Consider the following 237039-nt stretch of genomic DNA (forward strand, 5'->3'; position numbering starts at 1 on the left):
TAATTAGAAGGAAATAATTAGCAATCAAAGCTGCAAGCAGTGATGAACGGGCCCTCGCACCCTTATGCACATTCGGGCGTGCTGCAGTGGAAGCGCTTGTATGACTGGCATGTAGATTCTTCAGGCCTGGACATTTAGCGGATGACACCAGCCATGACTCTCTATATCAAACCATTCAAAAGTTATGGCAGAAAGTCGGAACTATCAGATATCGACCAATCAAATGAAGGGGCAGGGCTCATTTGCAGCAATTATGATCAAGGACTCGAAACTGAGTCAGATGACACCACCCACGAGTCTTTATGTCAAACCATTCAAAAGTTATTGCAGAAAATAGGAACTATCACATATCAACCAATCAGAAGAAGGGGCGGGGCTTATTTGCACCAATTAAAGTGAAGGAGTCAGTCAAAACCAAATATGGACCAACCAGATGAAGTGGGGGCGCGCTTTTTGGCATCTATCGTCGCCACGGTAACGCTTTTGACTGAGAAAAGTAATGCGCGTCGTCGCAGGATGGAGACGCACATTTTGATGTTTAACACACCTGGGTGCACATAACGGTTCGGGCCGTATTAACGGCAGAAGAAATGGCATAAATTGCGGCAAAATCACACGATTAATTCAAAATGGCCGACTTCCTGTTCGGTTTCGGCCATGGCGCCAAGAGACTTTTCTTTAAGTTGCGACATGATACAGGTGTGAACCTATTTTCGTGCATGTACGTCAAACCGTATTGTGGGGCTTGAGGCACAAAGTTTTCTAAGGGGGCGCTGTTGAGCCATTTTGCCACACCCATTAATGCAAACCATTAAATATCTAATTTTTCGCCAGGCCTGGCTTGCGTGCAAAATTTGGTGACTTTTGGGGCACGTTTAGGGGGGCAAAAAGGCCCTCATTTCGTCGGAAAAATTTAAAATAAAGCTGCAAGCAGCGATGAACGGGCCCTCGCACTCACGGCCACCGCCCCCCATAAGCATATCAGAAATGACACCACCCACGACTTCCTTTGTCAAACCATTCAAAAGTTATAGCAGAAAAAAGGGACAACCAATCAGAAGAAGGGGCGGGGCTAATTCAGGCCAACGAAGGTCAACGACTCCATAAATAATCTAATGACACCACCCACGACTCTCTATGTCAAACCATTCCAAAGTTATAGCAGAAAATCGGGACAACCAATCAGAAGAAGGGGCGGGGCTAATTAAGGCCAACGAAGCTTAAGAACTCATTACAGAGTCCCATGACACCACCCACGACTTCCTATGTCAAACCATTAAAAAGTTATAGCAGAAAAAAGGGACAACCAATCAGAAGAAGAGGCGGGGCTAATTCTGGCCAACCAAGGTCAAGGACTCCATAAAGAATCTGATGAAACCACCCACGACTCTCTATGTCAAACCATTCGAATGTTATAGCAGGAAATCGGGACAACCAATCAGAAGAAGGGGTGGGGCTAATTAAGGCCAACGAAGCTTAAGGACTCATTACAGAGTCCCATGACACCACCCACGACTTCCTATGTCAAACCATTCAAAAGTTATGGCAGATAAAAGTATTCTAGGGGGCGCTGTTGAGTTGTTAGGCCACGCCCATTAATGCAAACCATGAAATATCAAATTTATCGCCAAGTCTGGCTTGCATGCAAAATTTGGTGACTTTTGGAGAACTATCAAATATGGACCAATCACATGAAGGGGGGTCACGCCTTTTGGCGTCTAGCGTCGCCACAGTAACACTTTTGAAAGAGAAAAGTAATGCGTGGTGTCGCAGGATGTAGACGCACAGTTTGATGTATAACACACCTGGGTGCACGTTACGGTTCGGGCTGAATTAACTGCCGAAGGAATGGCATAAATTTCGCCAAAATGACACAATTTATTCAAAATGGCCGACTTCCTGTTCGGTTTCGGCCATGGCGCCAAGAGACTTTTCTTTTAGTTGTGACATGATACAGGTGTGTAGTGATTTTCGTGCATGTACGTCAAACCGTATTGTAGGGCTTGAGGCACAAAGTTTTCCGGGGGGCGCTGTTGAGCCATTTTGCCACGCCCATTAATGCAAACCATGAAAGATCAAATTTAACGCCAGGCCTGGCTTGCATGCCAAATTTGGTGCCTTTTGGGGAACTATCAAATATGGAACAATCAGATGAAGGGGGGGTCCGCTTGTTGGCGTCTAGCGTCGCCACGGTAACACTTTTGAAAGAGAAAAGTAATGCGTGTAGTCGCAGGATGGAGACGCACATTTTGATGTATAACACATCTGGGTTCACGATACGGTTCGGGCTGAATTAACTCTCGAAGGAATGCCATATATTGCTCCAAAATTACGCAATTAATTCAGAATGTTCAAAATGGCCGACTTCCTGTTCGGTTTCGGCCATGGCGCCAAGAGACTTTTCTTTTAGTTGCGACATGATACAGGTGTGTACCAATTTTCGTTCATGTACGTCAAACCGTATTATGGGGCTTGAGGCGCAAAGTTTTTTCTGTCTGAACCAACCAGATGAAGGGTGGCCGCGCTTTTTGGCGTCTAGCGTCGCCACGGTAACGCTTTTGAAAGAGAAAAGTAATGCGTGTAGTCGCAGGATGGAGACGCACATTTTGATGTATAACACACTTGGGTGCACGTTACGGTTCGGGCTGAATTAACTTTCGAAGGAATGGCATAAATTTCGCCAAAATGACACAACTAATTCAAAATGGCCGACTTCCTGTTCGGTTTCGGGCATGACGCCAAGAGACTTTTCCTTCAGTTGCGCCATGATACAGGTGTGTACCGATTTTCGTGCGTGTACGACATACCGCATTCTGGGGCTTGAGGCACAAAGTTTTCAAGGGGGCGCTGTTGAGCCATTTTGCCACGCCCATTAATGCAAACCATTAAATATCAAATTTCTCGCCAGGCCTGACTAGGGTGCAAAATTTGGTGACTTTTTGGGCACGTTTAGGGGGGCAAAAAGGCCCTCCTTTCGTCAGAAGAAAAAAGAAAGAAAGAAAAATTCCTACAGATACAATAGGGCCTTCGCACTGAAGGTGCTCGGGCCCTAATAAAGAAAGAAGAAAGGAATTCCTACAGATACAATAGGGCCTTTGCACTTTAAGTGCTCAGGCCCTAAATATAGTAAATACTAAATACAATATTCACAACAGACTATAGATCAAATGTTTAAAGTGAGGACATGTACCATCTTAATGCAATCTTTAATTTAGAGGGGACCTATTATGAAAAACACGTTTTATCTTGCTTTAACATATATAAAGTGGTCTCCCCTCAGCCTGCCAACTCAGAGAAGGAGGAAAGCAACCAAATTCTGCAGTGTCTGTACAGCCGCCACGATTTACATAGGTTGGCCTCCGATGCGTGAAACCACGCCCACAACTAACTCCACCTGCCGGAGCTTCCGCCATTTTTTTCATAGCGGTGTATCGCGTCATTCAGGCAGCCAATCAGCACAGTGCCTCATTATCATAGCCCCGCCCACTCAGAATCCCACATAGATAATGAGGTTAGAGAATGGGAAGATAAAGACATGGCTCAGAGGCTGAATTTCTAATTTATTTAGCAAAAAAAATCAAAAGCTTGTTTTTAAGACATTCAAGGCTTGTTTAAAATAGGTATTAGATGCCATAATAGGTCCCCTTTAAAGGAAGTGCATGGCTGAAAATGTTGTGACAGGCCAATGTATTCACTGTGTAATAGCCTTTCTTCTTTTAACAACAATCCATATAACGCTGGGAACTGAGGAGAGCAGTTGCTGGAGTTTTGGGACAGGAATGTCTTCCCATTATTATGTAAAGGATGTGAGCTGCTCAAGTTCTGTGTCTTCTTTGTCATGTTTTTTGTTTCATGATGTGCCAACTGTTTTAAATTTTAGAAAGATTTGAATTGCCTGCAATCCAGTCCAGCACCCACACTCTTTCTCAAACAAAGTCATGCTCATATAATGGGTGCAGTATGTGGTTTAGCATTTTCTTTTCTGAAAGATCCAAAGCATCACCTGAAAAAAAATGTCTGCAGATCTGCAGCTCTAAAGTGTTTATATTCCTGTCAGTGCTGGTGTTTATTTAAAATACAACAAAACAAAAACAATTAAAGCTGCAAGCAGCGATGAACGGGCCCTCGCACTCACGGCCGCCGCCCCCCATAAGCATATCAGAAATGACACCACCCACGACTTCCTATGTCATACCATTCAAAAGTTATAGCAGAAAAAAGGGACAACCAATCACAAGAAGGGGCGGGGCTAATTCAGGCCAATGAAGGTCAAGGACTCCATACAGAGTCTGATGACACCACCCACGACTCTCCATGTCAAACCATTCAAAAGTTATAGCAGGAAATAGGGACAACCAATCAAAAGAAGGGGCGGGGCTAATTTTCACCAATTATGGTCAAGGACTCAATACCGAGTCCCATGACACCACCCATGACTCTTTATGTCAAACCATTCAAAAGTTATGGCAGAGAAAAGTTTTCCGGGGGGTGCTGTTGAGCCATTTTGCCACGCCCATTAATGCAAACCATGAAATATCAAATTTATCACCAGGCCTGGCTTGCATGCAAAATTTGGTGACTTTTGGAGAACTATCAAATATGGACCAATCAGATTAAGGGGGCACGCTTTTTGGCGTCTAGCATCACCACGGTAACACTTTTGAAAGAGAAAAGTAATGCGCGTAGTCGCAAGATGGAGACGCACATTTTGAGGTATAAGTCACCTGGATGCACGTTACGGTTCGGGCCGTATTAATTGCCGAAGGAATGGCATTAATTGCGCCAAAATTACACAATTAATTCAAAATGGCCGACTTCCTGTTCAATTTCGGCCATGGTGCCAAGAGACTTTTCTTTAAGTTGCGACATGATACAGGTGTGTACCGATTTTCGTTCATGTACGTCAAACCGTATTATGGGGCTTGAGGCTCAAAGTTTTTTCCCTCTGAACCAATCAGATGAAGGGTGGGCGCACTTTTTGGTGTCTAGCGTTGCCGCGGTAACGCTTTTAAATGAGAAAAGTAATGTGCGTCGTTGCAGGACAGGGACGCACATATTGATGTAGAAAAAAAAAAATTGCTGACAAAAAAGTCTGGATACTGCTGGAATCGAACTCTGATCTCTGACTCCAAAGACGGGAACGCTCTGGCTGAGCTAAGACTCAGCTTCTCATTTCTATTTGACCTACTGACTTAGTAGAGACCAACATATCGATATTTAGTAATGTAAGTCTGGAGCAGTTTTTTCTAATTTTTTTAAATATTTGTAAGTTATAAATATTAGTAAAACCCTACTATTTTAATTATTACTTTTTCTGTAACCATTCTGCCAAGGTTGTAACCGGGCTGAGCTGGGAATATTTCTGACGTCACCACATTACAGGGAGCTGATTGGTCGGGGGGCGGGGCCGTCATCACCCTACTCGCCACTGATTGGTCGGGGGGCGGGGCCGTCATCACCCTACTCGCCACCGATTGGTCGGGGGGCGGGGCCGTCATCACCCTCCGCGCCACTGATTGGTCGGGAGGCGGGGCCGTCATCACCCTACTCGCCACCGATTGGTCGGGGGGCGGGGCCGGCAGACGTTTGAATCAGGAAGCGGGAGTCAGCGCGAGAGCGACTGGCGGCTCGTGGCGATTTTATTATAAAAAAGGGACAACCAATCAGAAGAAGGGGCGGGGCTAATTCAGGCCAAAGAAGCTCAAGGACTCATTGCAGAGTCCCTTGACACCACCTACGACTTCCTATGTCAAACCATTCAAAGTTTATAGCAGAAAAAAGGGACAACCAATCAGAAGAAGGGGCGGGGCTAATTCAGGCCAATGAAGGTCAAGGACTCCATACAGAATCTGATGACACCACCCACGACTCTCTATGTCAAACCATTCAAAAGTTATGGCAGAGAAAAGTATTCAAGGTGGCGCTGTTGAGCCGTTAGGCCACGCCCATTAATGCAAACCATGAAATATAAAATTTATCACCAGGCCTGGCTTGCATGCAAAATTTGGTGACTTTTGGAGAACTATCAAATATGGACCAATCACATGAAGGGGGGGCGCGCCTTTTGGCGTCTAGCGTCGCCACGGTAACACTTTTGAAAGAGAAAAGTAATGCGTGGTGTCGCAGGATGTAGACGCACATTTTGATGTATAACACACCTGGGTGCACGATACGGTTCGGGCTGAATTAACTCTCGAAGGAATGGCATAAATTTCGCCAAAATGACACAATTTATTCAAAATGGCCGACATCCTGTTCGGTTTTGGCCATGGCTCCAAGAGACTTTTCTTTAAGTTGTGCCATGATACAGGTGTGTAGCGATTTTCGTGCATGTACGTCAAACCGTATTGTGGGGCTTGAGGCACAAAGTTTTCCGGGGGGCGCTGTTGAGCCATTTTGCCACGCCCATTAATGCAAACCATGAAATATCAAATTTATCACCAGGCCTGGCTTGCATGCCAAATTTGGTGCCTTTTGGGGAACTATCAAATATGGACCAATCAGATGAAGGGGGGGTGCGCTTGTTGGCGTCTAGCGTCGCCACGGTAACACTTTCGAAAGAGAAAAGTAATGCGTGTAGTCGCAGGATGGAGACGCACATTTTGATGTATAACACATCTGGGTTCACGATACGGTTCGGGCTGAATTAACTCTCGAAGAATGGCATATATTGCTCCAAAATTACGCAATTAATTCAGAATGTTCAAAATGGCCGACTTCCTGTTCGGTTTCGGCCATGGCGCCAAGAGACTTTTCTTTTAGTTGCGACATGATACAGGTGTGTACCAATTTTCGTTCATGTACGTCAAACCGTATTATGGGGCTTGAGGCGCAAAGTTTTTTCTGTCTGAACCAACCAGATGAAGGGTGGGCGCGCTTTTTGGCGTCTAGCGTCGCCACGGTAACGCTTTTGAAAGAGAAAAGTAATGCGTGTTGTCGCAGGATGGAGACGCACATTTTGATGTATAACACACTTGGGGGCACGTTACGGTTCGGGCTGAATTAACTTTCGAAGGAATGGCATAAATTTCGCCAAAATGACACGACTAATTCAAAATGGCCGACATCCTGTTCGCTTTCGGGCATGACCCCAAGAGACTTTTGTTTAAGTTGTCCCATGATACAGGTGTGTACCGATTTTCGTGCATGTACGTCAAACCGTATCGTGGGGCTTGAGGCACAAAGTTTTCAAGGGGGCGCTGTTGAGCCATTTTGCCACGCCCATTAATGCAAACCTTTAAATATCAAATTTTTCGCAAGGCCTGACTAGGGTGCAAAATTTGGTGACTTTTTGGGCATGTTAAGGGGGGCAAAAAGGCCTTCACTTTGTCAGGAAAATAATAATAATAATAATTAAAGCTGCAAGCAGCGATGAACGGGCCCTCGCACTCACGGCCACCGCCCCCCATAAGCATATGAGAAACGATACCACCCACGACTTCCTATGTCAAACCATTCAAAAGTTATAGCAGAAAAAAGGAACAACCAATTAGAAGAAGGGGCGGGGCTAATTCAGGCCAATGAAGGTCAAGGACTCCATACAGAATCTGATGACACCACCCACGACTCTCTATGTCAAACCATTCCAAAGTTATAGCAGAAAATCGGAACAACCAATCAGAAGAAGGGGCGGGGCTAATTAAGGCCAACAAAGCTTAAGAACTCATTACAGATTCCCATGACCCCACCCACGACTCCCTATGTCAAACCATTCCAAAGTTATAGCAGAAAATCGGGACAACCAATCAGAAGAAGGGGCGGGGCTAATTAAGGCCAACGAAGCTTAAGAACTCATTACAGATTCCCATGACACCACCCACGACTCCCTATGTCAAACCATTCCAAAGTTATAGCAGAAAAAAGGGACAACCAATCAGAAGAAGGGGCGGGGCTAATTCTGGCCAATGAAGGTCAATGACTCATTACAGAGTCCCATGACACCACCCAGGACTCTCTATGTCAAACCATTCCAATGTTATAGCAGAAAATCGGGACAACCAATCAGAAGAAGGGGCGGGGCTAATTAAGGCCAACGATGCTTAAGGACTCATTACAGAGTCCCATGACACCACCCACAACTTCCTATGTCAAACCATTCAAAAGTTATGGCAGATAAAAGTATTCTAGGGGGCGCTGTTGAGCCGTTAGGCCACGCCCATTAATGCAAACCATGAAATATCAAATTTATCGCCAAGTCTGGCTTGCATGCAAAATTTTGTGACTTTTGGAGAACTATCAAATATGGACCAATCACATGAAGGGGGGGGCGCACCTTTTGGCGTCTAGCGTCGCCACGGTAACACTTTTGAAAGAGAAAAGTAATGCGTGTAGTCGCAGGATGTAGACGCACATTTTGATGTATAACACACCTGGGTGCACGTTACGGTTCGGGCTGAATTAACTGCCGAAGGAATGGCATAAATTTTGCCAAAATGACACAATTTATTCAAAATGGCCGACATCCTGTTCGGTTTCGGCCATGGCTCCAAGAGACTTTTCTTTAAGTTGTGCCATGATACAGGTGTGTAGCGATTTTCGTGCATGTACGTCAAACCGTATTGTGGGGCTTGAGGCACAAAGTTTTCCGGGGGGCGCTGTTGAGCCATTTTGCCACGCCCATTAATGCAAACCATGAAATATCAAATTTATCGCCAGGCCTGGCTTGCATGCCAAATTTGGTGCCTTTTGGGGACCTATCAAATATGGACCAATCAGATGAAGGGGGGGTGCGCTTTTTGGCTTCTAGCGTCGCCACGGTAACACTTTTGAAAGAGAAAAGTAATGCGTGTAGTCGCAGGATGGAGACGCACATTTTGATGTATAACACACCTGGGTTCACGATACGGTTCGGGCTGAATTAACTCTCGAAGGAATGGCATAAATTGCGCCAAAGTGACACGATTAATTCAAAATGGCCGACTTCCTGTTCGGTTTCGGGCATGACTCCAAGAGACTTTTCTTTAAGTTGTGCAATGATACAGGTGTGTACTGATTTTCGTGCATGTAGGTCAAACCGTATCGTGGGGCTTGAGGCACAAAGTTTTCCGGGGGGCGCTGTTGAGCCATTTTGCCCCGCCCATTAATGCAAACCATAAAATATCAAATTTTTCGCCAGGCCTGGTTTGCGTGCAAAATTTGGTGACTTTTTGGGCACATTTAGGGGGGCAAAAAGGCCCTCCTTTCGTCAGAAAAATAATAATAATAATAATTAAAGCTGCAAGCAGCGATGAACGGGCCCTCGCACTCACGGCCACCGCCCCCCATAAGCATATCAGAAACGACACCACCCACGACTCCCTATGTCAAACTATTCAAAAGTTATAGCAGAAAAAAGGGACAACCAATCAGAAGAAGGGGTGGGGCTAATTCAGGCCAATGAAGGTCAAGGACTCCATACAGAATCTGATGACACCACCCACGACTTTCTATGTCAAACCATTCCAAAGTTATAGCAGAAAATCGGGACAACCAATCAGAAGAAGGGGCGGGGCTAATTAAGGCTAACGAAGCTTAAGGACTCATTACAGAGTCCCATGACACCACCCACGACTTCCTATGTCAAACCATTAAAAAGTTATAGCAGAAAAAAGGGACAACCAATCAGAAGAAGGGGCGGGGCTAATTCAGGCCAATGAAGGTCAAGGACTCCTTAAAGAATCTTATGACACCACCCATGACTCTCTATGTAAACCATTCCAAAGTTATAGCAGAAAATCGGGACAACCAATCAGAAGAAGGGGCGGGGCTAATTTGCACCAATTATGGTCAAGGACTCAATACCGAGTCCGATGACACCACCCACGACTCTCTATGTCAAACCATTCAAAAGTTATAGCAGAAAAAAGTATTCTAGGGGGCGCTGTTGAGCCATTAGGCCACGCCCATTCATGCAAACCATGAAATATCAAATTTATCCCCAGGCCTGGCTTGGTGCAAAATTTGGTGACTTTTGGAGAACTATCAAATATGGACCAATCAGATGAAGGGGGCGCACTTTTTGGCGTCGAGTGTTGCCACGTTAACGCTTTTGAATGAGAAAAGTAATGCGCGTCGTCGCAGGAAGGAGACGCACATGTTGATATAAAAAAAACCACACAAATTGCTGACAATAATCTTTACATTGAGCTGGGATCGATCCCACGATCTCCCTCACGAAAGACGGTGACATTACCGCTGAGCCACGAATCAGCTTGGACATTTTCTGACTGACTGATTTAGGACATGCCAACATAGCGATGTAATCTGAGTCCCGAATTGTTTTTTCGTAATTTTTAAAATATTTGTAAGATATAAATATTAGTAAAACCCCACTATTTGTTCTTTTGTGAATAGCATGTTCCAGTCTTTACTTCCTAGACACACACACTGCATGGAAGGGAGCGTTTGATTTATTGTTCACGTAACATTACTTTTATTTTTTCACAACCAAACCACGCACTTTATTTATGTCATTTGCACCGGGCAAGGACAGAAAATAAATGATTCCACCAAAATTCCAGAGATTTTTGTGGTTGGCTGACACATTACCAGCATATTTCAAATATGTCAAACCATTCAAAAGTTATAGTCAGAAAATATGGACAACCAATCAGAAGAAGGGGCGGGGCTAATTCAGGCCAACGAAGCTTAAGAACTCATTACAGAGTCCCATGACACAACCCACGACTCCTTATGTCAACCCATTCAAAAGTTATAGCAGAAAAAAGGGACAACCAATCAGAAGAAGGGGCGGGGCTAATTCAGGCCAATGAAGGTCAAGGACTCCATAAAGAATCTGATGACACCACCCACGACTCTCTGTGTCAAACCATTCCAAAGTTATAGCAGAAAATCGGGACAACCAATCAGAAGAAGGGGCGGGGCTAATTAAGGCCAACGAAGCTTAAGGACTCATTACAGAGTCCCATGACACCACCCACAACTTCCTATGTCAAACCATTCAAAAGTTATGGCAGAGAAAAGTTTTCTAGGGGGCGCTGTTGAGCCGTTAGGCCACGCCCATTAATGCAAACCATGAAATATCAAATGTATCGCCAGGCCTGGCTTGCATGCAAAATTTGGTGACTTTTGGAGAACTATCAAATATGGACCAATCAGATTTCAAAATGGCCGACTTCCTGTTCGGTTTCGGCCATGGCGCCAAGAGACTTTTCTTTAAGTTGCGCCATGATACAGGTGTGTACCGATTTTGGTGCATGTACGTCAAACCGTATCGTGGGGCTTGAGGCACAAAGTTTTCAAGGGGGCGCTGTTGAGCCATTTTGCCACGCCCATTAATACAAACCATGAAATATAAATTTATCGCCAGGCCTGCCTTGCATGCAAAATTTGGTGACTTTTGGGGAACTATCAAATATGGACCAATCAAATGAAGGGTGGCGCGCTTTTTGGCGTCTAGCGTCGCCACGGTAACACTTTTGAAAGAGAAAAGTAATGCGCGTAGTCGCAGGATAGAGACGCACATTTTGATGTATAACACATCTGGGTTCATGATACGGTTCGGGCCGTATTAATTCTCGAAGGAATGGCATATATTGCTCCAAAATTACGTGATTCATTCAGAATGTTCAAAATGGCCGACTTCCTGTTCGGTTTCGACCATGGTGCCAATAGACTTTTCTGTAAGTTGCAACATGAGACAAGTGTGTAGCGACTTTCGTTCATGTACGTCGAACCGTATTATGGGGCTTGAGGCGCAAAGTTTTTTCTGTCTGAACCAATCAGATGAAGGGTGGGCGCGCTTTTTGGCGTCTAGCGTCGCCACGGTAATGCTTTTGAGAGAGAAAAGTAATGCGTGATGTCGGAGGATGGAGACGCACATTTTGATGTATAACACACCTGGGTGCTCGTTACGGTTCGGGCCGTATTAACTGCCGAAGGAATGGCATAAATTTCGCCAAAATGACACGACTAATTCAAAATGGCCGACATCCTGTTCGGTTTCGGGCATGACGCCAAGAGACTTTTCTTTAAGTTACGTCATGATACAGGCGTGTACCGATTTTCGTGCATGTACGTCAAACCGTATCGTGGGGCTTGAGGCACAAAGTTTTCCGGGGGGCGCTGTTGAGCCATTTTGCCACGCCCATTAATGCAAACCATTAAATATCACATTTTTCGCCAGGCCTGATTTGCATGCAAAATTTGGTGACTTTTTGGGCACGTTTAGGGGGGCAAAAAGGCCCTCCTTTCGTCAGAAAAATAATAAGAATAATTAAAGCTGCAAGCAGCGATGAACGGGCCCTCGCACTCACGGCCACCGCCCCCCATAAGCATATCAGAAATGACACCACCCACAACTTCCTATGTCAAACCATTCAAAAGTTATAGCAGAAAAAAGGGACAACCAATCAGAAGAAGGGGCGGGGCTAATTCAGGCCAAGGAAGGTCAAGGACTCCATACAGAAACAGATGACACCACCCACGACTCTCTATGTCAAACCATTCCAAAGTTATAGCAGGAAATAGGGACAACCAATCAAAAGAAGGGGCGGGGCTAATTTTCACCAATTATGGTCAAGGACTCAATACCGAGTTCCATGACACCACCCACGACTCTTTATGTCAAACCATTCAAAAGTTATGGCAGAGAAAAGTTTTCCGGGGGGCGCTGTTGAGCCATTTTGCCACGCCCATTAATGCAAACCATGAAATATCAAATTTATCGCCAGGCCTGGCTTGCATGCAAAATTTGGTGACTTTTGGAGAACTATCAAATATGGACCAATCAGATGAAGGGGGCACGGTTTTTGGCATCTAGCGTCGCCACGGTAACACCTTTGAAAGAGAAAAGTAATGCACGTAGTCGCAAGATGGAGACGCACCTTTTGAGGTATAACTCACCTGGGTGCACATTACGGTTCGGGCCGTATTAATTGCCGAAGGAATGGCATTAATTGCGCCAAAATTACACAATTAATTCAAAATGGCCGACTTCCTGTTCAATTTCGGCCATGGCGCCAAGAGACTTTTCTTTAAGTTGCGACATGATACAGGTGTGTACCGATTTTCGTTCATGTACGTCAAACCGTATTATGGGCCTTGAGGCACAAAGTTTTTTCCGTCTGAACCAACCAGATGAAGGGTGGGCGCACTTTTTTGGTGTCTAGCGTTGCCACGGTAACGCTTTTAAATGAGAAAAGTAATGTGCGTCGTTGCAGGACAGGGACGCACATTTTAATGTAGAAAAAAAAAAATAGCTGACAAAAATATCTGGATACTGCTGGAATCGAACTCTGGATATCTGACTCCAAAGACGGGAACGCTCTGGCTGAGCTAAGACTCAGCTAATTATCATCTATATGACCTACTGCCTTACGAGAGACCAACATATCGATATTTAGTGATGTAAGTCTCGAACTGTTTTTTTCTAATTTTTTTAAATATTTGTAAGTTATAAATATTAGTAAAACCCTACTGTTTTAATTATTACTTTTTCTGTAACCATTCTGCCAAGGTTGTAACCGGGTTGAGCCGGGAATATTTCTGACGTCACCACATTACAGGGAGCTGATTGGTCGGGGGGCGGGGCCGTCACCACCCTCCGCGCCACCAGAGACGTTCTATAAACCGACACAGCCCACTAAGGTTCGAGTTTCTGTATCTGTGTCACGTTACTGCCACGCCCCTTTAGGAGACCGGAAGTAGGTCCTGAGTCTATTGAGTCCTATGGGAAAAGTGAACGTGAGCACAGATTATTACCAATTCCTTCGCCCCATAGTAACCTAAGTAAATATGGGACGCATTTTCCAAAAGCCACAAAACTTCTGAACATTCTGACACCAAAATGGCAATTTTCAGACCGACAGATTAGGAGAAAATTAACTTTGTTTGAGACCTGTCTCTGTCTGAGCAACACACTCTCGCGAGATTTGGCTCTCATCGTTTTCACATCGGATAAAATGAAGTTTAAAACTAAAATAAAACTTGCTTCTTTGCTTAATAATACTGTTATTTTTATTATTTAAGTCTTTTTGGAAGAAAGTTGTACTCTAGTGTTTTATGTTCCAAAACGATGTGGGGAGAGGGGAGGCCACGCCCACTTAGGAGACCGGAAGTGTATACCATTTCAAACCATTGCCAGTAACGGCAATGCGCTATCTTGTGTATAGAAGATCTTTGGCGCCACTGATTGGTCGGGGGGCGGGGCCGTCATCACCCTACTCGCCACTGATTGGTCGGGGGGCGGGGCCGTCACCACCCTCCGCGCCACTGATTGGTCGGCGGGCGGGGCCGTCATCACCCTACTCGCAACTGATTGGTCGGGGGGCGGGGCCGTCATCACCCTCCGCGCCACTGATTGGTCGGGGGGCGGGGCCGGCAGACGTTTGAATCAGGAAGCGGGAGTCAGCGCGAGAGCGACTGGCGGCTCGTGGCGATTTAATTATAAAAAAGGGACAACCAATCAGAAGAAGGGGCGGGGCTAATTCCGGCCAATGAAGGTAAAGGACTCCATAAAGAATTTGATGACCCCACCCACGACTCCCTATGTCAAACCATTCCAAAGTTATAGCAGAAAATCGGGACAACCAATCAGAAGAAGGGGCGGGGCTAATTAAGACCAACGAAGTTTAAGAACTCAGTAGAAAGTCCCATGACACCACCCACGACTCTCTATGTCAAACCATTAAAAAGTTATAGCAGAAAAAAGGGACAACCAATCAGAAGAAGAGGCGGGGCTAATTCTGGCCAATGAAGGTCAAGGACTCCATAAAGAATCTGATGACCCCACCCACGACTCCCTATGTCAAACCATTCCAAAGTTATAGCAGAAAATCGGGACAACCAATCAGAAGAAGGGGCGGGGCTAATTAAGACCAACGAAGTTTAAGAACTCAGTAGAAAGTCCCATGACACCACCCAGGACTCTCTATGTCAAACCATTCCAATGTTATAGCAGAAAATCGGGACAACCAATCAGAAGAAGGGGCGGGGCTAATTAAGGCCAACGAAGCTTAAGGACTCATTACAGAGTCCCATGACACCACCCACAACTTCCTATGTCAAACCATTCAAAAGTTATGGCAGATAAATGTATTCTAGGGGGCGCTGTTGACTATCAAATATGGACCAATCAGATGAAGGGGGGCGCGCCTTTTGGCGTTTAGCGTCGCCACGGTAACACTTTTGAAAGAGAAAAGTAATGCGTGGTGTCGCAGGATGTAGACACACATTTTGATGTATAACACACCTGGGTGCACGTTACGGTTCGGGCTGAATTAACTGCCGAAGGAATGGCATAAATTTCGCCAAAATGACACAATTTATTCAAAATGGCCGACATCCTGTTCGGTTTCGGCCATGGCGCCAAGACACCTTTCTTTAAGTTGTGCCATGATACAGGTGTGTAGCGATTTTCGTGCATGTATGTCAAACCGTATTGTGGGGCTTGAGGCACAAAGTTTTCCGGGGGGCGCTGTTGAGCCATTTTGCCATGCCCATTAATGCAAACCATGAAATATCAAATTTATCGCCAGGCCTGGCTTGCGTGCCAAATTTGGTGCCTTTTGGGGAACTATCAAATATGGACCAATCAGATGAAGGGGGGGTGCGCTTGTTGGCGTCTAGCGTCGCCACGGTAACACTTTTCAAAGAGAAAAGTAATGCGTGTAGTCGCAGGATGGAGACGCACATTTTGATGTATAACACATCTGGGTTCACGATACGGTTCGGGCTGAATTAACTCTCGAAGGAATGGCATATATTGCTCCAAAATTACGCAATTAATTCAGAATGTTCAAAATGGCCGACTTCCTGTTGGGTTTCGGCCATGGCGCCAAGAGACTTTTCTTTTAGTTGCGACATGATACAGGTGTGTACCGATTTTCGTTCATGTACGTCAAACCGTATTATGGGGCTTGAGGCACAAAGTTTTTTCTGTCGAACCAATCAGATGAAGGGTGGGCGCGCTTTTTGGCGTCTAGCGTCGCCACGGTAACGCTTTTGAAAGAGAAAAGTAATGCGTGTTGTCGCAGGATGGAGACGCACATTTTGATGTATAACACACTTGGGGGCACGTTACGGTTCGGGCTGAATTAACTTTCGAAGGAATGGCATAAATTTCGCCAAAATGACACGACTAATTCAAAATGGCCGACATCCTGTTCGGTTTCGGGCATGACCCCAAGAGACTTTTGTTTAAGTTGTCCCATGATACAGGTGTGTACCGATTTTCGTGCATGTACGTCAAACCGTATCGTGGGGCTTGAGGCACAAAGTTTTCAAGGGGGCGCTGTTGAGCCATTTTGCCACGCCCATTAATGCAAACCTTTAAATATCAAATTTTTCGCCAGGCCTGACTAGGGTGCAAAATTTGGTGACTTTTTGGGCATGTTAAGGGGGGCAAAAAGGCCTTCACTTTGTCAGGAAAATAATAATAATAATAATAATAATAATTAAAGCTGCAAGCAGCGATGAACGGGCCCTCGCACTCACGGCCGCCGCCCCCCATAAGCATATCAGAAATGACACCACCCACGTCTTCCTATGTCAAACCATTCAAAAGTTATAGCAGAAAAAAGGGACAACCAATCACAAGAAGGGGCGGGGCTAATTCAGGCCAATGAAGGTCAAGGACTCCATACAGAGTCTGATGACACCACCCACGACTCTCCATGTCAAACCATTCAAAAGTTATAGCAGGAAATAGGGACAACCAATCAAAAGAAGGGGCGGGGCTAATTTTCACCAATTATGGTCAAGGACTCAATACCGAGTCCCATGACACCACCCATGACTCTTTATGTCAAACCATTCAAAAGTTATGGCAGAGAAAAGTTTTCCGGGGGGTGCTGTTGAGCCATTTTGCCACGCCCATTAATGCAAACCATGAAATATCAAATTTATCACCAGGCCTGGCTTGCATGCAAAATTTGGTGACTTTTGGAGAACTATCAAATATGGACCAATCAGATTAAGGGGGCACGCTTTTTGGCGTCTAGCATCGCCACGGTAACACTTTTGAAAGAGAAAAGTAATGCGCGTAGTCGCAAGATGGAGACGCACATTTTGAGGTATAAGTCACCTGGGTGCACGTTACGGTTCGGGCCGTATTAATTGCCGAAGGAATGGCATTAATTGCGCCAAAATTACACAATTAATTCAAAATGGCCGACTTCCTGTTCAATTTCGGCCATGGCGCCAAGAGACTTTTCTTTAAGTTGCGACATGATACAGGTGTGTACCGATTTTCGTTCAGGTACGTCAAACCGTATTATGGGGCTTGAGGCTCAAAGTTTTTTCCCTCTGAACCAATCAGATGAAGGGTGGGCGCACTTTTTGGTGTCTAGCGTTGCCGCGGTAACGCTTTTAAATGAGAAAAGTAATGTGCGTCGTTGCAGGACAGGGACGCACATATTGATGTAGAAAAAAAAAAATTGCTGACAAAAAAGTCTGGATACTGCGGGAACCGAACTCTGATCTCTGACTCCAAAGACGGGAACGCTCTGGCTGAGCTAAGACTCAGCTTCTCATTTCTATTTGACCTACTGACTTAGGAGAGACCAACATATCGATATTTAGTAATCTAAGTCTGGAGCTGTTTTTTCTAATTTTTTTTAAAAATTTGTAAGTTATAAATATTAGTAAAACCCTACTATTTTAATTATTACTTTTTCTGTAACCATTCTGCCAAGGTTGTAACCGGGCTGAGCTGGGAATATTTCTGACGTCACCACATTACAGGGAGCTGATTGGTCGGGGGGCGGGGCCGTCATCACCCTGCTCGCCACTGATTGGTCGGGGGCGGGGCCGTCATCACCCTACTCGCCACCGATTGGTCGGGGGGCGGGGCCGTCATCACCCTCCGCGCCACTGATTGGTCGGGAGGCGGGGCCGTCATCACCCTACTCGCCACCGATTGGTCGGGGGGCGGGGCCGGCAGACGTTTGAATCAGGAAGCGGGAGTCAGCGCGAGAGCGACTGGCGGCTCGTGGCGATTTTATTATAAAAAAGGGACAACCAATCAGAAGAAGGGGCGGGGCTAATTCAGGCCAAAGAAGCTCAAGGACTCATTGCAGAGTCCCTTGACACCACCTACGACTTCCTATGTCAAACCATTCAAAGTTTATAGCAGAAAAAAGGGACAACCAATCAGAAGAAGGGGCGGGGCTAATTCAGGCCAATGAAGGTCAAGGACTATATACAGAATCTGATGACACCACCCACGACTCTCTATGTCAAACCATTCAAAAGTTATGGCAGAGAAAAGTATTCTAGGGGGCGCTGTTGAGCCGTTAGGCCACGCCCATTAATGCAAACCATGAAATATAAAATTTATCAACAGGCCTGGCTTGCATGCAAAATTTGGTGACTTTTGGAGAACTATCAAATATGGACCAATCACATGAAGGGGGGGCGCGCCTTTTGGCGTCTAGCGTCGCCACGGTAACACTTTTGAAAGAGAAAAGTAATGCGTGGTGTCGCAGGATGTAGACGCACATTTTGATGTATAACACACCTGGGTGCACGATACGGTTCGGGCTGAATTAACTCTCGAAGGAATGGCATAAATTTCGCCAAAATGACACAATTTATTCAAAATGGCCGACATCCTGTTCGGTTTCGGCCATGGCTCCAAGAGACTTTTCTTTAAGTTGTGCCATGATACAGGTGTGTAGCGATGTTCGTGCATGTACGTCAAACCGTATTGTGGGGCTTGAGGCACAAAGTTTTCCGGGGGGCGCTGTTGAGCCATTTTGCCACGCCCATTAATGCAAACCATGAAATATCAAATTTATCACCAGGCCTGGCTTGCATGCCAAATTTGGTGCCTTTTGGGGAACTATCAAATATGGACCAATCAGATGAAGGGGGGGTGCGCTTGTTGGCGTCTAGCGTCGCCACGGTAACACTTTCGAAAGAGAAAAGTAATGCGTGTAGTCGCAGGATGGAGACACATATTTTGATGTATAACACATCTGGGTTCACGATACGGTTCGGGCTGAATTAACTCTCGAAGGAATGGCATATATTGCTCCAAAATTACGCAATTAATTCAGAATGTTCAAAATGGCCGACTTCCTGTTCGGTTTCGGCCATGGCGCCAAGAGACTTTTCTTTTAGTTGCAACATGATACAGGTGTGTACCGATTTTCGTTCATGTACGTCAAACCGTATTATGGGGCTTGAGGCACAAAGTTTTTTCTGTCAAACCAATCAGATGAAGGGTGGGCGCGCTTTTTGGCGTCTAGCGCCGCCACGGTAACGCTTTTGAAAGAGAAAAGTAATGCGTGTTGTCGCAGGATGGAGACGCACATTTTGATGTATAACACACTTGGGGGCACGTTACGGTTCGGGCTGAATTAACTTTCGAAGGAATGGCATAAATTTCGCCAAAATGACACGACTAATTCAAAATGGCCGACATCCTGTTCGCTTTCGGGCATGACCCCAAGAGACTTTTGTTTAAGTTGTCCCATGATACAGGTGTGTACCGATTTTCGTGCATGTACGTCAAACCGTATCGTGGGGCTTGAGGCACAAAGTTTTCAAGGGGGCGCTGTTGAGCCATTTTGCCACGCCCATTAATGCAAACCTTTAAATATCAAATTTTTCGCCAGGCCTGACTAGGGTGCAAAATTTGGTGACTTTTTGGGCATGTTAAGGGGGGCAAAAAGGCCTTCACTTTGTCAGGAAAATAATAATAATAATAATAATAATAATAATAATAAAAATTCCTGCAAATACAATAGGGCCTTCGCTCTGAAGGTGCTCGGGCCCTAATAATAAAAATTCCTGCAAATACAATAGGGCCTTCGCACTGCAAGTGCTCGGGCCCTAATTAAAGCTGCAAGCAGCGATGAACGGGCCCTCGCACTCACGGCCACCGCCCCCCATAAGCGTATCAGAAATGACACCACCCACGACTCTCTATGTCAAACCATTCAAAAGTTATAGCAGAAAATAGGGACAACCAATCAGAAGGAGGGGCGTGGCTAATTCTGGCCAATGAAGGTCAAGGACTCCATACAGAATCTGATGACACCACCCACGACTCTCTATGTCAAACCATTCCAAAGTTATAGCAGAAAATCGGGACAACCAATCAGAAAAAGGGGCGGGGCTAATTAAGGCCAACGAAGCTTAAGGACTCATTACAGAGTCCCATGACACCACCCACAACTTCCTATGTCAAACAATTAAAAAGTTATAGCAGAAAAAAGGGACAACCAATCAGAAGAAGGAGCGGGGCTAATTCAGGCCAACGAAGCTTAAGGACTCATTACAGAGTCCCATGACACCACCCACAACTTCCTATGTCAAACCATTCAAAAGTTATGGCAGAGAAAAGTATTCTAGGGGGCGCTGTTGAGCCGTTAGGCCACGCCCATTAATGCAAACCATGAAATATCAAATTTATCGCGAAGTCTGGCTTGCATGCAAAATTTGGTGACTTTTGGAGAACTATCAAATATGGACCAATCAGATGAAGGGGGGGTGCACTTGTTGGCGTCTAGCGTCGCCACGGTAACGCTTTTGAAAGAGAAAAGTAATGCGTGGTGTTGCAGGATGGAGACGCACATTTTGATGTATAACACACCTGGGTGCACGTTACGGTTCGGGCTGAATTAACTGCCGAAGGAATGGCATAAATTTCGCCAAAATGACACAATTTATTCAAAATGGCCGACATCCTGTTCGGTTTCGGCCATGGCTCCAAGAGACTTTTCTTTAAGTTTTTCCATAATACAGGTGTGTAGCGATTTTCGTGCATGTACGTCAAACCGTATTGTGGGGCTTGAGGCACAAAGTTTTCCGGGGGGCGCTGTTGAGCCATTTTGCCACGCCCATTAATGCAAACCATGAAATATCAAATTTATCGCCAGGCCTGGCTTGCATGCCAAGTTTGGTGCCTTTTGGGGAACTATCAAATATGGACCAATCAGATGAAGGGGGGGTGCGCTTGTTGGCGTCTAGCGTCGCCACGGTAACACTTTTGAAAGAGAAAAGTAATGCGTGTAGTCGCAGGATGGAGACGCACATTTTGATGTATAACACATCTGGGTTCACGATACGGTTCGGGCTGAATTAACTCTCGAAGGAATGGCATAAATTGCGCCAAAGTGACACGATTAATTCAAAATGGCCGCCTTCCTGTTCGGTTTCGGGCATGACGCCAAGAGACTTTTCTTTAAGTTGTCCCATGATACAGGTGTGTACCGATTTTCGTGCATGTACGTCAAACCGTATCGTGGGGCTTGAGGCACAAAGTTTTCAAGGGGGCGCTGTTGAGCCATTTTGCCACGCCCATTAATGCAAGCCATTAAATATAAAATTTTTCGCCAGGCCTGACTTGGGTGCAAAATTTGGTGACTTTTTGGGCATGTTAAGGGGGGCAAAAAGGCCATCACTTTGTCAGAAGAAAAATAATAATAATAATTAAAGCTGCAAGCAGCGATGAACGGGCCCTCGCACTCACGTCCACCGCCCCCCATAAGCATATCAGAAATGACACCACCCACGACTCTCTATGTCAACCCATTCAAAAGTTATAGTAGAAAAAAGGAACAACCAATCAGAGGAAGGGGCGGGGCTAATTCAGGCCAATGAAGGTCAAGGACTCATTACAGAGTCCCATGACACCACCCACAACTTCCTATGTCAAACCATTCAAAAGTTATGGCAGAGAAAAGTATTCTAGGCGGCGCTGTTGAGCCGTTAGGCCACGCCCATTAATGCAAACCATTAAATATCAAATGTATCACCAGGCCTGGCTTGCATGCAAAATTTGGTGACTTTTGGAGAACTATCAAATATGGACCAATCAGATGAAGGGGACGAGCGCTTTTTCACGTCTAGCGTCGCCACGGTAACACTTTTGAAAGAGAAAAGTAATGTGCGTCGTTGCAGGAAAGAGACGCACATCTTGATGTAAAAAAAACACAAAATTTGCTTACAAAATTTTCAGCATCCTGCCAGGCTCGAACTCCCAACCACCTGCACCAAAGATCGCAATGATCTGGTTGAGCTATATCTCAGCTGATACCTCACATTGACTTACTGGCTTATGACAGACCAAGATAGCGATATAATGTCTGGAACTTTTTTTTCCAAATTTTTTAAATATTTGTAAGGTATAAATATTAGTAAAACACTACTATTTTATTATTACTTTTTCTGTAACCATTCCACCGCGGTTCTAACCGGGCTGAGCACGGGACTATTTCTAACGTCACCACATTACAACAGCTGATTGGTCGGGGGGCGGGGCCGTCATCACCCTACTCGCCACTGATTGGTCGGGGGGCGGGGCCGTCATCACCCTACTCGCCACTGATTGGTCGGGGGGCGGGGCCGGCAGACGTTTGAATCAGGAAGCGGGAGTCAAACCATTAAAAAGTTATAGTAGAAAAAAGGGACAACCAATCAGAAGAAGGGGCGGGGCTAATTAAGGCCAACGAAGCTTAAGGACTCATTACAGAGTCCCATGACAGCACCCACAACTTCCTATGTCAAACCATTCAAAAGTTATGGCAGAGAAAAGTATTCTAGGGGGCGCTGTTGAGCCGTTAGGCCACGCCCATTAATGCAAACCATTAAATATCAAATGTATCACCAGGCCTGGCTTGCATGCAAAATTTGGTGACTTTTGGAGAACTATCAAATATGGACCAATCAGATGAAGGGGACGAGCGCTTTTTCACGTCTAGCGTCGCCACGGTAACACTTTTGAAAGAGAAAAGTAATGTGCGTCGTCGCAGGAAAGAGACGCACATCTTGATGTAAAAAAAACACAAAATTTGCTTACAAAATTTTCAGCATCCTGCCAGGCTCGAACTCCCAACCACCGGCACCAAAGATCGCAATGATCTGGTTGAGCTATATCACAGCTGATACCTCACATTGACTTACTGGCTTAGGACAGACCAAGATAGCGATATAATGTCTGGAACTTTTTTTTCCAAATTTTTTAAATATTTGTAAGTTATAAATATTAGTAAAACACTACTATTTTATTATTACTTTTTCTGTAACCATTCCACCGCGGTTCTAACCGGGCTGAGCACGGGACTATTTCTAACGTCACCACATTACAACAGCTGATTGGTCGGGGGGCGGGGCCGTCATCACCCTACTCGCCACTGATTGGTCGGGGGGCGGGGCCGTCATCACCCTACTCGCCACTGATTGGTCGGGGGGCGGGGCCGGCAGACGTTTGAATCAGGAAGCGGGAGTCAAACCATTAAAAAGTTATAGCAGAAAAAAGGGACAACCAATCAGAAGAAGGGGCGGGGCTAATTAAGGCCAACGAAGCTTAAGGACTCATTACTGGGTCCCATGACACCACCCACAACTTCCTATGTCAAACCATTCAAAAGTTATGGCAGATAAAAGTATTCTAGGGGGCGCTGTTGAGCCGTTAGGCCACGCCCATTAATGCAAACCATGAAATATCAAATGTATCGCCAAGTCTGACTTGCATGCAAAATTTGGTGACTTTTGGAGAACTATCAAATATGGACCAATCAGATGAAGGGGGGGCGCGCCTTTTGGTGTCTAGCGTCGCCACGGTAACACTTTTGAAAGAGAAAAGTAATGCGTGGTGTTGCAGGATGTAGACGTACATTTTGATGTATAACACACCTGGGTGCACGTTACGGTTCGGGCTGAATTAACTGCCGAAGGAATGGCATAAATTTCGCCAAAATTACACAATTTATTCAAAATGGCCGACATCCTGTTCGGTTTCGGCCATGGCTCCAAGAGACTTTTCTTTAAGTTGTGCCATGATACAGGTGTGTAGCGATTCTCGTGCATGTACGTCAAACCGTATTGTGGGGCTTGAGGCACAAAGTTTTCCGGGGGGCGCTGTTGAGCCATTTTGCCACGCCCATTAATGCAAACCATGAAATATCAAATTTATCTCCAGGCCTGGCTTGCGTGCCAAATTTGGTGCCTTTTGGGGAACTATCAAATATGGACCAATCAGATGAAGGGGGGGTGCGCTTGTTGGTGTCTAGCGTCGCCACGGTAACACTTTTCAAAGAGAAAAGTAATGCGTGTAGTCGCAGGATGGAGACGCACATTTTGATGTATAACACATCTAGGTTCACGATACGGTTCGGGCTGAATTAACCCTCGAAGGAATGGCATATATTGCTCCAAAATTACGCAATTAATTCAGAATGTTCAAAATGGCCGACTTCCTGTTCGGTTTCGGCCATGGCGCCAAGAGACTTTTCTTTTAGTTGCGACATAATACAGGAGTGTACCGATTTTCGTTCATGTACGTCAAACCGTATTATGGGGCTTGAGGCACAAAGTTTTTTCTGTCGAACCAATCAGATGAAGGGTGGGCGCGCTTTTTGGCGTCTAGCGCCCCCACGGTAACGCTTTTGAAAGAGAAAAGTAATGCGTGTTGTCGCAGGATGGAGACGCACATTTTGATGTATAACACACTTGGGGGCACGTTACGGTTCGGGCTGAATTAACTTTCGAAGGAATGGCATAAATTTCGCCAAAATGACACGACTAATTCAAAATGGCCGACTTCCTGTTCGGTTTCGGGCATGACGCCAAGAGACTTTTCTTTCAGTTGCGCCATGATACAGGTGTGTACCGATTTTCGTGCATGTACGTCAAACCGTATCGTGGGGCTTGAGGCACAAAGTTTTCAAGGGGGCGCTGTTGAGCCATTTTGCCACGCCCATTAATGGAAACCATTAAATATCAAATTTTTCGCCAGGCCTGACTAGGGTGCAAAATTTGGTGACTTTTTGGGCATGTTAAGGGGGGCAAAAAGGCCTTCACTTTGTCAGGAAAATAATAATAATAATTAAAGCTGCAAGCAGCGATGAACGGGCCCTCGCACTCACGGCCACCGCCCCCATAAGCATATCAGAAATGATACCACCCACGACTTCCTATGTCAAACCATTCAAAAGTTATAGCAGAAAAAAGGAACAACCAATCAAAAGAAGGGGCGGGGCTAAATCAGGCCAATGAAGGTCAATGACTCCATACAGAGTCTGATGACACCACCCACGACTCTCTATGTCAAACCATTCAAAAGTTATAGCAGAAAATCGGGACAACCAATCAGAAGAAGGGGCGGGGCTAATTCAGGCCAATGAAGGTCAAGGACTCCATACAGAATCTGATGATACCACCCACGACTCTCTATGTCAAACCATTCAAAAGTTATAGCAGAAAATCGGGACAACCAATCAGAAGAAGGGGCGGGGTTAATTTTCACCAATTATGGTCAAGGACTCTATACAGAGTCCCATGACACCACCCACGACTCTTTATGTCAAACCTTTCAAAAGTTATAGCAGGAAATAGGGACAACCAATCAGAAGAAGGGGCGGGGCTAATTCAGGCCAATGAAGGTCAAGGACTCAATACAGAGTCCCATGACACCACCCACGACTCTTTATGTCAAACCTTTCAAAAGTTATGGCAGAGAAAAGTATTCTAGGGGGCGCTGTTGAGCCGTTAGGCCACGCCCATTAATGCAAACCATGAAACATCACATTTATCGCCAGGCCTGCCTTGCATGCAAAATTTGGTGACTTTTGGGGAACTATCAAATATGGACCAATCAGATGAAGGGGGGCGCACTTTTTGGCGTCGAGTGTTGCCACGGTAACACTCTTGAATGAGAAAAGTAATGCGCGTCGTCGCAAGATGGAGACGCATATTTTGATGTTAAAAAAAACACAAAAATTGCTGACAATAAACTTTGCATTGTGCTGGAATCGAACCCGCGACCTCTCACATGAAAGACGGTGACGTTACCCCTGAGCCACGAATCAGCTTGGCCGTTTTCTGACTGACTGATTGAGGACAGACCAACATAGCGATATAATCTGAGTCCCGAATTGTTTTTTCGTAATTTTTAAAATATTTGTAAGATATAAATATTAGTAAAACCCCACTATTTGTGCTTTTGTGAATAGCATGTTCCAGTCTTTACTTCCTAGACACACACACTGCATGGAAGGGAGCGTTTGATTTATTGTTCACGTAACATTACTTTTATTTTTTCACAACCAAACCACGCACTTTATTTATGTCATTTTCACCGGGCAAGGACAAAAAATAAATGATTCCACCAAAATTGCAGAGATTTTTGTGGTTGGTTGACACATTACCAGCATATTTCAAATATGTCAAACCATTCAAAAGTTATAGTCAGAAAATATGGACAACCAATCAGAATAAGGGGCGGGGCTAATTAAGGCCAACGAAGCTTAAGGACTCTTTACAGAGTCCCATGACACCACCCACGACTCTCTATGTTAAACCATTCCAAAGTTATGGCAGAGAAAAGTTTTCTAGGGGGCGCTGTTGAGCCATTAGGCCACGCCCATTAAGACCAACATAGCGATAAAATGTCTGGAACTTTTTTTTCCTAATTTTTTAAATATTTGTAAGGTATAAATATTAGTAAAACACTACTGTTTTTATTACTTTTTCTGTAACCATTCCACCGAGGTTCTAACCGGGCTGAGCACGGGTCTATTTCTGACTTCACCATATTACAGGCAGCTGATTGGTCGGGGAGCGGGGCCGTCACCTACTCGCCACTGATTGGTCGGGGGGCGGGGCCGTCATCACCCTACTCGCCACTGATTGGTCGGGGGGCGGGGCCGTCATCACCCTACTCACTGATTGGTCGGGGGGCGGGGCCGTCATCACCCTACTCGCCACTGATTGGTCGGGGGGCGGGGCCGTCATCACCCTACTCGCCACTGATTTGTCGGGGTGCGGGGCCGTCATCACCCTACTCGCCACTGATTGGTCGGGGGGCGGGGCCGGCAGAAGTTTGAATCAGGAAGCGGGACTCTCTATGTCAAACCATTCCAAAGTTATAGCAGAAAATCGGGACAACCAATCAGAAGAAGGGGCGGGGCTAATTAAGCCCAACGAAGCTTAAGAACTCATTACAGAGTCCCATGACACCAACCACGACTTCCTATGTCAAACCATTCAAAAGTTATGGCAGATAAAAGTATTCTAGGGGGCGCTGTTGAGCCGTTAGGCCACGCCCATTAATGCAAACCATGAAATATCAAATTTATCACCAAGTTTGGCTTGCATGCAAAATTTGGTGACTTTTGGAGAACTATCAAATATGGACCAATCACATGAAGGGGGGGCCACCTTTTGGCGTCTAGCGTCGCCACGGTAACACTTTTGAAAGAGAAAAGTAATGCGTGGTGTCGCAGGATGTAGACGCACATTTTGATGTATAACACACCTGGGTGCACGTTACGGTTCGGGCTGAATTAACTGCCGAAGGAATGGCATAAATTTCGCCAAAATGACACAATTTATTCAAAATGGCCGACATCCTGTTCGGTTTCGGCCATGGCTCCAAGAGACTTTTCTTTAAGTTGTGCCATGATACAGGTGTGTAGCGATTTTCGTGCATGTACGTCAAACCATATTGTGGGGCTTGAGGCACAAAGTTTTCCGGGGGGCGCTGTTGAGCCATTTTGCCACGCCCATTAATGCAAACCATGAAATATCAAATTTATCGCCAGGCCTGGCTTGCATGCCAAATTTGGTGCCTTTTGGGGAACTATCAAATATGGACCAATCAGATGAAGGGGGGGTGCGCTTGTTGGCGTCTAGCGTCGCCACGGTAACACTTTTCAAAGAGAAAAGTAATGCGTGTAGTCGCAGGATGGAGACGCACATTTTGATGTATAACACATCTGGGTTCACGATACGGTTCGGGCTGAATTAATTCTCGAAGGAATGGCATATATTGCTCCAAAATTATGCGATTAATTCAGAATGTTCAAAATGGCCGACTTCCTGTTCGGTTTCGGCCATGGCGCCAAGAGACTTTTCTTTTAGTTGCGACATGATACAGGAATGTACCGATTTTCGTTCAGGTACGTCAAACCGTATTATGGGGCTTGAGGCGCAAAGTTTTTTCTGTCTGAAGCAACGAGATGAAGGGTGGGCGCGCTTTTTGGCGTCTAGCGTCGCCACGGTAACGCTTTTGAAAGAGAAAAGTAATGCGTGTGGTCGCAGGAGGGAGACGCACATTTTGATGTATAACACACTTGGGGGCACGTTACGGTTCGGGCTGAATTAACTTTCGAAGGAATGGCATAAATTTCGCCAAAATGACACGACTAATTCAAAATGGCCGACATCCTGTTCGGTTTCGGGCATGACCCCAAGAGACTTTTGTTTAAGTTGTCCCATGATACAGGTGTGTACCGATTTGCGTGCATGTACGTCAAACCGTATCGTGGGGCTTGAGGCACAAAGTTTTCAAGGGGGCGCTGTTGAGCCATTTTGCCACGCCCATTAATGCAAACCTTTAAATATCAAATTTTTCGCCAGGCCTGACTAGGGTGCAAAATTTGGTGACTTTTTGGGCATGTTAAGGGGGGCAAAAAGGCCATCACTTTGTCAGAAGAAAAATAATAATAATAAAAATTCCTGCAAATACAATAGGGCCTTCGCACTGCAAGTGCTCGGGCCCTAATAATAATAATAATAATAAAAATTCCTGCAAATACAATAGGGCCTTCGCACTGCAAGTGCTCGGGCCCTAATAAAAATTCCTGCAAATACAATAGGGCCTTCGCACTGCAAGTGCTCGGGCCCTAATAATAACGCGAAGAATTCCTACAGATACAATAGGGCCTTCGCACTGAAGGTGCTCGGGCCCTAATTAAAGCTGCAAGCAGCGATGAACGGGCCCTCGCACTCACGGCCACCGCCCCCCATAAGCATATCAGAAAAGACACCACCCACGACTTCCTATGGTCAAACCATTCAAAAGTTATAGCAGAAAAAAGGGACAACCAATCAGAAGAAGGGGCGGGGCTAATTCAGGCCAATGAAGGTCAAGGACTCCATAAAGAATCTGATGACACCACCCACAACTTCCTATGTCAAACCATTCAAAAGTTATGGCAGATAAAAGTATTCTAGGGGGCGCTGTTGAGCCGTTAGGCCACGCCCATTAATGCCCTTAACCATGAAATATCAAGTCTGGCTTGCATGCAAAATTTTGTGACTTTTGGAGAACTATCAAATACGGACCGATCACATGAAAGGGGGGGGCACGCCTTTTGGCGTCTAGCGTCGCCACGGTAACACTTTTGAAAGAGAAAAGTAAAGCGTGTAGTCGCAGGATGTAGACGCACATTTTGATGTATAACACACCTGGGTTCACGTTACGGTTCGGGCTGAATTAACTGCCGAAGGAATGGCATAAATTTCGCCAAAATGACACAATTTATTCAAAATGGCCGACATCCTGTTGGGTTTCGGCCATGGCTCCAAGAGACTTTTCTTTAAGTTGTGCCATGATACAGGTGTGTAGCGATTTTCGTGCATGTACGTCAAACCGTATTGTGGGGCTTGAGGCACAAAGTTTTCCGGGGGGCGCTGTTGAGCCATTTTGCCACGCCCATTAATGCAAACCATGAAATATCAAATTTATCGCCAGGCCTGGCTTGCACGCCACATTTGGTGCCTTTTGGGGAACTATCAAATATGGACCAATCAGATGAAGGGGGGGTGCGCTTGTTGGCTTCTAGCGTCGCCAGGGTAACACTTTTGAAAGAGAAAAGTAATGCGTGTAGTCGCATGATGGAGACGCACATTTTGATGTATAACACATCTGGGTTCACGATACGGTTCGGGCTGAATTAACTCTCGAAGGAATGGCATATATTGCTCCAACATTACGCAATTAATTCAGAATGTTCAAAATGGCCGACTTCTTGTTGGGTTTGGGCCATGGCGCCAAGAGACTTTTCTTTTAGTTGCGACATGATACAGGAGTGTACCAATTTTCGTTCATGTACGTCAAACCGTATTGTGGGGCTTGAGGCGCAAAGTTTTTTCTGTCTGAACCAACCAGATGAAGGGTGGGCGCGCTTTTTGGCGTCTAGCGTCGCCACGGTAACGCTTTTGAAAGAGAAAAGTAATGCGTGTGGTCGCAGGAGGGAGACGCACATTTTGATGTATAACACACCTGGGTGCACGTTACGGTTCGGGCTGAATTAACTGCCGAAGGAATGGCATAAATTGCGCCAAAGTGACACGATTAATTCAAAATGGCCGACTTCCTGTTCGGTTTCGGGCATGACGGCAAGAGACTTTTCTTTAAGTTGTCCCATGATACAGGTGTGTACCGATTTTCGTGCATGTACGTCAAACCGTATCGTGGGGCTTGAGGCACAAAGTTTTCAAGGGGGCGCTGTTGAGCCATTTTGCCACGCCCATTAATGCAAACCATTAAATATCAAATTTTTCGCCAGGCCTGGCTTGGGTGCAAAATTTGGTGACTTTTTGGGCACGTTTAGGGGGGCAAAAAGGCCATCACTTTGTCAGAAGAAAAAAAAAATAATAATTAAAGCTGCAAGCAGCGATGAACGGGCCCTCGCACTCACGGCCACCGCCCCCCATAAGCATATCAGAAAAGACACCACCCACGACTCTCTATGTCAAACCATTCAAAGGTTATAGCAGAAAAAAAGGACAACCAATGACAAGAAGGGGCGGGGCTAATTCAGGCCAATGAAGGTCAAGGACTCCATACAGAATCTGATGACACCACCCACGACTCTCTATGTCAAACCATTCAAAAGTTATAGCAGAAAATCGGGACAACCAATCAGAAGAAGGGGCGGGGCTAATTAAGGCCAACGAAGCTTAAGAACTCAGTACAATGTCCCATGACACCACCCACGACTTCCTATGTCAAACCATTAAAAAGTTATAGCAGAAAAAAGGGACAACCAATCAGAAGAAGAGGCGGGGCTAATTCTGGCCAATGATGGTCAAGGACTCCATAAAGAATCTGATGACACCACCCAGGACTCTCTATGTCAAACCATTCCAATGTTATAGCAGAAAATCAGGACAACCAATCAGAAGAAGGGGCGGGGCTAATTAAGGCCAACGAAGCTTAAGGACTCATTACAGAGTCCCATGACACCACCCACAACTTCCTATGTCAAACCATTCAAAAGTTATGGCAGATAAAAGTATTCTAGGGGGCGCTGTTGAGCCGTTAGGCCACGCCCATTAATGCAAACCATGAAATATCAAATGTATCGCCAAGTCTGGCTTGCATGCAAAATTTGGTGACTTTTGGAGAACTATCAAATATGGACCAATCACATGAAGGGGGGGCGCGCCTTTTGGCGTCTAGCGTCGCCACGGTAACACTTTTGAAAGAGAAAAGTAATGCGTGGAGTCGCAGGATGTAGACGCACATTTTGATGTATAACACACCTGGGTGCACGTTACGGTTCGGGCTGAATTAACTGCCGAAGGAATGGCATAAATTTCGCCCAAAATGACACAATTTATTCAAAATGGCCGACATCCTGTTCGGTTTCAGCCAAGAGACTTTTCTTTAAGTTGTGCCATGATACAGGTGTGTAGCGATTTTCGTGCATGTACGTCAAACCGTATTGTGGGGCTTGAGGCACAAAGTTTTCCGGGGGGCGCTGTTGAGCCATTTTGCCACGCCCATTAATGCAAACCATGAAATATCAAATTTATCGCCAGGCCTGACTTGCATGCCAAATTTGGTGCCTTTTGGGGAACTATCAAATATGGACCAATCAGATGAAGGGGGGGTGCGCTTGTTTGCGTCTAGCGTCGCCACGGTAGCACTTTGGAAAGAGAAAAGTAATGCGTGTAGTCGCAGGATGGAGACGCACATTTTGATGTATAACACATCTGGGTTCACAATACGGTTCGAGCTGAATGAACTCTCGAAGGAATGGCATATATTGCTCCAAAATTACGCAATTAATTCAGAATGTTCAAAATGGCCGACTTCCTGTTCGGTTTCGGCCATGGCGCTAAGAGACTTTTCTTTTAGTTGCGACATGATACAGGTGTGTACCGATTTTCGTTCATGTACGTCAAACCGTATTGTGGGGCTTGAGGCACAAAGTTTTTTCTGTCTGAACCAACCAGATGAAGGGTCGGCGTGCTTTTTGGCGTCTAGCGTCGCCACGGTATCGCTTTTGAAAGAGAAAAGTAATGCGTGTGGTCGCAGGAGGGAGACGCACATTTTGATGTATAACACACCTGGGTGCACGTTACGGTTCGGGCTGAATTAACTGCCGAAGGAATGGCATAAATTGCGCCAAAGTGACACGATTTATTCAAAATGGCCGACTTCCTGTTCGGTTTCGGCCATGTCGCCAAGAGACTTTTCTTTAAGTTGTCCCATGATACAGGTGTGTACCGATTTTCGTGCATGTACGTCAAACCGTATCGTGGGGCTTGAGGCACAAAGTTTTCAAGGGGGCGCTGTTGAGCCATTTTGCCACGCCCATTAATGCAAACCATTAAATATCAAATTTTTCGCCAGGCCTGACTTGGGTGCAAAATTTGGTGACTTTTTGGGCATGTTAAGGGGGGCAAAAAGGCCATCACTTTGTCAGAAGAAAAAAAAAAAAAATAATAATAATAATTAAAGCTGCAAGCAGCGATGAACGGGCCCTCGCACTCACGGCCACCGCCCCCCATAAGTATCAGAAATGACACCACCCACGACTTCCTATGTCAAACCATTGAAAAGTTATAGCAGAAAAAAGGGACAACCAATCAGAAGAAGGGGCGGGGCTAATTCAGGCCAATGAAGGTCAAGGACTCCATACAGAGTCTGATGACACCACCCACGACTCTCCATGTCAAACCATTCAAAAGTTATAGCAGGAAATAGGGACAACCAATCAAAAGAAGGGGCGGGGCTAATTTTCACCAATTATGGTCAAGGACTCAATACCGAGTCCCATGACACCACCCATGACTCTTTATGTCAAACCATTCAAAAGTTATGGCAGAGAAAAGTTTTCCGGGGGGTGCTGTTGAGCCATTTTGCCACGCCCATTAATGCAAACCATGAAATATCAAATTTATCACCAGGCCTGGCTTGCGTGCAAAATTTGGTGACTTTTGGAGAACTATCAAATATGGACCAATCAGATTAAGGGGGCACGCTTTTTGGCGTCTAGCATCGCCACGGTAACACTTTTGAAAGAGAAAAGTAATGCGCGTAGTCGCAAGATGGAGACGCACATTTTAAGGTATAAGTCACCTGGATGCACGTTACGGTTCGGGCCGTATTAATTGCCGAAGGAATGGCATTAATTGCGCCAAAATTACACAATTAATTCAAAATGGCCGACTTCCTGTTCAATTTCGGCCATGGCGCCAAGAGACTTTTCTTTAAGTTGCGACATGATACAGGTGTGTACCGATTTTCGTTCATGTACGTCAAACCGTATTATGGGGCTTGAGGCTCAAAGTTTTTTCCCTCTGAACCAATCAGATGAAGGGTGGGCGCACTTTTTGGTGTCTAGCGTTGCCGCGGTAACGCTTTTAAATGAGAAAAGTAATGTGCGTCGTTGCAGGACAGGGACGCACATATTGATGTAGAAAAAAAAAAATTGCTGACAAAAAAGTGTGGATACTGCGGGAATCGAACTCTGATCTCTGACTCCAAAGACGGGAACACTCTGGCTGAGCTAAGACTCAGCTTGTCATTTCTATTTGACCTACTGACTTATGCGAGACCAACATATCGATATTTAGTAATGTAAGTCTGGAGCTGTTTTTTCTAATTTTTTTAAATATTTGTAAGTTATAAATATTAGTAAAACCCTACTATTTTAATTATTACTTTTTCTGTAACCATTCTGCCAAGGTTGTAACCGGGCTGAGCGGGGAATATTTCTGACGTCACCACATTACAGGGAGCTGATTGGTCGGGGGGCGGGGCCGTCATCACCCTACTCGCCACCGATTGGTCGGGGGGCGGGGCCGTCATCACCCTACTCGCCACTGATTGGTCGGGGGGCGGGGCCGTCATCACCCTACTCGCCACCGATTGGTCGGGGGGCGGGGCCGTCATCACCCTACTCGCCACCGATTGGTCGGGGGGCGGGGCCGGCAGACGTTTGAATCAGGAAGCGGGAGTCAGCGCGAGAGCGACTGGCGGCTCGTGGCGATTTTATTATAAAAAAGGGACAACCAATCAGAAGAAGGGGCGGGGCTAATTCAGGCCAAAGAAGCTCAAGGACTCATTGCAGAGTCCCTTGACACCACCTACGACTTCCTATGTCAAACCATTCCAAAGTTATAGCAGAAAATCGGGACAACCAATCAGAAGAAGGGGCGGGGCTAATTAAGCCCAACGAAGCTTAAGAACTCATTACAGAGTCCCATGACACCAACCACGACTTCCTATGTCAAACCATTCAAAAGTTATGGCAGATAAAAGTATTCTAGGGGGCGCTGTTGAGCCGTTAGGCCACGCCCATTAATGCAAACCATGAAATATCAAAGTTATCACCAAGTCTGGCTTGCATGCAAAATTTGGTGACTTTTGGAGAACTATCAAATATGGACCAATCACATGAAGGGGGGGCGCGCCTTTTGGCGTCTAGCGTCGCCACGGTAACACTTTTGAAAGAGAAAAGTAATGCGTGGTGTCGCAGGATGTAGACGCACATTTTGATGTATAACACACCTGGGTGCACGTTACGGTTCGGGCTGAATTAACTGCCGAAGGAATGGCATAAATTTCGCCAAAATGACACAATTTATTCAAAATGGCCGACATCCTGTTCGGTTTCGGCCATGGCTCCAAGAGACTTTTCTTTAAGTTGTGCCATGATACAGGTGTGTAGCGATTTTCGTGCATGTACGTCAAACCGTATTGTGGGGCTTGAGGCACAAAGTTTTCCGGGGGGCGCTGTTGAGCCATTTTGCCACGCCCATTAATGCAAACCATGAAATATCAAATGTATCGCCAGGCCTGGCTTGCATGCCAAATTTGGTGCCTTTTGGGGAACTATCAAATATGGACCAATCAGATGAAGGGGGGGTGCGCTTGTTGGCGTCTAGCGTCGCCACGGTAACACTTTTCAAAGAGAAAAGTAATGCGTGTAGTCGCAGGATGGAGACGCACATTTTGATGTATAACACATCTGGGTTCACAATACGGTTCGGGCTGAATTAATTCTCGAAGGAATGGCATATATTGCTCCAAAATTACGCAATTAATTCAGAATGTTCAAAATGGCCGACTTCCTGTTCGGTTTCGGCCATGGCGCCAAGAGACTTTTCTTTTAGTTGCGACATGATACAGGAGTGTACCGATTTTCGTTCAGGTACGTCAAACCGTATTATGGGGCTTGAGGCTCAAAGTTTTTTCTGTCTGAAGCAACGAGATGAAGGGTGGGCGCGCTTTTTGGCGTCTAGCGTCGCCACGGTAACGCTTTTGAAAGAGAAAAGTAATGCGTGTGGTCGCAGGAGGGAGACGCACATTTTGATGTATAACACACCTGGGGGCACGTTACGGTTCGGGCTGAATTAACTTTCGAAGGAATGGCATAAATTTCGCCAAAATGACACGATTAATTCAAAATGGCCGACTTCCTGTTCGGTTTCGGCCATGTCGCCAAGAGACTTTTGTTTAAGTTGTCCCATGATACAGGTGTGTACCGATTTTCGTGCATGTACGTCAAACCGTATCGTGGGGCTTGAGGCACAAAGTTTTCAAGGGGGCGCTGTTGAGCCATTTTACCACGCCCATTAATGCAAACAATTAAATATCAAATTTTTCGCCAGGCCTGACTTGGGTGCAAAATTTGGTGACTTTTTGGGCATGTTAAGGGGGGCAAAAGGGCCATCACTTTGTCAGAAGAAAAATAATAATAATAATAATTAAAGCTGCAAGCAGCGATGAACGGGCCCTCGCACTCAGGGCCACCGCCCCCCATTAGCATATCAGAAATGACACCACCCACGACTTCCTATGTCAACCCATTCAAAAGTTATAGCAGAAAAAAGGGACAACCAATCAGAAGAAGGGGCGGGGCTAATTCAGGCCAATGAAGGTCAAGGACTCCATACAGAATCTGATGACACCACCCACGACTTCCTATGTCAAACCATTCAAAAGTTATAGCAGAAAAAAGGGACAACCAATCAGAAGAAGGGGCGGGGCTAATTCAGCCCAATGAAGGTCAAGGACTCCATAAAGAATCTGATGACACCACCCACGACTCTCTATGTCAAACCATTCCAAAGTTATAGCAGAAAATCGGGACAACCAATCAGAAGAAGGGGCGGGGCTAATTAAGGCCAACGAAGCTTAAGAACTCATTACAGAGTCCCATGATACCACCCACGACTTCTTATGTCAAACCATTCAAAAGTTATAGCAGAAAAAAGGGACAACCAATCAGAAGAAGGGGTGGGGCTAATTCAGGCCAATGAAGGTCAAGGACTCCATACAGAGTCCCATGACACCACCCACAACTTCCTATGTCAAACCATTCAAAAGTTATGGCAGAGAAAAGTATTCTAGGGGGCGCTGTTGAGCCGTTAGGCCACGCCCATTAATGCAAACCATGAAATATCAAATTTATCGGCAAGTCTGTCTTGCATGCAAAATTTGGTGACTTTTGGAGAACTATCAAATATGGACCAATCAGATTTCAAAATGGCCGACTTCCTGTTCGGTTTCGGCCATGGCTCCAAGAGACTTTTCTTTAAGCTGTGCCATGATACAGGTGCATAGCGATTTTGGTGCATGTACGTCAAACCGTATTGTGGGGCTTGAGGCACAAAGTTTTCTGGGGGGCGCTGTTGAGCCATTTTGCCACGCCCATTAATGCAAACCATGAAATATCACATTTATCGCCAGTCCTGGCTTGCGTGCCAAATTTGGTGCCTTTTGGGGAACTATCAAATATGGACCAATCAGATGAAGGGGGGGTGCGCTTGTTGGCGTCTAGCGTCGCCACGGTAACACTTTTGAAAGAGAAAAGTAATGCGTGTAGTCGCAGGATGGAGACGCACATTTTAATGTATAACACATCTGGGTTCACGATACGGTTCGGGCCGTATTAATTCTCGAAGGAATGGCATATATTGCTCCAAAATTACGCGATTAATTCAGAATGTTCAAAATGGCCGACTTCCTGTTAGGTTTCGGCCGTGGCGCCAAGAGACTTTTCTTTAAGTTGCGACATGATACAGGTGTGTAGCGATTTTCGTTCATGTACGTCAAACCGTATTGAGGGGCTTGAGGCGCAAAGTTTTTTCTGTCTGAACCAATCAGATGAAGGGTGGGCACGCTTTTCGGCGTCTAGCGTCGCCACGGTAACGCTTTTGAAAGAGAAAAGTAATGCGTGGTGTCGGAGGATGGAGACGCACATTTTGATGTATAACACACCTGGGTGCACGTTACGGTTCGGGCCGTATTAACTGCCGAAGAAAGGCATACATTTCGCCAAAATGACACGATTAATTCAAAATGGCCGACTTCCTGTTCGGTTTCTCGACATGACGCCCAGAGACTTTTCTTTAAGTTGGGCCATGATACAGGTGTGTACCGATTTTCGTGCATGTACGACAAACCGCATTGTGGGGCTTGAGGCACAAAGTTTTCCGGGGGGCGCTGTTGAGCCATTTTGCCACGCCCATTAATGTAAACCATTAAATATCAAATTTTTCGCCAGGCCTGACTTGCATGCAAAATTTGGTGACTTTTTGGGCACGTTTAGGGGGGCAAAAAGGCCTTCCTTTTGTCAGAAAAATAATACAAAGAATTCCTACAGATACAATAGGGCCTTCGCACTGAAGGTGCTCGGGCCCTAATAATAATAAAAATTCCTGCAAATACAATAGGGCCTTCGCACTGCAAGTGCTCGGGCCCTAATAAAAATTCCTGCAAATACAATAGGGCCTTCGCACTGCAAGTGCTCGGGCCCTAATAATTAAAGCTGCAAGCAGCGATGAACGGGCCCTCGCACTCACGGCCACCGCCCCCCATAAGCATATCAGAAACGACACCACCCACGACTTCCTATGTCAAACCATTCAAAAGTTATAGCAGAAAAAAGGGACAACCAATCAGAAGAAGGGGCGCGGCTAGTTTAGGCCAATGAAGGTCAAGGACTCATTACAGAGTCCCATGACACCACCCTCAACTCTCTATGTCAAAACATTCAAATGTTATAGCAGGAAATAGGGACAACCAATCAGAAGAAGGGGCGGGGCTAATTTTCACCAATTATGGTCAAGGACTCTATACCGAGTCCCATGACACCACCCACGACTCTTTATGTCAAACCATTCAAAAGTTATGGCAGAGAAAAGTATTCTAGGGGGCGCTGTTGAACCGTTAGGCCACGCCCATTAATGCAAACCATGAAATATCAAATGTATCACCAGGACTGGCTTGCATGTAAAGTTTGGTGACTTTTGGAGAACTATCAAATATGGACCCATCAGATGAAGGGGACGTGCGCTTTTTCGCGTCTAGCATCGCCACGGTAACACTTTTGAAAGAGAAAAGTAATGCACGTAGTCGCAAGATGAAGACGCACATTTTGATGTATAACACACCTGGGTGCACGTTACGGTTCGGGCCGTATTAATTGCCGAAGGAATGGCATAAATTGCGCCAAAATTACACAATAAATTAAAAATGGCTGACTTCCTGTTCGGTTTCGGCCATGGCGCCCAAGAGACTTTTCTTTAAGTTGCAACATGATGCAGGTGTGTACCGATTTTCATGCATGTACGTCAAACCGTATTCTGGGGCTTGAGGCGCAAAGTTTTTTCGGTCTGAACCAACCAGATGAAGGGTGGACGCGCTTTTTGGCGTCTAGCGTCGCCACGGTAACGCTTTTGAAAGAGAAAAGTAATGCGTGTTGTCGCAGGATGGAGACGCACATTTTGATGTATAACACACTTGGGGGCACGTTACGGCTTGAGGCACAAAGTTTTCCGGGGGGCGCTGTTGAGCCATTTTGCCACGCCCATTAATGTAAACCATAAAATATCAAATTTATCACCAGGCCTGCCTTGCATGCAAAATTTGGTGACTTTTGGGGAACTATCAAATATGGACCAATCAGATGAAGGGGGGCGCGCTTTTTGCCGTCTAGCGTCGCCACGTTAACACTTTTGAAAGAGAAAAGTAATGCGTGGTGTCGCAGGATGGAGACGCACATTTTGATGTATAACACACCTGGGTGCACGTTACGGTTCGGGCCGTATTAATTCTCGAAGGAATGGCTCATATTGCTCCAAAATTACGCGATTAATTCAGAATGTTTAAAATGGCCGACTTCCTGTTCGGTTTCGGCCATGGCGCCAAGAGACTTTTCTTTTAGTTGCGACATGATACAGGTGTGTACCGATTTTCGTTCATGTACGTCAAACCGTATTCTGGGGCTTGAGGCGCAAAGTTTTTTCGGTCTGAACCAACCAGATGAAGGGTGGACGCGCTTTTTGGCGTCTAGCGTCGCCACGGTAACGCTTTTGAAAGAGAAAAGTAATGCGTGTTGTCGCAGGATGGAGACGCACATTTTGATGTATAACACACCTGGGTGCACGTTACGGTTCGGGCCGTATTAACTGCCGAAGGAATGGCATAAATTGCGCCAAAGTGACACGATTAATTCAAAATGGCTGACTTCCTGTTCGGTTTCGGCCATGTCGCCAAGAGACTTTTCTTTAAGTTGTGTACTGATACAAGTGTGTAGCGATTTCCGTGCATGTACGTCAAACCGTATCGTGGGGCTTGAGTCACAAAGATTTCAAGGGGGCGCTGTTGAGCCATTTTGCCACGCCCATTAATGTAAACCATTAAATATCAAATTTTTCGCCAGGCCTGACTTGCATGCAAAATTTGGTGACTTTTTGGGCACGTTTAGGGGGGCAAAAAGGCCCTCCTTTCGTCAGAAGAAAAAGAAAAAGAAAAAGAAAAAAAATTCCTACAGATACAATAGGGCCTTCGCACTGCAAGTGCTCGGGCCCTAATAATTAAAGCTGCAAGCAGCGATGAACGGGCCCTCGCACTCACGGCCACCGCCCCCCATAAGCATATCAGAAAAGACACCACCCACAACTTCCTATGTCAAACCATTCCAAAGTTATAGCAGAAAATCGGGACAACCAATCAGAAGAAGGGGCGGGGCTAATTAAGGCCAACGAAGCTTAAGAACTCAGTACAAAGTCCCATGACACCACCCACGACTTCCTATGTCAAACCATTAAAAAGTTATAGCAGAAAAAAGGGACAACCAATCAGAAGAAGAGGCGGGGCTAATTCTGGCCAATGAAGGTCAAGGACTCCATAAAGAATCTGATGAAACCACCCACGACTCTCTATGTCAAACCATTCCAATGTTATAGCAGGAAATTGGGACAACCAATCAGAAGAAGGGGCGGGGCTAATTAAGGCCAACGAAGCTTAAGGACTCATTACAGAGTCCCATGACACCACCCACAACTTCCTATGTCAAACCATTCAAAAGTTATGGCAGATAAAAGTATTCTAGGGGGCGCTGTTGAGCCGTTAGGCCACGCCCATTAATGCAAACCATGAAATATCAAATTTATTGCCAAGTCTGGCTTGCATGCAAAATTTGGTGACTTTTGGAGAACTATCAAATATGGACCAATCACATGAAGGGGGGGCGCGCCTTTTGGCGTCTAGTGTCGCCACGGTAACACTTTTGAAAGAGAAAAGTAATGCGTGGTGTCGCAGGATGTAGACGCACATTTTGAGGTATAACACACCTGGGTGCACGTTACGGTTCGGGCTGAATTAACTGCCGAAGGAATGGCATAAATTGCGCCAAAATGACACAATTTATTCAAAATGGCCGACTTCCTGTTCGGTTTGGGCCATGGCGCCAAGAGACTTTTCTTTTAGTTGTGCCATGATACAGGTGTGTAGCGATTTTCGTGCATGTACGTCAAACCGTATTGTGGGGCTTGAGGCACAAAGTTTTCCGGGGGGCGCTGTTGAGCCATTTTGCCACGCCCATTAATGCAAACCATGAAATATCAAATTTATCGCCAGGCCTGGCTTGCATGCCAAATTTGGTGCCTTTTGGGGAACTATCAAATATGGACCAATCAGATGAGGGGGGGGTCCGCTTGTTGGCGTCTAGCGTCGCCACGGTAACACTTTTGAAAGAGAAAAGTAATGCTTGTAGTCGCAGGATGGAGACGCACATTTTGATGTATAACACACCTGGGTGCACGTTACGGTTCGGGCTGAATTAACTCTCGAAGGAATGGCATATATTGCTCCAAAATTACGCAATTAATTCAGAATGTTCAAAATGGCCGACTTCCTGTTTGGTTTCGGCCATGGCGCCAAGAGACTTTTCTTTTAGTTGCGACATGATACAGGTGTGTACCGATTTTCGTTCATGTACGTCAAAGCGTATTCTGGGGCTTGAGGCGCAAAGTTTTTTCTGTCTGAACCAACCAGATGAAGGGTGGCCGCGCTTTTTGGCGTCTAGCGTCGCCACGGTAACGCTTTTGAAAGAGAAAAGTAATGCATGTAGTCGCAGGATGGAGACGCACATTTTGATGTATAACACACTTGGGTGCACGTTACGGTTCGGGCTGAATTAACTTTCGAAGGAATGGCATAAATTTCGCCAAAATGACACAACTAATTCAAAATGGCCGACTTCCTGTTCGGTTTCGGGCATGACGCCAAGAGACTTTTCTTTCAGTTGCGCCATGATACAGGTGTGTACCGATTTTCGTGCGTGTACGACATACCGCATTCTGGGGCTTGAGGCACAAAGTTTTCAAGGGGGCGCTGTTGAGCCATTTTGCCACGCCCATTAATGCAAACCATGAAATATCAAATTTATCGCCAGGCCTGGCTTGCATGCCAAATTTGGTGCCTTTTGGGGAACTATCAAATATGGACCAATCAGATGAGGGGGGGGTCCGCTTGTTGGCGTCTAGCGTCGCCACGGTAACACTTTTGAAAGAGAAAAGTAATGCTTGTAGTCGCAGGATGGAGACGCACATTTTGATGTATAACACACCTGGGTGCACGTTACGGTTCGGGCTGAATTAACTCTCGAAGGAATGGCATATATTGCTCCAAAATTACGCAATTAATTCAGAATGTTCAAAATGGCCGACTTCCTGTTTGGTTTCGGCCATGGCGCCAAGAGACTTTTCTTTTAGTTGCGACATGATACAGGTGTGTACCGATTTTCGTTCATGTACGTCAAAGCGTATTCTGGGGCTTGAGGCGCAAAGTTTTTTCTGTCTGAACCAACCAGATGAAGGGTGGCCGCGCTTTTTGGCGTCTAGCGTCGCCACGGTAACGCTTTTGAAAGAGAAAAGTAATGCATGTAGTCGCAGGATGGAGACGCACATTTTGATGTATAACACACTTGGGTGCACGTTACGGTTCGGGCTGAATTAACTTTCGAAGGAATGGCATAAATTTCGCCAAAATGACACAACTAATTCAAAATGGCCGACTTCCTGTTCGGTTTCGGGCATGACGCCAAGAGACTTTTCTTTCAGTTGCGCCATGATACAGGTGTGTACCGATTTTCGTGCGTGTACGACATACCGCATTCTGGGGCTTGAGGCACAAAGTTTTCAAGGGGGCGCTGTTGAGCCATTTTGCCACGCCCATTAATGCAAACCATTAAATATCAAATTTTTCGCCAGGCCTGACTTGCATGCAAAATTTGGTGACTTTTTGGGCATGTTTAGGGGGGCAAAAAGGCCCTCCTTTCGTCAGAAGAAAACGAAAGAAAAATTCCTACAGATAAAATAGGGCCTTCGCACTGAAGGTGCTCGGGCCCTAATAAAAATTCCTGCAAATACAATAGGGCCTTCGCACTGCAAGTGCTCGGGCCCTAATAATAAAAATTCCTGCAAATACAATAGGGCCTTCGCTCTGAAGGTGCTCGGGCCCTAATAAGAGTACAAATAGACCCAATCAGGATCAATGACTGCAAGTTTGGTGCAGTGTGCAAGCTCATCTTCAGATGTGCAAGCTGACCATTCCATAGTAATTACTGCATGAGATGATATCATATTTGTATAACAATTGTATGTATTTTTGAAATTTGTATTTTAATTTGCACATTTGTTTAGTTTATTTTTGGCCTTGTCCTGTTCATCCAGAGATTGAACTATGTATTGTAGATGATGAGATATGCAATTTTATGGTGGTGGAACAATATTCTGGGATAGTTTTACAGTTTGTAGGAGCAGTATTATGCAGATTGGTGAACCCTTGCCCTTTCCCCCGAGAGCCTCTGCTTCTTTAAAATGTTCTTTTTTTACCCAATCACACCAATGACCTGTTGCCAATTAACCTTTGTGGTTGCAAAATGTTTCTTCAGGTGTTCCTTTTTATCTTTTTTGAGATGCCTGGCTGCCATGAAATTCAAAATGAGCTTGTGGTGGATATACACACACAGGACAATTGTTAATTCTCAGTCTGAGAGTTATAATTCACGGCGACCTCGCCCATGTTACAATGCCTTGTTGTTTCCTTTTACTAGGGATATTCTTTCCTTTAATTATACGTGCTACTTTAAGAGTAGAGACACACATCAGAGGGGCTGACGTCTTTACCTGCGCGACAGTTTTCTGATGGTGGTTTTTGGTTATTCACTGTGTTAATTGAATTAAATGGAGTGCTCTCCAAAGAGGAATTAATCTCCGTCGTTTCTCTGCCTACATCAACCGCACTCCTACAAGCTTATATTTATCATGCAATTGTAAAATGCCCTTCTCTTAAAGGAGCTTGAGGCCAGATTGTGGCAAGATTTAGGAAAAAAATCTGTATACATTTTAAGTTTTCTAGTAATAAAAAAGATGAAGCGTTCCAAACCCAAGAGAATGAGCCCTCTAGTGTATCTCTCCTTTGCCTTGAACAGGCTGTGTGCTGCAAAATGTGCTGCAATTCGGTCCCGAATTTCCCGCGCTGTCCTGGTGATGTGACGTCACATGACGCTGCATGCGCGTTCTCCCCGTTCTCCTGTGCCGGCTTCACTGTTGGCTGCAGTACCCCCAACGGCCGTCGTGGTGAAGGGTGGCGCTAGAGAGTCTCATTTCTTAAAAGGAGCCTCAAGCTCCTTTAATAGTTTATATGTGTTGTATGTTATATTTTGTATAAGATATGCTTTTAAGAGATTTGTAAATCAATGAATTATGTTTTTATTCTAATTTTACACAAGATCCTTACTGTTTGGCATTGGGTTATAAGAAATAGCCTGCATTGAACTTGTAGCTTAAGATCTATTAAGGCTTTTTATATTTCTTCTTTCTGTTTTATAGTAGAAGCCAACAGTAACTGTATGTTGTGATTATAAGTCTCACTGTAATGCTAAATTTTAACATTTCAGGACAGAAGAAAAACCTGCATGCCAGATTTGCAAGCATTAAGTCAAACCGTGTCACACTGAACAATATAATTCAGTTTCAGTTTGAGTTTTATTGTCCAGACTGTTGACCATATACATGGGCCCGTCCCGCCTCCACAAATCATCTAAAAGATGGAACATTGTTCTTGCAGCTAGATTCATTGGATCTGTCCTTGGTGCTGAATTCATATGCGACTCGAGGCTGGACTTTCTCTCTCATCTTGACTTTTTCTCCTGAAACACTGAGGGTAATGAATCTGCTGCTTGGTACTCTTGATTGTATCTAAAACATCGCAGCAAGTTGCTGGTGCTTTCCAAGCTGAGTTGGTGGTTTGCAGCTGAAATCAGGAAGAGGAAATATGTGTTTTTCTCTGTGTTATTTACAGCCCATTAATTCTTAGTTTAAATTGTATTTAGTTATTCACTGATACGTTCATTCTCTGTAGGTGTGATTAGGGAGTGTGTGAACACAGATGGTGAAGAGCAGAGATGACACGGGGCTCAGGAGTCTCACCATTTCTGGCTCGTTCCTCTTCATGAACAGGAATGTTGGCTCACATCACACTGAGAGATGCCTCAAGCAATATCTTTCCTGCTGGTCTACATTTTTTAACACAGTCGGATGAAACACATATACCGTCCATGCTACATTCGCACACAGACTGTCATTTTCTTTTTCAAATGTTTTTCCTCACCACAGAAATGACTCCCATAGATGTGCACCACAAACATGCATTTATGTCAGTCTGCCTTTTCTCCCATTTGAACTTATACTTGTGTGCAAATGTGTTCGTACATGCAGTAAAATGCACACTCACTAAATGTTTACTCTAAAGCAGAGTAATTAACAGCCTCATTAGGAGCAAGCAGTACTCCTGCTGTGGAGTACACAGTTAGATACACAAACATATAAATATTAGAGAATCATATCTCAGGAAATAATTTTCTTGCAATGATGTTTAATGTTGAGTGGTGTAAACAATTGTTCTATGAATTTCTTGATATATGGTGTGTAAAAATAGATTTTGGGCTAATGATTGATGCAGTGTTTTGAATGTGTATTTGCTTCAGTCGTGTATTGGATGTGTGCTGTATTTCATGGGTCTATATGTTACATTTAGCTTGTGGACCCGGGAAGAAAAGTGTCTTTTATCAACTAATTTGAGATGCAGATATATAAACAGTATATGTACAGCACAGAAGGATGTAAACATTCATAAATAAAAAAATACAGAGTTTCTGAAGCTACATAATACTTATACTCCTTTCAGAGAGCTGGTGGAAGCTGCTAATGTAGCAGTAATACTCACTCAGACACAGCTATCGACACTAATGCACACAGGCTAACACAAACAGTCGTCCTAAATAAAACTATTATAACACACATACAAATAACGAGACACACCAACCAGATTATCGGCCGTCAGATGCCGTCGGGCAGTCGGGAGAGGTCGCTGACTCCAGTCGCTGTTCATTTTGGCAGATTTGACCTTGATCAAAACTCTTGGCATTGTCAGGAAAAAGCTTATCATCTGCTGTCTTTTATGATAATTTAAAAAGATCATTCTTTATTTTCTGAGGTACTGTGACTTTATGTATTGTGACCAAATACTGTAATACTGCTTACAGTATATGATCTCACATGAACCTGTCACATGAGAATCACAGCAGGCTCTTCTCCCAATCTTCCCAAGTCCCATTTTCACGTGTCACTATCTCATTCTGTCACTATCTGCACCAGATTTGAATATGTACATCACTATAAAGTACTATGTCCCTGACACAACACCCTAAGACAGTTGTTTTGTTTTGTGGAAGCCTAAGCCAATACAATCAATAATTCTAGAAATGTAGTAATTTTGTGACTTGTTGTTCCTGATCATACCCATTCTGTTATCACACATCACTTATGTAATTTGTATTCTTAAGTATGCTTTTGCTCAATTGCTCATGCAAAAGCAATGTGTTGTGTATAGCCCTGGGGTCCTTCTTGTTCATGCAATACTAATGCGGCTAAAACATAAAAAAAAAAAAAGCTTCATGCATAAACGGTCTGAATGACATTCTGTTTATTGTGTCATTATTATGTGTAAATGAGACAAATGTATGCCTTATCTATCTGCTGCAGTTTTAGTAATGGAGATGACAGAATAAAACATCTAAAATGCCTCACGGAGGGGTAACACTGTGGCTCCTTATTTCCTGGATGCCTGTAGCTATGCATGAAGGACTATTAAAATACAGACGGGATACAGGCATCAAAAATTGTGGAGGCGATTTGCTACATGCTGCATTTTGTCTTCATGATGCTGCTCTCACCAGGCAATTCGCAGATCCCATAATTTAGCCTTTATCTTGCTAGTGGATGTTTGTAGGGGAATGTGTGCTTGTGTGTTGGTGTAAGTGTGTTTGTTCCCAAGTAGCTTTTTTTTGTTTGTTTTGCTTTTGGATTAGGAACCACTGACTCTGCACACTGTTTTTATGCCGTCATGTCAATTTGCTCTATTGTTTGCATCTTAAATAATGTTTACTGTTTGCCATTTCTCCTATCACTTTCGGAAAATCACTGCATGTCATTGAGGGCGTAGTGCAGTGAAAGAAAATAAAATTGAAGGCGGCATATAATAAAACATGCTGTGCTCAGTCACTCATCTAAGTTACTCACAGTTTTGATGTGAAAGTTAAACTTCAGTAATTATTCGTGCAGAAAGCCAGGTACCAGAAGAGGAAGGATAAAGGAGGTGGACTGGCTGGCTTCAGCAAATACGCAGTTCCAGAAGCCAAAAGCTTAGAACTGAGATTAGATCAATGCAGCAGGTCTTATTTAGATTCCAATTACAGCCATTTCTGATCAATTGGCTCCTCTCCTCACCGGCAAACCAGGGCTCTGCCTTTGATCAATGGCCACACATTCAGAGGCACAACCCCAAACCCACTTTTAGACTTTCCTTTATTTTGCAGTCACGCCTGCAAATACACACAAGTACAGACACAAAACCATCAAAATGTGTTTGATCAATTCCCACTTGGCCTGAGCGGAGGATCTACATTATTTCATGCTCTGTAGCTTTGAATTGATCGCAGGATAAAATGATTAGTGAAGGAATCTTTCGTGCCGTTATTTCCCTTTGTCTGTGTATCGAGCCAGCTGGAATTCATTAGCAAGGAGAAGCATGTATTTTGCATGTGCTTGCTTGTGATCTCAGGTTTTAATCTTTAAATATGCAACAGGTAAATATTTAAGAAGCTCATCGACTCAATTTGCATTTATGATGTAGCCATCATTTTCAGTATTCCTCAAAGTATTTTACTTTGAAAAATTGCTTTGACTCTTATCTACTGATATATCTTGTTGACATTCACACTGTTTTCACTAACTTTAGAGATATCTAATTATCCAAATCTGCTCATACCCCCCTGCTGGTGGACATGGGAAACTAAAAAGTTTAAACAAGTTAGAATATTTGGCAGTTTATGCTTGGCTGAAATCCATTGCTTCCATCTGCAACATTGGTAGCCATTTAGACAAATTTAGACTTGAGTTTGGGCCTTCTGGTCAAAGTAAGTCCACTATTTGACTTATTATTGTCAAGCAGATCCTGAGGGAATATATGGTTTGAAGATAAATGTTCCACTTCTTACATTGCTCTGTCTGAAGTTTGCGTGCCTGAACAGATATCTTGAACAATTCAAAATGACACTGTGAATGAGTTACTATAACAAATCTGTCTCTGTCTCTGTTGTTGATTGTGCTCTACAAGGTGCCCTTGAACTTATTCCTCTGCCACACATACAGTAGACTGCAAGATGAAGATTTTTGAAAGGACTGTAATTCTATTACCAAAAAAAACCGAAAAAAAGATGGAAAAACTCTGTAAAAAAAACATGGATATCCAGTACACATGATCTGTTGAGTGTGGGGTAAGTGAGCAAAGAAAATGAGGGTGAGTATATTTTTTGTTTTCAGTAAGATGCCCCATATAACCTTACATCTTTGCTTCACACAGATGCTGTGCCATACATAATTTCTCACCCAGCAGCCTGAGTGTCTCCCATACACTGCCAGCCAGAGTCTGTGTCAATATGTTTGCTTTGTTTGGATGCATCAGTTCATTCTGTTGGCTTATTTTCTGCATCAAAAACAATCGCTGCAAAAATTGGGAAGGGGATTAATTTTATGCAAATGTATGTAAATAACTGTGTCACAGAACTACATCCACATTGGCTCTATGCAAATTGTGTTTGCTAAACAGCCATATTGGAAGAGCCCGCAATTCCCAATCCCCTCACATCCCACCCACCCCTCAACTCCCTTTCCAATCCAAACTCCTCTCTCCAGCACAGCCTTTGCTTTTTTATTTATTTATTTTTATTTTTTTATAATTTCCCCTCGTGTTCCTCTTCAGTCTTCATTAATCCCTCTCCAACCTTTTCCCGCTTGGCCAGTGACTCTGCCGGAGCCGCCCTCCCCTGTTCCACCCAACAGCCCCACGCCGACCCACTTCTTTCTGCTCTCTCCTCTGTAATCCTCCTCCTTAGTCCTCCCCCTCTTCTCCCTCTGTGGGCTGCATGGTTGTTAGGGGTGTGAAGAGGCACTAATGGGCCTTGAGGAAAGAATTGTCATAAGCTGCATTTTAACTACAGGAACCTTTTTGAGGAACTGGGGTCTTTTTAGTGGGGTTTTTCCTCGCCCCCACTCCTTAGCCATGCACTGCTGATAACAGGGGGTAAGCAGAATACTGGATCCCTTTTACTTTTTAAACAACCCTGGAAATAATGAAAGAATGAGGAGGGATAGCTCGGACTATGACAAGAAAGCAGTGACTCTGAGCAATGAATTCTGACAATAAAAGAAAAAAAACAAAACATCTCTGAATGTTTCAAAGAGGTTATGTCCTGAGGTGCTGCTGAGAGGCAGCCTCAAGATGAGACGTTCACACTTCAACTGACTTAATTTGCCTAACTTAACATGTGCTTTAGATTTCTGTGTCAACGCAAAAGATCCAAGGGTGAAATAATGTTTTCATGTAGAAAAACAAATTCCAGATTCTGTTGGTCAAAATATGTCTGTAGAACTTGGAAAGCATGGGAGCCAGGCAGGAGGCGGCCAGGAAAACCTGGCATTAGACTTGCTAATGAAAGGTTAACAGAGCAACAAACAAGACAGCATTGAGAAGGGAAACAAAGCAAATACCAGGGATAAAAAGGACAACAGGACCGCAGGGACAGTTGAGGAGTGGCCTGACCAGAGAGAGATAGATGGAAAGGAAGTGTCACCACAGAGCGACAGAAACAGAGGTGCCACTGGTGGAAGGCGGCAAACAGTCACTGCCGGTCCATTGTGGTGCAGGAGGTGAAATACGAGAGATGAGTTTTACATTAAAAAAAAAAAAAAAAAAAATATATATATATATATATACATATAGACAGACATATATACTATACTAGACAGTTGCCACTGTTGTGGTTGTTGTGGTGCATTTTTTTAAACCAGTGAGATGAGATAAGTCTTGTCATCCAATTATCTTTGCAAAGTTTGTTAAATGATTTATTCTGCAGCAGAAGGACTACAGTCTGTCAGAGAACAATCAGTAGTCTAGCAGAGTGTCTCCCCTAACAAAGAGAGACGTGACATATATATATATAACGGGTGTTTACATCGTGGCTGTCTGTTTCTGGGCAGCTTTCCTTCTTATGATAAAACAAAAGATGGGTTACTCTTCAGCAGAAATTTAAAACAAGAACCAAGTTAAAAACGACAACTAAGTTAACACTTGTGGCAATTACTTGGCATCAGAAGTTGAAAGGTTCAATAAATGCATACATTGTACTTAATAAAGTTTCTATTACAAGGTGTACTTTGGTGGATGATTAAGCCACCCAATTTTAACCATTTCTTCAATAATCGGAGTTGGCCAAGAATTTAGCACACTTAGCCAATTATTGGATAGGATCATTTGTAGCAAGTGCAGTGTTGCTGCTATGGAAAAGACAGAAAAAGAAACATCACAACACGGCACTGCCCTAATGTGAATCACATTCCTATTAGCAGAGCACTGTGGTAATGGACCTGGGATAACTTCAGTCAATGTTAAGTTTTTAATTATCATCTCTCAAAACACTATACGGTATTTTTAAATCATTAGATGCAAAATGCTAATTTTAGAGGAAAAGGCACCTTTAACCTTAGTGTACTTTAGGTTTACGTTACTTTACGTTAGCCCGCATTGAATTGTATGGTTTAAAATTACCATACAGTGTAAAATGATTAAAAACAGCTCTGATCCAGGCAGTTTTGTCTCACTTTTTTTTTTTTTTGTTCTGTGAAGTTTGCCAAGTGGTGCCACTTGGTCAGAGGTGTGTGGCTCAGAGGGAAACAATTTCCTTACAGTATGTGAGGAGCAGCCAGCCACAGTCTTACAGCTAAATGGCATTTGTGAGTAATATACTTTATTGCAAATGCAAGCACTGCAATACAGCTAAGTAATATCTTTCTGCAGAGCAATACTGGCTGTCAGCATTATATGGATGAGTTGATGTCTGCAGTGAGTGTGTGTGTGTGTGTCTGTACACACTTGTCAGATCCATTTAGATGCAGTAGTTAGAATGAACTGTTCAGAGAAAGAGGGACAGTCTTCCGTTAGCCATGCATCATTAGCATTTGTGACCAGTTGCATGGTTCGCTGTGCCGCAGCCAGTTCCAAGGAGTGGTGGAATGACACAGGAAGAAAAGGAAAGCATCAGAGAACACAATGTGTGCAGTCACATTGTTAACCTCTCCATTAAAGCTGAATTTAGGTTAAGGTCTTTTTTTTTTTTAGTTCTATGTGCTGTCTCACATAGTATAGATTACTATGAGTGTGTTAAGTTGTATGTGAAGCAATAATGTTTGCCACTTAGTTCCTGGAAACCCCACTACCTTATCCTCAGCAACCAATAATAGCAACTCCTCATCTATAAAGAGATGTGACACCAACACGACGGCCGACCGTCGGCAGAAAAGCAGTCGGACTGAAAGTCGGCTCCCGTCTGCCCGAGTTGGTCAAAAAAATACTCTCCAACTGACCAATCCAACACCGACTGGAGGATACGTTCTGCACGTGCGCAAGGCGTGATACGTCCCCATAACTGCAGGCGCCGCTAATCTGTGATGTTGCTCAAACAGAAGAAAGAGAGAAAGAAGAACAACCAGAAATGGGTATCGCTTTAGTCTGGAGTTCTGAACAGAGCCCGCTGTCATCAGTCAGTGTTTTCACTTTTGTTAACAGCCAAGACGGATCGAAAATTTGATGGCTAATAATGAAAATATAATGGTGTTCACAACACAATCAATACAACAATGTGAGGATGTGTGTGAAAATAACCAGATGTGTGTTTTTAACCATGACAGTGTGAGTTTTTATACGTTAAATGTTGATTTTATTATTTAAAGCACTTTGTGTTACTATTCTATGGAAAGTGCTATATAAATAAAGTTTGATTTGATTTGATCAAATACAAACCGATGCGATGAGAGAGTGTAGTTTAGTGTCTGGTTTGCATTGTTTATCTAGTATGTTAACCATCGTATTTTCCGGTTAACTCTGATTCACTAGTCAAGAGCTAGCACTCCACCTATCAGATTGGTCATAGAAGCAGATGGTTAGTGGCCGATTCTACAATGTCAAATCGGCCAAAATTAACAGCGACTCGAGTTACTGGACTGGCCGACGGCGTCCTGACGGCTGATAATCGGGTGGATGTGTCCCAACCTCAGGAGCTGCATATAGGCAAGCATTTAAAAAGAGATGGGATTCTGGCTGCTTAATTACACAGCTACTGTATGATTAAAGGAGGTGTGGCAGATGGCACTTCTGGGGCAGCATTGCTGCCAAACACCTACAGAGTATAAAAAGGTAACTCCTCTTGTTTTTTTTCTGGCTGCAAATTGCCTCTGGTTCTGGCCTTTTGGACACTTGTGTTTTCCTTTCTGCTATCAGCCCAGATCTCATGATTCTTGGTGATTGATGTTATCTCAGTGCGACTAACTGGATATTGACCACAAGGACAAGCCTGCCAGTGGGCCACTCATGTGAGGCCTTTTCCCCTTCCACTTCCTGTGTATTGCCATTTCTCTATGCACACTACAAGATACCACAACCTTCACACTGAAAATGCCAAGTTTTCAGTATGTAGACTGGATTATACACTTGTAAGACATGGATCACACAGTCAAGCAGGTCTTCTTGTTTCTATCTGTGATCTGACTGTAAAGATCTTCCAGGAATAAAGTGTACATATTCTTGCAGGAATATCCTTGCCTGCTTTCCTACTTTTTCTGGCACAACAATCTCTGCCTCAGTGCCAATCAAAGAGGCACTGTTTCTGCATCTTCTGTTTGGACTGAAGATATACAAGTCAGTGTTTTGTTTTTGTTTCTTTCACCTATAGCAATATGATACCAAAAGATGCACCAATCGATTGGAATAACCCTTTTATTGATACCGCAATAAAAGACATCAAGCAAAGACTTTGGGAAACATATGGAGCAATAGAGGAAGATTGATATTCACATAGTGAACCAGACAACACAGATGTCTGGTTGTCATCGCATTGACACTGCTGTTGGTGACAGCCACTGCAGTGACATCCAAACCCAGGAAGCCTCGGGCATTGTTCCCCGTGCATCTGTATGTACAGACCTCAGTGTCTCCAGCGGTTCTCAACTGTCAACACAACAGATAGAAGTGGTACCACCATGAGCCGCTCCAATTTGACTATTACATTTATGTGTTGTTTTATGCTCGTGCATTACGCTTGAATTATGGTTCTGCGTCAAATCGACTCCGTGCACATGCCGTCGCTGTGACGCCGTCGTGAACCCTTCGGACTTCACCATCACTCCATTTCGCCGCGGTGCAGTACCCCCCGTGACCGCTAATTCGCGATCTTTTTTCTGAATGGTTTATCCGACTTTTTCCGGTCACAGTGAATCAAAGAGATAAGGACAACTGTTGTGCAAAAAACCAAAACAAAAAAAAATCACACATACACGAAGCAATCGGTCTGCATTTGGTCTGCGTCGCCTCGACGCGTAGTTACAATTTTTGGGAGGTGCACGTCAGTGACGGCGTCAGTGACGGCGTCAGTGATGGTGTCAGTGACGGCGTGTGGTACGCGTCAACGCGTACCACACGCCGTCGGCACAGCGTCGTTTTGACGCAGAACCATAACTCAGGCTTTAGTGTTCACATGGCTGACAAGCTGGATAAGTGATACCAGCTGTACAGCTCCAGCTAACAACCTAAACTTATGTATCAGGCACCTATCAACCTTCATACCCATTTCAGCTGTTTAGATGTTTTTCGATTCCTTAAAGCCAAACGTGTGTCACTCTCAGTACTACCCATCCAAGTTGCCCTGAACAGCAGCAGCTCGACTGATCCAATTCTCTGCTCTCTAATTCACACTCCATTGTCATGCTGCTGCAGATGAGAGGGTAACGAAGTGAGAAGAGATGGATGTATGGGATAGTGAAGAAGTGGTGGCAACATGCGTAAAAAGAATGTGAAAGAAATACGATGATAGAGTGAGACAGTACAGGGAGTTTGATTCCTCCAGTTGTCAGAGGCGCTGCATTATTGATGTTCTGAGGTTCCCACATTGTCGCCGAGATTTGCAGTCTGTCACGTCACGTCCTGTGCATCTGAATGTGATCGTGCCCGTGTGTGCAAGTAACTCTGGTTTGCTGTGGTTGCACAAGTCCCACTGGACTGCTACCTGTCAACACCTCCATATCACAGTTGAGCTCAGTCACTGACAACACTGTCTCGTGTTGCGCTGACCACATGGGAAGGCTGTAGGCGCACACTGATGCTTCAGGAGGTCCTTGTGTGTCTGAGCCAGTACTTGGCTCCGCTGAGGATTGTTTTGGGCCTCTGATGCTCTTTCCGCTTGCTGCATGACTACTGTGATTTGACTGTGTCAGTCGGAGGGAAGAAGCTCTCTCTTCTCGTGTGTGTGTGTGTGTGTGTGTGTGTGTGCGTCAGGGCTGGTTGCGATGAGGATTCTCTGACATTGAGGGATGGCCCGTTTGCTCCGAGCTTTGTCTCATGAATTCTTTACATTCTCTTCAGCAGAAAGGATGCCTCGATATCAGATACAAACACAGCAATAGATCAATATATTCATGTCACAAGTGTTCATCCACCACTGGACTGAAAAGAATGGCGCAACTGTTTGCTCTTTGTTTTTTCACCCAATTGCTTATCTGTTCTTTTGTAAAATAACAGGCATTTATGAACTGACCCATTTTCACTGACTCAAAAATCCTTTTCAGATTGATTCTGTTATGAAACTGACGATTCAGGACCCATGGTCTTACCTTGAAAGTATATTATAAAGAAATAAAGCTTTTTCTGTGCTTGAGACAATTCCACAGAATTAAAGGAGCATGAGGCAGGATTGAGGCAGGATTTATGAAAAAAATTCATATACGTTTTAAGTTTTCTAGTAATAAGGTCAGATGAAGCGTCCCAAACCAAAAAGAATGAGCTCTCTAGTGTATCTCTCCGTTGCCTTGAACAGGCTGTGTGCTGCAAAATGTGCTGCAATTGTGGGGCCGAATTTCCCGCGCTGGGCTGCGGATGTGACGTCACATGACGCTGCATGCGCGTTCTCCCCGTTCTCCCATGCCGGCTTCATTGTTGGCTGCAGTACCCCCGACGGCCATCGTGGCAAAGGGTGGTGCTAATGAGTCTCATTTCTTAAAGGGAGCCTCATGCTCCTTTAAGGGAGTAGAGCTGAGAGCTGGTTGACTTTGCTTGCTAAAACCGACTACTATAACACCAAAGCAGTAAGCACATGGTTGATAGGGGAGCTTTTTTACTGTATCTGTATATGTCGACTAAATCAGGTCACAGAAGGTTTGTTCATACTTGTTCAAAATTGTTAGAGAGATCACAGCCCGTCTCCATTAAAATCCCACCATTATTAATTCTTTTTAGAAGTCATACCGGTATATGATCTTGAACTTTTTCATTTCAGTTTACAGTATGACATGAAAAGAAAAACCAACTCACAGCCTTGGAATGTTTTTGTGTCTGACTCCACACATTTTTTCATATTGAGGGAATCTGTGAATGTGGTCCACTCTGATATGACGCTGGCCTGCCATCTTTCACACTGTAACACTGATCCTGCTTTGACTATACTACCCCCAGTTCAAATATTTGTGTAATCTAACCAAATATGTTTCAACCAAAGGGTCCTTTTCAAAAAGAAAAGATTATAAATGCAACATTAATATACAGTATGATGAGTATTTGGCCTGACAGCGATATAATAACATGTTTCAGTAGCTTTGTGTTTGAATGCCGAAGTGAAACTGTTGCGGATCAGGGAATCTCTCTTTCCTGCCCACGTATCAGTGGTGAGTTTTGGTGGGTCACTGCTTGAGAGCAGAAGAGAAAAAATGTCTCATCAGTCAGCAGATATGTCCAGACACATGTGTGTTGTTTTTATAGCAGCTACATCCAGCTGTTTATAGTTCAGATTCACAACAACGCTGTCCAATAAAAGGAAGACTCCCACATAATCTCTGGTACTTTGATGGGACACTGTGGTTCGTCCAAATTATCCACTTCCTATCAGCTATCCTTTTTAGTAAGACACGAAGGCTTGGAGAAATGGATTTCATGCAGTCACAGCCATGAACAGGAAATGTCTAAATCAAAGCAGTAATTGTCGATCATGATGGCTGATTTTTAGCATCAGTAGCGGCAGGAGAGTGCTACTCCCTGAAGCAATCGGCTGAACGCGAACTCATGTTCAGCTTTTTTCCCCTTTAAAGGAGCATGAGGCAGGATTGAGGCAGGATTTATGAAAAAAATTTGAATACGTTTTAAGTTTTCTACTAATAATGTCAGATGAAGCGTTCCAAACCAAAAAGAATGAGCCCTCTAGCGTATCTCTCCTTTGCCTTGAACAGGCTGTGTGCTGCAAAATGTCCTGCAATTGTGGGGCCTTGTGGAATTTCCCGCGCTGGGCGGCGGATGTGACGTCACATGACGCTGCATGCACGTTCTCCCCGTTCTCCCGTGCCGGCTTTGCTGTTGGCTGCAGTACCCGCGACAGCCGTCGTGGTGAAGGGTGGCGCTAATGAGTCTCATTTCTTAAAAGGAGCCTCATGCTCCTTTAAAAAGGGGGAAATAAGCAGGGCTGCACATAATTATTTTGGTTTGGTGCTCAGAGGAGCCCCGGGATATGTGACTTGGGGCTCCAAAAGAGCGGTGACCCGTCTCGCCGGATCGATAAAAGAGGGATGCAGGAATAAGTTAAAGGCAAAACGATATTTATTTACTTATAAAGATTAATGGCTCAATATGGTCCTTTACAAAGTTAATTTATTTAAATAATTCAACTAGAATATGGTGTAAAAGTTAATCTAATTCAATAATTCAACTTAAAAGGTGAAACTAATATATTACCTAGTCTTATTACATGCAAAGCAAGATATGTTGAACCTTTATTTGTTATAATTTTGATGATGGAATTGTTTATTGATTTCATAAAATATTCTCTAATTTATTTTTTATTTGGGGTTTTCATAAACTTTGAGCCATAATCAGAGAGCAGCGTCTTGCTGGTGTAGGAAACTGCTGCATGCTGTGACGGACACTGGCTGATTTATGGTTCCGCGTTGCACCAACGCAGAGCTTACGGGGTAGGATACGCGGGAACGCGAATGTACGGTACGCGTCGCCGCGTAACATCATGCAGCCACTTCTCGGCGAACACACGTTTTCTGTTCAATTCAATTCAATTCGGGTAGTGGTTCAGTTTGGCGTCTCTTGTACGTAGTTTGTACGTAGTTGGTGGTGGTGGAACGCCAAAATAATTACTTAATGGCGCTTGCTTCTTGGACATTTTGACGAGATGTGTCGGGATTTGTTCAGTAAAGCTGCTTGTGACGATAGATCCTTACATCTCTTCCTGCCCAACCCACTGCTGCAACGATCATGGAGGGGGAGTGTGATTGGCCAGTACCAACTTTGAGTGGCAGTTCTGGGGAAAAGCTCTCGCAATAGATTTTTTAATATTAGTATTCAGGTCTGGCCACAACCAATAATATGAGCCCCAGCCGTTGGTACGCAAAAGCGCTTCGCAGCACAAGATTGACAGCGCACTGTGGATTTTGACGGCGCATGCGCTCTGGCGGCCCACTTATGTGCAGCCCTGGAAATAAGTAATGTAGTGCAAAATGAGTCATCTTTTGGAAATGCCAACAAGGTTAAGAATCTTCATCAGCTGGGAACTTAGAAAAGCTGTTCCCACAAGCTGTTCCCATGCACAGTCACGCTGTATTGGTGGGAACACATTCAGAGAAATGTCTAAAGCTGGTTTAAGTAAATTAATAAATAACTTTTAAAAAGCAGGTATTTAATAACCCATCAGTCATGGCTGAAGTTTGTTGGTTCTTAGCTGATTGTCCTCTGTGAAGATAGCCCACATTTCATCAAAATGACAATGTCTCATATGACAACAGTCAATCACTCTCCTTACAATTTTCTAACTCTTTTGGTCTTTCTGGATATGTTATGACCCAGTTATGGACTTCTTATTTCCCTGCACAATATACAGCACTAGTAACAGGTCGCGGAAGTCATTTCTGGGCCTGAGCAAAAAGCCTGCCACTCTCCCATTTCAGGTTTTTCCTTCTAAGCGGAGGGGTCGCAGCGGCGGATCAACACTGTTCGGATGTGATTTGGCACAGGTTTTACTCCAGATGCCCTCCCTGGCACACATGCAGTCATTCACACCTGTGGACCATTCAGAAGGACGAATAAACCTACAAACATATCTTTCAACTGTGGGAGGAAGCCGGTGTACCCAGAGAAAACCCACTGAAGCACGAGGGGAACATGCAAACACCACTCAGGAAGACTCCTGCTGCGAGTCTAACCAGGAGCGTTCTTGCTGTGAGGCGACACTGCTAACCACCAAGCAAGCGTTCCGCTTTTCCGCTTGATATGTGCATTTAATATAATTGTTATAATTCCAATTAATCCTTTTAAATAGCTTTTTATGATCTTTTTAACTGCACTAGCCTCTTCTCAGCCAACCGGTGGTATTTCATCAGAATATCATTATTCCATCTATAGCATACGTTTCTTCTCTTTGTAATAAAGGAGTCTGGAGCTTTACAATGTTTTGGATAAATCACTCCATATTTTTGGTAAAAAAGCCTCGCTATGCTTTTGATGGCCTTATTTTCTGAGCCTATTTGATAATACGATACAGATATCTTGGCTGCCAGTCTGTAACTTACAGAGTGCATTAGTTATCTCTGTCAAGACACATTTGGTTAATGTCTACTTGTCTCTGTTGGCAGTAATTGCAGTTAATTACTCTTCAAAGTGCTTTAACGATGATTCGAAAAGGAATGAAAAAATATAAAAGTGCTTTTCAAAATGTCCTGTGAAGTTTAACATCTTATTATGAGCCCAATAGTTTAGTGTTTTCATTTATCAGTGACGATGGCTTGCTTCCAATTCAGTATTCAAGTTTGAATTTTTACTCTGTCTGTAGCGCGAAAGCAGATTAAATACAACGTGATGTATTCTTATCAAGATACCCTAACTAAGCAATTTTAATTAAGTGCCAAAGCTGATAGGTTACAACAAGTGGAGTAATAAATACGTTTGACTCAAATCTTATTTGATCAGCAGTTTCTTGGCTTTTATTGCTGTTACCTTTAATAATGTAAATTCAATTGGTGCCTTTTGGGCTCTGGGCAAGTCCCATCAGCATCATGACACACACAGACACAAACCTTCAACTTGGAAAACTCCAGATTATGTTTAGCTTTTTATCACATGCCATTAATTGGACTCTGGAATCAATTTCACATGAACCGTCATATAGGAACCTATAACTTTTTATTACAATTTGCTTATTGGCGAAGGACTTTACCCCACAAATTACTCGCAGTGAAAAGCAATTATCTGAGAAAACATAACAGAAACCAAATGATAAACAGGCAAATAAAAAAGAGGGAGGAAACAGAGAGAAAGGAGGAGATAAATGTAGAGATAGTGTATTGTGCTGGCTGTCTTCCCGGAGAAGAGGAATCGATCAGCAGAGCGAGGGAGCCTCGCTATTTCCTCTGTCAGTCGAATGAACCGGGCTAATAACGGAAAGCAGTCTTCATCTCCATTTGCTCTCCATCTTTCTCCCCTTTCATTCCATTTTTCTGGAAAAACAATCATGTTCCCATCAGAGGGCCTTCTCAATCTCCCACCGTGATCTGGCATTTGAAAAGCCAACTCGTTTAGCCGGAGATGTGGGCGTCAAACAGGAACGAGCCTTCTGAAACACTGACTCGCGACATCTGGGGGGCGGCAGCGTGATCCACGCACACACACAGACACACAAGCAGTGATATGTACGACAGTGTCAGAAATCCGTCAACGTGTCTCTGAAATAATAAAGGAAACAGGAAGGCTGTAACAGAATGAGGCAGTCATGGCTGCTGCATTCAAACTGCTGCTACCTCCTAGTCATAATGAGCTAAACGACCTTTCCACTGCTCTCATTTCTGCCATTCAAACCCGATCTGTCACTCACCCTCAGAGCATAATTACTACTATTCAGGAAGTCGAGAGGCCGAATGTTCGCTACATGTCTTTTATGAAACGGTTATTTCTTTGTTTTTATCCTCTTGCCAGTATGTGACTTTTCTCCTGGAGTCCTTATAAATGAGTTAAAGGAAAGAAGAGAGAAAGATAGAAACCTTAAGGTATATTTATTCTTTTTACAAACTTGTGATATTATTTAATTCAGCAGAACCCGTGATATTTTGTTGCTTTATTATTTAAGATTTGTATTTTTTTACTGCAAAAGGGCACCCACTCTTTCCTGCATTTTTTTCCCCTGTCTGCACATGCTAATAGTGCTCTAAGCTGATTGAATGTCAGGGATTTTCTTTTCTTTACGTATTTCACTTTTAAATCACGTGCAGCAAAACTCTTAGCGGCACTACAGACTTCAGCTCACTGAATAATTCACTGCACCCTTTTATGTAGTTGGCAAAAAAGCATTATTAATGCGTGGACTGGCCTTGCAATAGCCTGATTAATAGCTCCCAATTCTCCTACACGTGAATTAATTAGCACAGTGGATGTAAATTATAGCGAGAGAAACAGTGCTCTTATATGGTTTGGACTTTGATGTCTGGATTTCTTTGTATTTATTTTCCCAGCACGTGTTGAAAGGGTGAAGAAAATCAGTAAGCTGTTTAATAAATGTTTTCACATTGTTTGTGTAGTTTGTTCTTATCCAGTCCTTCACTGTAAAATATGTTGCAAGATTGTTTTTGCAAACAAATTCACATCATTAAACTTGAATTTAAGTTTCTTTGGTTGATTAAAAAACATTTCGTTTTCTTATAAAAAGAAATAAAAAATTATCTTTTTATTATTAGTAGTTAATTGGTACTTTTAGGTTTCGTTTTTACTTGACTATAAAGATGCAAGCTTCCAGCTGGGTAAGTGCTGGTGTTTGAGTCATTTAAGCATCTTCCTATTTTACCATCACTCTCTTATGTATGCGCTCGAGCGCTCGCTATCATTGCCTCCATTCATGATTGTTCTGTGGCTCCTGAACAATCCCACATCATCGCCCCTCCACCGTTGTGCTTGGCGACTGCAGTGTGGTGATTGTGCTAATATACTGTTTTGTAGGGCTGTGAGCTGTAGCAAAAGATCTCTACTTTGGTCTCTGTAGCAGTGTGAATGCCACGGGGGCCCGACCGACAGGATGGAGAGACACAGAGTTTTGTGCAGACCCTTTTATTTGCCAAACACCCAACACACAGAACACACGTGCAGCACCCAGCTCCTCAGCAGCATACCAGCAGCTCCTCCGAACCCTTTGCTGCTGTCCAGCTCTGCCTTATGAAGGCTGGCAGAGTGGAGAGGCTGATTGGGCCCACCTGTGCCCTAATCAGCCTGAGTGGCTGCAGCTCCTCCACCCTGCCACAGTCTCAGCTGATCAAATGCCATATTTTCAAGAAGTCTCGTGGTTTGTCCAGATTGTTGCAAATCCAAACAATCCCGCCCACCGAGAGGCGTTCTCCTTCACAGAGTCATACTTATTAACGGCCATCTATCAATCTGACATGTGAATCCTATCTTGCTGTTAAAGGGTGGACATGTTTTTTAAAAAAGATTCATGAATGGCCTTATAACCCTTCTGGGATTCATTACTTCTCCAAGATTGTCTTTCTCTTCTTGCTAAAGCACCAGGATGCTCCAGCCCAGCAAACTTCCGAATCGTCCAACTTATTTAGAGGTGCTTACAGTTGCTGCTGATCAATTCAACACATTTATTTAATTAATTTTGTATAATTAAGAGCATGTGGCAAATTATCAAATTACTGAGATGATTTATGGTTAAAACTCTGAAGGGAGAGAGGTTTTACTTTCTCTGCACATGACTACATATTTTATATTTGTCAAGATTGTAATTTTGATGAATTAGTCCGACCTCATCTCCCGTAATTCACCTTTTAAGCAAACTTAAAAGAATCCTGTGAATATTTTGTCACACAGCGGTGATGAATTATTATCCTCTCCAAGCATTTAATTAAACCATAATCATATTCTTTAGGGCACTGTTTATTATGAAGATATTTAATATGAGAGCTTTTCAAGGCTAATTTAATGATGGGAGTGTCAACACAAGACAGTAAAATGAGTTACCAGACTGGAATCAGTTTACAGTCACAAGATTTCAAAAGCACAACGCTACACAAGTAGGGACCAAAGGCTTCATTGGAGTTAATGGTTTGGAAAACAGTCTTCCTCTTCTGTTAACAATCTTATTTCCAACTGTTGTCACATACTTAAGCTTCAGATTGTGTTTCTTAAAACGCTGACAGGCACCCAACATGTACTAAACATAGAAGAAAATATAAGCGTAAGCTATATTTCTTCAGCCATGTTTTTTTCTCTATTAAAGACAGTGAAAAACAGACTAGATTAATTTATAAAGGCTTTGAAAAGATTAACAAGTGATAATGGTCAGTTTCCTTTCTCCCCACCCCAGCCAGTCTAGTTGAAAGTACAACTAGAGGAATCACAGAGTAGAAAAAAACACAAAATGCAATTTGACCAACTACCCATAGAATAAAACTTTAACTTTTCACAACAAGCACGGGTAGTGTATTTTAAAATGTTCAACCGGAATAAAACAGAAAATGACTAGAAGCTGTGTTGCAGTATGTGGTAACAAAGCAAACATTTAAAATTATATGAGTATTTCTTTAAATCCGTTTGATGATCTGAAACGTAACAAAAGAAGAAAGACAGAAAAAATCTGGGAGGTTTTCACCGCACCGTAGTTCTATGAGTGGTGGAAGCCCAGAATGATGCTACGGCTGAGAGATGAGGACAGTTTGTCTTAACATTCTTGACTCTCAAAATCAAGATTTTTCATCATAAAAGATAACCTGAGTAAATACAAAATGCAGTTTTTAAATGTTAAATATTAATTTATTAAGAGAAAAAAGGTATCTGCACCAACCTGACCGCCATATCTCTACTTTTATTTCTTCTGTTTCACCACTTTAAAACTTGTCTTTGAGAAAATTTGACTCCTAGTTCATGAAAAAATTTGAATATACACAAAGCAGGCTTAGTTTTTAACAAATTGGTCAAAGTCTGGCAAGTTTAGATTACATTTTCAACCCTCTCAACAGCAGTTGTCCCAGCAGAATACATCTGCTGCTGAACACCTTTTTCTGTAATGGAAGCAGCGCCTGTCTTTCACAGACACCACACACAGGGGAGCCAATACAGACTCACCCTGAAGAGGAATTCTCTCAGACAAGTAGCGTATCTCTAAGCTGGGATCAAATCTGGTTGCTTATGGTGGGCTGACAACACCCCAGATAACTTGTGAGTGCAGACCCCTGCATCCTGAGTTCCAAGAGTTTGCATTTCTATCTGCATAAAAGAGTTATACGTCCTAATCAAGCCAACTTTCTGTGCAGCCAGACAGGGAAGACTTGTGTTCGTTTGTATCGCCTCGCTGGACCATGTTTTGTTGTTGAAAGACTATGAACTGCTGATGATATCATTAACGCAGTGTGATCTTTCAGTCCCGACCATTGTTGAGTCCTCCTGCTGGGCGTGTTACCACGGGGCGCTTTGTTTGTTTCTCTTTCTGCCATTCGGGCGTATTCCCTCTGAGGGAATAAGGGGCTGCAACACATTGATTTGGCACAGGTTTTACGCCGGATTCCCTCCCTGACTCCCACAAGCGTGGCGAGACACAAACGCAACCATTCCCACGTACGGATGATCTAAAAGGCCTAATTACCCTGCAGACATGATTTTGGACTGTGGGAGGAAGCCTGGAGAACCTGGAGGTAACACACGCAAGCAACAGGAGAACGGGCTTGACACAGAAAGACTCCTGCCGGGAGTCATGGGTTGTAACTCCCCATCGCATGTGACCATGAAGTTCTTGTATGATTGTGTTTGTACTATAGCAAACCAAAAAAAACAACAAAACAAAACGTCAATCCCTATGAGTCCCTATCCCTGCAGTCCTCAATAAAGTAATCACTAATGGTGCGGCATCCACGTTCTTTCTTCACAAAACATTTAACACAATTGCACATTTAAACCATTAAAACCTCTTATTCAGTTCAACATGGCCCACGATGCAGTTATCAGCCAGGCAGTACAGTGGATGTCTGATTTGAGTTGTCTGATACTCTTCAATGAGTTGTTCTTCTGGCTTTGATCGTGTCGGCAGACACTGACGCACGATCGCTCCATCTGCCCAAACCTCCTCACCTCCCGCAGTCAGCCACAGTTGGTTGGTGTGTGTACATGCACAGTGAGAGTGTGTGTGTGTGGGGATCTGATTATGTAAAGCATCAGATCTGCTGCTGACAGTGTGGGTTTGACTTTGGATGATGTGAACTCTTACTGGCTAGTCTAGACGTTCCCGCCTACAACTCTGCGTAGAGTGGGACAAACACTTTGATCCTGACATCTTCATTAAACTAGCAGAGAGCCAAAAGTAGAGACTGATCAAGAGATGAAGAGAGACGGTACAGTCAGCATAATGTTCACAAAGGAATTTTGACAGTATTTTTCATGCAAATACACCTGTGTGTGCATGTGCCGTGTGTGTAATGTGTAGTGAACAGTTCAGGCTGGATGGCTGTGTGAGTATGAATATCCATATGCAAGACCACATTTTGCTGCCAGGTCTTTGTGAAAATGATGGATTTAGGAATTACTTAACTTCTGTCACTAGTTGTTACATCTCTCCAGGTGAGGGGGGAGATGAGGAGAAGAGAGGGAGAAAGAAACAGAAGGTGGATTTCCATGACACTTTTTAACAAAACAAAACTGACTATTCTGAAACTGCGACAAGGTACCGCTGCGGGTGTGTGTGTGTGTGTGTGTGTGTGTGTGTGTGTGTGTGTGTGTGTGTGTGTGTGTGTGTGTGTGTGTGTGTGTGTGTGTGTGTGTGATGGTGTGTTATGGTTCTGCATCAAACCAAAGCAGAGCACACGTCGTCACCGTGACGCCGTCGTGAACCCTTCGGACTTCTACGTCAGTCCATTTCGCCGCGGTGCAGTACCCCCCGTGACCGCTAATTCGCGATCTTTTCCTGAATGATTTATCCGACTTTTTCCGGTCACAGTGAATCAAAGAGATAAGGACAACTATTGTGCAAAAAACCAAAACAAAAAAAATCACACATACACGAAGAAAAGAGCACTGAAACTTCACGACTGCTTCAAACCGGAAACCGGAAATGCATTGCTACCAAGCGAACCAATCACAGCCCTCTCGGTCTGCGTGTGGTCTGCATCGCCTTGACGCGTAGTTACAATTTTCGGGAGGTGCACGTCAGTGACGGCGTGTGGTAACTCGCTGTTGCAGATGGATTTTTTTTTTTTTATAAATGTTTTTAAATTTGATTTTAGGTGTTTCCATAACAGGTTTTTCTTTACGATATTTAAGTTTTGCGTGATTCTAGTGGTAATGAAAAAAAGAATACCGTGAGAGACAGAGATGGAAAGAAAGAGGTTATCTTTGTTATCAGTTAATATCGATTAAGGTTTTTCACTCTCAGTGCAGGTAATTATCTCCTCTCTCTATCTGTTTTGACCATGTAGTACGTCTGAAGAAGGCGTAGCTGACGGGTGACAAGCATAGACAATACGGTAACGCATGGAGGTGTATACCCAAGTACACACACAAGAACACATACAAACAGAAATCAATCTTGTCCTGCATATGTGTCACCCAGCCACTCCCACAACAGCGCGAATCCCACCTCTACATCCTCCTCCTCTCATCTTGAAAGGTCAGGACTCATCACCATGCCATTTGGTGTTAATCATCCCACTTCTCCAAAACAGCGTCATTCTCACCAGTGCAGCTGTCAGAGTTGTTGAATGTCATGCACTGGAAAAAATCACTTCCTCTGGATTTCTTCCATTTCTCCTACTTTATTACCGTTTCAACCAATCTCGTGAGTCTCCCCTCTAGATATGGAATCTGTTTCATCCTTTTACATATTGTCCATAAATATGCACGCATGTGAGCAGACATGGGTTTCTTCATAGCTGATCTGTTAGCTTGTGTTTCTAATTTTCTCGCAGGTGACAGTAAGAGAGCATGTGATGAGATTTTCTGTCTCTCCCGCTTTTATCTTGAGTCAGACTCCAGCCTCTCTGCCTCTTCTGCATATTATCTGATTGCACACTGAAATTCCTTGACTCTGTCGGTGCAAATTGGTTTGCCAGACAGCATTCAGGAGAAAAACTGAGAGAGAGGAAGGGGAATCAGTGGCAATTAACGGAACCCTTTTGCACAGTCTACTTAAAATCTTTTCATCCTCAGCGCAAAAAAAATCACAATCCTGTTTCTGTATCCCTCTTTTGGGATACTTTTTTTCATATTCTCACCAAAATACGAGTTTTCAACTGCTCTTGATGCAGTACAGATGTACAAGGCAATCAAACAGCCTGTGTCTGGGGAGACTCACGTTCTTGTTAAAATATCTGGTGTCAAGATGCATTAAGCAGGTCAGGCTGAGAGCAACATGATGTGGGCTAATTTAAGGCATTATACAAAATGAACATAAATGCTTTTGCCAAATAGCCTAAAGCTTTAGTCAAAGCAGATTAGAGGTGGCGGCTTACATCTAAAATTGAAACTCGGTGTCAGATGTTACACTAAAAGTGGAAATATTACATGCCAGAAGATGCCGCCTCGTGAACTTGGCCCGTAATTATCCGTCTTGTAAAAACCTGGTGCAAATTTAACAGTTTGTGGTTGCTGGCAGCTGTAATGACCATCATTAATTCTTGTCTGTTTTGCTGTTGTGGTCCTCCAGCGCCCATTGTCCTTAAAGCTGGAGCTAATATGAGTGTAGTGTATTGGGCTTTCACTCCTTTGCATCCAATTAGAGCGACAGCAGCTCGTCTATGTGCTTCGGTGGAGCATGTCTCTGGTTATGTCCATAGTTGACCTTACTGCTGCTCCCACTGAAAGCCTCCTTGGCGACAATACGGTGCCTTACTGGCGGGCTATATCTGTGGGCAGCTATGTCAGTTTTAAAGGGGTCCTTGGGACCTCCATGACCTACTCTGCAGAAGATTTGCTCAGAAGTGTACAAGTGAGTTATATAGATTTGTACTGCAGCCACTCCTGCCTGTGTAAAGATGAGGAAAAACGAGGGGTACCGTGAGCAAAGTCAGAGGAACGAATGGAGCTGTTGTTAGCTTAAAACCCACTTGATTTGAAAGAAGAGCGAGTGTGGGAGACAATAAAAGCAGATGAATTGCAGTTTTATTAAAAAAAGGTATCCCCATCCATCCTTTTTAGTGAATACATGATAGATGAAAGGAAAAGAAATAGAGGGGTGTAAAGACATGTGATGTTGCCACATATTGAGCAAACTGGAATTCACTTGCTTTTTGTTTATGAACTTGGATGTGGTTGATTTGATTCACGAGCAGACAGGAGTTTTCTTCCAACCGGGAACTGCGGGATCACAGGCGCAGACTCCCCAGAGAGCAACACTTCACCATCCCACACTCAGCTACTGATCGAAATAGAAACTCAAGTTTTTTTTTCTCCCTTTTTTGTTGTTCTTTTAAAAAAAATGCCACATCCCTTTTAATGTCTCTGTATTTTCGTTATCAGAGTAGATCATCTACCTCAGAGAGAGTCGCTTATGTTATTTTGCTGTCAAACATCATATGTTCAGGTACGGATGCATTCAGTCCTAAATGATGCATATTATGCAACCAAATGGGCAAAAGTGTTGCCTGCTAATTCCTGTAGTCCAATAGTCTTTTCCTGTGAATGCACCACATGGTGTCTGAATAGATTTACAGAAGCCGGCGACGGTTAGTGTGGCACAGTGGGAACAGCCTTTACTATGCTACAGCTGTCAGGGAATATAAGGAATCCATGGGGGAACCTCACACCCACTCTCAATTATAGGCTCCCAGTGACAGCCAGCATCTCTGCTGATCAGCCAGCCAACCCACCCAGTTACCAGCAAAGTCCAAGTCTGCTACCCCCGCTGCTGCTGCAGACGTCTCCTGCTTCCAGTCTCCTTACCCACATTCTGGCAAACCTTTGCTTTTCCTTCAGAGTGGATAATCCCTTTGGCCTAAACTTTTCTCTGAATCTTCTCCGTGCTTTTATTTCTTGGGTAAAAAAAAAGAAAAAAGTTTTGCCTGACACGAAGGTCTAAAACGATCCAAATTAGATTTGTTCATTGCCAAATAAGTGTTTATTTGAAATTTAAATGTATTGATTTTTGCCAAATAAGTGTTTATTTGAAATTTAAATGTATTGATTTTTTTTTAAGGAAAAAGAAAAGAAAAATATAAAAGCAGAAGATTTTGTATCTTAAAATGACTCATTTCTGATTTTTACGGTTTTGTGTTATTGTAAATATGATGCGCGACTCGGTTCTGGATAAGCGGTGGAAAATGGATGGATGGATGTAAATATGATGTATGGGAAGTGTCAAATGTATCTCTTTGGGTTTGAGAAGCTGTCATGAGAACTATAATTCTTCACTTGTTTAGTCATTTTATGGGCAAAGTAATTGATCCATTAACCACAAGAATCACATAAAAACAGCGGAGAATATAACATTTCAGTCTCATCAATATGTCTGACATGACCTTCTTTAAACTTGGGTAATGTGTTATTTGCTGCTCTCTCGTGTGTTGGAAAGTGTAGATATTCCACACATTTTATAACACAGAGAAATTGAATTAAAGAGACAGGATTTAAAAGAAAAATAAGGACATATGCTACATTCAAATTTTTTTCACACATGATATACATTTCTGAACTGTGAACTTGAGCTTGTGCCAGAGCTAGCAGAAAGCAGTGAGGGGCGAAACGGGCCTGACTGCAACTTGCACTACTGCGTTTCAAGACCCCTGGCACTAAATAAATAAATAAATTTGTAAACATCCTCTGCTGTTTGTGGTTACTTACTACTAAAATATAGTTGTGTTAAAAAGGGAAAAGATAACTATCCCCAGGGATCGAACTGCTCGCCCTGTTTGGAGGACCATATCATTTCGTTTTCAGGTCACATGCCAGAATAACATGTTTAATTTTGCTGCCACAGTTTTTGGCTTGACGGCAGAATATAACGTCCTGGAAATGAAACTGGGCCCCTGCTCTGGATTCTGGTCCATTTGGATGGAAAACCAAAGCCTCACCTGTCCCAGCTCAGACTGAACAACTCCTTAAGGCCGGGAGATACCAACCTGTCGGGTAGTCGGGTGAGGTCTGTGACTCAAGTCTGGTTTGTGTGTCCCGCGCTGTTGTCCGTCGGCGTCTGCGTTCATTATGGCCGATTCGACATGTACAGTAGAATCGACCACTAGCCGTCGGCCTTTATGACCAATCTGATTGGTGGAATCAGCGTTAACCGGAAATGACAATGGTAAACATACTAGATAAACAGCGATGTCACGGACGCTACACTACACTCTATCATTGCATCGGTTTGGATTTAGATTGTGTTTGATTGTATCATATTTTTATTATTAGCATCGTATTTTCGATCCTTCTTGACTTCTATCAGAAGTGAAAACACTGACTGATGACAGCAGGCTCTGTCAGAACTCTGGACTAATGTGATCCGTCATTTCCAGTTGTTCTTTCCTTTTCTTTTTGGGGCGACATCACAGATTAGCGGCACCTGCAGTTACGGGAATGTATTACGCCTCGCGCACATGCAAAACGTACGCTCCAGTCGGTGTCGGGTTGGTGTGTCCCGGCCCTTCCAGCTTCACTGGGATGCCTACCCTCTCTAGTGTGCTGAGCCTAGAGGGCATCTGTAAATTAGAGCGCAGCATATACAGCACATGGCATAAGTACCATGACATATGCCAGTAGACAAAACAGAAAGCAATGTGGTGCATAGTTGGAGCTGTGCACCAGCTATCCACGTACCTTTCATGTTCTGTATTCCTTGTCTTCTGTGTTCATTAAAACATATCAAGTGGTTATTTTTCATCAAATCAAGCCATCCTTTTAGACACCTAATTCTGTTTTCCGCTCTCTTGGTTCTTTCTGCTTCTGATATGGCTTTCCTTTCTTCAGCTCTTCTTTTGTCTTTTCATTTTTTCCTCTCTGTCTGTCACCATCCTCTCCATCTCCTGGTTCCCCGAGGCCCCTAATCAAGGCTCTCACATGAGGCGCACAAACAGAAAGAAGAGAGCACAGAGGCTCTGGGTTCACTAATAGGGCAGAGGTTGGAATCTGTCAGCTGTGGCCATAAAGACTTTGGTGCTTCAACGTTGACAGCAGATGACTTTTCTTCTGTGTAACCACGAGACACCAGTGCTAATGCAGATCACAATACACGGTCACAGGCTAACTGTGAGGAGCAATGCCACTTGGATGCATCCAGGGACCCGACACGAATCAAAGACTTTGAAACAAAACCATTTTGCTACTTTTTTTTCTTGTGACTCTTTCCTGCAACTTATCCTCCCATCAGATCTTCCATCTCCTCCCCCAACTGCGGTGGATCTCAGGTAATTTGAATATGTAGATATGAGGAATGAATGATTAATTAGGGTAATGCAGGGGGATTCGGAGCGCTATATCATTTTCATGAAGATAGTCAAGGACTGCAGCTGATTTGCATAGATCTTAACCTCAACACACTTGTGTAATTTACACCACATGGTACAGTGTTCTCCTTCAAGTATTGTATATCTCTAAAAAGAAGAATAATAATAAAAAAGATGATACAAATCAGTCAGTATCAGCAACACTGACAGATTCTCATCTTTGCTTTACTAAACTCTGCACAACCCTAAATGTTCAATCCACTGTGGAAATGTTGGGTAACGTCTGGGTCAACACATGTTCCAGCTAATGTATGTGGCCCAGCCCGTAACCTGACATGTTACATATATATATTACACACAGGAGGTCATGGTGATCGATCATTTTCTAAGCCCTGGCCGCTTTCCACTTTGATTTTCTCTCCTCTATAATTGGGCACGGGGGAACCGCTGGGGTAGAAAGGTTTGCGATATGATCACACTGTCCTGTTGTCGTGGCAGCAAACCATGCAGCGCATCCCCCCTTGCATTGTTGCAGATTTACACAATTAAAACAATTTAGGGACAAACACAGGAGATGAGTGACATTCATTTTAAATAATCTCAAGCAGACTGTAAAGGAGAACGCATTTCATGATGGTTAATAAAAATATTCGTCTCAGTGATCATTTTTTTTCCAATTAGATTTTTTTTGTCAAGGTTGAAAGGAGTTTGGAGAATTTTTATCATAATTAATGATGCTGATGTGTAATTTTATATATACTTGTGAAGCCAGAACAATTGTTATTATGTCAAAGACAAACTCGGAAATCTAATTTCAGACTCTCTCCCCTATTTGTTCCAGCGGAGCAGATGAAAAATGTGCAAAGAGACTGTAATTGAAATGTAGTCAGAAATGATTATTTTTCTGTTGAGTTTGATGACCTCGGACCTGTGAGCATTTTTGCATATTTTTAATTAAATATCTTTTTGTTCATCTAAACCAGCTTATCACTTCCTTGCTCTGCCTTGTCAGTATAGATTTGTCCATATTTACGATACCCAGAATTTCATTTTTTTTTCTCTTCCTCTGCTGGGGAAATTGGACTGTGTGTTAGCATGTGTGTGTCTGCCTGCACGCTCCATGATGTCTGTCTTAACTGTATATTCCTGTTATATGCAGTAAATATGAATACATTCTCTTAAAAAAACATGGTTATGTCTGCTTATATGTTGACCAATCACAGAGTTGTCATCATGAAAGCCTTAAAGGCCCAACAACTTTGTGGTTGCTGCTGGTGTCTTTATTTGTAAATGAATATACTTCTGCTTTCTTTGTTTTTGCCATAAACATCTTGCCAGAGTGATGAGGGGTTTACGCTGACTCGGGCCGAGCTGCTGTTTTTATCTGTGTGTTATCTGTGTGGTACTGTGACTTCACAGTCCAATCACCAGAGGAAAATGTTGATGATTTACTATTTCTATATGGCATATGGATATGTATAATCTCAACTTTTCTTAGCATGAACTAGGGAGCTCCTTCTGTCACACATGGATGGAGAAAAGAAATTCTTTTGATTATTTAAATCCATCCCACATTTCAACCCAAAGAACGGCTATTTTCTACTTCCCATATGGACAGCAGAAGTTGTCATTGTGCAGCTTAGACGTGAATGCATAAATGCACACACAAGCTGAGGTAACCACATGGACACAAGGCACAGATCTAGACAAAAGACCGAGACCCTGAATGATTCAGATGTCCAGTCGGAGTTGCAGAGGAAACCAGGGCCACTGGAGAGTGGAGGAGGTGTGGGCCAGGGGGCAGCCTGGGGTCAATTAGCATTCATAAAAGATAAATGAATCCATGGCTGGAGTCTAATACCAATTACTTTTGATCACCTAATCAATTAGATTTGGTTAGGGTTACTGTAGCTAAATAGAAAATTAACTGCGACATTCACCATTGGTGTCGAGATGACTTTTCATCAGCCCCCACATTGGACATGTTAATATCCTCATCAAGGTGGAAAATGGGGGGATATTGTGGTCAAAATGTGCACTCCTGCACATGCACACACATCAAACCACACACTGTTATTACAGGCCCTTTATTAAATATCCCCACGGTCCCTAATAGACAAATAGCATCTGATTCTATCAGGCAGTGTATAGAGAGAGCCGGAGCGAGGGAGGGGAGAAAATTAACAGAGTCCTCTGTGGCAGAGTGAAAATGGAGCACAGAGAGACGGAGTAAATGAGTAATTCAGAACTGATTGATTGTACAAGAGAGTCAAAAAAAGTGTGATGAGTGAGAGTGCAAAACAGGGATAGGTGTGAAGAGGTAGAGTGATAAAAAGAGCGATAAACTGCAAAACGGAGGGAGGGCCAGAAAAAGAGGAAGATAAAATAGACATTTGATAGATGGATAGTGTTGGCAAAAGAGAGAGACTGAGTGGCATTCAGTTCTCACATCTTTGGTGGATGCTCATTACGTTTAAGCCGCTCTACATCCTGGTCTAGGTGCACAGTTTTTCCTTTTTTTTTACCTCTAACCCACTTTAAGTTCAGACATTGCTAGAGGCTTGTAGAGGAGGAGTGGCAGTAATATCAGGTGGAGCCAGTGGGCTGAAAAAGCTCGGTGGTTAGTATTCTGAGAGTCAAAAGACATTACCACTGGCATCACTGTTGACTCAATCATCCTCCCTCAAACCTGGGTATTTTTCAAGTTCCTCGTGTTTCTGTTACTCACCGGGGACTGCTATCATCTATCATCACTGGCTTCTTCTGGTGTTTGTCAACCACTTCAGTGTTCCTGGTCCTGATGTCTTTCAGGGTTTTTGTTGTGTCATTACGGTGGTTGTTTAGACACACAAGCCCACGTGGTGCGTAGTCACACCCCTGGGTCCCATCAGACACAGAACTGCTGCTGTCTGGGGGCTGGCTAGTCCGGCTAATAAGACTGGTCCCACCAGAAGTGTCACAGCATTTTCCAAACGTGTTTTTTGTAGAAGTTGAAAGGTCGAAACATGGAGAGAAATGTGTATATATAGTCCTACCAGTGTCTAAAAAAGCTAATATGAAGGACAGCACTGAGGCATTAATCACAGCAGCACATTAGAGTGATGGCGCCTGGGTCTGCCTCACTGGAGAAGACCCTGGCTGCAGACTGTGCAAAGATGATGCTGAGACAATCAAGCACGTAATAGCGAGTTATAAGATGCAGGCAGGTAAAGTATATATGGAACGCTACAACCAGTGCTTAATTTGTCCATGAAGAGGTCCCGGAACATCGAGGGGGTACAGGGGGGGGGGGGGACATTTTTTTGAGCATAATGCATTTAAATGCATCAATCTGGTGCACTTTGGAAAGCTAGAATAACAATAATAGGGTGTCTGCTGCCTTAACTTACCTTGGAAACATATCCTCTCCGGAGCTTCTCTACCCGGCTAAACTTATTCTCCCCTCTGTTTGTGTGAGCACAGAGCATGCACAGCCTTGGCTGTTTCCCGTGCCTGTCTCTGTGTGTAACCAGTCAGATGGTGCTGTGGGCGGGACATTGCTGGACACAGTGCAGTGACGGCAGGCAGAGACGCGGCTGCATCAACCCCAAAATAACGCAGTTTTAAATTGTACAAACACAATATTGGTATCGTTGGAAAGGGAAAAATGTCCTCTTAATTTTGGGGGGGCTGAGATCAAATTATGGGGGGCTTCAGCCCGTTTTTTTATTTGTAGTGAGAACATAATCCACACAACCGACACAAATCCATTCATGTGTATGTGGTCCGCGGCGCAAGGACCACATTGATTGTGCTGCAGCTGCCCTCATCGCCGCTTGTTGCTTTTCTGATTCGTTTTGAAGAGTCATGCAACTCTTCCTTCTTTTTGAAAAAAGACAGTAAATTCAACTGTCTTTTTGACAAATTTTGGTCAGGGGCGTGGTTTGCTGGCCCATCTTTTCATTGCATCAACAAATCTCCGACTCTTTCAAATGACGTTAAATCTTTATAAACAACATGAAATGCTTGGGATTTGTTCTGTAAATGAATTTATGCATATTATTATTTTTTATACATTAAAAAAAACCTTTTTTATATTATTATTGTTTTAGATATATACGAGAGGTGCCGGATCTGCCCAAATAAGTCCCGGAACACAGGGAGGCCAAAATCGAGAGGTGCCGGATCTTGTTCCGGCAGGATCTGGCACAAATTAACCCCTGGCTACAACCAAGTAGTGGGAATGGTGTGTCTGTACTGAGCAGGGGTTGGAAATCTCAAAGTCAAGTTGGTGGAGATGGGTGAATGAATGAATGAATGAATGAATGAATGAATGAGCAAAGAGCTCGTTGGACTTCCTGATCCAGGCTTATAAACTCTTGATGGCTAACCAGCGAGACGTTGACTACGTTTACATGCAGTCAAAATTCGGGTTATTGCTAATATTCCGGTAACTGAAACATTCGGAATATTCCGTTTATATGTGTGAGTAAACAGGGTTATCCCTGTATACATGGTAATTAATCATTCGGGATATCCCGATCCAACCAGCGACGCACGGAGAACGTCATGACGCAATTCCCGTCATTTCCGCTTCTTCTTCCTGTATCCAAATTCAAAACAAATGCTGCTTTGCGCAACTTTTCGCTCACCTTCTTGTAAATCTCGCTATCTCCTTACTTTGTACCGTCTACAAATGTCAAAATGTTCATATCCTTCATTACATTTATAAAATGATTAGTCTCCTCCACACTCCAAAAGTTTGACGTGGTCTTGCGTTTCTCCGTGTTTATAAGTACTTTCTGGACTCAAAAGACCAAGATTCCTTGCGAAAAGAGCATGCGCAGAAAACAAATTCATGTTCCGTTTGATGGGGATATCCCGTTTGGCGTTTACATGACCGAATATTCGGGTTTTAAAAAAACCCGAATATGAGCAAATTCGGGTTATTCAAATGGGTTATTGGTGTTTACATGGCCGTGCAAAACCAGGTTATTGCTAATATTCGGGTTTTAAAAGGGTTATTGATTGCATGTAATCGCAGTCACTGAAGAACACTGAGAACACCAGTAGTTGGATACGTCAGTAAAGATGCCGGATGTATGCAAACAGCTGAAAAATGCCGTCACTCCATGCGGACTGGATCTTCACCTCACGTTTCACGTGTGTAGCTCATCTATAGATAGGTGTTGGTGTGAGATGATGGGGTGGGGTTGACTCAGAACCGGAGGGTCAGCCTTCACATTAGGCTTGGCATGTGTAAATGTTACAAAAAAACAACACCAACAACAAAAGAACTGTGATAAATAGTGATGGGTGTGAGCTAATTTCCATCCCTGCAGGGTTATTTCTCTCTGCCCTCGTTGTCTTGCCCTTGCTCTAATTTGCCCTTCCTCTCCTCTTCCTCTCCATCTCCAGCTCCCTTCGTATCTTTGAGGCCACTGTCCAAGACAGGGTTGCATGCTGCAGTATTGATGTGGATGGTTAGTTAGCTCTTCCTCCACATATAGTCCTTCCTGTCTAATTAGTGTTGAAGGAGAAGAGTGTGAATTGTGCGCGCATGTGTGTATGTGTGTTCATGTGCGTCCTGCCCTCTGCTTTCTTATCTCAGGGCTCTCATTAACCAGGCTTTGTTTTTCTTACCTTCATTAGCATTCCCATGGCGCCAGCTTTTACCTCTGTGCCAGGCTAAATGCTCGGCTAAATGGTAGCAAAAAAAAAAAAGTCACTTTGGCCTTTTTCATTAACATTTGTCTCTTTATGTTGTCAGAATGTTTGCAAGTGCTGTGGCGTGACTTTTCCTTATAGCAGTTTTGGCAGTTTCTCTACATACATAAACATTTGCTTTAGCTGCTTTGCCTTAAAATAGCATGACACATATCTTCCTTCCTTTAGAATATTTTAGACCAACGTTCACCTTTTAGATGTTTTCACTTGTTTTTGGCTATGAGGAGTTCAGAGTAATCTATTAACACGAAGGCAGCATCTGTACCAGCATGTTCCCTCCAGATGTTGGACACCATGTGAATCCTTTAATATCACTCCCTGCCCAGAATGCACGTGAACATGAGGAAACAGAAACAGACATGTGGGAAGATGTAAGTAAAAAAAAAAAAAATGGATGAGTGTAGCAGGAGAAGGCAAAGGGGATGCAGAGGAATGTTTCAATGTTTCCCACTTTCCTCATTTGGATGAGATCTTATTTGAGGAGACTGCTGTGATTCCAGAAGATTTGTGCAGAAGATCAGGCGACACCTTTGCTTCTGTAATGCACAGGCAAGTCACCGCCATCCATCTGCAATGATCGTTACAAGCCAGATACAGAAGTATTCTCAAAAGGACCGTCTGTTTGCATTTCCTCCATTGATTCTCCCTCCCTTCTCCCACTAGACCACCCTACAAAAGAAACAGTACTGCACATTATTTGCAAATACTTTAACAAACAACTGAAGGACTAGATTGGTGCAAAAAAACAAAACTTTTTTGTTATTTGAAATTGGAAAACGATCCATTTTGAATAAAGTGCCTTTTATAGATTGTAAAGTGTTTACATTTAAGCCTGTTTACCTTTTGCATAATAAAGTCTTACGTCAGGGCTTTTGTTTCACAAAGCGAAATATGTAGAAACTGAGTATGTTGAACCTGAACTCGGGGAAACAGAGTTTTCCGTTTCACAAAGCGAGGTGTGAAGTAAACTTGGTCACTAGCAGGTTTACTTCCACATACTCCTAGTTACTTTCTGTGTCGTCCCCTTAATGAAGCTGAAATTAGTTCCATTTCATCAAATGATCGATGATATAATGCACATTTTAGAGACGGCTGAACGATGACATTTGTGTCAAAAAATTATACTGAGGAGCCGAATAGATTTGAATGTGATCAAATCAGACTTGTAGCCTATTTGTGACACTCTGATGGTTTTAAAAAGCTTGGGTCTTCTTTTTTGTCACAGTCAGCCTATATGATGCTATCCTTCACGTATATCACGTATGTTCATACTTCACACAAAACTCCCTGGGTTATTAATCACAGGCCTATAAGCTGACGCTTGCCGTGTTCGTAATCATGACATGGATACTGAACATACCCGATTACATTAGAAAGTGAATGATCCAGAACTGAGAGAAAAGTGTCCGACTCATAAACACCCCCCTTAAGCAACCCACTCTTTTAATTAACACACACACACACACACACACACACATATATGTTCCAGTTTTATTCTTTTTCCAGTAGCCACAAAGTCAAGAAATTAACATTATTGAAAAGTTGATAACATTAATTTGGCAAAATAATGAGTTTCCTGCTCAGACTTTTGTAAGTACAGAAATGTCCCTTTAGCATCCCGTGTTGCTGAATTCGCTCAAGCTTCCCAGCTTGAATGTTGTTATCTTTTGGTTTTTTCATCCATCTGAAAAGTTTAATGTGAACAGGACCGCCTGTTGTGTTTAAATTACCTGTCTGAAATTAATATTTCATATTCAATGGTTTCCGGTTTGCTCCAAAGGATCCGCAACCTGCACAACAGTGAATATTGAGACAATATAGGCAAGGCAAGGCAAGTTTATATGTATAGCACAATTCAACACAAGGTAATTCAAAGTGCTTTACATCAACATTAAAAGGCTACATTCGTCACTCATATGAAACAGTCAATAAATATTTTAATTTGCATATTTACTCACTCTGCAATTTTCTCCGACGTCAACTCTTCTTCCTTCGCTGCATCAGGCGTGTTGCGTTTGTCTGAATACCTGCTTGTATTCATCATTTGATTGCACCAATATTTTCTGTTCCTGCGGACTAAAGTAGAAGGAGCACTTCCGCTTGCTATCCATTGCCGTGGTGACTCACGGTTCAAGTTTCAAGTTCGAGTTCAAGTTTCAAGTTTTAGTTCAAGTTCAGTTTATTCATATAGCCATTCAAATAAAAGTATACAATTGAGACCAGTAATGGACCGGTAATGGAGCTCTGCTGATGATGGCTTTTTAAAGTTGCGGTAACTCAGAGTCAACATACTGAACCAACTCTAAACACCTTCCCTGAAACTGAAAACTCGGTTTGTTGACTCCAAGTTGGTTTGTTGACTCAGTTTACTGAGCCTCCTTAGTGAAACACATTGTGAAACCCCTGATTTTCTTCAGATGTTGTTTTCTTTTAGGTTTTAGCTTGCAGATGTCAGCAAGTTTTGAATTAAGAGGCTAAAAATGATCACTTAATGTGACATTTTTGGGGTGTGAATCTTTCAAACTTTCATGATATTGTGAGTCGTACATCAGATTTAAGATAAGAATCAAGTACTCTGTTGAGTACCTGATAAACGCAGATCTCAGTGACAGAGCTGAGTTTTGGTGTTGTGCTGTTCTCAGTCTCACTGCAGCTTTAAAAAGAGGCTAAAAGAGATTAATGTGAGAAAAATGTTAGCAATCTGAGACACTCGTGTGTGTCGGGATGGCTGATTGTGGGATTACCTTCAAATGAGAATGAAGTACTTTAGTTTCACATCACATTAAAAAAATAAAAGAGACATCTGTTGTAGAGGGGAACGATGGTCTTCAGGAGGCAATTTACTAAATGATTCAAAATCCACAGCCATGACTGTTGTTGTATTTTATTTTGAGTGCCGTCTCCTCTGTCATATTAATATTGTCGAGCGATGGAGTGTGGTCAAACATATTTCAGTCAATATCAGGAATACTGTGATGACTTTTGCCCCTTTTTTTTACTTTGCACAACCCGTGTCCCTCTCCTTACCACATTTTACTCCCCTCTCTCCAAACCACCTACTAACCACCTCAAATCCTTGCAAAGGCTGAAGTGGTCATTATTCACAGCTTAGTCCACGGCTATTTGCTGTGAGATAGCTCACAGTGTGCTAACATGCATTCAGAAACGCAATTAGCATAGCGATTAGTGCGGCTGTTTCCGCATGTTAGCCCATCCAGCACATCTCTCAAGATGCCTGCAGACACAGCCGGCAATACAATCATAAGGAAAAGACATACACTAATGCACTCATTCCCTTAGAGCTGGATTTTAGCTGGGTGGAAAAGGGTGAAAAGGAGTTGTGTGTTAACGTACACACATAGCTGTTGTTTGGCATGGACTTCTGGGGGTGCTGCCCTGAATTTTTTCTTAGTCAGTTACTTTTCTGGACCTTAAACCAGAACAAATTAAACCACAACTGCAATCATGTATGAACAGGACTCTCAAGTATCAAATTGAGTGTGAGACTCACGCATTTCAACAAGTTCACGCTCTCTGACACACATGGCAATTTCATTGCACAGTAACTCCAAGAGCGCTAACAAACGAGTCAAAGGTAGACTATGTTAATGTGCTCTGAGCTCCGAGCTAAGATCAGCTGTCTGGATTTACCGACCTATCAGCCAATCAGAAAATAGAATATTTTGTTACCGGGTAAAGTCTGAGTTTCAGCTTCAAGCGTTCCATGGCCGCGTAGCAGAGTAACCTTATATGTATCTCTTGCATCTCCACACAGCTCTGACACTGTGCTCCAGCCAGTCGTCACTGACTTACATTACATTTCCGCATTTAAAAATGCAACCACATTTAAGAAGTGGGAAGTGTACATAAATGACTGCAGTGCACAACATACACACAATCCCTCTCTCCATTCACCTCCTGCCAGTGTGCACGCATACACCTATACCCTGATTTGTAGCTCTTTTAGGAATGTTTGAAACTCCAATGATCCATACTCATGTTTAACAACCACTGATAACCATAAGATTTCTCCACACTAGTGTGTTCATCATTCATATGACTGATTGATGTTCTTCATTAGTTCATCCCACATCCCAGAATGAAATGCTTTTGTCAGTTGGCCAATTCTGTAAGCTGTTCCATATAATACAAAAAATACTTTCCAAGAAAGTAAAAATGCCTACTTTCAAGAGAATTGAAGACTATTTTAGACAATTTGACTAGTTTCAAGAATTGTGGTTAAGAAAAAGGTCCTTACCCCATTGGCAAAGATATTTAAACTTAAAGCGACACTACGTAACTTTTCCACCTTAATATCATATTTCCAGGGTCATTGTGATGGTACATCAACTTCCAACAGGTTTAATGACACCTCTGTCATGGTCTGAGGGATCTGTATCGCCTTCACTGGCACTATGTAACTTTGAGGATCATGGTAGGAACCCTGCCACACTAAAAAACGGCTTTGACTGTTTTATGGCATACGTCACTTCCCCCTCCTTCCCGATTCGCAGTCGAGACGAAAATGGGCGGGGCGTGGAGCGAGAGCTCAGGAGAAGCTGGTAACCCGTTGCTGCGTTGTGGCTGGAGCAGCTCCACACACAACAGACGTGGGGAAAAGATCGCTAATGGTTTAACGATGGTTTAACTTTTCACCGGTTTCCTGCTCGGAGGCAGAACCACGGAGGCCGGCCAAGTATCTGAGTTAACAGAGTAAAAGAGTGAAAGAGTCGTCGGCTCGGTTGGGTCGCGGCTGTAACGACCAAACACCTTCCACACAGTAAACCACAAACACTCACACAGACCGGGTCGGATCAAAACACGGGTTTTATTCCCCACTTCGCCAGCTAAACGCAGTTGCTGGCCAGCCCTCTGCGGTGCAATTAACCCTAATCTTCACATAAAACTAGTTTGTTGAGGAAAAAATATTAACTCTTATTTGTAGCTGCAGAGGAAAAAAATAATCTCACGAGGAAAACAAAAATATTGCCCACGCCTCGGAGCCTCTTCACCATAATATAGCAGTAAAAAAAAAAGAAAAGAGAAGTAAGAGGGATACAAAACATGTACTGTATGTTGTACTATTATACAAATTTATTGAAACACATGGCGAGTCAAACATTTACCAAAGCAGCTGCCAAACACTCCTAAACAAGGTAATAAGACGTGGGTTGTGCAGAACTGCGGCAGTAAATCCTTTTTAAAGAGTGCAGCCCCGACGAGGAGCTCCATTCTTTAGTAGGGATTTCAAATGGATCCAAACCGTTAATAATCATTATTTTCTCCATATACTGCACCCTGGCTTCCTTGTTTAAGGTATCCCGGTAAATTCCAGTTCCTTTCCAGCAGTTTAACATCTTTTTTTGCGTTCCGTCTGTTCACTTGGTGAAACAGAAAAGTCCGTCCTGTCTTCATTCGCTATCAAAACAAATGCACGCGACGGGACAGGATCTTTCTGGCAGTACGCGCTGGTGCTCATGGGAAACGTAGTGTTCTTTCTGGTAAAGCACTACCGCTTTTGTCCAAAAGATGGCGCCAAACTCAACAAAAGCTGAAAGTTCCGTTGTGCTGCTTTAAAGTGAAACATTTTTGAATAGATGTAGGAATCCATCTTCTATACTCCCTTAAGCTTATGGTTCTGCGACAAATCGACGCAGAGCGTGGGCCGCAGGCCACGCCGTGCCTGACGCGCACCTCGCACAAATTGTAATTACACGTCAAGAGGTCGCAGACCCAACGCAGACCAAGAGGACTGTGATTGGTTTGCTTGGTAGCAACGCATTTCCGGTTCCGGTTCGTAAAGCAGTCGTGAACTTTCAGCGCTCTTTTCTTCGTGTATGTGTGTTTTTTCTGTTTTGTTTTTTTTGCATAATAGTTGTCCTTATCTCTTTGATTCACTGTGACCAGAAAAGTCGGATAAACCATTCAGGAAAAGATCGCACCCCCCTAGCACTCTCGGGGGGTATTGCACCGCGGCGAAATGGAGTGACGAAGAAGTCCGAAGGGTTCACGACGGCGTCACGACAGCGGCGTAGGCTCTGCGTTGGTTTAACGCGGAACCATAATCCAGCCTTTAATCGTGTACAGGGTTGGGTGAAGCCTAACCCAGCTCATTACAGGCGTAAGGCAGGGGTTCACCCTGGACAGGTCGGCAGTATATATCGCAGAGCCCCATACATACACAAACAACCATGCACACACCTACAGTAGAATTTAAAATCCTCAATCAACCTAATGTGCATGTTTTTTGGACAGTGGGAGGAAGCCGAGGTGCCCAGAGAAAATGCATGCAGGCACAGGGAGACTCCCGTCAGGCCCGGGAGTTGAACCAGGAACCTTCTTGCTGTGAGGCAACAGCGCTAACCACTAAGGCTGCCTTATTTCAACATTTTAAATTTTGTTAATTCGTTCCATATTTTTAAATGGCCAATTATTTGAATTAAATTGTGTTACGAGTAGGTCATTTGAGTTGAAAGAGAGAGTGACACAATATTTGAGATTATAAGCAGGCCAGGGATCTACATGTTGGTTGCATTCATTAACAATAGCATGAAATAAATACAGGTGAATCACATGAACATCATTTTTTTTCTTCGGTCAAGGGTTGTTTAGTTTTGGGCTTTTTTGGGAGTACCAATCAATCAAATTCTTCATGAGATCTGGCAACCTTGCCAACATCATCACTCATCAGTGAATCAGTTACAAGGACGATTGGAAGATTATGGCAGGTATGTAACATCATTGAAATACCAACTAACAACATTATCAGATCCGTCTTTAATCTGCTCAAAGCTTCATTTAACTCTCCATACAGCTTTGATACTAAAGTTTGAATAGGTTTTTCTTTTCTATTTTGAATTTCCAGAAGTACAGATTAAAAACTAGATAAGCAAAGAGGAGGGTGATTACAAAGTTTTTCAAAAGAGAACAACTCCAGATATTTATATCATTGATAACTCACAGATCTCATAATACATTAAGTAGGCTTGAGCCCTTGTCCTTAAGGCATTGAGAAGTGTATTAATTTTGGCATTTATACTTTCTCTGGGTACTCCAGTGTGAAATGAATTTATTAACATGAAAAGAACAATAAATAAGAACTTCTGTTGAGAACTTACCTGACTGCTGGAAGAGAGCGCAGACTTGAGTATTTCAAAAATACTTACCCTTTTCTTGTGGTAAAGGTTCTAATGTTTAAATGAATTGGATTTTTGAATGATTTGCATGTAAGTATAACTGAAAACTTTGCCCAGACAGGCCTGTTAAAGGTTAAGGCTAAAAGACCATCTCCAAGCAGATTGATGTTTCTGTGACTACAGTTGAAAATTGATTCAGAAGTTTAGGGTCCACAGGACCTTCCTGTATGTGGCCATAAAAGGGCAATTGATGAGACAGATAATACTAAAGGTAACCAGAAATACCAGAAAAACATCCAACATGTTACCATACAAGTGTTGGGAAAGATAATACCTAGTGAAATCCATCACGTTGTTCTGATATGCATTTTATATTTATTAAGTAATAGGATAAATCAATACAAATAGACATAGAGTAATTCCATAAATGTATTAACTGTAAAATGTATTGTACATTTACATTTTCCCCTGAAGCCGAGGTGTGGCAGCTGCCGTACCCAATTGACGGCCCTAATCTAAATGACAATAAAATTTCATTCAATACCATTCCATCTGTAATATTATAAGACAGTGTGCTTAAATGTTAAATGAATACTGCATTCAAACGTAAACATTGACTGCAGCAACTTTCTCCCACGCCAAGGGGATTTTGTAAATTGAAATGTTAAATAAAGTTTAAAAAAAAAAGTATGTGGATCTTTTGTTGTCGCCGGTTGCCATGGTGAATCGTCGAATCGGGGCTCAATTGATGCTGGCGTTTTATAGTTGTGGCGCACGCGCTTAACTCCAGGTGAAACTACTTAGAGTTGAGTAAATTAACTCAAATCCGCTGTTCTGGAACCCAAAACTCAGAGTTTCCGATCTCAGAGTAGATCACCTAAGAATTCAGGATTGTGAAACGGACCCCTGGAGTTACCTCCCAGTTTTAAAAGAAATTGACAATAGCCTTGTTTAAAAGGCGGTCTTTCCCTTTTCTTTCATTTCTTTCGCCCTTCCATTTGGGCACCACATACTCTTCATCTATGTATCAATTTTCCCTTTTTGTGCACATTATGTCCCCAAGGATCCTTTCACTAAATGGAAAAGTGCTCACTGATGGATTTACACACACATGCACACACGCACAAAGAGGGCAGAGTAGCCACATAATAATGTTTTTTTTTGCGGTCAGTGACCCCTATAAAGATCTCTGTTTTGGTTGTTTACACGTGACCTAAATAGTCTACTCACACCCCACTTACAAACATGCACAATCACACAAAGAAAAGGTCTGAATAATTTACAGCACGAGACTTTGGACTCCGAGCATGAATAAGAAAGAGCCCTCTGGCTGGTTGCACCCCAATCATTGCTCCTCTTAGACCACAAACACACTTTAATCAGCTTATAAATATTGCATTGCTTGCTTACTTGATAGTTTCACTAATTTTGTATTCATTTTGTTTTCTTTAACTACATCTTAGTGAGTCTACAAATTGTGGTGTGGGGAGACGCATGCTTGTACAAATGTTTTGTACAAGTGTATGTCCAGGGGAGAAGTCTCACCCTAAAAAAACAAAAAAGCTAAAGCCTTTTAATGGAAGTGGTACATTTGAGATTATCCAGAACCTGTGGGATGGGGCTTGGCACACTAAATGTTTCTGATTGGTTTAGCAGTTGCCACCATTCTAATTCTGCTTTTATCTCCCAGTCATTTCAATTTGTAATCAATTCAATTTTATCCACACAAGCTGTCTCCAGGTGCTTTTCAAGGACCCAGGACATGACCCCTGGGCAAATATTAAAGAAACAATGGCAAGCAAAAAATCTCCCCTAGCGGGAGGAACATCTTAAGCCGAACAGTGGCACGGAAACAATTCACAGTTAAGAGAGGAGAGACTGTGAGGATGACCTGACTCATGGCTCATATACATTATCTATAAAGATAAACTATATTATTAGTACTCATCCCTTAGCAGGAGAACTAAGGCCTCATTTACATGTAGCAAAAACGGTGGTGTTTTCATGCGTTTTGGCTGTTTTGGCAGAAAACTCAAACCAAATTGGAGATTTGCAAAAACTCCGTCTTCACGTATGCTTGTAAACAGAGAGAAACGGACATATTTAGGCTTCAGAACGTCACATTATGCGACAAAAACGTCACCAGCGTCATGTGTGCGACCTGTGTTTACAATTTGTTTGGCCACCGTCAATATTTTCTTGTATTTTACCTGTTTTATATTCTAAAGTCACACTTAAAAGTAACTCCACTTCTCTGTCACTCCAAACGAAAGACTCTCGTTCATCTTGGAAGTAACTGGAAGTTACACGTGTCATTTGTTGATGTTTTTTTCCAGGATTCTGATTGGCTAGCATGACTTTATCTTCTCGTTACACTGCCCCCTGTAGGTTTGGCTGCTCATAGCACCTTAACAGCGTATTTATGCGGGTTCGTGTAAATTATAGTTTTTTTCAAAACGTAGAGGGGGAAGTATCCGTTTTTGTAAATACCCGGCTATGTGTAAACGTGGCCAAAGAGTTCTATGTACCCATACCATGGCTGGTACATGGTAAGCTGATGTACTACAGAGACCACTTTATAAACAGGTATAGACAGCAGACACTAACGTGGTCGGAGGATTTGATTGGTTAAATGAGAAGACCAATCTAGTCGGGTCCAGAGTAAGTGAGGAGAGAGAGCTCCTACCGTGACAGGATTAAATCCGAGCAATAAAAGCATGAACCATGATTGTTTCTTGGAGGTTATGCTTGACACAAGTTAAAAAAAAAAAAGAATAAATAAATGTAAAAATTTAAACAGCTGAAACAAACTTCTGGGTTTGATTAATTTGCAGGCTACTGCTGGTCATGCAACAGCCACCGTCCAGAGTGTCGGGGAGGAGCGATACACTTCAGTGGACTTAATTTGTCCAATTTGCCAAGAGAAATGCAAAAGAGCCGCAGCTGTTTAAGCTCCGGACCGTTTGATCATCTTAGGAGTGCTTGTTACTTTCTGTCCTACCTTCTTACAGTATGTTTAAAAGCTAATCTCCAAATCAAAGTCCAGTTTGACGGTTTTTGTTTCAGAACCGACGCCTCACACACTCGCACCAAACCATCGCTTCAAAGTCACTTCCATTTCGTGGAGATTTACAGATTTATCCTACATATCCGTAGCGGGTGTTTGTTCATACTTTGCGGCTTCCACAACTTTAATCCTAGACTCTTAACAGTCCACTCATTTAAGGGAAGAAATAAAAAGGCTCAGACAAATTCTACTCTTACAACAGAGACGAAAGAGACGAAAGAGACGAATGAGACGAATGAGACGAAAGAAATGATGACAGCTTCCAAACATACAATATCACAATTCCAGCCTACAGTTCAGCTTCATAGTAACATATTGATGATAAACACTGCAATCACACCTACATTTAGTCTCCTGCTTTGTTTTAAATCTCCGTCTGCCCATATAAAAACTTGGTGAAGGAGAGTTAGAGTTCAATAAATGTTTCTGCAGCTGATTCTTGTTGAAACAACTTTAATTCTTGACTGTCCCAATTCATCTTCATCAGTCCTTCAAGCTCTGCTAAATTATGTGCCGGGGATCTCCCATTTGTCAGAACAAGTAAGAGCAGAAATGGTGCAAACCTCCTCCTTGTTCTCCATTTCACTCCTGCTCATTTTATGACGCAAGCGTTTCAGACTAGTTGCAGAGAGGCGGTAACAACGGAGCCAAGTAGACGGCGTCTTCAAATCGTTCCACTCTGGAACCTGGTTTCAAAAAAGATAATTTGCAGACCCCCAAAAATCTGCTGGTTTTCATTAAGATCCTCTTCTGATGATTTTTATATTTGTTGTTCATAAATGATAGAAGGGTTTTGGACTCATATCACATCCCAGACTACCCGAGATTAAAACCAGATGGCTGAAAAACTGTGTTTAATCGTGTGTATAGCTGCGATTCCAAGTTCCTTCTGAGACAAGTAAGGAGGAAGTGTGAAAGAGGTCCTAACAGGAGGTTTATTTGACAGACACTTGTGTGCCGGCGATCTTTTATACATTGCTGACTGAGTATTCCAGTCTGTCTGCTGACACCATTTGAAGCCAACATCTTTTCTTCATCTTTTCCTAAGAGCCTCTTTTGGCATATTTGTCAGATTTCTTACAACCTGTAGAAATCATTTGTGTCAGCAGTTTCAGAGTTTTGGTTGAGTGCCTGCTCTGTTTTAGTAGATGCATAAGTTTCCACAAAGTATTATAGATGACTACAGGTCTGCTTTTGTGATACTAGACTTCAGTTCAGCCAAACCAGAGGCAGCACTCGGGATAGATTTTTGCGCTTTTTCCCAGAAGATTCAGATTGTTGCAGTCCCGTGTTGTGCTAAAGGACTTTGCCGATTACTAAACAACAGTTCAGGATAAACCTTATGCTGCTAGAAATGATGACCACGCCGCAATGACACTGCATCATAATGCAGGTAGCTTTTTATGTATTAGTTTGTTTTTTTTTATCAGAAACAAAACATGGGAGAAAAGCAATGTGGTATAATAAAGCATTTATCAGGATAATTAAAGAGAGGGTGGGCAGAAAAAAAAAAAGGATCAATAAGAAATAATACCATTTTCCTTCCAGTCTTCTGTCTTACTCACACTTCTTTCTTCGCACTTAATCTCACGCAGCGGGAGATTCCTCTGTTCTCCTGCACTTATCTTTGTGAGTGTGTCATTTTGTTGGTAATTAAAATAACTACTTAAATCCGCGACGCAGATAAAAGACCCAGGGTCCTCTCTTCATCCTTGACTCCCTTTCACAACACAAGCCTTTGGAGCAACTGTAAGATGAAAGTCATAAATCTGGCTCGAGACACCTTCTGCAGAGGGAATCTCTGCTGCATGTGTGCGGCATTTTCAGCACGACATCTGTGGAGAAGCACCGAGCTAAAAGCTGAGAGAAGAGAGGAATAGGCACAAAGAGGTGAAGGGAAAAATGGCTCAGAGGGAGGGAGAGGTAGAAGGTAAAGGCAGAATGAAAGCGAAATAGAGTAAAACTCTGAGTACAGGTTGCTGCATGTCAGCGGGTATCAGGGGGAGTATTTGGTGGCTGCTAGCCAGTATGAGTGAGATGAGGGGAGGCGAGTCTGCAGAGCCAATAAATTATAAGCCTTCAAGCCCCACTTTACATTAATAGAATGTGCAGTGCTGCTCTTTCCAGTCGGCCGCTGAGATTAAAGAGTAGGGAAATGGCTGTGGACAGGCTATCCCCGGTCTAGGCTCTGTGTGTCTTATGGGTCTTGAGCAATCCACCGAGTGGCCCCTGGTGCACTGCCCCCCGAGAAGCTGCAAGAGTTACACGTGGAGGTCTAAACCGTGCATTTAAATCACGGCATTCATCCCAATAAAACACATGAGGTGTCTTTGCTTTGTGACCACAGAGCGTCGGCTTCGGTGCTCCGCATGGGCCCGGAGAGGGTTTCCTGAGAATCAGCGGTAATAGTGTGAAGACTACGCTTGGGTTGTTTATGAGAAATACCGCATTACAGATCAGTTTCTGGGAAAGTCAACCTGGATACACAGTGCTACTCTGAAGATTTCTTACAGATTATGTGGGATAAAGTGTGCGAGTACGAAAGAATGGCTGAAGCATATCCACTTAAACCCTGCTCTCTTTCATAGCCCCTAAACCCATTACTCCACAATTCATCTCTCAATTGGAGCTCCAGTACTGTGCCGCCACCCGCCTCCTGGTGGCTTTACATTTGTTTGATGGAATCAGATGCATCTCGGAAGATTCAATTAAAATGCTGTTGCCTTTCTTAACTACTTCTCATTGCTCGAATGTCTCCTGCCAGTCTTTTAAAGTGATTACACACAATTATTTCAATTAGATGTCAGGAAGTAGTGCCATCATCATCAGAGCGTAATCAGGTTGTGGTAAAGCTACGGGAGACAGAAAGCAACCGCTCTTTTCATTCTTTTCCATTAAAAATGGAATAGGGCATTATTAAGTGTTTTCCCTTCTTTTTTTCATAACATTGCATACTTTTATAAATGCAGGAAATGCACTTTTGTACATCCTGCATGCTCCTCTCATCTCTGCTAATGAATGAAATCCATTTCTGGAGTCCTTTTCTGAGAGACTAGGGAAGATGAGGGATTGGGTGAGACGCAAAGACAGAACAGGCCCCCCGTTGTTTCCTGGACAGAGTTAAATACTGCATCAAGAAGAGGGGAAAAAACCTTCTGAGTATACATCCCCTTTGGGAGCAGTCAGATTTGTTCAGTCTGAGCTCATTTCAGATAAGTTCAAACAGAACAAAACAAATCAAACATTTCTTCTCCCCCTCTCACTGTATTTGTTGTCCTTTTTCTCTTTTTACTTTGTGATTTGTAGTCTACACTGTTAAGCAAATCTGTACACACTGAGTAACTAAGCAGAGGGATGAACTTCATGTCCTTGGATGTCATTCAGCAGTTCATGATTGGATCTGTGTTTGATGGTTCTGGAGCTTCATTTTTCCGTCACTGGAGTGCAGGACTTGGTTTGGGGGTCCCCATGGAAGCACAGTAAAGAAACAGGAGACGCTTAGGGTCCTCGTCGTAATAACAGAGGCTTTGCCGGAGGAAACATCCACAGCATAATTAACAACCACCACCTTCACTGCAGTACAGTGCACCTAGAAGCGCTTGTCTGCACACACGTACACATTCAGGAAAGATCCGAAACACGCATGTATTTCTATATGGCACTCGTCATTCTCAAATGCTTTCTTCCCTCTATCATTTGCATTTTATAATCAGCAATACAGGCAAATGTGAAAGTGCAGTTCCTAGTGTGAGGGAGCTCAGCCCTCTGCAGCACATGCTCAGTTGCCTTGCCAAGGCCACGCTGACTGCATGCCTCACAGCTGCATCAGTATGCTACAGGCATGGTGCTGTCTCCACACCACTCTCCTCTCCCTCCCTTGGACCATCCCTTCTTTATACTGCTGCTGTTTCGCCTCCATCACTTTCGCCATGCTCTCTTGGCTCTGGTACTCACTCTGTTACTGGTTGTTGCTTCTTTGTGTGAAATAGAGCCAGTTTGGGAGAACTTTTTACTCCCACACTGAGTGTATTTCTCTCTTTATTATTTCCAACCTCCATGTTTTAGTTTTATAAATCATTTACATTTATCTTTAGCCTCTTTTTACTCCACTGATTTCCTCTGTTGCTGGTCTCCCTCCGTCGTGTTGTTCCTGCCTCGCTGCTGGCTGGGCTTCCGAGTCTTCAAGTCCAATTGGCCAGCAGCATAGGATGCTAGGAAAATAATACCATTAGGAGCCAGCCATATTGGCTAATGTGTTTTTTCTGCTTCTTCTCATTTTGTATTGTAACCAGGGGACAAGGCCATTAATTGCCCTGTTGATGGTTGTCATCATCTAGACCCCTCCATGTCCAACACAGAGGGGTGGTGTGTATACGCGTCTATATGTGTGTGTGCGGGTCTCAGCAGGCGTCTGATGGGAGGGTGCTCAAGTGTGGAGGACTCATCATGGGTTATTAGGAGCTTGCAGGAGGGTGGTCATCAAGCATGAGAGATAGAGGGATAGAAGCATTAGAGTTAGAAAAAGAGGGAAATATGGCCAGAGTGAGAGAGTCATTTGTAAAGCAAACAATTGCCTCCATTACGCATGTCTCTCCATGCCCTCATCCACTCAAGTTGTTTTCTTTGATGAACTTTTGTAACTGTAAAAATGATAGTGAGCACTATGTTGTAATAAGTCATCGGTCCACATGGTAACCTTGTTCTTTGTCTCTCCTGCTACTGCTATTACTTTGTTTTCGAGGTAGGAACACAGATTATATGCTAATCCTAACTCATTGAAAGCTTAATCTGCAGCGTTATGATGCTTTTATCTCAAATGAAACTCAAGGAGATCATGCTGCAAACACAGCAGGAAAAGAAATACTTTTTTTTTTAATTTTCTGAGCAAATCAATATCAGAGAGACTCACCTGGCTTCTAACACACCAAGAGGAGGATGGACATGAAGATGGAAGTTGTGCACGTTACACTCTGTGCATCAAAAGAAAAGAAAAAAACCCAACAATGTGTTTATAGCGTCCAGCCTCAAAGACATTCACAATAACAGGGAGGCCTGTTCTTTCTTTTCTTCACCTCCTCAAAAAAAACCCCTCACTGCCGTCATCAGAGGCTCTGCCAGGCCTTCCGTTTGGAGAAGGCAATGTTAGACAGCTTCATCTTATAATTAGCCACCTGCCAAATTCATCGGAGAGTAAACGTGACGTATGCTGCAACGCGGGTTGTATGCTTTGATTGACAGCTGGGAGGTGGGACTTTGGCAGCGAATCGTGCAGCAAAGTTGCACAGTCCTATTTTCTGCAGGTGATGCACACCCTTTCCAGTTTAGAGTTAATCTGCTGCTTAAACAAGTTTAGAAATACTATTTTAAGGTTGTCAAGTTTCCCTGTGTTGCCTTATTTGAGAGAAACAAATCGGGATGTGACCCATCCTGGTTGTTGTTGCACAGGAATCCTATCGACACAATACAACATTTAACCTTCTTGTGTTTTACAGCCCATCCACACCCACAATTTACATTTCAGCCTGTGCTGTAAAGACACCGCGTCTACAACAAAACTTTAGCATCATCATAGTAACATTCTTGAACCTTAAAAAGTTAATGGATCAGAGATGGCTGGGTGCATAGTATTTTATGTGCATGGATAATACTGTGTGTAGGATGAATAAGTAGTGTCATGTGGCATCTGGTGATGGACCTCAAATGGGAAAAAGATAACATTGTCGCACGCACACGCACGCGCACGCACATACTGGGCTCTCTCATTGGCCGCTGTTAATTTCCTGCAAAGCATCCTCACAGCACATGGAGGCAGATAAGGATGAAAGATAAGAATCTCGACAGCCATGTACGCCATGATTAATTCATTTCATATTCTGCTAGCCTATAATGAATTTGCCATTAATATTTAATATTTCTATGCTTTTTCACATGATTGCAACGTGATTATACATTGGAGACATTGAGTGTATTTGAAAGTGGAAAGGGAGCAAAAGAAAGACAATGTCTAGAACAGCGTTTGAAATCATTAATTTCATAAATTACACCGTGTTTTTCTGCCCATTTTTTTTAAACGCTGTTAACTGAAAGTCGAAGAATTACCATAGAGATCAGTCTTGACACAGTTTGTTGTGCATTTGAGCAGCAAAGAAAATGAGCCGAATGGACTTCTGTTGTTCTTTTCATGCCGTATGAAGCCAGAATTCAGTTTTTATTCTCTTTTTTTAGATTCAAAAGATAATATCCTCTAAATCATGTTGAATTTTAGAAAGTTTTACCTACAAATAGTGCTTGGATGAGGCAATAACAGATCACAGCACACAGAATGGATACACACATTAAGGGCCTGATTTACTAAAGGTTTGCGTGTGTAAAAACGTGTGCAAACTTGACAACACCCGCAAACCAAAGTGCCAGCTGATCTACTAACAGCGTGCAAAGAGGACTGCGCCTCTCAAATGCGCAAAATAGCACACGCAATCCATTTAGTACTTTTGCCCTGATGAATAATCAATATGGGGCGTACCCACCAGAAATCGCTAAATACTGGGAGGGGAAAATGCAAATTGGTCCATTTACCACGCGCAATGAGATTTACCAAGCCTAAAAGTTTTTACGTGGATTGTGATTGCGTCTGTATTTAATACGTTCGAAAGGAAGGTGCTAATCTGCCCAGCATTACGCACCGATGCTTGTTGGTGCCTGATTTTAGGACTGGGGTGGGAATGGCTCAACTTGTGGTGAGGATTCTCCACATGCAAAAGGAGAAATATTTTATTTGAATGTTAAATCGAGTATTATTCAGCAAAAGGTTGCCACAGGAGGCACATTCATTTTTTTATTTGTGATAATAAATAAATCACGTGTTTTCATGGAGAAAAAAGTGTTTCTTATTGTGCGCCTGTTCTGCAGTTGTCATACCCCGGTGTTGTGTCGTATTCAGCACCCCTGCCGTGAAAAGCACCCCCTCGTCTGACAAAAATGATATTCTCATTCCGTGTCACGTTCTGTTTAGCGTCCAGTTTTGTGTTAATGATTCATGTTTAAATGCGCTCATGGATTCCACAATAGTCATACTTTCCCACAATCACAGTCACAGATAACAAAAATCGGGTAAATGGTTATTGATGTCATTAATTAATAGCCTGCTTACTGTGTTGTCTTCCATAATATTTGTAAATATATATAATATAAACTCCTAAGTATGTGTTTGTGTGAGTGTGTATATATAAATATATTGAAGTGTCAGTGTGTTGTTTTTTTTCTTGGTCTACTTATCATTGAATATTCGAGGGGGTGCTTTTCACGGCAGGGGTGCTGAATACGGCACAACAATTTGCCTCTTCCACTAATATCTCTAACTCCAACTCGTCAAATTTCATTTTGCGCTTGCGACTATATCCTGCTTTCCATCCAGACTCTCCATGGCGCAAAGTTTGCGCCGCAAACCGTAAGACGCGCAACACCTCATTTAAATACTGCTGTTTGCACCTGTTATCAATTGCGCACGCAATCTTAGTTGATCACCCGCAAAACACACAACAACAGCACGCGCAAACTTTTTCAGTGCACACGCAATTTAGTACTCTTTATTTAGGATCTTAGTAAATCGGGCCAATAGTATAGTGAGTAAAGTGTATAAATGTAAATTGTGTATGACAACACAAGAGGAAACTGGTTAAATAAGATGACGTATGTTAATGTGTACATGTGATAAAAGAAAATAAAAAGGCAAGAAAGGAAGAAAAGGGGAAGAAAAAAAACGCATGTGGGAAATAGGTCTCTGAACTCTCATGGAAATGTCTGTAGATTTATGCAGCGGTGTCTTTCATGGTTACAGAGTCAGCACAAGTCACTCGTGGTCCTGCAAGTTATAAACAAGCTGACTGGCTAGCCGACTTCCCAATGGGAGGCAGGTTTGGAAAAAACATCCAGTCCAATGCATAAAGTCGTGTTTTTAGGATGAATAAGTATTAACTTCCCGCTGCAGCGTTGCCACGTGAAAGCCTGGGTTCCCTCCTCAACAAACAGACGGTTGCCTTCCTGCCCTGACAAGCACATGTCTTATTGTTAAAGTAGCAGTATCTCAAGGGTACATTATGCAGCATGAAATAAGAGCTGTAGGCCTGGTGGTGAAGTTAATTAGGGGCCAGGTCAGTCACCCCACCCCGTGACCCATTCCAACCTCTCCCATCATTCCTTTCACCTCTCGTCTGTCATTCACAGACACACGACTGTTAATGAGCATATTCTGAGCCACATCATGCCTGCAGCTGTACCGTTCACTTTGCATTTTTTCCCCCCGTAACCAGAAAAAGAGAGGAGGCTACTTGTTCCCACCATGTTTCCAATTATATGCCCTTCTATTCATCCCTCTGTCATTTCTCCCTGCTCTCTCCATCCTCTTGTTCCTCTCATTCGCTGGTTGTAAAACAGGCTGCCTTATCCAAGTGGAGACTAGCCCTGCAGCTACCGCAGGTTTGCTACTGAGGCCAGGTCACATTATTCTTTGTTAGTCAGCTTCGTGTGTACGTTTACGTGTCCGTACGTGTGTGTTTATAGGCCGTGCTCGACATTAGCCTTACAGTCACAGGTAATGATCTCATCTCCCCGCAGCAGACTGGAGGCCTACCAGCCGAGATTGGTATTGTAATGCTACTCTAATGGGCAGCCTGACAAGTGCTTTTTCTTAATGTTATCCCCCCTCACCCCCTCTCTCTGTTTCTCCCCCACTCTCCTTTTCAGGTGCATTTCCCTTCTTTGAGGGACAACAATATGGACACCAGGTGTGGGGACATTCAGGTATGCACCTAATTCCAAAAGCACAATGTAAAGTAATTTATGTTTATGTGTTATAAACACAACGAGAGTCACTGGGCTTTGATCACAATCTGCTTTTTGTTCAGTTCTTCTGCTTATTATACTAATTACTCAGAAACAATTCACTGTTTGGTTATAGAAATAACTTTGGGAGGTTTAGGGGAAAAGGTAATAAGTTAAAAACTAAAATATAACCCTGGCAACTGCACTATGCTAGACTGGATATATGCATGTGTCAAAAAGTCCTCACACTTTCTATATAATTTACCTTTCAGTCTTAATTTCCTCCACCATGGCTGACCACAGCTCCAAAGAGCTGTCTCTCACTATTCTATTACACGTTTATTGTTTTCAAATATAATATATGAAAGTATTTTAACCCAGCACAGATGGACAGGAATACAACAAGAATGTAAAAACATTTTGTAAACCTTTTGCATTAAACATAAAAAAAGAACTATATTCTAACTCAGGGCAACAGCACAACACACATTTTGCCTCTGAGTTTTACAGCCTGTCTAACTATTTCTCTGAATATGGTTTCCGTTCATCAAACTTGCTTTTAGACTGAAGTTTTGTTTAGCTTTGAATCCACCTGCTCTCAGATCTGTCGCTCTCTCTCAGTCTCTCAGAAACATGATGTTGCCCTAGTATTCCTGGCTTTCTGTTTTTCTATTTATACTTACAGAGATAAGCAATGAGCCCCAGGCTCCCTTCACTTACCAACCCAAGTGCACGTAGACTACTCACACTGGCACAGAAACACACTTTCCCCTCAAAAACATGCATAAACTTGCTTTGAGTTACAGTGAGGTGGAGGTTAGAGGGTTTCGTGCACTTTATGTCAGATGGTGGGTTCTTGTTTAATGCAGTTTGTGGCTGTGTGAAGCCTCGGAGAGCACGCTGAGCACCACACATCCTGCTGTTTCTTTGCTTGCAGCCTTGTGGCTCAGAGTATGAAAGAGAAAAACCTATAACATTTGCTGTTCTCTGATTTTGCTAGAATGTCTGGGCTTGTAAATATGAAAACATTTTGAGCGAGAGAGACAAGACCATTTTACCAGAGTCATCAGGAGACAGATCCTGGAGAACCACTGCAAATATAGCTGCTGATTGTATTTATTTATTTATTTTTCAGGCTGTGGACTTCTCATTTAACACTTGTCAAGTCAATGTTGTTTGTATTTTTCAAATGTAAAAGCTTAAGAAAGTTTTACATGAATTCATAAAGTTGGATGACTTTTTTTTTTTCCTGAATCATTGCCGGAGCTGAGATTGAGGTCAGCAGCAATACCATAAATCTGTTTTGAAGTGGCTGTTAAAGACTTAATTAACTCCTGCAATCAAAAAGTAATTAGCGGTAAACCATTAACCTGCCTGTTCGTCGTGACTTCAACTAAAAGGTGAGTTTATCACATTGAAAACATTCCTGCGCGCTCACAACGGAGCATATCCGGGACACGGACGTCCACACCGACACGCAGACTGAGGGAACGACAGCTGGAGGTCTGCTCTGTTACTGAACCTGTTAAAAATGGATGAGGACAATATCCATGAGAAGAAACTCATCCTGCATTATTTACATTACTGACAATATCCTGAAACTGTGTTAGTATGACCTCTCCCCCCTCCTTCCAACTCATGCCCACACACACACACACACACACACACACACACACACACACACACACACACACACACACACACACACACACACACACACACACACACACACACACACACACACACACACACGTTTCTGCTCTAATTCCTTTAGTAGTCACACCTGTTGTGATACCTACCCCGTCCAAAGTCATTACACCTCCTCTGCAGTGTGAAGGAGAACTACACTGTGTATAAGACTGTTTAATGCATTTCTGCTGTAAACTCATATTCTTGATCTTTGTCGTTGGTTTTTGTCTCTGAAAGAAAACTAACCCGTTTTCACAACTTTCTCTTTGGATGTTGGTGGATGAAAATGATAGGTTGCTGTAGTTGATGGAGTTTTTGCAAATGTTTCTTTTGATATTGTTGTGGTTCATGATGACATGCACTTGGTCTGCAGCCGCTGAATGACTGGTGCTCTAGCATGATACGCTAATGCTTGCATCTGTGATCTTAAGTTGTGGATTGTGTTCACATTGAAAAAGCAGGAGCTGCAAGGCTTCGTTTGGGTAACAGTGCTGTATGCCCCCCCCCCACAAAAAAAATGCTGTTGAGGGCATAGACACAGTCCGAATTCATCTCACGTCATCTCGTGTGCAGCTCTGCAAGAACTATTGCCTGTTTGTGGTTTTGAAAAGTTCTCTTCAGTGATTGTTCTCCAGCATGATCCCTTTGATTACTTCTTTTCAATGCAATTATCTGGCTTCTATTTGATGTGGAAACCAATTAATTTTTTTTTCCAGGATTTTTCTATACCATCCAGTGTGGTGCAACTACACATCAGGGAGTCACTATTCTTGGTTATGTTTTGTATTCTATAATGAATTAGACAAGGGGATTTTTTGGGGGGTTAAATTGCATTTTCAAATGCTTCACACTTTTATATCGCCTATACAATGTGTTTTCCATTAACTAACTCCCAAGCACTTCTTTTGTTTGTATATTTGCACTCTATATACAGAATTCAGTGCATGGTCCCTACAGTCACAAACCAGTGGGATTATCAAGGGAATGTAGGGCTCAGTTTCTGGCTACGACACATGACTGGGTCTGGGGACCAAACCACCAAACATCTGACAGAAATCAACTTTTTTTCTCCTTTAGCTCTGGGCCCAAATGCAGAGACTAAGACAGAAGTAGGAAAGGTATCGTAGATTTATTGTGACGATCCTGCAGAGGGGGGAGAGGGAGGTAAAGAGTTCCACTGCTGGGCTAGTGATGAGGGCAGCTATAGTGGCACGGTGCTGGTGGGCTGGGGAGAAGGTGCATGGTGGGGCTGCTTGTGCAGGCAGGTGAGTGTAGAGCAGGGGGATTCAATTAGATTAGGCAGGGGTCCACATCTGCAAAAAGACTGCATGGAGAGGGCCACAAATTTGGGGGTTTTCAAAATGTATTTTGCACTCAAAGAGGATTTATGTATATATAATACATTAGTGCACAGGGATGAGCAGGAGAATATATCTGTCTAGTTTATATATGAATTATGTATTAATTGTCTCCAGATTTAGTCATTGTGAAGATAAAGAAATATTATTTTAAATGCAAGTTCATTTTGAAACCATGCATTGTGCAAACTTAATAAAGTTGATATTGACCTGCTTTTAATAAAACACGCCATAATGACAAAGCACCACTTTCACCAAGATTTCCTTATTTGAATATTATATTAAGCATTGAGCACAAGCATTTCAGTCCATAGTAGCCAGTTTGATGTTATAAATAAGGAACCAAAATATTAACCAAAAGCTCCTTTATTTATGACAAATCTGTGCATTATGTCAGCAAAACAAAACAATCGCATGAAATTATAGGAGGCTTAGAAGTCCATCTGAAATGCAAAGTCCTCATTTAGAGATTCAAATGAAAAAAATGTCAGGCCAATCCTAGAAGCCTAATGATGTAAACAAGTCCTGCACTGTGCAACACTGGCAAAAAATCCGAAGTAGTAAAAAAACATCCCCAACAGAGATTAACATGTACAAACTGTCCAATGAATCATTAACCAACTGAAAAGGCTACCAAGCATCTTAGACTTTTATTAATTAAATGCGATATGGAAACCATGTCAGATTCGCTTACTTTGTCACTTCCGGCTGACCGGAAGTGACGCCGCCCACCGACGATCGGGCGGCTGAACGATCGGGACAACACTACTTTCCCCCCCCTTTTTTTAAATATGACCAAGGGCCACATAAAAGCTCCTGGCGGGCCGCCAGTTGAATATCCCTGGTGTAGAGGCTAGGAGGCTGGAAAACAGCTGCATGGGAGCTCTGGAGATAAAATGGATAAAACACTGGTGAGCACACAAGAGACAAGCAGTTAGAAAGTTCAGTTTTCACCTGAGAGAGGATAGTGGGCCAATCTACCAAGAGTGGTTTACAACTTGGCAGCAAATTCTGGAGCAGCAGCACTTTTGTAATACAGAAAGTTGTCCAGATACATCTGCCATCAACACCTGGCCCCATTCACTGCAGCAAGACATTCAGGTCCTGTCAGTTCCACATTTTTGCTTTCCCTCTGTCAAAAGGTTTATAAAATATGGATCGTGCTCGACTGGTTTTCAGTGCAAAGATTTTTTACAGCTGTATTGGTTTGATGCTAATCCTGAATATGCTAACATTGCTAATGCCAATTTAGCTGCCATATAACAAAAGACTATTCTTATGACAGGTTACATTTGCAACCCATGCAATTTCAATTCAGTCAAAGAACTGAGAAGTTGCCACACACTGAATGCTATCACGGTGTTCCCCTGAAACCTGCTCAACGAGTTGAAAATTTCCAATGTACACTTGGCAAATAATATGCAAAAAAATACCAGGAGGAGGACTTTTGCAACCATAGCAAAGATTACAGAGATTCCCATAGGAATGAATGGTCTTTCAGACATATCACATGAGGGCACAGAAGCAAGTGGAAATGAAGTGTTACACCACCTGTCCATGTTGGCTGTGACTCGTACAGGTAGTTTAACTGTCTCCACCTCCTTTCTTGCCTGCTCAATTTCAAAATCCTGTAATTCTTCCTTGTTGTGTTCTTGCTCCAAGACACCTTTCATTGTTTGGCCTGAAGTAATCATCATCATCTGATGACTGAGCTATTACAATGTTGGCTATGGTTACCAACCACATTAGCGGCTGGCCACTGACACATACCTTATACCAAACATCTACAAACAGATCGATAGACAAAGCAAAAATGTGTTGAAGTCTTGGGGATAATAATGATGATTGATATTTCACTTCCTCCCCAAAAAACCCTCTTTATCTTTTCTCATTAATAATCATCTTACTTCTCAGACCCAAATGGTGTTTCTGGTAAAGTAAATGCATGAATTCACACTATAGTATAATATATTCATATTTTGTCTTAATAAACAGAAAAAGAAAGTAAAACCATGCTTTGTCTTTTTCTATTCAGGACATAAAACCCAGAGGCTTCTGCTTGCACCAAGCATGGCAAATTGCTATTAAGCATTATGTATGGTCCATGTGAAATGACTAAATTGGGATCAATACGGTATCACATTAGTATCACAGAAGTAATCGAATCTTTAGAGATTCAGCGTTCCTGGTCCCAGAGTTAAATGAGGACACACTAGTGGTAAAGCTTAAAGTTCTCACATAGACAGGGGACTGTCCTCCTGTCCTTTTAAAAGAAACTCATGTGTGAATGTTTCCATGTCTGCATGTGCAAACATATTAATGAAACATGATTAAATACGATGGATCCTCCCAGGGGCAAAACCCCTCAAAGTTACACATCCTGATAAAAGCACAAACATGTGTGACATTTTAGCAGAGCTCATCTTTGTAACCAGCCCCCTGCGGGTCGAAGCAGACCGTGAACACACAGACACACACACAGACACACACACACACACACACAGACACACACACACACACACACACACACACACACACACACACACACCAGTTCGCTCTCCTCTTTACTCTGATAAGATTCACACAAGTCAACCTGTCACCTATGATATTTTTTTTTTGGTTCTAGCCTCCCTTTTGGTTTCTGTGTCTATTTTGAACCACATTTACATATAAGTATACATTAATAATAACCTATCATTATCTTGAAACTCATGTTGCATGTGCACATACACGTACACATTAGCCATGTAACATGTTGACATGTATTTGATATCCTGACACATCTGAGTTATTGAATAGGGGGATGCTTTGATATCTGGTGATGTGCTCTGATATTTTGTCTTTGGTTGGCGATCCTGGATGCGTCTCTGTTCCATTTCCTCCTCTCTCTCTCAATCCTTTCCCTCCACACGCTACACACAAACATACTGTGTATATAAATATATTTAAATACATATATGGAGGAAGCACACAGACTGCTGGGGGTTCAGTGTCTGTCTAAGAGAGAACTGACTCATTCAAGATATAAGTGCCAACACACACGGACTCACACACAAACACGCCAGACACTGTGCTGTTGTAACTAAACTAACAGTACAATAGACATGGCAGGTCATTGTATTCTCGTATGTGCGTCTGACTTCCAATTAGCAACGCTGTCATCAACATGTATCTCACAAATTCACCTCCAGACGTATTGATTCAGTTTTCTGAGGAGTTCTGAGGAGGAGTCACAGGCATCAACTGATTGAAGTTGTTTATAACAGTTTGATTGCAGCGAGTTATATTTGAACGTAACACAGACGGATAAGAATCGAAGAGCAACAATCTGAGCTTTGATAAGGTGGAGAAATAGTAGTCCCATATTGTTTTCTATGTATGTAGTCTTGTGAGCATCCAATTTTGACATCATAAACACAGAAAATTATTCAGCATTCAACCTTTTAAACAAAAAGGGTTTTGTTTCAAAGGTTTTAAAGTCATTGCCCATCAGAGGCTTGATATTCTCATGAGTCATCAGTGTTTCATCCCCACCTGACTCTTACTGCCCCTTGCAGTTTTTCCACAAATACTTTAACTAATTTTTCAAGCATCATCTTTACACCATTGTTTCATGGTGTCTCATGACTTACCTTGATCCATTCATCCTTTAAAATAAAATGATCATGTCAGTGAATAAGTCCTTGTCACCAAAATATCAAGTTATTTGTTCCTTGCATTTCTTCTTGCAAAGCTGAGTGGAACATTGGAGTTGTGGCCAGAAGTAGGATACGCCAGGTTTTAGTCTTCATTCACCACCAAAATAGATTTTTGAAATAGAGCGTTCAATACATGATCAACGAGTAGACTTTCTGCTTTAATTTAAGATGTTTCACAAAAATGGCATTTACCTTTTAGAAACCATTTCAAGCAAAACCTCCATTTACAGTTGCTCAAAAGGTAGGCTACCGGTAGTTAGACCAATTGTTGTTTGAAAATGTTCTTGAATCCATCCATCCATATATATATATATATATATATATATATATATATATATATATATATATATATATATATATATATATATATATATATATATATACTACTAGGTCGTCCTCAGACGAGCCGCCCATCGTTGTCTCCAGTCATCCCGATTCTCCATACAACTTTCCAGTTCGCTGGTACTCTGGGCCCCGGCATCCTTCTTGAGTATGTCCACATATGTTGGTGTAGGACGTCCTCTTGACCGGCGCCCGCGTGTTGGCTCCCACAGCACCAGCTTGCTGGCTGACAGTTCTTTGTGTCTTTGGCAGTGCCCTGCAAGTATATATTATATATATATAATATATATATATATATATAATATATATATATATATATATATATATATATATATATATATATATAATATATATATATATATATATATATATATATATATATATATATATATATATATATATATATATATATATATATATATATATATATATATAATTGGCAAATTATAGTTTGTCTGTAACATTGTAATGCAAGTTGATGAGAATGACACAAAACAGAAGATCATGGATAATTGCCTGTTACATTTATTTCCAGAGTGACAGCTGAGTGTAGCGATGGAGCAGCAGGTTTTGTTTCTGGTTGTTCGCCTGGTCCTGAGCAGGATAACTGCACAGAATTAATCTTCATGGTAATTTAACCACCACTGCTCTCCTGCAACGGACTCAAGGCTAAATTCAGCCAGGATATCTGACACATGCTGGATTAATCCCTTATCTTGGTTTTGTGCCACAACCCTCTAGTCTCCATCAAGCAAACCAAACAACCAAAGAGATGCTCAAACTGTTAAAATGCTAACTGTCTAAAGCGTTATGAACACATGTAAGATAATGATGAAGCATCATCTTTAAGGGAGAGATGTGGCCTAAAAAAACATCTTGAATTCTCATAACTGGAGATCCCTTAAACATTTGCTGAGATGTAAGCAAAGTGAGTTTAAATGTACAGCACATTTCAGCAACAAGGCAATTCATGGTGCTTTACATAATGAAAACATGAAAAAAGGAAGAGAGAAAAAAGATTGCAAAAATGAAAATGCAAAAGAAAGAAAAGTTCAACTTAAACTACAGTTACAGTGGAGTACTGAAATTAACATATTTTAAATCCTAATCCAGAATAGTTTAAATAATTCAGTCAAAAGCTGTGAACCTGTGAAGACACTGTTGCAGTAATCAATTTGAGTGAAGATAAATGCATGATGAGTTTTTCCAAGATTAATCTAATCTTAAATAATCCACACCAGATCAGCAGTTTAATGGGAAAGTAAGAACATTCCTAAACACACAATGTGAATATAACTCAAGCACTACATACATGTTTAGCCTAAACTAATCAGCTATAGGCTCATGGAGAAAGTTTGCTGGGGAGGATCTTCTGAGACTTGATTTTCAGTTCAGTTCAATAATATTGTATTAATCTCTGAAGGAAAATTACATGCGTTTATTAGTTTATTCATCTAAAGTTGACAACTTGGTAACATAAGGAAGTTTTGCTGTTTTTGGCGGTCACTCGTGATTGGTGGCCATCATTTAAGTCCCACACAGCAGATTTTAGAAAGAAAATAAAATTGCTAAATGAGTATATTAATATTCGTAAATGTATGTTTGCCTACCAAACGCTTCCCTTCTCATTCTTTAGGAATTACTGCACCTGTTACCACAGCTCATTATCTGCCCAACCCTGCTCTTAAATCTCCAGGCTTTGGCTACATACCGAAGCCAAAGTCACACATTTCATAAATATGGCAGATATATACAAAAAGAGAATAAGTCTTTGTGTGCTATATTGGGAATCGGTGGAGTTATCCATGACAATTGTGTATAAATGTCTTCAGAGACTTCTGGCCCTGTGTATAACAAGTGAAGGATCATACTCATATCTCTCGCTCTGAAGATCCTCCTCAGGATATGGCAGCACTCCCAACCACAGACAGATAGAAGATCTATGGAAATTAGTTAGTGCATCACTTTTTTCTACACAGCATCTTTGTTGGTCTGTTGTCAGTTTGACGCCCAGTATTTGCTCTGCTCCATAATCCCACCTTCTTCGCCTGTGATGCTCATGGTTGCAATTCTCCTCTTATGTTTATTCAGTCAAAGCTTTATAAGATGTCATTTGAAAATGCTCATGCAGAAAACACTACACAGTGGAGAGTCTCATCAAAATCCAGATAAGTCCATCTGTTTATTTGCTCCCTTTGGTTTAATCCTGGTTTCTGTGAAAATATATGAATTGTAGGAGCACTTGTGCTATTGCAACAGACCACTAATCTGAGGCAGGGACTTCTGTTGCTCCTAGAGTCTGACCTATAGTACTATATATACAATATATGTGATGGTGCATGATTATGTTGGATTACGTATGCTGAACATGCATGGTCATCCACCCTGAAACTCTCCTTAAAGGGATGTGACATGATATTATTCCTGTGTGGAATGTGATTGAATTTACATTTTGTACGTGACTAAAACATATGGACCATAATTGGAAAAAAAAGAAGAAAAAAAAAGAGTTGCTCTGATAATGTGTGTTGTACAAATGTGGCTCTGCTTAAATGCACTGCCCAGGTGCTATTCTGGGTATTGGAGGGATTTGAACATGCTGAACGTTTTTATTGAGTTTTTATTGCCATTTTATTGAAAAAGCTGCATAGTGGACGTCCGGACTGCAGCATGTTCTTCAGATCTCATTCCTCTGTATCCCTTCTTCCTCTCTTTGCTTTAAAGTCTGGTTTCCCTGCAGAAATGCTCTCATCTAGATTTGAACATTTCTTATGTTCTACACTGAATCCGATGTCCATGCATTTTTAACATTCTTGGTCAACATGTTACATGGCTTAAGGTTTTACCAAAGCTTACTGTGATGATGAACTGACTGTTGTACATCCAGAGTCCCACTGTACTGTGGACCCATTAGAGTAGTTCAGCAGTGCAGAGCTCTACTCAGGCAATTAGAGGGCTGTCTTTGTTGCCTTTAACGAGTTTGACCTGATTTTCTGATTATATGCATAAATTTCCATTCTCTCTCCTCTCATTGTGTCACTCTCTCTGACTGCCCCTATCTTTCTCTTTCCATCCTCCCTCTCTTTTGTTGCATATGTTTGAATTACAGGAATCCTAATCCTCTGAAATGTTTTTTTTGTAACACGAAGAAGAAGCTGACTTTCATCTTCTCATCAGAGATCACATCCATCTGACCATTCCTGTGAACTGTACCCTAAAAGAGGGTTTATACATGTTTGTGTTTATATGTGTGCGCTTGCTGATTTGATTGTATCTCCTCAGGTGTGTTTCCATGTGACTGATGTGTGTCAGAGGAAGGAGAGGAAGGCGAGGAAGCTGGCTGCCAGCTTGCCCTCGTGAGCATCCAGGATTTATCTGCTCAGCCAAGCTGAGACAGACCGACAGAAACTGAGAGCGGAGAGAGGCGAAGAGAGGCAGATACTGAGGGAGGGTGATATGGCAAAAAAAAAAAAAAAGAAGCCAGAGATACTGGAGTGTGTATGTGTGTCTATGTGAGGTAGTGGGGTGATGAAGTGGGCTCCATGCAGACAGAGAAGGTAAATGACTGCTAGAGCTGAAAGGGACAAAAATGCTAGGAAATACCGGGCCACTGCATGAGGTTGCGAAGTTTGTGGAGGAATCTGAGGTGGGCAAGTGGAGAATAAATTATTTAAATTAAGTTTAAAGGTGCAGGAGTAGATCTTTGCAGGGATGAGCGATCAGTTGACAAGCTGTTAGAAAGTAGAAAGCGTTGCAGGGATCACTGTGAATACACCGGGGTTTTTGTCAGCTGGTGGCAGTTAAGCAAATGACTATATGTGCAGCATCAGCAGATAACACAAGTGAGCTGTGTCATGATTTGTCTGGAAACTCATGGCACACAGTTCAAATCCTGCATGTACAATCTTTGACAGTAACATGTCTAAGGTTACATCATCAGTTATTAACAAGCACTGCAATCCTTCCTCCTGTATGCTTCCCACTTTCTGCAGGTGAGTTCTGACAATGTTGTCTGAAATCTGTAAAGACGGGCGTGGAGTCCAAAATATCTCCCTGGAGCCATGTCTTGATAAAGAAACACATAATACTGCATGACCAATACCCCACTGTGTTGTTTCTTTTCTCGAGCATATCCAGTTTATTTGCCACTGATTTCGATTTCCACATGATGAAGAAAAGGAAGAAAACTTCCTTCCCATAGCTCTGAGTTTTGCTTCTGCCCTACATCCTCAACATATTCACTTCAACACGATTGGATTTGAGGTTTTATCCCAGGCATTACTTGGGTTTTTGAAAAGCTTAATCAGCTGCTCTCCCATGTACAAAACTTTCTGTTGTCAAGGTTGCTCGTAGCACCAGAGGCTGAAAGGACACAGAATTACCAGCAGAAAGGCCTTGAGCAGCATCGTTTCCAAACCAACACAGGAAGTGGTTTCTCAGGAGGAATGAACAAGTCTGAAATTCTCAAGATCATACAAAGAAACAAGGAATTTGACCAAATATATTGATATCAAAATTATCCTTATAGTGCAGGGATACTATGGGTTATAGCAGGTTTTGTTCTTGGGCCACTTAACGCTCAGGTTCAACCAATTAAAACAAAAAAGGGGCTCAGAATTAATTAATTCATATACTATATTAAGACATTCATTTTTTTCAGTTTGTCAAAGTGATATCCACAGTATCATCTGCTCATAAGTCAAGTTCGATTAACTGATGATGGTTAACAATAAAGTCCAAACAAAGTTCTTGCCATTTATTTTAAAGTTTTGTTTCTCAAAAAACAACACAAATATTGACAATACTTGTGTTGACAAAGTAGATATTCCTTCTCGACTAATGCACCTTCCTCGTGTCCTCATCAGATATCACACATATGAATGTGGAAGAAGACATTTCCCATTGCCTCGCAGTGTGTTTTCCCGTCTTTGCAGATCAGAGGAATTGTGTCCATGCTGAGATTTCTAAACTGAGGTTTCTAAACTGCCCACAGCAGCACAGCACATTTGGAGAGGAGGATGATCTGAGGAGGATTAAAGGAGGACAAGCTGCACAAGACTAAGGCTTAAGGGAGGACGGGAGAATATTGCAAAACTGGGGAATCTTCTCTTATGAATCCAGTAAAATGGCACCATGCTTACTGTATATTTGGATTCTTTTTTTTCTCCAGCTTCACGTAATTCAATCAATAAACATCTGTAAGGAAACTGCATTTTCTGTCTTTAGGCGTAATTCTTTCTTTAATTTCTTCAACCTTCTAACCAAAAATCGTTGACGTGCTCTCAGCAGATTTGTTAGACACTATGATGGTTTTGCCAAGTCCGTGACTCACTTCTGATGTAGGCTGCACGACTCCACCGTGGGTGGTTATCAAATCAATATGTATGCTGGATGACTGGGTGAGGGCTGCAGCACCGCTGGTTCATGCGTTCATGGTTTGATGCGCGGCTCCATGTGGGCATGAGTGTGTCTGTGAGTCGGAGAAGAGTGGGTGTGTTATGACGGTGAAGTTTCCACAGTGGGGTCATCTTAAAGGGGACCTATTATGGCATCTAATACCTATTTTAAACAGGCCTTGAATGTCTTAAAAACAAGCTTTTGATTGTTTTTGCTAAATAAATTAGAAATTCAGCCTCTGAGCCATGTCTTTATCTTCCCATTCTCTAACCTCATTATCTAAGTGGGATTCTGAGTGGGCGGGGCTATGATAATGAGGCTCTGTGCTGATTGGCTGCCTGAATGACGCGATACACCGCTACAAAAAAATTGCGGAAGCTCCGGCCGGCGGAGTTACCGTGTCCTAATAACCGCATGCGATGCGAGCGAGCGTCAGCGGCAAAATTAATTCAATTGATTTATTTTCTATTAGACTGTCCTAACTGGCCGCGAGCGACGCAGCGACGCGGCGTGATGCGGCGCCTTGTTTTGAGCTGAACATTTGTCGGACGCCCTGCTTCTATTTTCTTCCTGTCGCTCGCGTTGAAAGCCGGTTGAAAGCGCTGTAGGAAACAGTCATGGATGAGGAACGGCTGATCCAATTAGTTGAAATGAGAAGTTATCTCTATGATACCTCTTCATTTCACTACAAAAACCTCAATAAAGTGGTAACTGGCTGGAGGGAGATGGACAGAGAGCGTCCGATGTCACGCAGTGCGACACAATAGTCGGACGCTCGCATTTAGGACACGGTGTTTAGTTGTGGCCGTGGTTTGCATTTTGGTTACGTAACGAAAGGGAGCAGAATCTGAACGGCTCGTAGAAGTAACATGACACTGGATGAATCATCCGGGCGGCTGTACAGACACTGCAAAATTTGGTTGCTTTCCTCCTTCTCTGTGTTGGCAGGCTGAGGGGAGACCACTTTATATATGTTAAAGCAAGAAAAAACATGTTTTTCATAATAGGTCCCCTTTAAGAAAGTCTCTCACCAAACTAGACCCAACACTGTCCAAACAGTGACAAGTCTGACTTCCAGTTCTCCTCAGATTCTCATCATACATCCAAATGCACACATTCCTTCTCAGCTCTCCATTTTTGTACTTCTTTATTTCTAATACGTGTTCTTAGTCTATCACGCCGTGCTTCCTTCCCTTCTCCTCCTCACTTCCCCCCTCCACCGTCACTCCTTGAAAACTGGAAATCAGGACAGTGCAGCAGTGGAGGGGTTAAGAGCAGCCCGGGCTGGTGATTGGCTGCGGAGCGGCAGTCTGATCCAGCCTACGGAGAGAGGTAACCAGGCAACCTCAGAGAGGGAGAGGAGAGAAGAGGGGGCAGAGGACCGGAGAGTGGAGAGAGAGAGGGAAAGAGAGAAAGAGAGAGAGAGAAAAACCCGCTGAAAGAAGCGTGGCATAGTTTTGTAAGAATTGTAGAAAAAGATGTAACGGAGCTTGGAGGCGCTCTCACCGGAATGGAAGAGGGGATTATCATCCCTACTGAAACTTACTGTGGATGTCTGAATAAACCAGGAGGAGATACACGTGGATGACTGGATTCTAAAGCCCCCTTTTTTTTTCTTCTCGAAATGGGAACTAACTGTGCTCAATTTCGCTGTAGCGCAAAGGTGAGTTGGCCGGTGGAAACTGCGCGTCTCTGCAGAGGCGCCGGGACTTTAGATGGGTGCGCGATAGTTGCTGCAGCTCAGAAGCCTGTGGATTCTGTGTTGCTCCGCTCCCTATCCCTGCAATGAATGATCTACTGCTGCTGCTGCTGGTGCATTGGGGTGTTAGTGTGTGTGTGCATGTGTGTGTGTGCGTGTGTGTTGGCAGAAGAGTGACTCCCCCATAAAATAATGGTCACGGGCTGCTTTTGTGCGCGTCTGTGCCGCTCAGGAGGAGGAGAGAGAAAGGAGTTTTGCCGCATTTGGCGTGTGTAGTTACGGGGCGCCCCATCCAGGGATGTTCAGCTCCACTTCACAGATGCAACAATATCTGACTATCAAAGCACATCCTCCAAAGTTGGTGTTCCTGTGATTAACATGCATGTTTCTGCCCTGGTGGACGCATGTCCGCGTCCCCTGCTGCCTCATAAATCTCCCGGGCGAGGGGAGCCCATCTGGGACTTTTATCACAGTAGTTTCCTTTTTTTCTCTGTCGATTTTGAGTTGTTTTTTGAAGAGCGGGTTTCTCCGTGTTCCTACTCCACTGCACTTCATGCGTTTCAGAAGTTATGAAACAAAACCAAAAAAAAAGATGTGTAAGCCCCGGCCGCACTTTGTGGGCTTGGTTGATTGAGGTGTTAAGCCTGAATTATGGTCCGCGTTAAATCGACGTAGAGCCTACGCCGTAGCCTACGGCGTACTGTGCGCATCGCCGCGTACCCTACGCCGTAGGCTCTGCGTCGATTTAACGCAGAACCATAAATCAGCCTTTAGTGTGGAAATGGGAGTCAATGGGCTATATGGGGCTCTGGCTGGCACCCACTCACCGGGGTTCGGTTGATGGGGAGAGAAAGCGAGCGAGGAAAGAGGGCAGAATGGCTGACGGAGGGAGGGAGGGTTGAATAAGCGGCCGCGTCGGTGTGCTGTGAGGGGCCCGTGCAGACTCCGCTGCAGCTAAAAGCCGCATTAATCATGAGGCCGCGGCTCTGCAGACCCTCCACTCCACTCCTCCGTCTGCCACATGCACGGCCTGCATGAGGTGCATACTGTACAGCATGTCGCTGCAGCAGCCTGGAGTTCTGCATCTGACCAAATGCTCCCATCTTGCGAGGATCCTTATTGCATTAAGGGTTATTTTTTTCACTGACGTAAAAAAAACAAAAAACTGTATGACGCTTGCAAACAACTGTTCATGTTTTTCTGATGACTGGCTTTTTACACCCACTTAAAGTGGGCCACTTCGCACAGCAACTAAGGAATCATGGTTCCAATCCACAGGTTAACTACTGAAAAACAAACAAAAAACACTTTATACTGAAATCTGCTCTCATCTGAAAAGTACTTAATACGTTTAAAACGTTTTTGTTGTAAGTTAATTGATTTTATTTTGAAATGTTACTATTCTGACCCAGTAAAAGATTTAGGAACTTTTTCCCTCACTTTTTCCAAGCAGACCTCTTACTTCTGTGTGTATGGGCCCAGCTGGCACTCCAGGTTGTCATAGAAACCCACAGAGCATTGTGTGGAAACTGAAAGAAAAGTCTACTGAAGGCTTTCTTCCTCCCTTTTCAATTCTGCCCCATCTACAGCCTTGCTCTCAGTTTGCCCTGCTCTCTGTCAGTGTTTACAACTTATGCATGGTATTGCAACGTATGTTCTTCCATTGCAAAGTAGTTGGTTGTGCGTGTGTGTTGTATATTTGTAGAAAATGCCCAATGGCAGTATATGCTTAATTTTGAACAGGATCTTGGTTTATCTTGACACCAAAACATTTAGGAAGCTGGAATGTACTTCACTGGTTTTTGCTTGTTTCAACAAATGTACTACTGGTATTTGGAAAACAGTCGACACACGCAGTAGTTTTAGGGTGTACAGATACTCACACTGTGTAAAAGTCTGCATAAAGAGTAGCTACAAGAAACTAAAGCAGCGCAGCAACAAATTCATATCAAGGTCTTTCTTTATCTGTGTTCTGTTTAAAGTTTGAATCGTTTGCACTTATTATCTCAAGGGTCATTTTGCAGCCTTCCGACCTTTTTACCAGCCTTATTCAGTGGGACCTGGCTACTGGCTGTGGGTGAACAGTAAAACTGTGGTGTGTACCAAAGATTTAATGCTTTTAGTAGGACTCAAGAAATACCACATGCAGCATTTTTAATTAAAAAAGATACAAGGAATTGTTTAAAAGAACAAGTAAAAGTCAATAAAAGACAAACTGCTCTCATTCTGCTCACAACAAACATGAGTTTGATCATTCACATAGCTGCCTATTTTGCTGAGGCACCCCAGTGACACTTGTTGCTATGGATACAATTCAAACTACAATAAGTTGACAGTCTATTCATGTTACCTGCTTAGTGAAACAGTGGCTGTGTCTCAGAGGCATTTCTTTAAATAACCTCCAAACAAAAAGCAGGCAGTTGCCGTAGAAATAAACTTGTGCATGAAGATAACCAACAGTCCCCAAATTCTCTGCTATCACTAGTCTGATTAAACATCCTCTTTATGATCTCAGTAATGACATTTCAAATGTAGATCTTTATTTAATTTATTTTTTCAGCAATCTCGGTTCAGTTTAGTTGCTTTGGGCTACATTTCGGCTTGTTTGTTCTTCTAATGGATCCTTCATTCATTCATTTATGCACGCATGCCTGCATCAGCCAAATCTCCAGCTGAGGTGCTATTTTCTGCCACTTGCTGCAAATATTCCTCATGGAGGCATGATTTAGTTGATCATTTCCAGTTAAAAGGCACTATGGGGATTCAGGAGTTGTTCGTCTTTGACGTTTTCACAGAACCCTTGCAACTCATTATTTCAGTTGGCTGGAAAAATTACTTGCGTTTAGTGTCGTAAGATGTTTGAACCTGCATGCATCCTGCCATCTCTCACCTCTGTGAGACCAGTCCGGTCCACGGCAGGTATCTGAGCTCAGACTCATGGCTAAACCGCAGTTGATTCATCCTCAGCATGAGCTGCAAAGGCATTTCACTCAAACCATCTCACGTCCCTCTCAAATGTACACTCATGTGTACAAAGGAGCAGAAGCTTTTCACAATTAAAACACTAATAAAAAGCAAATGAGAGATTCCTTTAAAATGTCAACTTCATTATCCTGCTGTATTCTTATCAGCCTGTGACATGTTAAGTATCGGTATTTTTCTGTTTAAAGATTCTACCATTATACAGAAAGGAAAGAGGGAAAATTGAGTGGTTCTTGGCTGGCTGCCCCTCCCATTGATCCACTTCCTGTGTGAGTGTGTTTGCCTCTGTGTGTGTGTATGTCTGACATTTTCTCACACATAATTGGCATCGAGAATATCTTTACAGCTCGCTGGGTCCACGTGTGCATATTGCATGGCTTATTTCTTGTCATTTATTTACTGTGAAGGAAATAGAGAGTGCAAATCAATACAGACACAAACACTCACACATGTCACACATTTATAATCTTTAAGATGAACTATGTGCGCTTAACCACCGTTAGTGCCAGTCACGACTACCTGTTGGAGAGCAGTTGTAATACAAGCAGAGGCGCTGAAGCGCAGAACCTGTACGCAGACCATGCACAGAGCCCGAGTCCATCCAGAGGTGCAGATCCAGCTGCCAGCTAATCTGCCTCTGCAGTTTGTACGTTATAATCTTCTTAAAAACACTCAGAATCTGTCCACTCGGGTTAGCATTCACATAGCGGCGGTCCACATGCACACTTTCACTGCCACCATGTTTGACATAGTGCAGTGACTGATGCATGCATTTGGCAAGTTCTGTTGTCAGTGATGATTTGACAACCTTAGGATGACAGAAATGGTGAAAGCAGAGGAGGAGACCACCTTCTTATGAGTTATGCGTCAGAAGTAAATCGTCCTTCCAGGAGGAAATGCATAATTGTGGAAGCATAAGTGCGATGAGAAATTAGAATAAATGACAGACATTGGAAAAGTCGGAGAAGGACCTCAATCTACAATCTTTATTTTGGGACTAAATGGACTGAATGAATCACTGAAAACCGTGATAATTGGTTTTATTTTATCGTTCACTTCAAGCCTCTTTCTTTTCCATTCTTCATCACTAGACTTCATCATTACCGCGGCCGTCATTACTGTGTCTTTTCCTCTGATTATTCCTGATCCCTGCTCTGAATAAGGATGAAAGATTATGGGAATTTTCCAAGTTGGAAACTTTCCTTGGGAATGAATATGAATACTGTATATGAGAATTCATGGGAATACATCTGCAAAAGTGCAGGTTAGCCTCAAACAGCAATATACCGTGTAATTGAAAAAGAAAGCTTTCTTTCAGTGTGTCATTGGTTACAACACTCAGATTAAATTTGATTGATTTTATTCTATTGTCAACCAACTGTTAGTCAATTATATTTGAAATAAATGTAATGCTTTATATAAATTCTCCTGGCGTGGTAGAAATAAATTTCACCCCTCTCAGTTGTCATGGATGTGAAATCCAACGATTGAGATCAAAATGGTTATTTGAACGAGGCTGCAAATACGTTTATTTCTGCTCCAAAGTTGTACATTTTATTACTAGACTGAATGAACCAAAACTAGTTATTTAGCACGCTAACTTGCTATATTCGAACCCAATACAAGGTCATCATTTTTGTGACATGACTGCACTTGCAGTATTTCTTCTCTATCTCCTACAAACCTACCTAAAAACATTGCTACTTTAAAGTTAAATATAAGTATAAAACATGTTTATACAATACCAACATATTCAGTAAATAAGATTAAGTAAATGTAAGCTGGGTAATACCATTTCATTAAAAATTCAAGAGTCAAGTGAGTTCATTAATGTTGTGCTGCTTCGATTTTATTTTTTATACAAAAACACGAGTCGTAGTTTGACTTAACATGTTGATTGAGGAACGTTTATCTTTTCATATAGTTCATATATCCATCTAACATCCATCTAGGGTACACCCTGGAAAAGCCCAATGAAGTCCCAGTAATGCTTATTCATTTGTGCGGTTTGTTTTCCTGGTTTCTGGAAAGTTGCCAGAAACTTACTGGAAAATTCCCGCCTCTTTGCAACCCTGGTTCTCTGGTTCTGCTTTGCTCAGCATGGTTTTCCTGTACCCAGCATCCTCACCCCCATCCCCTCCCTCTTCCTCCACTTGCTCTCCGCCTGCAGCCTAGCTCCAGGGATCCCCTTGTTTCGGATTAGATGTTATGTTATGGAACTGAAGCTTCTGAGTTCTGCCTTTTTCTTCCCTGCTCTCATTCGTATTGCAGCAGTATTGTACATCCTGATGATCACATTTGATCCACCCTTGTTCCCCTTCGCTGTACACACCGGTCCTTCCTTTTCCTCAGAGTGCCACTCGGGGTGGGCAGGTGGGGGTGTGTGAAATCACAAAGGTCTTCTCTGTGTTAATGAGTTTTCACAGCAAACAAAAACACTTTAGAGAAGGCATTTTCAGGAGGTAAAGAGGCGCGCACGAACACGGTGGCATGTGCCACACTGGAGTCACAGCACATTAACACTTCAATTAAGTCAACGCCTCACATTCTAATTTCCCCAGAAGTCAAGATCCCTGACCACCTCTCTCTCTCACACCACACACACACTCATTCAAACACATCAGTGGCGTACAGTGACCTGTGTCATGCCTCAGCAGGCCCCAGCAGTATTACATGCTCCTTGTGACATTTTCAATGCTGGAGAGAAACCGGCAAACAAGCATCGCAAATTACTTTTTAATTTGTGTTCTTTGTCTTTCATATGGTCGCTCACAAAGAAGCAGCGATTCTTTTGCTCAAAATTCTTTTTTCAAGGATACAATAGCTAATGAATCCACGCGTAAAGGGTAGAGGGAGAATGGGAGTTGCAGGTCTTTCCTCCCAGTGGAACAACTCCTCTGACTTCCTCACTTAGCCGTTAGATACAAACAAAGTCAATGAAAGGAACAGATGAAGACAGGAGTGGAGAGACGTTGTCCTCCCAGGAGTTCGTCTTTGCATCTTTACCCTCTCTGTCTGTAATGGTTTTTCTCCAGTTCTGTTTCTCTCTTTATTCTAATGACTTTTTTAACCGTCTCGTGATTGTCCTCTTTGTCTCTCTCTTGCCCTGCGTGTTTGTAAAGATTAGCCACAGTTCAGTGTTCATCATTACCAACAACTGCCACCAAACCAGTGCACAGTGATGTTTGATAGTATGTTGCAGCAGTGGCAATACAGCTGTCACGTGGAAGTGATGTATGTTTGAGTCTGTCTTATTCTGAGAGACAGAGTGGTGGTTACCTATTTCACTTCTAGTGGGTAGCGGTGTTACATCCTGCGTCTCTGTGCAGGACAGCTTCACACAGCATCACAGTCTGCGTCGCTGGAGCACCTGACTCTCACATGTGTGGCTTGCTCTGCCCCATAGGGGCGGGCGGGTGCTCAGATGCTTCTGCGTTCTCTCTAACACGAGCTGGTTTTACACCGTTTCTGCAATATTGCCGTTACAAGGGGATGCTAATATGCCGCCCTTGTGTTGTTCATATAAAACCAACTAAAGTCTGGATTATCGTAACGAAGTGTGAGTTAGGACATTCTACACTAGATGCAATATCACCATGAGTCAGCTTCGGAGCAAACTGTGCGCTGGCAGTCTGCAAGCCAAAAAAATGGTGTGAGTGATAAGTGCAGACGCAGCTTTGTTCACTCTTCAAGCATTTATTTAGCTTTATCTGTGTCATTCCTTCTATATGGGTGGATTTCCTGAGAAATAACTGTAACCAAACATTTGTGACATTGGGAATGATTTGCCTTATAAGTTGGAGAAAAGCTCAGAACAGTTCCAGGCAGAGAGGCGACAGAGACCCGTGCTTCCTCTGAGCCAAGCTGCATCGGTGTCGGAGGGCAAAATCAGAAAAAAGAGACAGACCCCAAGGCTCAGTGTCCCCGATTGCCTCTTTCTACACAGAGGTATTCTCAGCTTTTTTTCCCCACTTCTGTTACTGCCTCCCAAGATGGAATAGCAGCGTAATGAAAATGCCCTGCCATTCTGCCTCAGGGTTGTTCACATGACAAAATGAGGTGGAGCATCGGCATGACAGTCCCACATAGAAGGTGGTGTGTATAAGGGACTATACTCGCTCCCATGAGGCACATGCAACTTCTGCTGCTTTCTGCACATTTACAAACAGGGTCGCTCACAGAGTGAAGTTTATGTGGTTTCATGGGTCATAAAATCTGTACAACCCGTAAACCGAGCTGAGATTCAATTAAAATGGAAACATTAAAAAAAATGATCAAAGTGGGATTTTTTTATGTTAAGAAGAGGATCCCAGAGGAGCTTAAGACTGAGCTAAGCAGTAAGTGAAACTTTTCAGTGCTGCAGAGCTCTGATTGACCATTTCACTGCTCAGCCTCAGTTGTTTATCCTCTTCCCTGAGTCATCATATTTAACACGCACACTCATGCATGTGAAAAAAACTTGTACATGCATTGCTCTTGTCTTGTCTCATTGCACTCGGCCCCTCTGTGGCCCTACATGGATGTGCACTTTAACACTGCCGTACTTAGAGAGGTGAAGGGAGCAGACTGAATGCAGGCTGTCGTATTTCAAGTTTACGTCTCTGCAGGCCATTTCCTGGATCTGCTGTGCAGAGGTCAGTCACTGTAGCCGCTGCAGCAGCCATTACTGATGAACACTCAGAGTATATGTGAATACCAGACTACGTTTCTGCCAGGACTGGATTTAACCAGTTTTTAGTTTGTTCATCCATAACTGCTGATATGCTGAGACATGTTTTACGAGGAAACCATGATCACAGCTTCTGTAAGCAATTTGGTTTATATAAAGTACTTATATACTTTATACTATATACTTTTCCTGAGACCTGGTGTGCACTGTATAGTAGCTGCCTCTAGATGTTGACATGTTCAGCCTTACATAAGTAAAGTCTACAGAACAATCAATGCCTTTTTGTGATTGTAGTCAGGTAGACGACTGGCTAAAACCTTGTTTTCATCAAAACAGTTGCCCCATATGCTGAACCTTGGTTGCCACCTGTGTCTGACTGAACCTGGCTGGCCATAGCCTTTCATTTTGGCAAAAATGGTTGTGGTATCCCTCCTATTCACAGCCATTTACACCAGCACATACCAAACCAACTGCAATGGGGCAAGGGATTTATGCAATGACTCGTGCAGCAGCGTCCAAGAGCCATCTTGGAATAATATCTTGGATCAACATGGGTTTTGTTGTTTTCTTTGACTGCAAAACAGTCATTTGCCATCATTCCTACTCTACTGCATGTAATGTTGGATGCCAGAACTGGAAATTAAATCTGAATTTTAGAGAAATGAAAGTAATCAAAGAGGAAAATAATAAGAATGGCTGGCAGTTTATGGTCTCATTTCCAGAGGAAAGCAGACCTGCACTAACTGACGGTGATATGTTTGTCAGGTTGTCACACCACCACACTAGACACAAAGTGGACTCAAAAATCAATTCTTCTGTGCTGCTCATTCAACATTTTGGCAGTTTAATGTAAAGTAAGACAGGCTGCTATTTATTTCCTGCAGGAAATCCTCAATGTTTTCCATTCCATCAGCTGGATATTTACAACTACTGCCTGTAGTGGTTGACACATGTGGTAGCAAACCAGAGGAATTCAGGAATACAGAAGCTTCAACAATTACAGTGCACATGCACGCAACAGCTGTCAGTGCTGCAACCATAGTAAATGAATATGTTACAGTTAAATGTGCAACAATCAACCAAAACACAAATTTGTTACTCTGATTTTGGTATGGAAAGCTGTCTTTGTTTACCTTATGCAAAAACAAAAAAAATTGCAATTATGCATTTAACTTGATTGACTGCATTTAACATTTTAACCTGATTTGGAATACCTTTGAGAACAACAAAAAGCCTTTTATAAATATAATGTACGATTGCTGTTTAACAGAGTATAATGTTATTGCCCTTGTGCGTGCAGTCAGCACCTCCCTAATGAAGTGTCCTTCTTGCTCTTTTAAATGTTGTTTACAGCCAGGCATGTAAGAGGATTTGACTCACAGATGCATAAATGCACACTACAAAATACAGATCAAATGAGGCAGACCTCACTTAATTGCTAAGAATTTTCAGCTCCGATCAGCTCAGAGCCAGTTAGGATGGCTTTGTGCTGTAGATTGAGCAGCGGAGATTTACAGCAAGTAAGCATGTATTTAGTGGACATGCATTTAGAGGAAATGAAAATGCAACTGTAATATTTATTCATGAAAGCCAAAAAGCAGCTTAATGCTACATTAAGCAATTTGGACTAGTAGGCCGAAGATCCTCAAATAGTGAGGAGGTTTGCTACTGTATCAGCTTATGGTGTACTTATGGCTAAGCCACTGGCACTAAGCAAGCAACTGGCTACTTATCCAGCAGAAGCGGCAGCATGGATACCCCACAAGAGCCTGCTTTCTCTACCTAGACAACCCCAGTGCTGTATTTTCTGTCCTTCACACAAAAATAAAGCGGTTTGACTCGACTTAATATTGACTTTAGTCTCCCAGTTTGTCCCATGACCTTGACTTTCAGGGATCACGGAATTTAATTTCACTCTAGTCGTCTTTCCATTACCTCTAGATTTGTGCAGAACCTAAATATCGTAAAGGAAAACCTGTAATGGAAATGCTGCGCAAAAACCTATCGCAAAATACATCACAAAAGCCTTTTTCATGAGATGGTTTTTCAGACGCGTTGATAATCCAATGTACCGTAAAAGTGTAATGGAAATGCCTTTTCCGCATTTCCATGTATCTGGCAGCACTAGATGTGATGTAGTCGGTCAATCTAAAGTCATCAAAATCTAGTTTCCAGCTGGTTTTGGCCTCATTAATACGACATAGTTATGCTATACTTAATCATCATGCATTACTGCGTTACATGAAGGTTTTTGCCTCTGAATAATCATTTGAATGATCATCCGCTGCCTACATCCTCTGTTAACTATTTTCGCAACAGTGGTAGCGGCAATCACAATAATTTGTCAAAGACTAAAAATGTTCTCGTCCATCTTTTTCAAATTGACATAATCTTTTTCATCATTTTGAAGAGGAGTCTCGCAGGACGAGATACGGACAGTTACAGAGATACCGAGTGAGAACAAGGAGAGTTAAGCTCATACAGAGAAAAACGCTGCTCAATGGAACACCGACCCCCGCAGCGCTAGCTTTTATCGTAAATTCAGAGTTTGCTTTCTTTTGCAAAAATATGTAATGGGAACTTGACTACAGTCATCTCCCACAATGTAGATTTCAAAATGCTTTCCTAATGATAAGACACTTGAGTTTTGGCGGCAAGGCTCAGATCTAATCAATCCCCACTTATTAGGCATGTGTAGAGCTACTGGGGTGATGAACATAACTAATCCATTTAACTAGAGCCTATGAACTCTACAGACTGAAGCAGAGGAGGAGGTGGGGTTTTAAGAGCTGTGGTGAGCTTGGGAGGTGATACTTAAGTAGACTAATCAACAAGATGGAATAACTGGAATAAACCATGTTGATGGGTCAAAGCAAGCATAAAACTCTGCTTGAGATGTCGGCCTGCACTAGCTCCCAACGGGTCATCTCATTTGATTCTGGTTCTTGTGGTCACAGTTGTTCGGAAGAGTTGCTAAGGAAAAGAACATCTTATAATGAGTTAGTACCATTTTTCGGTGCAATGTCCTTTGAAGAGACAAGTCCAATTGGGGGTATTTAATCAGTGAACAGTGGAACGTTTTTCAAAAACTAAACAGAATGTCAACAAAAACACAGCACTGGTGTACAGTCTAAGTCATGCAGATCACTCTAAAAAGCTTGAAAGTCCAGTTGCCTTGTTCCAAGCCTTATAGAGCCAAAACACCTCATACCAGCTTTCAGCCATGGTGGAAATGTGATGATTTATGCTTGTTTGCAGCCACAACACCTGGGCAGCTTGCAGTCATGAGGGGATCATGAACTTCCATGTAGATAAATATCAAATATAAGGCCGTTTGTCCAACAGCCAAAGCCTCACTAAGGACAATGATCCCAAACGCAACAGTCAATACAACAGATCAACCAACTAATTATTTTGTTTCAGTTGTCAACTCAAAATCCAACGCCATTGAAGTACGGTGGTGAGACTCAGAGAGAGCACTGAAAAAATACTGCTAAATGATGTGAGAGATTGATGACAATAAAACAAACAATTACTCCAGGTTGCTACAGCTAAAGATGATTCTACAAGCTACACAAAGGTTGTGCTTGTTTTCTGTTAAATATACAATAACTGTTGAACAGGTTGTGTTGTTTTTCATCTAAGGTTGTATTGTCCTAATCTTGTGATCTTGTAGGTATCAGAGTTTTTAAAATTAGCTTTTTATTTTTTTTATATGTGACCGCAGTGAATGTGATTCAACTGGTGTAATTTGCAAGTAATTTGCAAGTCTTAGGGTAGTAAGTTAATTCACCACAAGCCAAGACAGTAACTTCATTTATCAACGAACTGTACAGTATTTGCATGATAATCATTTTGACTTGTAGCTGTTACTTTTAACTCATTTATCAGTGGAGTAATATATGCATTCTTCACTGAAAGTTGGGGGAATTTAAATCAGGTGTTAATTACTGAAGCCCTCAACTAATTAAGCAAGCGCAAGTGTTAGCTGATATCTTAAAGCTCCTCCCTCTCTGCCAGATATGGGAGCCTCAGGCTTCAAAAATATACAGACAATAGCAACCAAATCCAAAACTCAAGGCTTCCAAGCAGTAGTAAAAAATGATGTGTGGCATCCATCCCTCCAGCCATCAATCCTTTATTTACTTTAGTCTATTAATCCAAGCTTCTCGTGGATGTTGAAGCTGCAGTCACCAGTTCTTTAGTGCGTGGTCACTGTGTGTGTGTGTGTGTGTGTGTGTGTGTGTGTGTGTGTGTGTGTGTGTGTGTGTGTGTGTGTGTGTGTGTGTGTGTGTGTGTGTATGCACAGGGTGTGTTCCCAACATACAGGTGGAGTGATAAAGGCAGAAGTCAAATTCCTATGAATATAAAATTGTCAAATATAAACTAGTGAAACGCAAATATTGCATATAAGATTTACCAATAAAAATGGATTGAAAGTGAATTCAGGAGATTCAGTGGCATGTGTGTTTCCGTGTGTGTGTTTCTGTGTGTGTGTGTGTGTGTGTGTGTGTGTGTGTGTGTGTGTGTGTGTGTGTGTGTGTGTGTGTGTGTGTGTGTGTGTGTGTGTGTGTGTGTGTGTGTGTGTGTGTGTGTGTGTGTGTGTTTGTGTTCCATCTCTCCGTCAGGGACCTTTTAAGGATGAATGGAGGATTCAATCATCTCCTTTTAGGTCATTTGTGCTCCTTGATCGAGTTCCCCAGAACATCTGCACGACTGAAACACTCTGCTGGAACTGTGTGCATCTGCACATACAGACACACAAGCTCATACTCACACTGAATATTATGCCTTATCACCCCCTCCCCCCCAACACACACACACACACACACACAATTTTTTTGACTCCCCCACTCACACTCAGTCTCTCCCACCCATTCCCTATATGAGCATTAAGATAGGCAGCATTCAATTAGCTGGATATTCTTCCAGATAATAGCCTCTTTCAATTCATAGCAGTCTGAGGGTTGATGAGAGTGATAAGTAGTCTGCCCCCCTGCCCCCTTCTTTATTGAGTGTGTGTGTGTGTGTGTGTGTGTGTGTGTGTGTGTGTGTGTGTGTGTGTGTGTGTGTGTGTGTGTGTGTGTGTGTGTGTGTGTGTGTGTGTGTGTGTGTGTGTGTGTGTGTGTGTGTGTGTGTTGGTGGGGGGTTAAAGACCACCCCTCCCTCCGTCTAAGAAACTGGCGCTCACAAGTATGTGCATGAAAGAGCCTGAAGTTGAATAAATGAGGAATGAAGTAGACAATATTCAATGTTTGTGGACTATTTGACTTTTTCCGCCACTTATCAATAGTAGTGACAGCTGGAATTGATTTAAGTATTTGGCTGAGTCGCATGGACCATGATATCTGGTTTGCATATATGTGTGTGTGTGTGTGTGTGTGTGTGTGTGTGTGTGTGTGTGTGTGTGTGTGTGTGTGTGTGTGTGTGTGTGTGTGTGTGTGTGTGTTAGAGATTGTGATTAAGTGGCAGACATATTTGTATACTGTATGTGTAGATTTTACCATTCTTACGCTGCTTAAAAGTCTTTTGTCTTATACAAGAAACTGGAACCCTGAAAATAGTTTTAGATTTATGGTTATTTCTTTTTTTGAGTTTAAACACATATCCTATGAAATGAAGAAGGTTCAGGTGGTGTGGGACGATATGAGAAAAAAAATGTGAATCTTAATATTTACAATCCTAAACAAAATGTGAGACAGTTCATAATGTAAATTAAAACAGGCTGCAGTAATCTGCAAATCATAAAGTCATAGATGAGGAAATGTATAATCTCCAGAAAAAAAGAGTTAATTTTGAATTTGGCAGGTGTCAAATTATGTCTCAAAAAGTTAGGACATGGGCAGTGTTCACCAATGTTCACCACTGTTCAGCATCCCCCTCTTCAACTTTCCATGTGAACTGAGGAGACCAGTTGTTGGATTTTTGAAGGACTATTGACCCATTCTTGTCTGGTATGGAAATCATGCTGCTAAACAGTTCTGGGTCGTCTTTGTCTTATCTTTCATTTCATGATGCACCAGAGGTTTTCAGTGGGTGAAATGTCAGGACTCCAGGCAGGTCAGTCAGCACCCAGATACGTCTACTCCCAAGCCATGCTTTTTTATTATTATTACAGATTCAGTAAGTGGTTTAGCAATATCTCTCTGAGAGATGCAAGGCTTTCCCTGAAAAATATATTATTTGGATGGCAGCATATGCTTCAAAACATATAAAGTGTTCGTCTGAGTGTTTTTCTTTTAATACTACTTCATTTTTCCATTCTTTTGTTACCCATGTCCCAACAGTTTTGAGTGGTGTTGGTGTCGTCAAATTCAATATACTGATGAAATTATAAAATGTCAAACTTTCTACATCTAATATCTTTTCTGTGTTCTCTTGTGAATAAAAAGATGGTTCTATGAGATTTTGCAACTCGCATTCTGTTTGTATTTACATTTTACGGAATATTAGGCCTGGGTAATATGGACCAAGAGTCATATTCCGATATATTTAGGCTGAATATCGATATACGATATAAATCCCAATATTTTTTCCGCAAAGTGGGAGTGAATCTGAACTTCAGCCAGATGTCTCCTTTTCTTCCAGCTGTACAAAAAACAGGCTACAATTCTCTTGCAAAGAGCAATGGCCCAGGTGATGTGCTTGTCATTGATGCCACGTCCTGTCAGAATCATAAAAAACTACTAATTAAATGGGCGTATGCGAAAAGTTTGACTGGTTTCACTTTAAGACACTCATACGACTAAGTGCTTTAGAAATTTTAGAAATATTCTACATTAATAGTTTTTTTCTCATTTCATAGCTTTTTTTTCTTAACCAACACCAGTCAATCATAAATATCAAATATTGTATTAATTTATTTTCTAAATTTTAATCCTGTAAGAAATGTTATGGCAGAAAGTAGGAACTATCAAATATGAACCAATCAGATGAAGGGGGGTCATGCGTTTTGACGTCTATCGTCGCCACGGTAACGCTTTTGACTGAGAAAAGTAATGCCCATCGTCGCAGGATCGAGACGCACATTTTGATGTATAACACACCTGGGTGCACGTTACAGTTCGGGCCGCATTAACGGCCGAAGAAATGGCATAAATTGCGCCAAAATTACACGATGAATTCAAAATGGCCAACTTCCTGTTCGGTTTCCGCCATGGTGCTAAGAGACTTTTCTTTAAGTTGTGACATGATACAGGTGTGTACCGATTTTCGTGCATGTACATCAAACCGTATTGTGGGGCTTGAGGCACGAAGTTTTGTAGGGGGCGCTGTTGAGCCATTAGGCCATGCCCATTAATGCAAGCCATTAAATATAACATTTTTCGTCAGGCCTGGCTTGCGTGCAAAATTTGGTGACTTTTGGGGCACGTTTAGAGGGACAAAAAGGCCCTCATTTCGTCGGAAGAAAAATGATAAAAACAAAAACAATTCCTACAGATACAATAGGGCCTTCGCACTGTCAGTGCTCGGGCCCTAAATATATGTATGTTACCTTGATGAAATCAACAGGCTAACCTCACCTTTAAAATGGTAAACACATCAATACATCACTAATTCTTATCAAACAACCTAATAATATGGCTGTGAAATCTTTTGTATTGTAAGTGATTTTACTTTTAGCACTCTAAGTTCTGTGTTTTATTAATTTATTTAACATTCAAATTTTCTACGGAGACTTGGATATGACAGTAGCATAAAACACAAAGTTGCAGACAGACAAACAAAGGAAAATTAGAAAATACCCCAAAACTAATATTTAGTTTTTGTTTAAAGTAAAATATCTTAATAGGCCTACTCCTTACAGCGCTGCACTCACCAAGAGCCAAGTGTAATCTGTGACCGAAGCGTCCTCAGCTCAACCGCTTTGACAATGTTGCTCCCGTTGTCGGTTCTTATAGCAACCAGATGGTTTTTCTTGGAGTTTCCAGCTTGCAATTGCGTCCTGCAGGGCCTCAGCTATATGTTCACCCGTGTGGTCTTGGGGGAAATAACTTGTTTGGAGCCACGCTGTTTTCATCTCTCTGTCTTCAGTGAAATGAAGCGTCTTACATGTCCTGCTTGACCACATATAACTGGTCAACGCAAAATGGGTCAAGTTAGCGAGCCGGTCAGCAAGGCTCTGCCTCACTTCAGTATACATTTGTGCTTCTCATGAAAAGTAGTTGCGACTGGGAAGCTCATATCTTGGGTCCATAGTTTTCAGTAGCTTTTTAAATTCGACTTGTTCCACAGTTGCAACTGGGGCCATATCTTTAGCAATGTGATAGGACACTGCTTTAGTTATAGTACACCACTTGTCACTTTTCTTTTCATAAGGCACACTGCGGGAAAATGAAGCATGCAGTGAGCTTTATTTCAGAGCTGGAGCTTTTTCGGGTTGTGGATGTCTTTCTGTCGTTTCTGCAGCACAGTTTCACACACTCTCTCCTGCTGCAGTTTGCGCCACTGTTTCAGGTGGTAAAAAAGATTTTGTCGTGCTTCCTGGATGTAACTTTTTATGACACTCCCTACAAATAACTTGATTTTGAACCCAAACCATCTACAAATTACTGAGCCACTGCTTTTTCTTTTACCAATCAATTCCTCCACACGCGCTGCAGACATTGCTGCTACCGCCATGTTTCTTGAATTGCATCTTTCCCTGCCTTTCCCCTTCAACCCCCTGTGTATGAAAGGGAGGGGCGGGGGCTCGAGGAGCAGGGCAGAGAGCTCTGGCTCAGCAACTTGCCTAGGATCACAATATATAGTTTAAGTATGTCGATGTACTATATGCAATATGGTCTAATTCGAAGTTGCACTAAAAAATATATCAATATATTATTATATCGCCCGGAAAGAACGTTATTACCTTTTTGGAGTTGGAGTCTTTTATTTCAAAGCGAAGCCCAAAATATTTCAATACTGTTTGTATCTATATTATACACTGTATGTTCCTCAAAGAGAAACATTGGAAGACATTTCTCCCTCTCCATTGCATACTATTTAAATATTAAAGGTATCTTATGTTGTTTGTAGGAATGAAGGAGGAATATGAAGAGCATGAAATCCGACCCTTGTACAGCTCTGCATGAAGAAAAATCATTCATCAGTATCCACCTGGGGAAGGGATTGCTTTGAGAAGCCCGTGTCAAGGATCCGATACAACAGTAGTCATAAATGCCTCCTAAAACTCCCTGGTGCAAAAAAGGAGGTCTTATGTTTACCTTATCCAGAAGTGGCATTAACATTGGTGAACTTCGAGGCACCTGCAATGGACCATCTTTTGAAAATGTGTATTGTGGTCAGATGTGAATCTTTAAGGATAGAAATATCAAGCAACATGACAAACACATTCTGACTTAGTGATGATGCACCCTATTTAGAAATGGTATTAGCATCCATCCTGAGTGATAAGATCCCAAATAAAAGGCTTTAGGTCAGGTGTGGCCTTACCATGGAACTCCATATGTGTTCCAAGTAACAACTTGTGATGGGATCTCATTGTGGAACCCTGTATGCAGTTAAGCACGTACAAGATTCCTCGCTCGCAAAAGACCAAAGAAATTGCCATAAACTGCACTAAGGCACCTAGAAAAAAACAAAACACCCTTCCTGTCTGTTGGATTTTTCCAATTTCAACGAACAAATGAACAAAACATATCCAACAATAGTGATAATGAGGAAAAATGGAAGATAGCAAAGTTTCAGAGTACTTGAAGTAGGAAAAAGTACGTCAGGATTTAAAGAAAAAACAACAACTAAGGTAGGCAAATCAAAACAACAGTGATGAGCCATGGTGTTGCTATTTTGTTGGTTGTTATGGCTTATTGTATTGCACTTTAGCGTGACACTATTGCTGTGCTAATGAGTACATTCTTCTGCTTTGACAGAAAATGTCAGTTTTTATTATTCATGTCAATGTGGCATAGGATGCATTGGGTTTCCATTGCTAAAAGAATCTGGTTATATGCGGCCTCGGGTGCTTTTACATCTGTACTTAAGGCTTTCCATTTGTGATCACATTACGCAGAATGGATTGTAATACCAGGTGTAAAAAGGGCCTCCGAGCTGGTGATCAGTCCACTATCTCTCACCTCCATCTCTCTGCTCTCTATGGAGAATTGTTGCTAGCCTAAAAACAAACAAAGTCCCAACTTGATATTTGTTGTAAATCACCTCTCAACTAAGCTCTTACTGCAGTCCTCTTGTGCTGCCTTGAACCAGAGCTCTCTTGAGAGAACAATTAAACTGATAAACTGAGGCTAGAGGGATGAATTGAAATGTGTGCTGAAGGGAGTTTTCCAAAACCACATTACTGCATCTGTCAGGTGGCCTTCCATAAGCATGAACCTCCTCACAAGAGCGGGTTGACCTCTGCAATTTATTACCAACACTGGTGACATTCATCACATCTCAGCCCCCAGGACACAAATCCAGTAATAATATCACAGCAGACCCATACACCTGACCATACGACTGGCCTCTCGCTGTTTCTGTGGTTTTATTAAATAAGAGCTGGTAGTGCTATTTCTTCCTGATTTTGTGCACAGCATGCCGCCTCCTACTTTTACCATAGGTGGACGACTTGGTTACTATGAAGGACTGAAGCTGCCAAAATCCCAAATAATACAAACATACATTTCGTCAGGTTCTGTTCTCCTTAGTAAATCTCTAGCTGGACGTTAATCAATACCAACAGCCCCACCACTGCCCACATGGGCTTTTGGTTTTTCTTCCCTTCCTGGCAGTTTCTTTCATCTGTTTCGCCACATAATGTTGTGGCATTTTGTTATACCCCAAAAAATAAATGAATAAAATTCATTTTTTCAGTAAAGCCATAGCAGACGTCTTACTTAAAACTTTCTTCACGTTTGAATTGAAAGAGTTCCACTAGGCTACAGTGGCACAGGCCTAATGAGCCAAAACCTACTGAAGAGTAGCCAATTTAAAGTGGAGAGGAGATTCTTTTCATGTCAGATCACTCTGTGCTCCTGGATTCGTTTGCTACACAGGACTAAAGAAGAGGGGATATTACAAAAGAAACAAAATAATCTTCAGTCAGAATGTCTCCCTCAGATGGTAAATGTATAAAATGTACCTGGCCGTCTGCTGACTGTATTAATAGTAAAACGGTTTACACACAATGTATAAGAAAATGAGAACAGATCCTGTCAGGCACCAATGGATTACATAAAACAGGAAGCTAATAAATAATGAACTGATAGAAGATTTATCAGAGAACCCTCTAGTGAGAACTGGGGTGAGCATCACTAGTTGTGTAGCCTTGGCATTAATTAAAGCTTCCTCTGTAAACCAGTGGCGTAGCCACGGGTGTGCCAGGGTGTGCCAGTGCCACCCAAAGAGACAGCTGGCACACCCAAAAATTTGATGCAATTTTTTTTTATTTTTTGGTATAGTCTTCTAAGTATTCTAAATCTAGGCTAATCTAGGCTATTAGTATGTAATCATGATGTTCAAAATAATTCAAAATAAAAAAATCTTATTTTTGCATGTAAAACCCCCGTCAGGCGATGTGTCGCGGCAGCTGGACTGTTAAACCTAAATTATGGTTCCGCGTTAAATCGACGGCGTAGGGTACGCGGCGACGCACAACGTACGGTGTGCGTCGCCGCGTACCCTACGCCGTAGGCTCTGCGTCGGTGTAACGCGGAACTATAAATCAGCCTTCAGACAACTCATCAAACGGAAGGTGGATGGCGGACACGAGTTCCCGTCCATTATTGAAGTCTTAGACTCCTGCGACAAAGATGTTTTATCCAAGATTAACTGTTTGCATCGTATTCTGATAGCATTGCCTGTTACAAGTTAGTCCGTGGAGCCTTTTTTTAGTCGTCAACAGGACCAGAGCCGTCAGAGCGACGACGCTCACAGAGAGACTGAGGAGCCTCTCGTTGCTCATGTTTGAAAAAGATTTGAAGTGTGCATTTTCTGTATTTAACAGCGTTTGTGTGTAATGTATATGATTAATAACAGCAGCACGTCATTGATTAGGCGCCCCTCTGCTCCTTCACCCGCCCCCCCTCTCTCCTCCCCGACACACACACTAGTATGAGCTGCAGCTCCAATGCGCGCCCCCGCGAGCACGCGCAGCAGCGCGAGTGTTTTGGATTGACGGTAACTTTATGGAGAGGTAGAAAAAAAGGAGAGGAAGAGAGAGAAAGAATCAGGACAGACAGGGGAAGCCAACAGGTTGGTCTAATATTAGGTGGAAGTGTAGGAAGAGCCATTTGATACTAAGTGATTAATATCTAAATATGATTTATATTGAAAAATTGCATAAGCAAGATTTGCAATTTATTCAAAGCTATTAAAAATGCTTGTTGCACAAAAACGTAGATGCCCAGTATGGTTTGAATTTCTGCTGACCAACCTGTCCTTTTGGGAAAATTATATTATTTTATTTTATTATTTTATAATAAAACCATCAGGCCAACCTTAAGCCAAATAGTCGTGTTCATCCTCTGGTTGGGTAACGTATTGCGTCACGCATCGCGTCACTTCCTGGTGTTGCGGTCTGTGCTGCTGCCGTCTCACGGCGTTTGCAGGCTCAGATCTCTCCCGACTTTTTATCTAAAACTTAGACTGTTTTCTGGTAAAATAGCACTATATCTGGTACATTACTGTCTTTATTTCAACACTCGCTCATTTTCTCTTCCGTAACTTTCACTGTCACCAATCACCGATACATTTTCTGTCCGTTAGCCTCCGTTAGCATCTTAGCATGGCCGCTCCGGCTCCCACCGCTTCACCTCTTTCCTGCTCAGTGTGTGAAATGTTTAGTTATTCCTCTGCCTCCTTTAGTGAAGACGGTAAGTGCTTAAAGTGTAGCTTATTTGCAGGGCTGGAGGCGAGGCTCAGTCAGTTAGAGGTCCGGTTTGGCCAACTAAACCATAGTCCGAGAGCCTCCTCAGCTAACCAGGCTAAGCTAGCGGCGGACCGGCCCGTAGCAGCTGAGCGTAACCGCTCCCCTGCAGCTCCCGAGCAGCCGGCCAGGCAGGGCAGCTGGGTGACGGTTCGGAGGAAGGGTAGTCTTAAAGGGCTCACGGAACACCACCCGCTTCATGTGTCTAACCGTTTTTCCCCACTCAGCGACACATCTGTTGAGAAACAGACCCTGGTGATTGGAGACTCTATTGTGAGACATGTGAAGCCGACTCCAGAGACCTTAGTTAGGTGTATCCCGGGGGCCAGAGCGGGCGACATAGAAGCAAATTTGAAGCTACTGGCAAAGGGTAATCGTAAATATGGTAAAGTTATCATCAATGTCGGAGCTAATGACTCCCGTCTTCGCCAGTCGGAAGTAACCAGAATGAATATTGTCTCGGTGTGTAACTTCGCCAAGACCATGTCGGACTCTGTAGGTTTTTCTGGCCCCCTCCCCAATCTGACCAGCGATGACATGTTTAGTCGCATGCTCTCGCTCCGCCGCTGGTTGTCTCAGTGGTGTTCAGAAAACGACGTGGACTTTATTGACAACTGGGAGACATTCTGGGGAAAGCCCGGTCTGATTAGAAGGGACGGCATTCATCCCACCCGGGATGGTGCAGCTCTTATGTCTAGAAATCTGGCCAATGTTATTAGACACTCCCCCTGACAATGCAGGGTCCAGGCCAGGATGCAGAGCTGTAGTTTAACAGGGCTGGAGGCGAGGCTTAGTCAGTTAGAGGTGCCTAGCAAAATAGAAGTGGTTGCAGTTCCCCGCCCTCCAAAAGTTCACCAGGTGCAGCGTTATAGAGGCGTTAACCAAGATAACCTTGTAAAAATTAAAACCAATGTACATTTGGTACCAATTACAGACCTAAAAATTAGATGCGGACTACTAAATATACGATCATTAAGCTCTAAGTCTCTGTTAGTAAATGATATAATTACAGAGAGCAGGAGTGATATTTTCTGCTTAACAGAAACATGGTTACAGGAGGAAGAGTATGTTAGTTTGAATGAATCAACTCCGCCCGGCTACTTTAATCATCACATTCCTAGAAGCACGGGCCGAGGCGGAGGAGTCGCAGCAATTTATAACTCCGGTCTCGAAACAAAAATTGAACCTAAGTGCAACTATAATACATTTGAAAGCCTCATGCTTGGTCTGAAATTTCCGAGCCGGAAATCAGAGAAGCCAGTTGTGTTAGTGGTAGTGTACCGGCCCCCTGCTGGTGCGTATCTGGAGTTTTTGTCTGAATTTTCAGATTTCCTTTCTGGATTATTGATCAGCACAGATAAATTCATCATAGTGGGTGATTTTAACATTCATATGGATGTTGAAAGCGATAATCTTAAATTAGCCTTCGATTCTCTTCTAGAATCAATGGGTATCTCACAAAAAGTGGATAAACCGACGCACTGTTTTAATCATACTCTCGATCTCGTTCTCACCTACGGTGTTGAAACTGATGGTCTGTTGGTGTCACCTGTAAACTCCCTTTTATCCGACCATTACTTAATAACGTTTGAATTTAATTTTGTTGATGTTGAAGTGCAAAATAGGAGGTATTATTTTAGCAGATGTTTGTCTGATGAAGTTATTGTTAAATTTAGGGAGGCCATTGCTTATCTTACGACAGTGCGAAATAGTGATGTAGTCGAGGCCAGTGACCTGGGTTCTACCTCTGCAGATGTTGATTTCCTTGCTAGTAACACTGCTGATTTGTTGCATTCAGCTTTAGATGAAGTTGCTCCTTTGAAAAGGAGGGTTTCTAGCCACAGGAGCTTAACTCCCTGGTATAATTCAGATATCCGCATGTTGAAACAAAACGTGCGTAAAATGGAAAGGAAGTGGTACTCTTGTAGGTCTGTAGACTCTCATCGTGAATGGAAAGATATTCTAATAGTATATAAAAAAGCCATTCGCAAAGCCAGAACAGCTTATTATTCAACGTTGATAGAGGATAACAAAAGTAACCCACGTTTTCTGTTCAGCACTGTAGCCAGGCTGACAAAGAGTCACAACTCTGTTGAGCCGTGCATTCCTGCAGCTCTCAGTAGTGAGGACTTTATGGGCTTCTTCAACAGTAAAATCGCGAGAATTAGAGAAGAAATCAACCAGCCGGTTGTAGGTGTTTCTTCAGCTTTAGCGACTTCCCTAGGCTCTGACTTGTCTCTAGACTGTTTTGATCCTATAGACCTCCCTGAGCTGACTTCACTCGTTAATAGAGCTAAGTCAACCACATGTATGTTAGACCCCATCCCGACTCGACTATTCAAACATATTTTTTCTCTTATTGGTACGACAATACTGGACCAAATTAACTTATCCCTAAGTTTAGGATATGTACCACAGGTTTTCAAAGTCGCAGTAATTAAACCTTTACTTAAAAAACCTTCTCTTGACCCAGACACCTTAGCTAGTTATAGACCAATTTCCAACCTTCCATTTGTGTCTAAAATTCTGGAAAAGGCAGTTTCAAGCCAGTTATGTGATTATTTGTATAGAAATGATCTGTTTGAAGTCTTTCAGTCAGGGTTCAGAATGCATCATAGCACAGAGACAGCACTTGTTCGAGTCACGAATGACCTCCTTATGGCCTCAGATAAGGGATTAGTGTCCATACTGGTTCTACTGGACCTCAGTGCTGCTTTTGACACTATAGATCATGGCATTTTACTGCACAGGTTAGAGCATGTTGTTGGGATTAAAGGGACAGCTCTATGTTGGTTTAAATCATACCTATCTGACAGGTTCCAGTTTGTTCATGTACATGAGGTTTCTTCAGAACAGTCAAGGGTCTGTTATGGTGTTCCGCAGGGTTCAGTGCTAGGGCCAATCTTGTTCAGTTTATACATGCAGCCGTTGGGAAGTATAATCCAGAATCACGGCATACAATTTCATTGTTATGCTGATGATACGCAGCTCTATTTGTCTATGAAGCCGGATGAAACAGAACCGTTAGTTAAACTTCAGGCATGTCTTAGGGACATCAAGGACTGGATGTCCAGAAATTTCCTGCTTCTAAATTCAGATAAAACAGAGGTTATCATTCTTGGTCCAGAGCATCTTAGGAAGGGATTAGATGGTGTTGCGATGGCTTCCAGTGCAACTGTGAGAAATCTTGGTGTTATTTTCGATCAGGATTTGTCGTTTAAACCATATGTCAATCAGGTTTGTAAAATAGCCTTTTTCCATCTCCGTAATATTGCAAAGATTAGGAAAATCCTCTCACAGAGTGATGCAGAAAAACTAGTTCATGCGTTTGTATCTTCTAGACTAGATTACTGTAATGTGTTGTTAGCAGGATGTCCAAGTAATTTGCTGAATAGACTCCAGCTGATCCAAAATGCAGCAGCACGAGTACTGACAGGAATTAGCAGGAGAGACCACGTCTCTCCAGTGTTAGCGTCGCTCCATTGGTTACCCGTAAAATTCAGAATCCAATTTAAAATTTTATTACTTGCGTATAAAGCCCAAAACGGCTTAGCTCTGCATTATTTGCAAGACCTGATAGTGCCTTATGTTCCTGTCAGAGCTCTCCGTTCTCAGAGTGCAGGTTTACTCGTAGTTCCTAGAGTATCTAAATGTAGATTTGGAGGGCGGGTGTTCTGCTATCAGGCGCCACTACTATGGAACCAACTTCCAATCTGGGTTAAGGGGGCTGACACCACCTCCACCTTTAAAACTAAACTTAAAACATTTCTGTTTAGTAAAGCCTATAGTTAGTGTTTAGTAAACCTCTAGCTGGTGTTGGTAAATCTCTAGGTAGTGTAAACTTTAGTGTGTCAGAGTCGCTCCTGTGGTTTCTTGTGCTGGCCCCCCCTTCTCCTCCCTTTTCTCTCTTTTGTCCATGTTGCAGCATCCTTTGCCGGACACCGGAACCTGCAGTGTGGGAGTGAGGGGGGCAGGGTAACGGCCCCTTTTGGGCGGGGGAGAATGTTCGTCCCTCAAGACTCCTCTCCCTGGCCCTGCCCCTTCTCAACCTTTCCCCGACCCTGCACCCCAACCTGGGACTTGATGATTGGGCCGGAGCTTCGGGAGCTGCGTGCTGGCCTGCGGTCCCCACCCCTGGTCATCCCGTTGCTGGCCCCCCCTTCTCCTCCCTTTTCTCTCTTTTGTCCTGCAGGTGGCCGTGGGTGGCTTGTAGCTTGCATTACGGAGCACAAGTCTTTTCCTGACCCTGCACCCCAACCTGGGACTTGCTGATTGGGCCGGAGCTTCGGGAGCTGTGTGCTGGCCTGCGGTCCCCACCCCCGGTCATCCCGTTGCTGCTTCCACCTGCCTGCTGTGCTGTTGCCGTCCCTGACCCACCAGTCTGGCCCTCGGCAGGAGGGTCCCCCCTGATGAGCCTGGTCCTGCTCAAGGTTTCTTCCCTCCTAAAGGGGAGTTTTTCCTTGCCACTGTTTGGCTTAAGGTTTTTCTCCCACTAGGGGAGTTTTTACCTGCCATTGTTTATGTAATAACTGCTCGGGGGTCATGTTCTGGGTATGGGTCTCTGTAAAGCGTCTAGAGACAACTCTGTTGTATTAGACGCTATATAAATAAAATTGAATTGAATTGAATTGAATTGAATTGAATTGAAAATTGAATTGGTTAAATAGCTTTGTTGATCATGCGTAATGTGGATACGTTATGGCTCTGAGTGCATGAGTGTTATATTTCACTATGTTTGCTTCATTGGGCAGCAATGTGTGTGTGTGGTTATGTTTTTGTGATGTTTTTTTTTTAGGACATGCATAAAGTGCGGTTATTATATTACTTATTATTATATTATATATATTATTATAATTATTATATATTTAGAGCACACACAACATGTGGATATGTTTTGCACTGTTAATAATGTTGGATATACATGCTTTTGAATGTTTGTGGAGGTGTAACGTCTAGTTTTGTTGAAAAAAAATTTGGCACACCCAGTCTTTGCTGGTGCTCACCCAAAGTCTCTTTTCTGGCTACGCCACTGCTGTAAACTAAGTGAACCAGCCTGCTAGAAAAATTAGAACACTTCTAAGTCTTTTAATGTATACCCTGATGTCACCATGTTTTGCTACCACAATATATTGGTGGGCTCTGGCCCTGTGATGGACTGGTGACCTGTCCAGGGTGTAACCCCTGCCTCTCACCTAAAATGAGCTGGGATAGGCTCCAGCAGACCCCCGTGACCCCGTAAGGGATAAAGCGGGTAAGATAATGAATGAATGAATATATTGGTTATAAGCCTTTATAAGCCTCTATTCCAAATACTCATAAGGACCTCGATTTAAAGTATATTGCACAATTCCCTTTACAATTAGGATAGCATTCTCCAAATATACACACACAGCTTGTTGTGAGCTAAAGCACAACTTAATATCTAACCACTGAGATCAGTTGGAGGGCAGCATTGTCCTTAAGGACTCTTTAGTCGTGTTTCTACGAGCAGAACTTCTGGGTAGATGTTTCGGGGCGGGGCCGTGTGCGCATGTTTCCATTACCAGGAACGGCCCTGTAATGTGGCTTTTAGGACCCTGTACGAGGCAAAAAAACTGCCCTGTAATAGGAGAGGGCTGTTTTTCCTGCATGATGGGCTACCTGGTGGGTGGTCTCTGCTGATTGGGTATTCAAAAAGCAGGGAATTATGTTCAGCCCTCTCACGTGAACTTAAATCATGTGACCACAAATGAAGTATTTTTACCAGAGACATTTGGCTAAGATGATATTTGATGCAGTTAGAGAGTACTGTACATGAAAAAACGATGGATTGACTGACGAGTCAGTTCAGGTCTCTTTGTCATATTACACCAACATAGAAGTCTGGCGTGGGGCGGTTCTTTTAATCTCAATCGCTAGTGTATGTTTAAAAAAAATACAAGTGTCATCTGTTGTTTGTTGTGTTTGTGAATTGAAAGAAATTCCACATTACTGCCACCTGTTGGTCGGCAGTGCTATTTTTTTCAATCTGGAAACACGCAGGATGAAGGGGCAGAGGAGACGGTGGGCAGATTAACCCTGAACTCCTGCTAGTGGAAACGCGCCTCATGACAATTGGACGGGCAGGGCTGGAAGTGAAAAGACTGATCTTTTCAACTACATCCTGAGCCACAGTCAACAAGTTTACTGGATATTTTACAAGAGCCATGATCATTTTGGAGGTAATCATTGAGACACCAGTATAAAGGTTTTGGTTTATATGTCTCTGCTATCATGCTGTCGTTAAAGTTTCCTACACTGCAAAAACAAAGAATAATCAAAAAGAAAGACAAAAAAGTAGGAATCCAGCTCTTGAAGCTGAAACTACATTTTTCTATTTCTGTGTAACCTTTCATCATGGAACAAAATGACTTGAACTGAAAAAGTACTGCATTACCCTTTGCATTACACTTTACACTTTCAGCAGCATCGACACTCACCTTTGCCCAAAGGATAAATAGACACTTCAGAGTGAACTGTTATTTTTAAGTCCTCATTGAGCTTTTATTGACAATGGTCTATCCAACATTTGGCAGTTGATAAGTATGGACTCAAAATGCTGACAAAGCGAACAGAAGGACATTCCTGTACAAAAAAACTCTTTGTACAAATACTATTTAAAGTTAAAATGACTTTGGTTTAGGCAATCTATTACCAAAAGATGACTGAGGGTTTTTTTAATTACACATAATTCCGCCATTACGTAAAAAGGCTTTCAGGCTTTTACTTGCTTGATACAAACCTCAAGGTTTCTTTTCCCTGCTTGAATGCAATGCATTTTGTTATTTTCGATAAGTTGTGTAATTGCATGTTGGTGTGGACCAAAACACCCATACAGAAACCCCCCGTCCCACAAAAAAAAAAGGTGGTCTCAATTTGGCAAACTGCTGTGGTCACTGAGAATCCAGAATGAACCAAAATAAAACCAAAAGCCAAGCATTGCATTAGATGGGTCATTGAATTATGCATAGACTTTAGTTTCTACGTCATTAACACTGAGTTTAAACAGGTATTTCACAGCTCTGTATAACTAATGTCTCCAACCTCCCCTACTGATTTGACTGTGCACTGTTGGCGACTCCATAGTTAAGTTTTATTCTGACCAACGAGAAGGGAGGACATGCTTGTGTGCTGTGTAGCGATGCATTTAGGTACACTTGGATTTTTTCTCTGTGTGAGAAGAAGCAAAACCAAGCGGAAAAGAGGTTTATAAAGTAATCATGTGATTCAGATCATAGCAAATGAATTAAGGTGTCAAAACATTGTTTGTCACAGAACTAGGCAGTTTTTAGCAATATAGTGCAATGATGAACAAAATCCCTTTTGTCCGTCATGACTGTCTCATTCTCCTAGTCGTGCTTTTGTGTACAAGCTGTGCATTTTGCCCACTTTTCATAGCCTTTCTCGGTGGAACGTGGCTCGTCTGTAGTACTGAAGCTAAGAGAGCTGTGGTGCTGGTGGTCCAGGGGAGTTCTCAAGGTAGTTGTGAGTATTTCCAGCAACAGAATTAGGGGGGTGGTGCATAGGAGGAACACTTCCAGGTGTTGCATAGCATTTAATCACTCACCTGTGAGACTAATAAGATGAGCTGCTCGGTACGCACACACACACACACACACACACACACACACACACACATGGGCTCATATGCATATGAACACTCGAATACCGGTGAGACTAATTAGCCAAATTGAAAGTACCGCCACCGCAAAGGTTTATTCTAACGCATATACAAATGCCTGACAGCTTGCTGCTGCTTCCCTAACACATTGCAGCAGTACTCTCAGGGTCTCTTCCTCATTCTGCTGCCATCTGAAGGCGTCGCAAGGGGGAGGAGACCAAAAGCAGAGCAGTTGCTAGTAGGTCAGGAGGCAGGTAGGTAGAGGCAGCTATTTTCCATGCAGGCTGGGGCTTCAGGCAGCGCTACAGGTAACAAACACATCAGTCATATACACAGCGCACCTGTTACTGTACAGATGGGAAGCTCTGGGAGCGAGGCGGGCAGAGCAATGAAGAAGGATGAGCAATCAGACAGAGGGAGAAACACACCGGGGACGTGACAAAGGAAAGGGGGAATAATATTTTTTCAAGGGTAGATTGTTAAAAGAGATGGAGGATTTTTTTTTCTTTTGTGTGGTAATGATGGAAGACACGGAACAAAGGTGCAGAAAACACGGATTTCTGCACCTTTGTTCTTTTTTTCTTTAGCAGACAGCAGTGGCCTTATTCGGAGTAGTGTCATTAAACACATTCAGACACATCCACATCTTTTTTTCTTCCAACTCAACATGAGAAGTACTGTAAGCCTCCTCATTGAATGTTCCTCATTAATGAAACCTTAACTTCCTCCAAAGCCCTTTCTGCTCCTAATATCTACCATAATCATTTGGGCCCCTGTAATCATTGAATAAAGGGCTTTTATTGTGTGGATGTGTGTGCATATGTGTGTCTGTGCAGTCAGTGGGGAAGATGCTTCCAGCTACAGATCTTAATCTCCTGTATATTAGCATATCTTTCACAATTCTCCTTTTGCTGGTAGAAGTTAAATTATAACCCCAGATGGTCTTCATCTTGCTTGAGGAAGGGAAGATATGAGATGATGGTATAAAATGTGAAGGAAGTTAGAGACTCAGCCTTTTCTCTCGCTGTAGCTCTTTTGTCCAATCTAGCTGATTTAGGAAACAGCTGAAGTTAGTCTGAAAAACCTGTTTTTCCATAATGTCTCTCAAAAGGGAAATGCTTTTCACTGGCATTTATTACATCTCTGACAGAAATGTGTTTCCCTTCTTGCAAAGATACAGTTTAGCTGTCTGTACAGCTCATTGAACTCAAAAAATATGATGTTGTGTTTCAATCAATTTTTCATCTTAGCTTTATAAGAATGGAAGTTCTTAAAATGCTCTGTATAAATTGACTTAAAAAAATGTTTTGACTTCATCGTTTTTTTCTTGTCTTGTATATAAATAAGGGAAATAATCCTTGGAGTCTGAATACGGGGACCTTTTCCCTTAAAAACATTATTTTCACAGCAAAACATTTTCTGTGTCATACAGTCACAGCTGTTGTGAAAACCGAATGTGAATTAAATGTTTTTTTCATGTTTAACCACATGATAGCAGGGAGATTAAAAAAAAAGCTTATTTTTTCCCCTGGGAATATTTTCTAGGTTAGCACAAGAGACTATAGCAAAAATGCTTTCCTTATACAGTATTTATATATGCCGGAAATCAAATTCAAATTTTCTTTGCAGGTACGTTTTGCTACCATCTGTGGGAGCTCATTAACTATGACCAAAAGCTCCCAAAAAGGAGCCAATCAAATCAGTCTATCCTTGCAGAGAGACTTTCTGGGCAGGCTTAACCTTATGACAACAGAACTGGGGTGTAATCTGGATGTAAACAGTGTGGAAGGCTGCTTCTGAGGATTAACAGCCGTTTGAATCGGCTTTGGCATAGACAGTTGAAGGGTCTGATTTTTTTCTTTGAAAATTGAATAAGAGACCACACTAGAATCATTCCTTTGCAGGGTAGAAATGTTTGCTGTTTTGCCACCAAAAGTTGAATTTCTTTTTTCACACAGCACACTCTCCGGTTGACTCATTTTCTTCGTTACTCGTTACTCCAACTGCATGCAATAAACAACTGTTGGTGCCGCTCCTTGGATCAGGAGGTTCTACAGGTCATTTTTAGACCCTACATCTTTCTAGATGTGGGTCTTACCTATCAGGCTACAGTATATATACTTTTCTGTCACAATTTTATCCTCTCTATTTTACAGAGAGAAGAAACACTTTTTTAAAGCGACCATTGAAGGTAAAACACAATGCCTAGAAGTGCCCAGAGGTGTATTAAACAAGTAGCATTTAGCAGCTGTAGGTTTACTCTTCAAATATGTGTTGCTGTGTTTCAATGTGTGTTTGGGGGAAAGAGACAAAATGATAATCAGATTGCCTATTTCAGTCACGCAGAAAGTTCCACACAGCCTGTGACGGTACATTTCCCTCCCTTTTCATGCTAGTTGCCTAATGTTTCAGCCCTCTCAAGCTACACTTCCACCCCCCCACCCACTGCCTCCAGCCCTTTCTCTCTCTCCAGCACAAATGCTAATTCAGCTCATTGGTATGACGGTGATCTTTATGAAACCTAACTTTTATTACTATAATATTAGTGAAGTTTTCTGCTGTGTTGTGTATTTTCATTGCTTGCTTTACATATCCCCCAAAACTATTTTTCTCTCCAGCTCTCTACTCCTCCTTGCCCTCTTTTTCATTCTCACCTTTCCTTACACCTGGTTTCCCCTGGTTTCCTAGCCAGTGTGCAGCTGTATGTGTAAGAATCATTAGCAGCTACACTATGATGGATGACGCTGAGTGACTGGACCTTTACAGGGTTGAACTGCTTTAGGACACCAGGATTACATACATCATGATACGTACACGTACAAACAAAGAAACACACAAGCATGGATTTTTTTTGCCATCGTGTGTTACTGATACCAGGACACATTACACACAAGTTCATGGATAACTAATTTTCTTCTAATATAAGTGAGAATGTTTGTATATGGATGCAAAAATTGTTATTGACCTTCATCACTGTTCCCTCTTCTACCTCTCTCTTCATCTCACATATACACACATACAAGTACTCACGCTCAGACACACACACAGCATTTTTGGAGTTTTAGGAGGCTGGTATTGACTTGGAGCCCCGTGGGGAAGTGAATGCCAATATCCCTTCCACTCTCTCAGAGAGTTCTGACAGAGCAGCAGTCCAACAGACCATGGGGTGCTAAAAGGGTTTATTTCAAGAACTGGCAGAAGAGTTTCATCTCCAGGAAGTTGTGCAAGATTTTTGCACGCTACCATTTTGTGTGTGGGTGTACTGTATATTTGGGGCAGCTGGACATGTTTGCGTGAATTGAAATTAAAAATAGAAGTTATGTAAATTGCATCCTGAATATGACGGCCCATGGGTGATTGTGGTTACTAACTTCGTACAACACACCTTGTGCCGAATGATTGTCTGTTTGTGTAGGGGAATGACAGATAGACAGACAAGTACAGCAAACAAAGTAAAAGGTTGGAAATTACAGCTTACTAGACTGGACATTGAAGGTGTAGCCTTTCCCTTAGGAAGTGGTGCGAAGGCTGATCATGTTGTCAGACTCTATAAGAAACAACATGGCCTTATTAAACATGGACTTTCAGGAAAGATTGATTTTGTCTGCCTTGGTTTTAACTGGAAGGGTAAGCAACTGTGACAGTATACAAGGGTGAACAGACCTACAGGCAGGATGCTGAAACTGTGACTGAGTGATGGCCACTAGTGGCAGGAGGCAGCATGAATGAAAACAGGCCAGTGGACAGAAAATTTCCCAAAAGGTTGTAGGGGCACATTGAAAGTACACATGTGGGATCAGTGAAAACGATGTTGAGGATCTGTTCCCTCCCCATGCAGCACAGGCACATTGACAGAGTTTGTAGCTTTTTAGCCTGTTTTTAAGTCACAGTGAGTGAGCTATTTACTGTAGCCAGGGATTGCCAGCAGCTTGCTACCTGAGAGGTTTGTCACTGTTTAAGTTTTAGCCCTGGAGCATCCTTTGCTTCTTTAAGTCTTTCAATTTTATTCCGTGTTCCCATCAAGACCCGGTCTATCTTGTCTGTCCTTTCCTTGTCAAAAGCATTTGCTGAAAGTGAGCAAAACTGCTCCAGTTTCTACTTTACAGCTGTACATAAGCTGCTACAAACACCACACGCAAGAAGGAAATATAAGCAAAATCATTACAGCTGATACTGTATACCTGAAGCAACTCTAACATTTCTTGTGTGCACTTCACAATACATCATTGTTACCAGGTAATTCAAATTCATAGTTTAGTCATAACGTTGATTTTCTTTTTAACTTGCTACTATGGCACCAAGTTAAACTATGGAATGGCATGAGCTCACAGGCTGGAATACTTCCATAATGCCCTCTCATCCCCCATGAGTGTGCCCCTCGGACTCAGACAGATCCTGGCCTATAGTAGTTGCTATTCAAAACATTATAATGTCATCCATTACAGTTTTAAAGTTGAGGACATAACCGTTGCTGAGAAGGAGCACCTATACTCCTTGCTGGTCTGGCTCTTTCAGGTGTGTTTTAACACTTTGCCAGGGAGAAAAGATATTTGTTCTCATAAAGAAAATATTGCAGTCTGTGAATCTGGAAAGGGACATTTTAAAATAATTTGATGTCCATTATTTTACAGTGAGACAGATGGTTCACAAGTCAAACAGATTCAAGTCAGTTGCCAATCTTAGAAAGAGGAGGCATCCAAGCAATCAGACAATGCAATGCTCAGAGAAATTGCAAAAAAAACAAAGTTACATCTCAGTCTCTGCAGACCTTGGTAAGCATGTTCAGTGGTTAAAATCTATTAAAGTGCATTAACAAAATAAAATATGGCTAGGTTGAATGCACTATTAGGAGAAACCCTCTCTAAAACAGACATGACAACATGTGTTGGGTTTGCAAAGTTGCATTTGATCAAATCACCTCAGTTCTGGAAAAGGTGAACACACAAAACCAAAGAGGAGATGTTTGGCTATAGTGCACAGTACAGTTATTAAAAGAAAACACTGAATATCAGCACCAATATGACATACCAACTGTCAAGCATGGAGGTGGAAGGGTGATAATTTAGGCTTCTGTTGCAACCACAGGACTTGGACATCTCTCTAACAGCTAGTGTTGGGCTGCAATTTGGTCATGGAACAGAACAGAATTATCCTATTCACACCAGCAAATATATGTATATATTAGGGCTGTCAAACGATTAATTTTTTTAATCGCAATTAATCGCATGTTGTCCATAGTTAACTTGCGATTAATCGCGTATTAATCACACATTTTTTGCTGTTCTAAATTACCTTTAGGTATTTTTTATGCTTTTAATACTGTTAACAACATGAGAAAGGGCAAATATGCTTGCTTTATGCCAATGTGTATTCAACTTTCCACAAAAAAAGGTTTTGACCTGAATGTAACATTCCTTCATAAATACAAACACAATGTAGTCCCCAACTTTACACTTGTAAAGACTAACTTAAGATTCCTTGTTTTGTTAAGCAGCTCAATGTAAAACAATGAACCATATGCATCACAAACATTATACAAGAAGTGCATTGGTTGGTGGATTTTTCCATGTAATTATGTCTAATCTCATATGGAGGAAAATATAAAAGGCTAAAAAAATACTCTCCCAAGCTGCTATCCAGCGTTGTCTGCTTTTGACGAGGGGGGGGGGGCGTGCTGCGCTCTCTGCATTGGTCGTGTGTTTGGCTGCAAGTATTTGAGACTCGACGTGCTTCGATGGTAATTCATTTCAAATCGACTGTACATGCAAATAACTTTAAGTCTTGTCCTGCAAACCATCTGCATCTTTTTGAAAGTGAACTTGCCGTTCAAAAGTCCCTTTTCATTCTCCATCTTTCCTGGCTTTTCAAAAAAGTCCACCATACTGTAACATTTCACAGACCAGGCAGAGCCGGGCTCTTCTCTTCCACTAGCCACTTTATTGCCAGGAAGGTAACGAACAGGTTTACAGCCATAAACAAAGAGCATGGCAGACTAGAACTCTCATTTCCCGGGCTGATTCCCCAACAACTTCAATTAGGACCCATGAAGAAGAAACTAGGGGCTCAGCCCTCCCCCCCTCGCCCTGCCCACCACCGGCACGCACCCTTCATGACACCACATGCAGTCCTGTGACAGGCAGAGAGACAAGAGACTACAGGCTGATCTCCCCAACTTTATAACTCTCCCATATCAGGGTCGCTACAATACTTTTCCTGAAGCTACGGATGCCGTCGACCGCCAGAAATGATATAATGCGCGTTTTTTTTTTTTTATCCTGCGTGTTAATCGTGTCTTAAAAAAATTGTTGGCGTTATATATATATATATAGATTTGTCTCTCTCTCATATATATATATATATATGAGAGAGAGAGAGAGAGAGACAAATCTGATCTTCCCGACTGACCGTTTACATTTGACTCTTTATTGCAAGGTAGTATATCAGATCTGTGTGTACTTGCTGACGTTCCCTTATCAAAATTGTTACTGTGGTAGCCCTTTTTACACGTTCTACTAGGACACAAGAGGAATATGAGGCTACTGTGTGTTACTTTATTTACTGTAAGCATCTGTACATAAGCTGCTGTTGTTGTTAAGCCGACGGTCTGCTACATCAAAGCCGCAGAACAAAACAGACCAAACACAGTTGTTTTTCACTCTGGTAGAAATTTGTTTGTGTTGGATTGTGAATGACTGAAGAGACTATTTGAAATCGTGAGATGTCCATGCATCCATCCATTCATCCAATTACTTCTCCTTATCCAAGATTGGCTTGTGGGGGCAGCAGCCTAAGCAGAGATGCTCATACCTCCGTCTCCCTGGCCACCTTTTCCAGCTCTTCTAGGGGAATACTGTGGTGTTCAAGGCCAGCAGAGAGACATAAATTCCCACCGTGTCCTGGGTCTGCTTCTGGTGCTCCTCCCAGTTGGACATACCCGAAACACCAACAGAAGGAGGCATCCTCACCAGATGCCCAAACCACATCAATTGACTCCTATTGATGTGGAAGAACAGTGATGCTACTCTACTGGCACTTTTCCACTAATACCTACTCGGCTGTACTCATCTCAGCTTGGCTCGACTCAACTGGCCTGGTTTCTTTGCCATAACAATTCAGCACCTGGAGCATAAGTAGGCGGGTTGGTGCAAAGCTGCTGTGACGTATATGATTGTGTGATCTAAAAGAAGAAGACAACAACACTAAAGATGTCGAACATGGAGTAGTGGATAGATGTGCTACTGGGTCTATGGCTTGTGTTCGATATCACGTTAAAAAATGAGAGTGAGGGAAGCTTCAAGCACCAACGCTTTTTAATTTTTTTTTAGTTTGTCTCGGCGCTGCTGAAAAGTCTGTTGGTAGCTGTGAGCAGTTATGAAGTGACAGAGCTCCTGGTAGACCTTGTCGTTCCTTATTGCCCATCTAGATCCCTTTCTAATTCTCTCCTTAGCCACCAGGTTTATGAACATATGAACATGCATGTCGAATAAAATGAACAAGTGGCCTGTAGTGGGATGACGCCCGCTTAGAACCTCGGAAGAGTAGTTACAGAAAAAGTATCTACTCGGCACGGGTAGACCCCTATTGGGAAAGCACCAAACCGAGTGGAGGCGAGCCGAGTCGGGCTGAGTAGGTACTAGTGGAAAAGTTCTTTCTGGGTGACTGAACTTCTCACCCCATCTCGTGACCTATTTAATCACCTCAGCGACCTCAGACTCCTCTTTGGAAGACATGTCGGGGGGGACTGAGTAGAGTTGTCCCCCCCGACATGTTGTCCCATTACTTAATGGGGCAACCTTGCATTAAGAGGGTTTTGACATTTCCGCCAGTTTGAGTTTCAGTTCTGTCCCTCCTGTGTACCATCTGCCCTGATTGTCTGCACCTGTGTCTCGTTATCCCTTGTGTATATCTAGTCTTGTCTTTCCCCTGCTCCCTGCTGGTCCGTACTGTTGGCTCCCTCCATGTTCTCATCGCCAGTTTTCCTGTTCGTGTTCCCCGGTCCATTTTTTGAACCTGGTCAGCAGCGCTTTTGGTTTGTTTTTGGTTCAATAAATCCTGCTTTGTGAACTCCTGCCTCCTGCTCTCCTGCGTTTGGGTCCTCACCAAAACCAATAGTGACAGTTTTATGCCTCAGCAACCGCTGGGACCTCTTAGCTGCCTTGGGGCTCTGAAGGTTAACCCAGTCCTATAATACTCCTTCCAGCTTTGCAGCCTCTCTCACCCAGGGTGTCCATCACCAGATTACCATGTCGACTGAGGCTGACTTACGGAAAGATATGGTTACAGATATCGGGGGAAATGAAAGACATGAGAATAGAATGTGTTCATTTCAATATAGGAAGTCTCCCTGCAGAAAAGTGGGCTTAAATACTTTTGATTTATCTCAAAGTAGAGGGTGTGTCTACCTCCCACTCTCAAGAGCCAGGTAGTTGAAGGGCCTTCTTCTCATTCTAATTTTAGAAACTATTTCAAGCACAAACTTGGTCAGTAGAGGCTTTGTATTTTAGCCAAAACGGTTAAAATTTCTAGTCTGGGAGCGAATGAATAGAGTCCAGTATGAAATTATTACGAATGTTGGACCAGCTAGAGGTTTTTTCACACTCAATTGAAAGTACTTTATAAATCCCCAAAGGGAAGTTAATTGTTGCAGTAGTCATGATTTAATTCTTTTCAAATAATCATTTTAGAGGTTTATTGCTGTGGGTAGAAAGGATCTCCTGTAACGGTCTGTGTTGCAGCACATCTGAAGAAGTCTCTGACTGAAGACACTGTTGGTGAATTACTGTGTTGTGTAGAGGATATCGTCCAAGATCTTCTTAATTTTATGAAGTGTTCTTCTATGCACAGGCTCCAAAACTGTCCGGCGCCTCAGAAAAGGGAAGCAGTACTCTGACAACACTGTTTACAGTGCGGGTGGGGAACTGTTGACCTCTACTTGGGGACAGTGCCGCTGGAGTGGCAAGCCGGGGTGGTGGTTCCTCATTTTAAAAAGGGAGGCCGGAGAATGTGTTCCAACTATAGGGGGGTCACACTTCTCAGCCTCCCCGGGAAAGTCTACGCCAGAGGTACTAGAGAGGAGAATTCGGCCTCTACTCGAAACTCAGATTCAAGAGGAACACTGGAGCACCGCTATATCCTCCATTGTGCTTGAGGGTTCATGGGAATTTTCCCAACCAATCCACATGGACTTTGTGGATCTGGAGAAGGCAAATGCCTTCTCGTGTCCATCGTGTCCATCGTGGCATTCTGTGGAGGGTGCTCCATGAGAATGGGGTCCGGGACACTCTGCTAAGGGCTGTTCGGTCTCTGTATGATCGGAGCAGGTGTTTGGTTTGCATTGCCGGCAGTAAGTCAGCTTTGTTCCCACTGCATGTTGGCAAGGCTGCCCTTGCCAATTTTTATGGATAAAATTTCTAGGCGTAGCCAGGGGCCGGAGAGGATCCAGTTTGGGAACCACCGGATTTCATCTCCACTTTTTGCAGATGATGTTGTCTTGTTGCAGCCGAGTGTGAAGCGGCTGGGAAGAGAATCAGCACCTGCAAATCCGAGGCCATGGTTCTCCACCAGAAAAGGGTGTTGTGCCCTCTCTGGGTAGGTGGAGAGGTCCTGCCTTAAGTGGAGGAGTTTAAATATCTTGGGGTGTTGTTCATGAGTGAGTGAAAGATGGGAGCGTGAGATTGACAGATGGATTAATGCAGCCTCCCCACTTATGTGGTCAGTGTACAGGACTATTGTGGTGAAGAAGGAACTGAGTCGAAAGGCGAAGCTTTCGATTTACTGGTCAATCTAAGCACCTACCCTCACCTATGGTTATGAACTTTGGGTAGTGACAAGATCGCAAATACAAGCAGCCAAGATGAGTATCCTTCTCAGGGTGGCTGTACGCTTTGTTAGAGATAGGGTGAGAACCTCAGTCACTCGGGAGGAGCTCGGAGTCGAGCCGCTGCTCCTTCACATTGAGAGGAGTCAGCTGAGGTGGCTTGGGCATCTGTACCGGATGCCTCCTGGACGCCTCCCTAGGGAGGTGTTCTAGGCATGTCCCACCGGGAGGAGACTCCGGGAAGACCCAGGACACGCTGGAGATACTATGTCTCTCGGCTGGCCTGGGAACGTCTCGGACTCCCCCAAGGAAGGGGCTGGAGGAAGTGTCTGGGGTGAAGGAAGTCTGGGTATCTCTGTTGAGACTGCTGCCCCCATGACCCGGTAACGGATAAGTGGAAGAAGATGGATGGATGGATGGATGGATGGATGGATGGATGGATGGATGGATGGATGGATGGATTCATTACAGACATGTCAAAACTATTGTATAACAACGTTAACTATAGTATGAGTCTATGCATCTATATACAAATAAATATACATATATACACATGCATACACACACATTTGGAACATACATAATCCCTTGTAAATAAATTTATATAAATAAATGAATCTGTTTTAACTGAATGTACACAAAATGAATACATCTATATAATCCTCCCCCTTCTCCAATATTCCATAACTACACTTTATATCCATCCGGTTTTCCTACTCTTATGAATTGATTAAATAAAAAACATATAAAACAATGCAGAAAGTCATCTTATATTATTTTAATGATAAATTTTAGGGTTGTGATGCTAAAATCGTGAGTCCATCATACAATCTTTTATTTTCTGTTTGAAAAGACAATGTTTATAACGTTAACAGAAATTCAACTTAAGAAAAACTGTTAAAGAGCCTTTTTTCCTTTTTTGTGCCCTTATTATTTAATTGGACTTCTTGATCATAATTTTAAGAAAGTGAAGAAAAAGTGAACCCAAATGCATCCCTTGTTTTATGCTCTGTGTCTGATGCAAAAGTGATGTCAAAATTCACAATTTAAGATTTGTTTAAATCACTGTGAAATGTTTAAGGTTTGAGTTGCTTTAGGGGGAAAAATGTACTCTTCTTGGTCCCCTCCTGAGTATAGTATAAATCCTTCCTGATTCTCTAGCCCTAGAGCATTCTGACTGCTGTCTACTGTAGATAATGCTCACTAAGCATTTGCTACAACTCCACTTAAACAATGGAGTTACTCTCCTGCTGATGCTCCTACCACATTAACCAAGCACCTGTTCCCAAATTATTATTTATTTTTTAAGATGAAAATTATTAACATGATAGTGAGCTTAAATGGCTGGCTCAGAGAATATTTCACAGCTTAATGCTGCTTTCGTGTTCATCAACACATCAAACTACATGTAAACCCATTACACAGTAAGAGGCTTTACTTAATGGGGCAACCTTGCATTAAGAGTTAGTCTGTGGTAAAACCACATTTCCCTGTCGTCTGAATTTTCTGCTAATTTATTTTCAAATACATGAATGATTAAAGGAAAGCCCCAGCAAAATCCTCAGGTCCTGGCATTCATAGGGATGTAATATAAACATAACTTATACATTATAAACATAAGATCTGCTCCTGACAATACATGAGCATTGCACTGACCTTTTAAAGACACACACTTTTTTAAAGGCTGTTTTTAAAACCTATCAGACAGGTTTCTGTTTCCTATCTTTATTTTCTGGAAAATAATGGTTCTCATGGACAGTTTTGGTTCTCCAGAAACCCCGCTTGTATTTTAAACAGAAGCCTGAGGTCTTAAAAAGATGACTGCTTATTAGTTACTGATGAAATTTTATTTCACTTTGTTTCTATGTGTATGCGTTTCTTTAGAGACACAATTTGACAAACTGCCCTACATCTTTGTGTGTGTCTGTGTGCACGTATGTGTTTGTGCAACAGCACGCTGCAACATTATGATTAAGTGTTTTGAATAATTGATGATTGAATCCCTCATTAAGTCTCAGTCTAATGCTTGGGCAGGCTCTGACTCTGCTTTTATGCGTCAGTGCTCCTCTCTTCTCTACAGCTCCACAGATGCAACAAATCCATTGCTCACTTCAGGTAATGCTGATGGGGTCCAGAGGGGCTTTGCAGGCTCTCAATCATGGGGAGTTGCCATTTTCACCAGGCCAACAACATAGTGGACTGTAGTGCAGTGATGATGCTCTTCTAGATAAAAAAAAAAGAAAAAGAGATGCTCTAAGAAAGGCCAAACACTGAGCAGTCCCCCCCACCCTCGGTGTACTTCTTCTTTTTGAATACATCTACAGACATCTTGTGTTGTGTGCCTCTTTATTTGGGCTATACAAAATGTATTTATACATTCGTTTGTTGCTGAAGCATAAAATTAAATCAGTCAAACACCCTGTAAAAATGAATACAAATCCATTGGTATCTGAAGGGTCGAGTAAATGGTGGTCACATGGTCTGCTGTTTACTTGTACCGTCCTCTGTGAGTCTTGAAAATCCATTACCATATCGCTTGCATTTGCTCATTTCTGTTCACTGCCAGCAACCACAAATCACTGAACAATTCCTGGAGGGGACATCTCCATTGTTCAATCTCCACATCATGCTTTGTATTGAGGAAGAGACGCAACATATAGCAGATATGACTGAGTGAAGACCATCAGAACTGATACATGTCAGAGAGGAGTAGGATAAAAGGCATAGCTGAATGAGATTATCACTTACACCCTGAATGTAATCTTGGAGCTTAAAAAAATGTGTTTTGCATAAGTTATAGCCATGATGAGTGGTGCAGGGTTGAAAAAGTCAGCAGGAGATCAGACTAACAGACAGTGCTGGAATAAGAGTGTGGGTTTATTAATAAAGGCAGATCCACAATCTGTCAGCAAAGCCACTGTTTCCTCTCTGTATAAAAACCACAGCCTTGCACACATTGTTGAACAGGACCAATTTACATTTTAGCACATTAACAAGGCAGAGGAGGCACGCGCACACACACATTCACATACACAGGGGAGGAGCAGGGGAAACGAGATTCGTTTTCATCTCTTTCCCCTTAAAACATGAGAAAGGAGGAATTCCCCAAAGACACAGAGCGGCTTTGATATCTACAGCCCTGAGTCTGTAAATAGGTTAGGTGAAGATGATGTGTGTGTGCCTGTTTTTGTGTTAAATTCTGTTCTGCACACGAGTCTGTCATCTTGTGGGGTACCCTATTTCTGACAGCAGGTTGTGGGCGGGTAAGTGTTATCTGCGTGTATGTATGTTTACCTTTTCCTGACGAGGCCTCCACTCATGGTTCCTTCTAGTCATTTAGGCAGGCAGGAAGTGACATAGAGCATCCAGAGCAGCTCTAAATTACATATTGCAGTGGTTCCCATGAACCATAATGTCTGCTGGCTGGTGGGAGGTGAACTATATGTTCAGGTGAGCTGGTGAACCGTTGTCCGTTCACTTTCAATAGGGTGACGTCAAGTGTTGCTGAATTGAATTGTGGGCTCATGTGTAGTGGCGGTGTTGCCTCTGTCAAAAGTTGGGGAATGTTCAACTTGTCATACATTGACACAAGCATCAGCCAACCAAATTGTGCTTACACAGCTAGAGGTACAGTAGCTTGTGAAACTGTACATGGGGGGGGGGGACTTTTCCAAAATCTGTGGCTTACTTATGCCGTGAATGGGAGTACATTTGATTGGTTGTTTGTGGTATTACAAGGGTACTTCATAGACATCGGCGGTTGAGCGTTGCCGCAGCGCTGCAGGTCACAGCTGGTGACATTCACAGCCAGTTAATGAATGAGAGCGTTGTGTGTTTATGGGTAGGCGCACATTGTATTAAATTATATTTTCCACATTTTAATAGTGCTGTAAAAAATTGCAATATGCTGGACAGCATGTAATTTGCAGGTGTTGCAGAAAACTAAACATACCAAGATAAAAAGAAAATAAGAATACACAAAACAATGGATGTCTACCTTATCTTTGAAAATCCTGATATCAGAATATTCTTTTTTTGAGGCTCTAGTGGCATTTATTTTGAAAGTAGCTATACAGGAAACCTGAAATCATTTAAGATGCTAAATATGTTAGTCGTGTTGCTAGATGCCAGGCCTTCAAAAAGTGTTTAGTGGTTTGCACAATGTTGGATGTTGCAAACAAACCACTTCTGCGCTATGGATTTGTATACGTCTGTAAAGAGGATAGCGGAGGCACTTCAGAACTACAGAACCTCAGGAAAGCAGAGGTTACCAAACAATAATTGTCACAGTCAACTATAAAACTCAGTGCTCTCCCTCACATGTGGCTGTAAAAGGCATGTGCAGTAATACATGCTGTAATTCATTTTATGGGCAGGGGCTACACTTTTCTTTGAGCCGGTCTAGAATAGAGAAGTAAGGTTCTTCCGTACCTCCACTAGCCTGGATGCTCCCCTTGGGCAAGTGACAGTACACCCTTACCCTCCCTTACTCTGGGTTAAATAGGTGTTGTTTATAGGGCGGATGGTCACCCTGGGCTTCTAAACTTGTAAGCTATCAAAGGGCGTATTGACCTCACATTCGCCAGCCAACCATCAAACATGGAGTTGGGGGCTCATGTTTCATTAGGTGTACGAATTTGGTATTTCAATTCTTATGGCAGCCCCTGCAACCCACAACCCATCTCAGATGTATTGGGGGAGTAGGAAAAGACCATGCAGCATGGCAAAGATGCCTAGGCCGATTTGGTGTTGGTAACTTGAAAATGGTCAGCAATTTCTTGAATTCTACTGTCAACAAAGTCTGTGCATTACAAACTTTGGGTCCTGGAAAACCTCAGGAAAAAGTTATGGTTTCACCCAAGATCTTAAAGGTATTGTGACATGAAAAACACATTTTTCTTGATTTTTTGTGTTTTGTTGGGTGTCTTGACATCAATTACACCCAAAAAACAACAAACTTTTAACATTCAGTGTATTGTGTGCTTTCTGGGATTTTCCGCATAACTGTGCAAAAACGGCGCACCTGGTTTGGTGGCGGGCCGTGACGTCAGGGCCCGCTAAATCACCGCCCCCTCCACCCAGCTCCCTGCCTCCTCTCCTCTCCAGCGCACCATAAAGGCTGATTTATGGTTCCGCGTTACACCGACGCAGAGCCTACGGCGTAGTGTTACGCGGCGACGCGCACCGTACGCTGAACCCTACGGCGTAGGATCTGCGTCGATTTAACGCGGAACCATAAATCAGGCTTAACACGGAGCAGTTTAGAGCCTCTTCTGTTCTAATCACCGGAGGAGAACTGCTAAGAAGACCCGCGGCCACTGACTGGACTTAAGATAAGGAGACACTGCTGCTTGCATGCCTTTATTTTTATGATTGTTTGCTGTGGACTGTCTGCTTCGCCGTGTTGCTTTTCCGTGCATGCTTCGCCTGTCGCTCCCGGCTTAATGCCGCGTTCCATTTACCTCGGAAATCGGAACTGGGAACTGGGAACTCGGGGGTGGTGAAGATTCTCCCACTTTACCAGTAGGAGATCCCACTTCGAGGGGCGTTCCAGTTGAAAATTCCGACTTCCGAGGACAAATGAAACGCGGCATAACTCTCCGACGCCGCTGTGAGCGTATTGCTCGCGGGGAGCTGCGGTCCCGGTCCTCTGGTCCCGGTTGGACTTCATCCCCGGGCTGTAGTCGCCCTGTCTGGGCTGTGTGTCGGTGTTTGTGGTCGGTGTGCGCGCGTGTGTGTGAAGACGGCAGAAGTGTGTAGCGGTTGGTTGGAGGAGGTTTGGAGGAGGAGCGGAGCAATGATTGACAGGAAAGGGGAAAAAGGACCCGTTTTTCACGGCGCAAAAAAACACTGTAATAAATAGCCAGGAATGGAGTACTAGAGTGAAGTTTTTCTTGTTACACTCTTTTAGACACATTTGAGGGATGTTGGCCAAGACTTTTAATAGTGTTAAAAGCATGTTAAAAATGATGTCACAATACCTTTAACAATGGCACCAAGTGTACTTTGTGATTCTAAAGCAGTGTCTTCAAACAGAAGCCAGTCATACAAGAAATTATCACAGCACAGAGTGCAATACAAGTCACAGCGTGGTCTTTCATGAACGTTCATCCAGTCTTTTCATCATCATCAAAAGCAGTCAGCCAAGGTTGATCTGCACTGTACAGCCATATCTCACCTCAGAGGGAGCTTTTGCAAATATTTAACTAAATAGTTGAAGTCACTCAATGCATCGGATGATCCAGAAACCCTATGGACTAACATGTAGCATATCATTCACAGCTGTGGGCTCAAAACCTTTGCTAAATAGCATATGCCTGATCCTGACTGGTACAGTGTTTTGTTAGAGACCATGCAATATGTGGTAGAGACAAAGATGCAAGCCCTCTCAAGACCAACAAGAAATGTTCTGGGCTAACTATGGACATGCCATCCTGAGGTTCAGAGAACAGCTAGACAATGTGCTAAGAAACACTGGGAATCTCTGTGTTAAGACTGAATTACGGTTCTGTGTTAAACCTACGCCGTAGGGTACGCGGCTACACGGGAGACTCTCCGTAGCCTACGCAGTAGCCTGACGTGCACCTCCCAAAAAATGTAACTACGTGTCGAGGCGACACAGACCCAACGCAGACCGAGAGGGCTGTGATTGGTTTGCTTGGTAGCAACGCGTTTCCGGTTCGAGTTCGTGAAGCAGTAATGAACTTTCAGCGCTCTTTTCTTCGTGTGTGTGTGTGATTTTTCTTTTTTGGGGGTTTTGGTTTTTTGCACAATAGTTGTCCTTATCTCTTTGATTCACTGTGACCGGAAAAGCCGGAAGCTAAACAAAGTATCAACTAGCGCTCTGGGGGGGTATTGCACCGCGGCAAAATGGAGTGACAGAGAAGTCCCAAGAGTTCACGACAGCGTCACGGCAACAGCGTAGGCTCTGCGTTGGTTTAAAGCAGAACGTTAAATCAGGCTTTAGGATTGAGACTCTAAGAGATCAAGGTGATGTCAAGGCTCTGTATTCTGAGCTACGGGGTCAATTTCTTACCATGCTCTTTTTTAAAAAGGAAAAAGGGCTCTGCTATCACTGACAATAATGAAAAACTGGAGAGATGGATTGAAGACTATAGTGAACTTGTTTCTGGTATGAGCTCGGTCTATGCTGATACCCTGGAGGCTCTGCATAATGAACCAATCAAGATACAACTTGACATATCACCAGATCTTGATGAGGCAACAGCTACCATAATGAGCTGGTGAGGACCAGATGAGCTACTCAAAGCTGGCATCAATATACTTGCAGTACAGGCTGATATTGTCTTGCTGGTTTACTGGCACAGTTCCACAAGAGTTCAAAGATGCCAAGATCATTACCCTATACAAACAGAAATGTTATGGGGGGGTTGCAGGGGTTGCAACAAATATTGCTGTATCTCCCTTTTCAGTGCCAAGATCATTCCCAGTCGACTGCAGCAGCTAGCTGAAGAGATTTATCCTGAATCTCAATGTGGATTTCGATCATGACGCTCTACCACATTTATGATCTTTTGTGTTTTACAGCTGACGGAAAAGTTGCTAGAACAAAAATAACCTCTCCATGATGCCTTTATTGATCTTACTAAGGCATTTGATTTGGTTGATAAAGTGTCTTTGTTTACTGTTCCCAAGAAATCTGGCTGTCCTCTAATAATCTACCTTGTGCAGTCCTTCCATCAAGGAATGAAAGGCAAAATTTAGCATGATGGCGAAACATCTAACTGTTCTCCCACCAATGGAGGTGTTAAACAAGGCTGTGTCTTAGCCCCCACTGGTATCTACTTTCCCTACGTATTCAGAACTGAATACTATATAAACATTCGTAACCGTGTAAGAGTTTCTCTTCTCACTTGAAATGATGGACATTTTTGTTGTTAAAATTGCAGGGTAAATATTTGCAATTTTTGTGTTGTAATGTACTTTGTTTATATAGCACTTTACAACATCCTTTCGTGTGCCAAATTGATTTACAGCTAGATTTAGATAAAGGGGAAGATAAAAAAGAACAATCAAAAACAATAAAACCATAAAATACAACAAAATCTAATAATATAAAAGTGTCATCACATCACTGGGTGTTAACTGCCATCTCAGATAGGTGTTTTTTTAGCCTAGATTCAAAAATGCCGAGGTCAGAAATAAGCTGCATCTCGGCAGGGAGCAAATCCCGGACCCTGGGGGCAGCAACGGAAAAGGATCGGTCAGCCCAGTGTTTTTATCTTGACCTTGAGACTTCCAGCAAAAGTTGATTAGTTGACCTCAGCGCTCTACCAGGATTAAGGACAGTTAAAAGCTCATATAAATACAAGGGTGCAAGTCCATTAAGAGCTTTAAAAACAATCAAAAGTTTAAAATCAATTTTATAAAGAACGGGAAGCCAATGAAGGGAATGAAGGAGCGATGTGCACACGTCTGTTAGTGTTGGTTGGAAGACGGGTACCAGCATTTTGCACGAATTGAAGACGATAAAGAGAAGACTTGGAGACTCCGACGTAAGTTCTCCAGGTCATGTCGACTTAAAAACATCTTAACTTTGGCCAGGAGTCGCAATTGGAAAAAACTTGTCTTCACCACATTGTTGATTTGTTTGTCAAAGTTCAGATGACTGTCAAAGGTCACTCCCAGATTTCTGATGGTTGAACGGATCCTTGAAGTCAAGGTGCTGAGGCCAGCCATCACAGTATCCCTAAACACAATACATTCAGTTGTGTTGTCGTTTAAATGAAGAAAATTCTGGGCAACCACTGCTTAACTTCAGCAATACATCCGGACAAAGAAGGTTGTGCACCATTTGGCTTCACTGGCAGATAGATTTGTAGATCACCAGCTTAACAGTGAAAGGAAAGATTATGCCTGGCTATAATTGACCCAAGTGGTAACATGTATAGTATAATGAGAAGAGTATAAGGCCAAGAATAGATCATTGTGAGAGCATGAGAGAGAAGCACTGGAAGAGGACAGGTCCCCAACTATGACGGAGAAGGTTCTACTCGATAAGTATGACGTAAACCATTTAAAAAAAGTGCAGTGGATACCAACATGATCGCTTAGACGAGAAAGGAGGACTGCATGGTCCGTGTCAAAGGCTGCTGTCAGATCCAGCAGGACTAAAACAACAGGACACTTGGCATCCACAGACCGAGTGATATGGATTGTGCAATGCAGGTTTTAATTATAAAAAAATTGTCTAGTTAGTAATTCTTTCACCCATCTTCTCTATCCACATTTGTCTTATTAACAGACCGCAGGAATAAATTATTCCAGCTGTCGGTGTACAGTATGATTGGCAGGGTACGTCCTTCACAGACAAAACAGTGGCAATCACCACACCTCCCAGACCATTATTATGTTTTTTACTTCTCAACTAATTGGATTAGTAAAGTAGGAATTTAAATGGTTAGCCTCCACACAAGCAACCTAAACCGAAGCATTGTTTTTTATGTGATGCCGAGCTTACGACTCTTCTGCAGTGTCCGGGAATATTGCTTTAAATTCACTGCAATTATAGTGCAAGAGTGACACTGATCTAAATGAAGAGCTAGTTTATTTAGATCAGTGTCAAAAATGCAGTTTTTACCACACACCTGGTGACATGCTGTAATCTTATAATCTTAATTATTTTAGCGTTAGACTGTGATCATATTAGTGTCTGCATTTGCTTCTTAGTTGATAGCTGCACTGACCCATGATCCTACATCTTTGCTTAGCTGCCAAAAGTTAACAATGTTAATATTCAACTATGCCTGCTCGGCTCATGACAAGAATCATTAGGTTTTCAACTTCACTGACCATCACGAGTGAATAGCCAGTCAGTGGGTGTGAATCTTTCAGTGTCTCATGAGTTGATTCGATTCCAATTGTTGGGGGCACGATTTTCAATTAAAAATTATTTTTGGATCATTGAAGGTGAATGGTGTAAGGAAGTGTGTATTGTAGATTATGTTGGTTATACACTTGAAAAGACAATGTGAGTAAAAGCTATTCTTAGACAAAATGTAACATTTAATCCAAATATTTACTACATAACATGAAATCCTGAATAAAGTGAAAGGGTTAGGTTCCGTCTGTTGTCATCTTTGAAAGATTTTTTTTTACAAAGTAAACATTCTCTTTTAACAGAATAAGATTAAGTTTCAAATAATGTATCCAATAGATACAATTGTTAGGCTCAAGCCAACCGCCTTATTATTTAGTTGAATTTCCAAACTTAAAGTGTGCACAAATAACACTTGAACTGTGTTTCTGTTTATTGAAATTACTCAACAACAGTCATCACATTTGTTTTGTTTGTCCTTTGGTACCAACCAAGATCTTCTGCAGAAAGAGAAACAGATCAATATTTTGTGAAGTAGCCTAAGTCTGCTTTGCTGTGCTGTCACTATCACCTGGAGAGAATACTCTTTCTAGTGCCAGGGATGCATAGCAAACATTTGGCTAATCTAGACAATAAAACTGCAACTCATTTGCAGTTGGCCTTGATGCGGAAGGGTGAACGTCTCCTGAGAGAGCTTTTGGTATGGGGGAGGGGCCCACAGTGGCATCAGCTGCTTGCTGAGAAGAGTGAAAACGGTACTATCCTACACGTTAAGGCTGGATTCTGGTTCTGCGTTAAATCCACGCCGAGCGTGCGTCGCAGGTTGCGCTGCAATGAGCACCCCACGGTGCACGCCACGCCGTGCCTGACGCGCACCTCCCAAAAACTACGCGTCAAGAGGTCGCAGACCAACGCAGACCGAGAGGGCTGTGATTGGTTTGCTTGGTAGCAACGCATTTCCGGTTCGAGTTCGTGAAGCAGCAGTGAACTTTCAGTGCTCTTTTCTTTGTGTGTGTGATTTTTTTAGTTTTGGTCTTTTGCACAATAGTTGTCCTTATCTCTTTGATTCACTGTGACCGGAAAAGTCGGATAAACCATTCAGGAAAAGATCGCACCCCCTAGCGGTCGCGGGGGGTACTGCACCGCGGCAAAATGGAGTGACAGAGAAGTCCGAAGGGTTCACGACGGTGTCACGGCAGCGCCTTGTGCTCTGCGTTGGTGTAGCGCAGAACCATAATCTAGGCTTTAGTCTCTAAAAGTCTTTAACACAACCTGAAAAGTCACTTAATTTTTCAGTAGTTGCTTTTTTGAAGAAAAACGGTACGATTCAACCTGTAGTAACAGCAGCGAGGATTAAATTGGGGTTACTTAAAAATCAATGCGTCTATCTTTTAAATCGATTCAGAATTACTAAGGATAAGAATTGCAATTTATATGTGAATTCATTTTTTTCCAACACCCCTACTAGTCATTCTCCCATTTATCAGATTCTCTGCTGGTCAGATTTAGATAATAAACTGTTGATGCTTCATACGTGTGCAGAGTGAAGCAGATTGTAACATGACATGTGGTGATATGAACTTCACAGTTTGTTCTCATGTTGATTAGTGGGTGTGTGTACACAATTGATCAAAGTATGCTGGGAGATTGGAGTTTGGGATCACGCCGGTGATACAGAGACTCTTTTTACTTATTAGTATCAAGTGCTCAAACTTTGTGGATAAATAAGTTATGAATAAAATGCTACTAAAACACAAAGAATACCTCTTTTTCCCTGTAATGAGTAAAGCAGTAGGCTTGTCTTGCTGCTCAATTAGGGACTTGACTTTTTGATCCAAACTCCCTGCTCGTCTGACATGAAGGACTCCTGTATTTTTGATTTTTAATTTTTCAGACATTATGAATTATACTAACACATGTTTGTATGGTAAGACACACATTTTCTGGGGTATTTTAAAACTGCTCTATACTTTAATAACAGTTACTTGACTATGACCAGGCAGGGTATTTGTGATTGTTTTTCCCAATTTTTAAGACATAGTAAGTAAGACGTAAGTTAGTTTAAACATAATTTTAAAGTAAACACAACTTTATTATATTATTCAACATTTAACAAACTCTAAACATCGAATTTTATAATCACATTGTCAGTCAGGCATGCTCAGCCATTCTCCCTGAAAGAGACAGTAAGACTGTTATGCCAAACTTTAAGCTTGTTATTCGTGAGGTTGTAGGAGTTTGGGAACAAAAGAGCAGAGAAATGCTTTTTGTGGACGAAGAAAAAACTTGTGTTGTTTAATCCAGTCTCTCGTTACTAACTGACCGTTTCCAACGGTAACAGAGCAACAGAAAACACATCGTCATCATTAATAACGGCTAGATTCTTGTGAATTCTAACTTAAACAGTTAAACAGTTAAACAGTTAAACAGTTAAACAGTTAAACAGTGTCCTGCTCATGAGTGGCCACTACAAGGTCATCCATTGTAGGTTTAATGGAGCATTTAGGGTCATTATGTTATTGAAGGGGGCACTGTCCTTTGATCTTCAGGACTCTTACAAAGCATGTCATGTTTTTTCATGAGTATGGTGTATTTTTAACTGTTTACATATTGTACCGTTGATAAAGGGTACCCATGGTGCTTTGCAGCACCCTGCTGGGGAGCCCGACATGGATGTGTGGGATAATGACTTCCCCTGGTTTGTACCTATAAAATGTGTGTGTTCCCTGTTCAAATCTCTCATGGTCTCTGATCTTAACCTGGGCTTGCAACGATATTGTGTGGTGAAATGATCCCTTTGTCACTACTTGCAGACAAAATCCGAGCATAATCAAATATCACCATGCATAACCACCAGAGAACTGCTGGCGATGAAATTATGGAGTTTTCTCTTTCGTCATATCTCTTTATTAGCTCTCCACCTAGAGTTACCCAATGCTTTGCTTTCATTTTATAGCCTTTACTTCCTTTGTGTGAACTTGGCACCTGCTTGAAGGAGCCTAAAGCTGCTGATCTTTGGAGTATTAAAGCAGATAAGACATTCTGCCTGACTTGACCTTTTTTATAATAGTGACTATAGACATGCTATAGGCATGACGAGATAATGAATGACCTCAGATCTCATGAACCCCCCATAGATTTTTTACACTCTAAAATTGTGCAAAACAAGAATGAGACACTAATCTTACATAAAATGTTTAACTTATGTTGGCCATCAGTTCATCTTCCACTCATGCAAACAAAAAACAAGAACTCCAAGACATACTTGTGCTGCAATATCCGTCAGTGTCTTTATTTCTCCAAGTGCAAAGTACAGCGATATGTAGGAGATATCTGAGTGTGGTGTGACACTGAACTTCAACCCATGGCCAGACACACATGCTCACACAGGAAGAGAGAGACTATCATTAGTCACGTCCTTCAACCTCCTTTGGTTGATATTTTACTCATTCTTCCATCTCCCTCTGTTGCACTCTTTTACTCGTCGTTTTCTTTTTCTCTCTCGGAGCTGGTTGGACTGCTGGAGTTCAGTGGACATATTTTATCCAACAGAGCCCATAAAAGGGTAGGTTTTTTTTAAATCCTTGGTTTCTACTCTTTTTCTAAGTAAGAATAGACATTTATTGACATTTATTCCACTCTTTGAGTAGCTTTTTTGCCATATCAGTTGACATTTAAAAGTACCTTTAGTTCTTCATGTTTTCTAGAACAACATTTGACGAAGTCTGTTTGTTGCGCAGTAAAAACAAAAACAGTTTTGTCACTCCAATATCTGATCAGTGGCAGAGTTGTGCTAACCTTTTGTACACAGCTGTCACAGGGATTCATCGACAGGCAGAAGTCAGAGATTAAATACAGGGCTGATGAGGGCTCAGTGCAGTGGCTTTAAAATTAGCAGCCACTGGTGTTTTTGAGGAAGATGGACGGACTGTAAGTAGAGAGAAAAGTAGCATTGAGGTGGCCTTTATGATTATTCATTATTGAGAGGCAGGAGAGCTGAATGAGTGGAGCCACTAATCTAACTCTGAGCCTGATGGACAGATCACAATTACCCTGAAAGAGGAGAAGGTGGGAGAAAGGGGAGCAGCATAGAGAGGCAGCCCCCACCTCCTCATTCTGTCTTTGTTTCTTTCTTATTCCTTTGCATTCGTCTGGCAGGCTTTACTATAGCTAAAGATGGTTCCTGGGCACTAAGCTCCTGTTGGCAGTGCTTCCTTTACTGAGTCGCACACATTTACAATAGTGTACCGGGAAGTGCACACCCACATGTAGCTCTTCACATTACCCACTCGCGCTTGTTGGCAGCACGCTGGTTACGGGCATCCAATTTAATGCTCATTCCCCTCTCTTCCACTCATTTTGCTTCTATAGTATGGCTTTAGATGGCTGTCTAAATCCAGACACACTAAGCCATGTTCACATCCTGTTCTGCTACTACTTTTAGCTCGCGAGCCGATTTCAGGTCAAATCACCACCACCAGCTTTTGATGGTGCAGCTCTGCATCATTTTACTGATGAATCTGTAATGGAAAAGGGAATTTGTAGAGCTGAAGCTAGCGATGGATTTGGTGAGAAATTAGCTTGTTTACCTCTAGTCTCCAGAGAAGATCACATGGAGAAACACACACCTTCTTTCAGTTTTAAAAGTTTACATAGCATGTTATGACAGGAGGTTAAGCAGCAGCCAGATGTATCAGAAATTGACCTCCGTCTATAATAACAGAAATCACTGAAATTTGTGCTAACACAATGTCAAAGAGGAAAGACATCAGCAATAATCTTAGAGAAGCAGCTGCTGGTGCTCAGCAGTTTTAGAACGGTTATAAGACCATTTCCAGACAATCTGGAGTTCATCATTCTGTAGTGCGAACTACCACAAGGGTAAAACATGCAGGACTGTCAACTAGTTGACATAATTGATTATGAAAATTCACTGACAGAAATTTTATTGTCAACGCCTTGCACAAAACCAGGACAAACAGGTCTTTACCGATCAGAGGTTATGTGTAGCTTGCGTTGTCTGCTATGATCAATGTATGCCACCCGCTAAAGAGGAAAAAGAACATATGAACTTCGATGAGGTCTCAGGTTTTTCAGTGGGCGGTACGACAGCTGTGAAATAAAAAAATTATTTAACTCGTCATCTCACCATCTGTGAACATGAAAATTACTTAACGTGTTTACTGAAACTTTTTAACTTTCAGGTGGCAGTTCACAACAGTCTTGGGAGTCTCAGTTTTTAAAGATTAAATCCAAGGGTTTTTGGGGGTTATCTTTCCCCTCCAGTTGCTAGCGACTGCATTCAATGACATACGGTAATGCAACTGTAACTGGCACAGTTTTGTTATTTAGTTCCTGTTTTATTTTGAAACCCTTCTGTGTATATCCTAGTGTATCTGGTCTTGTCTTTCCTTTGCTCGCTGCTGGTTTCTTTCCTCTATGTTTCAGGTGAAGTTTCTTTGGATTTTTATCATGTTCTGGTTTTTGAATCCTGCTAACCAGCACTTTTGGTTTTGTTTAAATTAAATAAATCACTATTTTTGGAACTCCTGGTCTGGGTCCTATCCTCCAAACCCGTGACGGTAACGTACACCAATGGTGACTATTCAACGGATTAATTGCAAAAAAATTTCACACTGACTTAATTTTATTACGACTTATATTACAGCTCTGTTAGGAAACTCACAGCAGGTGAAACTAAACATTGGTCCTGTCTCCTTGTCGTATTGGCTCTGGGGAAATGTATTGCATCAGGCTGGTAAATATCCTTTAGCTTTTCACTTTATCCCATGTTGTTTCATCATCCTCTGATTCTTTTTCTGTGAATTTAGTCTGTTTTCAGGGCAGGTTTTGGTAGATGGACATTTTATTGGTAGAGAAACGTAAAACATCATTAGAATGTCTGATTGTCCCAGAATCCAAAATATAAAGTGTAACTAACAGTTTAGGTCTGTTTATTTTTTTCACTTGCCTCACCAGGCAAGCACATCAGTTGTCCCTCTTGTCTATATGCAGAGTTCACTGGCCCTAGGCGAGCAAGCAAGCACTAAAGACAGACAAAGTGCTGAAGTTAAATTTGAAGCCATGTGTCTAAGGTTGAAATTTGTTCTTTGTGCAAAAAGCATGATCCCACCCATATCTGAAAATCTACTCCAGAGTGGCTGAAAGAAATTAATCAGGGTGCAGCAAAGACCCCGTCAAAGACCAGATCTCAGCCTGCTGAAATTCCTTGGGTGGGAGCTTGAAAGAGCCACGTACAAATGCATGACTGGAAATGTAAATGAACTGCAGCCCTGTTGTAAAGAGTCGGCCCAAAGTCCTCAACAATGACACAAACTGATGACTTCATGCAGAAAACATTTCTGTCCAAACTTCAAGTTATTGCACCTTAAGGTGGTTGAATAACAAAGTCTACTTGGTTTTTTTGAGCACTGCCTCTGCGTTTAGTTTTATTTTATGTTAGATGTATAATAATACAGTGTACAATATGTCGTGTTGTTCATCTGAGACTATTTACCCAATTTAAGACCAGATAATTTTTTTAAATATTGCCTGACATGTATGGAGAACAGTAGTTGTAATTTCTTCTGTGTAGTTGTATTGTTACATATGTTATCTACTCTTATTTCTTGAACATGTACTTTGTAGATTTTGAGGTTTCTGAAAAGTCTGTATTGGACTTTAAATTTGCAATACTTTATCCCAAAAATTGTCTTAGTTAATCAGGAGCTTTAATGGGTTTCATTAAATTGGGTTTGTATCTTTTGGTGCTTGATTGCTTTTTAATATTTTCTTTTTGCATCTTGCTGATTTTTAGGACTGAAGCTGCACCTTATATGTGGTTGAATCAGTTTAAGTTAGTCACTCTGAGCTCTCTTTTTTTTGTAGTTATTAGGTAGAAACCTGTTTGTTTGAGGTTGAAGCCTTGAGAAAACCTCTGTGTTTCCCCTTTTGTGTTTGATTTTCCGCATTTACAGAATGCCTTTTCATAAAATAACAAGAGCGCAGAGAAACACACGGGGACATTTTCGCCGTTAAACCTGAAGCCGCTCCACTCCATCCTGTCTACTCTGATTTTACTTCCTATGTCTTTTTTCTCTCCCCTTTTACCCTGACGCTCATTATCTTACTCACCCACTCTATGTTCCCTCACCCCTTACTTTCTTCGCACTCTGTTCATTTCGCGTCTCTCTAACCCCTCTCCCGTCATACTCGCTCTCTCTCCATCCATTTGGCGGAACAGTGCTGCTGATAATGCCTGTAATTGGAGTGACTCACACTTTTCCTGTGTGTTTGGACCAGATAAAGAATATTGTCAGCATTTTGCCGACATGGCCTCTGCTGGCAGAATTAAATGGACTCTGTTCTGTTCTGTCTCCGGCAAATTAAAAGCCTCTCAATTCATCTGTTCTCGCCCGAGGCTTACAGGGGCCTCCTATTCACTCTGAAACACAGTGGAGAGGGGGAGGATGAGAATGACAGAGATTTCCCTCTTCCCCAAGAAACACCAGTCTTTTGGTTTGTTCAAGCTTGCACTCAGCTGCTGTTAGATGAAGAGGAGGAGGGAAAGAGAGGTCAAGTCTGATCAGAGGGTAGTCAGATTCATTATGTAGCATGTCACCTTGCAGCAAAGACAGCGAGCGTTCTCTTGCTGTCTTTGCACTTCTGTATTCCCGAGTAAGAATGGTGCTTTTCTTCGTGTGTGTGAATGTAAATGTGTGTTTTGTGAATTTACATAAAAGAAAAATGTAGTCCCTGGCCGTTTTCAAAATCTCTGACTGACTTCTGCTGTAATGGCACATTGCATGATGGGATACAGTTAATGTAGTTTTCAAAACTTCAACCCGGTCATTTTTAGTGTTTGCCGGTGGAGGTCTGCTAATTTTACACTGTTACCTTTAAGGAAAACGAGCCCCAACACCGGTTCTTCCATTGAGAAGAATGCCTTCACTTTACGACGAAGAGTTTTGCAAATGTTACTGATGGCGATCCAGAGGGTGATACAAAAAGTCTTGCATGCTTTTCTTGGATGAAGTCCCTCTTTTCTACTTTAATGGCTTTGAATCTAATGTGGAAAATAATCAAATAAATAGAAAAGTTGCTATTCCAGCACTGGTATTTCACATCTCACTGCACATGCTGATTTCATGATTCCTGATTCTGCTGTGAATTACTGAAGTTGTGTTAATTTAGTTCCTTGTAACATGACAAAACTATCCTCTCATTTGAGCTGTGGTTTAACACTGCACTAAACCTGCACTTGGAGCTTCACTTATGCTAAAAAGAAACAAAAAAACAGACTTTCCTAAACATGGCATTTCGTTTGAAAATCATGAAAATGAAGAAAAAAATTCCTAGTTGATTAAAACTCTCTTAACGTCCCGTGTAGAATGTCAAGTTAATTTTCATTACTAATCCTTTTAAAGCCACTTAAATAACTGCCACATGATTGGAGATGGAAGTGAACTGGAGAGGTGGACTGCTCTGCAGTAAATGCTCTTGCTGAGCCACATTATTGACAGGAAGCACAAAGGGTTGTGAGGGTCTCTCCAGTCCGTTACCATGGGCAACATCTACTCAAGGCAGATCAGAAATGAGCTCATTCTCATTCCTGCTGAGAAGTCCTACCAGGTTTCGCCTGTTCAGAGTAAGCACAACCTAACCACAGGAAACTTGTGTCTTCCTCTCTTCCTCCTGCAGATATCTGCGGCTGTGTGTGGGATGTTGTGTCAGGGCTAAAGCCCATCCCTCTCCCATGAGCCTGTGTGCCCACGCACAGACACGGCGCCCCCACGCACACACCCGGCGCCCACGCACCCACAGCCGGCACTGACGCTGTGAACTGGAACCTCAGAGCCCAGCGGATACCAGCCGAGCCAAGCGGAGCGCAGTCTAGCTCACTTGGAGTCTGAGGATGTCAACAGAGACAGAACTCCAGCCAGCGGTCAGGCCCAGCAGCGTCAGACGGGACTCCAAGAGGAAAGGTAAGTGCAGCGTCACCAAACACAAATCCTACTTTTACCAATTTAAAGGCTCATTTGTACTAAACAGGATACTTCAGAACCTCTAGGCCACACATGGGCAAAACCCCCGAGGGCTAGATTTTGCCTCCAGTATGTTCCTGTTTCTCATAAATGGTACAACAAACATTTAAAAAACATTAATGTTCAAAACTGCATGTTGTTAAAGATTCTTTTTTTTTTTTTTTTTTTTTTTTTTTTTCCCTTTTGTTAAAGATTCTTCAGTTGATTGCCACTTCATATTGCTGTATTGCATATTGCTGGGTCCTGTCTGTCGAGCGCGCACGCTGATTATGACACAAACTGGTAATTGATGTGGAAAGAAGAAAAAGTACCTTGAAAAAAACCCCCAAATGAAAACATGCGCGTACAGTCTTTTACAGAACAGTCCAGTGTCCACGATTAAGCAGCAGTATCAAGCTAAAAGCTATTTTATAGGTTTGTGAAATCAAGCTAAACTTCATCTGATCTCAATTATCTATAAATTTATCTATAATATTATCTACAAATATTAAAAGATGCTGGCCATCACTGCTCAAGGCTCGTCTTGTTTGCTTTCACTGTGTTCCTGAATCCACGTCTAAACTGTTCATGAGAGCTACAGGACTCGCTGAGTGGCGTCTGCTTCATCTGGAACCACCAGTGTAAAATACACGGGCCTCCGGCGCACAGACACGCGCAGACCCGGGGATGACCATCATCTTTTCATTAGGGAAGGGAAGTGAAGGGATTTGTTCCTCTAGATTCCTCTGTTGCTGACTATTTAAACACCTTAAACCTTTTTATTATAATTTATTTATTTTTATAATTTTTTTCCGTGTTTTATCATCCAGCAATTATATAGCTGTTATGCATGTTTTAAGATAAGATAGTCCTTTATTACTTCCTCAATGGGCAAACTCACGTGTTAGCAGCAGTACACTTAACACACACACACATGCAGGGAAGGTGGTAAAAAAGTAAAAGATATATATATAATTACAAGATATGGACAATATATACATTGCGGTGGAGATAAAAAAATAGTGCAAATGAAAAAAAGAGTGCAAAAAAATACAGGTAAAATGAGTGTGAGGTAGACGGACAGATATTGCATAGATATTGCACATCTTGTTATTGCACATGTTATTTATTATAAGTGTCTGCTATTGGGACAAAACAATTTCCCTGAAGGGATTAATAAAGTAATTATCTCTTTTCCACCAAACCGGTTCCAGGGCTGGTTCTGGTTCGGGGCCCGTGCTGAGTTTGGAACCGGACTTTCTGTTTCCACTGACAAAGAACTGGCTCCAGGCCAGAAAAACCGGTTCCAAGGTAGCACCAACTCTTTGCTGGGCTAAAGCGAAAGAACCACTAATGTAAGCGGAGGGGGCAGAGTTGTAATTAAGGGCAATAGCAATACTGGGAGACGGCTGGATGCAGCAAAGCAGCAGTTGTCTGCGGAGGAGACAACCTGTCTCTTAGCGATATGATCCACCGAGGGTGCTACGCGGACCAGGTCCGTATTAGAGCAAATACGTTGTTGTTGGTTCGATTTTTGCGCCACTGCAAACGCAGCGACGTAATGACGTGGCTCCCCTTAGCACCCTGAGCTATGGAAAATCAACCCGGTTGTGAACCAGGACCTTGCACTGGCCCAGAACCTGCCCTAGAATCAGATTGGTGGAAAAGGGCAAGACAAAGCTGTTAAAGATCTGTGCCTCTAATCTGCCGAGATAGTTTGTTTTTGGTATGAGTAGCCCATAAGTTTTTGTTTTCATTGTCATTCTAGCTTTCTGCTTTTTTCCAAATTTGCATCATCCATAAAATGAGTGTTTGAATGAAATGTGTTGTTATTCAGGCATAATCTGCCATCTGATTGAAAGGGGTAGTTGATGGCTTTGGGAAAGTTGATCTGAAACCACGCTGTATTACAGTTTTTCTCAATTGGTTTGGTACATTTTTCACATCAGAATTGAAATTCTCAAAAGTTCTTGTTCAGTTTTCACATCATCATGCCATTTGTGCAGATGAAAAAGGCAGTTTCTCATTGCATTGAACAAATTGCAAATGCTTTTGTCCATCCATGCAAATGATTGTGTACAATTCTCAGTTTTTTCGTACATTATCAATTGCTTTTGTCATGCTAATCAAAATGCTTTGTTATAGGAATCTATCAAATAGTCTCTTTCCCCAAAACATTTAGGCTATAGTTCATCATATAAGTCTTCACATGCAAAATGATTTACCAAGCCATCATAGCATGTCAAGTATATATACATTTCCATAAGACATTTGTCTGTAAATATGATCTAAATTGGTAAATTCCTCCCAGGTGAATCTAGACTTTCTCTAATGAAAAGAGTTGATCAACCAATGATCGACAGTTTTCTGAATGAGCTCAAGGGAGCATCTCATGAACAATCTACTGGGGAGTATATAGGTAACCAGAGCAATTTAGAAAGTTACAATTGCAGGACAATGACACATTTGCAAACATCCAAACAGTCAGGATCTCTACCATTGACAGAGTGCTAAAAAAACAACACATGCGCATGAAACAGCTATACACTGTCCCATTTGAAAGAAATGTTGAGAGGGTGAAGGAGCGGGAAGAAGCTGAAGATCAGGATTGAGATTAGAATTTGGGGAGTTGTTCATATTTTTTTGTTTACCTACTGTATGACCTATGTTTATATTTTTGACCTATGTTTACACTTACGTATTGTATTTCACCTTTGTTATGTGCAGTGCTGTCTTTTTTTTTCTTTACGGACTGCAATGTCAATGTTTGCCAATGAAGAAGTCATTCTGTAAATGTGAATCTTGTCTTTTCCAATCAATCTCACACGTATACATTATATGAGGTCAAATGTACAACACTTGTCATCACACCTAAACCACATTTTACATCAACATGTCCCTTCAAAGTGCCTTCAATTGCCAACATGACTAATGAATTTGACTGTCTTATCTGTACACAATGACACAATGATTAAACATTCTGATGGCACTGACAAGTATATTGACACAAAAACTTGCTTTTGAGGGATGGACTAAGGATTTTGAGCAAGAGACTGGCTTTTGCAGGTGATCCACAGTGTTTTGCTATTTGTTCAAACTGTTTTGAGAAATGCACTTGATCTTCTGCAAATTGCAAGAATGATTGGAAAAATGTACCAAAGTGATTGAGAAAAACTGTAATAAAGCAATAAAGCACAGGTATGAGACACCAAGCCAGCGACATAGCACCCGGATTTTGCAACGTCTAAATGGAAATGAGCGGGCATTCAAGCTGTTCTTTCCAGCCACGTTGTGTCAACTGTAACTTGTCTTCTGTCGTCCTGTTAGGAAGGAAGGTTACATCCCGGTACATAATTGTTAATTGTAGCTTTCCGTGCTTGTTTGGGATTGACAGCAAATTACAGGGCTGCAGTTGTTCATAGCTGATGAACAGATGCTGCCGTGCTACGTTACAGCAGGCAGCTCCCCAACAGGTGCAGGAGTGATTTGTTAGGTGAGGACCAAAAGGCTCCAGGTGTGAGACTCTCCAGAGACCAGTAGCTAGCAGGTGTGTGAGAGAGCGCCTGGGCATTTTCAGAGCAGAGGTGATGTTGGAAGAGGGTAGGCCCTGGCAGGAAAACCATCACCCCGCTGCTCTGTGCCACATGCCAACGCTGCGAGAGTGATGCCCGGCACTCTCTGAAGCAGCATCTGATGGATGTTGCGAATACTCCACAAGCTGTCAGGAATCCTGCACACTCACAATCACCTGCTGCAGATGCCTCACTGCACATCATTGTTCTCCCATACAGTGTGTGCACGGCGCCTGAATACCTCTCATGTCCTATTTAGAAACTCCATTGTTCTGCTGCAATGGAGATCATGTTCATCATTCAGACTGCTCTCTATATTTAGAGAATGCAGACACAACACACACGCAACACACACACACACGCACACACAGTATTGGGACTGAAGCCCAGAAGAGCATATGAGAGGGAAGATGAATGGTTTGCCTTCAGCTTTGAGAGTTGAGGGTTTATTCTCTGTCTTTCTCTTTCTCTCTCACACCTACTCACACACTCAGACCGTCAGACACACACACATTTTCACACACACTTCACCTTATAACTTGTCTCTCTTTCCGTCTTTCATTCTTTTCACAAATGGGACGCAGCATTTGCTCAGGTATAGACTCTTTGAGCTCAGCTCACGCAGGATGCATTTATCTTTCCTGTGATCTGGGTCATTCTTCCCGAAAGACGCGCTCAGATATACATGTAGTCGCTGGAGTCGGGTGATGAAAGTCACAGGCAATCATATTACCACACGCAAGCGGTGAATCGGCACAGGGAAACGGAAACTTTGCTAATGTGCTTCATGTGTTGCACCTGAAGCCACTGTTTTTGTGCAGCACTCAGACACACATACGTTTATGGAGGGGTTGAATCCTGAAATATCCCTCTTCTCCGTCCTCCTCCCACTCCTAAGACTCCTGCACGACCTTGTCCTGGATAAGTGAGACACAGAACGGAGACTAATTGAGGAGAACGAGGGAGAAAGAAGTCTAACGAGTCGATGTGAGTGAGAGCTGTTTAATCTCAGGCCTTTGTTTCACCCTTGTGAGGAAATAAAAACAGCGAACCGCTACATGTCACACATTAATCACAGCCATGGCGCTGCATTGCTGCGTGGGAGCAGTTCCCAGCGCACGTGTCTGGTCTCTGTACACGCAATTATGTTTCATCTGTGAACCCATGTCATTTTTCTAGGAGTACTTTATTTTTTTTCTCAAAGTAGAATTGAATTACCATAACAGAGTTGGGATAACCTTTAAACTTTAGCATTTAGCTGAATAAGTGCAGCTTCCTTTAACAACGAATTAGTCAGTCTTCCTGGTCAGACTTGGTTCTTGAAGTATAATAGTCTTAATTAATCCTATTCAAATATTGGGAGATTACATCTCTCTGCCTCACTATCGTTTTTTTTTTCCCCCTTTCCTCCTCCCCCGACTCCTCTGCTTGTAGCACTTGCCTGTTTATTTCCTCCCTGCCAGTGCGACCTTAGAGTTAAGAAGATGAGCCAACTCCAGTAAGACGCCTTCAAATGATGTTTGTTAATTAGTCAACCTCTTAGTTTTTCGAAAAAGACACACATTTTATATCCTTCATTATTAATAAAAGATGCAGTTGACAGTCTGCCAGTACAAACACTTTTATGTGAGTGTCAAATGAGAACAGGGAGCCAGTTTGACATTTATGAAAAGCCCAACAGCTGCATGCGGTTTTGTCACCACTTGGAAATTTGCAGCGCCCACCTTGTTAATGAATTATGATGAACCATGGATGCCATATTTTCTGGGTTGTCTTTGAATCCCAATTTCACACTTTTGCCATGTGAGAAAATTGTTCTGACAGTACACTGTAGCACTTCATCAAAACTGCACTCTGTCAAACCAAATGTAGTTTATATTCAAATGTAGAATGCACTCATAAAAACGATGTCACCCTCCTCAGGACCTCTAATTGACTGTCAACACCGGACAGTCGGACTGGTTCGTTCCACGGCTAGCCAAGAACCAAATGAGTTTGTGCACCATGTTTACTGCAGCTGTAGCAACGTTGCTTGGGTTTGTTAACACCTAGCCACTCATATGTGCCTTTTTGCCACGCAGCTGTGGTTGGAAGCACATAAGAAATATACAAGTATATAAATGGAAGCCATAACTGAAGTCCACCTAATGTGGATATTCAAATAAGTAATATGTATTTAGTTTGGCATTTAGATCTCATCAGATGGGACAAAATACACTGGAATACAGTATAAAAAAAGGAATGCAAACTATCAGCCCCGGGCTCCACGATGCCAGGCAGTCAGAACAGCCCACTAGAGGACGTCGTCCCTGGTCTCCCTGGTGGGAGACACAGCAAACCTTTTGGAAATGGCAAATGATTGACATCCCATCCTGGAGAAGTTGGACTGTCCGAGCAGCGTCTGTAGGGTCCACGTGACGCAACACGGACCCCAGCCGAATGGTAAGTATAGATAGATAGATAGATAGATAGATAGATAGATAGATAGATAGATAGATAGATAGATAGATAGATAGATAGATAGATAGATAGATAGATAGATAGATAGATAGATAGATAGATAGATAGATAGATTGTCCAGCAGCTCATCAAAACATAAAAATCAACCACACTTCCACTCAGACAATAAAAGCACATTCATATTAAAATAAACATGAAATATAAGGTTTAAAAATAGCATGTAAAGTGCAAACTAAAATATAGTCCAGTTGTGGCAGAGGTGAGTGTGTGTGGGACTGAGTTTTCATTTCATTTAATTTATTCCATTCATGGTATATCTTCTTAACAATGTTGTACAAAATTCCATGAAGTACACATTATCACCATGAAGAAAAGGAGCAGAAAGAAGAAAACGTATGATACCTGCCCCTCTCTGTAAATACAATTACATTGACTTGCTGAACACCAATCTATCTATACATATATAAACAAGAAAACAAACAAAAATACCACTCTTCTATCTATTTTTTTCTCTTTCTCCTTCTTCTTTTTTGTAGGCACTTATCTTCTCTTTTTTAAACATTTTCTTAAGCTGACCCAAACTTGTGCAATCTCTCAGTTCCTTGCTTTGTCCATGCCATAATTTTACACCTGTAACAGAAATACACCTTTGTTTTAGTTCAAGAGGAGTTAAACAGTAGTTTGTCAGAAAAGGTGTTGGTTTTAAAACTATTCCTGTTTTGGAGGTCGTCTCATGGTTGCCCTTCTGGTGCACCTGTTGCTCATTTAATTCACACCAAAGCAGCTGAACCCGACTAACAACCCCTTCCGCTACTTAACTGACCAGATCAATATTCAGGAAATTTAAGTGACTGGATAATATACACTGATTAAAAAGCGTCTCTTTTAATTCTTGTGAACAGTAAATGGTTGTTACGTCACCATTCGATGTTCAATAAAACACTCTGCGATGCCGCTCTGTCTTTCATGTCGGCAACAAATACTATTACAAGTTGTAATATCTTCCACTGCTGTCAACACATGCAGTCAGCTGTCATCACAAGTCTGAAAAATCTGGCCTCTCCCACAATGGTGCTGAGATGAGGATGTGTAGGAGGCTGATCTGGAGCGGAGCCGGCACCCGCAGCATGAAAAGAGTAGTTAAGGGCTATAGCTGTGCAGCTGTTGGCCTTTGTGTTTGTGTGCAAGTGTGTTTGCTCGTCTCTGGTGAGCGATTAGCAAACACATTATCTGCTTCGTGTGGATATTATGTGCATATCCAGTCTATCTGGAACGATCACCAGGGCCATTTACTGGGATATCTTTCCCTGGGCATTTTGAGCATGTGTGTGCTTTTTGCATGTACCTTTTTGTGTGTGATGGGGTGAGGGTGATTGTCAGGGGTGATACCTTACATGAGAGGTTGTCGGATTTGTTTCCTCCAATCAGACGATTAATCTGAATTGGTCGTTTGATGTTCCTGTTGTGGAGGCCAGCGGGCGATTACTTTGAGAGAAGACACCCACATCCTTTCCAAACGGGCCTCCTGCCACCGCTAACACCACGATTAGAGAACGATACCGATTCCTCTCCTGATATTCTGTACCATTTTCTCACATAAGCTCATTCCTCAAACGTCTTGATGTATCCATTCTTTTAGCACAACCATAACGTAAGGTCTGTCATCTTCCCTCTCAGTTCCTTTTGTTTTTTGTCGGACCCATATATTTGTTTTTATTTTCCATATTAATTGACTAACAGGAAGGATATCTCCCACCCCTCAGCAAACTCTCATTATTCTTTCATAGCAGCTGCTCCAATGTCATGCTCTTTTTCTTCCTCTCCTGAGCTTCATCCGAGCTTTCAGATGTGACCACACCGAATTAGCATTCAAAACGCCTGACTCAGAGAGAAAAATACACAACAGTGAAAGCCTTTTATTTGCTTTGGTGCATCTTGAACTGTGTGTGTGTGTGTGTGTGTGTGTGTGTGTGTGTGTGTACTCTGTGATCCTCACAGTATGCTTAGCTCAGTCCTCTCCATCACCGTAGCTGGTGTGGCTTTGCCCACCGCATCACTAACCAGTCTCCATAGCAACATTTTGCTTCATGCTCATAATTTGCACAAAAGGAAAAAATGTCCCAATGTCACATGCGGGCTCTAATAGAAGGCCAATCCTCTCGCTCTGCTGTGCTAGTTCAAGGAACGTGTGTCGAAAGGGCGCTTTTTATTTGTCGGAAGTCTACAGGCTGCCGTTTCCCACTTCAGATTTCTCGCAGCACACAAGCGTGTCCTGTTTTGGTTCTCAACTAGACTTAGAGGTTGAGTTCTTGACCATTGCGCATTATCGAATTCCTTTGTTGCTTTTCTCGTGCACAGTCCGGAAGACACACAGATGTAGGCAGTTCACGTTCCTGCGTTACTGTTTCCACTACAGGAGGTAATGGTGTTAATAAACACCGCAGCAACAGTAACAGGGATGGGCGAGATGTCTGCTTGAAATGTTGGTCTTTTTTTGTTTAATGAACTACCGTACACTCAGAATGTGATTGATAGAAAGGCTGCTTGGATAACTATACCGAATAGTGGACAAAAAAACCTGTTGCACTGAATGATCCATGTAAAGGCTGGCAAATTAACGTATAAACTAAACATACAGAACGCATGACAACACTACAATGTCAGATGAAACGCAATCACTTACCGGGTGCAGCAGACAGTTTGTATGACACTGAAGAATAGCCAGGCTGATGTGCAGTGATGTAAACCCATTTTCTGCTAATTACCTCATGCTGTCATCTGCATGTAAGGTAGTCTGGCTGTTAGGTTAAAAAGTCATCACAATATTAATAACTTTAGAAAAAGACACCGGAGACTTATGGAATGATTTTTCAATGGCCTTCTGCAGAAGTTTGGAGAGGAATCCTGAGAAGCTTTAGGCAACACGGCCCTTCTCTTAGCTCGTCAGAACTTCTCTCAACTGGCTCTCTGCAGAACTGGCGCTTTTATTAAGCAAAGGATGACAGGAATGACCATATTTGGAACAGTGAATGTATAGATGGACGATTGACAAAAACAGGAAACAGATGGTCACACAGACATGGTATCAAATGATAGTTGAAAAGTCACACCTATGACTTTTCAGTTCATAAGTAACTTATCTGTGGTGTGCAGAGCAACAGACATCCCTTTAAGAAATACTCAAGGGGGTTTTGTTGTCATGAGATGGTCAACTAACCCTTACAGACAATGAGACGACTGTCAGACGACCCCCCTGAGTCTCTCCAAGGAAGTGGCTAAACTTGCCATCTATTCAGAGCATGTGATCGGTTTCAGGGCAAAGGTCAATTTGGGCCTCCTCCTGAACCCAGGAAATCTGGGACAGATGTGTCCATCTGACAATGGTTCATTGACAGACTGAGAAGTCAGCAGGGCAACATTCAGTTTTAACCTCCAAAGCATGTCATGAAGATAAACAGGCAGTTTTCTCATTCTGATTCTGGCAGTTTTCACAATGATAAACTTGGATTTATCTCACACTGGCTTTCAGTGTCTTTACTTTGAATCTTCCTCTTTTGTCATTGTTTTCCTGCCTCTGAATTTTAACTATCTAAATAAATGGCAAAGACCTCAAAAAAAAAACAACCCACATATAAATTCTCTTTTTTCTTTGTTTTGCTTTTATACTCTCAACACAGAGCAGCAGATATGCACTTTTCAAAGCAGCTTTTGCAGCACAGAAGACAAGCAGTTTAATTTACTTTGGGTTTGATGGCGTACACAGTGAGAAGATGAGACGCGGGGAGAGCCCCGTGCAGATGAGACGGCTTCCTGTTCCCGTTGGTTCGGTGTGATGTTCATCAGTCCCCCTTAGCTCCTCTCCTGCAGGACCCTCGCTGAGAGGACGAAGGGGAGTAGGTTATTTACACGAGATGCGACACAGAGATAAAAAAGGAAAAGGCAACCGCTTCGCAGTCATCTCTACTTTGGCAGAGATGACTGACACAGGAGAGAGCTTTGTTCTGGCACACGTATTTGGCAAGAGAGGAGGACTGCTGTGTTTTGAGGAGCTACCTGTGTTTTCTGTTTTGAAAGAAGTGGTATCCAACACTCACACCTACAATCAAGCTGACTGGGAGGTTTAGGAAGAAAATAGGTTGACACTTTTCAGTCAGGAGTGCCTGTTAGAGTAGGAAGCGTCATGTGCTAAACCTGAGTTTAATTAACTCTAAAATGTGTTGCATCTTAGCTTGACATGCATGCATCTTTCTCTGACGTCCCTCTGGCTCGCAGCAGCACCTAGCAACAAATTTAGTAGCATTTTGGCATTTTAGATTCCAGTGAAAAACACAATGTCTACATGCAATATATCCGTCTTTTGTGTGTGTGTGTTTTTTTTTTGTATCCGTTCACTTAACTTGTACATGCACATTTTTTGTATTCTTTCTCTGCGTGATCAGGATTGTAAACCCTGTTTATAATTCATCTTTAACACCGTTGTTGACTTGGCATAGTCCTGCAAAAAAAAGAACACTGCAGTCACAGACGGAGATTTTGTCTCAGGCTTCCCAGGCATTTTGGTGTTAAATTTACATTAGAGTTAAAAACAACCTCTTTGTAGATGGTATGGCATACAGACTGTAGTTAGGACAAAACAAATGTGCATTGAAGCAGTTTGGCGTTAGAGCGGATTATCTTTACAGCAAAATTGCACTTTTTGTTAGCACTTAGGGACAATTACGTCGGAATAAAAGCAAACCAAAGTCATTTCAACAAGAGTTTACGCTCAGTAATGTCCAATAATAGAGCTGGGGTTGTTGTGATGTTTTGGCTGACTTCAGTTTGTGGTTTGTTGGATCATCTGACCTTCCACTTTCTTTTATCTAAGAATGACTTTTAAAGGAATAAGATAAATTGTGCTGTGAGGTTGTTGTTTTTTTTGCTTGTTTTTTTTTTGTCTTTCACAAGTTTCACAGAGCTGGAGTTACGTTCATTAACGCTGCTACTTTCTAGTCTACGACAGTGGGAAAGGAAGTCATTACTCTGTATCCTGCTGGCTGCTGAACTATTATTTATCCAAGACTCAGTTTAAGAGCATTTGTGTGGGATGTTGTCAGTCACACTCCTGTGGTTTTCAATACTGAATGTATGAGTGTTGGTAAATGTACAGCCGTTTTGTGTCACTGTGTTTGTGATGCAACTACTGTAAAACAACCACGGTGGTGCTTCACTTCACCTAATTGTTTGATGCATAAATATTTGTTTTCTTTTTTAACCTAACAATGTTCCCCTGCTTGAATCAACAATCTTCTTAGATTACAGCTGTAACGTGATTTGTATCTTCATTTCTCTGTTTTTGTTCCATTGAGGTGAGAAGTGGAGGTGGTGTCTGGATGTGACAGCACATCCCAATCCCGTGTGCTCTCCTAAAACGTTTCCCAACGTTAGTGACTATAGGAATGGTGAGAAGCTTTCAGAGAGGGATATAGGTGTGTGTGTGTGTGTGTGTGTGTGTGTGTGTGTGTGTGTGTGTGTGTGTGTGTGTGTGTGTGTGTGTGTGTGTGTGTGTGTGTGTGTGTGTGTGTGTGTAGATTTTTTTATTCTGTTTACATTAATTGAAAACAGATTAATTTATTTATATAGATTTATTTCCAAGGGGTTCTATATGTTCCAAATGGGTATATCTATTTATATATAGATTCATACTGGTCATGAGCCATGGTCTGTGTTTTTGGTGTTTGCACCTTCTTTTCTCAGTCCAGTTTCTGTAAAACGCCACTTCACAATATTTAGATGCAATCAGATGAATAAAATCATATATTACCAAGGTGTGGAAAAGTAGTTGGAGAAAAACAGGACACATGAGGTCACCGAACAACAGAGGAAAAGAATACAAAAGGTGTTCGCCAAACAGTTCTTAGAAACAGTCTTCTCAGACGTTTGTCTTCCCCATCCACCGATCAAGTCAAGACTTGTCTGTTTTTGAGTGACTTTGACAATGAGTGTGAGTTTCTGAGTGTGTGAAGTTTGCAGTGTGATGTTTTCTTCCCTGGTGTTTTTTTCTTTTGGTTTAATTGGTTCTGTGTTTTCTGCTATTGGTTCTCACTGTAGATTCTGATTTGGGATATGTTTACACTTGTCATTTTCTGGTCTGGATCAAAGCAAAAGTTGAGCCTGTGACACTTTTTCCCCATCACACCAGCATGTTTAACACGCTGGCATTTGATGTTAAACCAACAGATGCCTCATAAAAGATGTGGATGAGATCCAACCGTGATTGGATGGCACTCTGATGTTCAAGAATACATACAATGCTCTCTGTTGCCTGTGGAGATTTTACAACTTTAAAAATGTCTAAAAGAGCCAAAATAGCATAATTCTTGTGTTGCACAAAAACCTGTGCTTCACCCATCTCCACTGAAGTATTTTGAGCTCTCACATTTAGAAATACAAAGTAAGCAAGTCAACTGCAGAACCGTATGGTTGCATGTTCTTGGTCAGGGCGGTTCCCAGATTTCTGACCAACCACACCAGAGTTGCTATGGAAGCAGATTAAAACCCACCTCCTTATGCTCAGATGACAGTATTCACACACGATGAGCTGTTCTGCACTGACAGAGCCGTCACACGGCAGCTTGTTTCAGTAAAACTAAACCTGTCAAGTATAAACACTTCCTTAGTTTTGAAAAGACAGCTCTCTTTCAGAGACCTGTTTGCTTTCAGAGTCCAGGGTGGGACCTCATCCATACGTCTCTTCAGGCACCTGCTGGTTTCATATGAAAAATTCCAGTTTGAAAGGCAAAGCAAATAAGGACTGAACTAAGAGCATGAATACACCCTCTTAATAATTACCCAGGCAATTTCATGCACAGAACCGGGAGAGAGTCTCTTTCAAATGCATTTTTTACTTTCTCTGCAAAAGAATATGCACATTTTTGGAGTGACAAGCAAATGATGGCTTTGAAGGTTTAGTAACCCTGGATTTCACAAAGTTTTCAGGCCGGGGTTTTTAACAAGACGTCTTTTTTTTTTTTTTGTACCACTGCACCAGTTTCAGTGTTTTTTTTTCTTCTCTCGCCATATACTGTACAGGTTTTCTAGTTGTGAAGACGGGAGTGTGTGTGTACAGCCATGATTGCTTATTAAAATAATAAAACTAAAATTGTCTTGCAGTCCTCAATATAACAAATTTTACATATTAATTCATAAAAACTCAAAATGATGATCTGGTCAGTTATGCAGGCGTCTTGGTGATGCGGCGGTGGTGCTGGCAATCTTTTTAAAGCAATCACACAGCCTTCTTCTTCCCTGCTGGCTTCAACTGCAGTAACTACACACCTCTCAGCCTGCATTAGGCTTCATACTTTATTTATTCATTAATTCATTCAGTCTTGTAAAAATAGAGGTTCTGTGCATGCCTCTGATTGGTCGTCTGGTGGTTCCATCGTTGCACAAGGATGCGGTCACATTCTCGTCTAGTTGATAAGCAGCACCATGACACTACTTATCATGATCAAGACTGTTGGAGTCTGTTAAGCCAGAAAACAAAACAATAGCCCGGGTACGCTGATCTTGCTTTGTAGTGCAGCAGCCAGTGTTTCACTTGTGACGACCTTGTGTGTATGTGTGTGTGTGTGTGTGTGTGTGTGTGTGTGTGCGCGCGTGTTTCTTTTAATCATGTTCACACACACACACACTCTAATATGAGTTTTTGTGTGTCAGAGTAAAGTGTTTTATGGGTTCAAAAGAGTCTCTGTGAGAGTGGGTATGAGTGAGTGCTTCATCTGAACAAGTCTCTTATACGTCAAGGCGCCACAGACTCATGTACATACTCGGCAGTGGGGTTTAGAGGGAGGATTAATTGGAGAGTAACTGGCGGGATCCTTCGCGTGCCGTTGAGTGTTTGTTGGGAAGCATCCCAGCTGCATTGAAGAGCCCCTGGGAGCTTTCATCAATGAAAACAAGCGCCACACCTCAGAGGCCGACGCAAACCTCCCAGGCCCGGTGCTGACGGTACCAACCCGGGTAGCGCTACTGAGTTTGTTTCTGAGGGATCTCAGGACAACTTCCTGCCATGAAGTGGGGATCAAAGAGGGCAACAGAGCTGCACCTCTCAGTGCCCTCTAAACAACAGCCTAAATTAAATTAATGAAATAGATTGTAAAGCCTTTAAACATGCATGTGGCAGGGTGGAGGAGCTGCAGCCACTCAGGCTGATTAGGGCACAGGTGGGCCCAATCAGCCTCTCCACCCTGCCAGCCTTCATAAGGCATAGCTGCACAGCAGCAAGGGAGACTGAAGCTGGAGCTGTGCTTGTGCACGCGTGTGGTGGTGATCTGGATCTTCTGCTATAATAAAAAGGGTCTGCACTAAACTCCGTGTCTCTCCATCCTGTCGGTCGGGCCCCCGTGGCACTCACCGTGCTACAATGCAACTTTTACAATTAGATTCTAACTTCACCCTAAACAAATAAAACAATCTATTTTTTTAATAAAACAGGACCGGTCCGACTAGCAGAGCCAGGAGTTAAAAACATTAATTTGTTTGTGTTTTGTCTTTCTTTTTTGTTTCCTTTTCCCTTTTTAATTTGCTTTTTAGTTTGGTATGTTTCCTACCAGTCAAGAGCCCAGACGGCAATCTTTTTTAGTTGTTTTGCAGTTTGAGAAATAGATGCTTTTTTTTTTTTTTTTTTCCCTCTTTTTTACCTTCAGGGCCTCTTAGTCTGACTGTTCTTCCCCCTCGTCCAGCTATAATTTAACAGTGCCGTGATGTCAGAGCTCAGTAGTACCACTGGTGAGTAGAGTCCCATTCATTGAGAGATCAGTGGTCCTCATCCTCGTTTCCATGAAGTCCAATCACTTGTACCTGCAGGGAAACCGCCCTCCTTCTCATTGCCACTCTTGCACGGACGCAGACTTTATTAGCTCACCTCTTTAGAATACTGAGTCACATCATCTTATCATTAAAACTAACAGAGCTCGAGTCCCGAGGTTGCGTTCAGCTGCGCAGGTAGGAGATGTCAGGTATGATGTTTGTGACAACTTGTTACTGGCTTTGATTCTCTTGTTGCGAGGAGAATATCTCTGGCAGGTGCGCGGCGCCGGATGGCAGACGAGCCTGATACTGACTGTGTTTGACCTGTCTGTGTGCAACAGTGTGTTCATTCGCTATCCGCTCTCCTGGAAATATTTTTTGACACTGAATAAGCAAGCTCATCTTCACGGTTGAGCTTTTCCACATCCTCCAGGCTGGAAATGCAGGGCTCCAATGCTCAGTTCCTTTGATAAGAATATGCATCAACATTGGAAAACGAAGCACATTCACAGGCTTGAAAATCGCTGCACAAATCAGAGCGATAGGTGTGTAAAGATGCAGGTCTCTGCAACCAGACGGCTTCATCTGCAGGAGAAATTGATGTGGCTCCCCATTTCACTGTATTATTTATTTAAGTCTGTACTACAGCTTTGGCGTGCATCATCTTTACACCGACTGATATTTGATTCAGGACCTTCACTTTTTTTATTGGTCTCATTGTATAAAGTGAATGTAAGACGCATCAAACTGCTTTCAAGAAAACTTCAAGTCAAGTCATTTTCTACCTTTTACTGTAATATCACGAGATGCAAATGCATCTGTCCACACAATATACCTCTGTGATTACTTAGTACTTGATGCACCACATCATCACGCAGACTTTTGATCGTCCAGCTTGTGAGAGAAAGTGAGAGATGCATATGACGGGCAAGTAAGTAACTTGTTTTAATATGCGGTGCGTGATTTAACTGTTAGGGATGCATAGTCGAGGACGGGAGGAAAGAAAAGCAAAACCAGCTGGGAGTGAGTGATAGAGTGGCACACTGAAGCAGGCAGAAGGCTGCAGTTGCCAGGGGCGATGCTCTGGGCTTTCCTGAAGGGGTTGATGCATAGTACCAGCAGTCACCTGCCATCTATCACATGTAGACGAGAGTGTGTCTGTATGAATGAGTCAGGTGGGTTCTGCCTGTCATAAAGCTTTAATCCTGAGTGACATTTATCCAATGGAGGCTTCACTCATTCATTCATCCATCACGCTCCATCCCTCCTTTCCATCCTTTGCTCTTGGCTTTTTATCCTTCTCTCCCTCTCTGCTCGTTGTATCAGACAGACAGTTGTGAACCAACTCTGCATACCAAGTGCTATCACTCACTCAAACGCACGCATGCTACAGTGCAGTGCACGCACTGCTGCACAAATATATGAATTCCAGATATTACAACGCCGCTGTTAGGCTTGATTCTGCTTGTTGTGATGTGTAGATATCTGACGTGTGTTTGTGTTGTTGCTGACCTGCAGAGTAGCCAAGATTGATGTTCACTTCTGCGCCGGCATTACGGCACACTTGTTGAAGCTGGTAGGAATGTGTGTCCGCCGGATTGGTGCAGAAGCGTGAGAGAAAGGGAGCACGGGAAGTCTGTGTTTCTGTGGAGTGGCCATGATAGATGAAACGGAAGATTCTTTCATTAGCTGCGTTTGAAGCTCAGCGGGGTCACAGCAATAGCAGACATTTAATTACAGCAGGCTGAAGGCTTCCTCTGCTGAGACACACACGCGCGCTCACGCAGGGAAGCCTTTCATGAAACATGCTCCTAAAAGGTAATAATATAAACCACTCAGCAGGTGAAATAACCCCGGACCCACGCGACGCCCCCGCCCCACCCCACCCCCTTTTGGCATTTTTTGACCTCTCCATCTCTCCCTGGCTCTCTCCCTCTGTGCGCTAAGTATAGCAGCGGTAATGGTGATGGATGCAGATGGAGCAGGCGAGTCTTAAATGTCAAGCTCAAATGAAAACTGCTGTTCCTGTGAGACAAAAGCAGCTGGACACAACTAGTGTTATTTAACTCTCGCGCAGAGATATACAGTGCACTCAGATGAGTGATTGTGTGTAATGGAACCCTCACAAGCCCCTTGGTTTTTTTTCTTCCTCCAAATTATTCTTAAATCTAATATGAATCAATGCATCAATGACAAATTAATTACTGAAGCTATTCCAATATTAAAAGGAAGTGTTTCATAGCCTTATACCTCTCGGATGTGATTAAGTAGCTTCTGCATTGTTGAACTCCTTAAGCCCTAAACAATATCCCACAAAATGAATAACTTTGGGGTCTCTGCAAGAGGGAACTTCAGACCTGGATCTAAAATCTCCACAAATAAGATCCGTATTGTAATTACTCTGTACTAACAATGTTATTAAACCTGCTCTCACAATTCCCAGCTGCAGGTTTGTTAAATTTGTGTCAAAAGAAATAAAGTACACCACAGAGAAAAGTCATTTCACTCATTTTTGCAGCCTCCAGTTGGGTCTAAGATGATGATTTAATCTTAAATAATTCAAGTAAAAGTTAAGCAAAGCAGTGCAAATAAAGTTCAAATTCTGGAGAAAAAATATCTGCTTTTACAGATGTTTAACGAGGAAGGGTCTCGCATTGTTTTACATCTGCGATACGCAGTCATTGTGAGCCAGACTGAACGTAAACAAATATTTGTTTGTGTACAATACATCTCCACAGGCCTGCGTTAATTGATGCTGGCTGCACAGAACACTCACAGAACTTTATATTGCATATTAGATTAAACTTTTCCAAGCTTGCTCTGAAGCAGGAGGAGAGATTTAAAGCGACTCCCTCCTCAAAGAGCGCTCATGTTTGCATGTGAAAATATAATGAATAATTTTCTTAGACTCTGCAGCAGCGGCGGCACATTTCATGTTGTTGACGCAGTGGGAAGTGGGTTTGGAGGGGGTGTCGTCGCTACTTAGCGCTGACACTCTGTGTGCTTGTTTATGTATACATTTGTCCATATGCACATTTCATGGGACTGTTTCAAGTTTAATGAAGGTAATGTTTGAACGTCCTCAAACAAACAACTTGGCGACGAACAGAAGAATCCTCTGGCGATTAACTGGCTTAGATCCGTCTGAGCATGACTGAGACATGACATCACAGAAATAGCTGCTCTCTTTCACTCTCCCAGAAATAAGGGCAGACGTTCTTCATCTGTTTTCGTCTCTCTGGATTTTCAGGTAGACCTGTGATTTACTACAAGCAGGTCTGCGTGTGTCTGCGGAGTGACTAAGAGCTTTAACTTCACACAAAAACTGGGTGTGCAGTTGTCATTCCTTATTAATGGTGGAAAGATACTTTTCTTTATGAGTTTGCCATTTTTCTCCTCACATGGGGAAAGAATCGCAAATAAAGTGATACTGGCAGCCGTGAACAGTGTAGGGACGTTAACACGAGAGCAAACCCACAGAAAGACAGTCGCTCTGTTCTGTGATAATTGGGCCTTTTAAGTAGACGTGTTGTGACATTTTGTCAAAGGTTGACTCAATTTCATGAAGGCATTAATATAGTGTCTGTGATGTGTTTTGATTTGTATACGGCAGGGATTCAGTTGGAAAGCTTCCAGTCGAGTCTAAGTTTGTACGTGTCTATTCCAAGCAGCAAGCTTTATGAGAAGTCAGCCAAATTAAAATGTATTTCATTATGGTTTTCATTTGTGTTAAAGCTTTGCGCTACTCAGACAAAGATGGGGAAAGTGGTGTTATGTTCAGTTGATAGTCACTTCAAATACGCAAGCAGATATCCTCACACAGAGAGCCTGTCCTAAAAAATTAAATTGCAATAACTATACTGGGAAAATGTGTGTGGCATTTTTTCCTTTAGCATCTACCTTATTTTCTGGACTATAAGCCGCTACTTTTTTCATAGGTTTTGAACCATGCGGCTTATACAAAGGTGCAGCTATTCTGTGGATTTTTCTTCCACGCTCTAACCGGAATTAGAATCAAAACTAAGACAAAATAAATGCAAAGAAGAATACGCTACTACTTCTTTAGCATATAGAAGTAGGTAGAAGCAGGTTTCAAACAGATAAATAGATAAATAAATACCAGTTATTTTCTCTTGGTTCTGTCCCGTTTTAATCAGCAAAGTTGCTGCCGTGTTAAAAGACACTGTTAGGAAAGGATCTATTTAGGTACAAACATGTACATCATTTACAGTTCAAAATCCTTCTGTACATGTAGTAAATATCTAATCTAACAACATAAATATCTGCAGCTTGCATATCCTTTTTTTTTTTAAATAGAGCGGATGCGGCCTATATGCAGGTGCGGCTTATAGTCCAGAAAATACGGTATTTTTGTTTTATTTATCTTTTTTTATCTTTTTTTATTCTTACATATTTATATTTTAATTACCTTACTTTTATTTTCTTTGCACTTTATCTATATAAGGACCAGCACCTTCGATAAAGCACCTGTAATTCCGTTGTGCCTAGAGCTAGTGTGTACAATGACAATAAAGAATCTTGAAATCATGATGCCCCCTTTGCAGATATCAACCACCTTCTATGAATGCACTTCATCTGACGTGATGCTCATGCAGGTTAACTGAAACTGAAAGGAAACTGAAAGGTCTTGCAGACAAACGAGGTGAAGCAGGCAGGTGGTTGATTCGCTTTTGGACACAGAATCCTCAGTCGTGTCACTAACGTGATTCTCTCTCCGCCGGTTAAAGGGCTCATTTCTCACATGCTGCAGTGCTGCAGGGACTCTGTATATACGCTGGAGTGTGAAAGAAAGAGGGAAAAGGAGGAGTGGGACCTCTTCATCACTTCCACTGTGACCTTCCAAGAGTCACACTGTTACAGAATACAGAACTAATGCCTCAATATATTATCTGAATCTGCTGCATTATCATTACGCCGTACAGTCACTCGCAGGCTTTCGCTCAGTTTTATCACACACAATGTGGAGGCACACAGAGATGCGCTTGTGTTTCTCGACAAAAAATGTGTTGATGAAGTGTTCACACACTGCACCTCAGACAGCAAAGGAGACGATTAGAGGAAAGATGCTAACGGCACGACACATAAAGGGATAGTCTAACCTAGTTTGTTTCTCCAGCGCTGTTAAAGAAATGAAAAAGTTAAGCGAAACATTTTAATTCTGAGGTTCAATATGTCAAGAAGTAGGTTACAAGAAGTAACCGTCGAGGATTAAATGCACAACGGTAGAAATGCACGTAGGCTACACATTTTTTCAGATTTCTAAATCTCTGCAGTTCTTTTGAAGGACTTTTATTAAAGTCAGTCGTTTTTAAAATTTTAACCACATTCACAAGACTAATTCCTAATAAATAATTTGCATATGAAAACAGTGTGAGCCCCTCAAAGGGAATAAACGTGAGAATGAAAGCATAATTTTAAACAGACTTTGGAAACTGAACTTTTACACTCGTTCTTCCTTTAAATGGTTGTTTGTGTGGATGCAAGGAGGAGGCATACACGTAGTTTTTGTGGGCATACTGTGGGTGTATGATTGAGGCGTGGTCTGCGGGGGAGAGAGGGAGTGCGGGGGAGAAGCACATGTGGTTTGGAACAGCTGATTGTGCACAGGTGTGTCTAATCAATCTCTCTACCTGCTTGTGTATTCAGTAGTGTAGCCCTGGAGACGGAGGTGAAACGGAGCCGCCTGACACACGGACACGACGGCTGTCGTAGGAGCATGTATGTGTGTGTGTATGGTGACCGACAGTGACCAATAAAGTTCGCCATTTCTCTGCCAACCCACGTGTCCTCGTTCCTGTCCGGTTACCCTAGCAGCACGAGTCGGCTACACATACATCATTTATTTACTACATTTTTTTTACTTTGTCTTAAAGGAGACCTATTATGGCATCTAATACCTATTTTAAACAGTCCTTGAATGTCTTAAAAACAAGCTTTTGATTGTTTTTGCTAAATAAATGAGAAATTCAGCCTCTGAGCCATGTCTTTATCATCTCATTCTCTAACCTCATTATCTATGCAGGATTCTGAGTGGGCGGGGCTATGATAATGAGGCTCTGTGCTGATTGGCTGCCTGAATGACGCGATACACCGCTACGAAAAAATGGCGGAAGCTCCGGCCGGTGGAGTTAGTTGTGGGCGTGGTTTCACGCATCGGAGACCAACCTATGTAAATCACATTTTGGTTACGTAACAACAGGAGCAGAATCTGAACGGCTCGTAGATCCATATGACACTGGACGGCTCATCCGGGCGGCTGTACAGACACTGCAGAATTTGGTTGCTTTCCTCCTTCTCTGAGTTGGCAGGCTGAGGGGAGACCACTTTATAGATGTTAAAGCAAGAAAAAAAGTGTTTTTCATAATAGGTCCCCTTTAAACAACTTCGAGCAACATCAGCATTGACATCTTACACACTCTCAGTATTTGCAAAAACAATGTCCACATCACGAATCAGGAGCTACAGACCACCTTTGGCAGCAAAAACTTAAAGTTGGAAGTTAAGTCATTTATGTGTGATGTTATAAGTCTGTCACATCATTGTGGAGGAATTGTAGCCCCCTCTCCCTCGCGACATTGTTTCAGGTCACTGAGGTTTAAAGCTTCTTCCTGCAGCATTCCAGACAGGTCGAGGTCGGAACAGTGCACTGTAGATTTGCTGGTGTGCATGAGATAATCATCCCGTTGCATTACCCATATTTCAGACCAGCTTTAGCTGTCAGACGGAAGGCCACACTTTACTCTACAGTACTTAAGTATCCAGGGTCATGGTCGATTCTGATGAGTGGCAGGTGGCCAGGTCCCGTGGCTGCAAAACAATCATCAATGCTCCACCACCGTGCTTCAATGTTGCTATGAGCTATTTGTACTGATATGCTGTGTTTTATTTTTTTTTATTTAGTTTACTTCCCCCCAGACGTGGCACTGGGCACCAAGGCCAAACAACACAGCTTTGGTTTCACCTGGCCGTAGGTCATAGTCCCAGAAGTCCTTTGTTCAGACATGCTTCTGCAAACATAAGCTATGTTGCCATGTTCTTATTATGGGGAGGGGACCTGAGCTTGCTCATCGTTCTATTCATTGATTAGCAGCACTTTGTTGCAGTAAGGGTGTACTTAGTCTTTCACACATTTTTTTTTTTAGTTTTAATGAAATACATTATGATGGTATCATGGATTGTTGTTCCAATGACGTTGTATTTACCGTATTTTGACCTGGTTAGGACCAGATGATTATATTCTTTCTTCATGTATAAAATCTTAGAATTATAATATATTAAATTATTATTTGTATTTTTATGACTGTACATACATACTGTGTGTGTATGAGGAGGACCACAAGGGAAAATATAGCAAGTTCCTGGACAAAAACAAGGTCATGGAAGCCACAGCCAGCATGTGATCATGAATTCTCCCAGTGTCGACAGTCTGGAGCACGATAGCGACAGAGCAGAGGGAGGACTGCAGCAAGCAGGCCCGATAAGAGCAAAAAGGTCACACCGTTGTTGTGTAGAACGGTTCTAACACTACCCATCCCAAATACCAGGTTTCTACTCCGTGATCCGACTTATTGTGTAACAAAACATTGTTAACGTCTGCAGGTTTGACATGTAGTCTACTCCTGTATTTGTGTCTTTTGTTTTCCTTTTCTTCTTCAAAGATTACTGTTAAGTCTTTTGCAGTCTACTTGATTGATGATCCTGAGGTAATAGCTCTGGTCTGAGGTAGATTGAGGTCCTTGACTGGAATGTGCACTGTACTGTTGACTGCAGTGCGCGTGTGCTTGTGTCTGCAGGGCAGGATCGCAGCGAGGCAACTCTCATCAGGCGCTTTAGGGGCGATGGTGTCCGTTACAAGGCCAAACTTATCGGCCTGGACGAGGTCACTGCCGCCCGTGGAGACAAACTCTGCCAGGACTCCATGATGAAGCTCAAGGTAAGAGTCTACTTCCTGCTCTTTTTGTTTTTTCTCTCTCCGTTGATACATCTCAAATAAAAATTCATGCTTTAAAGCACCCTTGTGAGGTAAACTTGCAACTGTGGGAAATCTGAGGACCCCCAAAAAGGAAGCACGTTCTAACATGCAGCAGCATGCGTCAGACATAACAGCATAAGTGTCCCTCTCACATTTATCAATGGGTTGTTGAAGTTTCCCTGCATGCAAACGACCAAAGGAGAAAAGTTCAAGAGCACAGATAAAAATGGCTGTGCAGTAATTTACAGGGACAATGATGATCAGTCAGAGAGGAAGTGAGGAGTTTAGCCATATGGATGAGAAGGGGATTGGGGTGAATGTCTCATTTGGCAGGACAGGAACAATTAGAGGGGGAGGTAGACAGATGGAGTAGTTAGCAGCAGAAAGAAGGCGTGTATGAGGGGGGTAATTCAGATGATAAGAGGGAGAGAGAGGAGTCAAGATAACGATTGAAGAGACACAGGCCATTTTGTACTGATTTACAAATAAACTCCTGATAAACAGCCGCCTTTAATTAAATAATTGATTGACAAGCCCGTATCCAACACAGTTATAAGTGCTCATCAGTCTACATATCTTTACACGGACCATTCATTTTTTTTAATCTTTTTTTTGTTAATGAAAATGATTGTAAAGGGCCTTGTTCATTATTAATTATCCTTAACTCATACTGGCGGAGCAAATTAAATCTAGAAAATCTCGTTTACGTTTTGTTTTTGTGTAGTGATAACTCCACCCAGCAGAAGGCTATAAGGGTGAGAAGAGGACAGACAGCTCATTGATCAAACAGCAGCCCTCCTCCTTATTAATTCAGACAGGAAATCCATCAACTCTTTTCCTCTGATCTCTCCACCTCCTCTTTCACACTGCTCCTCCTTCTCCGATCCCGGCTCCTTCAGCTCGGCGCTCTCTCCCCTCTCTTTTCTTCCCCATTTGTGATTTACCTATGCAAATCAAGGTGAAGGCAACATCCAACCTCATATGCACTTATTGTTAGAAATCACCAGCATGTCACTCTGTGTTAAAGCCGTTGTCTTGTAAATGATTTACATTTTTTGAAATCCCCATCAACAAGATACTGTAAGATATGCAAATAAGTATGAATGAGTCAACACATCAGTTGTAGCAGCCAATAAAGTCTCTCAAATGTATCGGTATGTCAGAAATTAAAATAATTTAACTTTTTTTAAATGAACTTTTGAATAAAGCATAATTTCATAGATATTTATTTCTGTGTGTGTCAGTAGAGCTTATAGGGGTGTACAATATTAGTAAAGCAAGCAATATCATTGCTGAACATAAATACTTTGCTGTATGATGGTAACGTCTTTTCATTTTGCGGCTAACTGAGACGCCAGATGGTAAATAGCCCATACACGCTGGAGAAAAAAAGGGTCATTATTTCTACTCCAACATCATGGTGTTATTGAAAAGAAAAATATTTATATCAAATGCACCTGGTAGCAACCATTATATTGGCTATGAAACAGTCTCTAGGTCATTTTTGCTGAATGTCTTCATATGTCCTTTCATATATTTTCTATGACTCAAAAGAATCGCTTTACTTGTTGCTTGGATTTAGATAAATAAAAAAATTAAATTAAACTGAAACATAATTTACCTTAATCATAATTTCTTGAGCTAAAGAGCTGCATGAGGAGCACTCTACAACAGCATACTTAAACTCATTAGGGCAGTGAAGCTTCATCTGACAAGCCAAATATAGTATTGATATTCCAAGTAAAGACCCAATATATTAACTGTACTATGAGACAGCTGCGGCTACTTTTGAGGTAAAGCTTAGCGAAGTGTTGGAAGGCTGCTGGGCTCGGCTAACTGGACACCAGCTGGGCCGTCTCTACCTTATCACTTTCTACCTATTGCAGTAGCTGGGTCTGCTCAGGTATTGGCAGAATCCTTCTAACCGGTAACCGGAACACTCGCCAACGACATCCAGAACGAGTGCTGGCAAAGCTGAGAGGAGAACGAGGGGTTGGTGAGGACCCCAGTCATCCAGCCAGGCGGGCCGCTGTTAAGTTAAAGCTCAGGCAGCACATGTTAATGATGTCGGCCTGAAGTAAGATGTTTGGACAGATTAGATCAAAATGACTTGGAAGTAATATTTATTCAAATAATTAGTTAGCTGTTTTAGATTGGCTGATCTAAGTTATGCTAACTGATGTGGGCGTGTTCAAACCCAGCTTCCTGGCCGGTTTATCCCTCCCACTTCCAGCACAGAACCTGGCAGTAAGAGGAACAAACGGCTTCAAAAGCATTTATCAGAAAAGCTTTGCGTGGGGTCACAGGTTTTATCCAGTCATCTTATACAGTCTTTGCTTCTGAATTAACCTGTCAGTCATGTCTGAAGGACCCCGTACTGTTCTGTGGGGCCAGTCTGACGATGTTGGACCTTGTAGCAAAGGAATTACTTTTACCGCACCGCGGTAATAACTAAATAAATAACAGCACTGGCCAAATTAATTCGCTGTTAGACCAAGCTGGTCTGTTCTCTCTGCACCTCTGCAAGAGAGAAACCTGAAAAAGAAATAAGCAATGCACCTGCAGCTTCTGTTCTCAGTGCATCTTATGAAATGCAGCGCTTTTATTAGCTTGACGTGTTTTTTTTTATGTCAAAACAATATTGTGTTATGGGAAAACTGCAGCTCTAAAAGGACTGAAGTAAAATATGTTGATAACAGCTGCTCGAAATATGAAACTTACTCAAACTTGGATAAACCTAAACATTTAGAAAAGTGTTTTTGTCTGCTTTCATGCAACTCTGATTAGTTTTACACAAGAACCGCACACTTGACACGCTAACTTGTATCGCGACAGCAACATGAAACAGTTGATTCTGAGATCTTTGCAATTATACAGCTCTCGTGTTAGAGTCCAACTTCAGATATCGTGGCCCGCGCCGTCTTTTTCACAGGCCTAACTGAACGAAGGATGATAAACATTAACTCAGAAGTGACACACGCCCAAATGACTGAATGCTGTCAATGAAACAAGCAGCCGTTAATGTTACAGCGGCTGATGTGTGAAAAGGCTGTTTCAGTAACACGGACCTCTCGAATGGATAAGTAGGGGATCAAATCAGTTCTTAGACACATCAGAGTGATAATGGAAAAAGCCTCTGAATGATTTCACAGGTGTCAAAAGTTGATTTCCTAATTGTCCATTGCTAATGTAACGTGGATAAACAGAAGGCAGAATTCAAAGCAGGTGAAAGAGTCGCCTCAGGACAGTTTACGCCTTCAACATAACAGAGACAGGAGATGGCTGAGCAGGAATTACAAGCAGCAGCGCTTTCCCTTAAAAACATCAAAACTAAAGATGATCTGAATCAGAGCTTCTCTATATGCAGGTTAACCAAAAAGGGGGATATTTATTTTTTTACATGTGAGAAGAAGTATAAAAAGCCCACAGTTATATAACGACACAATAGACTTGATGTTTTATTTACTTATTTATTTACATGTAAAAATGTCTGCATATCTGCATTGAATTTGGCTCAATTGAGTCAGAAAAGTTGCACCTCTCCCCAGTGTTTTTTTATGCATTGACATATACATTTAACATTATATGAAATGTGTTTTTCCAAGTGGAATCTTTTTTTTTTTTTCTTTTGGGGGGAAACTCTTTTGGTAACATTTGGATTGTGAAGTTTTGTGGGATTTAATGTCTCAAACATACTGTACCGCAACAGGACACTGAAGCTCGTGCCAAATGTTGAGAGAATTGCATCCACGTCTCTTTCTCTCTAAAGGACACATTAGCAACATGGGAGCCATCAGTTCCATACAGTCGGGGAGCATCTCCTTAACAGCTTTGCCTTAAAGTGCTCCTGAATGTGGACTCTGTTGCTAATGTGGTCGGCTGGACGTGTGTGTCTTCCCGTTCTCAGGGCATAGCTGCAGGAGCCCGGTCCAAAGGAGAACACAAGCAGAAGGTGTTTCTGACCGTTTCTTTTGGAGGAATCAAGATCTTTGATGAGAAGTCAGGGGTAAGCTCACAAGCTTTGTGTGTGTGTGTCTGTATCTATGTGTGGGTGTGAGCGTATGTGCGTGCCACTCCAGGCAGCACTTTGGTGAGTCCATGTATTTGTGTTTCCTCTGCTAATGAGGCCTCTCCATGAAAGCGATGGACCCCTGGGGAAATCAGGAGACCCTAATTGAAACCCTGAGAACAAGGCCTCGGCAGATGAGAGAACATGGCTATCGCATTGTCTGCCTCTTTGCAAACAGCAACAACACTGGTTTCATATTGTGCTACAGGATTATGCATTTTCCATCGTACATGGCTGCCTTCCCAGGTGACTGATGGAATCTGTCCAGACCTCACCACGTGCCTGCTATCAACTCCCCTTGTCCCTTTTTTAAAAGCATATATCTTTTAACTCTCAATGTCCTCTGTCAGTCACTTTGCCGAGCATTTGATGAGATGTTTGATGAGATCTTTGCAAACACACAATAAACAGGACTTGTCTTGGCTTGCTTGGAGACATGTCAGAGATGTACAACTATATGAATTGTCATGAATATGAACTCTGTAGAGCAGAGAAGTCAGAAGAAGCTATTAAATGCAGCTGCAGACGAGTGTACTTGTAGCTCATACAAGAGTTGCTAAAAGTATCAAGTGATTTCTTCCTAAATGTTCCCACACAAGGATTCACTGATTGGTTTTAGTGAATTTCAGTCCCCCGCTCGGCCATACCTGACAGGGTATCCTTGAGCGAGAAATAAAATCCCCACATCTGCCAGCGTGCAGGATATCTGGACACTTCACGGGACATTTTCTTCTTCCGGAGTTAATGATGGAGAAATAGTGCCACGATAAATTTCAGAAACTTAATCCGAATCTCTGTCAGAATTGGTTTATCGCCAAGTAACTTCGTATCACAAGGAACTTGCCTTGATCAAAGCTGCATTAGCATAAAATATATTTAAAAAATTGCGGCCAGTAAAAATTCTTAATAATTAACAAGTATTAAAAAAATAGAAGAATGTAGAGATTTAAATAATTGAACAAAATTTGAAAAAAGGCAGTGAAACTGGTAATTATCTATAAAGTGAAGGATTTTAAAGTTTCTGGCTCAGTTTGCTCTGGTAGCGTTCAGAGCTGCTCTGTGGGTGCGTGTTTTATGTTTTTGATGGCTGCTGCAGCTAAACAGCTCTATCTCTCCAAGAAAATGCAGCGTGCGCCATCGTGCATGTCGTGTGGGAGCGGTCTGTCACCCTCTTCCGTCTGATTGTGAATGAAACCCGAGTTAGACGCAGCATGAGGTTGGCGGCGCTACACCTGGGGTTCAAGTGTAAGATTTATACCTCAGCGAGAGCTGGGTGTCACTAACGGCGTGTGCGTCTGCAGCGGTGATTTACAAGTGTCTCGTATTAGACAGGTGAGACAGAGTTAGCCCACGTGGTGTCTGTGTTGGACACGAACGCACTCATCTTTCACCTTCCTGTCTGTTTTTCAACCCTTATAATCCTGATGTCTCCAAAGTCCAAAGAGTTTGTAATGTTGCCATTCCTTCTCACAGCACGTAACAGACATTCTGGCTTTGAGGACATCGAGCAAAGAAATGCGTCAGTTGCTCTTGTCCCGGTTCTTCATCTGAACTTATCTCAGATTGTCCAACAGCCGCTTTGTCTTTGTGTATTTGTCTCGTTGAAAAACGCATCGATGCCCTTGGGAAAGGCTGTTGTGTTGAAGGCAGCAAATGTTGCTTTGACGTCTCAGCCTACTTATCTGTAATAACGCCGCTGTCACAGAAGTATAAATGACCTTGTCCAAGTGCACTGATACAAGCTGGCACCATCACAGACCCGGGCTTTTGGACTTTGTTCAAGAGCACCCAGAGCCTATTTCTCCAATCTGAAAAGGTGATGCATCTGATCATAATGCATGTTTCCATCCCAGATGGGACATCTCGAAAGGGTTAAGATAAGTCCTACCCCCCCATAGCTGAAATTAAGGGTCAATGGTGAATGTACTGTCCATATTATTATTCTGTCCTGTATTTCCTGTATTTACATCATATATGCTGAAGTAGTGCCATAATGCTCTGTGGACGCATCTCTCACCCTCTGAAATGTTTTAGCGTCCATCAATCTTTTATTTGTATGTATTATAGCGGGAAAATGTTTTTCATTCTGTGAGGAACAAACATTTGGTGAATAAATGGAGATCCTTTTCCCATATTTACTCCTCAAAGACGCTGCTCCATACCCACATTTGGACTAAATCCACTTTACCTTCATGCATGGACACCAACTTTTTTAAATAACATCATTCCTGTTTTCATCCACCATCATTCTAAGAATAAATTGCCCTCTTCAATATTTTATATATATATATATATATATATATATATATATATATATATATATATATATATATATATATATATATATATATATATATATATATATATATATATATGAATGAATGAACACTTTATTACAGACTCAAAAGGTTCCATATAAAATACATAAAAATTACAGGTCAGGTCACACATTAAAATACATGCAAACATCTGTTCCAATGTTTCCATAGTCCAGATGTGTACCTTGTATCACTCCGTTTGATGTTAGTGAGTGCATTTCTGACTCATGGAGTCGACACATAAATTTAAACATAAAATTCCAAAGCAGCAGAGCATGGAAGGTGGGGACACAACAATTAACAAATAAAGTGCTTGCACTTGTCCATCTTGGAAGCTTAAGGAGGATCCTGAACACATCATTATATGCTACCTGCAACTTCTTTAGCTTGGCGGTGGTATAATTACACCAAAGGTGAGCTGTGTAAAGAGGTGTACAATAGGCTCTGAATAGATTTAGTTTAACATCAGCTGTGCACATATGGAATCTACGGGCAAGCATATTGGCCTGAGTATAGAGCTTACAGCACTGACGCTGGATGTCATCATCATCATAGATCCTCATTTATGATGTGACCCAAATACCGTACTCTCTTAACAACATCTAAGGGGCGGTCAGACAGTAAGAATGGGGGAAGCTTTAACAATCAGAATAACACTCTTCTTAGGGTTAAACACAATGTCCTACTGGACTCCATAGCTAGAGAACACTTTAAGCAGTTGCTGTGGCTACAGCACTGTATGGAGACATGATGACCAGGTCATCAGCATATATGAGGTGATTAATAAGACACCTATCATACATCCGGTCTTGCACTGAATAAGCTTCATGGAAAGATGCCACCCTGCCTCACCCCATTAGTTACATGAAAAGGTGCAGATATACTACTGCCCCATAACTTGCATGGTCTGTTGTGTGTACCAGAACTGCAGGATCCTTATCAGGTAAAGTGGGACACCACGCTCTTGCAGTTTGGAAAACAGTTTACCATGACCATGACATGATAGTTGACCCTATCAAATGCTTTTGACACATCTAGGAAACACATAAACATGGTGGAATTCTGCCGTCTGCATTTGCTAATAATTTCTTTTAATGCATATACACACTGGTCTGTCCCAAGCTTGCTTTTAAAACCAAACTGGTTGTCCGTAGCCCCCACATACTCACTAAACCTGTCTAAAATATTTTTTTCTAACACTTTAGAAATGATGCTAGTTAGAGCAATAGGCCTGTAGTTATCTATGCTGGAGATTTTTCCATTTTTGTCTTTAATCACAGGCACTAACAGTACAGACAGCATAGAGTGGGGCAGTATGCCATGCATTAACCCAGTAAAACACATAGCAAGAAAGGCATGTAATCTATGACAGGCATGTTTCAGATGTTCTGCTGTTATCTGATCAAGACCACACGCTTTGATCATGGACAATTTCTCAATGGCATAGTACACATCATCAGGTCTAATAATCACACCGTCGTTAAAAGGAACATTTAGCATAAAATGTATCACTCTTAACATATGTGATACATACATATGTGATAAAAGCACACACACACACACACACACACACACACACACACACACACACACACACACACACACACACAATGGAGCTTGATTTTTGATTTACTTTCTGCAAACAAATAGAAGTAAAAATAAGTCACTTTTTTAACTTTTCATTTGTATTTTCTATATTATCCCAACTTTTTCTGATGTGGGGTTTTATCATGAAAGAGAGTGATTAACATGAGATGGTTACGGAGGTGGAGAAGAAAAGGGTTTAAGCTGAAGAGAGAAGGAAACAAGGATGAGAATAAGATGAATAGAGGTGGGTTGTGATGGAGGACCAGAAACTAGCTGGAACAGTTAGGATAGGTGGTGAATTAGTGAGCATATGTCAAAGTAAATCTGTCTGGAGGGAGACCTTGTCTTCTGTCTCCACATTAATATTAACTATAGAGATATGCAGTCCTTACTATTACTCCTCCAACTACTCCTAATGCCGTACGAGGGAGGCAGACAGAGAGGAAGCGGGAATGACTCTGCTAAGGTTCAGGGATCTTGACAGACTCATTCCCCTCCTGTGCATCAGTCAGCCAGATGGGCGGAAGGATGTACGGGTGAACGAATGGATGGATGGCCTCTCTGTTGGAGGAGGGAAGGTCATGCAGGATGGAGGGAGGTGGTGCTTGAGATGGAGAAGAAGAAGACGGGAGACATTAATCTAACAGAGGGCATGCCAGCATGTCTTTCTTTTGGTCAGCCTGTATCTGGATGCAGACAGACAGACTCGCGGGTGCTGCCCTCTCCGGTCCTTCCTGCCCGGGATCAGAGAGGACACAGCGCCATGCCGCGTCAAAAACTCACGAGAGTTGAGACACTGAGCTTGTTGCTCTGTTATCCAGTGATATTACTAGTATGAATATCATGCTTTCCTTTTCTATTTCGTTCATTCAGACTATCAGATATTTTCATGGATGTACAGTCAAACAAAGCCTCATTATGTTTATCATAGTGAGCGTTAAGCTTGAAGGGATTAACAGTGAAGCAAATGGGAATTTTTTCACAGTAAAGGACCGTAGTTTCATCATCTACTTTTCAACTCGGAAGACGACTCCCAACGGAGGGCAGAATACAACATCAAACCAATAAAAAACTTGTGTCGTCATCTAAATCTGTTCTAGCAAATCAGCATAGTTTATAAAAGAATCTGATTTCATTGGTCACAGATAGAGAATATTCTCCAAAACCCTGGAATTAACTAAGCAAATACAGGATGTAAGAGCCTCCCCATCTGTAACCTAAAGTTAAAAAAAAAGTTTGGTTGTGACGTTCGTTTTAGTATTTAATACCAGGTGAGAAATATAAATCTCTTTTTTCCATTAGAATGACAACACATATTAATCATTTATGTCATAATTAAGGCGTGTAATCTATCGCTACTGCCAGTCCAAGCAGATGAGCTGATGTTTTATTATGAATTGCCTGTTAAATACAGGTATGTTAAAGTCCTCACTTTCCCCTTAAGGAAAACCATCTCCAGTTCTGCTATAAGTCATGTCCACACACAATGAAAGGAGTCTGTCTCCCCGTGTAAAGGAGAGTTCACCCAGTCACCTCTACGGATCTGCCTGAAACATGCCGTCTGAGATCATAAAACCATTTCAAACATTTTAATTTTCTCAGCGGTACAGAGACGCTAACCTTTCAGCCCTTTATGTTGTACTCGTAGGATTTGATTGCAGTGAGACAGATGAGGGGAAAAACACAGTTTATGCACAAAGATTTCCAGCAGGCAAGAACAACCGGTGACGAACGCTCATAAAAATCTTCATTAACGTCATAAACCTCTTTTTTGATCGTATATTTTTGCATGTTTATGTATTCTTCCTGTTTTTAATTTTACAACGTATTAGGTGTCTTTTCGAGCAGCTAATTACTCCTCAAAGGTAAGCACTAACCTCCATATGTTCCTAACTGGCTGGAGACTCAATAACCTGCACAGGTTCCCCTCCAGGATGGGGATGCGAAGGCTCGGGAGGTCAGACTCCTCCTCCCTCCTCTCTCCTGGCATCGCAGGGAATATTTTGGGTCAGCAGCCAGCCAACGCTGAAGGACATGCTCCCTGCAGCCCCGCAGAGGCACCAAAACTGCGTGTGCATGTGTGATTGTGTGACAGGGATGGGTCGTGCATATCAACCACACCGAGGAGCGAGCCAGAGAGCATACAGCCGGTATTGACTTTTTACATACACCCACCTGTTTTCGCAAACAGTCGGCTTCCCCAGAGAGTCCATCCTTTTAAAACAACTTTACAAGCCGCCAGACATGTCTCACTGTTAATGCTGCACACCTTGGAGGTGTTTGGGCCATAAGAGACGTCCGTATTATTGGAAAAGCCTCAAACTCTGCGGATGATTTTGAAACACAGTGATTGTTAAGTGGTGTAAGTGGAGGGATGGTGACAGCAGATTCAGATGAATGTATTATTCCCACTGGTGGCACAGACGTGAGGTGAAACGCTCTGCTGTGGCCTTTTCTGAAGTCTTCTCTGACAGCTTCAGCTTCCTCCCACGTTCTGAAAACTAGCGTTTTTGGGTCATTAGTGGTTCTGAACAGGACCCGGGTTCGAGTGTGTATGTTTTTCTGTCCTCTTAATGTCATCTAGAGATAGTTGTCATGTTTTAATTTGATTTTGCTCCTCCAGAAATTGTGACTCTCAAATTAAAACCGAAGTCCCCGTGAGACATTTTCGCTCTCTCTCTTTTTTCCGTGAGAGCTACGTATGCTGCTCCGGCTGTGTATACGGGAGCTGCTCTCTCCGTCTGTGTTGTACTCACTACCAGGATGAAAAGGAGCAATTGCATTTATGCAGTCATTTCATTCCCCACTCTCTTTAAATCAGAGTCGCTCTTTGTCACCTCGCCGCCCACCCGGAGATAATTCAATAACCCCTGCAAGTGAGCTCCGTGTGGATACGCGAGCCTGTTTGTGTGTGTGTGTGTGTGTGTGTGTGTGTGTGTGTGTGTGTGTGTGTGTGTGTGTGTGTGTGTGTGTGTGTGTGTGTGTGTGTGTTTTCACGTGTGTGCGATCACAGCTACGCACACTGTCGTAGCTGTCGTGTTCAGGTCAATCAGAGGTGATAATAACAATCATTACTCCAATTATTAGAATTAGAAGACACGACTCATACACTGATTCTTATTTCCGCTGTGTATGTGTGGGTGTGTGTGTGTGCATTAAACTGTTGTCACTCTGCTCTTCCAGGTCTTACCTCTGGATTTGCTTCACAGAGAGCAGATGTCTGTGTTTAGTCGCTCCCTAGCATGAACTGAAGGGCCAGAGAATCATTGTGTTGACTGCGCCGTCTCCGCTCCCAGCATGCAGCTGGCACAGGAGACAACAACAAAGCAGACGTTTAGTGTGACTTAACAGAGGGCTGTCGCATATTAAGCCGTGACTTCTGCGCGAGTGAGGGCAGAGATGAAGTGATCAGGTCCGACCGCTTGCAGAGCTGTGATTGTCACTGATCCCTTGCCTCTGTCCTCGGGATAAACTGTGCCATCTGCCACGGGCAGCGCCAGCTTGGCAGTCCCAGCCCACATGAAACCAGAGAGGGCAGGGGGGCTGCAAACTGTTTAGTATAGGAGGCATGATCTGTGTGTGTGTTTGTGTGTATGCTTGAGGGGGTTTGATTAGATGTCCAGTTTCAGTCTATTCCAGATGTGAGAGGGTACCAGGGGCACCGATGGCGAGGCACATCCTGGTAGTGTTGCTGGTCACAAGTTCTTAACAACGTGCAGATGGTTATTATGGATGAATGAGTTTGTGTTTCTGGATTTTGTACCGGATGTTGCATTGTCTTAATCACGTTTATCACGTTTATTTGGCCAGGTCAGGTCAGACAAGACATGGAATTTGATTTGGTTATTTTCGCTCACTCTACAGTAGATAAGATAAATAGGTAATAGACAGATGACAGCTCTTATTAACATATATACCATTTTTAAAAAGTGAAAGGTGAAGCAGAATGAGGTAGATATGATTATTGGAAGGTGCATTGTTACAGCATATGATTGTGTTATTATAATTACTGTTATTATTATTAGGGCCCGCACACTGACAGCCCCACAATACGGTTTGACGTACATGCACGAAAATCTGTACAAACCTGTATCATGTCGCAACTTAAAGAAAAGTCTCTTGGCGCCATGGCCGAAAAGCGCGCCCCTCCTTCATCTGATAGTTCCTACTATCTGCCATAACTTTTGAATGGTTTGACATACAGAGTTGTGGGTGGTGTCATCGGACTCGGTTTTGAGTCCTTGAACATAATTGGTGCAAATTAGCCCCGCCCCTTCTTCTGATTGGTCGATATTTGATAGTACCTATTTTCTACCATAACTTTTGAATGGTTTGACATAGAGAGTCGTGGGTGGTGTCATCTGACTCGATTATGAGTACTTGACCTTCATTGGCATGAATTAGCCCCACCCCTTCTTCTGATTGGTCAATATGTGATAGTTTCCTATTTTCTGCCATGTTTTTTTTAATGGTTTGACATAAAGAGTCATGGGTGGTGTCATCGGACTTAGTTTTGAGTCCTTGACCTCTTATTGGTGAAAATTGCACGCCCAATGGCCCGTTCATCGCTGCTTGCAGCTTTAATTAGGGCCCGAGCACCTTCAGTGCGAAGGCCCTATTGTATCTGTAGGAATTTTTTTTCTTTCTTTCTTTTTTCTTCTGACGAAAGGAGGGCCTTTTTGCCCCCCTAAACGTGCCCAAAAAGTCACCAAATTTTGCATGCAAGTCAGGCCTGGCGAAAAATTTGATAATTAATGGTTTGCATTAATGGGCGTGGCAAAATGGCTCAACAGCGCCCCCTTGAAAACTTTGTGCCTCAAGCCCCAGAATGCGGTATGTCGTACACACACGAAAATCGGTACACACCTGTATCATGGCGCAACTGAAAGAAAAGTCTCTTGGCGTCATGCCCGAAACCGAACAGGAAGTCGGCCATTTTGAATTAGTTGTGTCATTTTGGCGAAATTTATGCCATTCCTTCGAAAGTTAATTCAGCCCGAACCGTAACGTGAACCCAGATGTGTTATACATCAAAATGTGCGTCTCCATCCTGCGACTACACGCATTACTTTTCTCTTTCAAAAGCGTTACCGTGGCGATGCTAGACGCCAAAAAGCGCGGCCACCCTTCATCTGGTTGGTTCAGACAGAAAAAACTTTGCGCCTCAAGCCCCATAATACGGTTTGACGTACATGAACGAAAATTGGTACACTCCTGTATCATGTCGCAACTAAAAGAAAAGTCTCTTGGCGCCATGGCCGAAACCGAACAGGAAGTCGGCCATTTTGAACATTCTGAATTAATGGCGTAATTTTGGAGCAATATATGCCATTCCTTCGAGAGTTAATTCAGCCCGAACCGTATCGTGAACCCAGATGTGTTATACATCAAAATGTGCGTCTCCATCCTGCGACTACACGCATTACTTTTCTCTTTCAAAAGTGTTACCGTGGCGACGCTGGACGACAACAAGCGGACCCCCCCTTCATCTGATTGGTCCATATTTGATAGTTCCCCAAAAGGCACCAAATTTGGCATGCAAGCCAGGCCTGGCGATAAATTTGATCTTTCATGGTTTGCATTAATGGGCGTGGCAAAATGGCTCAACAGCGCCCCCCGGAAAACTTTGTGCCTCAAGCCCCACAAAACGGTTTGACGTACATGCACGGAAATCGCTACACACCTGTATCATGTCACAACTAAAAGAAAAGTCTCTTGGCGCCATGGCCGAAACCGAACAGGAAGTCGGCCATTTTGAATAAATTGTGTCATTTTGGCGAAATTTATGCCATTCCTTCGGCAGTTAATTCAGCCCGAACCGTAACGTGCACCCAGGTGTGTTATTCATCAAAATGTGCGTCTACATCCTGCGACACCACGCATTACTTTTCTCTTTCAAAAGTATTACCGTGGCGATGCTAGACGCCAAAAGGCGCGCCCCCCCTTCATGTGATTGGTCCATGTTTGATAGTTCTCCAAAAGTCACCAAATTTTGCATGCAAGCCAGACTTGGCGATAAATTTGATATTTCATGGTTTGCATTAATGGGCGTGGCCTAACGGCTCAACAGCGCCCCCTAGAATACTTTTATCTGCCATAACTTTTGAATGGTTTGACATAGGAAGTCGTGGGTGGTGTCATGGGACTCTGTAATGAGTCCTTAAGCTTCGTTGGCCTTAATTAGCCCCGCCCCTTCTTCTGATTGGTTGTCCCGATTTCCTGCTATAACATTGGAATGGTTTGACATAGAGAGTCGTGGCTGGTGTCATCAGATTCTTTATGGAGTCCTTGACCTTCATTGGCCAGAATTAGCCCCGCCTCTTCTTCTGATTGGTTGTCCCTTTTTTCTGCTATAACTTTTGAATGGTTTGACATAGGAAGTCGTGGGTGGTGTCATGGGACTTTGTACTGAGTTCTTAAGCTTTGTTGGCCTTAATTAGCCCCGCCCCTTCTTCTGATTGGTTGTCCCGATTTTCTGCTATAACTTTGGAATGGTTTAACATAGAGAGTCGTGGGTGGTGTCATGGGACTCTGTAATGAGTCCTTAAGCTTAGTTGGCTTTAATTAGCCCCGCCCCTTCTTCTGATTGGTTGTCCCGATTTTCTGCTATAACTTTGGAATGGTTTGACATAGAGAGTCGTGGGTGGTGTCATCAGATTATGTATGGAGTCCTTGACCTTCATTGGCCTGAATTAGCCCCGCCCCTTCTTCTGATTGGTTGTCCCTTTTTTCTGCTATAACTTTTGAATGGTTTGACATAGGAAGTTGTGGATGGTGTCTTTTCTGATATGCTTATGGGGGGTGGTGGCCGTGAGTGCGAGGGCCCGTTCATCGCTGCTTGCAGCTTTAATTATTATTATTATTGCACTGTGATTGATTACTCCGAGACTCTGAGTGATGAGAGTTCATCAGAGCAACAGCTTGGGGGAAGAAACTGTCTCTGAGTCTGGAGGTTTTAGCGTACAGAGCTCTGTTGCGCCGTCCAGAGGGGAGCAGTTCAAACAGACTGTGTCCTGGTGTGAGGGGTCTGCAGAGATGCTACCTGCCCGTTTCCTGGTCCTGGACAGGTACAGGTCCTGGATAGATGGGAGTTTAGTCCCAATTATCCTCTCTGCAGACCTGATTGTCTGTTGCAGTCTGTGCCTGTCTAATAAACGTGATTCTGATAAAACCCTTCTTTATACTCTGTTTGTTGCTGCCACTGTCCTGGAGCTAAAATCTAAGGTTGGATCAGGCCAACATTTTCAAAACTTAGTTGCATGATGTTATTATGAGGCCCGTTTCTGTTAGCAGTGCAGGGGTTCAAGGAGTTCCTGGTACCAGGGGTATCCTGCAGACTATGTCACTGGAAATGGAAACTGGGAGGAGTTCGTCCCTGTTTTTGTTTGTGTGTCTGTTTTGTCCAGCCTCCCGGGTCGTAGTTGTACTGGCTGGATTGTTTGGCTGGGACGACTAATATACTCCCATAGATTTTTACTTGTTGATCTGGGCTGATATGTCAGATGAATTGAGATTGTTATGGATTTTGAATGTGCCTGAAGCTGTTTGAGAAACAGGAGAAGGATGCTACCTGGCTGGGTCTGACATTTTTAAACTCATCCTGATATTATGCCCTTGTACAGGTCCTCCAGCACCACCATGCAGTCCACGAGATCTCCTACATTGCCAAGGACATCACAGACCACAGAGCCTTCGGCTACGTCTGCGGGAAGGAGGGGAATCACCGCTTTGTGGCCATCAAAACCGCACAGTCGGTCAGTATTTGTATGCAAAACTTGAATAATACACACTGATTTTTACACATTTTCACGGTGCACCCTTTGTGTGTAGATGAATCCATAGTTCATACAGGCCTTTTCACACAAGCAGAAACCTCTTGTCTTTTAGTTAAGGACCCTTGAACACCTCATGCTGATTCGTATTGTACATGAAATAAGGTTTTGTGTGCGGGGAAGGGTTCAGGTTCAGTCCTGGGGCTCCCTACTCCATATAATGTACGGTGCCTCTCTGGGCTCTGATATGATTGTTGCTGCTGCCGTTGTATCTGTGTGTCTGGCTTGTTTCGTCTGGATCCAGCCGGCTCGCTCTGTAGCCGTATTGATTTCCCATAGCGAGTCGATGAAGGTTTGAGTGCGTGTCACCAGTCCTAATGGCGTATCCATCCTCCTAGGGCCGTGAACCGTGCCTCTCTGACTTAGACGGATGCTCGCGCACACACACACACACACACGCACACACACGCACGCACACACACACACACACACGCACACACACGCACACACACACCGCAGTCTGTAGTCACAAATACACTTGCCACTCCTGGCTTGGGGAAGAAAAAAAAAACGGTTTCTCGTCACCTAACGGTGTATCACAAGGCTATGTTCTCCTCACTCAGCTAAGCTGCCATTTACTTGATATGTGCCTGAGGAAAGGTCATAATTATATTTTACTCCCTCTCCCAGGATCTGAACCCGCCGTCAGTAGCACTCAGACTGTTAGTGGCGGAGACGGATGGAGGCGCGGGGCTCATTGCTGAGGCTGTAATTGGAAAGCTACCACATTGATGTGAATTTTAAAAAACGTCTGTGTCGTCACAATTACTAAGACTCTTGAAGTTGTTCAGAAAAAGGCCAGTTTAGGGAATTCAATGGTAATTACCGTACCGCTCCGCTCGCACGAGAAAGACGTCTTATTTAGCCAGTTTTTGTGTCCTAATTGCATCAGAGAGGATCGCCTCTCCTTTTTATCTATCTTTGATCATTTTCATTTGTTCTGAGTGTGAATATGCTGTTACGAGTTAAGAAGCTACTCAGCTACAGTAGGGAAAGTCTGAATATTTTATTTATTTCCATTCACACCTTGACAAAGCACACCTATAACTGTGCCACATTCAAGCTGCTTTCCAAATGTGTATTTCTGGGTCCAGAAATCTGTTCGTTGGCTCATTTAACTTCACAGATTAAATTACTGCGACAGTTTTTTCTTTCTCCATCCAAAATTATCTTCAAATCTGGATGGAAACTTTTTCTTTATTAACTCGCCGCAGTTCAGCAAATCAATCAGTGAAGCATAAGAAGACACTTCAGTCACGTTGCAGAATCTCCAACTTCAGTGATGCGTCTCGCTTACTTTCATCATTATTGTCATGACATACATTTTTTCTTTAGTTTTATATCATCCATCCGTCCGTCCGTCCGTCCATCCATCCATCCATCCATCCATCCATCCATCCATCCATCCATCCATCCATCCGTCCATCCATCCATCCAGCTGTGGGGGCAACAGTCAAAGACCAGATCCCCAGACCTTCCTCTCTTCAGCCACCTCCTCATTTCAAAATCCACAGAGAAATCTGTCCAGCAAGTCCTGACTCTGTCCCACAGCCTCCTTCCAACGTAACGTGTGAAAGACATCTCTCTGGAGGGTGTTTGGCATGCATCTTGACCAAACTCCCAAATCACCATCATCCACTGGCTTCTACCAATGCAGACGAACAGTGACTCTAATATGACCCCCCTCACAGATAATGGATCTGTGGCTAGTGACACTCATGGTCACTAGCCACAGTTCGTGGTCATAGGTGAGGGCTGGATTCTAGATTGACTGGTGAGGCGAGAGTGTTGTATTTCAGTTTGGATCATCATGGGTAGTTGTCTTTCCTCTCTCTCCTTTCATCTGACCAGAAAACCTTCTAAAGATCCATCCACAGGACTTTCTTGGTCCAGCCCCGATCCATCTTTAAGTTCACATTCAAGTGCTGGCGCTGGGTTCGGAGTAAAGTTTTAGATAAATATTTGTCCCAATTATTCACCTGCCTTGTAATTCTGGTTGACTTATTAATTTTACTTCGCTGGCATGGGTAATCTTAAATTCCCTGACGATTTCACTGATTTCACCACAGCAACGTCCTCTGTAGTGGATGCAGTACTATCATTCTGTGGCTGATACTGGGCCGCCTACTTGTAAACGTCTGGAAATGAGTTTGAATCAAGAGGAAAGAATCCAATATAGGTGTTTGACATCCTTGTGCAGTCAATCAGTTTCAGTATCCTTTAGATGCGGTGTTAGCAGCAGCTTTCTGCTACGACTGACCTCGCCGTGGCGTCAGATGTAAAGCGCCGGCTCAGTCGGAGAGACGGATCACCCCTTCTGAGTCTGTTATGAGCAACACCTGACTAACGGCATACTGCAGAGAGGCAGCGCCAACATGTAAATAGTTTATGCAGAGAGGCATTCCATCCATGAACTCCGAAGGCTGCACTCTGCATAACTCAGGACAATAATTGATTAGGTCTGAAACTCTGCTGTACAGTGCGATTCTTGGTCGTCGCGACAGTGGTTGGAAGCCGCGTCTAAGTGGTCTGTTGTTATTGCTTTTGCTCTCTTGACAAGAAAGGTGGTGCGCGGTAAGACAAGAGGCCAGTATCTGCTCATGCCGCTGTCTGAGCTCCATCAGGAGGAGGAACACAGCTTGTAGTGATGGTGCAGATAAGAGTGTGGAGACTCATCGCCTGCCCCTCCGTGCGCGCGCTGCTGTGCTTCAGCCGGGGTTTTCAGATCCCGCCGCTGACAGCGACATTTATTTTACACAGTCTGGAACCACTATTTTCCGTGTTGAAGTACCGAAAGTGCTTCATTACCCCTAATGAAATATTACAGACTTGCTGATTGCATAGTTTGTTTTTCCTGGAGGTAATGCATTTAGGAAAATCAACCATAATACTCAAACTTCTCTGGGACAACAGTAATCTGTTTTGAGTTTGTTTTTGTCTATGTATTGGCAAATCTTCTTGTTTCTGTTCTGTTCAAACTAGGGCTGTTCGATTAATCGATTTTAAATCGTAATCGCGATTATGTAATTAGAACGATGTTAAAACGTGAAACTCGTAAAATCGATTTTTCACTTTTTTTTTTTTTTTTACCTTGTCTGCACACATATTAATGATTGATACCATATTAATGATTGATGGAAATACCTCTCAATACCTGCGACAAGTGCCCCATGGGAGAGGCTCTTTAGTGTAGGAGGGGGCGTTGTAACACGCCACCGGGCATCCCTCAAGCCAGATGCGGTAGACCGGCTTGTGTTCCTTGCAAAAAACTTGCAAATGTGAATAGCAAATGTAATGACTGACATTACACACCTCTACCTCCTTCATGGGTTGCATTATTATTTAGCATGCAAAGACCCAGTTTAGTTTAATTAGAAAAATGTCTTGTTTTATTTAATTGGAAATATAACTTACTGTATGTTTGCAAGTGCTGATTTGCTGATTTTTTTTTTCAGAGATAAAACTTTATATTTTATTATAGTTTTGCCCTTTATTCATTCATTTTTGGTTTAATAAGAGCAAAGTTTGCACTTAAAGCCCAATGGGGCAAATGTTCAATAAAAAAACAGCATATTTGAAATCATTTCTTTGCCTTTTGTCAATTCACAAAATAATCGTAATCGAAAATCGGATTTTGAGAGAAAAAAATCGAGATTTTATTTTTGGGCAAAATCGAACAGCCCTAGTTCAAACAAAGCATTACAGGTGCGGTCGGTTCTGAGCCTCCATCAGATCTCCTGCTCTGATGCAGCCTCACAAATGTGATGCGTCCTGGCATTGGCATGGTATCCGGTGCACGTGTGTGACGTTTTGGCGAGCCGCTTGGAGTAATGAAGGCGAACTGTCAAATCAGATCTTACCTAAAGATTTATGGGAATTGGACGATGCAGCTGGTGGTCTGATAACAGCTGTAGTCTCTGCCGTCAAGCAGTTTGTGTGCTTTAATCATCACCAAACGAGGATCCACGGTGGCGGCAGCTGTCCGCGAGTTCTGATGTGTTTTTGTCATTGTAGGCCGAGCCTGTGATTCTGGACTTGCGGGACCTTTTCCAGCTCATCTACGAGATAAAGCAGCGGGAGGAGATGGAGAAGAAAGCCCAAAAAGATAAGCAGTGTGAGCAGGCGGTCTACCAGGTACTCTAACCAACCCTCTCTTACAGTTTTTACTTTTTTATTTCATCTGCTGTAAATTTGATGGGCTTCAACTAATAGACTCTTGAAAGATGAGTCAGGTAAGACATCAAAAAAAGCCCCCACTCAGGGTTTCATCAGCGATACCATCTGCAGAGTGTGCTTCTTTCACCTTCCTCTGTTCCACCTTCTTTACCTCCCCAGTTTGATTTCTTTTTATCAATCTGTCCTTTTCCCTCCGACGATTGGCAAATGATTATCTGAAAGTCTGCCCGTGCTTTCCGCCTACTCTTTCTTCTCCACCTGCTTAACTCCGTGCCTCTTCCCTCTTTTTCTTCCATCTTCTCTGCTCCTCCTCCCCCTTTTGATCTCTCCCGCTCTTTCCTGCCGCCGCTCGCCCCGCAGACAATACTGGAGGAGGATCTGGAGGACCCGGTCTACCAGGTAACTTCCTGACCAATCGCACCGCTGTCGTCACTGCTGCACTTCCAGCTTGCTCCTCTCTGTGTGCACTGTGGGGAGACGGCTGCTGTTGTCTGAGTACAGTGTGGTAGTTGGTGCGACGAGTGCAGGTGGACGTTTGCAGTCATCCAGCAGGAGACAGTCTCATCTGTGGGTTGGTGGGTCTGTGGCTGTTAGTGCATGACTAGCTGGAGGTTGTGTTAACTTTTTGAGTCCCTGTGGTTATTTCTTCCTGCTTAAAGTCTCTTCCATGTGTCACAGGGAGCTTCTCTGCTTTACTGCTTTTTAATGAGAACCTATTGATGCTGTTTGACTAATCACTTCACCCACTTTTCTCTCACTTTCTTTATCTTCCAATATTCTCTTTTTCCCCCCTCTTTTCCCTCTGCTGGTGACGTTGTAGTACATTGTGTTTGAGGCGGGACACGAACCCATCCGCGACCAATCAGAAGAGAGCATTTATCAGGTACTCACAAGCTCACATGCTTGCTTGTGTCATACTTAGCTCGGGGACATATGAAACAAAAAAAACAACAACAAAAAAAGAAATCTGTGAAGGAGAGTGTCTTATGATCATAATTATTATTATCATTAATATTATTATTATTATTATTATTATTATTATTATTATTATTATTATTATTATTATTATTATTATTATTATGAGCATAAATGACAATGAAATTAACCTTTTTTTTTGCGGTTGCCTAAAAAAGGTTTAATCAAGGGACCTGTCGTCTTATCTCCTCCCAGCCAGATTCACATCTCGCTGCTTTTGCTGCGTCCCAAAGCTGTGAGATGGCTCAAATTAGATTTGGATACAGGAAATAAACTGTTGCGATTGGCGAAAAGCATCCGTCCAATCCTCCCTAGAGGGCCAGTTGAGCTCCAGCTAGCTGGTCCTGGGAGATCTCTCCTCAGAGGCGTGGGTAGACCTCCGAGGGGTGCAGGGGGGGAGGTGCGCAGGGAGAGGATGTGGAGGTTATTCCTGGCCCGCGTGGAAGGCGGACCCCTCCTCATTTTTACCCCTCCCCCCTCCCCTTTCTGGAGGAGATGAAAGAAAGCGGGGGGGGGGCAAAGAAAGATTAATCACTTGCTTCTCGTTTGATCTTTAAATAAAATGGATTGAAAATACGGGGAGCGCTGGCAGATGCACAGTCATACACAAACACCGGCACGCACACACACACCACGAAACGTGAGCCTCAGCCAGCCTCCAGCCACAGAGGAACTAATGTATGAATAAAGATGGCAGCTTCTGGAAATAAACATGTGAAAGAAGTAAACAAGGCATTGAAAGGAGGAGAAAGAATGACGCAAGCTGTGCTAGATAGATGTCCACGTTTTTCATCAGTGCTAGTTTTCATTTCCCACTCAGTCTGATTGGAGCACACCCAACTGCACGAGTTTATTTCAGACCTTTTGTCACCTTAGAGGAAACTAGACCTCAGGGCTCGTTCGCTTAGCTATCGCACCTTCTGATCAGTCAGAAATATCTGTCTGCGTGACACACCAATATTACATGTTCATACGTGTGTGACAATCTGAGTTATTACATGTCTGTGGGCACGATACGCAGCCGTGTCCATCTTTTATTAACCAGGCAGATGAGCTCTCACTTCACAGATTTTAATCCCGATCATCCTCGTGCACACTCATACGCATGACCGGTGATTGATATGATTCCCCAAGATCCAGATTCCATGGATTCATGTTGCCGCCGCGTTGCTGGAGCACTGATGTGTGATGTCTTGTTGCATATTGATCCGGAGGTAACAGGCTCTCTTGGCTGTTCTCTGAATCTGTTGGTCGATGGTGTAGGTTCCCACCAGTCAGCAGAAGGAAGGGGTCTATGATGTCCCAAAGCGACACCGAGTGAGTGACCGTGGGTTTGCCTGTGTCCGACTGCCCCCTCAACCTGCCTCCCCCTCTCAGACAAACCTCTCAGCTGCCATTACTCCTTGCACAAAGCTTTTTGCAGCCCTGTGAAGCTCTAACTTTGCAGGGATTCCACTTCCTGATAACGCCCCTCCCACACAGTGATCCAGAGTATCCGACTCCCTCCCCTGAGAGGTTTGCTGGGATCCAGTGCCTTGTGCAGTGTGCTGTGCTGGTGTACTGCTTGTGCCGTAGCTGGTGATGGCTGGTGTGCTCCTCCTTGTGCCCTCGTCGTGCCCTCGTCGTGCCTGCTCCTCGGGGTTATTCGCGATATTGTGTGTTTGAATGTACGTGGCATGTCATTGCGCTCGGTGAAGCATGCCTGGTTGTGGTTAGCCAGTGAAGAAACCGGGTAAAAACGTGCATGACTGTATCTCAAAGTGCATCAAGGTCATGGTTTCTCTGTTATCCTTCTTGCAATTAAATAACACTATTACATCAGACTTTAACTGACCACAGCATTATTTTGGGCATATTTTCAACCCTTTTCATGCATAAGAGTGACAGTGTGCAGTGGAAATCCATTGGAATGTCTGTATGTGTGTCTTTCAGCTCCTGCTACATGCAAACTCCATGAGCTTATAATGAAAGATGACCTTCACCGGTTTCAGTCGGCGCTATAACTCATCTGGTCTTTATCTGTCTATGAAGGCGCGAGTCATATTGCTGCCTGATTTAATCTACTAAAATCTTCACACTCACAGGAAAAAAACCCAGCCTGCTGTCCTTAGGACGCGTGGGAGTGGATGTTTGGTTGTTTGTGACACCTCCTCCCATGTATTGTTCATGTAGTCCTGTATTCCCACAGTGCGGCGGGGCTGTCCAGAGAACACTATCTCTGTGTTTTACTCTGCGGTAGGTCTTTTATTTCTTAAACTGTGAAGCTGGGCTCCTTTAGCACTCAGAATCCCAATGCTTTGAGTTTCAGGAGAATCGGTTTCACAGTTTTCTGACTCCTTGTTATCCCCAGATTTTGTCTCCCTTTGTGCCCACAAAACCTGCTGCTTTCTGGATTGCTTTTTGTGTAAAGGTGTGAGAAGACGATCAAAGCTTGCATTAGGTTTTAAATGAAACAAGGAAATGTAAAAGTAGAATTCCCTCATAAATCTGAGCGCGGTAGGAAACAAACAGGAACACAGGACTGACGCTGAAGGTCAAATACAGCCAGCGTTGTTTCTGTAAGCACAGACACTGTGTTGTACATATAGTGCAGTATGCTGTATGTAGTACGCACTGCATACCTGTACAGCAGTTGGCTTTAGTACATAGTGTGACGCTATGTAGCGGCATAACAGGAAGTCAGCCATGTTGCTGCTGCAGTGGACCAGTGTAGGATATAATGTGCCGGCTGACTGCTCATTTGCTTACTGGGGATTTTTTCAGAGATACCTGGGTGTTTTTCATGTAGGCTACTGCTCAATGGGCCCGGTTTACTAAGATCCTAAATAAAGAGTACTAAATTGCGTGTGCACTGAAAAAGTTTGCACGTGCTGTTGTTGTGTGTTTTGCGGGTGATCAACTAAGATTGCGTGCGCAATTGATAACAGGTGCAAACCTCAGTATTTAAATGAGGTGTTGCGCGTCTTACGGTTTGCGGCGCAAAGTTTGCGCCATGGAGAGTGGATGGAAAGCAGGATATAGTCGCAAGCGCAAAATGAAATTTGACGAGTTGGAGTTAGAGATATTAGTGGAAGAGGCAAATTGTTGTGCAGTATTCAGCACCCCTGCCGTGAAAAGCACCCCCTCGTATATTCAATGATAAGTAGACCAAGAAAAAAAACAACACACTGACACTTCAATATAGAGAGGCACTGAAGGGCAGGGATGTGGATTTGGGCACTTTTCACACATTTGAATACAATGCAACTATTTTAAACTCTCAGCCTCGCTTCCTGGCAGTTACCATATACAGAGCTCCTAAGTTATCTTTCTCTTCTTTTTTAACAGAATTTTCAGAACTATTGTCTGTCATTCACACGAGTTACAACTCTTGTATTTTAACTGGAGATTATAACATACATATTGATAATCTGGCAGATACCAGAGCCAAAGATTTCTTAGAACTATTGGAATGCATGGATTTTAAACAGCATGTTAACTTACCTACTCACAAATATGGACATACATTAGATTTAGTCATATCATATGGTTTGAGCATCAACATATCATCTGTTACAGATCTGGGGCCTCATTTAAAATGGAGTGCGTAGGATTCATACTAAAAGTGCACGTACTCTCAAAAGCCGAAAATGCCGTGCGCAAAAAAAAATCCGGATCAATAAAACCATGTGCACGCAGACTTCCACGCAGTCCAGCTGGAAGGTTACGTAGCTGAATCCGCCTCCTATCACGCCCAGAAATGCATATGGATGAGCCTGCTGAGCATGCGCAGTGGCTTTCTGCAGCCTGTTTGGCGCAGATCCATGGTTTGGCGTCAGAATGAATGAGAAGTAGCAGCCACCGTGACACTGACTTTCACGGAGACCTAGATATGATGTGGAGGACAGGAAAACCACATTATTTGGTGGTCACAGTAAAAGTTAGAATAAGTATATAAATAGTAGGCTATACAATAAAATAAAGCGAGTGAGTGGCAGCACGCCGTTGCTGCGCTAAACGCCGTGAGTTCCCCGGCGCAACAGGGGGACACACGTCCCCCCGTCTTTTCAAAATTATGTATTTGTCCCCCCCACTTTTTACAGTTTAAAAACTAACGGTAGGATCAGCAAATCATCAAGACACTCGGGACGGCGGCCCCCGCTCCCCCCCCTCCCTCCCGTCTCCCCTCAGAGCTGCTCTATGCTGATTTATGGTTCCGCGTTACACCAACGCAGAGCCTACGGCGTAGGTACGCGGCGACGCGCACCATACGCCGGACCCTACGCCGTAGGCTCTGCGCTGGTGTGACGCAGAACCATAATTCCGGCTGTAACAACATGAGCGCACGTACCCGTGCATGACATGCAGACACACACACACGGGGAGAAGGGACTATTTCTTTAATTTTTATTTTTTTTAAAACTTTATCCTTATGAACGCAATTGTTATATAGTCCAACTTTCCTTATTTTAATCAGAACACTTTCTTTTTTCCTCTTCAGCGTGGAGTAGTGGGCTCGGGGCGGCAGCCACCCCCCTCCGCCCCCCCCGCCGCCTGCTCCGTTATCAGCACTATTTTATTATAAGTCTGATAGGCCTATATGTTGTGATATCTATGTGATGACATTATTAAGAGTATGACATGAATCTGGCTTCATTTCACCACCTCACAGCCTGCGTCGCCAGTTCCCCGTGTCTTAAGTAAATTCTTACGGGAGGGTCCGAGTTGCCGTAAAGATACGCAGATTTTTCGGTTAGTTTTTTCTTTTTAGATCCGAGACTTTGCGTAGATGGCGGCTTCCGCAACTTTCAGGCGCTTTTTCTGCGCAAGCAAGCTTTATAGATGAGGCCCCTGGCTCTTTCTGACCACAGCTGTGTATTTTTTAATAGTCTTTATCATGCTGTACAAAACACCACAGAACGCACTGTTAGAAAACGATACATTACCCCTCAAGTAGCCACAACTTTCTCATCACATGTTATAGCTTGCAAAAATACAGTCCTACCATCATCCTGTGAAATTTTAGTCCATGATTTTAATCATAAAATGAAAACAGTACTTGATGCAGTCGCTCCTATTAAAATCAAGAAAATAACTACAAAAAGTGGTGTTCCATGGAAAAATAATCTTACTATGAAGTTAAAAAGAGAATGTAGAGCTGCAGAGCGCAGATGGCGAAAAACAAAACTAGAAATTCATCAAAACATACTTACTAAAAAACTTAAAAACTACAACAAAGAAATTCGAAAGTCTCGCCAGGATTATTTTTCAAATTTGATTAATACCAATATCCATAACCCCAGACTGCTTTTTAATACAATAGATTATATTCTAAATCCAAAAACAAATAATAGCTGTAAGCTTCCAGCATCTAAATGTGAAGAGTTTGCTGGCTACTTCAGGGAGAAAATAATAAACATCAGGTCTGGTATCTGCCAGCAAAACAAGCACGCTGCACTTTTACCAATATCCTGTATAGAATGTGACGTGAGGTATGAATGTTTTGACCTGGTTGATGCTGACACCCTGAGGAAAGTAGTAACAGAACTGAAATCATCCACGTGTTCCCTTGATCCAATCCCAACCTCCCTTTTTAAAACAATTTTTAACTCACTATCTGAAGACATACTGGCCATTGTAAACCATTCCCTACAGCTAGGCGTCTTCCCCACTGATTTTAAAACTGCTTTAGTTAAACCTATTTTAAAGAAAGGGAACCTGGACAGTTTATCACCCAGCAGTTATAGACCAATTTCTAATCTTCCATTTTTAAGTAAAATTTTAGAGAAATTAGTTTTTATTCAGTTAAGTGCCTATTTAAATTCAAACGCTACATTAGAAATGTTTCAATCTGGTTTTAGGACAAATCACAGCACAGAGACAGCCCTGCTAAAAGTAGTAAATGACATCAGAACAAACCTTGACAAGAATAAACCCTCGGTTCTGGTACTACTTGACCTGAGTGCTGCCTTTGATACTATTGATCATCAAATTCTTTTGGATAGATTAAGCAAGCGTGTTGGCCTAGCTGGAACTGTTTTAAAGTGGTTCACTTCATATCTTTGTGGAAGAAAGTTCTTCATCTCAATAGATAATAATGTCTCCAAACACTATGAGGCTACCTATGGAGTACCACAAGGGTCGATTTTAGGACCATTACTTTTTAATTTATACATGTTACCCCCTGGGCAGTGTCATCAGGAGACACGGCATCTCTTTCCACAGTTATGCTGACGACACACAGCTCTATGTGGCCGTTTCTCCTGATGACACTGGGCCGATTGACTCACTTTTTAACTGTATTTTAGATATTAAGGCCTGGATGTCGCAGAATTTTTTACAGCTAAACCAGGACAAGACTGAAGTACTGATCGTCGGTTCAAAAGCCCAGAGAGAGAAACTGGCCTCTAAACTAAATACATATGGAGTAAACCCGAGCAAAGAGGCAAGAAATTTAGGAGTCATATTTGACTCAGATTTTAATTTCAAATCACACGTACGCTGTGTCACAAAAACAGCATTTTATCATTTAAAAAATATTTCTAAGGTGAGGCCGTTTCTCTCTCTGGGCAACACGGAGAGACTAATGCACTAATGCCTTTATAACTAGCAGGATAGACTACTGTAATGCTCTTCTTACTGGTCTGCCCAAGAATACCATCAATAAGCTGCAACTGGTTCAAAACGCTGCAGCACGACTTCTGACTCAGACCAGAAGGAGAGCACACATTAGGCCCATTTTAAAAACCTTACACTGGCTACCTGTTAGTTTTCGTGTTGATTTTAAAGTTCTTTTATTAGTTTATAAAGCGCTACATGGGCTTGCGCCAGAGTATATTTCAGAGATGTTTTTATTCTATGAACCAGGAAGGCCCCTCAGATCCTCTGGCTCTTCTTTTCTAGCTGTTCCACAGAGTAGAACTAAAAGATTTGGTGATGCTGCTTTTAACCACTATGCTCCAAAACTGTGGAACAGCCTGCCGGAGGATCTGAGAGGAGCTGGAAATGTGGACATTTTTAAACGTAGACTAAAAACTCATCTCTTTGGTCTGGCTTTTATGTAGCATCACATTTTATAGTTCTAGTTTTATTCCGTTTAAAATTTTTTAAAGGTATCCGTTTTATTTTTTTATCTATCTCTTATAATGTTTTTATTATTTTTATTGTTGTTTGTGTTTTTAGCCTTAATCCTTTAACTTTTATCTTTTTATAAATTTTATATATTTTATGTTGTATGTCAGGGTGCATTGGTCTCCCAGTTTTTATCTTTTTGGTCTCCCAGTTTTTATTTGTTTATTATGCTTATTTTTCAATCAAAATGTCAAAGCACCTTGTATTTCATGTACCTGGACGAAAGGTGCTATATAAATAAAATTTGATTGATTGATTGATATTTATATATACACACTCACACAAACACATACTTAGGAGTTTATATTATATATATTTACAAATATTATGGAAGACAACACAGTAAGCAGGCTATTAATTAATGACATCAATAACCATTTACCCGATTTTTGTTATCTGTGACTGTGATTGTGGGAAAGTATGACTATTGTGGAATCCATGAGCGCATTTAAACATGAATCATTAACACAAAACTGGACGCTAAACAGAACATGACACGGAATGAGAATATCATTTTTGTCAGACGAGGGGGTGCTTTTCACGGCAGGGGTGCTGAATACGGCACAACACCGGGGTATGACAACTGCAGAACAGGCGCACAATAAGAAACACTTTTTTCTCCATGAAAACACGTGATTTATTTATTATCACAAATAAAAAAATGAATGTGCCTCCTGTGGCAACCTTTTGCTGAATAATACTCGATTTAACATTCAAATAAAATATTTCTCCTTTTGCATGTGGAGATTAGCACCTTCCTTTCGAACGTATTAAATACAGACGCAATCACAATCCCCGCAATAACTTTCAGGCTTGGTAAATCTCATTGTGGTAAATGGACCAATTTGCATCTTCCCCTCCCAGTATTTAGCGATTTCTGGCAGGTACGCCCCATATTGATTATTCATCAGGGCAAAAGTACTAAATGGATTGCGTGTGCTATTCTGCGGATTTCAGAGACGCAGTCGTCTTTGCACGCTGTTAGTAGATCAGCTGGCACTTTGGTTTGCGGGTGCTGTCAAGTTTGCACACGTTTTAACACACGCAAACCTTTAGTAAATCAGGCCCAATGTGTACTATATTCTCACAAAATGAAGCAGTAGAACGGTATGCAGTATCAAAAAGTCATTTAAAACTACTTTTTGTTTTGTTATGGCTAATGGTAAGTGGTTGCGTAAAGAAAGTGGAGAAATCAACAGAATTCAACACAGGCTTGAAGCTGGTGGACAGAAAACGACCCTAAGTGAAATGCAGAAGGGAGGAAGTAGTTTCAAGACTGGAAGAAATCAAGTTATATAAGACGTAGAACATGGAGCATCATTTCAGTACCTGCTTTAGTCCTGTTCAGGCTCATGAGGGTCGCTGCAGGCGAGCCTCAGCCGTCATAGGTGTTTGCAGCATGGGCCACTTTCCTGTCCACCCCAGGGCAACACTAGGACAACTGAGCATGCATGTTGATGGACTCTGGGAGGAAGCCAGAGTGCTCCACACAGGGAGTCCACATCATGAGAACTTGAGACACATTTGAGTGTGAGATCAAATTAATGCATAGACGTGTAAGTTTCCTTTTGCTCCAGACAGCTTGTGTAGCGACTGCAGCTTCTTAAATTTGATTTGAAAAATTAATCCAGGCTCAAAGTATTTTGAATGCCAACGTGCTCTTGACATTTCTGAAGGAATGCTTGTAGCTGCAGCTGCAGTCGTACTATAATCAACATGTAATCCTGGTTTTACTGCCTCAGATACATTGAGAATAACTTACAGAGGTAACAGGTTGACTTCATGACTAACAATGTTAGTTTAGCACCTGAACAGGCATCTGGCCGGTGACCACAGTTGTCACAGAAGGCAATCGAAAGTGTGGGTCCGACGGTGGACAACGGTGTCGGATGTCACCGGTGCGAGCGTGCACTCTATACCTCAGATGAAATGATCCCATCAGCACAAACGTGACCTTCTGTCTACAGCAGTCTCTCCGGTCGCCTACTCTGTCACCTTCTTAGATGATGGCAAATCAATAAAACACACACGCAAACACCCAAAAGGCCATTTCAATCTACTGAGCTCTTGACCCAGTAAGACCTGAAAGAGTGTGTTGAATCAACAGAAGTCCCCGCTACCTCAGAGTCCACATGTAGAGGTCAGCACATTTCCAAATACATCAACTCTATTCAAACACTGGATTACTGATGTGTGATACGTTGTGGTCAGGGCGCTGTTTAAGCTGCAGCGTTTACGTAAAGGCCGTTTCACATTTCTGCATTCAGCCTCGAACTGGGAAAGCTTCCCGAGCTTCAGGAGCTCCAGATCCGTCCGTCGCATCTCAGCTTATCTTATTTTATTTTCATTTTCTTCATCTTTTTTCCTTCAGAGCTGTTGTGCATGTCTTTGCATGAGGCAGGTCAACTGTGTTTCCTCCCGATCAGTCTCGCAGCGGGGCATCGGCGCGGCGGCGTTAATTAAAGGGGATGTGTTAATTGTATGTGGAACACATGTGCGCAGGTAATTACCGCCTCCCGGCGGATGGCTAACTGATAGGTGCTGCTGATGAAGGCTGGACAGAAAGATGGCAGAAGCATCCGATGGGCACCGAGGGATAGTTGGCAGGGTAAAAGATGGAGAGTGAGGACAGAAGGACATATGGAGGGATGGTCAGATGCAGCTCTCGGCAAGAAGGGCAGATGCTGCTTGAGTCAATAGATAGTCGGATGAAATACACCTACAGCCACACAAAACTCAAAAAAAAAATGTGTTTTCAGGAAAACAAAAACACTAGAAAAATGGCCAACGCCTTCAGAACTGATTACTATTGGCCAATCTGTTATTGTTTTTCGGTATCGGCTAATGATGGCCATATTTCATGCTTTCCTCCAACTAAAGCAACACTCTCGGTGATATTGTCTCGCCACAAATGCTGTAGTGGCTCTGCCAGACCGATCTGCAAACCGTGCTCCTGTGCCAGAGCTGCAGAGAGGAACAGCGAAAGCTGTCATCGTTCTGGTGCAGCTGGGAAATAATTTCCGAGGCCGTTTGTACATTCAGAATTCAGATTTGGTGGACACAAAGGAACGTGTGAGTATAGCCGTTTCGACGGCACAAAGGCAGCTGCTCTTTAATGTAATGTAACACACGCCTTCGCCGCGCTCTAACGTAAAGCACGCCGGTTAATCCGGCTGCTCTTTCTGAGGATAGCCTGCATCTGTGCCTCACGCCGAGTCTCCTGACGTATGGAAGCAGGCTTTACAGCAACATGAATGGGTTTAAAACCCAGCTCTGCACCGCGGTTTAGACTAAAGGTGCGGGGATGATCTCTGAACCTCTTTAAATCTTTACTCGGTCTCTAAAGCCCTTTCTACACTTGTCAAAAAATACCACTAACACCTGCTAACATCTGGCTTTTGAATGCAGCTGTAAAGTGAATAACTGGCAATGAGTTCAGCATTAAATGATTCTGCAGGAGTCGCCGGTGTTTAGTGGCTCCTGCTCTGGTCTTTATTGAGAGAACTGTAGCACCTGAGTGTAAAACTTGGGCTATAAGAGCGAGGGCACACTCCTTCTCTCCTTACAGAAATCTGCATTTACAGACAGTAACATGTCACTTATATCTGTCTGAAAGACATGCAATGCTCTATAATTAAAGATGAAGACAGCTGGTAGCTATCTCTCGGCCAGCCTGAGGTCCAACCAGAAATAATAAACTAATTATACCTGAAAGTTATCTGAAATTGTTGTCTGAGACGGTGTAATGCCGTTCTGTTGTCATGGCGTCAACGGCAGCTCTGTTTGTTGAACCCGTCGTCACACCCAGGTTGAACACGCTTATACCGGTATTGAGGAAGGATTTAGTGAGTCTGGTTGCATTAAGGCTGCGTCCCAATACTCCCCCTCGCCCTCGTTTTCTTCACTAACCCTAACTTTTGCGCGTTCCCGTGAAGGTAGTGGTGTCCCAATTCCTCTTTTCACCTAGGGGGAGGGGGCATAACGTGGGCTAGGGCCCCTTCAAATCGAGGGTTTGCAGATGCTCACTTGGCGAGCGAGGGGGTATGAAAATTTCCCAGAATGCTTTTCGTCGTCATTTGCGGACTGAATCAAAAAAAAGAACATGGCGGACATTTCTTATTTTTTTGGGAATAAAATCAATATTTTGAGTTAGTTTCTGCATAAAAATGCATTTTGATTACATTTCTCCGCGCAAACCAATATTTTACTTTCATAATATTCACTCAGTGAATGTACATAATCCCTTTTTCGCTAAGATCGCGCCGGAATATGGTTACATAACCTATGTAAGCGACGCCGTAGGTTACGTAAGCTACGCCATAGTCTGCGTCTATTTAACGCGGACCTAAACTCCGGAGCCGGCAGACAGTAATCTCTAAATTTAAGGAGGAGCAAATTTCAAATTTCTTAACAGGCGTAGCTACAACTGTTAGATTTCATCTATTAAACCAACATCTTCCTAAATGATTTATTTCAGCCAGCGTAATTCTCAACAGAGCTGCGTCCCGGGAGAGAGTTTCTCTCCCGGGATGACGCAGCAGCTTGACCCGGCGGACACGTCTCTTCTCGGGCTGTGAGCTGAGGCTGCTCCCCGGGGGCGGCGGCTCTTCTCATCTCCGAAAACATCGGGTCAAATTTCTTAACAGGCGTTATTTGGATAAACTGAGCCCCGGTTGCGGATCTTAAGGTTACCTTTATGCCTGAAAAAATATTAAAACTTAAGTGCCATATTAACAGCGCTACAGCTGAAATTAAAACAGCTTTTGGCTCTCAGCTTCCTGTTCAGGTTAGGGATGAAAACCAGGGGGAGTAGGAGAAATGGGACAGGCAAGTGCCCTAGATCTCAAGTGCCCTAAAATCTCCCCCTTCTTTTTTAGGGGTTAGGGAAGAAAAGAAGGGCGAGTGGAGAAAAGAAGGGCGAGTATTGAGATTGGGCCTAAATAACAGTTTAAACAACTTTTTCTTGTGTGTGTAAAACTTCATATGTCTTACTCCTGGTTTGTGTGTGTGTGTGTGATGTGTCACTCGTCCCCTCTGTCCGAGTGTGTGTTTGTGTGAAGGACCACGTCCATCCCGCCTGTCATCTAACACTGGGGTTGTGTTCACAGAACGGACACGAGAACACCCCGCACCACCACCATCCCCATCATCATTATCATGAGCAGCCTCCCCAGCGAGAACACGGTGAACAGCATCAGGGGCAGCAGGCAGTTGCAGATCTGATAGACTTAGGCCTGGATATGGATATGGTGACTCAGGTAAGGGGCCTCACAAACAGGCCAGGAGCTTTTCCCAAACTTTATCAGTCACGTCCTCGGGTGAACTTCTGTCTCCACGCCGCGATCCGTTGTACAGCTCTTTTGTTCCTCTCTAGTCTAAAGTGACCCCCAACTGCCGACCTCTCCACCTTATGAATAAAACATGCTGTTGTCATAGCAACCAGGTGCAGGCAGGAGCGCCGCCGGAACACTGTAGGGGCCTAGCCTCGTGTCCGCGGCCGTGTGTGTCAGTAGGTGAGAGCGGGAGCATGATTCAGTACAACAGAAACTCTCCTCCGGCTCTGAGCTTTAAAGGGAGGAGCGGACGGAAACTGGGCTTCTCGCAGCACATTAATAAAGCATTCATAACACCGATAACTAGAGCCGGCCGACCTCCCCGCCCCACCCCACCGCACATACAAGGAATATCGAGCCGAGTGAACCGACGGCAGACAGAAAGTCTATAAAGTCACTCGCTGCAGTGCAGTCCTGTTTTTTCTGTCCTGCTGATTTCTGTTTGAAGATGACTAATATTCAGCAGCAACTATGGTAGTTTTTTTGTACTCTAAGATGAGAAAAGTGTGTCTTAAAATGTGTCTAGTGAAATTAATCTCACGGACATTCTTTTATCAGTCCATGTGGATATCTGGATTATCTTGTGGAGTTGTCTGCAAGGCAAGCCTCTGCAGCAACAATACGTTTATAGCAAATTTATAGGACCCACACACACACACACACACCCCTCCTCTTTGTTCCAAAAAAAACAACCATTGAGACTCATGAGCGTAAAACACCATGATCACAGATTCATTTTCTGATAAATGCAGTCTGCGTAACCTCGGAGAATGAACAGGATATTCTAAGAACATTCATTATCTCTAAAGGAGTTATCCGCATCCAAGATTTTATGCAAATCTTTGACCATGAATTCAAGGCTTAAAGTCCTTTATTAACTAAAAATAGTTTCCTTCCCTTGCCACTGGCCTAAAGATGTTATTAATGTAAAAGAAAGAGGGGGATACTAAAGAGAGGGATCATGGAAAGACTGAGAGAGGAAACAGAACTATACAGAACAAATTGACATCAAAAAGAAAAGCCTGCTGTCTTTGATAGTGACTCCCTTGGAGACACAACACATTCCTCCGACAAGAGGAAAACATTAATGATTAGCCCAGAAGAAGACACGAGTGCAGTAATGATGTTAGGGGTTGTGCTAGCAGGCTCTGAGATCAGCTGATGCAAAGCATCCTCGCCAGGCGCGTATGACACAAACTGTGATAAATCCTGGTGGGTATGCCATCATAACCATTTCATCTCATTATCCCATCTCTCCTCACCTCCCCGTTACTTTGTCCGCGTCGCCGCTGCAGTCCTCAGGTAGGTATCACTAATGTGCCAAGCTGATGTTGTGTTGCATGCAGAGTGTGATGCATGTTTTGCACGGAAACGTACGCCTCCTCAACAGTTCAACAGTCCAACAGAACGTGCAGCCGTTGTTGCCTGAACACCAGTGTTTACCTTCTCTGGTTCTCAGAATATCAGCCAGTTAGAGATTTTTGGAGACATGTCCACGCCGCCTGACATCACCTCTCCGTCTGTGAGTAACCGTCACCACACGAGCACCGTGTTTCACATCGTACGTTATACCTGCATCTCTGACATTCCCCTAACCTACAACCCATGCAGACCCCCGCCTCTCCTGCCAACACCCTGGACCCCTCGCTGGGCCTGCAGCCTCCCACGGAGCTGTTTGCCCCCTTCAACCCTGCGTCTGTGCCCTCAGGTAAGACCTTGTGCTCTGACTGAATGCAGCTCCGCCACAACGTCGAATAGGAGAGAGTCGAGAGGAGGGATAGTTAAATAGATGGAATAGAACTGAAATGCAGATAGGGAGGAACCAGACAAAAGGTTGTCGGTTGTGTGTTGAATATCAATATATACAGTCCTCTGATCTCATTGAGTAATTGTAGTCACCAAATCAATGAGTGGATGTGCCAGAATTTTCTCCAGCTAAATGCAGAAAAGACAGAGGTGATTATTTTTGGCCCTAAAAATGAAAGGGAAAAGATCAGCGCTCACCTTGGCTCCATGTCATTTGGCGCTTTTGCATTAGTCTCACTTCTCCCCGGTTCTACCCGCTATGGCCCCATTTTGCGCTTTCGCACTAGGGCTGAGACGGGTAAAGCCGCTCCAAGTCGATACTTTTTTCTGTAACCATTTCAGCCAGGTTCTTTGCGGGCTGAGAAGGGACTATTTCTGACGTCACCACCTCCTCGCCACCGATTGGTCGGGGGGCGGGGCCATCACCACCCTCCTCGCCTCTGATTGGTAGGGGGGCGGGGCCGTCAGACGTTTGAATCAGGAAGCGGGAGTCAGAGCGAGGCGACTCGCGGCTCGCAGCGATTTTATTATAAAGCGCAAAACGTCTGTTTGGTGATCCAACTCTGAGGTGCAGATGTTCATAAACCTGGTGGCTGAGGAGAAAAAATTTAAAAAGGGATGCAGACGGGCTGTTTTACTCTCAGCCGCTCCCGGCTCCAGCTGATTTCTGATCAGCGGCGACATGAACAAAGCGGTTGCGCAATCGAGTACGTCACAGCAGCTTCACCCAAACCTGCCCGCTTCTCCCCTGGCAATGCGAAAACACGGGTGGAACCGTGCCGTACCGCGCCGAGCGGAGCCGGGCTGAACTGATACTAGTGCAAAAGTGGCAATTGACAGCTACAAATCAAGCCAGAAATCTTGGTGTAATTATTGACTCAGACCTGAACTTCAACAGCCATCTAAAGTGTATCACTAAATCTGCCTATTACCACCTGAAAAACATTGCTACAATTAAGGGGATTCTGTCTAAACAAGACATGGAAAAACTTATTCATGCATTCATTTTATTGAATGCATGAATTATTGCAATGGCATCTTTACAGGCCTTAACAAGAAATCTATCAGGCAGCTGCAGCTGATCCAGAACGCTGCCGCCAGAGTCCTTACAAACACCAGGAAACTGGACCACATTACACCGGTCATGAAATCACTACACTGGCTTCCAGTGGGTCAAAGGATAGAGTTTAAAATCTTACTGCTGGTCTACAAAGACCTGAATGGTCTTGGACCAAAATACATGCTTGATCTGTTAGTTCCTATGAAGCTCCCAGACCCCTGAGGTTCATCTGGATCTGGTTTGTTGTGGTTCCCAAGAACCAGAACCAAGCAAGGTGAGGCAGCGTTCAGTTATTCTGCTCCTCACCGGTGGAACAAACTTCCTGTAGACCTGAGGTCTGCTCCAACTGTAGATCCTTTAAATCAGGGCTAAAAACATTACTGTTTATTCAAGCGTACCTCTAAATTAAACCTGCTGTACTCTACTGCCCTTATTTTTAACAGCTTGTGCTTTTTATTATTTTACTTCTTTTCTTATCATCTTATTCAATCATATTTGTTATTTACTGTCTAATTATGTCGAATTATTTACTGTCTAATTATGCCTTGCCGCTTTTAATGTCAATGTAAAGCACTTTGAATTACCTTGTGTTGAATTGTGCTATATAAATAAATTTGCCTTGCCTTGCCTTGCCAAAAGCATTATTAGATTTCAGCCACCGGCTGATTTACCTGGGGCTGCGGCGACTGTGTTGGTCAGATAAAAGCTGTAAAACCGACTGAGAAAGTGATGCAGAAGACGTACAGATGTGCCTCACACTCCACCCAAGTAGGCACCGGTGTTGACTTTTTGGGGATCTTGTTATTAAGCTTCCTCACCTTTGTTCCCGACCTTTCCTCTCGTGGTGCAGGTGTCAGAGCAGCTGAGGTCAAAATGTCAACTTTATTTCCTGTTGTTAACAGAAACAGGGGACAAGCAAGTGTGTAATAAGAAATCCCTTTTACTGATGAGTCTGAGTGATTTTAATTAGTGTGAGTTGAGCTCTGCCTTTTCGTAATGACTCTGCCTCATTCTGGAGGCAATTAGGATAGTTCACCATGACCATTAAGAGACAGCACATTAGCTGCAGGCAGAAGTAGGCCAGCACTCTCTGGTGATGCATGTGTTATTAACTGTGTGTAGAGGAAAAGCAGCATATGTGCATCTTCTAATCGCTGCCAGAATGTCTTCTCTTCCTATAATATATATATAGGCTATACGTCCAAATCAGTAGAGGATGGGAATATGGACAATGGAAATAAAAAAACAAAAAAATTGAGCTACGATTCCTAGATTTACTCTCACCGTGCTTTGTTGCAGACGGTGTAAATGGCATGATTTTTCTCATTTCCTTTCGTAATCGACATCCTTTGTTGCATTTCATATCTGCGGCAGTTTTTGATGTTGGTGGTTTAGTTTGAGTGAGAAGATGGAAAAACAACAAAAATGATACTTTAAATAGGTGACAGTAGTGAAAAGCGGAGGACTTCTTTTTTATCAACACATGTATGTAAAAAAGCATTGACATTTAAAAAAAAAACGCGTTGGTCTAAGAAAGACTTTTTTCTCCCTCTACAGTGCATCATATTAAGAATGTGTGACAAATATTGAAATGTATAAACGTAATGTAACAACGATGATCCCGTACTGTTTGCAGGAAGAGTGGGATGTTCGCGGTACGCACCAATGCCTCTTAAATGTGCTGAACACCAAACGCAGTAGCTTTGTGGAACGTGTCACAGGCCTGAGATGCAAAAATGGATTTATATTCACTTGAAATGAAACTAAGGATTGGAAAAAAAGAAACACTGAAATATCTACTGTTTGCAAAGAAGTACCAGTGTGGCTTTTTTTCCATAGCGTCCCGCCTTCTTCTAATGTTGAGATGTAGATAAAACTCCTGACCATAAACCAAAGAAAAATAAAGGCGTACTACGAGTTACCGGTAATGATTTGTCAAATATCTCCTCCAAGGTTACGTGACGATGGGGGCGGTACCGCCGGGCCACTGGTCCCAGCAGGCCTTCGCTGCCCAGACGCCGCTGGCCTTCGGGGTCCAGTCCCCCCTGGGGCCCGTGGCCCAGGTGCTGCCGGGCGGCCAGCCGCTCATCTGGGGCCAGGCCAACCTCTTCCCCGCCACCCAGCAGCAGTGGGCCGCCATGGCGGCCGGCGCCTTCCCCCCCACAGCCTACCTCCCTGCCCAGCCCGTGGGCAGCCTGCCCGCCGCCATGTTCCAGACGCTCGCCCCCGTCACCACGCTGAATCCAGCCGGGGAAAGCCACTCGGGGGCCGGAGCCGGCGCCTCAGGGTCTTCCCCGTCAGCGTCGTCGAGTCCTCAGCAGGGGGAGGCGGCAAAGAAGCTGGGCAAAGAGATGTTCAAGGTGGGGGCGATGAATGAACACTTATGTTGACTGTGGAAATCTGCTTTCAAACTGCTGACATTTCATCATCAGGAACTGTAAGAGTGAAGAATCAAGACTAACAAAGAGGAACTTGACCAGTTTCTCATTAGTGTTGTTTTTGGCAGCCTTGTAGCACCCTATAATGTAATAATTTCCTGAAAATGTAATAAAATTTGCACTTAACTCAATCAAAAATTTAACAAAATCCAAAAATGTAATAACTTCACCAATAATGTAATAAGATATCCTGACTGATATTGTAATAATATTTTTACCGATAGTGTAATACCTTATTACATCATTTTCAGGAAATTATTACATTATAGGGTGCTACAAGCCTGTTTCAATTTTAGTTTTAGTCTAGTCTGGGTCAAGCTATCATTTTAGTTTTTATTAGTTTTAGTCACGTTTATACTCCTTTTAGTCGTGTCAAGTTTCAGTCGACTAAAAGTCTGAGAATTTTAGTCTTATTTTAGTCAGAATTTTCCAAGACCATTTTAGTCTAGTTTTAGTCAAAGATTGTATTTAACAAAGATTGCATTTTACAATTCAAACAAGTTCTCTTATTATTATATTATTGTTAAGAATACATTCATTCCAGATACAGAAGACGCTCTAATTTAAGTTTACAACATATTTAATTTTTCCTGTGATTTTGTGGCTGCACTGGGATTGAGGAAGTGAAGTCACTTAGCAGCAGTGACTAAACCAGAGGAAACAACTTAAAAAATGTATATTAAGGATATTTATTATAACATTTCTTCTCGTCTTGTTTTGGTCATCGAAAATGAAGACACATTTTAGCATTTTTAGTTTGTTGTTTTATAATCCACATTTTAGTCTTGTTTTTATTCTACGATATTGCATTATATATTTAATTATCGTCTCATGACCAGCATTTTCGTTGTGTCTCGTCTCGTTTTCCTCTGGTGATAAAGGTTCGTTGACGACGATATTTAGTCAGAATTTGACGAAAGCAACTTTCCTCCTCATCTCCTCAGGATTTCCAGCTGGGGAAGCCTCCAGCCATGCCGTCCAAGAAGGGCGAGCAGCCGAGCCTATCGGCAACCTCAGACGCGTTCAGCAGCTACTTCAGCCGCGTGGGCACGGCCCAGGACACGGACGACTGTGACGACTTTGACATTTCTCAGATGAATCTCACGCCAGTCACCTCCACAACACCATCCACCAACTCCCGTGAGCGCTCCGTCCTCCACCCTGCCTGCGCTGTGTGACCGCTCGCATCATCACCGAGTGCTCAGCGACGTGTTATTTCTCTGTCCTCCCCTGCAGCGCCTACGCCGGCCCCCCGGAAGAGCCCTCCGTCCAAGTCCTCAGCCTCACATGTCAGCGATCCCCCAACGGACGCCACGGACCCCCCCACGGACGACTCCTTTGGAGAGGCGGAGGGCAGTCCCAGTCGCAGTGGAGAGGAAGATGCTGTAAGCGCGCGCGCACGTGTGTGTGTGTGTGTGTGTGTGTATGTGTGTGAGGACATTAAAAGATTGTGGAATAAGTTCCATTAATAAGTCCCTCCTCATGCTGCTGTAACCTCCGCAGCGTGTTAAGATCTGCTGATAAATAACCTCTGTAGCGGTGTTGGCGGGCCAGGTAATCACTGTGGCTGATTAAGGAGCCGACGCTGCCGGGCCCCGCAGTGTGTGCGTGTGTGTTTTTATCAGTGCATGTGACTATGTATGCATCAAATGCAAGTCATTGTGTGAGTATAAGCAATAGCATGCAGCAGGGTGTGAGTCAGTGTGTGTGCATGGTCAACGCGGCGTTAAATTAGCTGGTGGGATTGTCAGAGACATCATTAAGCTGTTATTAATAACAGCCAGGTAGCCTCCATACATCACTACTTCTGTTTGGACAGGCTCATTTCTACCGGGATGGAAGAGGCTTAGTGCCCCAGTTCCTCTTCCTGGGGCAATTAATATTTATTTTACCAGCAGCAACCTAATATGACCCTGAAAGTAAGAGGAATAAAAGACAGATTCACATCAAGGGTTAACGATCTGCCTTTGTCTGAGAAAAATCGTTGCAGATTCTTTGACCTTCCAAGACTTTTCTTCTTGTTTCTCAGCTGTTTTTCTCCCCACCCACCCCCCACCCTCCCCTCCTCCTTTTCTCTTTTTTTTCCCCCTGTTTCTTTCATGCATGCATCCACTCCCCGGGCATGAAACATTAGTTTTGCTCCTTCAAAACAGTTATTCCAACAACAACAACAAAACAAAAACTGGAGGACTTTAGCACAGCTGAAAATGTCACCAGGCCACAGCCGCTCACACGGCTCCTCGCCACCTAAAAGAAATCCGCACCGTTGGCGGCTGTGAGTGTGGCGGAAAGGTTACGGAGTACAAAAGAGGAAAGGGCAGGGAACATGGTGCGAAGGCAGACGAACAGCCTCCCACTCTCTGCTGGGTGAGGTGTAAAAAGCGGAAGTGTTTTCGAGGGGAAAAAAAAGACGCCGTGGATCAATAAAGCAAACTCCTCAGAGGGTTTCATAACAGTACACTGTAAATGAGGAGTGCATGAGTGTGTGTGTGTTTGCAATGATGTCTTAGAGGTGAGAAAGGCCTGTGCTTTCTTGTCTCTCCAAGCGTCCATGTTTCTCCTTCAAAGTACTGACACCTTGACTCCTCGCTGCCTGGTTACTGTTTTCTTCTAGTTTTAACAATCTTGCAGTTTATTCTTTATTCTTCTCTGTCTACTTTCCCCCATATTTCCTCCTTCTGCGCTCTTCCTGTCCACCCTTTTTTCTCTTCCTCCCTGTCCTTGGTCTCCTCTTTAGGCGTGTGGCTCTGGGTCCCCCTGCCCCAGTGAGACAGCAGAGCCCAGCCCAGAACAGGCCAGTCCGGAGGCTGGGAGCTAGATAGCAGCAGGGCAGGGTAGGTATGCATGCTCCTCCCTCTCCACCTGCCTGCATTTATCTGCTCTTCACTGTTACCACTTCAGCTTACACCTTTATCCTTCTGCGTCTCATCTTTGATCAACTTTTAACCGTTTCATTCACCTCTCCGTTGCCAGAGTGTGAATGCCCCACCGTGTTTGTGATTGTACGTCAGTGAAAGAGTGCTCCTTTCATTTTGTGGTGTGTGCTGCAGTTTATTGCTATCAGTTATCAGAGTTTTGCATCTCCATGTAAAGGTATTCCACATGTAATGTTAGTGTGTGAGGAGCTGGCCACGCTCCGCGCTCTCATCGTGTCCTGTCTTCACCCCCACTTCCATAAATAGCACACATCTCGCTGGGGAAGCCAGTGTGACAGCTAATCAGAAACCGTGCACTTCGATGAGCAGCACGTCTCGTGGGATTTGCACACAATATGCTGATCATAGTTTTTTTTTTTTTAGGTAACGGAAATACATGCTGACGTTTCATGCATTATACATGTCATGTATCTGTTAATATGTGCGGTGTGGTAAGGTGACGAAACTGATATAGACAAGCTTGCGAGTGACTTTCATTGGCAGGAAATTTCTGTTCAGGTCAATGTGCAGTATGCTCATTCAAAGACACACACACCCACACACACACACACACTCCAAAGAAGAGAGCCATTTTGATCCCGGCGTCCTCACCCACACACTTCTCAACTGTGGCTCCTTAATGATCGCTGCCGGCACTCTCACTGTGAAAAATGTAATGGTTTTGTTTTCATCAGCTAATACTTGGGTGCCAAGATTAATGACTACCCCGATATAATTGGCGTTAATTAAAACCCAAGAAGCCCTCAAGTACCTCCCCACTCTGAGCGAGGAGGATGGGTGGTAGGGCCGTCTCCACCCCCACCCCCACCCCCTCGGCCCACATGCTCATGCTGAAAGCTGCAGGGCAGCAGGTGGATGTGGAGCACTGAGCGGTGGAGCCGGCTGCAGCTCCCTCCTCTGTAGTGAGAGAGCGGACGGCCCTGGCCCCGGTCCAATGACCCTGCTCCCATATGGTGTTTACTTGCTCAATCACATCTACTTCAGACGTCCTCCCAAACTAACACACACACACACACACCTGGGCAATAGGCTCGGCTAGTCCCCCGACATGCACACCTGTGATCGATACTGTCACCACCTGTGCTCGCCTCGGAGCCAAAAATCTGTGTGAGCGTGTTAGCTTGCGCCAGCCCCCTCCCCTCCCCTCCCTCCCCTCCCGTCTCTCCGATGGACATGTGTTCAGGCGAGTGGGAGTGTAAGTGGTTTTTTCGCGGGTGATCTCATCAGGTCCAGTGAACGCCTTCAAGTCTCAGCTGTGAAATGACCAGCCTCCAAGGTTCAGTGAGCAATGCAGCGCCCCTCTCTACACACACACACACACACACACACATGCAACATCCGGGGCCGATACTACAGCCTGCAGGCCGGTGCCGTGCCAGCCTGTCACTCATACTTCTGCTCGGGCCGCCTCCTCTAACTCGGTGGGTGAGGCGCTGAAGGGGCGTAGCGCAGCAGCAGTAGCAGCAGTAACAGCAGCAGTTAAATGATGGGGGGGTGACTCTCCCGCGCTGCGGCTCTGGTGCAGTGGCTGAGCGCGAATGTGTGCTCGCTGTCACTGCTTGCCTCAGCCTCTTTGTCACCTCTCTCAGGGCCGCCGGCAGCAACTTTCTGCTGACTTGTCTGGCCTTGGCCGCCGCTACATTTACATCTTCATATGCCAGAGCCCGAAGCCTCCGCCAAAGCAACGCTGTCAGCCTTGACAGCCAGTTTTCTTTTTCGATGCGATCCATGGCAGGCTGTGAAATGAGCAAAAAGTTTGGGTTTCAGTTTTCACGACTCCATTCCACAAACCGGCTACACATCCAACTGGAATCAAATCTTCATTTAAATGTGTGAAATTAGTTTTAAAAACTGGATTTCTTTTTTTTTTTTTTTTTTTTTTTTTCCTTTATTTATTCAGGAAAGTCCCATTGAGATACAATATCTCTTCTGCCAGGGAGTCCTGGTCAAGATAGCAGCAAAAAAATAAATTCAGTTTCATATAAAAGAAAATACATACAAGGACAAGTAACTATACAAAAAAAAAAAAAAAAAAAAAAAAAAAAACTAGGGATACATGGTAAGAGTTGAAAACAATCAACATGACAACAGACGGACTAGCAAAGGAGAAAGACGCAGGGCTATATAAAAAAGATAGGAAGCAGGTGAGGATAATCAGGACAGAAAAGGAAGTCAAACTAGATGCCAGGCAAGAGTTAAACAACCTTCAAAATAAAACATGTAGTAAAGAAAACCACCTCGACACAAATAGGAGTACAGATGCAAAAGACTGCAACTAAACCTCAAAGCCATGACCCAGACAAACGGGTTTCAGATATTTCCCACCTTTGAACATCAACCACAGAAAAGCACAAAATGGCATAAGTAACCCGTCTTTCTTGTTTCTTGCTTTCTCTCACTTCAATAGAAATGTTTTCCAGCCTGTTTGTCAGGTTTCTCCACCACAGCCCATCGTCATAGGTGGGCGACAGTTAGACCCAAATTCTTGACACATTTCTCTACATCTCGTGGGAGAACTCTCCTGCAGATACAATAGGCCGGCCCCCGATCGAGCCGTCTCCACGGCAGCTCGAGTGACTGGCTGCAATTACGCGTCTGGTAAGAGCGGCCTGGTTGTGGGCGAGCGCGGCGGGCTCGGCACTCTGACTGCAGGCTGCTCCATCACCCGCTGTTGTCTTCTACTTCGGCTGCAGAGAAATTCAGACATGATGACTCATAACTGGTCTTTCAAGGCGTTGGTTTATACCTCTGAATCATTCTGGTCGTGGAGGCAGCCCGGAGTTAGAGAAAATATGCAAGTGCATGCACGATGACACACACAGAAACAATAACTCACACACAGAGATTTTGGGGTGACGGGTAGATCTGAGCGTGTGCTGTAGGACAGTCTGCTACTGCCACCTGGTGGTTGGTGTGAGGTACACGCTCCAACTGCAGATCTGGGACGCTCAGTACTGGAGTTGAGGGGGGATGAGGGGGGATGGCTTATTTCAAGTGAAAATCTACTTGAAACAGGTGAAAACATTTTTGTTTTTTCCAGTGATGAGTCTTGTTTTCAGTGTTTCAGATTTTTTTTTTTTTTACTAAAATGAGACATTTTAACCATAAATAAGACAAATATTCTTGTTAAGATTTTGAGTTTTTGCAGTGATCCATGTTACTTATCCTGTGAAGGACAGAGTCATATTGATAAGTTCAGAAAACTGTTTTTTATTGTTGTGTTTTGATGTATTTGATGTAAGCCCAGTGGATATTTAAAGCTTACAGAAGGCTGCATTTAACTGCTGCTATGTCATTCCTGCAGTATTTCTGCAGGTGTTTTGGTCAGTGCTATTATTTGTAATATATTATATTATTTGTAATCAGCACAAATTATCTGTCCCTATATGATAAAATCCCCCATCCCCCCTGATTTTTTTTTACAACTCGAATACTGGGGACGCTTGTGCATGAGTGACACTTGCAGGATTATTCTGCATCCAGGTCTCTCCTTCTGTCTCTGTAGCACTGCAGTGGCCACACAGGACACAGAGCCGGCTTTTGCAGAAGTGAAAACAATGTTGCTGATGTTTTTCTCTCTCGTTGACAGAAAGGGAAGGACCCTCTCTACGCCCAGATCAACAAAGGGAAAAAATAAAGTGATACATAAGAAGACAGACCGGACCAGCACTGAGAGAACCGGAGGAGAACCCTTTACCTCTGAGCGTGTGTGTTAGTGTGTGTGTGCGTACATGTGTGGTACATCCCTGTCCGGCCAAGCTCCTCTTCTTCTGTTCCTGATGACCACCTTCCAGGAGGAACCTCAACACTCCCGCCGACGTCCTCCTTCCTGCAGACGTTCCCTCTCCTGCGAGAGGAGACCCCTCTCGGTCGTTCCTTCCAGACAGGAGGGATATCAATCACCGAGGTGGACGCAGCTCTTCCTCCACGGCTCTGTCTTCTCCTCTCCTCTCTCCTCCGTCACACCCAGCCTTACAGACATGAACTGCTCCTTCTCTCTGTCCTCCTTTTGCTCTGTCACGCTCTTTCCTCGGCCCTCTCGTGTCTGGCCACAGACTCCGCCGCAAGTAAGGGACAGAGTCGAGCAGTGCCTCCCTGTCTGCGATGCAGACACGCGCACTCATCCTTTTAATAGACGGAATCCGAATCTGTAGTGAGGGGGATCCCAACGGGACGAGCCAGACTCTGTGACGGGCCCGTCAGGGACGGCCCGTTACCGGGATCGCTGCTTCTGACTGGCCGGTCGGCTCGGGGCGTTTCCTCCCCATTCTCGTGAGCGTCTGCTGGATCACTATGCAGAAACAGACTCTGGGAGCTGCTCACACACACACACACACACACACACATACACACACACACACACACACACACACACACGTTTTGCACACAACAGTGGGCCTACATGCACACATGCACACACGCACGACCACAGTCACGCCCAACCCGCTCCACACGCGCAGTACTTTGCCAAACGTCCCTCCTCGCAGACGGACTCGCACCGAGGCCGGAGAGCCAGACGTGGCGAGGAACGTCCCCCCGCGAGGGAAGTGAAACAGATTCTGTGATTGAACTCTTCATTCTCTATAGCTTTTGTACAATAATGATTAAAAAAAGTAAAAAAGATCAAATTCAAAAATGGAATTTTTATTTTCTAAGTCAATCAAGCCGCTGGGGTCAGCTCTATAGGAGTTATAGAGTCAACATGGCTTTAAGGCATCTGATCGTTAGTTTGCCAAATTCATTTTGTAAATAATAAGCATTTTTGTCCACTGGACTTCTGTGCCATAAAATGGGAAGGCTTCAGTTATGCAAACTCTTGATGTTAACCCAAGCAATACCAACATATGTTTGCTCTTTCCTGTTCCACGTGTTTTGGTTTTTGCTTTATTCTGATGTTTTGTCCACCTCATGTCCTCCCGGCTCCAGCCCCTTAGCCTGTGTCTTCTTGAGTCCTCGCTGTTTTTCTCTCACGTCCCAGACAAATCAGCCTCCCCTGCTCGCGCCACGCTCTGCCAGCGGGTCGCAGGCCTGCGCTTTTCCACCGCAGGACTGCCACTGTTGCAGACTGGCTCGCCGCAGCCGGGGCCCCCTGCTCCCGCTCATCCCCGTCTGCGCAGACGTCCTGCCCGTCCGTCTCTCTCCGTCCGTCCATCTGTCCGTCAGGTGCCAAACTCCTGCTGGTCCGAGCGCGGACCGCAGCGCCCTCTGCTACAGCCACATCATCTGTGATGCCAATGACTCCCTATTTTATGGCCAGAGTCCCCGTTTCCACCGGAGAACTCTTTTGGACTATGATGTTGATTAACGTAAAAAAAACCTTGACAACTAGAAGATGAGCAAAGAAGTTGAATAAAAAGGGAAACGTCGCTGTTTGAGTACATAACATTTCTAGACCTATTTTAACTTTACCTCAGCTAACAGTTTCTTAATGTAAATTGACACATTATTTTTATCTTAATGAATATGACATTCTACAGTGGGTTTCTAGATTACTTTTTTTGGTTCGATCTTGATTTACGTATTCCACCATGTATTACCTGTTCCAAATAAACACACCCCAAATGATTAATATGTCTTGTCATGCGTCTGTGTGTGCGTGCGTGAGCAGGAACGGTGCCACGGTGGTGCCAGTTAGACGGCGTGTGTCGTTAGTGCAAAGCAAGTGTTGCGTTGCTGTGACGGCCCGTTCTGCAGCCTGCGGCACCGGCTATCCTTCTCTTCTGATGACTCACACATCCTTCTTCCCTTACGTTGTTTAGACATTTGCAGATTTCAAAGATGTTTTCACACTGTGTGGTATCTGACCGTGGTGTTCACACATTTTTGAAGAGTTATGGCTGAAAGCATTTAGAAATGTAGGAGGCTGTCATTCCTGAAAGGCTTTCCTCTGTTGCTGCGTTATCCCCAAAGTTGACTGTTGCAGCCTTCCCTTGAGGCTATTTCTGCCATGAAAGCTTCCAACTACTTTACTTTGGCGTCTAGTGGCAGAATTCTTCTGGTTGATCCACAGAAAATATGAGAAACAAACAAAACAAACAAAGTGTTTTCGTATTGGGGTGAACTCCATCCTAGTTTCTGTTCTTTCACACAGCACACCGGTGGGTATGTGGTTAATAAGTAGAAAAAGCAGAGCTGTAGTGCCCTAATAGACCAATTTGCCACTCATGGGTGTCATCGTGGAGCATTTGAAACTTCATGAAGCAGCTTTTACATTTAGCCCCATCTGGGTTAAAATTTGCTGTATAATTAGGGTTCCACGTTGTTAGGTGGCCCTATGTGACTCAGCGTGGTCTAATCTGGATTTTAGGTGGGAGCCAACTGGTTAATATTCTTACGTGGGGCATATGTTACTGGAACACTATGGAATCTACATAATGTGCCCATACTGTATCTCATTTGGGGCTCATAATACCATTTGGGGCTCGAGGCCTTTGCCCATTTCGCCCACTTTGTATCCAAGCAGCCTACTTTTAATCCAGGTAAAGCCACATGGGCATGCGGAGCCCCGGAGCTGTC

The 237039-nt window shown here is 42.9% G+C and overlaps 1 protein-coding gene across 5 annotated transcripts; it reads left to right on the forward strand.

Moving 5' to 3' along the window:
• Positions 1–108898: 108898 nt before the first annotated feature.
• dab1a (DAB adaptor protein 1a) lies at positions 108899–236088 on the forward strand. 5 transcript variants are annotated; one of them, XM_061738075.1, is made up of 17 exons: positions 108899–109196; positions 165743–166026; positions 188705–188844; positions 192791–192889; positions 204480–204611; positions 208704–208823; positions 209226–209264; positions 209686–209748; positions 211104–211157; positions 222059–222208; positions 223743–223805; positions 223895–223991; positions 227103–227509; positions 228532–228727; positions 228824–228972; positions 230325–230421; positions 234113–236088. In XM_061738075.1, exons 2-16 carry the CDS (start codon positions 165957–165959, stop codon positions 230403–230405), a joined length of 1860 nt encoding a protein of 619 aa, XP_061594059.1. In that variant the 5' UTR covers positions 108899–109196; positions 165743–165956; the 3' UTR covers positions 230406–230421; positions 234113–236088. The 5 variants fall into 5 exon arrangements, with proteins under 5 accessions (XP_061594059.1, XP_061594061.1, XP_061594060.1 ...); XM_061738077.1 differs by lacking the exons at positions 108899–109196; positions 222059–222208 and adding an exon at positions 160410–160607; XM_061738076.1 differs by lacking the exons at positions 108899–109196; positions 209226–209264; positions 209686–209748 and adding an exon at positions 160410–160607.
• The last annotated feature ends 951 nt before the right edge of the window (positions 236089–237039 follow it).

Source organism: Cololabis saira, chromosome 13, assembly GCF_033807715.1.
Source record: "Cololabis saira isolate AMF1-May2022 chromosome 13, fColSai1.1, whole genome shotgun sequence".
Classification (NCBI taxonomy): Eukaryota; Metazoa; Chordata; class Actinopteri; order Beloniformes; family Belonidae; genus Cololabis; species Cololabis saira.

What these genes read in the sequence shown, in the direction of transcription:
- dab1a (XM_061738075.1), top strand. Translation starts at nt 165,957, where the DNA reads ATGTCAACAGAGACAGAACTCCAGCCAGCGGTCAGGCCCAGCAGCGTC. An exon ending in ACGGGACTCCAAGAGGAAAG is followed by an intron (nt 166,027 to 188,704) that starts GTAAGTGCAGCG and finishes TTGTGTCTGCAG; the next exon opens with GGCAGGATCGCAGCGAGGCA. An exon ending in TGGGCAAAGAGATGTTCAAG is followed by an intron (nt 227,510 to 228,531) that starts GTGGGGGCGATG and finishes TCATCTCCTCAG; the next exon opens with GATTTCCAGCTGGGGAAGCC.